Below are 288,358 nucleotides of genomic sequence, written 5' to 3'. Positions count from 1 at the left end.
AATTGTTTCTAACATATTTATAAGATGATTTCTTTGTTGCTTTGTATGTCCCTCCCCCACGGTATAACCCCTGCTTTCACTGTATTTGATGTTGGTATAATTTGTGGAGGAGAAGGGAAAAAACAAATCGTTTAACTAGGGATACAGGTGGACCCATTGCAACAATGAGATGTACAAGTCGTTATGTCGAAAAACGAACTTTACAACTTTGGTGGGGGGGGGGATCGGGTGGGGGGAAGGGGAAGATGGGAAGGGATGGGAAGGGGAAACAAAGAGGAGGCAACAATGTTTGATAAGAAATGTACTCATTATCTTGCCCATGTAATTGTAACTCCTCCGTACGGTATTCTCACAATAAAAAAAAGTCACAAATAAAATAAATAAATAAATAAATCAGTTTACAACTGCAATGTGTTTTGCTTGATATCATTCCATTAAGCATTCACTCCCATTCCTCCCAACCCCACCCCTCCCTTCAATTTTCCTCATTGATTATGGAATCTTTTTCTTCTTTTTTTAGGTTTTTTTTCTTTCTTTTTTAAAAAAAAATTGTGAAAATACCGTACAGAGAGCGGATTACAATTACATGGGCAAGGTAATGAGTATATTTCGGGGTGTGGGGGGCGGGCGTGGAGATGGGAAGGGATGGGAAGGGGAAACAAAGGAAGAGGCAACAATACTTGAATATGGAATTTTGCACCATTTGTTATTAGCTAACTTGCATGAGATATTCTTTTTTAAAGTAAGGTAATTTACACTATGCATCTTACTGGCTTATTTTAGGTGTACTGTGATGATTAAGTCAGTTCAACTATATTCTGACATAATCACTGAATTTAAAATAATATTCTTAATACTGTTATAAATCTCTTATTCTGGTTCATTATCCTTATCAGCTGCCTCATCATTAGGTGAAAATGATCCCTTTATAAATATATTCTGAGGATCTATTTTAAAGTAAAACATGGTTCTACCTAGCATGAATAATTTGTATCAATTGAATCATTATGGTTTAAGAAGTGTGTGTGTGTGTGTGTGTGTGTGTGTGTGTGTGTGTGTGTGTGTGTGTGTGTGTGTGTTTGTCTTAAATCATTTACTTCCTAGGGATTATCTTTAATCAGAGGTCTTTTAAAATTCTATCTAATGAGAGCTTTGCCAGTAGCAACAAAAAGACCTTAAAGGATGACTTTGGCATCCAAACAGAAGATTTAACCAACCCAGCTAGCTGAAACAAACTACTTAATTATTTTTTAATTTCTTGAGTGGGGTAAATTGAGGATTCTCTATAACGTATTTTAATTCAGAAGATTTAATGGAATGTCATTCTGTTTGGTAAGACTGGTCTTGGATGCACTTCCTGGAGATCCAATCTTAATCACTCTTCATGTTAATGAGGATATCTTATACTGGGGCTATTTGACACAGTCTGACAGTGTAGTTGTTAATGTTGATTAGCCTAATTGTCTTCAGTTTTTCCAAAAGTTTTTTTCCATAGTTTCTTGATTACATATATATATATATATATGCATATATATACATATATATATATGTTTGTGTGACTATGCATATATATAAACTTTGAAGTATAAGAACTATACTTATTTGTATATGCACATAACTTATATGACTGATTTAATTTTATAATGGAAGAAAGTATGAAATGACTTAGTTAAGGTCAATTATTTAATAAGAGATATAAACCAGATTTCAAATAGGGCTTTTCTCTTCAAATCTGGTCCTTTGGTTCCTTTTCTAACAAATATTGTTACTGTATTTGTGTATAGGCTGGTAAATAGTTTCAGCAGCAGATGAAAACACGTAATTTTCCTTTATTTATTTGTATTTTTAAAGGTTTCCATGCATTTCTCAGAAGCGATTTTGTAAAGGTTTTCTTTTTTTTGTTGTTGTTTTATTTTTGTCTTGTTTGTTCATTTGTCCATTTTGGGGAGGGTAAAAGTCAGGCACAGAAATGGAGGGACAAAAAGTGAACAAATGCAGCAGTGGTACTCACTAGACTCTATATTGAAATGAACTGTAGAGCTTGTGGGGGAAAAATTCCATAGATTAGATGAAGGCTCGTGGTTGAGCTCAGTAATCTTAGCAAAGTAGGAGATTGAGAATGGGAAGATCATTTTTTTATACTTTAATTTTTTATTGTAAAAATGCTATACAGAAGGGTTACAGTTACATAAGTAAGGCAATGAGTACATTACATGTCGATCTTTGTTCCCCTTCCCTTCCTTGTGGTTGCCCACTATCCCTCCTCTCTCCACCTCCCACATCCGCCCCCTCACCCCCAGCCCAAAGTGTTAAATTCGTGTCCAATATACTGTCTTGTGGATATCAGCATTTTGTTATTCCCCTTCCCCTCCCCAGATTAGACATATGTATATATAAGATACAGAGTATCAAAATAAAGTGACAACAAGGGATATGCTATAGGGGAAAGAACATACAAAGGAAAAAGAAAGAAAGAGAGAAAGAGGGAAAGAGAGAGAGAAAGAGAAGAAAGAAAGAAGGAAAGAAAGAAAGAAGGAAGGAAGGAAGGAAACAAAGAAAGAAAGAAAGAAAGGAACTTTATGATAAAAACTTTAAAAACCTGAAAAAGGAAATTAAAGCAGGAGTAAGGATAGGGAAGATTAACATCATGAAAATGGCAATTCTGCCAAAGGCTATCTACAAATTCAATGCAATACCCATCAATACCCCAACCTTATTCTTCAATGAAATAGAAGAAGCAATACAAAAATTCGTATTGAACAATAAAAGACTCCAAATAGCAAACATGATCCTTAACAGAAAGAACAGTGCTGAGGAATAACAAACTTCAAACTCTACTACAAAGCCATAATAAACAAAACAGCTTGATACTGGCACAAGAATAGACCTGAAGATCAATGGAATAGAACCAAAGACCCAGAAATGAACCTATAGACTTATAGCCACCTAATCTTTCATGCGGGGGTCAAAAAAACAAATAAACAAAAAGAATGGAAGACAATCTCTTCAATAAATGCTGCTGGAAAAATTGGTTAAACACCTGTACAAAACTAAAATTACGGAGTGCTGATGGCTTACGCCTGTAATCCTAGCTACCCAGGAGGCTGAGGTCTGAGATCGTGGTTCAAAGCTAGCCCAGGCAGGAAAGTCCATGAAATTCTTATCTCTAATAAACTACTCAGAAAACCTGAAGTGGCAAAGTGGCTCAAGTGGTAGAGTGCTAGCCATGATCTGAAGAGCTGAAGGACAGCTCTTCAGAGGCCCAGAGTTCAAGCCCAATGACCAACCAAAAAAAAAAAAAAAAAAAAGAAAAAGAAAAAAGAAAACTAAAATTAGATCCTTATATATCACCCTGCACCAGAATCAACTCCAAATGGATCAATGACCTCAAAGTAAAAGCAGACAGTCTGAAAGCATTTCAGGAAGGAATTCTCTAGGGATCCTTGACATGGGGCAAATTTTTCTTAATAAACATCTAGAAACACAAAAAAAAACAAATCAAAGAAAGGTTGGACAAATGGGATTGCATGAAGCTGCAGAGCTTTTGCATGACAAAAGGCATAGCTAGAAGATCAATAGAAAGCCCACAGACTGGGAGAAGATCTTCACTAGCCATACAACAGACAAGAGCCTCATATCTAAAATACACTTAGAACTCAAAAATTAAATCTCTAAAAACAAATCCTCAAAGAAACAACCTCCTCATTAACAAGTGGGCTAAAGACTTAAAGGGAGACTTCTCTGAAGGGGAAATAAGAACAGCAAATAGACAAATGAAGAAATGGCTCAACTTCTCTGACCATAAAAGAAATGCAAATCAAAACAACAGTGAGATTCCACCTCACCCCAGTGAGAATGGCTATAATAAAAAAAAAAATCTAATAATGAGAGATGCTGGAGTGGGTGTGGCCAAAAGGGAGCCCTACTGTACTGTTGGTGGGAGTATAAACTTGGCTACCACTTTAGAACTCAGTATGGAGGTTCCTCAAAAGACTACACATAGAGCTCCCTTATGACCCAGCAATCACACTTCTGGGCATTTACCCAAAGAATCACAAACAAGGCCATACTAAAGCTTCCATTAGGAAGAAAGACACCAATCCATGTGTTAGGAAATGAAAAACTTGGAAAAAAATCATATTAAGTGAAGTCACCCAGTCCCAAAGAAATTTAGGTCCCACGTTTTGCCTTATTTGCAATAATTAGTATACATATAGGATAATCTTATCAGAATAGCTGAAAAGCTCAAAAAGTCGTATACATATGACCATATAGGATGATGCTAAGTGAAATGAACCTCAAGATAAGACACAAGAGGTCTGTCTTTATTGTTATTGTTTTAAATGTAAAGATTTTTAATTGTCCTTAATGGAAAGAAAAGACAGCTATACAGGTTCTGTCTTTGTGCAGTGGAAGAAATAAGCTTTCTCATTGCTGAAATTCTGTTTCTTAACTATAAATGTGTAATATAGAAATTTCACAGAAAAACCTAGATATCCTAATCATGGTCTATTTGAAACAATTATACTGTGAAGAACAATGTGGAACCGCAAATAATAGTATGGTAGCCTGAGAACCTCCATCCATGCTAGTGCGTGAAGAGCAACAAAGGAGCAAAAGTATATAAAACATACATCTAGTCTACGGAGTAACCCTGGAAGGAGGATTAAGGAAATAAAGAATCTAATTTCATTCTAATTTCATTTTAACATTAATTTACTAGGAAATGTAAGATGGATATAAGATAAATATTAGATAGATAGATAGATAGATAGATAGATATCAAGACAGTCTACTGGAGCAGAGAGTTAGGAATAAAGGTATGGGGTAGGCTTAGAGGTACAAAACAAAATATACTTGATAGTTGTTCAATATAGTCTGAGAAACATTGCAGTTACATTTCCACTTTGTAATTTGCCAGCTGTCTACTGGTATGAATAAAGTTTCATAGTGACACATCATTTAAAAGCTTAATAGATAGATACTAAGTCATTGAATCAGTAACAAAAATGCAGGTGACACTTTTGATTCACCAAAAGAGACAATTTTAGTATTAGTTTCATTATATTTTTCAAGGAAAAGGGTGGAAGTTCAAAATACATCTACATCAACTATTTTAAATTTCTGATTGGATTCACCTAATAATTGACTAAAATACCACACAAATGCTTAAACCATATTTAAGTTACAAATGTCATCAGTTTTTTCTGTCTCAAAGTCCACTTCACTTATTTTAACAATTCTTTGTACTAAAAGAACCTGAGCAAACACATTCTTCTAACACTCAAACAGACAAGAAGGCTAAATGAAATGAATCACAATTTTACAATTTGAGGAAACCAAAGATCATTATCTACTCCTCTCTCTGTCTATAAATGATGGAAGCAAAATTTTCAAAGTTGAAGAGATTATCAGACAAAACTAAGTGATGTAACTCTGATTTGCTATGAGAGATTTTTATTGCTCCATCAACATTCAGGTGCATCCACGGAAGAGCATCAGTTGACCTAGGCAAATTGTTTTACATTCATTGAAGATGGTATATAGTGATTTATTTTTCATTTTTTATTTGTTTTGCTGTATGAAGTTAGAACACATAAGTAGTACATTCTGCCCCTGTCCTCGGGACTGGTTGGACATGAACATGTAGAGAGTTGGAGATGTGCTTCAAGGGAGAATATATGCCTAGCACGCACAAGGCCCTTAGTTCACCCCTAGCACCACAAAGGAAATTAAAATGAACACATAAATGTGCCAGAGCCTTTAAACAACTATATTTTTCAAGTGCTTGGTTATCAAACATTCATCCAAAACTTTATTCTGTATTTATTTAATAAATATTTGTTCTACTCCTATTGAATTGAGGGAATATAATAAGGAATAGGTACATTATCTGACTTTAAACAAGTCCTAAATTAGGGGACAGAATGCATAAAATAACACAAAACAACTGATATATAACTGACATTTGGCATAAATACTGGCTAATGTATTAGTTGTATTATAACTGTCCATGTCTTCTCTATTTTTTATATTGATTGTCTCAATTAATATTCACTTGTCTCTGAAATATAGTTACTATTTTGTCCATGTTACAGGTGATATAATAGACTCTGAATAATTTCCTCAAGGTGTGTGTGTGTGTGTGTGTGTGTGTGTGTGTGTGTGTGTGTGTGTGTGTGTGTGTGTGTGTGTGTGTGATGACTAAATCAAGGCTTGGAACTATAGTTTGATTATGTGACTAAAGTAAAAAAAAGCTCCATCCTTATTACCTCCTTACATAATTTGAGTATTTTTTTCTGTATGATATATATATCCTGTACATTTTAATTTTTCTCAATTCTTTACCCTTCAGAGATGGGAATCACACTTCTTTTATTTAGGATATAATAAGGACATGGTATCATCATTTAGAAATGGCTGCTTTTAGAAATTCATTGAGGAATAAATGAACACAAATCTTCATAAACTTGTGGTCATAGAGAATTATGAATAATACTAAAGACAAATAATTACACAAATACACCAGAGGAAGATGTAAAATCAAACTGTAAGCTCTTCTAATAATGCAGGAAGATCCCCATATTCAAAGAATAATCCTGTTCTATTGTTAAGTCAAATAAGATGTCTAATTAGTTAAGCACAGAATTTTCTTTCTTTTTTCCTCCCCCAGAAAGCCATTCAGTTTCTAAAATATTCAAAATTTCAAAATGAAACAATTTTAATCATCTATCTGTAAGTTGGTAGCACTATAGGAAATTGACAGCCTGGCATCAGAGTTAAACACCCTTTTAATTCTTTTTTTACTCCTAATTTGTATCATTAGCGTATCTTAGTCTGTCAAAGTAATCAAAGCCATCAATGAGAGAGAAAAGGTGACTTGTACCTATGAGGATCATGTATTTATTAATATGATTATTTTAATCACTTGATGGGAGAAAGCTTCTTTGCCATGGGTAGTCACTGACCAGGTATCTACTAACATTTTTCCACAATGGCCAAGGTCCTGTCCATAAATAAGAAAGTTATTGTTGGCACCAATCCTCTGTATTCACGAATGGGTGGCCCTTTGTGTATGAGGCAGAAGCAAGACTATTGAGTTCATGATATTTCGTTACTTGGTTATTTGTCAAAAAGAAAATATGAGAAACTGTGGTCACATGAACAAGAATGAAAATAAAAGTTTCATTCTGTGTGTGCACAGGTGTAACACAACATCCTTGAATGTCTGTCCACTCTTCAATAAGTGACTTTCTAGCTCTTCCTGGCAGAGGCTACTTTGTGGGCCTGGGGAAGCGGCCTTCTCTGGAGGCACACCATACCTTCTTCCTCTTTCGATGACATTTGGGTGATCTTATGCCATCACCACAAACCTTCTGACATTTCCCTCTGTGTTGGTTAGTGCCAGTCATTAGGCTTTTAACAACAATTTGGGAAAACTAATGTTTATGTTTTGTCTCTAGTGGATTCTTTTCATTTGTCCACTTCCTGACTCCCAGAGGAAGAAAATTATACACACACACACACACACACACACACACACACACACACACGTATGTATGTATAAAATTGTAAAAAAAAATGAGAATATCAAGTTCTGTTCAAGCATGAGAAACATACACCTACCCATTTAGAATTCCCTGGGAACAAGAATACAATTTAATAGAATGCAATGTTTTATTTTTAGTTTAGAGAAGGTACTCATTAAGGGTGAAACAGGAAAGACGATCAAAGCACATGAAAGAGAAATGGTGTTCTTTGTACTTCCCTTGTTGTCTTGACTGAAATTTAGTCCTCTTCACCTTTTGCCCCACTGGACTGAATAACCTCCAGCTTTCTTCTCCCTATTGTGTTAAACTCAGAAATGTGCCTGGAAACCAAAGATTAAGGCTGCCAGTGACTTTCATATGTTTGCAGTAGGGAATTATCATACCTAAGTTTTCTGAGAGAGTTTAGATTTATTTTTCCCCCCAAAGGAGAAAGAATCTTTCATTTTTGTTCTCACGAACTTCACTTTCATTGTTAATTTAGAACCTGCTTGAGAGAGGCTCCGTGGAAACACTGGGTGGCAGTCCCTCTCCCTCCCAGTCACCAACACAGAACAGACTGATTTCAGGAGTGCTCCAGAAATACACATATTATTTCCCTTCATTTGTTTGCCGCCTTGAAACTCTACAATTCCACTGGAAATGCAATAGCCCCGTAGTGGAGCCAGTGCAGTGCAAAGCGGCAGAAATAACAGATTTTCTTAAAAGCCTGTGTCACAAAGCAAAGCCAGGAGAGTTCCTGGGTCAGCCAAAACCACAAAAACTAAAAGTGAAAAATGTCTTGTTCAGTGATCCCATGAACAAGATTAAGTCATAAAACTCCCAACCGTTGTTCTCAGAATGGTGGCCCATGATTTTCAGAGTACGGAAGCATAGATGCTGATCCTGTATGCCATGTTTTTATTTTTTTTTCCTTTTCATATCCAGATCTGTGTTCCCTTATTACTCACATATATTTCCTGTAATCAAAACATCTGTTAACTCAAGCATCTGGAGGCTTCTGCCATATTCAGCTCCTTCCCTTTGCTCTCTGAGATGCCCCTCCTCTACTCAAGACATGAATTTGTCTTATGGGGCTGCAAAACACACAGGGCACAGATGCCTGCTGAGACACAGCAGTGGTACAGCACATGCCTTGTGAATCCAGCTCCTTCCTAAACTTCTGTGTCCTGCTGGGTGAAAAATAAAGATTTTCTTCAATTAATCACAATGATTAAAAAATACAACAATGCAAGACATTCAGAAAGTAATTAAACAGGTGATGTGAGACAGTATAAATAATGTAAGCAAAAAATAAAGCCCTATCTATCTGGTATATTTAATTAAAATAAGTCACGCCATCTAATGATGCTGAGTTTTCATAGGAACGAAGCAGGAGCTTTAGCCTGCTATCATGGAATACTGGGTCTCAATGGAACACATCCATATCTGTTTTAATACTTCATCTTTTTAATTGTTGATTCCATGCCCCCAATAGTGTAAAACGAAAACTAAACACATAAATAATGTAAAAGGCAAAAAGCAAGTTTCCTTAACCAAATGAATTTACCACAAAGAGGCCCACTAACATCCTGTTAAAATACTGTTTTTATTTATCACTCACATCTCACAGCAAGTTTATTAGAGCAAGAGGGTTTTTATGACCATTACTATCAAATTAAATAAAGCAACTGAATATAGAGGTTAAGATATAGTGTCCCAAATCATAGCTAATAGAAAAGAGCTTTACTTTTTCATTTTCCAATTCAATATGCATTATTAAATGATTCTTTATTTCAACAAATCGTTCTTGGGAATTCTCCCTGTGCTAGGTTTTGTTGAGTCCTGAAGATTCACCTATGAGCAAAATGGATGTAATTTTGCACTTTGAGGATTGAGAAGATGCTCTTACATCACACATAGAGCACTTGTCTCTAATTCAATATTGAATAGTCAAGTATCCATTTCTTTTTTCATATATATTTTTACTGTAAAGATACCGTGCAGAGAGGTTACAATTACATGAATAAGGTAATGAGGAAAATTCCTATAAAGTATTGTTACCCCTCCTTTTTTCCCCTTACCATCCCTCCTCTCCCCGTACCTCCCCAACTCATCCCCTCCCTCAACTTGTATCTTGTACATTTCATTGTTACAAAGGATCAACCTGTATTCTTATTTCAGCATTTTATTACTTCCCTTCCCCTCCCCAAAATTAGAAAAAAAAAACCTGTATATACAAGATGCAGGGCACCAGAATCCAATACAGTGACAACAAGGGTTATACCATGGAGGAAGAACATACAAAAGAAACCAAAAAAATCACATAGTAGGTTCTTATTCATCACTATGTCTAAATTACCTAGTGTCTTACTATTATTATTACTATTACTAATATTACTATTATTTTATCTTTTGGGATTACTATACTTTTTTAATCGGTTGTGGGGATGAACTCTGGGCCTGGGCGCTGTCCTTCAGCTCAAGGCTAGCGCGCTCTACCACTTGAGCCACAGTGTCACTTTTGGCTTTTCCTGCTTATGTGATGCTGAGGAATCGAACCCAGGGCCTCATGCATGCAAGGCAAACACTCTACCACTGAGCCACCTTCCCAGCCCTATTTTATCTTTTGGAACACTGGTGTTTTTACTCATGGCCTTGTGCTGGCTTGGCAGATGGTCTGCCTACCACTTGAAGCACACGCTTGGCCCATTTGTGCCTTAGTTATTTTTCTAACAGCTTCTTAAGCTTTTGGCAGGAACTGTGATCCTCCAGACCAATTCCTCTGAAATATCTGGAATTCCATAAATATGCCACTAGGTTCATCTTGTTTGTTTAGAAGGAGTATCACTAACTTTTTGTGCAGGCTACTACCCTCAAATTGCCATGTTCTACCTCCACGTGGCTGAGCTTTCAGATATGCCCTACTGTTACTGGTTCTTAAATTACATAATAATTTACTTGAGTCATTGGAAATACATGATACATTTGTTTCAAAAGTAAATCAGTACTAATACTGATACCTTTAACAAAAAGAATCTATGTGCCTGCATGTATAATAACTAGCCAAAAATGTAAAGACCTTCATAACTAAAAGGCAAGGAACACATATAACAACTTGTTTTAAAATTAAATATAATCTATATCATTTTGCTAGCGTATTTCCAAAGGCATAAAATACTTTACTTACTCCTGTACTCATAAATTAAGTATAATATTTATAATAATTTACACAGAAACACTAACATTCTACTTTTACCAGAAATTCAATATTGAAGTTTTTATATAAAAAGTGGAAAATCTTGCCCATGTGACTCATACATTGTGCCTATGACTTCAATGCCTTTAACAAGACAGCCTAATGGCCCATTATTGTTTTTAACAGGCCACCTTAAAATAACCTTTCGGCAAATTTTCTGACATATTTTATCTAAGCCTCCATTTATTTCATTTGTATTGACCCTGGTCTCTTTAAAATAGCTAGTTTTTGAGAAGCATTGGAGTAAGCACAGGATTTCTGCAAAAGACTTTCAGATTCTTCCAGTAATTCCACATTGAGGCGGTTCAGTTTTATGGGTAGCAATCTGCTTTTCTTTTGGAATCTGTCAGGATCAGAAAAATGCACATTAATCATTTCCTATAGGAGCGTGTAGGGCTCCAAATGTCCCCTATTTCATGATGACAATCAGGTACTTGTCAGGAATTATCCACATCCTCATGGTGTGGAGGTCTCTGTGGAGAGCACCTCCTCACCAAACAGTGCTCCTAGATAGCTTACAATTGATGGCTGAGCTTGGTGTGGGAATACCATAAGCTGCTTTATTTATTGTTTTACTGTGAGGATGACTTTCCCTCCAACTGGATCTAAACAATGGGGCAATTCCTAAATAATACTACAGCTTTCCAAATGCCTCTGGGCCAGAAGCAATGCCACTTACAGAAGACTTCCCTTAGCTTGGTGCTGGTGGCACATGCTTGTTATCCTAGCTATTCAGAAGACTGAGATCTGAATAGCACAGGTTGAAGCCAGCCCAGGCAGGAAAGTCCATGAGACTCTTATCTTCAATAAACTACTCAGCAAGAGCGGGAAGGGGTGCTGTGGCTCAAGTGGTAGAACTCTAGTATTGAACATAGATAGACTCAGGCTCAGAGCCCAATACCTGAGTTCAGGCTACGGGACCAGAAAAAAAAAAAAAAAAAACTAAAACAAACAAACAACAGGCTTCCCCAGCTTTGAGTTATGTCTAGTAGTATAGAAACCAGGAAAAAATAGGGATATAAATTGGACAAGTGGGTTGTGTGTGGATTTGGTGTCAGATTTACTTGGCTTATCCCTCAAAGATACAAAAATATGTCTTGACTAACATTAGGTAAAGATAAATGGGCTCAGAAAATCACTTAAAAACAAACGAACAAAATAACCATTTGGAATGATTTCCACGCATTACCTTGCTATGGCCTGAGAAACTCATGTCTTCTCAAGTTCTGGCTTAGATTTGTAGCTTTTTACTTCCTTTTCTCCTCTGTAGAAAAAAGCATTGTTGATTAAAGGATTGCATTTGTACATAGCTCTCAGCTATTTGGAAATCAACTATTAATTTGGTAAACTGTCAATATCAGACTCATTCTTTCATAGCAAACAACACAGGCAAATTACAGAAGAAAATATACTTAGTATTTCCTAATTGATCCTATTTCATACCTCTTTCAACATTTTAATTATTTAAATTTTGATTTTTTTAATTTTATTTTTTATTGTGAAAATACTGTACAGAGGGGTTACAATTACATGGGCAAGATAATGAGTACATTTCTTATCAAGCATTGTAGCCTCCTCCTTTGTTTCCCCTTCCCATCCCTTCCCAGCCTCCCCTCCCCCCGCCCCGGCACCAAAGTTGTAAAGTTCGTTTTCGACATAACGACTTGTACATAATAAGAAAAATTTTGATTTTTTTCTTATTCCTAAGATGACTAGATTTTTTTAGCAGAATCAGTATCCACATATCTAAATATGTTTCTGCTTAAGGAAGAAAGGAAAAAGAAACTTTAAAACATCTACCCATATTTATTTGTGTTTCATCAACCACTATTTTTTTTTCTCTGTTCAACATGAAGAGTTTAAAGTAGCAAAGGGCTGGTAGCTCATACCTGTAGTCTTAGCTACTGAAAAGGCTGAGATCTGAGGATTGTGATTCAAAGCCAGCCTGGGAGGGCAAGTCACTATGAGATTCTGAGCTGTAGTTAATCACCTCCACACACAAAGCCAAAAGTGGAGCTGGGGCTCCAAGTAATAGAGCACTAGCCTTGAGCAAAGAAGCTCAGCAAAAGCGTATAAGCCCTTAGTTCAAGCTCCAATAATGGAACCCAAAAAAAAGTGGGGGAGAGAATTTAAAATTAGAAAGTGGAGTTTAACATACAGAGAAAAATAAATTAAAACATGAAGTGGTGATCAAGGGTCAGATTAAGGTATTAAATATAAATGTTCACACTTGAGATATTTTGTAGCATGAATTCAATAATTACAACTATTCCCAGGGGTAAAACTCTAAGGACTAAAGTATAAAGTATAAAGGATAGGTCAAGATTTATGGAAATCTGTAATCTCTTAACATTAAAAAAATAATTTTTACACAATCCTAATAAAATAGACCAAAACAATACCTGAACTTAATGTATATTATGTACATACGCGATCACAACACACTGGCATATTCTGCCAGTCATCTAATGTGAGAAAAAGGAGAGTGTTTTCAATAATCCTAGCTAGGAAAATAGAACACTTTTAGGTTAAGTGCTAGGTTGAAAGCGGTAAATAGGGTCAGTCCAATCCATTCAGTAGGTAAGTATATAAAATAGGACACACTTTCTATCCAATAACTTGATTAATAGCATCAAAGCCTCTTCACCAGGTAGTGAAAATTTAACAATTTGTCTTAAGTAGGTATATATATACATATATAAGTAGGTATATATATACATATATATTCATTTCGGTTGTTGATACAAATCAAGATTAAAAAATGGTGGGACTACAAACTGACATGGATTGACTAGAGGGTCAGAAGATTGTGTTTCCATGGATAGACAATATACTGGTAGAGTTGGTCATCATAATCAGGTTAGAAGATAGAAAGTAACTTATAGAAACCCTGCATCAAACAATCCACATTTTTTAAAAATGTTAATTTCCATGTTATTAAAGTATTTTCACAATAGTGCAATGTGATATTTTGATAACATTTGATGATTAATTTGTCGTGGCCTATATCTGCATTCTTAAATTGATTATGTACCTACTCTTCAATCATCAGTATATCAGTCTGTCACTTTTCTACCTATCCTTATAGCAATGGCCTATCATCTATCCATCCGTCATCTATATTCCTTCATATCTGTCTTCAGTTAGGAAACAAACTTTCTGAGAAAAGATCATTTTGTTTTGTTTTTTTGTTTGTTTCAACATGTTTCCACCCCAGGTGTTACATTTATTTGCAGACATCCTGCCAAAGCCACCTGAGATCATCCAGATTGAGCATGCTCTCCTCACTTTGACATGATACTTTAACCATGAGAGAATTTTGATGTCTACATCAGTAACACATGAACTTGAACCTCAGCCCCCTTTCCTTGTTGGCTTTCTTAGTGAAGCAACTGAATTCTACTTGACCTTATGATACTTCATATTTAAAATGAGGTCTGTCAGTGCTATTTCAGAGTTGTATGTGATTATTGTATGTGGAGAGTCAGAACACTGCCTAATTCAGATATATGTAGACAAAAAATCTTTTTTCCCTATTCTGAATTAGGCAGGAGTTTTCTTCTAGGCTGTTAACCTGGTGTTTCTCTACCTTACAAATAGCGTTTAAGTATGAGTAATGCTGAATCTTTTTTATCCCTTGTGGTGTGATATAAATAAAATTTGTCTATCTAGCCTTCGTTTAATAAATATTTGAGTCGGTGAATAGAAATTGAAGGGTAAACAAAGGAGGAGGCTGCAATGCTTGATAAGAAATGTACGCATTATCCTGACCATGTAATTGTAACCCCTCTGTACAGTGTGTTCACAAAAAAATAAAATAAAATATAAAATAAATAAATAAATAAATAAAATTAAAAAAAAGAAATTCAGAATAGAATATGTGTGCATGCATGCACATGTGTACATGTACACATGCACAGGAGAAATGCCAGTAAGTACTAAGGCCTAAACTTTGATCTGCCTTAGACTGTTTTTGCTCTCCTGACTTTTTGCTGGTTAAATGGAGATGGGTCTCTCTGAAAATGTCTTTCAGTTGTGATACTCAGATCTCATCCTCCTCTGTTGCTAGGATTACAGACGTAAACCTCATGTACCAGGGTTCATTATTAAAGTTTGAAACAATTTTTACATGTCCTTTTGAGGACATACATAAAGTGGGGGGTGGTCCTAAATTATACACTCTTCTTTCCAAATGTCTTCGTCTCTGAAATAACATAAAAAGTTCTGTTTATGCTATAAAAGTGTACAGATCTAAGTTTGGTAATGATTACATAAGCAATTTTCTTCCTCATAATATCCTGCTCATAATGTCAGGCCTATGGTGAGAATTGCAGAAGAGATAGGGAAAAGCCCACAGCATATGAGAATCCTATGTGTCACATATCAGTCCCCCAAACTATGAAAGCAGCTCTCTCTCTCTCTCTCTCTCTCTCTCTCTCTCTATATATATATATATATATATATATAGTTCCTATATATACATATTTCTAATATAGGACTGTGAACTTGTGAAATTATTCATGTATATTTAGTATATAATTTTATTGTTGTTGTTAATGTGCTGTAAAGAAGGTTTGCAATTTGAAAAGTCAAGTAATGGGTATCTCTTTTTTTTTGGGGGGGGGGAGGACAATAGTTCCCCTTCCTTTGCTTTCCTCCAGTTTCCCCCTCCTATTCCTGTCTACAAGTTACATAGGTAGAAAGAAATCCCAAAGCAGAAACAAACACCACAACAATAACATTTAAGATTCCATTCTTTCATTTCCTGTAATTTGTTTTAGTAGAGTATTTTTATTTTCATTTTCATTATTGTTATCATTACTATATTATCATCATCATTATATTAATTAATTAATTAATTTATTTATTTGTCGGTCGTGGGGCTTGAACTCTGGGCTTGGTGCTGTCCCTCAGCTCTTCAGCTCAAGGAGAGCGATCTACCGCTTGAGCCACAGCGCCACTTCCGGTTTTATAGTGGTTTATTGGGGATAAGAGTCTCACAGACTTTTCCTGCCCTGGCTGGCTTTGAACCATGATCCTCAGATCCCAGCCTCCTGAGTAGCTAGGATTATAGGTGTGAGCCACCGGTGCCTGGCTGTGTGTGAGTGTGTGTGTGTGTGAGAGTGTGTGTGTGTGTGTGTGTGTGTGTGTGGTCGTGGTGCTTGAACTCTGGGCCTGGGCACCATCCCTCAGCTCTTCAGCTCCAGGCTAGTGCTTTACCCCTTGAACCACAGTGCTACTTCCAGTTATCTGAGTGTTTTATTGGAGAAAAGAGTCTTATGGAATTTCCATCCAAGCTGGCTTTGAACCACCATCCTCAGATCTCAGCCTCCTGAGTAGCTAGGATTACAGGTGTGAATCAATGGTAGCCACCTAGTAAAAAGTATCTTAAGTGGTCAGAAAAGTTACACCTTCAGGTTCCTCCCCTAAGGGCTTCCTGTTTTAGTCTGCTTATCTGTCCATGCCAACAGTACTGTATAGATTATCATGTCTACTTATATTTTAGATCTAGCTTCCACATATGAGAGAAAACAGGTGTTTTTTGTCTCTCTCAGCTTGGTTATATATTTATGTTTTTAATTGATAATCAATACTAAAATATTGTCATTCTAACGACTTCCAAGGTGAAAATAAAAATGCAAAGAACGCTGTTATGATGGTTTTCTTTTGTAGTAGTTACATGCCTAACAATGGGACATATAACAAGATTTAGAAAGAAAGCCAAGCATTGCTGGGATGAGGGTATTAAAAATAAAAATTAGAAACAATCCTACATTTTAAATCAGTTCAATATATATATATTAATCAGTATATATATATATATATCTTTTTGATATATATATATATATACTATATATATATATATAGTACTGTTTGCAGTTATTTCTTTTATCTTTCTTTTTTGTACTTTGGTTTATTCCCTGATGTAACTGCTTTTTTGTTGTTTTGTTTGTTTGTTTTTCTGTACTCTTTGTCTTGTATGTAAGTGTATCTGATTTGGGAAGGGAAGGGGAATCACAGAAACAGTGTGAACCAAAGCAACAGTGATACTCACTAGACACACTGTTAGAAATGAACTTTACAACTTGGGGGTTGAGGGTTTAAGAGGGGAAAAAGTGGGAAAAAATGAGGGAGGGAGTAGCATTAATCAAAAAGAAATAGATTCATTACCTGACTTACAGAACTGTAACCACTTTGTATATCACTTTGCAATACATTTTAAATTAAAAATTAAAAGTAAGTACAAATTGAATTGGAAAATAACTGCATCCCCATTTAATCAGGTGTCTGCCACTGGAACCTTGGGAAGACTATAAATGAACAATGTGACATTATTAGTAACTGTAGAATTACACCTCACAAAATTAGCTAAAAATAAGAACGAAGTGTAAATCCTGTTGCCACCATGCCTTCAGTGCTGAAGCATTGCTTCTGCATCATATCTTCACCCTCCCCCAAAATAGAGGGGAAAAAAACCAATAGAACTGTCACTGAGTCACCAACACTTCCTACCTCTTCCCCCTCCACCAAACAGACGCAGCACCTGCTGTTCTTTCTGCTTTAGCTCTCCCTGCCCCAGGAGCGATGGTATTTACTAGCAATTGTAGGAATTTGAGCAGAATCTGACTCTGTCACAGGGGCCAATATATCATGCACCCTGTAGGTAAGGACATGCTGCCAAAGAAATGTTCTTAATTCACAAAGCACAGATTATGAAACCATAACGCAAGCTCCAGGACAGAAGCTGTGTAGGAGGAGAGAGCAGAGCTAAGGAGTAGAAGGGGGAAGCAAGTGGCAGATGTATTTGTCTTCCCATTTCTCTCTCTTTTTTACCCTCTCTCCCTTCCACTCCTTCCTTCCTTCTTTCCTTCCTTCCTCTCTTCCTTCCTCTTTCCTTCCTTCCTTCTCTAAAGTGTATAGTACCTAAATCTTTTGGTCATCTTTTTCCCAAAAGGAGAGGAGGAAGGGAATGTTTTCACATTCCTTCTCCTTATCCTATTTTCTTTTTGTACATTGTGTTGTAAGACATGAGTAAAGTATTATTCTCTGGTTCTGTACATGCTTTTTTTAAAAACAATTTTAAGTTTCTTCTGATTTTTGTTTCTCAGAAATTTACCTTTCAATGTTATCTTAAAGGGAATCATTTGAATTTTTAAAATTTATATGAACCTATCTACTTATAATAGCTTTTTCAGCTCTAAATACTTCAGATTTTTCTCAGGAGAAAATGAAAACAATAACTGCATCACATCTTCCTAGGAATAATTAAAACAATATGTACAGTGGAAGCACCACAGATATTACCGTTTTTGGAAAATGAAAAAAAAACAATTTTTTGTTACAATACACCATTTGGCAAATAATGTCAAGATGTGACCCTACAATGTGCATTCTGGCAAGAGATGTTTTGTGTTTCTCAGATGTGTATTACATACATAAATATAAATTATAAAGCGATTTGATGCATAAAATATTCAGCAAGTTATCTTGCTTTAAAAATAAATCACTTAAACTGGTGCTATTTTCATAGAATCATCCAGTCTACAATATATCAAGGATGTGAAAATGACTTCATGTGTTAGAAAATTGGCCTTTAACATGGAAAAAAAATGGTAGACAATGCTAAGTGCAAAGCTATTAGCTGACTGATTTCTGAGACCTGACACAGGATGTCATCCCCAACCCAGAGCATGTCTGTGCTGCTTCCTGTGGGAACCACAGGCTCCCAAGATCCTTCTTTACAAATAACAATCAGTTCAGACAGAGGAGACACAGAGAGAGCCAGTTAAATCTTTTCCATCATTACCAGCCTCATTGTTTTGCAAATCAGTAGCATAAAGCAGAACACACGTGCCTGAATCCTCTTACAGGTTTCTGAATGCTAGGGATTTCAAATATGTGAATCCCTATGATTAACAGTAAATGAATAAACTGCAGGACAAATCATTACCCTTACCAGCTAACTGGCTAGTTTAAATTTAGGGATAGAGGGTTATAGTATGAATTCATCAAGTTTAGGCCTTTATGTTGAGGTCTGCCACTTCTGATTACCAATCAAATGAATAGCTCAAAACAGTGTACTTGGAGTATTCTATTTATAGAATAATCCGAGAAACATTGTCTGCTTTAGCTTGTGAAACCTGTCTTGGCAAGAAATTCTTCTCAGGAAATTCTGATTTCTGAAACGATGAAGGCCCAAAGCCGAGCACCAAAACAAGGCTGAAAAAAGTGATTTATTTTAGCTGGCCAGATTTCCCTGCCCACTTTGTAATGTACTTTTCCAAATATAATTATTCATTTTATTCAGTAGGTGACTTAGGTGATTATATTTTCCTTGTAGGTATTTAATATTCATTTTCTTGTAGTGATTTTCAGTACTGTTTTCCACAAATATCAAAATCCTGAGTTGTTTATTTGAATCCCGAGTTATTGCTCTAATAATGAGAAGCTTTAATTATAGAAGGCAATGAACTAGACAGAAGAGAGCTCGCATCTTAATATTACTACTAGTACCAAGGTGAAGGAAAGAAGGCAGAACTGTTAAACATAACACAGGCAAAGAACACGTAGTCCATCAGGCTGCTTCTTGTTTTCATACTGTGTCTGGTTCCTGTGCAAATGTTTCTTCCCAAAAGTGCTCTGGGCGACCATTCAACCAATTGGGCCTGGTACAAGCCATCAAGCAGTCAAATCCCAAGGAGGAGATAGGGAAGGAACGCTATACTGTAAAAACTGCCTTCAGAGAGGACCCCAGTGGACTTCAGTTTTCAGTTCACTTTAAAATAAACTTCCTCTGTTTACTTTAACAGTTTTCTTCCTTTTATTTCTTTTATGGGTGGAGAAAATGAATCCATACTCCCGGAGGGCATCAAAGGCATTTGACGAACACTAGTAACTTCAAATAAATAAACAAACAAAAAACACTACTAAGTTAAAACAATAAATAGACTAGTAACTTAAAAAACATGCTGCCTTCTTTCTAAAATATTTGGGTAGAAACTAATTTGAAAGAGTCCAAAGCATGCTTTGGAATAAGAAATTCCTTATCCTCCCTTTTTTTCCCCCCTCTCTCTGTCTATTCAAACTGAATTTAATCTCAGCTGACTCAAAGAATTTACCTGAAACTTACTCCCCTGTACTTGCTGAAAATATACTTTCTCACTTAGCTAAACTAGCAGCATAGAAAACGTAGTTGGCACTGAGCTACACCCACTCAATTATTCATGTGGGCACTTCAATGCCACTCCACCACCAAACACATTCATTTGTTGTGCATATCTAAGCAATATTAGTTACTTGAAGCCACAAGGAAACAAGCCATTCCCCCACCCACTCCCCATCTGTGTGGAACACATAGATTTTCCTCCACAGGTTTAGAACAACCTCCTGTCCTTGGAGTTGTGACTCAGATTGTGTCGTAATCACAACGTGAACCTTCCTCCCACTCCTCAGCCCACAGACCTATTTTAAGGGTGCCTTCTGAATATTGCCTTCACCATGATGTTGCTGAAACAGAGATGGCCAAAATGGACAACTGTTGTATGAGACTGGCTGACTAATCCAGCTAGAGCTCCTCCTACCAGCAGGTGCGACTACAAGCCTAGCCCTGCATCTATTCATTAGAACACTTTCCTTATTCCTTCAAATATGGATAGTGCAAAAACGTCTCCTTACAAAGGCAGAGGCTACTTTTGCTAAGTATTATTTTAATACATTTAATACATTTTAATGCATTTTTAACAAAACAATTATTGACTTCTTTTTCCTCATAGAAGCTAATGTAATTTCAATAGAAAATACATGTAACCACTTTCCTGGGCCATAGGTACTGAATATAAGCATGAAGGATGGAACTGAGAAAAGATGTAGACATGACTTTGGATAGACCTTTGAGGAAATAATTGATTAAGTATAAAGCTAAACTAAAACCCATTCTCCCCATTCTATTTCTCTTCTTTATACACAGTTTTCCCCATGTCTCTGCCTCTGTATCTCTTCTGAAAAACCATTTACACATACTATGACATGTACAAATCACATTGGATTCTCTAATTTCAGAACTACAGATCTAAAAGCACAGTTTATATTCTTGACAAATTACTGGTATCAGGTAGAATATTTCCTAAATTCGTTTAAGATGCCTGTCTGGGGTTAATATCACTCATATTCACTATACTGTTTATTCTTCTACTGTTCTTTTTACTATTCTTTTTACTTATTCCTTAACTATTCTTTTATTTTTACTTTTACTTTGATAAATAAATATTCTTTTATTTTTACTTTTACTCGGTAGGCACTAAGGAGGCACTTGCCGACTTAGGTGGGTGAGATCTGAGGATCAATTTTTAAAGCCAGCCTGGGAAGGAATATCAGGGTGATTCTTATCTCCAGTGAACCATCACAATGCCAGAAGTGGAGTTATGGCTCAAATGATAACCCTCTAGCCTTGCACAAACAAGCTCAGAGAAAGTACCAAGCCCTAAGTTCAAGCCTCGGGATCATCACACACACACACACACACACACACACACACACACACACACACACACACACACACACAATGGAGTTACTCTGCAAGGATTCTGAATATGAGAACAGATGGATGCATAGTGCTACCTACTGATTTCATGAGAGAAAATGCCATAAAATATGGGTTCGGTGTTAATTCATTTGCAGGTAATAACATCTTATTACTCTGGTCATAAACACATTTCACTTTTCCAGAGAATAAAGTGATAGTGAAACTTTTAAGATCTAAAAATATGACTAGAATACTGATACTTATAAATGGAACATCCAGATCAGCTCCACTGCCTCTATGTGTTTGAAGAATGAGTACATGGACACAGAGGGAGAAGTAACGTGGAAAGGTTTATTACAGAAAAACAAAAGCAGAGCTCTTGCTAGGAGGGGTTCTACGGGAGGGAACAACATAAGGCAGATTGTGTAGAGGTTCACTCGACAGCCTGTAGGCCACATCAGTCCCCAGACCCAATCAGAGGCTTCATATAGCTTGCACAAGCCCATTTTGATGTACATTCTGGGGTCCAATCAGCCCATTATTCATATGGAAATCATCCAAGGCTGATGGCCATGATGCAATGTCCAGGGGACTGCATGCATGCATGACTGCACAAAGCCATGGTGATGTGATGTCTAGGGGACTGCTTACACATCCACTCAAGGCCAAGGTCACCGATGCAGAAATTCAAGGGGAGGGAGCTTCACCCTTTTTGCTTTGCTTAGGCTTTGTTTGTTTGTTTTTTCTGCTTTCATAATTGTGCTTTTTTTTCAAGGTTATTTTTATCTGCAAGATTAGCTTTTCATACCTAGATGCCACCTCTTCAGTTTAGTTTAACTCTTACCTTATCATAAGTTCATCTTCCTACACAGTCCTTTATAATTAGTACCCCATTGTTAACCTCATATAGTGATGTGATATTTGCATAGATTCTGTGTGCAGGGATACAGTACTAACTCGGTTGGCATTCTGTACTCTGAAATTTTTCAACTCCAAATTTTCTGTACTCAAAAGTTAGAGGGATAATTTAGATCTCATCATTATTTCTTTTTGATTTTGAGGAATATTAAAAAAGAGACTAGACCAATCATCACTAATATGATAAACAGAGAATATCAGTGGCTTGAATTTACATTATACAGACTTAGGAATCCTGAAGAATCATAACACTGATAACATTTATCATGTATTATTTGTAAAAGGTATGAATAATACTAGTCAACCTGCAACATTCCTTTTTTCAAGAGAGTACTCATACAAATTAATGGAGAAATGGATGTACATTTCATATAACTCACAAATATCACCAAAATGACCTATCATTCTTCTTAAATTCCTCGTCATTTGTCAGCTTGTTTTTGTAAGTTCCACTTAAAAATCTTGTAACTCAGCCTTGTGCCAGTGGCTTACACTTATAGTCCCACCTACTCAGGTAGCTGAGATCTAAGGATTCATGTTCAAAGCCACACTGGCAAGAAAGACCATGAGACTCATATGTAACTACCAAAAAGACAGAAATACAACTGTAGCTCAAGTGGTAGAGTACTAGCCATGAGTTTAAAAGCTCTGATACAGCATCCAATCTTTATGTTTTAATTCCAGGACATATTCTCTCTGTCTCTGTCTGTGTGTGTGTGTGTGTGTGTCTCTCTCTCTGTCTCTTTGTCTCTCTGTCTCTAACACACACATACAATCTCAATCTTCCAAGTTTGTCAAGTATTTTATGCTATCTTTGAAAAGACATAGCATCACTAGGACTACATCAATATTAGACTTACATTTATAAAAGTCTAAGCTTATCTTCAGGAATTTATATGAAAAAATGAAACAAGTATGAAAGTACATTAATTATAATGATGAGAACAACATATATTGAGAGTTTGTCAGCTACCTTTGCTTTGTCTTTTTGAAATAGGCTCACAAATTAATCCTGTTTAATAAATATTGATAAAATGTCCCAGAGAGCCTTGAAAAACAGGCTGAAGTCATATAGTCAAGACATGAAAGTCACTCAAACCACCATAAATTTCTCATCAAATGTATTCCCTTAATTCCCTATGAAAAATGCCTTTGTTCATGAACTAGTGGAATGCAAACTTAGATAATAAAGGAATGTGGAGGGACATATGACAAATTGTACTTATTAGTTATGACAGTTATCAATATAAAATGCCTTGTAATATTAGTAAAATATACATGCCAAATATAATGTATGTTAGTTCTTATGTATTAACCAACAGGATTCACTCCAAATTTTATAGGAGGAAAAACAAACATGTCATCATAAATTATAATCTTATATTTTCTAGTACAAGGCAAAGTAGAATAGTGAATAATCCCTTGGGGATATAAGAGAATATTGTACATGACACCCAGGAGTAAGAAACATGCTTCACTGAATAGGCATCATGGCCCTCTTTTTCTTTTGGAGGTCTTGGAATATGCCATCTATTAGCTTGAACACTCAGCAAACAATTCCTGTGTTTTCAGTACAACTCTGAATAAGTGCTAACAAAATTTATATTTATGTTCCTAATTAATTGGAAATGATTCCTGTGTTTATTTCACCTATGTAATATATTTAGTAGTCGTTTGTGAATTAAGTGCTGATGAATGAGCTCCTTAGACTATACCATTAACAAGGTAAGACAGCTATCACACTGTGCTATTTATATTTTGAAGAGGAAATACATGAGGTGAAAAATGGACATAATTAACAAATAAATTGTTCTTATTTTAGGAAGTGATGTGGACAAGATAAGAGCAGAATAAAGATTTGTGGTTCTGGACAAAACCTTACCTTCACAGGAAATGTTGAATAGGAGTTGCTGAGAAGGTGACAAATCTGAGGAAATTGGGGAAGAGGACTCAGTGGTCCTCCCAGCAGGAAAGCAAGAACTACTGCAAAGATTCTGGAGATAACCCACCCGATGCAGTGTAGCAGAGAGGAAAGGAAGAAACAACGCAGAGAAGGATGGGGTTGTTTAAGATGTTGACTGTAGGCTCACTTGCAGAACTACTCTTTCCCTATAATTAAAAAAAAAAGTATTATATTGTCAGTATTTATTTAATGTTTATGTTGTGTCAAACATTTCGTTGGCCACTATACAAGTAGTATTTGGTTAATTCCTTATGAAAGTCCAATCTGTATCATCACTGTAGTCACTGTGAAGAGAGGAAAGCTCAGTCTCTTACTGAATGTAAGAGACTCACATTCATTCCTTAATGTAATTCCTTTTCGTTAAATGTATATATAGGTTTCATTTATCCAAGACATAGTAGCTTATCGGTTCATCTTCAAGGTGAATCCTTTTCTCCCTTTTACTTTGCAGTCTTCTTTGAGTCTTCTATTAATATAGTCTTTTGTTAAATGAATTCAGTATGCTGGTTGGCAAAAACACTATTTTTTCACCATTTCTTTTTCTGTATTTCTCCTTTGTGCTAGGGACTGAACTTAATTGTATGCTTGCTATAATTAGCACATTGAGCAGGAATTTTATTTTAAATATGTCCAAGCATCAATTTTGCAATTTTATTTCCTAAATCTCAGATTTAATGAATCTTTTTTTTTCTATTGTGGATTTGTTCCTCTCATAGTTTCCTATTTTCATTAGCATTGACTGGCACATGGAGATAGTCTATACATATATTTTTTCCTTTTAAATTACTTTACCTCATTAAAACTATAATCACTCCCTTGCTTACATTTTTCTTAATAATATATCAACATTCAGAGAGATTTGAATGTTGGCAATATGAAAAGATACAGAGCATTTTTTTCCTTCAATGCTATAAGTACTTTTATTCTTTCTTTAAAAAAGATACTATGAATTTTCAAAATTTCCCATAAAGGAATGCAATTTCTAATGTCTTCTAATTCTAGATTGACATATATTGAATAAAATGTCTTATTCTAATATCTTTTAGCCACAGTTCTTTCCTTCCATATTTCTCTTTGTCATCCTAGTTTTTCTACTCATATTCCCTTAATTTTAGGTCTCATTTATCCATTCATATACTCATAAAAAAGAAAAATAACACTCAATCAAAGGTTTTGGGGACCAAAATCATAAAAACAATATATTGATTTAAATCTACAAGTATCATTGCTTGTACAGCATTTTGAAAGATTGTTGAATTTTCTTTGTGTTCTGTATCTATTTAGTGTGGTATGGGCAGGCTCAATATTTTATTTCCTCAGGCAAGATGAAAATGGCTTTTAAGTATTCTGAAAACTGTTCCCAATGAGGCAGATATAGGATATACTCTTCTCACTATAAAAGTTTATCATGTTCTGTTTCTATTGTCAGTGTACAAAGCCTACTATATGAGTAAAATTAGCTCTTGCATGTCCTCTTGATTATTTACAACCTCATTGACTGAAACTCTTTTGGGAGTAAAAGAAAATTAAGATACGATTATGGTGGTTCATGACTTTAATTTTACCTTCTCAGGAGGCAGGCATAGAAAACATATTCAAGACTTACTTTGATGAGATTTTTCAACCAAGTAAAATCTTGACATTGTGGTGTGTGACTGTTACCCGTGTTAAAGGGAATTGAAAATAAGAGGACTGGGGCTCTGGGCTGCCCAGGCCAGTAATGTTAGGAACTATTCCTAAAATAATTAATAATTAAACAGGGTGAGGACATGGTGTAAGTTGTAGAGCACCTGAGTTCAAACACTAGGACCACTCAATAGAAAAAAAAAGAAATTTTTAGTATATAATATAATTTTATCATTTTATAGATGAACTTGGGGATTCTCATAAAAAAAGGAATTGACAATCTGAATATTTTTGTGACTCACAATTTATAACAATTTAAAACCAACATTGTATGGCTGTATTAATCAGCAACATAGAGTGCATTTTTTTTTATCCTTTTAGTGTTTTAGAAGCTGAAATATTCAACTTTCAATTTAACCCTGACCAATATATATGGATTTTATTCACACATTTTTTTGTAGCAAAAATCCATACAGGACAACTTACATTTTTTTAAATAACAGAATAGACATAAGATTATAAAACTTTCATTGTAGAAGTACAAGTTGTCATGTCCAAAACGAGCTTTACAACGTTGGTGGTGGTGGGGGGGGGGGGGAGGAGAAGGATTGGGATTGGGAGGGAGGGGGGAGGCTGGGAAGGGATGTGAAGGGTAAACAAAGGAGGAGGCTGCAATGCTTGGTAAGAAATGTACGCATTATCCTGCCCATGTAACTGTAACTCCTCTGTACAGTATGTTCACAAATAAAATTAAATTAAATTAAAAAAAAAAGATTATAAAACTTTCGCAAATTCGTTACCTGTAACAAAGGTAGTAGTAGTGAAAGGTTAAACATCCATGTCAGTATGAACTGATGATCTAAAAAAGTAACTTAAATGTTCAATCAAATACTTTACCCAAAGGACAGAAATATCTATCATGTTAAAAATGAGAAAGAAAAAAAAGTGACATATTGGATCAGGAGAAAGAAAGAACTGTTGAAAGAACTTAACTCTTTCCTGTCCCTCTGGCCCTCAAACCTTAATAAAGCACTGGGGAAATAAATGATGAAATTAAGGCTAGTGCACATAACTAGCAACAGAAAATACCTATTGTGTATCCATGCAAAGTCATTTATTTAATAAAGAATATTTTACTCCAACCTAACTTCTTGTACAATATCAATGATTCATTCTATGAATGTCAAACATGTTACACTAAAGAAGAAGTGTATTTTCCAATTCATCCTTTAAATTTTAATTTGTTTCAGTAAAAATAAAACAACATAAAGCATCCCTAGTACACAAAAAACATCAATATGAACAGCTAGTAAATATACCACTTAATTTTGAAAGGTAATCTGATCATGCTATTATCAACTATAATTAGTATATTTAAACTATTTTTATTGTTAAAATGAAGAGTTTATTATTTTGTGATATGCCAAGCTACTGCTTATTGATCAGCTTTGATTCCCCAAGCTTTGTTTCCATTGCCTTTCCCAAATTTCAGATATTCACCTATACATTTCATTTCATTGACTTCAAACACTGACTATACTTCAATGTGGTATCATAATCATTATATAGAACAGAAAAAATGATTTTATAAATCATGAGTTACTCAATTTTGCTGAAATAGTGTGAAGAATTAAAGATATGTGTACGCCATATACCATTCTACTATATGAATGTTCTAATTGCCATATATGTTTTCTGAACGTTTGTAGAGGTTATAAATATGTAGTCTATAGCCAATCATGCCTACATTATAGGCTCAGGCCTATAATCCTAGCTACTCAGAAGTCTGAGATCTGAGTTTTAACAGTTTGATGGCAGACTGGGAAAAATGTTCTAGAGAATTCATCTCCAATTAACCATCAGAAAAGAAGAAGGGGCGATATGGCTGAAATGATAGAGCACCAGTCTTTTTTTTTTTTTTCTTTTTGTCTTTCATGGGGCTTGAACTCTGGGCTTGAACGCTGTACATTCCTATGAATCATTCCATAGTCACACAAATCTTGGCATGTTTACAATTAAAGTAAATAAGTACCCTAATTTGTTCATTTCTGTCCTTTCTCTTTCACACTGAAGGCCAAGACTCGGCTGTCTAGATTTGGCTCCCTTCTTTCCATTGCTCCTCATCTCATATCACTCATCAAGTTGTTTGTCTTCCTCAGTCTTCTATGCTCATATAATTATTCTCTTTCTTATTGTAAGGCTGTTTTATGCCCCTCATCAGTCTTCACGTTTGCTATTGCTTCCTTAAAAACAAAATAAGTGCAAATTGATTGGTACCAAGTTCCCAGTTTAGCATTCTTATGGTTCCAATCATTCATTCATAATACTTTTCTTATGCTAGCCTGACCATGTATTTGTCCCTGTCCAGTACTAAACACAAATCCTCTTAGGATTGTCATACTGTTTCATAGTTGCTTTTAGTACCTAATTTGTCCTCTGCATATATACACTGTGGTATAAAATCCAACAATAGGAAATTAAAACTTTAAAGATTAAAAAATAGAGTGAGATTTTTATATAATATTAAAAATTATATACAAAGAAACATTCTTAAATAATATAAATGCAATATTTTGAAACTGAGAAATGCAATATTGAAATGTAATATTTTGAAATGCAATATTTAAAAAATGAGAAATCTCTAGGGACAATATCTTAAATGTACAAGATTTCTAACCCATGTAAAATGTCCATTTTATTGATTTTGTTTTCATGACAGACACATATTGCATATCACAGTGAAGAAAGTTTATTATTAGCAGCTTAATTATGTTTTCTAACTCTTAACCAGCCTTTTACTCTTTTTGGGAAATTAATTAGAAATTTGTATTTATTGTAATAGTATTTCTATGAAATAAGAGGTTCTTTATGTATTCAGTGTGGATCAGAAAATTTAGAACACAAGACATTTTTTCTAAGACACTGACTTAGGAAATGTAAAGATTAAGTATTTTTCAAGACTTGCCTAAAATTAGGGTTGAATTTTTATCATCAGACTGCATATTTACTTGGTTTTTTTGCCAGTTCTGAGGATGAACTCAGGGCCTCCAACTCAGAGTGTGGAACTCTTCCCTTGGCTTTTCAATTCAAGACTGGTGCTCTGCCGGGCGCTGGTGGCTCATGCCAGTAATCCTAGCTACTCAGGAGGCTGAGATCTGAGGATCGCGGTTCAAAGCCAGCCCTGGCAGGAAAGTGCGTGAAACTCTTATCTCCAATAAACCACCAGAAAACCGGAAGTGGCACTATAGCTCAAGTAGTAGAGCGCTAGCCTTGAGCTATCTATTTAAGAAGCACATATGTAGGTATAGAGGATGGAGCTCAGTCATACAGCATTTAAAGATCCATCTACAATGCCTATAGTTCTATCTCCAGTACTATAAACTAAAAAATCCATAAACATGACATATATTCATATTTTTAATTCTATAATCCAATGATTAGCAAAAGCAAAAGTTTTATGCCTCTAATTGCAGGTGTTTCATTTTCCCTTCATTATATGCAGATTGTCAGTCCACTTTACAATAGCATTCCAAGTTGAATTACATATGATATGATGCATCAATTTCAGTCTCATAATGTTCACCTTGAGCCTAAATAATTCATAGCCAGCTTCTGACCAGGGATATCATTTGCTTTATCTTTACTGAACTTCAGACACTCTTCACTCTGAAGCCAATTCTAAATTCAGGTGATGCAGCACAGTCTCCCATGATTAGAATCTGAAAGAGGTGTGCGCCTATCTATCTGCTTAAAGGAAGGTGATTTAGAGCCATATTGTCATTTTACAATTCTCTACTTCTAAATCCCCACCATGCATCTTGGAAACAAACGGATATTATAACCTGACAAATTGTCCAAGTCTCTTGCCATGCATACGTCATATCTAATAGGAAGAGCCCAGACAAGAATCAATGTCTAACTACCGCTTGCTCCAATCAGCAGTGATCTGAGCTTTAGTGACCACCATTTAAATCAAGACTGCTGGATTCAGAGCCAAATGCCCTTAGATTACATGCTATCACATCTTTTCAATTTATTTTTTTAAGAACTATACAATAACTGTGTGATTTAAAAAATGACCTTCTCATCTAGGAACTCTGTGAGACCTCATGCTAATAAGAAGCTTAGAGGTGATAAACTCACATAAAAACTATTTTAGAAATAGACTCTCATGAGATCCAAGAAATGTGCTTAGTTAGAGATTAAAGCTTTAGCTGGAATGTTATGCTTGAATTTTTGTGAGTCTTCTTGTAATCAGGAGTAATGATTTTTCAATGGCAGAAGTTTATTTAATAACTAAGATAAATTACTTATAGTTTTAACTTACTGTTTATTAGGCATTACTACTGTGTGTGTATGTGTGTGTGTGTGTGTGTGTGTGTGTGTGTGTGTTGCTGAAGGAATATAAATAATGAAAGAAACACAGCAGACATATTTCCTTTTGTTAACTAATGAGGCTGCGTAAAAGCTTTCATTCCAATAGAGAAAGGGGACAGCAGAACACAAGTGATATACTGTGGATTTATAAAAGCACAAGCTATTTAAAAGTAAGAGGGTATTACAGGAGTAGCAGAGTTATTCTTGAGAAGTAGATGATATAACTGGATACTGGTGTTTAACGCCTGTAATCCTAGCTACTCTGGAAACTGAGATCTGAGGATCTTGGTTCAAAGCTAGCCTGGGCAGCAAGATCTGTGAAACTCTTATCTCCAATTAATCATGAGAAAACTGGAAGTGAAGAAATGTTAAAGTCCCATGGTCTCCCTTATTGGTAATAATTAGTATATATCTAGGATAATCTTAGCAGATAAGCAGAATAGCTCAATAGTTCTGTACATATGACCATATAAGATGATACTGAATGAAATGAACTCCAAGACAAGGACACAAGAGGGTTCTCTTTGTTGTTGTTATTCTTAATGTACTATGTGATTTCTTTTTTCTTTTGTGTTTTCACCCCCTATGGTTTATCCCCTGTTGCCACTGCATTCAATTTTAGTACCCTGGGTATTGTATTTACCTGAATTAGGGAAGGGAAGGGGAATAACAAAATGGTGAGGCAGAGGACAAAGGGAGAACCAATGCAACAGTGAGACTCACAAGACAATCCACTGGAAATGATCTGTACAACTGGGGGATGGGGGAGGGAAAGGGGGAGAAAAATGAGGAGGGGTAACAATTTAGAGAAGAAATGTAATCACTACCTTACTTATGTAACTGTAACCCCTCTGTACATCACCTTGACAATAAAATAAATAAATAAATGAAGAATAATAATAATAACAATAAACCAGAATGGAGCTGTAGTTCAAAATGGTAGAGCATTAGCCTTGAACAAAGAGCTCAGGGACAGTACCCATGCCCAGATTTCAAACCCATGAATGACAAAAAAAAGAGAGAGAAATAAAGAAAAGAAAAGAAAAGAAAAAGTGAGTGACTGACATTTATGATCCACCAGGCAACTAGGTACAGATAGCTGGAAGCATGGATGCTTATTGGCTGGAGAATAAGATGTTGAAGACTAACAAAGGAAATGCAACTTAAAGGCTTAAAGGTAGGTTTTTCTTTTGGTTAATTTGTTTGCTTTGTTTTTTTTTTTTTTTTGTCTTGTACTTGTGCTTAACTTCTGGGCCTCGGAGCTATCCCTTAGTTTTTATGCTCAAGGTTGACACACTACCACTTGACCCACACTTCTACTTCTGCTTCATTGGAGATAAATGCCATTTGGATTTGCCTGTCCATGATGGCTTTAAACCACAGTCTTCAGCTTCCTAAGTAGGATTACAGGCATGAGCTACCAGCACCTGGTTCAACAAAGGTAGTTTATGTTGTTAGGGTCAGACCATTACTTTATGCTAAGTAATCTATCCTTTATCTTAAGGGGAAAGAGAAAAGCAAGAGTTCAGATTAGTGGTGATTTCTCAGTAGTCTTAAGAAAATTTTCAATATCAAATAAAGCCATAGATGCCTGCAATATCCTGTCATTCTACAAATGAACAAAATAAAATAGAGAAACATAATCAGGGTTGATGTTGGCTGGTTTATTTTCCTATTTTATGAAAAATGCAGATTCGTTTTTACTACCATCACTGTAACCAAATTGGAAATGAATTTGAAATGTTCAAGAACCTTGTATTTTGTCATCTAGACTCAATAGGCATAAACTAAGGCTGCAAAGTCACCCTATAACAAATTCTCCCATAATGTATCCACAGCTATCATGATGCATGGAGAATACATGGGATGCTGATGATCTTAGCTGATAGAAACAGAGAGGAATGTGGTAACTATGCAAAATTATCTAAGCAGTACATGTATAAGTCTGTGAGGAATGGAGAGGGTGAGGAGGAAGGAGAGATACTGAATTTGACTTCTGCTTTATAATTTGTTTGAATAATCCTTGTATTATCTTCACATATTATCTGAAAACATTTGTTTGCTTCCTTAAATCAAATCAATGCATTAAGCCCATTATTCAGAAAATTGCTTTTAATAATGGTACTAAATATCAGATAAAATTCTATTGTCCTGTTGTAGAAATCAAGATAAGCTCAATATTATTCTCTGGCATAATGAGGTAACAGGACTTAAATCAGAGATCTGGAGGATAGAAGTTCCAGATCAAGTTGCACATCTGATCAAGTTCTGAAGAAGGGTCTGCTTTTGGCTTGCAGACATTCAAATGAAATTACATTGAGATTAGTCCTTCAACACATAAGTTTGGGGTGGGTACAAATCAGTGTATAGTAGTCTGTTCCTTACCCTGCCAAATTTATGTACTTCTCACTTACAAAATGCATCCATTCTGTTCAATGGATTCCACACTCTAAAGAACTAAATGGTGCATAAATCAGATATTAGTAAAACTGTAGTAATGATTCATTCTGAATCAAAATTCTCGAGATAGAGGGCTGGGAGGGTGGCTCAGTGGTAGAGCGCTTGCCTTGAATGCATGAGGCCCTGGGTTTGATTCCTCAGCAACACATAAGCAAAAAGGAAAAAACCAGAAGTGGCGCTGTGGTTCAAGTGGTAGAGCACTGGCCGTGAGCTGAAGAGCGAAGGGAAAGTGCCCAGGCCCAGAGTTCAAGCCCCACGACCGGACCCCCTCCCCCCAAAAAAATTCTCTAGGTAGGAATTTGTATATCCAGACAACCTATGCAACTCAAGAATACAGTGGTGGGAGGATGAAGTAGGGGACTGGAAGGGATGGGAAGGGGAAACAAAGGAGGAGGCAACAATGCTTGATAAGAAATGTACTTATTACCTTGCCCATGTAATTGTAACCCCTCTGTACGTTATTTTTACAATTAAAAAAAAGAATACAGTGGTGAAATTGTTGTAAGATAAACATTCCCATTCTGAAAAGAAGAAATCAGAAGAAAGTGGTGTCAGGTCAAAATAAAGTCAAGCATCCAGAAGGCAAATTTCATTAGAATGGAAGTCTCAACCTTAACCCGTTGGATACATACTCTTTCCTCAAGGCCCCTTGAAGAAACAGAAGCATGCTCATGTCCATGTAAGTCTGCTCTGGTCTTTTGTCTCTTTTAAAGGACTACACCTACACACCATCTCTGATACTGAGCTAGGTCTTTTTGTTTCACTATAACCTGAATGACATCCCACCCTTTCAAAGTGAACAGGAAATAAACTTGTTCATTCTGCCTATGAGAGGAATGGGGGCCCTGACGATCTGAACCTTTGGGATCATTCTTCCTGTTCATTATCACAGAGCACACATTTATAGCTGAATAGCTCTGTGACTTGGTTCTGGAGAACCCACGAAGAGCCACAGCCTTATTTCATCTTTTTCTTTTTCTGTACTTGGTTTTGTTAAAATTGGTAGTAGGTTTGTTTGCTGAAAATAATATTATCATTAATTCTAGTTTCTAGTGGGATGGCTGAGTCAGTAGAGGAGTCACAACTAGGTATGATCTCATTATCAAATGCTTGTTTGCACACACTCTAAATGTTCTCTTCAGAATAAACTTTTACCAATATTTTTATCAGTGGAGATAAGTGGATCATTTTACAAATGTTCAAGTTGTTTTTTCCATTTGCTCCAACATTTTTATTCTTTACTTTATCTCTTCCCTATTTGCTAAAAACCATTAGGATGAACTTAGCTGTTCATCCAACACTTTGCATAATAATATCCTCCCTAAAATATTCATCTCTTCCAAGTTGTACCTTCCATAAAACACAAAAGTACATATCATGCCAGTATAACAATTGCCACCATTCTTCTAGCTTCCAGTGAATTGTCTTCATTTTGGTCTGAGATTTTAGTAGAACTTCCCTTTAGCATCATATATTCAAAGCTCTACCAAATTCCATGCATTACACCTTTTCTAAACTCTTTCCATGATTTTTTTTTTGTTTTTTTATTTTGTTTTTGGTATTTGTTGCAGCAACTCCTTTCTTTTGTCCTTCTTCTTCCAATATTCTATTTTTTTCCCTCCAGTGCAGATCATCATGAGGAAATACAATTGACTGAGCAGCTTAAGCAATGGAAATTTATTTTACCACAACTCTGGGGTAGAGAAGTTTGAGATCATAGTGTAAGCACAATCAGGATCTGGTGTGGGTTTTGATTTGGTCTGTCGTAGATGATATATTTTTTTTTTTGCTGTGTATTTCCATGGCTAGAGTGCATTCACTGAGGGCATGAATATGAGAAAAGGGGGAGGGTGGGAGAGATTGAGAGAAAGACAAAAAGAGGAAACTTTTTAAAATTTCTTTGTAGATCTATAAACCTATCACAGTACAACCACATCTTATGGTGCCACTTAAAATAATTATCCTATGAAAGTTGAACTTCTAAGTAAAATATAATCTTACTGGAAATTAAAGTTTCAGCACATGAATTTGATGAAACACAAAGCAAAACATAGCAGTTCACAATTCATGAACAATATCACAACCCCTCCTCTAAAAGATAGTCACTAAAAACTTTATGAATTGATAGTCCTTAAAATCTGTAATCTCTAGCAGAACTTTTTCTTTAACCTTTTAGAGAAGTTGAAGGAAATTATCAGTAGTAAAATAAAACAAAAATTCTGAGAACGGGAAACCAAAATATATGGCTAAATCACTGGTTAACCTCCATCAGAAAGAATAACACCTCCTCATTTCTTAGGAAATGGAAAGACTTGGAAAAAAAAATTTTTAAGTGAAGTAAGCCAGACCCAAAGAAAAGCAGGCCCCATGGTTTCTCTTATTTGTAATAATTAAATCTAGGATAATCTTACTAGACAAGCAAAAAATGTCAAAAGCTATGTCCATATGACATATAAGATGATGCTAAGTGAAATGAACCCAAAGATAGGGACATAAGAGGCTTTTTTCTTAGTTGTTGTTGTTTTTAATGTATTATGTGATTTTTTTCTTCTTTTGTATGTTCTTTCCCTTATGGTATAACCCCTGTTGTCACTGTATTTGATTCTAGTGCCCTGTGTCATATATATATATATATATATAGTTTTTTTTTCTAATTTGGGAAGATGAAGGAAAAAATGCTGAAACAAGGATACAGGTCGACCCATTTTCCATTTTATAACAGTGAGACATGCAAGGCACTATGTTGAAAACAAACTTTACAACTCCGGGGTGAAGAGAAGTTGGGGAGGTGGGGAGGAAAGGGATAGTAGGGGAAAAAAGGAGGGGGTAACAATGCTCGATAGGAAATGTACTCATTACATTACTCATGTAAATGTAACCTTCTGTACAGTATCTTTCGATAAAAAAATAAAATAGATTAAAAAAATCACTGGTTAATTAATTCAATTACTTCGCATTCTTTGTATATCAAGATGCATTCCTGCTAGTTTGGCAATAAAGAGTATTGACAGGAATTAAATAATCGTACATTAACACAACATTACTAAGGGCTCTGTAGACTGTATGAGATGTTTGGTAAGCAGACTAAATATAGCCTTCACTGAAAGGTAATGAGCTTAGAAAATCCTGTTGAGGCCCCTTCTATGAGATACACATTTTATTCTTGTAGCTTGATTCAGGATTTTCTCTTTGTCTTTGAAAGTTTGCCTGATACCACTGTTTGATGTGAATTTCTTTGACCGTGTCCTAGGTGGAGTTTATTGAAATTTTTAGATGTGTAAACTATTGTATTTTTGAAATATGGGTAATTTGGGCCATTATTTCCTCAAAGTTGCTTTTTTGTTCAGGTCCTCTTCTAGTGGAACTCATGTTACAAGTAATTTGGTGCACTCATCAGGATGCCACAGGTGCTGGAGGCTGGGATCAGACTTCTTCATTCTTTGTCCTTTCTGTTTCTCAGGGTGAATAAACTCTATTGATTCATTCCATTTCACATATGGCTTCTTTTCCAAGATCAAATCAGATAATACATAAGAAAACGTTTTATCTTTAAGTAGTTGTACAAGGAAGTTGCCATTCACCAAAGCAGTTTATTAAAACAGTGTTTTCTTTTCTTTTGTTTGTTTTTTGTTGTGTTGTTTCTGCCCATCCCAGGGCTTGAGCTCAGGGCTTAGGCTCTGTCCCTGAGCCTTTCTGTGCTCAAAGCTAGTGATGTACCACATACATGATCCACAACATCACTTCCAGCTTCTTCTGTTTAGGTGGTACTGAAGAATTGATCCAGAGCTTCATGCATGCAAGGCAAGCACTCTACCACTAAGCTACATTCCCAGCCTGGACAATGCATCTTTATCAATGTCCCCTCCCCCACCTTCAACTTTCTCACCCACCACTCTTAACTCATTCCTTCCCTTACTGGTTTAATTTTAGGTTATGTATTGATTTTTTTTGGTCATTTAACAAAGCATATTACATGTGCATCTTTGTGTCGTTGCTTCAAAAATTTCACCCCTCTTCAACTTACCCCTTCCCTTCCATTTCTCAATTCTGTGGTATGTATAATGAATTCTTGCTGTTCTCTCTCTTTCCTCCTTCATTTCCCCCCTTCTTCCCTTAGAGTTTCCCTCCCCTCTTGAGAGTACATGTGTTCTGGTACTTATTTGGTGGTCTTTGACTTAGACTTTTTAAAGAATGATTCTATTTACATTCTCCATAGAGTCTATTACACTTCAGTCTTAATTCACTTGTGACCCCTGTGTTTTTACTAATAGATTGCACTTTTTAACTACAATTGACTTAATTCTTCAATTGAAAGACATATATTGGCTAGTTGGATCTGATAATATTTTTTATTAATGTAATTGTTCTCTTTGTTTGCCAAGTTTATTTCCTGGACTAATGAAAGAAGTGTGTGTTCACCTTCAAGGCTTTTCTCTGTGATATTAATTTTCAGCTGATTATTAGAAATTTCCTTGAATCCTTTCATTAGGTGAATATTTCATAACATGTTCAAATACATCTATGAAAGGAGTATGTCTATATTCTTTCAGTTTATATAGGTGTGTCTTAGATTTTATTTCTTGCCAGTATAAAACCTCAACATGACATCTACATATTTTGGTATACATATCCAAATCCTATTCTACCTATCTCATAGAAAAGTCATTTTATATATCATAATTGTGATTTAATTGTGTTTTAAAGCCTTCTCTATAATATTTTTTGAATAAAACTTGGAAAACTTGATACAATTCGACACAATTTACTAGTAACAATGATGTCCTTATGGATAAAAACTTGTTGCCTCTTTCAAAATCCTTCTAGTTTTATGAAATATGTAGCAATCATTGTAATCTATAATCGCCCTATTATACAATAGCCTTCCAAAACTCCGTATTTCTATCTATTATTTGCTGTCTTTCTACACTTCTTCTTTAAATAGCCCATCCTTGACAGAACTTGCTACCTTCTGCCTTTTTTATATAACCCATACTTACTGGGATGAGGTGATGGGTCTTCTTATAAATCTGATCTTTATTTCTCAAATTATTGGTAGAGATGTTGAGTATTTTTACACGTTGTTCCTGTTGGTAATTTGAATGCTTTCTTCTTAAATAAAAAGTATAGTTAGATCTTATAATCATTTTCTTAAATTGGGTTGTGCTTACTGTTGCAATGCTTGAGTTTCCTATATATTCTAGATGTTAACTTTTTTCAGATTAATACTTCAAAAATATTTCCCTTATGAAATTGTTTGTTGTTTATAATCCTATTTGTCTATTTTTCTGTTTTTGTGCCTTGTGCTGTTTGAGTTTTGACATCCCCTCAAAATATCCTGACCATTCTAATAGCTTGAAGCATTTTTCATATGCTTCTTTTCTAGTAATGCAGAGTGCCAGGACTTATATTTAAGTGTTTAATTCATTCTGTATTTCTTTTTTGTACATATAGCATTCTAGTTTGATTTTTCTTCATGTGGATATATTATGTTCCCAGCATTTTATTAAAAGAAGACTCTTTTTCTCTCTTGTGTATTCTTAGCAACTTTATTAAAAATAATTCAGTTGCAATTTATAAAGTTTACTTGTACACCTGCTGTCTTGATCTGTGTCTGTTTTTATGACAATAACATGATGTTACAGGTACTCCAGCTTTGGCATTTCCTTTTCCTTTTCTTTCCCTGTCTCTCTTTTTTGCAAAGTCAGATAGTGCAATGCTTTCTATTATATTATTGTTGCTCAAGACTAATTTGGCTATTCAAGATTTTCTTTTGATTTCATGAAAAATCTTTTATTACAATATTTCTGTTTTTTGAATAGTGCCTTTGGAGTTTTGACAGGGTTATTCTTGCACAGAAGTTCTTTATTTCTTTGGATGATATCAACACAATTTAAATGTTGCTTCTTTCAAAGCATAGTCAACAAGTTGTCTATTTTTCCTGAATCTTCTAGTTTCTTTCATGAATATTCTCACTTTAAAATCATCTAGTCCCAGGGCTAAATTTTTCCCCAGCTACTTTCTTTTTTATGGTTTGCATGTTTGTAAATTAGATTACATTCTTGATACTAGTCCAGACAATTTATTAATAACAAAACCATACTACTCTTGGGTTCCGGTGCTTCATGACTGAGATCTGAAGACTGCAAATTAAAATCATCAGAATAGTCTTTGAGAATTCAATTAACCACAAATAAACTAGAAGTGGAACTATGGTTCAAATGTTAGAGATCTAGCCTGAAGCAAAAGTGCTAATGGATAGCACTGAGGCCCTTAGTTCAAGCATAAAGAAACAACAAAGAGAAAGAAAAAGAGAGAAATAAAAAGGAAAATAAGATTTTTATGTATGTTGATTTTTATATTGTTCAACTGGAATTAATTTATTTTTCAGGTCTGACATTTTTTGGTGGAGTCTTTGGACTTTTCTACATATAAAACATCATCTTCAAACAGGGAAAATTTTACTTCTCTTTTCTGACATGGATAATCTTAATTTGTTTCTCTTGCCTGATTGCTTAGTCCAGGAACACCAGTACTCTGTAGAAGAAACAAAAATATACACAGACATATTTGTGCTGTTCCAGAACTTAAGAAGATAATTTTTAGCTTTTCTTCATTCTGTGAGAAGTTAGTGCATATTCACATGCTGCTGAAGATAAAGAGAGTTTTCTGCTATTATCATCTCATTAAGTTTTCTACTTCTTTGGCATTCTCACATCCGAGTCAAACCTCAACTATGCGAGCATTTGTTCCCTTGGTATTTTCCATCTAGTCCTCCATACCTTCTTCATTTCTTCTCACTCTTTTCTCTATGTTCAGTCTCAACTGTGTTTATTCACAAGTGGATTTCTTTTACTTCACTAGTTCCTTTTAATATCCTGTGTTCATGTTTTCTATAATGTTTTTAATCTTCAAGTGTACTTTTCAGCTCTATAAATTCCATTAATTATGCTTGAAGTTATGACTATCTCTTTCTCTCTTAGAGATTGAGTGCAAAGTGTATTGTGTCCTAAAAATAAGTGTTTAATATTCCTCTTTTGAGATTTTTTTCTCAAATTAACTGTTTTCTGGTTAGTCTCTGAACTTTATTTTGAATATTGGGTTAGTTCAAGTTCCAGAAATCCCTTCATAGTTGCTAATATGAAACCTCTGTTGGTCAATGATAGGTTAGTTGATTATTTTAGAATTCCTAGTTATTTTCATAATTACTTTCTCTGAGCTTGTAGTCACTTCCAGCATTTCAACATTAGATGACGTACTACATCCAGGTTTGCTTTGAATCTGTTGTTGATGTGTTATTACTTTTTTATCACTAGAGGGCAATCCAAGCCAAGTCTTATCCCAATCTACAGCCTGAACCAGGGAGTCCCTATGAAGGGTGCTTAGACCTTACCAACTTATTCCCTGGTGCTCAGGTAGGCTTTTTTTCTCATCCATTGCCAGCGTAGACTTGGGCACTGAGGTGTTCTATCCTGCTCTGGAGCCCATCAGTATGAAGGGATTACACTTCAGCTCTGGCATTCCAGTGTTTCCCAATGCTGCAAATCATGTCAAACTCTGAATCTATAGCTTGCCAACGTGAGCACACAGCATCAGTGTACGGTTTGTCTAATCCTGAGGTGCATTAGTAGGTCAAGATTGTGATAACCAACCACAGGTAATGCTAGCTGATATAGAAATTCAGTAATCTGGGGTGTTGTATAGCTTACTTTCATAGGGATTGTTCTAGCAGCTGTGTCTGTTGGTTTAACTGAGAAGAAGGGTTGTTGAGATCATTCTACTTTTGAGTTTCACAGTTTAGGACTATATTACAAGGTAAAATTTTATGTTTACTACCCTGAGAATGAAGTCTTACTCTACATTGTGAAACATATACTTGGGATAATGTTAATAATGATGCTTCATTGGACACTAAATTAGTACTAAACTGGGTTGCCCACTAAGCTCAGAAATGCAAAGAACTCCACAGTCTCAAAAGAGTAGTTCATGCCACAGATCTTGGTGATCCATGCCGAAATAGAAGCCAATTCTGTGAGGTCACAGGTCTAGTTCCAGGTTAAGAGTAGATGTTCTGTCTTTAGGTATTCTCTTGTTAATAACTCTGCCATTTATGGTTGGGAGATGAGCTATTGGCTGCCAAAATTGACCTTAATCTGAGTCATACCTGTATCTCACAATCCAAAAGGCCTGTATAGTCTATGTATAATGGCACAACAGATTCGTTCTAAGCTTGAGTTGCCTATTAAAGCTCAATCTGTCTTATCGCTGTTCAGTTTTATACCTGAAACTAGGTCAGGTATAACTGACTGCTTGGATATGGGGCATTTATTTTCTACCTGGTCCTGGGTCTCAAATTAGCACCCCCTGCACTTATCTCTAAAAGGAAATAATGCAGTAGTTTACAGGACCTGTTCATGAGTTGGTGGAGTCTTGCTCTTTGCTCTGCTACCCAAGGTTGGGGAAAGGGTCTTTGTCATCATAGTAATATATTTGCCATCTACTTAATGTCCCTGCAGTGACTCATTGTGTGAAGATTAGCCTGGTGATTCCAGGAATGTGGTTACATCCAGCACTGAGTTTCAAGTTGGAGAGGTTGGTAGTGTGTCTCATGCTCCTTTCTCCAAATATGATATTTCTTTGTGTGAAATGCTTAGAGTGTGGTAAACGTTGAATAAGCCTAAGATTATTTAGGCTCTCTATTGAATCTAACATATTTTGTTTTTATTTTTAATGTTCTTTTATTGTGAAAATACTGTACAGATGGGTTACAATTACATGAGCAAGGTAATGAGTATATTTCTTATCAAGCATTATTGCCTCCTCCTTTGTTTTTCCCCTACCATCCCTTCCCATCTCCATGACTACATTCCCTTCCCCCTCCACCGCCACCAAAGTTGGAAAGTTTGTTTTTTGACATAGCATCTTGTACATCTCATAGTTGCAATGGGACCACCTGTATCCCTATTTAAACAATGTGTTTTTTCCCTTCTCCTCCCCAAATTATACCAACATCAAATACAGTGAAAACAGGAGTTATACCATGGGGAAGGAACATACAAAGCAACAAAACAATCACGACATAAATACATTCGAAACAATAGCAAGAAAGAAAAAAAACACTTATGTCCTTACCTTGGGGTTCATTTTGTCTAACATCGTCTTATATGACCTTTTCTGCTTGTACCAGATAAATACTAGTGATTGCAAATAAGGGAAACCATGGGACCTATGTTTCTTTGGGCCTGGCTTACTTCACTTAATAAAATTTTTTCCAAGTCTTTCGATTTCCTAACAAATGGGGCAATGTCATTCTTTCTGATGGAGGCATAGAATTCCATTGTGTGTGTGTGTGTGTGTGTGTGTGTGTGTATAGATAGATAGATATAGATATAGATATCACATTTTTTGATCCATTCATCTACTTTTGGGCATTTACCTGAATAATCACAAATAAGACCATACTAAAGCTAACAGCACAGCTATGTTTATTGCAGCATTATTCACCATAGCTAAGTCATGGAACCAACCCAGATGCCTCTAACATATTTTAGTTAATGTATTTGTATTCACTTGCATACCACCCAACATACTTACTTTAAAGTTTATAAGGTAAATTTGGCTTCCCCATATAAGGGAAAACGTGCAGTTTTTGTCTCTCTGGGTCTGGTTCACTTCATTTAATATGTATTTTTTACAGGTCTTGCCTATTTTTTTTTTGTTGTTGTTAATCCTAGGGCTTGAACTCAGTGCCTGGGTACTGTCCTGAGCCTCTTTGTGCTCAAGGCTAGCACTCTACAGTTGAGCCATAGCTTCACTTTTGGATTTTTTGAGTAGTTTATTGAAGATAAGAGTCTCAAGGGGACTTTTCTGCCTGGCTTCAATCTGAGATCTTCAGATCTTAGCCTCCTTAATAGCTAATATTCCAGTTGTGAGCCACCGGCCCCTAGTCAGGTCTTGCCATTACTTTACAAATGGTACAGTATCATTTTAATAGATGAATATAATTCCATTATGTATGGATACAACATTTTCTTGATCCAGTCATCCATTGAGGAATGTCTGTATTGCTTCCATGCCTATGGCAAATAGTACTACAATTAACATGGTTGTGCTGGTGGCTTTACTGTATTCTGGTTTGTAATCTTTTAGGTAAATGCATCATTGGATAGGGCTATGTTTACATTTTTAGAACCTGCACATTGATCTCTAGAGTGGTTGAACAGGTTCACATTCCCACTAACAGTACATTAGGGTTCCCTTTTATTGCTGTTTGCAATAATAACTATTGGCTATTCTAACTTGGGTGAGATGGAGTCTCTATTTGTTGTTGTTGTTGTTGTTTTCTTTTCTTATCTGTTTTGTACTTCATTTATGGCCAAGATATTGAGCATTTGTTCCTGTGTCTTTTGGCCAGTTTTACTTCTTCTTCTAAGAGGACTCCTAAAAGCATCTGTGGTTAAAGCAGAAGTGGGAGATTAATTATATGCATAAAAACAAAATCATTATGACAGTAGTTTTCCCATAAAATGTTACCAAAGGATAAGGAATAAAAATTTTACATTATTATAGGGAAAGAAACCCAACCATTTAGTTGGAAAGGCTGAAGTAATTTATTCTCAGCCTATCCACATGCAAAAATATTAAATGAATTGTTTGGTAAGAAGAATAATTATATAAATGAGAAATGTGGACCTGTGCAACTGGAGAGCAATTGAAATGCCAAGTATGTGAAGAAATTGCCTTTTCTTATTCTAATAAATTTTAAATATTTATTGACCCATTATATTAGAAGAGTAATAATGAATCAAAGGCTTATCTAAGCAGCAGTATATAATATAGGACCAATAGAATAAGGAATAATATGTGGAAAACACATGTATATATTTGCAGTTTTCACACTGAGCAAATAATCTTCTCAAATATTGAAAACTTCATGCTTGCAGCATAAGGTTTAGAAAAGATTTTAAAAATTACTATTTTTCAACACTTAACAAGAACTTCTAGATAGCTTAATAAGAAAAATAAAAGGATTAGTGCCTATAAAATTAGAAAACTATGATAGTATGTTTATGATATATGATAACCTGATTCACAAAAAAACCTCTAAAGGTATATATTTAAGATATTAGGTGTGCTAAAGAAGTTCAGCAACATTTAAATATCAAAGTTTAATGAAAAATGATATAAAAAGACAATTCCAAGTAGTTAAAATAATATATAATTTAAAATGGCATGAAATCATAATCCAAGAAGATCTCAAGTTGAAGGCCAACTGGAAAAATTAGGAAGACTTAATCTCCAAAACAAAATTAAAATTATAAGTCTGGAGGTATGCCTCAAGTAGAAGGTTAGTATATGTGAGGCCTTGTGTTCAATCCTCACTGCCATAAAGAAAAATTTCAAAATATGTTCAACAACTGTATTGTAAAACAAAAATCATGGTTCATGTAAATTAAAAAAGACAAAATTTGAGTAAGTGGGAGTTCAACATTGTTAGACATTCTCTTAAAGTTTCACACATTACAAATATATTCCTAATTAAAATATTTAGTAGAAATTGACAAGGAAATTCTCAAAATCATATGACAATGTGAAAGAAATAAAATGAAAAAAATAACAACTTAGAGATATAATATGATAAAAATTACCTATTATAATATTTATTTATTTTATTTGTTTGGTCGGTTATGGGGCTTGAACTGTGGACTTGGGCACTGTCCCTGCACTCAAAGCAAGTGATCTAATGCTTGAGCCACAGCACCACTTCCAGTTTTCTAGTGGTTTATTGAAGATAAGAGTCTCACGGACTTTCCTGCTCAGGCTGGCTTTGAACCACAATCTTCAGATCTTAGCCTCTTGAGTAGCTAGGATTACAGGTGTGGGCCACCGGCGCCTCGCTTACATGCTATAAAATTTAAATCATTTAATTTTTTTCTGAAAAGTAGAATAAATAATATAGTATAGTTAGATTTAGAAACAACAGAAGACAGAGCTTCCAGAAACAGACCTACTAACTTAAAATTATTGAGTTGCTTTGATTTCCCAGCAATTCAATGGTGAAAGGATAATACACAAAACAAGGCTCAATCCACTTAGCTATCTATAAACAAAGGAAATAGATATTGTTTTAAATTATATCCGATGTAAAGTGGATTATAGTGCTAAGTGTATTGTAATCCTATGTAAAGTGGATTATGGTGCTAAGTGTATTATGGTCCTAATCAAAAATATTAAAAATAAAATGTAGAGGAACGCAGCAGAACATTGTTAGTTCCTTGAGTTATGAACTGTTTTTAACGTGTTTAGAAATAAATTAACCTTCCAAATATTAAATGGAAATTTTATGCTTCAAATTAAAATCTGCTATCATTTTCTGGATATTCTGAGCATAGACAGTGTCTATAAAAGAAGGAAGTCACGCTTATAATCCTAGCTACTCAAGAGGCTGAGATCTGAGAATCATGGTTCAAAGCCAGCCCGGGCAGGAAAGTCCTTGAGATTCTGATCTCCAATAAACCACTAGAAAACCGGAAGTGGCTCTGTGGCTCAAGCGGTAGAGCGCTCGCCTTGAGCTGAAGAGTTGAAGGACAGCGCCCAGGCCTAGAGTTCAAGCCCCCACGACCAACCAAAAAAAAAAAAAAAAAAGGAGGCAAGCTGCCAACTGGGAGAAATATATACATATATATATATTTATTTATATAAATAAAAGAATAAATTATACATATAAATGTATATATAAACATATATATACATTTGTATATATATATAATGGGTGTGTACAGAAAATATAAATAAAACAAAAATAAATTATTAAAGCCCAAGGAAATAAAACAATATGTTTTGCTAGTCACATGACAAAATGAGATAAAAGTCATAGAACTGAAGAAAAAATTTCCAATATATAATTTAACATGAGAAACAAAAGTTTCTATTCACATTTAAAATGACTGAAATACACAAATGCTGGCAAGATTGTGGAGTGACTGGAACTCTTGAATGTTACTAGTGGGGTTGTAAAATTATACAAACATTTTGGAAAACAGTTTCACACTTTCTTATAAAGTTAAACATATAAACATATACTTACCACAAGTCACAGCCATTCTACTCTTAAGTATTTAAAGTAATGCAAACATTTGTCCATACAAACATTTGAACATGAACATTCACACCATCTTTATTCATAGGAACTCTAAGTTTGAAACAACATAAATGAAACTTTAAAACCAAAATAAAAAATAAAAGATAATGGTATGTTTGTTCAACAGCAACACTGAGGATCTCAGCATCATTATCTTGAGTGAACGCAGCTGAATATAAAAGAATGCACCCTGGAACTGAACTATTTATTTGAGAATCTGGCAAAGATTAACAGCTTCATTTCTATCAGAGGAGATTCAGTTGGCACATTGTTGGGAATTGTGTTGTGAGGAAACTCTTGAGCATGATGGGGATAATAAGAATCTTCCATATTTTGATTATAGTGGTGGGGGGGTTGACAATATAATTAACTTTCAATACTCATAAATGCACTTTTCTTTAGTTTGAACACACACATATAACATACATAAAGTAAAAGGAGAGAAGAATAAGACTTAACTCCATACATTACAGAATCAAAGTGTGATGTCTACAGGGAAAAAGGGCTTTCTTGAACTATGCAAATTCACAATAGAGAAAACAAGGTTAAAGTTTAAGAATTTAATCAGGAAGAATGATGATATATGATTGTTTTGAGAAAACTTGTTTTAATATAAGGAAATGTTTACATCACTAGTTTATTGCTAAAGCTTCATCTGAGTTACCGGATTACCTTATTAGCATTTGAGACCAGATGAATAATATCTTAAGCATTAAATACTTATTCTGCGTCAAAAATATTTTATTAAAGAAAGACTATGAAGGAAATGATTGAGCCAATCTAACGTTTAGCTTAAAATTTTAGCAAAACGAGAGAACCAGTGGGTCACACCTATAATCCTTATTAACTCAGAAGTCTAAGATCTGAGGATCATGGTTCAATGCCAGATATAGCAGGAAAGACCATGAGAATCTTTTCTCCAACTAATCACTGATGGGGAGGGTGGCAGTGGTATTATAGGTTGGGGTATGAGTAGGGGTGGGAGAAGCTGGAAATGAATCTGTGGCTCAAGTAGAGGAGCACTAGGCTTGAACAAAAAAAGCTCAGTGACAGTGTCCAGACCCTGAGTTCAAACCCCTGGACACACACACACACACACACACACACACACACACACACACAGACACACACACACACACACACACACACACACACTCTGGCAGAAGATTGTGATTTCTCTTGTTTCTATTTGATGGCATTCTCTGATCCATCAAAATATTTTTAGTGAGAACACATCACATTTCTCTAATGATATCAAGTTGCTCACACTATCATCCAAAGAAGTCTAAAGGCTCCTCTTTGTTTCTTATAATTTAAAAATTAATATCAGAATTCAGAGCAATTCTTTGAAAATCTTAAAAGTAGAATGTGATCCATAACAAGTTGAAAAGTTAAGGAAAAGACAGCATTCATTTACTAGAAATAAAGAAAAATAAACATTATGCAAATAGGAACTCTTTCTTTAGCCTGGATGTCTATGGTGTATATATATTTAGGCAATGATATACATGTTACTAATCTTAAAGCCACTTAGATGTCCTTATTAGCATCATGGTTTTTTTTTTACTATCTTCTGCAAAGAAATCACTGTTTTGACTTCATATTGCTTTAAAATGCATATTCCTTTAAGCATATCCTTCTAGTGACTGGTGTGTCTTTCTTATCTTTCTATGGTTTATGTTTATTTCAAACCAACTGGTCACTGAAATTCTCCTGAGTATTCTCTTTCTACAATTTTTTTGAAATTGTACCTCACCTCTTAATTGCTCTTTCATTGCTAGACAAATACATAGAATTTTACATAAGCCTAATCTTCATTTACTAGAGGATATACTTTACACATTCACTTTTTCATTTTTCAAAGTGATACAATTTTGGATATTGGCACCTATTGTTATGGTCAATTATGAAGGAATTACAGTTATGAAAGAATGATCAGATGTGAAATGGTTTTAACACTAAATTAAAATTTATTACCTAAGAAAGATAGACTTTTACTTTTAGAAATGTTTCAATTTATAATGAAAAGATCACTATATTTTTCAAGGAGGAGAATGATATTCATATTTTTTTCAAGGAGGAGAATGAAAAAGCAATATAATTCATCACAAATTTTGGAAATTAACCAAGAAGTCACGAAAATATTTAATTTTTTAATTAGCAGAATTTATTTATTTTTCATGATACATATTACAAATTCAAATAATAAAATTTTAAATTTTGTACTTTTCATTTTTATATTACATTATAAGTTTATAACATGATTACATCAATATAAGTCAATCTCTAATTCTTTTTTTTGGAGGGGGGGTCTGGTCGTGGGGCCTGAACTCTGGGCCTGGGCACTGTCCCTCAGCTCTTCAGATCAAGGCTAGTGCTCTACCACTTGAGCCGCAGTGCCACTTCTGTTTATTTTTTCTTTTTGCTTATGTGGTGCTGAGGAATCGAACCCAGGGTCTCATACATTCAAGGCAAGCACTCTACCACGAGCCATCTTCCCAGCCCTCAATCTCTAATTCTATACCTAGAAGCAAACTATTAAACAGTTATAGTTTTCTACAAACAAGTATCATTTTCTATGTCAAATTTCTCAGTGGTAAATGAGATACTGGACACAAATATTAAATTTTAAAAAACCTGTTTTTACTGCTTATAGATGCAAGAAATAGTTGTATATATCAAGAATAAGGGTTTGCATCTGTTTTACAAAATCATAGTTTTACTTAACTTTTCTTGGGGGCGGGATGTTTCACATTATATCAATTTCCACATCTACAAAATGTTAATAATGACATAAATTCAGATGTTTTCTGCCTGAATTTTTAAAATATTCATGACTACTTATAAAGCAGTTAATTGTTTTGTACTTTTTTTATTGTAAGAATACTGTACAGAGGGGTTACAGTTACATGAGCAAGGTAATGAGTACATTTCTTATTGAGCATTGTTGCCTCCTCCTTTGTTTTTCCACTACCATCCCTTCCCTCCCACCTTAACAACTTACTCCCTCCCAGTGTGGTCTCCAAAATAGTGATAAGCATCTTAAAAGCAGTGATATAAATGTTTTGGGCCCACAAAATTCATCCTCTACTGTAAGAAAACTTGTGGTTCTCCAGAATGTCTAAAGTTCTCTGTTAAATGTCATCAGGCTATGTTTCATAGTTTCCTGTTACAAAATTTTCACTCTCATTTCTGTGGTGTATCATCTTAACTTTTTTTTATCCCAGGAACCCAATAAATTGGAATTTTTCAGGGGGAGTATTTTGCTACCTGTGTCAACCTATATTATTTACCTAAGCTTCTTCCTCAACCTATACAAAAGTAATAAGATGATGAAAGGCAAGGTAATGTTCTGATCCAATCTAGGATCAGAATAATTTACACGGCTCTCTGTTTCTGTCTTTCTATATGTCTGTCTGCCTGCCTGCCTATTTATTTAATTTTAGTATGTGCGTATATTAGTAAATGCACTCTTGAATATCAATTTTTTTTTATTGCTAGCTGTATGTTCTGGTATTAAACAATTACATATACAACCGTTATGTTTCCTGTTTAAATCCATTGCCTTGAATAATATATGGGAAAATATTTTCTGCAATTAAGAATTTACCTAAGTATTTCCTTTTACCTCTCTTCTTTTTCCACATCCATCTCTCTGTGTCCTTCTCTCTGTGTCTCTGTCTGTCTCTGTCTCTCTGTCTTTCACACACACACACACACACACACACACACACACACACACACACACACCAGAAACACCACTGTCCTCAATAATTCTGCAGTGATATTGCATCTAATTATTCACCATTAGTTATCAATTTTAACATTTCCTTTCAATATTATTTAATATAAAACTTGGTATTTTAATTCTACACTCATTTTTTTTTCTTTTGCTTTATTTCGGGCAGGGTTTTAAGTCACTTGAGTTTCCTTTCTGTATAATAGTAAGGTTAATAGACATCTGAGGTCTACACAACAATTTCATTTTCCTAAGTTTATTATTTATAGGCTCCCTTAAAATTAGCAGTTTTAAAGCTTAGAAGCAAGTCACTGTAGATGACAAGGGACTTTTATTTGGCACTGAAACAATGAAGTGTGTCTCATTCTTTTTTGATATATCTGTCTCTCCTTCTCTCCTCTCTCCCTTTCTTTCTTTTTCTCTATCAGCAAATAGCCAAATGTGAATGCTCCATTTTTCTCATTTTTTTAATTTCCAAAGTTCCATCAATCATACTGGTCCTGAGGGGAGAAAACATCATGTGTACACTAACATTTTCAAGCCCAAAGCTGTGTTGTTGCTCTCTCTAGCAGTACCATCTGCTCTGAGCCAAGTTTAAAGCCAAGGGACTCAAAAAACTCACATGTCAGAAACTTCCCACTATGCAAGGAAATCTTCCTAAAGGATCTGTGTGAAATGTGAGCCACATACTTCAAAAAGAAGTCTACAATGTTTGGAATAACACCATAGAATTCAAGCAGAGAACCGATTACAAGACCGCACAAAGTGGCAGCTAGACCAGGAGGTGGCATACTCTAAAGAAAACTGCAAAAACGAGAGGACTTTTCAAAAAGAAGGGAAAAAATGCTAATCAAAATATTATCATTAAATAAATGTAAGCCTACTTCAGTGATACAGAGAGAAAAAAGAATTCCATAGGACCTGTTAGTATTTCAAATCTAGATTGAGATCATAATATATTCCTTACATTGCTGAGAATCATAGTTTAAATTATACTTTAAGATATTCAATGTTTAAAATATTTTGAAAGCATGTGATTCAATTAATTTAAAAGGCTGCTGAAGATTAAACATGATGCTTAAAAGTTCCCCAATTTATCAGAGTGGTATTAGGAACATAAAACTTTAAATTTCCATGAAAGTATAAAAATTATTTTATGCAGCTATTCTGAGCTATAAAACATTATTTAATTATTTAAGTGCTTTATATTGAAAATGGAATTTCTTATGGAAACAATGACATAGAAAAACAGACACATAATAATATACAGCCTAATGTACAGCAATCTGTGTAAAAATGAGCTTGTTTGTGTCACATTTAATTGTGATATGCCTTTATCTGCAATTTAGCATGGTGATGCATAGCCCCCATGTATCCTCTTCACTTTCTTTGTAATTATTTAACTTTGTCTTCATGCATAATACATTGCATTGGGTTGAAAGTCTCGGGTGCAGCTCAGGAGCAAAGATTAGAAAATAGAATGTTTGTCAAGGAAGAAAAAATGAACTCTTCCAAATAATGACAATATAGCAACCATGAGCTTAAAAGCTCCCCCAAGGAAAGGAAATTTGAAAGACAAAGCACCTCCTAAACCCCAGAGACCACACTTTTTTCAGACATACAACAAAACTGACCAGGGATGTGGAGATTTTATTTTTGTTTTGCCCATCTGTTAGGAACATTTAACATTGCTTCAGAGACTACTTTACCACAAAACAAATCACTCCACAACTTATTAGCTTAAGATAACATTTTATGATCATCTCTGACATTTCCTTCTGCTAATAAGAAATAGCAAGGTGAACTCCACTCTGAGTCCTCCATGCAGATGTAGTTCAGAAACAGATGGCGCTGAAGGCATCTGAAGAATGAATCTGGCTGGAGGCTGCAAATGGCTCACTCTCAGGTGGCCACTAAGTACCTACATTTGACCTCAGCATTTATTGAGCTCACTGTGTGACCCTCCCATTCTAAGAAATGACCTTAATATCATCCGAAAGATTCATGTAGAAGTTGCAAATCCTATTATGTTGTAGTCTGTAAATCTTAGGATATTCATCGCTTCAATGCTATTGTAATATTCATGTAAAAATCATTATGGCTAGCCAAATTCAAGAAGTATATACGACCACTTCTCAGGATGAGGGGGTGGCATGGTTATATTAGGAAAAAGAAATGGATAGTGATCATCATTTTATAAAGAGAGAGAAAAATTTAAGTTGTTCTATTAAAATTACATTAAATTATATTTAAAAATTAAGTTGTTATATATTTGTTACTGAATAAAGTAAAATCACTGCAGAATCTTACCAAGCCTCTACCTTTCTCTTTTTATTAACTAAAAACATCCCAGTGTAAGATTTTCTTTGGAAGGATTATACAATGAGATGTACAAAACACTGTGTTGAAAACGAACTTTGTAACTTCAGCTGTGGGGGGCGAGGGTAGTTGTGGAAGTGGGAGGGAAGGTATGGTAGGGGGAAAACAAAGGAGGAGGCAACAATGCTCAATAGGAGATGCACTCATTACCTTGCTCATGTAACTGTAACTCCTCTGTATACCATTTTTACAATAAAAAACATACAAAAATAAAGAACTGAATAATATAAAATTAATATTTATATTTTTCATATGCAACTTTCTTTTCTTGTTTCTTCTTGATAAAAAGCTACAGCTGATAAATATGTATATATGTAAGTTTTTCATTTCCAGAAGAAACTTAAATTAGTATTTTTAAAGTGCTTATGTAGGTTGTAATTATAGAGATATGGTTATCTAAAACTTCATTAACTTGGTTTTGCTTGATTTTCCTTAATTCTTATAAAATTAGTTTTGGCTAATAAGGTATATTAGGTTGAAAATGTTTTACTCTTCATTTTATAATATCCTTCTGTTGCCCTTTGATATCCTTTTTTTTGACTGAGATATGCATTCAAATAAAATATTCAGATGTAATTTTACAACAACAAGCTTCAGGACAGAATTTAAAGTATTAATAACAATTGAGGCAAGATAAAACAAAATAAGGATGATCAAAACATTACATAAAATAAAGAATAGATCACAGAGTGTGACATTGATGTTTACAATTATTCTTTCTATGAAATACGCAGTTTTATCATCTATTTCTATGAAGTATCTTAACAATCATTTTTGTAAATGTACACCTCCTTACTTTTAATGACAAATGAGCTATTATTATTTCTTGTGAGTCATCTGGAATAATTCATCATTAATCTAGATTTTTAAGTCTTTATACATATTCTTAGCAATATAAATATATTTAAATAATATAAATATATAAAATTATATAGCATATAACTTTAAAATTATAGTATTTCATAAAATAGTTTTAAATATGACTTTATAGTAGAAAAATATTTTTTTTATTTATGTGTTTATCTTGATTTATTCCTCTTAGTTTTTAATGAGCTTTGTGTATATGGGTAGTGATGACATTGATTATATTTGATAATAATTTTTAGGCAACATTTTTTTCAATATTTTTCCTCTACCAAACTTTTGCTTTGGTCTTTTTTTTTTTAATTTTATTTTATTTTATTTGTGAACATACTGTACAGAGGGGTTACAATTACATGGGCAGGATAATGCGTACATTTCTTACCAAGCATTGCAGCCTCCTCCTTTGGTTTTTTAATATATACTTTTTTATTGTAAAGATACTGTACAGAGGGGTTACAGTTACATGAGCAAGGTAATGAGTCTATTTCCTTTGGAACATTGTTATCCCCTCCTTTGTTTTTCTCCTACCATCCCTTTCCTCCCTACTTCCCCAACTCCTCCTTTCTCTGCCCCCCTCAGCAAAGTTGTAAAGTTCGTTTTCAGCATGGTGTCTTGTATATCCCATTGTTACAATGGGTCATCCTGTATCGAAATTAGAAAAATGTATATACAAGATGCAGGGCACTGGAATAAAATACAGTGACAACAGGGGTTGTACCATGGAGTCCAGGTATTTCAACTCCTGCTCATGACAATCCTTATATATTTGCTTTGGTCCTTTTGAAAGTATGTGTTTTCTTTTCAAAATTTCCTCAGAAATTTACTTGAAATTAGTTAGTATACTTTCTTTTGAAAATAAATTCAATTCTTAGAGAATTTTATGTTAGGATTTTAATTTGGTTATTCAATAAACCTTACAAATATTTTCCTCATCAGTAATATCACTGAAAAATATATGTATTTGGGGGTCTATATCAATTGGTTTTCTTTTGGTTTATTGTTATAATTTCCTTCGTAAGGCTACTGCTGATGTTTGATCACACATTATATTTTGTGGGACATATTATTTCTTAATTTTCTGATATTTTATTGAGAAGAAACATGCTAACAAGTAATTATCATATAAACATAGACTTCTGCTTGATACTTCCACTTGATACAAAGAACTTGTTTAAACACTGTAGAAACTTGACCAAATTTAAGTCTGTTTTCCATCTTTGCTGTGCTTTGATCCCACAAACACTCTTCCTGTCCTTGTGTTTCACTTATGAAAAGAAAATATTGCCAAATCTCTAATATATATTGTCCTTATTCTTTGCTTTTCTCTTGATAAATTTTCATCCCTCCAGGTGTTCAGTAAATCCTTTATTCTCCTTTCTTTTCACTTTCCTGTCATTACCTTTTGTCTTGATATTTTCAATTTTATGAAGTTCATAAATGTTTATCTAAGGATTTATTTTGTCTCTCTCCTCAATTACATTAGTCTGAATGAAACCGATCTTGTAGCTGGATTTGCATGAAGACTAGCTACTAAGGAAGCTGAGATCTGAAGATCCTGGGTTGAAGCTGCTGACTTTGGCAGAAAAATATATAAGACTTGTCTCTAATTAATCAGAAAACAACAACAACAACAACTGGAAGTGGAGGTGTGGCTCAAATGGTAAAGCTCTCAAGTCTTAGTAAAAAAGCTTAGTGAGAGCATGAAGCATTGAATCCAAGCTCCAGTACTGACACATAAAATATGACTTATTTTTCTGACTTTAATAAGTCACACATAAGCACATTATTTTTCTTGTGAGCATATGATAGTGTTTATATTTAGTGTTCAATAATTGTGGTTCTATATGCTAAATTTTAAATAAATCTTAGCATGTTGGTCCTATTTGGAATTCAGAAAGTGGCTTTAATAAACCTTGTGAAGATTTAGAAATTCATGATATCATCAAAGTTGTTAAGAAAAAAGAATTTTGTACAATGTTAAGATATCCTTATCTCACATAAAATATAAATTGTTTTACTATATATGTAATGAGATAGGCCACTCTGTCATCTGGAGACAGGATGTTCTATAGGTGGAATACTTTTTCAAAGCATCTATTGAGTTATGTGGATGGCGGGCATGCATTGTACCAAGTCAAAGTAATAAAATGCTGTATGGCAGTTGCCAGCTTCAGGAAAAGTGATCCTCATTCTTGTGCCAAAAACCCAGAGACTTTCATGGTATTAGGAAAATCAACATGAAACTTTCTGGAGGTCATAGAAAGTTATTCCTGTGGAGTTAAGTTTATGGTGTGGAGTTTATTATCTGGTAAAAGAATCACAACAGAGATTTCTAAATGTCTTGGAAAAAAGTAAAGCTATTTTAAGCACAAAACCATAAACAATTAACAAGACAGTTGTAGCATACCAATGAGCTCTGGTGTAGATTAAGATCTGACCAGGGAACATTAGAGAATATACCTAGATTTTAACATATCACATGTATGGAAAGAAAAGGGAATCATTTATCACATAATGAAATTACTACTTTCCTGATTAGGCCTAAATGGATACAGCAAAAACAACCTTCAAGAGCAGGTAGACCAAAAATTTATTCATTACAACTCACTTCCAAGACACTAAGAGTGGCTAATTATGAACAGCTGAGGAGGAAATCTGCTATTTATGCATCATTGAAAAGTCACATCAGTATGTTGGTATACACTGAAAATGGACCACTACTATTCTATAGCCTCAATGAAGTTCATCTATGTTAGATGGAAAATAAAGTTTTTTTGTTTCTTTTTCTCCCCTCCCCCAAGATTGATTGCACTTATAGACTTATAGAACAGTGGCAAAATCCTTGCTATGTAACTTGTACTTGGAAGAATAAAATAAAAAAAAAAAAAACATAAAGTATCATGGACCACACAATAAGAGAAAATATTTTATGCCATCTATGTAATAAAGAATTAATATGTAACAGTATAAAGAACTCTTCCAATTCAACAACATTAAAAATATCCTGGTTATAAGATGGACAGGTATTTGAACAATCACTTCATTGGATGAAACATACACACACTGTATTAAGAAAAATAATTAGTAGGGCTGGCAATGTGGCTTAGTGGTAGAGTGCTTGCCTAGCATGCAAGAAGCCCTGGGTTCCATACCTCAACACCACATAATAAACCGGAAAGGCCAGAAGTAGCACTGTGGCTCAGGTGGTAGAGTGCTAGCTTTGAACAAAAAGAAGCTCAAGGACAGTGCCCAGGCTCTGAGTTCAAGCCCAGGACTAGCAAATAACTAATTAATTAGCCAATTAATTAAAAATACAAACAATTAGTAGATTAAGGAAGAAATGTACTTAGTCTAGTAGATTCACATGTTAATCTCAAAAAAATGCCATCAGTATCATATGCCAAACAACATTTGTTCAACTATATAGGCATACCATAGCCAGTCATATTGACAGTAAAGTAGTCATGAGAAGGACTTATATGGCATAACCAATATGAAGATTAACCAGACTTTTGGTAGTCAGTTTATTTGACCTATTGTAACCTGGAACAATTAATAATTTTACTTGACTAGAATCATATGGATTTCAAGTAGGAGACTGTTTTTCTGCTGGCAGAAAAACAAGGTTTATTAAAGCCACTTTCTGAATTCCAAATAGGACCAACATGCTAAGATTTATTTAAAATTTAAGTCATATTACAATTATAGATTTCACAAGCAATTACATATATATTTAACATTTTAAGAATTAAAAATGAATTAAGAATCAGTGAGAGAAGAGGAATAATAGACAAAAATAATAGAAATTATCATCTAAATACTACTTCTGATTTTTATAGCAATTATTCTGAATGTCAAGTCCGTGGGCTATGTAAGGGCCATAAAGCACCGATGGGATATCTGCTTCACCTTTGTTTCTTATTGGCTTTCTGGTGCTATTTGACTTTATTGATAACTTGTGTGGCTTTGAATGATGTCATTGTAAGCATTTTGCCCACCTTTGTGTCCTCAGCTCCACCCAGACCTGAGCTCCACCCAGCCCTGGAGTTCCCGCCCTGCAGCTGTCCCCTCCCTCTCTCCACCCAGATCCACCTGAGCTCTAGCCTACCTCACTTCCTGCCCCCAGACCCTCCTGCTACCTGGATAGGACAGGTGCTAAATGCTTCCTCTGGAGGGAAATACATCTCCTTTAATAAACCTTATAATAATCTTCCTCCCGTGTCTACTTGCCTCTGGGTGGTTCCCTGGGAAGGATGTGAAGGGTACCTTCATTCATAAATATCCAAATGGTCCTTGGGAAGAAAAAGAATACATTTCTTACCCCCTAACAGTTTACATTTTCCTCCATTGTCTAATGGGTCCCATTGCAACATCAGATTGTGAGATTATTAAAACCATTGTTCTTCAGCCCATAAAGTGCTTTCCCAGCTCCTAAATTTGTTATGTATTATCACTAACCTAAAATCCTTCATTTAAATATTCTTACATATCTAAAATAAAAGTTTTATTTTACTGCAATTCTGTTTTCATGCTTAATGTAATATACTTCCAAATTTTGAATTGCTCAATAATCGCACAGTGGTTTTTATATTGTGATAAAAGAAGGAAAATGGTGAGCTTTATAACCCAGTGCTTACCAGAGAGAACTCTATACAGCTCCAAGACTTAGATCCATATACTTATAGGGCCTCAAATTTATTTTAAGTTTTAAAAAATCATGAATCTGATATGAAAAGAGAATATGGAATAACATTTTAACACACAATATTAGATTAAAATATAGAAATGTTTTCAAAGATAACAAATCAATATATTCATTTTTATAAAACAAATTCAATTTATTAAAAGTTAAGTTTTAAAGACTATACCCTTTAATGTAACCACTACCTGTCCAAACTGATATTAATACAGCAAAACTTGTTTCATAAGCTTTTTCAAGAGACAGAATTAAAGAAAATATATTGAAAACTTTGTGAACCACTGACATCTTCTAATCAAAGCTAAAGAAACAATTGTGATAAAATACATGGAGGAAATGCTCACCTACGCTTATATGTAGCACATGGCAGTTTTGGAGTAAGTAATGAGAAATCTGCCTTCTGCTAGTATTTGCCAGAAAGCCAGTATCAGTGACATTGCTTTTGACACAGAAAACATCAAAAGAGGTGAAAAAGATATAACAATATTTCTAGGGTGCCTGGTTTTCAATGTTAGCTTTCCTTCCAATTACAAGAATTTTGGTAAATTATCAACCTCTTGGTGATTCTTTTTATATGCATACAATTGGGATAATGGTAACAACAAATAATTACCTCTTGCAAAACTTACACTCATTTAAAACATACAATGTATGTAGAGTAGTCCTTGAAATATTCTGTTAACAATGAACATTAGGTATTAAAATTACCATCTATAAAACTTACTAAATCACAAAAATAGCAATGATGAATACTTTAGAGGGTACCATTCATATAGAGTCTTGGTTTCAAGGCCTACAGCTAAAATATTTAGTGCACATTGAATACTACTGAAATATATGCTGTTCAGAAGAATGATCTTGATGTTGGGTGATATCAAGTAAGTGAAACACAAATCTTGCTCTCAAATAGGCTGCATCATCTTTTCAGGCTTTGCAATTGTGTTATTGAACTGAAATGGACAATTGAGTAGCACTTTTGTTTTCCATAGACCAGTAATTTATATAGAAACCTTCCCCAAACCAGTGCTGGAACATTCAGCAAATGTCTGTTAGAAGAATGTAAACTATAATAAACACATATAAAACCTGGCATTGATAAACCAGATGAAGAGGCTCACACTTGTAATGCCAGTACTTGGGAGGCTGAAGGAGAAGGCTTGTAAGTATAAGGCCAGCTTAAGCTACATTGCCACACCTTTTCCCAATAAATAAATATAAATAATAAATAAATGAAAGAAAGAAGTGGTGAACTGTTAAGTTTCCTAACAGTTCCTAATTGTTTATTAGGTTGTAAATGCCAAATAAAATTTGTAATCTAGCAGCATGTGGAATAATGTGTGTGTGCAGAAAACTGTAAACAGTTAAGTGAAAAAACAGAATTGCATATTTTCTAAACTACTCCAAGAAGTGTAGTTCATTCTCTGAAGGAAAGATATTTAGATAAGGAGATTGAGCTGTCATAGGAGGAAAAGACTGAAGCACTGATCCTGGGGAAAAAAAAGTTGAGAGAAAGGAGATAAAAAGAAGAAAATTCTCTAAAAGGGGACTACTATTTATAGGATTGAGAAATAAATGAATTAATTCTATATGAAAAAAGGTGGGGAGGAGGGGAGAGAAGGAAGAGGAGGGCACATCAATCACACCAAGTGAGTAACACCAATCAAACTATAAGCAGACAGAGACACATTCTAGCAAATTGAAAGTGCATCTCAAGAGCGAAGACAGAAATCTGTGAAGACACATCAAGGTAGCCGGAGCTGAGCAGCAGCTGCTCCATACTAGGTCGCTTCCAGCATGGGGAGAGCAACAAACTTGAAGAGCCATCTAGGTGAGAACAACAATAGAAGACAGAAATCTGATTTTGAGACTGCGCACCCACCTGTAGAGAAACCTGACAAAGACACTGCTGGCCAGCTCAACACCAACCACAGGAATCCTACCTGGGAAAGATGATTGGGAAAAACACCACCCTGCTCCAGCAAACTACAACTCCCAATGCTCCCACAAACTCCTGCTGGCAGACAGCAATGCCCCTTGGAGTAGCACACAGCCTGAGAAGCACCTGGCAAAACAGTACCAAGATGCACCCTCATATAGGAAAGAGGGCTGAAAATTGCTCTATCCCTCAACCCACCCTGTCTGGTGGGGAAAATTTGCATGGCACAAGTAGCAACCAGAGTAAACTTACCATGCTGAACTAAGGAACTTCCCCTAGCGTGGTCCGAACTTGGGCCAATCCTATAGAAATTGTCATTCTAAATCGCCCTGATCTCTGAACACTGAGTAGAGAGCCTTTCTTCTTTTTTTCCTTTTTCTTGTTTCTCTCCATTTTTTTTAGAGAACAGGAATCCCCAAGTTGAATATTTTGAGTATAATGATATGAATATATACATACACACATACACACATGTATAAATATGTTGTTATATATATATTCATATGTAATATCCTATCCTCTAAATTACCTTTCTCTGTTCAATAGTAGTGATGTAAGAAGACAGGAGAGAGTTGGCAATTACCTTAATACTTTCATGTGATAGTGAAATTTTAACACTACAATTGTACAGTACAACTGAACTGTGCATCTTCATTCAATGGTTTCTACAAGAACTGAACCCACGTAAGAAAATTTTATACCACATTTTCTTGATCCATATTTGATGTCAGTATAACTTGTGGAGGAGATGGGGAAAAACAAGCCGTTTAAGGATACAGGTGGACCTGTTGCAACAATGAGAAGTACAAGGTCATGTCGAAAACGAGCTTTACAACGTTGCGGGGGGAGAGGATTGGGTGGGGGGGTAGGGGGGAGGTAGGGAAGGGATGTGAAGGGTAAACAAAGGAGGAGGCTGCAATGCTTGATAAGAAATGTACACATTATCCTGCCCATGTAATTGTAACCCCTCTGTACAGTATGTTCACAAAAAAATTAAATTAAAAAAAATTTAACAATAAATTCATTGTAAATCCTCAAAAAAAAAATAAAGATAATTTTAATGAAAGGACTGAACACCAGTTCCCTAGTCAACCAAAAAAAAAAAAAAAGGAACAGTCTATTTAGAAGATCATAGATTCCCAAAGGAGAAAACCTAAAGAGTCTTCAAACAGGCAGAACACATCATAGAAATACTAGAAATCTGCAAATCCAAGGAAATATATCTATTTTATGAAATGGACTCCAAAAACAACAGGAAACAGGAGAGTTTTTGTGCTGCTGTTGTTGCTGGTTCCCCCCCCCCCCACCTTGTTTCTTGTTTGTTTGTTTTTTTCTTTTTTGGGGGGGAGGGTAAAGGGGCACAGAAAAGATAGAACAAAGGATGAATAAATACAGCAGTGATACTTGACACTATATAGAAAATCAACTGTACATCTTGTGGGTGGGGATGGGAGGGAAAAACTGGGAAAGAGCAAGGAAGGGGAGACATGCTTAAAATGGAATTGTACTCATTACCTGGCTCACATAACTGTAACCCTTCTGTACATCACCTCTACAATGACAGTCAAATGCCAAAAAATTCCATGACATAAATTAGTATTTAGTATGCATTTTTGAACTCAGCTTTGCTGTTTCTCACTTTCTGTGCAACAGAGCACACCAAAACGGCTTCAATCTTAGCTCAATTATTTTACTGTGTGTCAAGTAAATTTTTATTCCATGTCCCTGAAGTGTCCACATGTCCAGTACTATGCAGTTCTGCATGGCAATAACTAAATATGGTTATGTTAAAAGGTCCTTTTGAGGGTCTAAAATCTACCCTTGGCGCGACTTTCACCACTGTGACTTCAGTTTCAGAAACTTTAGATTTTCTGTTTAGCAATGAAAAAGGAACAATGATATTATCATAAAAATATTTTCATGCAATACACATCAAAAAGGAAATGAAAAGAAGAAAGAAGAGGAGGAAGTGGTGGAGGAGGAGGAGAAGCAGAAAGAGGAAAAGAGGAAGAAGAAGAGGAAGTGGACAACAAGGAGGGAGAGATGGTGGAAGAAAGTAGGAAGAGAGAGTGAAAATACATACCTAATATATTTCTGTAGATTTAACTGCAAGAACTAAGGTGAAGCTTTGAGTTTAGTACAGTGACACAAATTGTTTTTATTTTGGAAAGTGCTAATCTATTTTTGAAACATTATTAGACTAAAGAAAACCCTCAAATCCCATAATCCTATTTTTTATTGCATTTAAACAAAATAAAGCTAATTTACTTCTCTGGCATATTTCAGTGATCATGTAAACATCTGTAAACCAGAGCTTTCAAATATTTCAACTAATGGAACTGAGGGGGAAATTAGTCTCACACCTATAGGAGTTTATTTTATTTTATTTTTTAATTTTTATCATGCTTATGTAGTTTTTTGTATTTGTTTTGTTCATTTGCATGTGTGTATGGTGTGTGTGTGTATGGTGTATATGTTTATAATGTGTGTGCTTGTGTGGGTGTGTTGTGAGGGTGTGCATGGTGTGTGTGTGTGTGTGTGTGTGTGTGTGTGTGTGTGCTTGTGTGTGTGTGCCAAGAATGGGATTTGATCTCAGAACCTCCTGTTCTCACTTAGCATTTTGGCTTAAGGCTGGTTCTTTATGACAAGAGACACAATTTTACTTTCTGCTTGTTTATCTACTTGATTGAAGATGAGAATCTATTGGATTTTCTTGCCTGGGCTGGCTTCAAACAAGATCCTCAGATGTCAACCTCACGAACAGCTATGGCTATTGGCATGAAGCAGCTAAGTAGTTGATTTTAAAGGAAAAAAAAGTTAAATTCATTTATTTTTATTATCTTTAAGTAGTCATACAAAGGCTTTGGTTTCAGTTCAACATATCAGCTTAAATCTTGATCATTTTTAGGCTTTTCATCAGGAAAAGTTGACTAAAAATTTTCTGTAGATTTTATACTGATTTCTGATTGCATTATATTACTTCTCATTATTTTGTACTGTTATGAAATCTGATATGGGCTATAGAAACTAACAAGGAATTACTCTCTATTGCTTTATATACAAGTTTAAAAATACAAATGACAAAAGATCAACATTTGAAATTCATGTATAAATATTTCCTTTGTATCTTGGATACTATTCATAGAAATAAGTTGACCTAGATTATGTGTCTCTCCCTAACTCCTACTATACTGAAAACATATGTATATGTGAAGTGCTTTATTTTCTAGTGAAATTAGCAAAAGCTTTTCAGTGGATGTCGTCTCTTTTACTTTTTTAAAACTTATTCTCACAAAATTTATTTAAACGAAAATTGTTTGAAATATTTGACTTACAACATTTTATAAATGTTTGTACAGTTACAATATTTTGCATCAAATATTATAGAAGATTTGTGGGGATGATAATACTTTTTCCAAAATACAGGATTCAAATGTTAATTTTGTATTTAAAAATGGTTATGTTCACAATAAATTCTATTTTAAATTTTTAGTAATTAATAGTACATTTTTAGTAATTTACTCTAAAATATAATTTTAATAATTTACTTATAAGAAAATAAACTCAAGATAGTAACTCATGTTGAAAAGTGAACTTTACAATTTGCAGGGGTGGGGGAAGTGTAGGTGTAGTTGTGGAGGTGGGAGGGAAGGGATGGTAGGGGGAAAACAAAGGCAGAGGGAACAATCTTTGATAAGAAATGTACTCTTTACCTTGCTCATATAACTGTAACTCCTCTATACAGTATCTTCACAATAAAAAAAAACCTTATTAAAAAAAACCTAGATAAGTTGATGTTAGGTAAAATGAACCCCAAGATAAGTATTCATTTTTTTCTTTCATGTGATTGTTTCTAACATATTTATGAGTTGCTTTGTATGTCCCTCCTCCAGATATAACCCCTTTTTCACTGTATTTGATGTTGGTATAATTTGTGGAGGGGAAAAGAAAAAACAAATCCTTTAAATAGGGATACAGGTGGACCCATTGCAACAATGAGATGTACAAGTCGTTATGTTGAAAAATGAACTTTACAACTTTGGGGTGGGGGATGGGAAGGGATGGGAAGGGGAAACAAAGGAGGAGAAAGGAGGAGGCAACAATGCTTGATAAGAAATGTACTCATTATCTTGTCCATGTAATTGTAACTCCTCTGTACAGTATTTTCCCAATAAAAAAAAATAAATCAAGACATAAAAAATCTCTAGAGTACACATTATTTTTCAGCTATTCATCTAGAAAGTATTCAGGTCCTTAAAAATGAATTCTGGCAAGCAAATTAAGTTTCCACAGATATATTTTCCAAAGCTCTTAAAAACATTAGAAATTTATTTTGTTTTCCTTAGCTCTTAGGAAATCTCTATAATCACTACCCAATGTGTTACCATTGTAAGCAATATGATTATAACCAGACACATATATGTTGTGAATAAAAATTTTTCAGTAAAGGTTATTTATTTTACTTTTTAAAAAAATAATTTGAAGGGGTAGATTAGTGGCTCTTACTATTCACTCAAACCACAAAGCACAACCCAAGTGGATGATCAACAAATCGTTTTGTTCCATATCGTTTTCATTCAGATTGTGGTGATTTTTTTTTCAAACTGTATTTTAAGGAGCAACTCAGGGCCTGAGCTTCTTTGTGTCTTGAAAAAATAAAGGCCTCATTTAGTTCTGGGTAAAGTTATGAGCTGTGATGTGTTTGTTAGTCTAATGCAAGCATTCTTTGTGTAACCACTTACACAGACAGTACTGCAGCTCTCTTCCTGGCTAAACTATGTGTGGAGACACGAGGTCATGGCTGTAGTCTGCCATCTAACAAAAGAAGAAGAGGTGTGAGGAAAATGTTTTTGTACATTTGAGAAGCTGTGACTATGGTTAATTAATTAGCATGAGACACAGCAGGTTTTAGCCACAAGAAGGATAAGAAATTTTACTGACAGTTATACTGCATCTATGTTAACCTGACAAAGATGTATAGAAAAGATCCTGTATTTAGTTACTGGTACTACACTATGTACTGTTTTCTTCATTGTCGGAGAGATTCAAAATTGTCTGAGAAAGCAGTCAATGTCTGGATTTTATATGGCGTGAAATTATGGTCAGTTGTAACCATGACTACCTTGTCACGAAAAAGGCTAGAAGACAATGGAATCTACTCATTATAACTTTGCAACCCTACCCTCTCTAATTTACAGAGTTCTTCAAGGGGATTATTGCATCTGATCTATATTAGTGAGTGGTTTGAAAAGTCTACAACTTTCTTACAAATTTCATCAGAAGAATTATATACAATGTTCAAAAATGTTTCTAATTTTGCTCCAAGACCATCTTTGGAATTTTCTGTTACCCGGAGGACTTTTGTGTGTGAAATTACTTTGTTGGTCATATACAAATGCTTGCATATTAGTGAGGTTTTATTACATTCTCAATGCTTTGTTTTACTAATTTTTTGAACTCTGGGCTTGAGTGCTGTCCTTCAGTTCTTCAGCTCAAGGCGAGCACTCTACCACCTGAGCCACAGTGCCACTTCTGGTTTTCTAGTGGTTTTATTGGAGGTAAGAGTCTCACAGACTTTCCTGCCCCAGCTGGCTTCGAATCATGATCCTCAGATCTCAGCCTTCTGAGTAGTTAGGATTACAGACATGAGCCACCGGAGGCCGGCTTTGCTTTACTAATTTTTATGTTAAAATGGTTGCTATGCTCCTCAACAATTAAGACCTGCACATACATTCAGAAAGTAACACTTAGAGATATGACTGATAATTACCTTAACATATTTGAATGATTTCCTTCATTTCAGAAGTATAATTCACAACCATTTTAACCTAATTTTAAGATACTTGGATTGGTAAAAAAAAAATCTATACTAACTCATGATATAATTTAGACATCCATATAGTTATGTCTATTAATACTTAAAACCATACTGAAAAAGTGAACATACAAACAGAGGAAATGACTTCATACTATGGTTTCATGATGACTTTATTTGACATCTCCACTATATCTAAAACTAAAATTTAAATGTAACTTATGAAATGAATGCAAAACATATTATGTTTTTAAATCACAAAATTGAGTGTTTGGAGCATTAGTGTTTGGTGGAATATACTAAAGAATTTAATCACAAACACAAAAGAAATAATTAGAGCAGCACAATCATATGCTTACTAAAGATAAACTTAACCACCAATCAAATATGCATGTATATGTGTGTGTACATATATATATATACATATAAATATGCATATATACATATATATATACATGGAGAGAACAAAACAGTACCTGAAAGGATAAAAATACTCAATATGTGATATTAATTATGAGCAATTAACTCATTTTCTTCTCCAAAATTTGATATAAATGCCATTTCTAAATAGCAAATTTTCTTAATATTCTTTTTTGATAGCCTGATATTACTTGAAAATTATACCTTCTAATTGGATGGAATTGGAACTAGTGTGCTATATATACTTGATTTAGGATAACATAGTAACTCAATCACTGAAGATACCATCAAAAAAGGGAGCGATAAGAAGTTGCTATAGAAATGTGTTCCCCATACTGATCAGTTGTATTCATATGTTGAAGTTCTAATCCAGACTGAATTTGAGGGTAGGAATTTGAGGAAATAATTAAGTTTAAACTATTTTGTCTTTATCTATATGTCTGTATTTCTCTTTTGCTCACTCTCTGTCTCTCCCTGTCTCTCTGTGTCTCTGTCTCTTTCTCTGACCCCCCTCCTTCTCTCTCTATACAAACTATGTTCCGTGGAAAAGCCATTGAGCACTAGCTTCTAGAGACAAAAGGGAAGTTTTTTTACTAACCAGATTTTCTCGGTTGTTCCAATACACTCATATACCAATGAAGTAGTCATTTACTTTACCTTATATATTCTCATTTATAGGATACTTCTTATTTAGAAGGACACATGAGTGTATGGTTTTGAAGATCACTCTAAATTAGTCTTATTTTCCTACCATCTTAAATATGAATAAATCTAATAAAGAGAAACATGAGTTCTATAAAATGATAAAGAAACATAACCATGTTACATGTAGCAGTATATCATTATTCTTTTCTATAAAAGGTAATTACGTTTACTTTAACATATTTTTGAATGATGAAAGATATTGTGGATGATACAGAGTCTGATTTCAGGAATAATAGACGTATGACTCTCACAACTGTCCAGAGTACTTGTATCTGACAGCACACTCACTACCTTTTCCTGTCCAAGCAGAACTATCCCACATGAATCTTCACCACTAGAAGTGCAGTCTATTTGACATGATTGACAGGTACATATATGAAGGCTTACATATCTACTCTGAATTTAGGACATCTCTGAAGAGGTATCAGCTCCATTTCTCCCCAGAGGCGAGCAGAAGACTTTAGCTGACTGCTAAAGTCATTGTTCGAAGATTTCATCTGCTCAGTTCTTTTTTTTAATTTAATTTTACTGTCAAGGTGATGTACAGAGGGGTTATAGTTACATATGTAAAGTACTGAGTACATTTATTGCCAAACTTGTTACCCCCTCCCTCACTTCTCTGCCACTTTCCCTCACCCAATGCCTACCCTCCAGGTTGTAAAGTTCCTTTCCAACATGGTGTCTTGTGAGTATGCCATTGCACTGGTTTGCCCTTTGTCCTTTGTCTCACCATTTTGTTGTTCCCCTTCCCTTCTTTCCTTTTACTTATTTATGTGTGGGATTTCTAGAAAACTACTCTCAATTTTATAAATTAGGTCATTTTTTTGTTCGGTTGTTTTGTTGGTCATTGGACTTGAACTTGGGGCCTGAGGACTGTCCCTGAGATCTTCAGCTCAAGGCTAACACTCTATCACTTTGAGCCACAGTGCCACTTCTAGTTTTCTGGTGGTTATTTGGAAACAAGAGTATCATGGTCTTTCCTGCCAGGGCTTCATTTGAATGGTGATTCTCAGATCTCAAACTCCTGAGTAGGTAGGATTACAGATGTGAGCCACTGGTGCCCAGCTTTCATTAATTCTTAGGCTTGAACTTATGGCTTTGTACCTGTTAGGCAGTTAATCTATCACTTAAGCCATGCCTCCTATCATTTTTATTTTGTATGATTTGGTTTTTTTGTCAATGATTTGTGAGATGAGTTCCTTTGAAATGTGGATGTTTAGAATTATTAAAGATAATTCTATGCAAGGTCTGCCAGTAATGTGACACATCAGGTAGATCTGCTCCCAAAAATGAAGATGCTATTTTCCATAATGGGGGATCCTTGCTAAAGATCACTCTAAGATTTCAATCTGTTTTAGGAATAGTTATCAAGGTCTTCCTTGGAAACTGCTTCCACAAAGTATCTCTTTCTTTAAAATGCCCTTCATCCAATAAGAATTTACTATTAAATTTATAAAGCCAGGCACATCTATAATCCTAGATATTCTGAGAGGCTGAAATTGAGCAGATTTTAATTCAAAGCAAGTTCAGGCAAATGTTTTGTGGGACCCTATCTTAGCAAATAAAAAATTGAAATCTGGGGGCTGGGAAGGTGGCTCAGTGGGAGAGCACTTGCCTTGCATGCCTGAGACCCTGGGTTCAATTCCTTAGCACCACATAAGCAAAAAGAAAAGAAGCCAGAAGTGGTGCTGTGGCTCAAGTGGTAGAGCACTAGCCTTGAGCTGAAGAGCTGAGGGACAGCACCCAGGCCCAGAGTTCAGGCCCCATGACTGGACTCCCCCCTAAAAAAATTGAAATCTGTATGCACCTTCACCCCAGCTATACAGAAAGCATAAATAAGAGAATAGTAAGTATTCAAAGCTGGCCTGAGTAAAAAGCAACTGTGTATTTAAAAAGAGCTAAAAGCATAGCTTAGGTAGTAAAATATCTCCTATAACCTTAGTTTAGACTATTTGCTACCCCAAAGTGGTATATATACATATGTACATATCTGTATATATCCAAGCATATATGTACATATACATCCTTATGTATAATGTGTGTGCATACATTTACAACTTATTTGTAATATTATGTGTATGAATATACATGTATCTTATTTCCTAAACTTCCATGTTTTCTTGATTTTATAATGTAATGGTTCTTATATGTGTACAGTATATATGAATTTAGAAAATACATAGGAAGCATCAGCAATAAGAGGATAAATGTGATAATTTTAGCTTGCCAAAAACAAAGCCTTTAACACTTCCTGACATTTATAGGCCAACTCTTGATGACTGTGTTGGTCAAAATGTCACATTCAATATATGATTAACATGCTTTGCTGGATAACTCTGAATGTTACAGTGTGTACTATAAGTGAATAAGACTCCTAACTCAAAAAACTGAAAAGCTCATGGTGTTATTAAAAATGTCTCTTTAGGGGAAACAAAACAAAATCAAATCATGGCTATAATAAGATCTGTGTTGGTAAATGTCTTTCTTTCAATATGAGAAACATACTATTTACCAATTTAATAAAAATGGAACTTTAGAAAATTATCTCAAGGGAAGTCTGAGTAGAATTTGGCTAAAAAGCATTCATATACCTTTATTAAGGCTACCAAGAAAAAAACCATGAAATGATTTCATGTAGTTTTACTCTTAAAATTGACTAGAAACTTATGTTTCTTTCTCATATAATGAGATACATATACCATTGCTTTGGGCATGATTAATGCAGAGCTAGAATGATGTTGAATAATGGCTTAAAAGGGAACTTAGACCCATGAAATTTGAACATGATGGTGATTCAACACCTATGTTTATACACACCTGAATCAGCATTAGTACATTTCTCCTCTGAATCTGCAGAATGGCAATTTTTTGTACGTTTTTTATTTTTAAAATGCTGTACAGGGGGGTTACAGTTACATGAGCAAGGTAATGAGTACATTTCCTGTTGAGCATTGTTTGTTTCCCCCTACCATCCCTTCCCTCCCACCTCAGCAACCCCCTCCCCTCCAAAGTTGTAAAGTTCGTTTTCAACATAGTGTTTTGTACATCTTGTTGTTACAATGGGTCAACTTGTATCCTTTTTTTGGGGGGGGGCAGTCATGGGGCCTGAACTCTGGGCCTGGGCGCTGTCCCTCAGCTCTTCAGCTCAAGGCTAGCGCTCTACCACTTGAGCCACTGCACCACTTCTGGCTTTTTTCTTTTTGCTTATGTGTTGCTGAGGAATCGAACCCAGGGCCTCAGGCATGCAAGGCAAGTGCTCTACCACTGAGCCACCTTCCCAGCAGTCAACTTGTATCCTTATTTAAGCATTTTGATTTTTCCTTTTCCCTTCCTGAATTAGAAAAGTGTATGTTCAAGATGCAGGGCACCAATATCAAATACAATGAAAACAGGGGTTATACCATGGGGGAGGAACATGAAAAGAAACAAAAAAAAATCCCATGCTACATTATAAATACATTAGAAAAAATAGCAAGAATAAAGATATTTGTGTCCTTATCTTGGGTTTCATTTCACTTAACATCATAGTATATGGTCATATGTACATAGCTTTTGGCCTTTTCTGCTTGTTCTACACATGTCCTAGTTATTGCAAATAAAGGAAACCATGTGACCTATTGTTACTCTGGGCCTGGCTTACTTCACTTAGTATAATTTTTTTCCAAGTCTTTCCATTTCCTAACAAATGGGACAATGTCATTCTTTCTGATAGAGGCATAGAATTCCACTGTGTAGAGATGACACATTTTCTTGATCCATTCATCTACTGAGGGGCATCTGCGTTGGTTCCATATCTTAGCTATGGTAAATAATATTGCAATAAACATAGTTGTGCTGGTAGCCTTAGTATGACCTTGTTTGTGATCATTTGGGTCAATGCCCAAAAGTGGAATTGCTGGGTCATACAGAATTCTATATGGAGTCTTTTGAGGAACCTCCGTACTGCTTTCTAAAGTGATTGAACAAGTTTACACCCCCACCAACAATGCAGTAGTGTTCCCTTCTGTCCACATCCCCTCCAGCATCTGTTGTTATTAGAGTTCTTGATTATAGCCATTCTAACTGGGGTGAGGTGGAATCTCAATGTTGTTTTGATTTGCATTTCTTTAAGGTTAGAGAGGTTGAGCATTTCTTCATGTGTCTATTGGGCAATCTTATTTCCTCTTCAGAGAAGTCTCTCTTTAAGTCTTTAGTCCACGTATTTATTGGCAGAAAGGCAATTCTGGCATGTCAGGCATTAAATATATAATTCATATAAAGTCATTTGAAAGCATTACAAAAGTTTCTAAAATTTAGAAATTATATTATTTCTTCTGAAAATGTTTTATAGAGAAAGGATGATGGGTTCATTATTAGTGCACTTTTTAACCTGTGTATATGCTAGATATAAAATATTTTTAAAAATTGCAGATTTTTTTACTCAGTATATACTTAATTTCTTTCCATTACTTTCTTCTTGTAAATAACACATAGTGGAGCAGACTATCATAGAATTAGGCTGCTTCTTTATAAAGGAATGCCAGCATGACTTCAGTCTTTTACTATGTGCTCTGATAACTACATTAAACCAACTTTGGGGCAACCTTTTGATTGTACAGTTCACTCACATTTAGTAAATGATAGATTACTCAAAAAATTAGCTACTTTTAGCATTTTATTAAAACACAAAAGTATGTATGACTATCTTTCTAATTTTGATTTGAAAACACTGTCTAAGTTCTTATAGACCTCATGTTATTTCAGATCTTCAGAAGGATTATTACAACCCCAAATCTCTCGAAATCATTCATACCTACTTGTTTGTGTTTCCTGAGGTATGTTTTTCTGGGAGTGGAGATTAAGTGATTGTTCCTTAATTTGTGCACTCACGTGGCAGGCACATAACAGATGTTCATTAAAAGTGTGCAGGATGGAGAAAGAATATTCTGTGTTTTTACACCACTGCATAACTGCGGGGTCGTGACTACCCATTGCTATTGTGATGCTCTAGCTGTTCTAGCACCTTGACAGTGATGGAATACTTCACACTAGCATCAACCATACAAACTTTCATATCTTATGCCATCATTTTAGGAAGTATCCTGATGTGATGGTGACTGCTGCATAAGATATCTAGCTTCACTGACATGTTACATCACAACAACCCTACCATTTTGACATATACTGAAATGCAGCACAGACTTTTCAGTCTATCATGATGCTTTTCTCTCTAGAGAAAAGGATGGGACCCATCCTTGCTAGAGGTCTGGAAACTTCCTAGCCTTCCTATAAACTGTTTCCTTAAACTTTTTTATTTCCATATATATTTTTATTGTAAAAATAGTGTACAGAGGGGTTACAGTTAAGTGATTAGGGTAATGAGTATATTTCCTATCAAGCATTGTTACCTCCTCCTTTGCTTTTCCCCTACCAACCCTTCCCTCCCACCTCCCCAACTCCCCCCCCCCCAAGTTGTAAAGTTCATTTTCAACATAGTGTCTTGTACATCTCATTGTTAAAATGGGTTAACCTGTATCCTTATTTAAGCATTTTGTTATGTCCTTTCCACTCCCCAAATTGTAAAAATGTATAAATATGATGCAGGACACCAGAATCAGATTCAACGAAAACAGGAGTTATAGGGGTGGGGAGGGGAAGAGCAAACAAAAGAAACAAGAATCATATAGTGCTTTATAAGTATGTTTAAAATATTAGCAAGAAAGAAAAAAAACACTTGTGTCACTATCCTGGGGTTCATTTCTTTTAACATCATCTTATATGGTCATATGTACATAGCTTTTGGCCTTTTTCACTTGTCCTATAGATGTACTAGTTATTGCAAGTAAGGGAAAGCATGGGACCTATGTTTCTTGGTGCCTGGCTTACCTTACTTAGTATATTTTTTCCAAGTCTTTCCATTTCCTAACAAATGGGACAATGTCATTCTTTCTGATGGAGCCCTAGAAGTCCATTGTGTATATATACCACATTTTCTTGATCCATTCATCTACTGAGGGGCATCTGGGTTGGTTCCATATCTTAGCTATGGTGAATAATGCTGCATAAACATGATTGTGATGGTAGCTTTGGTATGACCTTGTTTGTGATCGTTTGGGTAAATGCCCCAAAGAGGGATTTCTGGGACATAGGGGAGCTCTATGTAGAGTCTTTTTTTTTTCTTTGGGGTCCGGTCGTGGGGCCTGAACTCTAGGCCTGGGCGCTGTCCCTCAGCTCTTCAGCTCAGAGCTAGCGCTCTACCACTTGAACCACAGTGCCACTTCCGGCTTTTTTCTTTTTGCTTATGTGGTGCTGAGGAATCGAACCCAGGGCCTCATGCATGCAAGGCAAGCACTCTACCACTGAGCCACCTTCCCAGCACCACTATGTAGAGTCTTTTGAGGAACCTCCATACTGTTTCTCAAAGTTGTTGAACCAGTTTATACTCCCACCAACAATTCATTCGGGTTCCCTTTGGCCACATCTCCTCCAGCATCTGTTGTTACTAGATTTCCTGAGTATAGCCATTCTAACTGTGGTCAGATAGAATCTCAATGTTGTCTTGATTTACATTTCTTTTATGGCCAGAGAAGATTAACATTTCTTCATGTGTCTAATGGCCATTCTTATTTCCTCTTCAGGGAAGTCTCTCTTTAAGTCTTTAGCCCACTTAATAATTGGGCAGTTGTTTCTTTGAGGATTCATTGTTGTGGGATTTAGTTTTTTTTTTAGTTATTAGTATAGTTTAGATATGAGACCCTTGTCCATTGTATGGCTAGTGAAGATCTTCTCCCAATCCATGGAATTTCTGTTTCTAGCTATGTTCTTTGGCATGCAGAAGCTCTGCAGTTTCATTCAATCCAATTTGTTCAACCTTTCTTTGATTTGTTGTGTTTCTGGGACTCTATTAAGAAAATTTTAGCCTGTGCTACAGAGACCTAGAGTTTCTCCTCTTGCTTCCTCTTATGTTTTTCCCTGTTTTGCCTTTTATTTTGATGTCTTTGATCGATTTGGAGTTGATTCTGGTGTAGGGTGATAAATACCGATCTAGATTTATGTTTTTTACAGGTGTTCAACCAATTTTGCCAGCACCATTTACTGAAAAGGCTGTCTTTCTTCCATTCTATTTTTTGTTGTTGTTGTTCACTTGTCAAAGATTAGGTGGCTATAGGTCTGTGGGTTCACTTCTTGGTCTTCAGTCTTATTCCACTGGTCCTCAGGTTTTTCTTGTGTCAATAAAACGTGTTTTGATTACTATATCTTTGTAGTAGAGTTTGAAATTTGGAATTGATATTCCTCCAGCACTGTTCTTTCTGCTAAGAATTGTTTTTGCTATTTAGGATCATTTATTTTTCCATATGAATTTTTGGATTGCTTCTTCCATTTCCTTGAAGAATGAAGTTGAGATAATGAGAGGTATTGCACTGAATTTGTATATAGTGTTTGGCAGTATTGTGGTTTTCACGATGTTAATCCTACCAATTCAGGAGCTTGGGAGGTTTTTCCACTTCCTTAGTTCTGCTTTAATTTCCTTTTTCAGGTTTTTAAAGTTTTCACCATACAGGTCCTTCACCTCTTTAGTTAACTCCTACTTATTTTATTTTTTGTGGGTCTATTACAAAAGGGGTTGCTTTTTTTAGTGTCTGCAGCACTCTTCTCATTATTAGCATACAGGAAAGCCATTGACTTCTGAGGATTAATTTTATACTCTGCTAATTTGCCAAAGTTTCCGATCAGCTTAAGTAACTAGGGAGTGGAGTCCATGGGGTTCTTTAAATACAAGATCATATTATCTGCAAAGAGGGAGATTTTTACTTTATGTTTCCCAATTTGGATCCCCTTTATGTGTGCATCTTGTATTATTTCCCTAGCTAGACATTCTAATACTAAGGCAAGGATGTCTAGTTCCTGGTTTTAGATGAAATGGCTTTAGCTTTTTGTCATTAAGTATAATGCTAGTTGTAGGTTTGTCATACACAGCCTTTATTATATTGAGGAATGTTCCATAGATTGCTAGTTTTTCCAGACCTTTCATCATAAAGCAGTGTTGGATCCTGTCAAATGTTTTTCTGCATCTATTGAGATAATCATGTGTTTCTTATCCTTGCTCTTGTTGATTTGATGAATTATAGTAATTTATTTGCATGTATTGAAACAGCTTTGCATCTCTGAAATAAATCCTGTTTGATTGTGGTATATGTTTTTTCATGAATTTTTAAAATCGATTGGCCAAAAATTTTTTGAGAATATTTACAGTGATGTTCATCAAAGAAATGGGTCTATAGTTGTCTTTCTTTTTAAAATTTTTTTTAATTATGAGAATACCATACAGAGGAGTTACAATTACATGGGCAAGATAACGAGTACATGTCTTATCAAACATTGTTGCCTCCTCTTTGTTTCCCCTTCCCATCCCTTCCCATACTCTCTCCTCCTCCCACCTAAGCCTCCCCCCTCCACCCCGCCCCACCAAAGTTGTAAATTCATTTTTCGACATAACAACTTGTACATCTCATTGTTGCAATGGGTCCACCTGTATCCCTAGTTAAATGATTTGTTTTTTTCCCTTCCCCTCCACAAATTATACCAATTATACCAAGTATAGTGAAAGCATGGGTTATACCATGGGAGAGGGACATAAAAAGCAACATAGAAATCGTCTTATAAATATGTTAGAAACAATTACATGAAATGAAGTAAAAAACCAAAAAATCATTGGGGTTCACTCCCCTAACATCAACATATCTGACCTTTTCTGCTTGACTCACAATGGAATTCTATGCCTCCATTAGAAAGAATGGCATCACCCATTTGTTAGGAAACGGAAAGACTTGGAAAAAATTATATTAAGTGAAGTAAGCCAGGCCCAAAAAAACATAGGTGCCATGCTTTCCCTTATTTGCAATAACTAGTATATGTCTGAGTCAAGCAGAAAAGGTTAGAGTTCTGTTTCTTTGATGAGTCCCTGGCTTGTTTGGGGATGTGGATTATGATGGTTTTATAGAAAGAGTTTTGTATTGAAATTTCGCTTTCAATTTCATTGAAGAGTTGGAGGAGTATTGGTGTGAGTTCTGCTTTGAAAGCCTTGTAGAATTCTGCTGTAAAACCATCCAGTCCTGGGTTTTCTTCGGTGGTAGGTCTTTTATTACTGTTCTATTTTTATGTGTCTGTTAAGTTGTTTTAAATCTTCTTGGTTTAGTTTGGGCAGGCCAATATTTGCAAGAAATTCGTCCATATCTTTCAGATTCTCAAACTTATTAGCATAAAGGTTTGAGAAGTATCCCCTTATTATATTCTGAATCTTGGTTGTTTCTGTAGTGATGTTTCCGTTCTCATCTCTGAATTTGTTTATTTGGGCATGTTCTCTTTTTTTCTAAAAAGATTTGTTGAGGGTCTGTCTTTAGCTTTTTTTTTTTTTACTCTAATTCATTTAATTTGGATTTAATTTTAATTATTTGTTTCCATCTACTGGACTGGGGTTTAACTTGTTGCACATTTTCTTTTTTTATTTTAATTTTTAATTTTTATTTATTTTTATTGTGAAAATACTGTACAGAGGGGTTACAATTAGATGGGCAAGATAATGAGTACATTTCTTATCAAGCATTGTAGCCTCCTCCTTTGTTTCCCCTTCCCATTTTCAAGGAGAGTTAGGTGCCTCATTAAATTGTTGGTTTCAGATCTCTCCAATAGTTAATATAAGGACTCAGAGCTATACACTATACACTTGCCTCTGAGTATTGCCTTTGCTGTGTCCCAGAGAAGCTGAGAGTTCGTGTGTTCATTTTTGTTAAATCTTATGAACATTTGAATTTCCTTTCTAATAACTTCCATAACTCACTGGTGGTTCAGCAGTGTGTTTGTTTAGTCTCCATATGTTACAGGATTTCCTTTGGTGGCCCTGGGGTTGAATAGTTTTTTTAAAAATCCCTTTGGTCTGAGAAAATGCAGGACATAATTTCAATGTTTCTGAATTTGGACAAATTTGCTTTGTGACCTAAAATGTGGTCTATTTTGGAGAATGTTCCATGTGCTGCTGAGAAGAACGTGTACTCTGATGCTGCTGGGTGAAATATTTGGTAGATGTCTGGTAAGTCTAGTTGATCTATGCAGTTGTTTGGATCTGAGGTTTCTCTGTTGAGTTTTTGCCAGGTTGACCGATCCAGCAGGGGTAGTGGTTTGTTAAAGTCCCCAACAATTAATGTATTTGGATCTATGTGTGATTTTTTAGGAAAGTAGTGTTTCTTGGGTAAATTTGGGTGCTCTGTTATTGGGTGAATAGATCCTTAAAAATTTAATATCCTTCTGAAGGAGAAATCCCTTATTTAGTGTGTACTGACCTTGTTTACCTCTTCTTTCTAATTTTAATTTGAAGCCTATTTTATCTGATTTAAGATTGCAATTCTGGCATGTTTATGGAGGCCATTTGCTTAGTAGATTTTATTCCAGCCTTTCATTTTCAGAACAGGTTTGTTTTTGTGGGCAATGTTTGTCTCTTTAAGGCAGCAGACAGAAGAATCTCGTTTTTTGATCTAACTAGACAGTCTCTGTCACTTAATTGGACAGTTCAGTCCATTAATATTGAGAGTTAGGACTGAGAGGTGTTTGGTAGTCCTGCCATGTTATCCACCTTCTTGGGAGCTGTGCCAACTGGGTTCTTCCTATGGTTCTTGGATTCTCTGTTTGGGGACTGTTTCTTGGCCTTTATTGTGCTCATGTTGGTTTCTATGTGAAGGACATCTTTAAGTATGTTTTTAAAGGATGGTTTGGTGGAGATTTGTTTCAATTTTTCTTTGCTGTGTAAGGTTTTTATTTGACCTTCTGTTATGAAGGAGAGTTTTGCTAGGTACAGTAATCTTGGTTGATAGTTGTTTGTCTTTAGGATGTGGCATATGTCATTCCAGGCTTTTCTTACTTTCATTGTCTCTGCTGAGAAATCTGAAGTTATTCTGATTTGTTTCCCTTTATAGGTGATTGATCTTTTTTCCTTGACATCTTTTAAGGATCCTTTCTTTGGTCTGAATTGATCTAGGGTGGAGTACAGTGTGACGGTGGGATGTCCTATTCTGGTCTGGTCTACTTTGGTATCTAAAGGCTTATTGTATACAAATAGGACTATCTTTTTCATGTTTGGCAAGTTCTCTGCTAGGATCTTATAAAATACATTTCCTACACCATTAACTTCTGTCTCTAGATGCTCCTCTACACCCATTATCCTTGAATTAGGCCTTCTGATGGTGTCTTTCTAGATGTTGAATAGATCTATCATAGTTCTTGGATTTGTCTTGAATAGCTGTCTGCTCTTTCTCTATAATATCTAGGCTGTCTTCATTCCCAGAGATTCGATCTTCTGCATGATCTAACCTACTGTCAAGACTTTCTACTTTCTTTTTTATTTCTTTTCCTTCTAATTGGTCATATTTGATGGCTTCTTTGTAGGAGCTTTCTTTTACATCTTTTATGGACTCCTTTACTTCCTTAATTTGGTTTTCAGTGTTCATTCTCAAATCCCTTAGTTTATTGGTTATGGTTTCTTTGGACTCCCTTTCCTTCTGTTCAGCTTCCCTTTGTGGCCACCATGGATTCTTTCAACTGTCTGTTTGTGGATTCCATGTATGCCTCAATTAATCTATGCTCATCCTGCTCATGCAATTCCTCTATTAATCTTAGATTAGGCTTATCATGCTCCCAATATCCCTGTATTAATCTTTGGTTAGCCTCATTACACTCACCCATTTCCTTATCTCGCTCATGTCTTTCCCTATCACACTCACAGTGAGACTTTTGCAGGCTTTCAAATTTTTCATTCAGCATGATTAACAGTAGTTTTTGTAGAGCATTTTGGGAACTCTCCTCTGGGTTATTCATTGACTGCTCTGTTGCCTGATTTTCATGTGAGGGAGTGAAATACCTGGACTTGCCATTTTTCTTGTGTTTCTGCTTTTTCTGCACATTTGGGTATGATAGCCAAAACAATTCTGAGCAAGAACACTATTTGAAGGCAAGCAACAAGCAGAGCCCTGTAGTTGCACAGATTGTTTGATCCAGTAAAAATGGGGACATAGAAAATCTAGTTCAACAGATACAATCTAGTTCAACAACAAACAGAGAAAAATTAAGGACTAAGAAAAATCAAGCAAAAGGTCAGAAGACCATAAATTAATAGGTTTAGGGTGAATTGGGAGGAGAAAATAAGATTGGAGGAACATACGGAGGCAAAGTGAGATTACAATTCAGCGAAAGGGCTTGGATAGCAGGAAAGGAGAAGAGAGATAAAGAAAAAGGAGAGCTTTTTGTTAAAAAAAATGAAACACATAAAATTATGTAAGTTTGAAGAAATAATTCTACAATTAATGGAGTTAAGGCTGGGAATTTGTGAATTGAGTAATCAATATCTGAATTACATATATACACAATGAAGGATAAGATCTAATAATCAAACAAAGGTATATATCTGGCTATGAGCAGAACAGCAATTAAATGATGAAAAAACACAACAACAACAACAAAACCTATAAGGACCAAAGGGAAAAAAGTATAGTCTATTAAAAAAATGACAAAAAAAAACCCCTAAATTAAAAATGAGATAAATAGAGAATACTTTTAAAAAATAAGTAGAAAAATGTTCTTAGAAAAAAAAATGGGGGGTTGGGGGCTGTTCTTATGTATCCGCTGTGTCCATAGTCCGTCTCTTGTTGGTTGAGTCTCTGGTTTGCTTGTGGTGTTTGGTTGTCCTGTGTCTTTGTTGGTTTCTTAAATAAGTTTCTTTGAGCAGGCTGAAGGAAGCTCTGTCTCTGCCGGGAGTTTATGTTCCTTCTCCCAGGCTAGTTCAGGGGGAGGGTGATCTACTTTTAGTATCATAAAGAGTGAAGTGTCTATTTCCTCAGGTTTGGAGGTCTTGTGAAGGTTGCTATGTTGTAGGTTGGGTTGTGGCCTGTCAGCTTTACCCTGATGGGTAGCTCCTGAGTGACTCAATCAGCCCAGCCTGGAGCCATTCTCAGGATTTATGTGTACCAAATTTCCAATTGCTCAAGGGCTGGAGTTTCTTTCTGTTCATTAGCCTGGTGGGGTAGCCTCTGTCTCTGCTTTGGAGGGGCAACTCTCCCCAAATGTGCTAGCTGCTCTGGTTGGGTCTGTGTCAGTGTTGAAGGTGGATATTTTTCTCTAGTGGTGGGGGAGGGGCTACCTTCCCACCACTGCTCCATGAGGATGTCTTGGGGTACTCACACCTATCCCTTGGTTTCTGGGTCATCTGCATTCATGTACTGTGATTGTCTGTGGTGAGTCGAATGAAGATTTCCACTCCTTGTTGTTTCTTGATGGCTGTGAGTAGAATTTGCTCTGGTACCTTTGTTCTGGGCATTCTGTGTCCAATATGGCGGCCATCGGACACTGTTTCTGCCTTGAACCGGGGTTGCTGGAATCAGTGTTCTTAACTAAGCTGCCTGAGATTTTCCTCTTTGGCTAAACTTTCTTTACTGTGATAACACACTTAGTGTATCTCTCTAGCTTTAGATTTTCCACTAGGATACTAATACTGGATTGTATAGGAGAGCTTGCTTAGCCCCAGCCTCTCCTCCTGCCATCTTACACTCCAGCTGTCTGTTTTCTTAAACTTTTAAACTCTGGGCCTGGGTGCTGTCCCTCAGCTCTTCAGCTCAAGACAACGCTCTACCACTTGAGCCACTGAACCACTACCGGTTTTCTTGTGGTTTATTGGAGATAAGAGTTTCACAGGCTTTCCTGCCCTTGCTGGCTTTGAACCACAATCTTCAGATCTCAGCCTCCCTGAGTAGCTAGGATTACAGGAGTGAGCCACTGCTCCCCAGCTGGCCTCTAACTTTTGAGGATATTTCATGTAAATTAGACTTCTTTTGTGTGTGTGTGTGTGTGTTTATTTAGGTATTTGTTTTTAAATACGTATTTATTTATTTATTTTTATTATGAGAATACCATACAGAGGAGTTACAATTACAAGGGCAAGATAATGAGTACATTTCTTACATTCTTGCCTCCTCTTTGTTTCCCCTTCCCATCCCTTCCCATCCTCCCCCCCCCTCCCCCCCCCCCTCCCCGAACCCCAAACTTGTAAAGTTCGTTTTCGACATAGCGACTTGTACATCTCATTGTTGCAATGGGTCCACCTGTATCCCTAGTTAAACAATTTTTTTTCCATTCCCCTCCATAAATTATACCAACATCAAATACAGTGAAAGCATAAGTTAGATCGTGGGGGAGAGACATACAAAGCAACATAGAAATCATCTTGTAAAAATGTTAGAAACAATTGCATGAAAGGAAGAAAAAAAAACAAAAAAAACATTTGAATACTTATCTTGGGGTTCATTCCCCTAACATCAATTTATCTGACCTTTTCTGCTTGACTCAGACATATACTAGTTATTGCAAATAAGGGAAAGCATGGGACTTTTGTTTCTTTGGGCCTGGCTTACTTCACTTAATATAATTTTTTCCCCAAGTCTTTCCATCTCCTAACAAATGGGGCAATGTCATCTTTCTGATGAAGGCATAGAATTCCATTGTGCATATATACCACATTTTCTTGATCCATTCATCTACTGAGGGGCATCTGGGTTGGTTCCATATCTTAGCTATGGTAAATAATGCTGCAATAAACATAGTTGTGCTGGTAGCTTTAGTGTGGTCTTATTTGTGATCATTTGGGTAAATGCCCAAAAGTGGGATTGCCAGGTCATAGGGGAGCTCTATGTGGAGTCTTTTGAGGAACCTCCATACTGCCTTCTAAAGTGGTTGAACAAGTTTACACTCCCAACAACAATGCAGTAAGGTTCCCTTCTGTCCACATCCCATCCAGCATCTGTTGTTATTAGAGTTCTTGATTATAGCCATTCTAACTGGGGTGAGGTGGTATCTCAATGTTGTTTTGATTTTCATTTCTTTTATGGCTAGAGAGGTTGAGCATTTATTCATGTGTCTATTGGCCATCTTTCTTCCCTCTTCAGAGAAGTAGACTTCTATCTGTTTGCCACATGCAAGGAAGGATTTTGCTAAAAACTTGAACTAGTTCAGTAAATTCTTTCTTTCCCTTCCTTCCTTCCTTCCTTCCTTCCTTCCTTCCTTCCTTCCTTCCTTCCTTCCTTCCTTCCTTCCTTCCTTCCTTCCTTCCTTCCTTCCTTTTTATTTTTATTCTAGTTGTAAGGCTTGAACTGAGGGTCTGGGCTCTGTCCCTCAGATTTTTACGTATGACTGGGAGATGGCACTCCACCAGTGTAGCCACACTTTCACTTCTGCCTTTTTTCTGGTAAATTGGTGATATGAATCTCACAGACTTTTCCATAGCCTTCAAACCACAGCCTTCAGATTACCTAGATTATTGATGTGAGCTACAAGCACCTGGGCCACACACATTTTCTTTCTCTCACTGTTTATGGGTCCAGATTTTGGGCTGAGATTTTTGTCAGTGCTCTTTCTGATTTATTTGATAACAATCATAGTTATCTCACATGCCACAGATAAGGCTACTCTGACAGGGATTTTCCAGGATGGATTACTGCAAGACGTTGTGTTGTGGCATGGACAATGGGAAGACTGGGCATTGCTTGGGTTCCTTGCTCCCCAGCAAGTCTTGGCAGCTCTCCAGACTTTCTCCATTATATTTGGTATTAAAATATCTCCCATGTCATTTTGTATTATTACAAATTTTAACCAATAAAGCTTTTCCATTTTGATGTATGCCATAGGTTTTAAACATGGATGCTTTTTTCTTTTTTTTTTTTTTTTTTAATTTAATTTTATTTTATTTGTGAACATACTGTACAGAGGAGTTACAGTTACATGGGCAGGATAATGTGTACATTTCTTACCAAGCATTGCAGCCTCCTCCTTTGTTTATCCTTCACATCCCTTCCCAGCCTCCCCCCTCCCCCCCTAATCCCAATCCTTCTCCTTCCTCCCTCCCCCCAGCCCCCCCCCCCCCCACCAACATTGTAAAGTTCGTTTTGGACATGACAACTTGTACTTCTCATTGTTGCAACAGGTCCACCTGTATCCTTAAACAACTGGTTTTTCCCCATCTCCTCCACAAGTTATACTGACATCAAATATAGTGAAAGCAAGGGTTATACTATGGGGGAGGGACATACAAAGCAACAAAGAGATAATCTTATAAATGTGTTAGAAACACATGCATGAAAGAAAAAAACATTAAAATGCACATCTAAGGGTTCATTTTCCTGACATCACATTATCTGACCTTTTCCGCTTGACACATACATATACTAGATATTACAAATAAGGGAAACCATGGGACCTACGTTTCTTTGGGCCTGGCTTACTTCACTTAATATAATTTTTTCCAAGTTTTTCCATTTCCTAACAAATGGGGCAATGTCATTCTTTCTGATGGAGGCATAGAATTCCATTGTGTATATATACCACATTTTCTTGCATGGATGCTTTTTTCATGCAGATATTTTATAAACATTGGTTCCTATGAGCACATTTGTTTAAAATGTGTACATAAAACAAATAAATCTTTATTGAATTTTTCTATTCATTGTGAAGTTTAACAAATGACTAAAATATTTATTATAATAACTTTTATTTTCTTCTCTTATCTGTCATGTCATCTTTATTGATTTCTTTCTTATTTCATCATCTAAAATATTGGCATATTCTAATAGGATCAGTCCTACATTTCAGTTAGTGTTTTCAGTTATATATTTTAAAATAATATGTGTGTGTGTGTGTGTGTGTGTGTGTGTGTGCAGGAACCAGGGCTTGAACTCAGAGTTGGCTAATGTCTATAAACTCTATTGCTCAAGGCCAGCATTATAGGCTTGAGCCAACAGCTCCATTTTCCACATATTGTAGTTAATTGAAGGTAAGAACCTCATGGAATTTCCTTCCTACACACTGGCTTTTATCTGGGATCCTCACATTTCTGTCTCCTGCATAGCTTTCAGACATACACCAATGACACTTGACTACTTATTATTTTTTTAATAACAAAAAATCATTAATTTTAATGGAATTTTTTCCTTCTGTTTGCTGGAACTCTGCTGGAACCTCGTTTTCAATGCTGTCGTATTTTTTTTTAACAATGTAAGATTCCCTGTGCACAAAAAAAAAACCCACAAAATAAAAGTATAAAAAAATAAACATAGTAGCATCTTCCATTTTAATTTGGTGAACTAATAATTTATTTATTACAATAAAACCATAAAGTGACCCTGAAGGTAGTAGACATCTATAATCAACAATTCCTTTGTAAAGTAAGTTCTGCAAAAATATTTCTTTTCATGACATTTTATTAAAACTTCATTTTCTTCATGTATTCCTCTGCTATTATAATAGTATTTAAGAATTAAGTATTTTTATTTATTTATTTATTTTTCTTTCTCTAACCAAAATCAGGATGGGCTATAATTTAGATAAACCACTAAATATCTACTATAAAGAAAATCATAGGCTGGGAATGTGGCTCAGTGGTAGAGTGCTTGCCTTGCATGCATGAGGCTCTGGGTTCGATTTCTCAGCCACATTAGCAGAAAAAGCTGGCAGTGGTACTGTGGCTCAAGTGGCAGAGCGCTAGTCTTGAGCTGAAGAGCTGAGGGACAGCGCCCAGGCCCAGAGTTCAGGCCCCACGAAGGAGAAAGAAAGAAAGAAAGAAAGAAAGAAAGAAAGAAAGAAAGAAAGAAAGAAAGAAAGAAAGAAAGAAAGAAAGAAAGAAAGAAAGAAAGAAAGAAAGAAAGAACGAAAGAAAGAAAAAGAAAATCATAGCCGGGTGCAGCTGGGTCACGCCAGTAATCCTAGCTACTCAGGAGGTTTAGATCTGAGGATCGTAGTTCAAAGCCAGCCCAGGCAGGAAAGTCCGTGAAACTTTTTTTTTTTTTAATTTTAATTTTTTTTTTTTTGTGAAAATACTGTACAGAGGGGTTACAATTACATGGGCAAGATAATAAGTACATTTCTTATCAAGCATTGTAACCTCCTCCTTTGTTTCCACTTTACATCCCTTCCCAGCCTCCCCCCCACCCCTCCACCCAATCCTTCCCCCGCCCCCCCCACCCAATCCTTCCCCCGCCCCTCCACCAAAGTTGTAAAGTTCGTTTTCGACATGACAACTTGTACTTCTCATTGTTACAATGGGTCCACCTGTATCCTTATTGAAACGACTTAGCTGTAACTCTTATCCTCAATAAACCACCAGAAAACCGAAGTGGCGCTGTAGTTCAAGTGTTATAGCGCTAGCCTTGAGCTGAAGAGCTGAGGGACAGCGCCCAGGCCCAGAGTTCAAGCCCCATGACCAGCAAAAAAATAAATAAGAGGAAAAAAAAAATCATAGTGTTCTTAAGATAGGATCACAGGACTTAAGAGCTACATGCATAAGATCATATAAGATGACTCTTAGTGAAATGAACCAAAACAAGAACATTACATTAAAATCCTAGTTTTCTATTATATGTAGTTTTTAAGTAATTAAAATATGACCAAAATATTAAGGATGAGTTTTATATACCAAAAACTATTAAACATTTTATGTTGGGTATATTATATATCTTAGTCCAATGTTAGTTTCTTAAAATGTAGTATTATTAGTCACAAAAGCAAAACAAATTCCAGGGTGGGATAGTTTAAAAATCTCCTGAATACAAAAATCATTTCCAGGTCATAATTTGCATATAAATTCAGAATCTAATTTGATTATGTTTAATCATTTACCTACTCTACTCTAAGCACCAAGTAATAAATGTCAATATTTTCCTTAAATTAAGTAAACATTATTTTGTTGACTATATCAAATAGAGTCAGAATTAGAAAAATTTTTTAAAAAACCATGAAATGTGCAATATTTGGTGTACTAGAAAATATTGAACTAAATATTTTTTCTAGATGTATTGCATTTATGAAGTAACTAAATGAAAATGGAAAGATGCTTGTAAGAAAATTTTAGGACAATAAGCATATATTCTGCTCAATGATTTATTAGTAGTGCTTACCCTCCACTGAAATAGTAGCAATCATGCAATAGACAATCAATAATATATTGGGATAAATTATTATCTAGTTTGATCAATAAAAATTGATAAAAATACACATGGAGATTTCCTAATAGATCAGAAGGGAAGGAATAGTTACTCCAACAAAATCATTCTGAAAAGATTGTTCTGTAATCTGTAAAGAAACATTCTTTATTTCACACTTTACAACCAAGTTCATTACAAGATCTTTAATATGTACTGATTTATAAAAACAGAAGAAAATAAAAAAGGAATTTTTATTAAATGAAAGGAATATTTATTAAATGTAGGTAGGAGTTGTTAGAGACACATATGCTAAGTTTGTTGGAAAAAAAATACACTGGAAGATAAATGTCTTCAAGTTCCTGAGTAAGTAATTTCACAAATCCATTAGCAACACCAAAGCTCCAACATGTAAATAGTAGAAATATCAATAGCAAAATTATTATAGCTAACAAATAACTAACTTGAAAAATCATAATATTTCCTACAAAATGAAATGCTAATTACCCTTATAAATGAAGAATGCATTTTCCTCCTAATTTTGGAACCATTAAAGAACACTTATGTCAATAAAAGTTACTTTTTAAAAGAGTTTTGTTTAATGTGTTGGTGAATATATAGGCTGAAAAACAAATAAAAACATAACAATATTAAATTCCATCAGTAATTAATTTCACATGTTTGGCGACTACAGGAAACAGAATTACAAAAAGCAGTAATCAATATTATATTTGTTGAGGCACTATTTAATGGTAGTAACATATTAAAACTTATTTTAATATTAACAATAAAAAGTGTACTTTCAAACATTCATCAGTACCATCCAGCTCTTCAAATAATGTTTGAAGATTAGAAGCATCCTCTATATTATTATCTAATTCTCTTATAATTAGAGGAAACCTTATTTTATGATGAAAACAATCCAAGTATACTTTGACCTAGAAGACTCTTATGAAGATGAATGCTCCTTTTTATTTAAAAATAAATAGAAATGAAGGGACAATAGATGATCAAATGAAGTCCTGATACTCACTAGACACAATGTTAAAAATGAACTATCCAACTTCGGTTGGGCAACAGAAGGGAAAAACTAGAAAAGAGAGAGGGAAGGGTTGATATTATTCAAAAAACAACTGTACTCATTACCTGAATTATGTAACTGTAACCCCTTTATATTAACAAAATGGGGGGGAAATAATTGAACCTGAAAAACGGATAGAAAACTTTATTGGTATGTGTTTTAAGATGACTTGTTGATTCCTTCCCTTCCCTGATCCTGTTTCTGTATGCTTGTGGGTATAGCTTACAATAACATACCCTAGCACCTCTTGGATTTTATTGCTTAATGTAAATATTGGACCTCATTTTGGAATGACCACTTTATCATCAAATCCATGACCAGAAAATCTTTTAGGAAACACAGGGAACACTCTGATTTCTACATGTGCTCCTCCTGACTCATCCTATTATTTTTTAACTGCTGATTCTCGGCTAACACTCCTTTTGTATTTCTAGGAGTTGAAGTAGTGTACATTAGTGCCAATTTGGGTAAATTACTACGCTGTTCAAGATATTATTGTATATACAAACAGACATGTTGATTTGAAAGCCTCCCCCCCTTTGATTTTTTACAAATATCTAAAGATAAATAAAAAGAAGTTTGTTCAGATAGTTAAAAAAAAATCTAGCAGTTTTAAACTCCCTGGGTCATTCTTGTTCCACTGAACATTAAATTTATCCATATTCTGTCAGACAGTATAGTTTTTCCTCTTTCATGAGAATCAAAATATTCTCCGTTAGTCTTTCTATTCTCTGGGAATTTATATCCACACATTTGTTGTCCGTTCAAAATGTTGAGCTTCTTCCTTAAACATCTCTAACTGCATCATCAAGTGTACAGACATTTTCAATACCTTACCAGGAATGCCTGCTAATCCCTTGTCTTTGTTTCTGTCTCTTATTACCATGTCATTAAAGCAATATGCACAGACACATAGAAATGAGAGTAAGCTTACCTTACTATGTTGATTGAACATAATTTTATCGTGTGTTGAAAATAATAAAAAATTAAAGTCCAATAAGATTTCAAAATGAAAAAAACTCAACTTTGGTATTAGGCAGTTCAGCAGGTGCAGAGATGCCCTTAGCCAGATCCTTATTATCATCAGTTTTGTTTTAAGCATTGTGTGATGAGATCAATGTCGCTTGACCATTCAGTTTTTGAAAATATGTCTTCTAAAAAGAATGTGCTACCTAAAAAACAAGTTGAAAGTTGTATTGATTGTCTCAAGCCAAAAATGTCAAATAATATGCTTTATCTAAGTAATAAAGTTGGAGTTTTAGATTTGTTGGAAGGTGGTATGTGTTTAATGGCAGTTGGGAAAATGAATTGTATTCAAGTGTTTTTTTTTTCTTTCATGCAATTGTTTCTAACGCGTTTCTTTGGTGCTTTGTATGTCCCTCCCCTACAGTATAACCCCTGCTTTCACTGTATTTAATTTCGGTATAATTTGTGGAGGGGAAGGGGAAAAACAAATCATTTAGCTAGGGTTACAGGTGGACCCATTGTAACAATGAAATGTACAAGTCATTATGTCGAAAACAAACTTTACAACTTTGGTGCCGGGGTGGGGTAGAGGGGTGGGGTAGCAGGGAGGATTGGGGGGGGGGTAGGATGGGAAGGGATGGGTAGGGGAAACAATGGAGGAGGCTACAATGCTTGATAAGAAATGTACTCATTATCTTGCCCATATAAGTGTAACCCCTCTGTACAGTATTTTCACAATTAAAAAAAGATAAATAATTTGAAGTGCGATCTAGTTTCCAAATGAGTAGAAGAGTAAAATTGTAACCCTAAGGTAGTATTATGCAGTTTCAAGATGCACACTGGCTTGTATGTATAGCATAGGTAAACTTAAGAAATTTTAGAATGCCAAGCTCTATGCATACAGAGGATTTGCATTTTTTCTCTATGGTGGTCTCCAGGGACCAAGACAGCTATGGATAACATACTACTATATATTAATAGGAATGCAGTAAAATAAATGAATAAGACTTTTACATGTAACAATCAGATAAAGACTTTCAAGTAAAACTGCTATGATCTTGGATTTCACAGATTCTTTTTGTGATTTTCTTTAGAGTCATCATGTTTTAAAGATTAAATTCAAATACAGAGTAAACTGTGATATTCATAATCTCAGCCATATTTGGAGTAAAGTATTTTGATGACATTATAACTCATCTAACTTTATTCCTTTTATATCTTCCTAGAAATTCAGCTGTCTTTTTTGGCTAGAAAGGTTGAGCATTTTTTCATGTGTCTATTGGCCATTCTTATTTCCTCTTCAGAGAAGTTTCTTTTTAAGTCTTTAGCCCCTTATTTGTCAGGCAGTTGTTTCCTTGAGGATTTGTTGTTGGGGGATTTAATTTTTTGAGTTCCAAGTATATTTTAGTTATGAAACCCTTATCCATTGTGTAGCAAATCCACCTCACTCCAGTTAGAATGGCTATAATCAAGATCTCTAATAATAACAGATGCTGGAGGATATGTGATCAAAAGGGAGACCTACTGCATTGTTGGTGGGAGTGTAAACTTGTTTATCCACTCTGGAAAGCAGTGTGGAGGTTCCTCAAAAGACTCCACATAAAGCTCCCCTATGACTCAGCAATCCCACTTTTGGGCATTTACCCAAATGATCACAAACAAGACCACACTAAAGCTACCAACACAATTACGTTTATTGCAGCATTATTTACTATAACTAAGATATGGAACCAACCCAGATGCTCCTCAGTAGATGAATGGATCAAGAAAATTTGGTATATATACACAATGGAATTCTATGCCTCCATCAGAAAGAATGACATTGCCCCAGTTGTTAAAAAATGGAAAGACTTGGAAAAAAATATATTAAGTGAAGTAAGCCAGGCCCAAAGTAACATAGGTCCCATGATTTCCCTTATTTGCAATAACTAGTATTTGTCTGGGACACGTAGAAAAGGTCAAAAGCTATGTACATATGACCAGATAAGTTGAAGCTAAGCAAAATGAACCCCAAGATAAGGATACAAGTGTTTTTTTTTTCTTTCTTGCTATTGTTCTAATGTATTTATAAGATAACACGTGATTTTTGCTGCTTTGTATGTTCCTCCCCTACGGTATAAGCCTTATTTCCACTGTATTTTATGTTGGTATAATTTGTGGAAGGGAAAGGAAAAAACAAAATGTTTAAGTAGGGAGACAGTTTGAGCAATTGTAACAATAAGATGTACAAGATAGTATGTTGAAAAATGTTTTGCAATTTAGGCAAGTGGTGGGGGGAGTGTAATTGTGTAGGTGGGGAGGGAAGGGAAGGAGGAGGCAACAATGCTTGATAAGAAATGTACTAATTACCTTGCTCATGTAACTGTAACCCTTCTGTACAGTATTTTCACTAAAAATTTATTAAAGAAAGAAATTTAGCTGTCATATTTCACTCACTACTACACATCTTTCTTTTAAAAATATTTTATTATTATTGGAAAGGTGATGTTCAGAAGCACTGCTGTTACATGAATTAGGTAATAACTGCATTTCTTTTTGAACTTTGTCACCCCTTCCCTTATTCTCTCCCAGTTTTTCTCTCATCCCCATCTACAAGCTGTATAGTTCATTTTCCATAGTGTCTAGTGAGTACCACTGCTATATTTTGTTCACCTTTTATTCCACATTTTCTGTGTCCCCCTTACTCTCTCAAAGACAAAGTAACAAATAAGACAGAAAAGAAAAAAATATTACAACAACAGAAAGCTCTTGTTTCCATTTCTTGGAGTTCATTTTATAAAATATTATTTTATATGATCATATGCACACACATACTGAGCTTTTGTGAATATTCTATGAATATTCCCCTTTGGTCTCACTGTGTGAATGTCTAGAGACCTGTATATTTTATCATCAGAAAGAATGATATTGTATCAGTGGTAAGAAAATGGAAAAATCTTGAAAAAAATATATTTATTGAGGTAATCCAGATCCAAAGAAACATAGGTTGCATGTTTTCCCTCATTTGTGATAATTAAAATTTGCTTATCAATCTAAAAGTAAGCACACTGGGATAGTTAAAAAATACACAACTTTCTTGAACACAGTCTCATTGCTAACATTCTCTCCTGGCAAGCCAACATACACCAAACTACAGCAACAACTTCTCCCGTGAGTTTTCTCATCTGCGCGCTTTGCTGAGTTTACTTTATACTTGTTAAATTTTTGTGGCTTGATCCAGGTGAGTGATTAAGAATGATACAATGTCTATAAGAACACAATTCGAAAATGTATGCCTTTACCATCCTTTTATACCTGTCATTTTAGGATCTCAACAAAATCTACTTTTGGATACAGTGTTTCACATCGTAAGAATTAATTAATTAATTAAATTAATCCTAGTCCTTGAATTCAGGGTTTGGGCCATGTCCCTGAGCTTTTTTAGAGGGCCTACCACTTGAGCTACAGCTCCACTATGGGATCTTCTGGGGATTACCTGGAGCTAAGAGTCTTAAGGCTTTTCCTGCTGGAACTGGCTTCAAACTTCTATCCTTAGATCTCAGCCTCCTGGGTAGCTAGGCTATTATTATTATTATTATTATTGAACAGATCTATTAATGAGGCTGAGTGTATATGGTATCTTAAAAACCAACGTGTTTTCTTTATCCCCTGTAGTCACTGTTTTTTAATCTGGTACCCTGTGTCTTGTATATACATTTATCTGATTTAAGGAAGGGAAGGGGAATAACAAAGTGGTAAAACAAGCGGAAATTAACTTTATGACTTGCTGATGATAGGTACGGGGGGGGGATGGAAAGCTAGAAAAATGAGGGATGGTATAACAATGTTCAACAAAAATATACATATATATATACTAAATATACATATATGTGCATACATATACATATATATGTATATATATATATATACTCTTTACCTTAACTATTACCTTAACTATAACCCCTCTGTACATCACCTTTACAACAAAATAAAGTTAAATTAAAAATTTTGTTTTCTCCAAAACTTTCAAAACCCTCCTTTGAAAGATATGACAAAATACATATTTTGGTTTTAGATAGACTCTTGAAATTTCATCTTTCTGAACTTAGTCTTCCATAAATATGGTATTAGAAATGAGCTATATACCAGATTTCTTAACAATATTACCATTTAAAAATATGATTATCTCAAAATCTAAAGTAAATTCAAATTTAAAATAATTCAGAATATATTTTCTTAACTGCAACTTTGACTCTTCATTGTAGGATTTTTATTTTTATTTTTCTTTCTGTATTCTTTACACGCATAAGGCTAGTAACAGTGCTAATGGTACTTGAAGACAAAAAAGTTGGAAAGGAAAGGCTGAAGTAGGGAGATATGTTCAAAGTTGTTCATGTGCATGTCTGAACATAAAACAATGAAAGTCTTTAAAAAAGAGAGGAGAAATAAGAAAAATGAATATAATGTTGTATTTGATCAGTATATTATTATGTATTATGAAAATATAACAATAAAGACCATTGTACAATTAATATGTTCTAATAAAATATAAAAAATAATGTATTGGAATTTGTTAAACTGATTCTGAAATTTGTATAGAACAAAGCAATAAGGAAGTGCTGCTAAGTTTTTGAGGTGGATACAAAATAAATCAAATAGCTAATTATTCCTCTGGGAACAGGCACATTGATTTTCCTTTCAAATAATAAGATTTAGCTGTCTAAAATAGGATGTTTACATTTACTGTTTCATTTGCAACAACTAGAAAAACAATATTTATCTTTACTATGTCTTTATAGATATGTATATGGAAAAGTTATATCCAATTATGAATGTGCTTATGTTTGGTGAATAAATGTATTCATTCTGAGTATGAGTGGAGTATATTATGTTCATAGATAGAGCTTATGAGCCTATAGATAGTGAATATATTTCAATATATGAACTGTGCCTTAGTACATATATTATATGTACGCACATATAAATTTAATTTTCTAAATAAAAATAATAAAAATAAAATATGAATTATATGGATGCCTCAGTAATCTTAAATTTCTGCTATTGGTCTGTTAGCTAATTATTCCATAATATCCTACCAGAATTCCTTAGAATGGTAAGTTTCTGTTGCTATCGTTTAGAATTTTGAACAGAAGACTGACAATTACATGATTCAAAGTAGGTGACAGTTTGCCTTTTTCAAGGTAGTATTTATAGTCTAAAATAATAATTATCTGTAAGATTGTCAAGAAATTACAAAGTTATTATAATTATTAAACACATTTATTCATCATAGTAATTTAGAATGCAATTCTAAATGCTTAGTCTCTATTTTTGTAGTACAAATTTATACATTTCACTGATAAGAAGTGAAGTAAAAAGATTGAAAAGATGAAAATCCAAATTCTCAATCAGTGACAATTAGTAGGTGAATGTGTTGGCAAAGAAGAGTCATCCTAGGGACCAGGCAAATGATTGATCATTTCAATGATTCTATTTGTTGGTGTTTCCATCAGAGTATTTTCTAGGATGGCAAAGTTAGTATGGTGCCACATACCATAATGACCTGTTTCTTTCTATCCAGCAGGAACTCACTGCTGTTGTCTATATACTACTCACTGGTGTAATGATGTATAAGTTTTGCATCTGCCATATAAAATATTTCATTTGACTTACTTGTAAATGGGTCATTCCATGGCTCATAAACCCCATATTGACTGAAGTAACCTTGGGGTTTACCTATGCTATATAAATTAAAACAGTGTCCTTCATAAAGATTCTGTATGATTACTTTAACATCTCCAATTCCATCTTCCATTCCCAAAGTAAAAAAAAAAAGTTAATGAACTCTTTCCTTAGCAAAATATACACTATCTTCTTGATTCTCTTATCAACATAAATACCTTTCTTTTTATCAGTTTTCACTTTCATTTTTATTTATTTTACTAATAAATGTAATTCAAATCTGCAACTCAGGTACTCATTCCAGTGTGGAAGCTGATGTGTGCGAGGGATCTAACTCATGGAGAGTCAGATTGAGCATATCAGTAGGAAAATGAGAGTAAGTAAGCTTTGGATTAAAAAAATAAATCATTGCTTTCCACATTACATGCCTGACCTCATGCAGTTTAGCCCATTTGTGCCTTAGATTCTCTATTTTGAAATTATAATTCTTATTATTATTGTATCTTTGTGACACAAGAATTGCATAGGACCTCAGTAGAGACAACTAGTATAAACAAAGATAAAGCACATTAATTTTCTCACCATAGGACCATGGCAATTTTGGTTCTTGCTCTTTCTGTTGTTGTTCTTTCAAAATATTTTTGTTACTGTAAAAATGGTGTACAAAGGGGTTACACTTATGAACAATATCAACTCTTCCCTCATTATCTCCTAGATTTCCTTCCTGACTCGCCTCCCTCACAAGCTATGTAGTTCATTTTCAACATGTGTATAGTGTGGAATAATACTGCATGAGTTCACCCTTTTCCCTACTATTTCTGTGCTTCCCCTTATTCTCCCCCAAACAGATAAACTTACAGACAAGACAAAAGTTACAGAAGTCAAAAACAGTGACAAAGGAGGAAAAAAAAAAAAAACACAAGAAGGAAAACAACATAAAACTTCCTGTTCCCATTTCTTGTAGTTCATTTCAATAAACAGCATTTTATTATTTTTGTACATTTTTTATTGTAAAAATGCTATACATAGGGGTTACAGTTACATGAGGAAGGTAATGAGTACATTTCCTATTGAGTGTTGTTGCCTCCTCCTTTGTTTTCCCCCTACTATTCCTTCCCCACTGAAGTTGTAAAGTTCTTCAACATAGTGCTTTTTACATCTCATTGTTACAATGTATCATTATTTAAACATTTCGTATCATTCCTAAGAAAATAGAAAGACTTGGAAAAAATTACATTAAGAAACAAAGTTTCCATGTTTTCCCTAATTGTTTTAACTAGAAAGTGCTTATAAATCCACATAAAACACACTGGATGGTAAAAGACAAAAAAAATTACAATTGGACATGATACATTTTACAGGACTCTAAACATTCACACAGTGATACCAAAGTAGCTATCCTTAGGATAGGAACACAAAGGCTCAATAGCTATGGACATATGATCATATAAAATGATGTTTATTTTTCCAAATAAAAAATGAACATCATTTTATATGATCATATATGTATGATGTTTATTTTTCCTAAGGAAAAATAAAATAAAAAATAAACATCATTTTATATGATAATATGTCCATAGCTGTTGAGCCTTTGTGTTCCTATCCTAAGAAAAGCTACTTTGGTATCACTGTGTGAATGTTTAGAGTCGTGTAAAATGTATCATGTCCAATTGTAATGTTTTTTGTCTTTTACCATCCAGTGTGTTTACTTGTGGATTTATAGGCACTTTCTAGTTAAAACAATTAGGGAAAACATGCAAATTATGTTTCTTTGGGTCTGGGTTATTTTTCTTTTTTTTTTTAATTGTGAAAATAACATATGATGGGTTACAATTACATGGGCAAAGTAATGAGTACATTTCTTATCAAACATTGTTGCCTCCTCCTTTGTGTCTCCTTCCCATCCCTTTCCATCTCCCCACCAAACTCTCACCCCTCCCCTGCTCCCCGTTCCCCCCCAGCAAAATTTCTTAATGTAATTTTTTCTAAGTCTTTCCATTTTCTTAGGAATGATACAATATCATTATGCAATGGAATTCTATGCTTCCTTCAGAAAGAATGATCTTGCTCCTTTTTTTTGCTTTTCTCCTGCCATAATAGGTAATTAAAAATCAGGCACACAATATTAGATGTGTATTATTTTCTTCTGGCAATAGATTTATCAGGCATGTTCCTACCTCTTCAATTTATATGCCTTGTGCTATTTGTCAGTCAGAAGATGACCATTCTATCAAACCAAAAATTCACTGAGCCTTTTAAAAAAATTTTCTGTATGTTTTTCTTTGAATGAACTTTCTCTTACCATCTAATATTTAGAATAGATGTGAGCTAGGGGGAAAAAGTCTTTAAAGCTTCCTGTAATCTAGTCAGATAAAGGCTTCCTTGGCTTATCAAAAGGATCAAAATATGGTTACATTGGATAATTTTTTACTCTGAATATACACTAGGCTGGCAAATCTCCAAGAGCAAAGTGAAACAATTCCTAGTGAAAATGTGTGTAAACTCCTAGCATGTTCTCTTACTTTCTGACCTGTCCATCATTAGCTTTTCTATGTATGTGTCTAAAAGACTCAATTTGGCTTCCCTAGCTTTGATGTTTGATACTCACCCTAGGGTATAGCACCCACTAATTCATTTAGTCTTGTAAATAAACAACAGCTGCAATATGATTAAATATTTGAACTTTTTGATAGCCACTGCCATATCCCTAGACTATAACCCCTTGTAAATGGCCCAGATGGACATCAAATAGATCTTTTGTTGTTCTTCAGAAACCATTCATCATAAACTCTAAACTGATACAGAAATATATAAAAATCAAACATATAAGCTTGTGAATTTTCATGAAAGGAATTTTCATGTGTCTATTGGGTATTTTTACTTTTTCTGAGAAGTCCCTATTCAGCTCCTTTGCCATTTATTAATTGTGTTGGTGATTCTTTGAAGGTTTAGTTTCTTGACCTCTTTGTACATTCTAGATATTAGACCACTGTCTGATATATAGCTGACCAAGACCTTCTGCCCTTCCGTAGGTTGTCTTTCTAGCTTGTTAAGTATGCCCTTGGCTGTGCAGAATCATTTCAGTTGGGTGCAATCCCATTCATTGATTCTCTCATTTGCTGAACCCATGGAATTTTACTCAGAAGGTTCCTGCCTCTGGCAAAATGTTTGAATGTTTCTTCTACTCCTTCCTGCAGTAATTTGATTAGAATTAAACATAAAAGTTTAAAATGTCATTTGAGAAGACCCAAAGGGTTTAAAAGGGTGCTGTTTTGTTTTGTGTGTATTTGTCATGTTAGTCATCAATCCCAAGGCCCCACACAAGTAGAAGTGCTGTTTCTGAACTATCCATAGAGTCTGTATAAGCATTTTAAGTTTAGCTTCTTCCATTACATTTTACATGGCATTTATTTTATTTTCATGTACAGTTTATCACTGATTAGCCATCACATGAATATTTTATATACCAAGTGCCTATTTTTCCTGTTCAATTTTAAGTTCCTTGATAGAATGGATAGCAAGGGAAATCCCTGTTATATGCACTTGTGTTTATGCACAACAGTGACAAATCATACTATTTTTTTCTTTTGGCTATAATGCTACATGGGTCCTTCATAGATTACACAGTAAAGGTTAAAATATTTTCCAAAGAATACTATCCTATTCACTTCAATGAGTAATAATTAATCCAAAAATATTAACTGAAATATAGTAGATTCAAATAGAATTGAACTAATTCCCTAGAAAATAAACACCAGAAAGCAGGTATTTGGAAGAATAGGAGTGGCATCAAAGAGAAAAAGGTAGGTGAGTGAAAAGAAGAGAGGAGAATGTAGTCATGAATTCAAATTCTATCCTACAAAATCAGGAAGAGTTATGGAAGAAGAGGTGGTCAGGTGAGGGATAGATGACATTGATCGATATGTATTATAAATTGCTTTGTTTAATGGCATACTTCTGTGCAACTACTTAAAGACAATAATAAAACAATTTATTTAAATAATAAAAGAGAAGTATATGAGGTTTTATATTATTCTACCTCTTTATCTCTTGGCATCTATACTGTTTTATTTTAGTGTCAACAAGGATATCATATTTGGGGTTCATTTGTCATTTTCAGGATACTGAAGAATATCGTAAATATTTCCATATATTATTGACCACATAGAAATCTAGATTGTAAAATGTCTGTTCAAATATTTTGTGTAGATATTACTAGATTCCTTTTAATGATGTCCTGTGGTTTGAACTCAGGACCTGAGTGCTGTTCTTCAGCTTTTGTTTTGTTTTGTTCCTCAAGTTAGGGTTCCATCACTTGAGTCATTATCCACTTCTGTGTTTTTGGGTGTTTTTTTTAGTTTTGTAGCTTCTTGTAGAGGTGATTCTCAGAGAATTCCCTGCCTGAGCTTTGAATGGCAGTCCTCAGATCTTAACCTCCTCAGTAGCTAAGATTACTGGCCTGAGCTCCCTGCAGCAATATCCATTGTTTATCTTAATGCTTCAAGTTTTACTGCACTTAAGGTTTTATTTCTACATATTAGGGATGATGTTTAATGAATTCCATATTCTTGATATTTATGTAAGATTTTATGTAACTTTTATATATCATTTAAATTGTTACAGCAAGCCAGGCACCCGTGGCTCATGACTGTAATCCTAGCTACTCAGGAGACTGAGAGCTGAGAATCATGGTTCAAAGCTAGCCAGGCAAGGAAAGTCCATGAGACTTTTATCTCCAATAAACCTCCAGAAAAATAGAAGTGGCACTGTGGCTCAAGTTGTAGAGCATTCACCTTGGGCTGAAGAGCTGAGGGGACAGTACCCAGGCCCAGGGTTCAAGCCCCACTACTGGCAAAAACAAAAAAGCTTACAGTATTTAAGGTAATGTGCATTTATACATTCCCTTACACACATATATATCCCATACACACCTGTATTCTTTTATACTACTGCCAATATTAAAAAAATATTTTGCATTTATGACTAGTTCTTATCTTTACACAGAGAATTCCTTTTCAGTTGGTTATATGAATTAAACCTGAGTGAAAACCAATGGGAGCATATGATTCTGTACGTGATTCCATTGAGCTTGTGCAAAATGTGTTCTTTCTAATTGACAGTAGAACACTAATTATTGAATGTGTAGTATGATGTCTACTAAAATCATTTTGCAATTGATCATTTTAGATTGCATTGTAAGTGTTGAATACTTACGCTTTTGTACTAAAGTTGAGAGCAACTTTTTTGCATCATTTTATGCTTTTTATTGTAGAAATACTATACACAGGAGTTACAGTTACATGAGTAAGGTAATGAGTGCATTTCCTATGGAGCATTATTACCTCCTCCTTTGTTTTCCCCTACATTATGTAGAACCTTAAGATCTCAAAATTTTTAACTTTTATTATTTATTTAATCTTCTATGTTAGCTCCAATTTTATATTGGCATTCTCACATTGTATGGAATGTGGATTGACACAGATGTGACTGACACTGCAATTATTAATTTTTGAAAATTAATTATTTCATACACTCTCTCTTTGTATATTGTTATCTCCCTGTTTTAAAATATTGGGGCCGGGCGCTGGTGGCTCTCGCCTGTATTCTAGCTACTCAGAAGGCTGAGATCTGCAGATTGCGGTTCAAAGCCAGCCCAGGCAGGAAAGTCCATGAGACTCTTATCTCCAATAAACCACTAGGAAACCAGAAGTGGCATTGTGGCTCAAGTGGTAGAGTGCTAGCCTTGAGCTGAAGAGCGCAGGGACAGCGCCAAAGCCCAAGGTTCAAGCCCCACGACCAACCAAAAAATAAAATAAAATAAAATATTGGGATCATCAAAACAATTTTGTAGTCTAGTCCTGGTGCTACATGCCTATAATCATAACTGTTGAGAAGACTGAGATCTGGAGAATTACATTTCAAAGTCAGACCAGTTAGAAAACTCTGAGATTTTACCTCCAAGTACCTAGCAAAAGTCTGGATTAGAGTTTTGTGTGGTTCAAGTGATACAGTAACAGATGAACATAATGCGACCCACTACAGAAAAGTATCTCTTTAGATTAACTTTATAACAAAGAAAAAAATTCAAGTAAACACATATGTATCTGCATAATAGTTACATTTTTCAATATTGTTTCTGGTTGGTTGGTAAGTGCATCTTTATGTTCTACTTTCAGTTTAGGATGTGTACTTCTCCCTTGTAGTCACAGATTTATATTGTTTCTCAGAACTCCCTTCACTCAGTCATAATTTTGTAAACAAATGATAGAATTCCATTCCTGCCACATACTGTTTTACTACATAGAAATCTATAATTGTGGGAATGTTTATGTTTTCCATACGCTTTTACCACTAGTTATCTTGTACAAGATTGTTCATTAGAACATTCTGCTGTAAGCCAAGTGCTGGTGGCTTATGCCTGTAAACCTCCATACTCATAAATTTGAGATGCTATCACCCTAGTTCAAACCTAGCCTAGGACAGACAAATTGGTGATATTATCAACCCCAATTTACCATCAAAAAGCCAGAAGTGAAGGAATGGCTGAGCAAACAAGTAAAGCTACTGTAGTGTGAGGCCCAGAGTTTAAGCCATACTACTGGTGTTCATGCGCACTCACGTTATGATGCAATGCTCTCTGTCTGCCCTCTTAATTCTTCAGCCTTTGGCCCAGTATGGCTATTGAACATTTGAAATGTGATTATCATATTAGAAGATTTGAATCTTAAATTTTATTTAGTTGCTTTAAATTTAGATGAACAGGAACAATGGATACTAACTTGAATAGTGAACTTATAAAAGTTTGTCTGTACAGAATATCTGAAATATTCCTTGTCGCTGTGTAAAACATGTGAACAATCTTTAATCTTTCGATTATTATTGCAGTTGCTAGAGATTCTAAATCCTATACTTTATGAATTTTACACTAATATATTTTAAGATATTCTAATTATTAGTTAATTTTCATTATGTTGATATATATTTTCATGAGAGGCAGGCCCTATATATTTTCATAAGTTTGTTATTTGTAGTCTCTTATTTATTAACTTTAAGATAAAATTGCTCTTCAAAGATTTGGTGAGTTTAGTTTTCTTAGTTTCCCCCTAATTTCACTCAGGCTCCTTGCACAGTACTTAGAAATTATTTACACTTAATATTTATAGAAAGTTGATTTAGAATTTAAATCATTATAATCATTGAAACTTTAGTTTTTTGCAAAAATTCTTCTCCAATTTACGTCAGCATCTAATAGATGTCATATTTTATTCACCATTACAATTTACTAACATGTTTAAATTTAATGACAATTTATCTTTTTTATTAGCAATTTGAATTAATAGAATGGATTGCTGGGTGCCGGTGCCTGTACCCGTAGCTACTCAGGAGGCTGAGATCTGAGGATAGCCGTTCAAAGCCAGCCCGGGCAGGAAAGTCTGTGAAACTCTTATCTTCAATAAACCACCAGAAAACTGGAAGTGGCACTGTAACTCAAGTGGTAGATCACTTGCCTTAAGCTGAAGAGCTGAGGGACAGCGCTCAGGGTCAGACTTCAAGCCCCACAACAAAAGAATGATTTTACAGTTTTGATATTTAACTTTAGAAATCAATATCACACATAATATTATGTTTTAAAATAATGTAATATATTTTCATTTAGCTTTTAAGTTTATTATTTTCTTATTATTCATAATTTTATAAGATATACTTTGCAAGAGTCAGTAAGCACATACATGTTATTTTTATGTTTTTACAATCTTAAAGTTGAATTGTGGTCTATATTTATTTGAAATAGGTTTCTGTTTATTTCTATTTTCTACTTACAATCAAAGTCAACACTTTTACAAATTAAACTTTTTTTCTTGCTTCTTGGAGGTCTACATTATTTGTTCAGGGAAGCAGACCCTTAAGACAGATTAAAATGTTGAGTCTTTGTGTGGGAGAGCAAAATGGAATTTCCCAGTACTTATTTTTTCTCAAATATCATTAAACTATTGAAATTCTTCATTTATAGAGACAGTCACATTTCTGCTATTTGTGTTGCAACTCTATATTCCACAGTTATTTATTCAACAATTTTGACTTACTTCTTAAAGTAAGTCAATCTATATCTTTATAGATTTAAGAAAATAACAATTAATTAAGAATTTTGAAAAAATGTAGAATATATCATGGGTAATTTCTCAATTTGAATAAGTATGAAAATGTAAGAAACTATGATGGATTTAAAAGAACAGAAATAGGATTTGCTAACAAAATACCGCAGAAGAGGAAAGAATGTGAGCTTTCTTTCTAAGGTTAGAATTTTGGAGTTGTTGAATTGCTTGGTTTCATTAGTATATTTCTTCAGGTTCAGATACACTCATTAAGATTCAGAAAATCAGTAAGATATTCAATTGACTAGTGAAGTTTCTTCTTTATGTAAAACTTACTAGTCAATTTTATTGTTTGAATGAAAAAATAATTTGAGAAATATTTAACTAAATATAATAGTGTTAACTACAATATTTTCAAATCAATAAATTTAAAACATTTTTAAGTTAAAGAGTCTAGTCTTATTATTCCTTAAATTAAGATTTTTGAATACAAATAATCACACTCATAACTAGCTTTGAAAGTTACAAACCAAACTTTAAGGATAAATATCTTAAGAAACTCAATAAATACAAAAAAATCTAGAAATAAATAGTTCCATTCCTCTGCTCATCTTCTGTCCAGTAAACTGATTGAGTTTAGAATATGATTGTGCAATTCTGTATTGTGTTGACAGAGAAACCTCACCGATTCTTAGTAAAAGTCACTTATTGATATGTCAGTAAGAATTTTAAACCTGAGACTGACTTGGTAGCTTATTTTTTAATAACTACTTGAACATGTGCTGTTAGAAAGGACAAAGAAAGCAACAATCCTATTAGTCAATTTCTTCTGTGTTCTAATTTCTCTTCAGCCCTGGGAAGACAGTACTGAGCTTATGCCAAGACTCCCATTTGGCTTCATTTATGGAATGAAATGCATTCATGAGACAGTGAATTTGATATCTTGAAAATAAAATTATTAAAAAAATCATGTGAGACAACTAACATCTTCATATGCATGGATCTCTCATGACAGCTTTCAAAAATATTCAATTGTACAAGTGCTTAAAGATAAAATCTATGTATATTTATATGTATATGACATGCATTTTTTCATGTGCCAAAGATCTATTTTATTTAAAATAAATATTAAAACCTAAAATATATTTTCCTTGAAATTACCACTCCTTGTTTGTAAGTATCAGAATGTATTATTACATTGTGTTAAACCCAAATTTGTTCTTTAACAATGGTACTAGGATTTTAATTCTTTCTTTTAAAGGGATAGAACTTCAGAGAATTGAATTCATAGTAACTTCATATCAATATTCTTTTTGTTGTTCAAGGCAACACTTCATGATAATTCTGGAAGCCCAAAAGTGAGATTTGACATTGACCTCTTACAGCACAATTTTGTTCCCATTTATTACTAAGACATCAGCCAACAGAGACTGGAACAGATAGTCCATCTCTCCCACCCCACATTGGTGTATTGCAGCAAAAGAAAATTGATTTAAGTGACAGAGTCTCAAATGTACTGTTACTTCTACACAGTATTTAATGGATTTTGAATGTGTACAGAGAATCATGCTCAGACAGTGTCTAATTCTACACCGAATCCTAACCATAAAAACCTGCTCCCTCTGTCAGCACAACACAGTTTCTGGAAGATTTTTAAACAATCATACACAGAGCTACAGATATTTTAACTTCGCTCCCATCCCATGCTGTGATGTTTTCCTTGTTCCTTATGTGCAGGTCAGTCTGCATATTTCCCACAGAATTCCCACAGAGGACCTTTGACATACACACAAAGTTAGAAAAACATTTAGCTGAGCCAGGCCACAAAATATGGAAAAAAAAATTCCATAACTTTACCCAGTCAAATCCTATGAAAATTGTAGGAAAGGGAAAACAGATTACCTTAGTGAGAAGTTCATTTCTTTCTTTCACATTTTGAAGTGGTATTTCCACAAATATGAGTGGAAACTCCAATCAGTAACTTACAAACACACATAGTTCACTCACCTTTCCTCTCCACCTTGGTGGCCTGCAAGTGAAAACAGAAGATTCAGCTACATGTCTGTTTTAAGTCTTGTTTGTATGGACAACAATACCATCTTAACTGATTCAAGGGTTCTTTGTACAACTAAAAATGCATTGCTGAGGTCAGTGGATTTTAGTGTGGACGGAAGCTACAGAGGCAGCCCTTATTAGCTGTTTGGCTCCCAATATTAAAACAAACATCTTCTATTAAAAGATATACATTAATTATGACAAAACACCACAAAGATACAGACAAAAATTCATGAATATACAAGAACACATAAAGTATGTTACCATGGGAAGGCACAGAAGAATTATTTAAGCATCGTTTTCTGATCATCTTTAACTTTATTTTTTTAATGAGGACAGTATTTATAGAATGTGTTATTTTATTCAAAGCTATCACTCTACCATTTGAGCTAAAGCTCTACTTTTGGTGTTTGTGTGTGTGTGTGTGTAATTTGAGATAAGTTTCTTTCCTGGGCTATTTTGAACCATGATCCTCAGATCTCAGCCTCTTGTATAGCTAAAATTACAGGCATGAACTACTGTTTTTGTGTGCTGAAAGTTATCCTATTTTTTCTTTTTTAAAAAGCAATGTCCAAAGACATTCAAATCAGATGAAATCATGGAATATATGGTTGTCATATGCTATATGCCTTTCAACTATTACTATTTAATTTATAATGTCTCATTAATATCTGTTAAAATGTACTAAGCAAATAGGATATTCACCATTAATATCTGGACTTGGACACACTCATTCTGCACAGAAGGGAAAAATGTGAGGCTGTAGAAGGAGCGAATAAACAGCAAGTTTACAGCATGAGTCCTGTTTAGCTTTTACTTATCAACATGGTTTCTGTACATATTCCATTTCTGGTTCTCTTCTGTAAAATTTAAAGTTAAATATGATAAAATCTAATATATGTTCTATTTCTGAATTATTTCAATATATTACAATCAATAAATCTATAACATAATGAATTGAGAAAATATAGTAAAGTTTGATTTGTTTTTTAGAATAAGAATATTAGATATGAACACATTTTATCAATCCATTTAACTTATTCTAAGTACTGTCATAAAGCATTATTTTAGGTATTCTTTAAAAATCAAGCTCTTTAAAAACATCATGAATAAGACTATTAATATATAGGCAGAAATATCTTGTTCTCATTCAGCTTATAACTAGCATGATATAGTTTATAATTATACTCAGTAATCATAAATAAATTAAGGTCTATGTTTATACTGTTTAGACTTGGAACAATATGCATTTTGAAAGAGGCTATCCAAGAAAGATGGAGAAATTAGCTCACATTATGAATAGGGAATCTGTGCTAAAATATATGGAAACACAAAACAAAATTATCCTTTTCCATTCCCACTAACAAAACACAAAAATAATTGGAAAAAATAGGAGTACCTTACCTATTTAGTAATTATCAGTTTAGGTGTAATTCTATATAGGAACTCTAATATTCAACTATGTTGAATCAGATAATAAATCATATTTAAGTTGTGTAAACTGGTGAAAAATATTAAATAAATAGCTCAGAGACTGGTGTCTTTTGTATTGGCAAAAATTTAATGTATATACAAATAATTATGAGACAATAGAACATTAGAAATAGGCTTGTGATCATATATATAATATGTTAATATTGTTCCAGTAAAAATAATTCATTCACTTAAAAATTATTCCTAAAGAATATAAATATTCATCATTCAGATATTTTTGAAATCTTTATTTTCTTTCTAATCATGCATAAATAAAATATTTTGATTTTTGGCTAAGATGGCTCAGAATATTATTAGAAGCAGAAAAGCCATAGAATTACCATACTTTTGGTACAACAAAATGTGGGGTTGCAGTCAGCTTCAGCAACAGAAATGGATATATGTCAATTTCAGAGATTTTTAAGTAATATTGGCCATAGAATAATGGAAATTCATTTAACATAGAGGCAAAGTGGAGGGACTATTCCAAAAGACTTTCACATTTCCAGTCTGGATGATTAAGTATCCTTTGAGGGGCAGGAAATATTGTAAAATGCCAAACAAAACAAGATCCATTTATCAATTCAAGTTGAGTCCATAGTGATGCATTTTTGTGTGATTTAACAGTATCTTCTTTTAATGCATTTGGTGGTCTATGTAATCTGTGGATGTTGATTGACACAAATCATGCATAAAAAGGTATATGTTTATAGAAACTTATATTTCATGAAATTATTTAAATGTAGCTATACGACTATTCAGTAATTCGATATAGCCATATTTTAAATAAAACTTATGAGTAAGATTAACAAATCCTGGCTTAATTACTTAACATAATCTATCATGGAATGGTTCTTATTTTTCTCAAAGTCTGCCTTCTACCATCTGTATTGTATTTCAATGACATATCTCCTTAAGTTAAAAGGCAAAGATGTTAGAATTTTGACATTACTGCTTACAATATAGCAATATTTTATAGTTTTCTATACAAAATGATCAGGATTAATATCAGAATAATGAGAATTCACTCAGTGCATAAGAATGCTTGATGCTAGCCGGGCGCCGGTGGCTCACGCCTGTAATCCTAGCTACTCAGGAGGCTGAGATCTGAGGATCGCGGTTCAAAGCCAGCCTGGGCAGGAGAGACCGTGAGGCTCCTATCTCCAATAAACCACTAGAAAAAACTGGAAGTGGTGCTGTAGCTCAAGTGGTAGAGCGCTCGCCTTGAGCTGAAGAGCTGAGGGACAAGCGCCCAGGCCCACAGTTCAAGCCCCACAACCGTCGTCAAAAAAAAAAAAAAAAAAAAGAATGCTTGATGCTATGAAGATCTAGAAACTTAGTGTTGAGCTACATAACATAATTGAGTTCTCTCTGTCTTGCCTTGCAAGTCATAAGGCCAAGTAAGCTAAATATAAAAGCATTCACTATATGTTGGGAAGTCAGTTTGGGGGCTTGTGAGAGAGTACCAGTTTTCCCTGATAGTCTGCCCAACTCTTCAGTATTTTTTCCCCTAGTTTTTCTCATCCTAGATTTGATGAAACATTTGACTATAACTGTAGTTCAATAATACGACTTTGGAACAGAATTTTATCTTTTCACTTTTATATTTCCAAGGACCAGTGCCCTGAATTTGCCTGTCTCTGCAACTTATACAGAGGAGACGTGAACAAAAATATTCTGTAAACTTGTATCTCTCTCATATGGCACTGAAGAGAGTATGAATATTTTTATCATAAAGCTCAAACCTTCAAGGTTTAATTAGGTTTCTTAACTTTTAAAATTCTGCCACACGTAAAAGGAGATTAAAAACTGATAATTGTATTTCAAATACTATTGACTCACTTTCTAGTTCACTAATATGTTTTTCTTGTAACATAGATTTTTTTTCAAGTTAGCTATATAATAATATAATCAACAGAATTTTTAAAGTAACTCAATATAAAGAAGTCCTTAATATTCATGTATGTGTTCATTAACTATAAAGAAATATTTATTAGCCAATGAATCATAGAAAGGTAAATCATACCAATTCACAGATAGATGATAAAATTATATAGATAACTTGGTCTCTAGTTCATTAAAAACAAATGAATTGCAAAGTTCTTATATGTTGTTATTCTTACAGACAACAAAACAGTACAACTCAAATAACCAGAAATGTCAAAAATAATGTAACAACAAACATTTATTATTTCCCTTACTCCAGGATAGGACTAATAAGTTTTCATATAAACAACATACAATGTTGTTATAAATGTAATGGAAATGAATCTAAACTAATAAAATTAATGTTTTCTTCATGTAGGAAATACTAGACTTTTCAAAGCAAGTAATATCTGAGCTAGCTAGATCTGGAAAGATGTGTGGAAAGTTCACAGTTGGAGACCATTGGAAGGATGTAAAAAAGTGGTAGAAAATAATGTTCTAATAAAATGATATTTGGCAGAAGCAACAATTTAGAGGATGCTGAAAGATTCTACCAAAAATGCTTTACTTGAGCATTAAGGTATCTTGAATTACCTAACCATCTTTTATATTAAACAATGAACAATGCATAGTTGTTTCGGTAAAGGAAGTTGCATTGACTAAAACAAGAGATAATTGCCTAGAATATATTTTAAGTGTCAGAATAGGTAATTAGATAAAACAGGGAATAGTAAAAGTGAGTTAATATTTTAGCTTTCATATTAGGAAATAAACAGAACTTGTGTTAAATAGATAAAATATAAAATAAAAATAATTACATGTTCACCATGAATATAATGATCATAATCAACAAAACACCCACTAAGCAGCAAACTCAGGGAAGTAAAATTCAAGGGAATAAGAAGTAGAAAGGAATTAGTGTTGCTTCATGAATTCTGATATAGAGGAACATTTTGAAGATATGAACAAATCCCAAATATTATTTGCACCAAAACTATCTTCATTGAAGTAGAACATGAAAATGTAAGACTAAGCAGGGCTCCTGTGGCTCACGCCTGTAATCCCAGATACTCATTAGGCTGAGATCTGAAGATTGTGGTTCAAAGCTAGTCTGGGCAGAAAACTCTGTGAGACTCTTATCTCCAATTAACTCCCAGAAATACTGAAAGTGGTGCTGTGGCTCAAGTGGTAGAGCACTAGCCTTGAGCTAAAGAGCTCAGGGACAGCACCCAGGCCCAGAGTTCAAGCCCCATGAACGAAAGAAAACAACAACAACAACAAAAAACAGTAAGACTAGGAAATTTTATCCCATTAAAATTTAAATTTCATAAGCTAGGATTTTGACTATTTCACTAATTTATAACCAATTCATTTTGCCACTAATCAGACATGCCAAACTTAATTTGATCATAAACAAATTCATTGTTTCCCTTACTCTGGATGAATTTCTTTACCCTTAAACTTTTGCCCTCCCTAATCTCTCATATCGTAATCAATAGCATTTTTTATTTTTATTTACTTATTTATTCATTTTTCCCATTGTGGGGTTTGAACTTTGGGCTTGGCTGCTGTCCCTGCGCTCTTCAGTTCAAGGCAAGAGCTCTACCAAGAGCCACAGCACCACTTCTGGTTTCCTGGGGGTTAATTGAAGATGAGAGTCCCATGGGTTTTCCTGCCTGGGCTGCCTTTAAATGGTGATTCTCAGATCTCAGTCTCCTGAGTAGCTAGGATTACAACAGCCACTGGCACCTAGCAATCAATAGCAGTTTAATAATGATTGTTTCAATAGTTTAAGTAAAGAACACCATGAAATCGTCTGGGAACTTTTAAATTTAAAACTAGTGTTTTAAAAATTTAACAATTATTAAAATAACAATTACCATTGAAACAATGTTCCATTATGCTGAAAATTTAATAGTTTTTTTTTTTTTTTGCCTGTTTGATTGGTTTTAATCTCTTCTCCTGGATGTAGTTGATTTAACAACTATAATTTACTTGTTTCCTAATGCAATAAGCTGAATGGATCAAGAAAAGCAAAAGAAGAAAAGAATGTAGGGGTTTAACAATCATAGTCTCAAACCTAAATTTGTTTAAAGAAATTTTATTGACAGAATTCCCTCCACCTCAAACAACAGTAAAAACAAAATATAAAGCAGCAAGAACAGCAGCAGCAATAACAAAACAGTTTCCTAGGTTTTTGCATTTGGATGTAGCAACTAAAGTCTTCAGTGCTGAGGGCACATAGAAAGAATTAGAATATTTTTCCATCCTGGCAGGGTCAGAAACATAATCTATATAGATGCTCTAAAAGTAGTAGGCTATTTGTAAAAAATTACAGAGCAGGTATGAGACAGAGACAAATGAGAGACAGAGATGGAGAGAGAAAGAAAATGAGAGAATGTTCTTTTTTCATAACTACTTAAGTTTGTTTGAGATTGAAGCCAACAGGGAAGATAAATGAGTCAGTATACATCGTACTATTTTACTTGTGGATAAGAAAGAATTGAAGCTTTTTCAGCCCCAAAAGCCATTAAATTCCTTTGTTGTCTCGAGTGAATCATTTGAAAGCTGAATTTCCTGCAACTCTCATCATTCCAAATATTCTCACATTTATTCCTGTCTGAGTTTAAGACTATTATTTTCTGTATGAACATAAAAATGAATCAAACAGATCTTGACTTTTTATAAAGGTCTAGTCTGGGAGACAGAACTATAAACAGGTAATTAAAAACTGATGTAGACATACAATGAAATAAATGTGAAGATTCAGGACACTGAAGTATTTTAAGAAATTCACTTGGTATGAGTCATAGTGAGTAAAGATCAAGAGTCAGAGCAGCAATGTAAAGGACAATATCTTTGTTGGCTGAAAGGGGAGCAGGGATATAGCAGGACTAAATGATAGAGTGGGTACAACTTCATTATTAATGTTGTAGAAGCCAATTCCTTCAGGATACTTTCTGTGATTATTTGGCCCAATTTCATGTCCCCCCCCCCTTTTTTTTGGTCATGGGGCTTGAACTCTGGGCCTGGGCACTGTTCCTCAGCTCTTCAGCTCAAGGCGAGCTAGCACTCTACCACTTCCGGTTTTCTGAGTGGTTTATTGGAGCTAATAGAGTCTCACAGACTTTCCTGCCTAGGCTGGCTTTGAACCATGATCCTCAGATCTCAGCCTCCTGAGTAACTAGGATTACAAGTGTGAACCACTGGTACCCAGCTCCCGACAATAATTTTTGCCTTAAGGATCTAGTCACCGATTTGATTATTGAATGATAATGATGCTGATAACACTGAATATGGCTTATTAGATCCTAAACATATTATATAATGATTCAGCAGCCAAGCATCATGGTGCCTTAAATCTTAACTGCAGATGAAGCTGAGATCAGGACTTAGGCCTGAAGGTGAAGCTAAATTTCAGAGCAACTGCCTATCAAGCATGAAATGCTAAGTTCAAACCCTAGAATTTCCCAAGGGGGTGAAGAGAAGTTTAATATAATTTTAGTAAAACTCCCATTAATTGGTTTTAACTGAATTAACTTTAAGGGGATTTTTATTTAAGTTTATTCTATTTCTTTTATTTAAAAATATATACATATATAATGTTGTTTGTTATGGTGCTTGAACTCAGGGCCTGGGTGCTGTCCATAAGTTCTTTTGTTCAAGGCTATCACTCTACACTTTCAGCCACAGCTCCATTTCCAGTTGTTTAGTGGTTCATTGGTGATAAGAGTCTCACAGGGACTTTTTCACCTGGGATGGCTTTGAACTGTACTCAGATGTCAGCCTCCAGAGTAGCTAGGATTACAGGCATGAGCCACTGGTACCCAGTTATTTTTTATAGTTTTTAAATAGTTATATGAATGAGTTTAAGCACAGCAATATACTATATTTCAAGTAAAATAGGAGGCTAAGGTGCTTTAAGTCCTGAACACTGAAATAGATGCCATTTATTAAGGAAACAATTTCTATCAACACTGGTATAAATTTTACTAACACATATTTTTAAGTAAATGAACATATAATGAACATTTTATTCACTTTTCTCTCTACTCAGTTTTTTTTTTCCTTAGAACTGATTGGAGAACTCAGAAACACAAGCTCCATGGGAAAACTTACAATGTCAATATTGAAATAAAATGTTAAAAGAAAAATGTCCCTGTATAATTTAAGACCATAGGTTCGTAAGACTGGGCATGCTCATGGGACATATATAAGTATGTCTTATGCTGTGCAACATAAAACATAAATGAGAACATGAGTTCCCTAAATTTCTTTCCAGTGTGTTTTCTCTCTGCTTCAAGTCTACCGCCTTGCTGTGGCCTGTTTGTCTATGGTTCTGTGGCACTATGCCATTCATGTGCTCAATCTCATTTTTTTATAGGTAAATTTCTCTTAATCTACTCACTGTTTTCTCTATATTACTCTTCCCTTTACATCCCTTGACTGTTGTTGGCATGGTTAAGATGGAACATTTCAAATTTAATCAGAAAAAGAATGATATATGTCAAATGCTTAATTTGTTTACCACTTTGTAATCTGGAAAGTGCCTTCCTAATCCTACTGAAAGTACTTACTCTGGAGGGCATATTGTTATGACTTGTTTTTATGTTACCTAGATCATACAGTCTGTTTCCATATAAAATTGAGCCTAGCAGTAGTGAATATCCAAAGTATGGACTATATAATTTTTACATAAAAATGAAGATTTAATTTGGAAGATAAATTCCAACTTATTTTTAATTGTATGTGTAAATTAAAGTTTTATTTTGTACTTATGTCCACTGGTTATAGAAAATTACTGAGAACAAAATTAATAATGACTAAGTCCTCAGCAGTATTCTGCACAGATTATAAGCTACATACATTCTAAATTACATATCTCAAAGGCTGAATTAGTGGAAGTTGGTAAAAGGTACTGCTTAAATCTGTCTAGAGCCTAGAATGCACACCTTAGTTCTCAGAACATGAAATATTAAATACAAGACTTTCCGGTTGATCCCGTGTTATGTTCTTCTTGAAACTGTGACTGTCTTCTCCACTGATTTATGTCATCCTTGCTAAAATTCAATTACAAATTTTGACTTCAATGAAAGTTGGAAGTAGCTACATTTACCATTTGTATACACAAGTATTGTTATTCAAACACTTAATAGTCTTTCTTTACAATAAAATAACTTAAATGATTTTATTAAATATTGTCAAAATACTTTATGTACATGTGTGGAAATGAAACCATGAAGTCTTTTGAGATTGATTTTGTGAAGTAGGTAGGAGAATGTGGAAGAGTGACAAGAGAGGTTGAACCTAATTAAGACACCTTGTATGGCTCTTTGGACATGTGGAGTTATGGTTTTCTGAATGGCTAGCTACTAATACAAATGTGGAAATAAATAAACTTTCAATATTCTAAACATTTAATCTTCCTTGTATCTTTTGAGGTTTCTATAAATCCTCCAGATTCCAGGTGTCCAAATTTAATACAACGATTGAGCATTCAACCAATGAACGTAAAGTGAAAATTGTACTCAGAATAATTGGGCACTTTATGGTATATTTCAGCATTTTGTGTTCAAACTTTAAAATAGCGTTGCTGAGCTGAAATATGTTCAAGTCATGTACCCTGTGATCTCTAGGTTCATTTCCCCCATATTTGTGGCTAATTAGCCATCTCTTGTCTTATACATATCATGTTTTCCCTTAGAGTAGTTCCTGTTCTATACCTGACCTCCGGATTTTCATTACTTCTGAATAGTCTTCCAACTTGTCAAGGTCAATTTGAATTATAATCTTCAACTCTAAAGGGTTAGCCAACCCACACATTTATTCTTCTAGGTCACTGATAAAATACATAAAACTTCTCATTCCAGAACCCATGAAACAGTTGTTAGTACTTCTGTACAGTAGTTATTAACAGTATAATGTTAATTGGAAACATGTCTGTGTAGTAGGTAATTAAGTGAAGAATGCCAAGGTTATAATTCTAATCTTACAGCAACTCATTGGCTTTCCTATACTCCATAATCATAAGCCATGTTTCTGACCTCTCTTCACAAGTTCAATGCTTGAAAAATAAATTGAATGTCAAAGAACCTTAAACATCTTATTTTTACTTAAGGTATATAGCTTATTATAGGAAGTTAATATACACACCAGTGTCTTGATACTTACTAAATGTGAAGGTAAAATGAGATAACCAAGGCCAGAGATTCAGGCTAATTATGACCAGCAAAATCCAGGAAGAGAACTGCAAATGCAAACATGCAGAGGAATATTTCCCCAGAACACATAATACAATACTATGTTTGTATCTCTGGCTTTTAGTCCCATTACACATATAAAGCGAACTTAAAGAAATGTTTTGTCCTTTAATTGCTTTAAGAATAGGATACAGTCACTTTATGAAGCAAGTATTGCTCAAAAACTATTAGAAGAAATGGTCTTTCCATCTGTGAAATGAGTGAAAAAATCATGTATAGAATATGTACACACAATGTTAACTAGAAATTTTTATAAAAGTTAATACACATTTAAACAGTTGTAATGTCTCTGAAAATACAAGATTTTATTGAAGGCAAGTGCACTTGCCTTCCAGATTGTATGTGCTTAGGTCTGTTAATGAAATTTTAGTCTCTTTACTGAATACTCTTTTTTCACTAACTGTTTATGGTTTGAAGAGGTCAGGCCACAGCATTTGTGGATGTCATGTATTTTACCAATCTTTATTTGCATATATTTATCCAAACATAAATTTATATCACAAACTTGAGAAAGGATGATTGTCTTTGTGCATGCATGTGAATCTTCAAGTTAAACAATTACCTTAACAGCTTCATAATCACACAACTCCTTCTAATCATAATCCATGAAACACACAATATTCAGATGTACTTGAGTCTTAAGACTTTCACTCTTATTTTCATTTTAATCTGAGACTCTGTTATCCAAGATATAAATATGTTGGGTTGTTTATTTACTCATGCCAATATTATTTGAAGAATGAGATCTAAAGTTTAAATTCCATGTTTTCTATCCTCAGATAAAATGTCCTTACCTGTTTTTATTCTTTCTAGAATTCTAATGACTACAATAACATATGGTATCCTTTAATAGTTTTAATTCATACCATTAACTGTGGATGATTTTCCTCAGGTGTATTTAATGTTTCCTTTCCAGATGCAGGGTGAATATATAATAATATTTCAATAAGTAATGAATGAGAACTATGTATCAGTATATAAAGGAATATCCAGCAGTAAAATTGTCTATGTTCTCAAGTTGAACTACTTAAAACTACTTCAAAATAAACACTCAGCTTTAACACTTTGTAGTCACGTAACAAGAATATGTCAAAATTTACATTGGGGTTGCTTCCTTTGTTTTTAATGGAAGAATAAAGGTTTCTACAATTTACATTTTTCTAGTCCCAGGGCTTGAACTCAGGGCCTGGGCACTCTCCCTGAGCCTCTATGTTCAAAACTAACACTCTACCACTCGAGTCATAGCTCCACTTCTGGTTTTTTTTAGTGGTTAACTGGAGATAAGAGTCTCATGGACTTTCCTACCAAAACTACCTTTCAATAATGATTCCGTGTTCTCAACTCACTGAGCAGCTAGGATTACAGGCATGAGCCTTTAGTTCCAAGTTCTATTTTTTTAAGGCTGTCATGACATAAAACTCCAAACAAAGTAATCTAAAACAGCAGAAATTATTTCTCTAACATTTCAGGCAGTGAATGTATGAAAGCATTGTTGGCAGAGAAATTCACCTGCTCAAAGGGGAAACAAAGGAGGAAGCTACAATGCTTGATAAGAAATGTACTCATTATCTTGCCCATGTAATTTTAACCCCTCTTTACAGTATTTTCACAATAAAAAAAAATAAAAAAAAGATGGAAAAGCTCCCCTATGTCTCACTGACTTTTCTTGGTTGCCAGCAGCCTTTGGCATTTGGTTTTAGTTGGAGTACCTGAATATTCCCTTGCATGAACATATCAAAATATCACATCCATGTCTTTCTGTGACTCTAACCTGTTTCTCTTGATAAGGCCACCAATCATTAAATATAGTTCCCATTATGACTACATCTTAATTATATCTTCAAAGGCTCTAAATTCACATGAGGCCACATTCTGGTCATCAAGAAGCAGGTGATTATACTGAGAGGATGATTGAATCTTAATTAGTTTATCTGTTAGTACATCCTTCACATTATTTTCTGATTTACTTGAGCTGTACCTTTTAAACCTGAAAACAACTCTATCGAGTATGTGGTTGTGTTTTCTCTTGATTGCTGAGTGATGAATATATAACCATGAAATTACAGAGTTAATATGAGTGTCACCAGAGCTCTGGTTTTCCTTTTTTATTTTTTATTATAATTTCTGCAGTGATTATGAAGAATTTTTTAAATTTTATTGTCAAGGTGATATACAAGATGGGTTACAGTTACATCAGTAAGGTAGTGATTGCATTTCTTGTCCAACTTGTTATGGCCTCCCTCATTTTTCTCCTTTTTCTCCTCTCTTTCACTCCCCTCAAGTTGTACAGATCATTTCCAACATATCGTCTCGTGAGTATGGCTATTGCATTGCTTCCCCCTTTGTCTTTTTCTCACCATTTTGTTGTTCCCCTTCCCTTCCCTAGTTCAGATAAACGTATATACAAAATATATCCAGGGTTCCAAAATCAAACACAGTGACAACAGGTCATACACCATAGGGAGTAAAAACCACAAAAGAAAAAAGAAATCACATAGTACATTGAGAATAACAACAATAAAGAAAAACTCTTGTGTCCATATCTTGGAGTTCATTTCATTCAGTAACATCTTATATGGTTATATGTACCTTATAGCTATTGAGCTGTTCTGCTCATCTGCTAAGATTATCTTAGATTTATACTAATTGTTACAAATAAGGGAAACCTTGGGACCTGTGTTTCTTTGGGTCTGACTTAAGTCACTTAATATGATTTTTTCCCAAATCTTTCCATTTCCTTACAAATGGGGCAGTATCATTTTTTTTTCTGATGATAGCATGGAATTCCATTGTGTATATATGCCACATTTTCTTGCTCCATTTATCTACTGAGGGGCATCTGGGTTGGTTCCATGTCTTAGCTATGGTAAATAATGCTGCGATAAACATAGTTGTGTGGATAGCTTTACTGTGGCCTTATTTGTGATCATTTGGGTAAATTTCCAGAAGTGGGATTGCTGGGTCATAGGGGAGCTCTATGTGGAGTCTTTTGAGGAACCTCCATGGTGCTTTTCAAAATGGTTGAACAAGTTTACACTCCTACACACCAACACTACTATCAATGTAGTAGCTTTCCCTTTTGGCCACATCCCCTCTAGCATCTATTTTATTAGACTTCTTACTTTCCTTTTGTATACATTTTGGTTTTTCTTTTCTTTTTTTCCTTCTTTTTCTTTTTGTTGGTTGTAGGGCTTGAACTCAGGGCCTGGACACTGCACCTGAACATTTTTTACTTAAAGTTAGTGGTCTACCACATTGAGCCACAGCTCCACTTCTGATTTTCTGGTTGTTAATTGGAGATAAGAGTCTCACTGACTTTTTACCGGGGCTGGCTATGAGCTAAGATCCTCAGATCTCAGGAGCTAAGATAACAGGTATGAACCAATGGTGGCCTGCTTTTTGTATACTCCTGCTGGCATAATTCACCTTCACATTTCTAAATTTCCCTCCAAAATGTTATCTCCAAAATGCTTATGTGTCTGTTTGTCCCACACAGAGTGTATTTGATTCTAACACATTTTGAGAAAGCAAGTGGAGGTCTAAATTTGCTTGAGTAATGACCAGCAATATGGTTAATAGGATAGAAATTTATAAACTCTGAATTTTTAAGCAAATATTGTTCACCAGTTTTGATCCTAATTTCCCACTATAAAGCACAAGCCTGAGAAATGTGACCCATGTCAGAAGATGATGTTTCTAACTGGTCTGTTCACAATTTGAATCATTCTGAAATCAATAATGCACTTAGTAACTGGTGTGAAAGTATTTCTCTTATATTGATTTCTGAAGATTAACATCACAAATGTCATATTCTTATTTTATCATACTCTACTCCAAGAGATTTCATACTCCTGCATTTTGACATTCTTTTAGAGTAGAAATACTATGTCATAATCACAGGCCATATTGTACATTTCAATATCTCAAATCTTTCTTAGATGATCTTCAAATAGAGAATATTCCTATTTTTCAGAATATAGCCTTGTTAGGTGCTGTGAACAAAACTGTCATTCATTATAACATGCTGTGTTTTATTTTTTCCTTATTTTACCTCAAAAAGAATAAATATATGTCCAATGCCTAGGTTTAATTTTGAAACATTAAAGCTAGATATGAGGAAAATTACTTTCTCAACATGTTAGTTTGATAATTAACAATATCAGTAGTACAAATAATAGATATCACATACATATATGGATTTAAAAGTATCTACTTTTATTCAATGATATACGAAAGACTTGATTTATTCAATGGAAACACATAAATACAGAAAAGGTAAAATAAATCTGTCATTTTTATAGAGAATATGAATAAAAATATAGGCAAAAAAATTAGACAAAATAAATAGCTATAGCTGGACCCTTAAATAGGAATCTATGGCAAAAGAGGAAATGAATGAGGAAAATACATACTTCAATAACTACAGTAGTAGGTAATCATATTTATTCACATTTTTAAAGGAGGGTTGTACAGACAAGGGGTACCTGAGTAGTTTTTTTTTTTTTTTTGGGGGGGGGGGGGAGATTTCCAGTTGTCCTGATGCAAATAATTTACTTTCTAATTTTCAATTTGAAGCTCTTTGGCAAGTCCCAAACAAATGTTTTTATCCAAGCTGTAAACTGTCTATTTTAATCTTGGGCCTCACTGTTAACAGAATGATTGTTTTAGAAATAAATGTGTCCACTGAATTAATTAGTCCATAATTCTTACATTTTTTAAGCTTGGCATTTCACAAAATATTAGGTTAAGATGTTTTGCTGTGTTATACAAAGGATGGCCTTTCTCTCCAATATCCAATAGGAACTTCACTTCCATCTGGGACTTCATGAGCAATGACTCACTCTCCACATTTCTGTCAGCACTAAGCTCACGACTAGGATCATTTAAGCAATCTCAAAGAAGTTCTAGCTCCTTCATGTTCTCATCATGTTTTGAATGCTCACCAGATCATTTGTAATGCTTGGCTCACAACATTCTAGTTTGTTTTATTTATTTATTTATATTAATATATTCTACCAGTTTTATGGCTTGAATTCAGGTCTGAACCCTGTTCCTGAGAATATTTTTGTTCAAGGCTAGCACTCTATCGCTTGAGCCACAGCTCCACTACTGACTCTTTCTTGGATAATTAGTGATGAAATTCTAATGGGCTTTCCTACCCCCACTGGTTTTGAACCATGATTCTCAGATCTCAGCCTCCTGTGTAGCTAGGATTATAGGCATGAGTCAATGGTGCCTAACTAACATTCTGTTTTATTTAATTATAATTCTTTGTATTTATATTTAATTTTATTGTCCAGGTGATGTACAAAGGAGTTATTTACCACTCTTCTTAACTTGTGTAGGTCTCTACCAGTAAAACACTTATAAAGTCACTTTCCAATTGTCATGTGTTGTTATAATAACAAATTCATGTTTTTTTTGTTTCATTTTCTGTATTATTTGTTAATGGCTAACCCATCCTTGGCACCACCATTAGAGATCAACTTTTCAACACACAGTAACTTAAGGAACTAACAAATGTCTTGAGCAGATGACTTCTCCAGGAATCATACAAATGGGAAATTATACATCAAAAGAAGAGATCTGTAAGGTAAACTACCTTGCCAATATATTGACCATGAGTGTCCCAGTGCTAAAAACTGTGAGGAACAAACTCTATTGTTTAGAAAGCCCAGTTAGTTTATTGTATTTTATCAGAACAGCATGCGAAGAAAATACCTTAGAATTTTTTAAACCTTGTGGTCTAGTACTTACTGAACCATTTTATTATGACAAATCAAGCCATTGTCATTTTATTACATTGATTTTCATCTATATGTATATCATTTAATTTGCACTGATTTCACTTCATATTTAGGATTCTTGATCCTATTTCCATTTATGTTTTCTTTCTGTCATGTTTTATCCTTTTATTTTATTTGTTTTTCTTAATTTTAAGACAAGTTCTCTCTTTTTTACTAAATAAATTTTGGTGATGCCATTCAAGTTCACATATATTCCTCTTCATGAAAATTATTCAATAATCATAATTTTAATTTTAAAATCATTTTATCAGATAATTTGTAATATTGTCTAAAATTGAAGCATTTTCTTAAATATACATTAATGTTTACCTTTATTTACTTATTTTTACATTAAATTTCCCTCTATAAGATCCTGCTTATTATTTGGTTTGTTTGGTTCTAGCTGAAGTCTTTTAAATGATCTGAAAATTTTGTTTTTATACTCAGGAGAGCCTATATATTGTATTTCAATCTCTGTTCTCACTCTACTACTGGGATCTCTGAACCATTAGTGGTTGAGTATATGGTTTGGCTTTCAATAGGAAAGAATAGGAAGAATCCTCCATTAGAGCTAATGGTGTGAAACTTCTGACCTTTCCTATGCAGAAGAGGAGTACCATGGGGCAGGAATATCCAGCTTGCGTCGTATACAAACTGAAACATGTCTGGAAGGCATGATACTATCTATACGGGGGCAGCAAAGTGAATGGGTTGACACACTTTCCTAAACCAGACATGAAGTATTTGGAAAGGAATGATTTCAGATGTGCTGATGAAGATCTGTTTGATTCAGCTATAAAAGTCTAAGTTTTTTTCCTCACAAGTGAAAGTCTTTCCACTAAGTATTTCACAGACTAATATGTCTACTGCTCCATTCCCCAAAACCACAATTATCTCCTTTTCAAAACCTGGCAACCAGCTGCACTGGAAAGTCTCAGACATGAGAATTACAGATGTAGAATCTGCCTGCTTTATCAGTATAGTTGTCTTTCAACGACTCAAAAAAATTAGTCCTTTAAGATGTATGTTATAAGCAATCTTAGAAAAAAAAAGATCAGGAGAAACACATGTCTTTAGGATCATTAATACAAAGTAAATTCCTTAGGTATGAATAAGAGATGGAAACCAAGATAAAATGATATAGGAAAGACCCAGTTGACTGAGCAAAAGCAACAGATACCTGTACAAACTACATATATTTATGCGTTTGTGCACATGACTGTGTATGGATGAGTGTGGTAGATATGCTTTAAAGAGGAATCTGACTTTTGTTCTTTATATTTTTATTTGTTTATTTATATTTATTTATTTATTCATTCATTTATTTATGACAGCTTTTTAGGGCTTGAACTCTGGGTCTAGGTACTGGCCCTGAGCTCTCTTCGGTTCAAAGCAGGCACTTTTCCACTTAAGCCACAGCACCACTTCCTGTTTTCCGGTGGCTAATTGGAGATAAGTGTCTCATGGACTTTCCTGTCTAGGCTGGCATTGAACTGAAATCCTCAGATCTCAGCCTCCTGAATAGCTAGGATTTCAAGCCTGAGTCACTTGTGCTAGGCTGGTTTATATACTATTAGACATCATCAACTTTCTTTTTCATTTTAAGCAAAATATAACAGAAACAAAGAAAATGAACTGAAGTATTCCAAAATCTAACATATTAGGGTGCATTATGTTAAATATATTAGATATTTCATTTAATCTACTGTATTATTAAATAAGAATCCTCCATCATATGATTCTTATCTTCTGGCACAAAAATCAGTATTTTAAAATCTAACTATATTTTTCCAAGTGGGTGTAGATGGGTTCTGTAATCACAGTACCTTACCTCAATGCTTTATGTCTCATTTCATGTCCCAGAACATGCTTTTGGAATTGCAGGAACCCAGCTCTGATGACAATACTAAGTCAGTGTGTGGGGAGATTGTGGATAATGTTTTTCTCCTTCATTTTCCAGGTGAATACTTCTGGGCCACATCCCGTAGAGCTCTTCACAAGAGGTTGACAGGATTTTCAGTGTTCCACAAGAAAACGCACAACTCAATAAGACACCTGAATATCACCTCTCTCTCTTTCTCTGCTTTACTTTTCTAGCCATTCACAAAAGTTCCCTGAACTGACCATGGCCCCTCCTAAGTAAATGCCTTCTCCAAGAAGTTGCTTTACCTTTTGCTCATGGGGAAGGTCGATCTCAGCCTTAGACATTAGTTTATCCTTAGAAAACTGCTCTATTCATATATCCAAGGTATTACGGTTCCTGAAGTGTGGAAGGTGACATATCATTATATGTCCATATGACTATGTGTTGCTTGCTATCATTTATATGGTTTTCTACGAATTTTGTGAATAATAATAATATATATCTTATTGTAAAGATAATGTACAGAGGGGTTACACTTACATGAACAAGGTAATGAGTCCATTTCCTATTGAGCATTGTTACCCCCTCCTTTGTTTTTCCCCTACCATCCTTTTCCTCCCCACCTCCCCAACTCCTCTCCCTCCCACCTCCTGCAAAAACCACTTTGGAAAGCAATATGAAGTTTCCCCAAAAGACTCCATATAGAGTTCCCCTATGACCCAGAAATCATTCTTTGGGGCATTTACCCAAACAATCACAAAAAAAGTTCATAACAAAGCTACCAGCACAACCATGTTTATCGTAGTATTATTCACCATAGCTAAGATATGGAACAAAACCAGATGCCCCTCCTTAGATGAATGGATCAAGAATATATATATATATATATATATATATATATATATATATGTATATATATATATGTGTGTGTGTGTATATATACACATATATACATACATACACACATACATACACAATGGAATTCTAGGCCTCCATAAGAAAGAATGACATTGCCCCATTTGTTAGGAAATGGAAAGACTTAGAAAAAATTATATTAAGTGAAGTAAGGCATGCCCAAAGAAACATAGGTCCCATGGTATCCCTTATTTGCAATAACTAGTACATGTCTAGGACAAGCAAAAAAGGTCAAAAGCTATGTACATATGACCATATGACAATATAAGATGATACTAAGCAAAATGAACCCCAAGACAGAGACACAAGTGGGTTTATTTCTTTCTTGCTACTGTTTTTAACATACTTATAATGTACTATGTGATTCTTTTGTTTCTTTTATTCTTCCCCATAGTATAACCTGTGTTTTCACTGTAACTGATTCTGGTGTCCTGCATCTTGTATATACATTTTTATAATTTGGGGAGGGGAAGGGATATAACAAAATGCTGAAATAAAAATACAGGTTACCCATTGTAACAATGAGATGTACAAGACACTCTGTTGAAAATGAACTTTTCAATTTTGGGGGGGGGGTGGAAGGAGGAGTTGGGGAGGTGGAGAGGGAAGGGATGGTAGGGAAAAACCCAAGGAGGAGGTAACAGTGCTCGATAGGAAATGTGCTCATCACTCTAGTCATGTAACTGTAATCCCTCTGTACAGTATTTTTACAATAAAACATATATGAAAATAAGTAAAATTCATTTTCAGCATAGTGTACATCTTGTTGATACAATGGGTCATCCTGTACAATTATTTCAGCATTTAATTATTTCCCTTCCTCTCCTTAATTTAGAAAAAAAATGTACATATAAGATGCAGGACACCAGAATCAAATACAGTGAAAACAGGGATTATACCATGGGGGAAGAACATAAAAACAAAAAAAAAAAGAAAAGAAAAAGATTTTATATTGTATTGTAAGTTCATTAGCAAGGACAGCAAGAAAGATAAAAATCTCTTGTGTCCTTATCGGGGTTCATTTTGTTTAGTATCAGTTTATATGGTCATATGTACACAGCTTTGGAAATTTATTATTCATACTTTCACATTTTATGGAAAATTTCTACAGCATGTCACTTTTTGAATCTTAAAATTAAAGTTAAAATTGAATCTTTACAAACTCTTAAATATATGGAATTTTTGACATCTATATTAAAGTCATATCTAAACACATGTAGATTTTCCTACTCTGGAACTTTGTTGTCTTGAATTATACAAACTTATTTCTAATTGAAATATATAATACATGGTATTTAACTTTGTCATATGATAGCACTGAGTATTATACTACAGTCTTTAACAATCTTTGGATCATAAAATATTATATTGATTTAGTTAGAATATCCCCAAAATATACTATTTTTGGTGTTTTATTATTATCATTTATTTATTTATTTATTTAATTTTATTGTCAAAGTAGTGTAGAAAGGGGTTACAGTTATATACATAATATAGTTAGTACATTTCACGTCAAACTTGTTACCTCCTCCTTCATTTTTTGATTGTGAACATTTCAAGTTTTTTGTTTCAATTTATTTGTTTAGTTTATCTATTTTATCTGTTATCATAATTGGAATAGTTTCTTGTAAAATAATCAGTATGCCTCATTTTATTTTTAGTATGATTTTATGCTTACTTATTGTATTTTTTAATCTCTAGTCTTATGCTAATACTAGACTAGCCTTTTTCTTCCCCTTTGTCTCCTATTACATAAAAAGATGAAAATTCTCCTTGTCCCAACTGATAGTTTATATTTATGTTTATTCAATCATATATCCTTCATCCCTCTTTATTTTTCTTATTGTGAAAATATCATACAGAGGGGTTACAATTACATGGGCAAGGTAATGAGTACATTTCTTATCAAGCATTGTTGCCTCCTCCTTTGTTTCCCCTTCCCATCTCTTCCCATTCTCCCCCTTCCTTCTCTCCCCCCCACACCAAAGTTGTAAAGTTCATTTTCGACATAACATCTCATGTTGTACATCTTATGTTGCAGTGGGTCCACCTGTATCCCTATTTAAACAATTTGTTTTTTTCCCTTCCTCTCCACAAATTATACCAACATCAAATACAGTGAAAACAGGGGTTATACCATGGGGGAGGGACATACAAAGCAACAAAGAAATATCTTATGAATATGTTAGAAACAATAGCAAGAAAGAAAAAATATTTGAGACCTTACCTTGGGGTTCATTTGATATTCACCTTCTTAAGAAAAACAACATATAGGGGAGTTCCGGGAAGATGGCAGAGTAGAAGCTGGAATCTGAACAAGCTCTTGCATAGAAAACAGTTTCAGAGTTCCAGTGAACAGTCCCAAGCCAGAGAATCACACCAAGTGTGCCATCACAGGACAGAGAGTTAGCCAAGAGAGGGGAAGCCAAGCAGACACATCTGAGCGCCTGCCAGCAGCTGCTGCTGAGGCGGCAGGGTCGCGGTGCTGCCGCGGGGGCCATACCTGAGACACAGTCCGGGACAAAGGAGCCAGACGCAGCGGACGAGCGGATTCTACTCAACACCAGCAAGAACCGACAAGGAGCGGACAACTTCATCCTGCACTTTGCAGACCAGAGACGACCCAGGATCCAAGACTCGGCGTGAGTAGAAGCCCGACTTCCTCACTCCTTCTCAGGGAGCAGAGGAGGGAAGGCCACCCCTCCCCCCCCAGCACCGGTGATCTCCATCTTGGATACCGACAAAGCTCGGAGGAGCAGCTAGCTCCAGCTCAGGCCTTGGAATAAAACTAGTCATTTAGCAGGTCACAAGAACTTAACGGCGAAGTGACCTCACAGACTCAGTTCCATCCAGGGAGGGGTCGCCCAGCTCAGGCACCAGCCATTGGATTGGCTCTCCTCGCTGGGTGGCCAGAGCCAGAGGCTGCCCCTCCCTCTAGCAGCCACCACATTCAATTGAAAAACAGAAACCCTGAGAATGGCTCCAGGCTGGGTGCTGTGAGTTTTTTTCACAAAATAGCCCCAGGGAAAAGCTACTGTTTGTTGAAAGGCCTCAACTCTACCCAGAACCTAGCCTCATCACTGCATCCCCCTCTTTTGTGATTCTCAAAGCAGATCACCCTCCCAGTAAACTAACCTGGGAGGGGGATCTCAAAATCTTGGGTAAAGCAGAGCATTTTTCTGCCTGTTCCAACAAACTGACTTAAGAAACCAATCAAGCCACAGGACCTCAAGCCAACCAGAGACTCCAACCAGACTCTGGTTACAGACAAAAGAGAGATACAGGACTATTCCCACCCCTCCCAAAAAAAAAAAAATCAAAGAACATTTTTTTCTTCTTCTTCTTTTCTTTTTTTCGTTTTTTTGTTTTGTTTTCTTTTTCTCGTTTTTTGTTACCTTATATATAAAAAATTTTTTTTCCTTTTCTAAAACTTTTATTAATCTTTAATTTTTGCTTCTTCCAAAAAAATAATTGTTTTCCAGTAACTTTTTTTTTCTCCTCTTATAATTTTTATTTTAGGAATACGTGAATGTGTGTTTTCCTTTCTTTTCTTGTCTTCTTTCTCTTTTTCTTTCATTCTTAATTATCTCTTTGTTTTTTGTCGAGCTCTACTGAACTTCTGATCTTTTCTTCTCACTTTCCTATCCTTTCCACCTTTTCCTCTTTTGTCCTTCTTTATGTGACTTAACTCTTGTCCTGCACATCCTCAGATAAACCCGTAGTTAACTAGTAGACCCTATCCCCCATTGTGTACACACTTAATCCACAAACTTATTACTCAATTCAAAACCTCTGAGACTTAAATTCATTAATAGCAGTACTACCTCTTTATACCTATATAATATTTTAAGCATTTTTTAAAGTTTTTCACATCTCCTCTATGTCCCTCCCTTTCTCTCAACATATTCACATTCCTCTCTAAATACATGGTCTTTTAATATCTATAATAACATTAATTTTTACGTTTCTATTTTTTCTGGTCTCTTTTCATTCCCCTTTCCCTTTCTTCTTTTTCTCTCTCTCTCTACTTGCATCCTACCCAACCTATTTCCTGCATTGTGATTAGGACATAGTTAACTCTCCCTATGCCTTCCCACACCAATCTATTCCTATTTTTTACCCACATCTCTCCCTAACCCTAATAATTTCTGGTTTTCCAAATTCTTCTCTGCGGTTCAAAGCCCTTTAACATATAGTTGTTTGATGTCGAATAGATGTATCTGTTGAACTAGATTGTATCTGTAGACTATTGACTGTACAAATGCAAACTTTGGTTGATGGTTGCCTTAAGATAGTGTTCTAGCACAAAACTGGTGCTATCTTCATCTCAAATGGGCAGAGTAAGCCGGAAAAACACAAGAAAAATGGCAAATTCGGGTATCTCAATTCCCAATCTTGATAATCAGGGGTTAGAACAGATAATGAATAATCCAGAGGAGAGTTCCCAAATAGCTCTACAAACATTGCTGGCAAACATGATAAATGAGAAGTTTGACAACGTACAAAGGACTCTGTATGAGCGTGATAGGGAGAGAGAGGAGGCATCCCAGAAGTTTATACAGGAATATCATAAGCGTGAGGAAGCTACTCAAAAACTGATACAGGATTTGCGTGAACAGCTTGAGAATACTCAAAGAGAAAGGGAGGAATGGCGTGAGCAGGCTGAGAACACTCAAAGAGATCTGCAGGATTCCCACGAACAGGAAGAAGCTATTCAAAGAGTAATACAGGAATTGAGAGACCAGGTAGAGAACACAAAAAGATCACTAAAGGCATTCATGGAATCCATTAACAAAGAGCTGAAGGAAGTCAGGGAGACCACACAGGGAATGCTGAATGGAACCCAACAGAAGGAATGGGAGCCCAAAGAAACCATAACCAATCAACTATTTGATTTGAGGACAAACACTGAACACCAAATTAAGGAAGTAAAGAAATTTATACAAGACCTAAAACAGAGCTTCAACAAAGAACTTGAAGCCATCAAAGCTGACCAACTAGAAGGAAAAGAGATAAAAAACAAAGTAGAGAGTCTTGACAGCAGGTTTGCCCATGCAGAAGATCGAATCTCAGGGATTGAAGACAGCCTAGATATTATAGAGAAAGAACATACAACCATCCAAGACAAGTCCAAGAAATATGATAGATCTATCCAACACCTGGAAGACACCATCAGAAGGCCTAATCTAAGGATAATGGGTGTAGAGGAGCACCTAGAAACAGAAGTTAATGGTCTAGGAAATTTGTTTAACAGGATCCTAGCAGAGAACTTCCCAAACATGCAAAAAGATAGGCCTGTCCAGATACAAGAAGCCTTTAGAACCCCAAATAGACCAGACCAGAATAGGACATCCCACCGCCACATTATAATCCACACAGGATCAACTCAGAACTAGGAAAAGACCCTTAAAGCTGTCAGAGAGAAAAGGGTAATCACTTATAAAGGGAAACCAATTAGAATCACCTCAGATTTCTCAGCAGAGACAATCAAAGCAAGAAGAGCCTGGAATGATGTATGCCATGCCCTAAAAACAAACAACTATCAACCAAGAATACTGTACCCAGCTAAACTCTCCTTCATAACTGAAGGCCAAATAAAAACCTTCCATAGCAAAGAAAAATTGAAACAATACATCTCCACCAAACCAGCCCTACAAAAGATTCTTAAAGATGTCCTACACATAGAAAGCCAACAAGACCGCAATAAAGGCCAAGAAACTGCACCCAAACCGAGAATCCAAGAACCATAGGAAGAACCCAGTTTTCGCAGCCCCCAAGAAGGTAGATAACATGGCAGGAACTCCCAAATACCTCTCAGTCCTATCTCTTAATGTTAACGGACTGAACTCTCCAATTAAGCGACATAGACTGTCTAGTTGGATTAAAAAACAAGACCCTTCTATCTGCTGCCTGCAGGAGTCACATCTTGCCCTTAAAAACAAACACATTTTCAACGTTAAAGGCTGGAACAAAATCTACCAAGCAAATGGACCACATAAACAGGCGGGAGTTGCAATCCTAATATCAGATAAAATAGACTTCAAATTAAAATTCGTGAAAAGAGATAAAGAAGGTCGCTACATACTAATTAAAGGATCTCTCCTTCAGGAGGATATTACAATTCTAAATATCTATTCGCCAAACAATGGAGCACCCAAATTTATCAAAGAAACACTACTTTCCCTCAAATCCCATATAGATCCAAAGACATTAATTGTTGGGGATTTTAACACACCACTCTCCCCACTAGATAGATCAACTCGGCAAAAACTCAACAGAGAAACCGCAGATCTAAACAGCTGCATAGATCAATTAGACTTAACAGACATCTACCGAACATTTCACCCAGCAGCATCAGAATACACGTTTTTCTCAGCAGCACATGGAATGTTTTCTAAAATAGACCACATTTTAGGCCACAAAGCAAACTTGTCTAAATTCAGAAACATTGAAGTTATACCTTGCATTCTCTCTGACCACAAGGGAATAAAATTAGAACTCAACACCAAAAGCCACCAAAGAAAGTCCGGTATCACATGGAGGCTGAACAACACACTGCTGAATCATGAGTGGGTCATGGAAGAGATTAGAAAGGAAATTCAAATGTTCATGCTATTCAACAAAAATGAACACACAAAATACCAGCACCTCTGGGACACAGCAAAGGCAGTACTCAGAGGCAAGTTTATAGCTCTGAGCTCCTACATCAACAAATTGGAGAGATCTGAAACTAACAATTTAATGACACATCTAAACCTCCTTGAAAAAGAGCAGCAAGATAAACCCCAATCCAGTAGACGGAAAGAAATAATCAAAATTAAATCCGAATTAAATGAATTAGAATCCAAAAAAACTATAGAAAGAATCAACAAAACAAAGAGTTGGTTCTTCAAAAACTTAACAAAATTGACAGACCCTTAGCAAATCTTATCAGAAAAAGAAGAGAACACACCCAAATTAATAAACTCAGAGATGAGAATGGAAACATCACCACGGAAACAAGCAAGATTCAGAACATTATAAGGGAATACTTCTCAAAACTTTATGCTAATAAGTTTGAGAACTTGACAGAAATGGACCTCTTCCTAGCAAATATTGACATGCCAAAACTAAACCAAGATGAGTTAAACTATCTTAACAGGCCCATATCAAGCATTGAAATAGAAACAGCAATAAGAGACCTCCCAGCTAAGAAAAGTCCAGGACCAGATGGTTTTACAGCGGAATTCTACAAGGCCTTCAAAGCAGAGCTCACACCAATTCTCCTCCAACTCTTCAATGAAATTAAAAGAGAAAGCTCACTACCGAACACATTCTATGAAGCCATCATAACCTTCATCCCAAAACCAGGCAGGGACTCATCAAAGAAAGAGAACTATAGACCCATTTCTTTGATGAACATTGATGCAAAACTTCTCAACAAAATTTTGGCCAACCGACTTCAACAATTCATCCAAAAAATCATACACCACGATCAAACAGGATTCATTTCAGGGATGCAAAGCTGGTTCAATATACGCAAATCAATTAATATTATTCATCACATCAACAGGAGCAAGAATAAGAACCACATGGTTATCTCAATAGACGCAGAAAAAGCATTCGACAAGATCCAACACCCCTTCCTGATGAAGGTTTTGGAAAAATTAGGAATCCATGGAACATTCCTCAATACAATAAAGGTTGTATATGACAAACCTATAGCCAGCATTATACTCAATGGTGAAAAACTAAAGCCATTTCCTCTTAACTCAGGAACAAGACAAGGATGCCCACTCTCTCCACTTCTCTTCAATCTAGTATTAGAATGCCTAGCTACAGCAATAAGACAAGATGCAGACATAAAGGGGATCCAAATAGAAGAAAGAAGGAAAGAAGAAATAAAACTCTCCCTCTTTGCAGATGACATGATCTTGTATTTAAAGAATCCCATAGACTCCACTCCCAAATTACTCAAGCTGATTCAAAACTTTGGCAAAGTAGCAGGTTATAAAATTAACCCCCAAAAATCAATGGCTTTTCTGTATGCCAACAATGAGAAAAGTGTGGCTGAAATTAGGAAAGCAACTCCATTTGTAGTAGCCCCACAAAAAATAAAATACCTAGGAATTAACTTAACTAAAGAAGTGAAGGACCTCTATGATGAAAACTTTAAAATCTTGAAAAAGGAAATCAACACAGAACTTAAAAAATGGCAAAACCTCCCATGCTCCTGGATTGGAAAGATTAACATCGTGAAAATGGCAATACTTCCCAAGGCTATCTACAAATTCAACGCAATACCTATCAAAATTCCACCCTCATTCTTCAAGGAAATAGAAGAGGCAATCCAAAAATTCATATGGAACAATAAAAGACCCCGAATAGCAAAAACGCTCCTCAACGGAAAGAACACTGCTGGAGGAATATCAATACCAAATTTCAAACTCTACTATAAAGCCATAGTAATCAAAACAGCTTGGTATTGGCATAAGAACAGACCTCAGGACCAATGGAATAGAATTGAAAACCCAGAAATGAACCTACAGACCTATAGCCATCTAATCTTCGATAAGGGAGCTAAAACAATAGAATGGAAGACAGACAGCCTCTTCAGTAAATGGTGCTGGCAAAACTGGTTAACTACATGTAGAAAACTAAAGCTAGATCCTTCTATATCACCCTGCACCAGAATCAACTCCAAATGGATCAAAGACCTTGAACTCAAAGCAGACACTCTGAAAACATTACAGGATGGAATAGGAGAAACCCTGGGTCTCCTTGGCTCAGGCCGAAATTTTCTGAATAGAGACCCGGAAACACAACAAATCAAAGAAAGGCTAGACAAATGGGATTGTATAAGGTTGCAGAGCTTCTGCAGGGTAAATGACATAGCTAGCAAGATCAATAGAAAGCCCACAGACTGGGAGAAGATCTTTACTAGCCATACAACGGACAAGGGTCTCATATCTAAAATATACTTGGAACTCAAAAAATTAAACCACCCAACAACAAATCCTCAAAGAAACAACTGCCCAATAAGTAAGTGGGCGAAAGACTTAAAGAGAAGCTTCTCTGAAGAAGAAAGAAGGATGGCCAATAGACACATGAAGAAATGTTCAACATCCCTAGCCATAAAAGAATTGCAAATCAAAACAACATTGAGATATCACCTCACTCCAGTTAGAACAGCAAAAATCAAGAACTCTAACAACAACAGATGCTGGAGGGGATGTGGACAGAAAGGAACCTTACTTCATTGTTGGTGGGAATGTAAACTTGTTCAACCACTCTGGAAAGCAGTATGGAGGTTCCTCAAAAGACTCCACATAGAGCTCCCCAATGACCCAGCAATCCCACTTTTGGGCATTTACCCAAATGATCACAAACAAGGCCACACTAAAGCTACCAGCACAACTATGTTTATTGCGGCATTATTTACCATAGCTAAGATATGGAACCAACCCAGATGCCCCTCAGTAGATGAATGGATCAAGAAGATGTGGTATATATACACAATGGAATTCTATGCCTCCATCAGAAAGAATGACATTTCCCCATTTGTTAGGAAATGGAAAGGCTTGGAAAAAATTATATTAAGTGAAGTAAGCCAGGCCCAAAGAAACATAGGTCCCATGGTTTCCCTTATTTGCAATATCTAGTATAGGTATGAGTCAAGCGGAAAAAGTCAGAGAATGTGATGTTAGGAAACGAACCCTCAAATATGTATTTTAATGTTTTTGTTTCTTTCATGTGTGTGTTTCTAACGCATTTATAAGGTTATTTCTTTGTTGCTTTGTATGTCCCTCCCCCACAGTGTAACCCCCGCTTTCACTATATTTGATGTCAGTATAACATGTGGAGGACATGGGGACAAACAAGTCGTTTAAGGATTCAGGTGGACCTGTTGCAACAATGAGAAGTACAAAATGTCATGTCAAAACCAGCTTTACAATGTCGGTGTGTGGGGGGGCGGGAGGGGGGGTATGATTGGGTGGGGGGGGAGGGGGGAGGCTGGGAAGGGAGGTGAAGGGTAAACAAAGGAGGAGGCTGCAATGCTTGGTAAGAAATGTATGCATTATCCTGCCCATGTAATTGTAACCCCTCTGTACAGTATGTTCTCAAATAAAATAAAATAAAATTTAAAAAAAAAAAATAAAAACAACATATAGTCCATAGAAATAAAAGGGAAAAGTTAGTTTTACCAGCTCTTCTTATTGTTCTCCTACACATATATTTCATAAATGTATATTTTGTCCATAATTTTATTTCTTTTGATATTTCTTCTTTTCACATATTTCTGGCATAAATTTCCATTAGTCTTTATTAACATATAGTTTTTAGTGAGTCTTGTCCATTCCTTAACATATTTTCATTTTGTTTTGCAACTCCCTTCTTGCACAGTTTAAAATCTTAGACGAATTATTCCAATTTTCTTGAACTGATCTTGTGACTTCATTAGTCAATATTATAACCTCAATAGTCAATAGTCAAAATTTTAACACTGTAGTAGTGAAATTTTACTTTAAATTTAGGTACATATATATATATATATATATATATATACGTATATATATATATATATATATATATATATATATATATATATACCCACACATATATGAATGTACTATAACTATAGACATACATACTACATAAGTATAAATCTATGGTCTACTTTTTAAAATAAACACAAAATAAATATTTTGTAAATACTTTGTAAGCATTAACATTAATTTCTAGCAAGTAGGTTCTACACCACTAATTTGTGAAAGTTTTCGAATTTGATATGTTTGTTTTTCTGGTTCCATTAGTTAGTTTAAATAGGATTTTGTATTTATTAGTATTGTATGACTCAGTTTCTTTTTTTTTGTTGTTGGTTGTGGCGCTTGAAATCTGGACTTGGATGCTTTCTCTGAGCTCTACAACTCAAGGTGAGCACTCTACAGCTTGAGCCACAGCACCACTCCTAGTTTTCTAGAGGCTTATTGGAAATAAGAGTTTCATGGAGTTTCCTGTCCCAGCTGGTTTTGAACTGTGATCCTCAGATCTCAGCTTCCTGAGCCACTGGCGCCTGGCTCTCAGTTTCTTTATCTATAAAGAATATTGGATTACAGAACATGATATGGAATGCCTTTGTAAATGAAGGTACTTTATAAACTATTATAAAGCAAGAAAAATAAGATTTAGGAGCATTTGTAAAGATGGTCATGATGATTGCTGATTTCTTTTCCTTATACTTTACAAAATGAACTGCATTTTCTTCATAATTATCATTTAAATGATTTAACATAGAGAATGACATTACTCTTATTTTAGCTATACAAAAATGGTTCTTTTATTTGCCATTCTCTTTTTCTTCTTTTTTCCAGTGTTCTGATCTAGCTCACTGAATCGGCTAAATATATAGTGTGGGGATAACACTCTAAACCATATTAATAATATTGTGTGGTCTTCAAAACACATGGACCATGGACCAGGGAGGTTTTAGGACAGTGCTTTTTTTGTTTGTTTTGTTGTTTTCTTTCCTCCTCCTCCTCCATCTCCTCCTCCTCCTCCTCCTCCTCCTCCTCTATCTCCTCCATCTCCTCCTCCTCCTCCTCCTCCTCCTCCTCCTCCTCCTCCTCCTCCTCCTCCTCCTCCTCCTTCTCCCCTCCCTCTTCCCCTTTCCCTTCCCCTTCCTCCTCCCCTTACTCCTTCTTCTCCTCCTCCTTTTTCTTCTTCCCTCCCTCCCTCCTCCCTATATAGTAGTTAGTTAAGAACTAAATGATAATCTGAGTTTGATCTGGAGATTAAATTCGGATGTTTGGTTTAAAGTATTTTCTGTTCTAAAGTAGAAAACATACAGTGTCGTAAAGAGTCATAACAATTATTTTGAATTGTGATTTATGAGGGGATACTGGTGGCTGGTTCCCATGTGTGTGTGTGTGTTTGTGTGTGTGTTTGCGTCTATGTCTGTGTGACTGTGTGTCAGTGAAATAGGACACACACAGCTAAAATTATTTGAGTATATTCTTCCCTCCAGGATTGTCATTATCATTAGGAGTTCTTGTACATGGAAATAAGCTGAAAAAACCATAGACTTAGAGTATTAGATTGATGGGAATCATTCATGAGGAACAAAACATTCATGAGAAACAAAAGCCACTTCACCTCATCAAAAAGTGGTAGTAAAATTTCAATGAAATGATTAAACAACATTTAATGTGACATGCATTTAAATAAAAGTAGCACTTGGTTTACACTATATGTAATAATCAGCTGTAGAACAGAGCATGAAAAGGATCTCTGGCAAAAGTTGCACTGCGTTTATTCATTGGATTTGACAAATCAGACAGAGGGACAAGAGCTGAAAAACCAGGAGCTAGTTTGCACCTGACACAATATAGGTAGAAGTAAATAGAGTTGTTGCAACCCTTTTAATTTCATTTCCCTATTTTATTGAATATATCTAACATTCTTCACATCTGACATATGATACCGTGAATGGGTAACAGTAGAGATAGTTATTGCTTGGTGATATTTTCCAGATGAGTGGCAAGAGCACCAGGGGGTGTCCCTATTGCTCCCGTAAGTCAACTTAGAGGGTCACATTTTCTTACTTCTCATCTGGTGAATGCACTCTGAGAAAAATGTTCCATTCCATCGATATCTATCTGACACAAACTGAACTCTCAAATGCCTTAAGAAGACACAAATCTTAGTACATAGAATATCAGATACTGTAGAGGCAAATTCACCTAGGGAAAATGAGAGCATTTCTCAATCACATGCTCAATTCCAGTTATTAAACATATTTTCTTTAATAAAGATTTTATGTAAACATTTGACAAATTCTAAATATTTAAATGTGAAGAATTCACAGTACTAAAAATCATTTTTTTGCAATAGAAAATTTTTTTCTGAATAAAGAACACTTCTAAAAGCAGGAAAAATCTATTCCAAAGGCTTGTGGACAGGTTTGAAAATCAGAAATGCTACTTTTTCCATAATTAATTTGTGCATAACTGAATCTTCTCAATAGTCAAAGTATTTACTAGAACAGCCAAATATGAAATACTTAATAGGTACCCACAGGAATTGCATGACATTGGAAACTATATCCCATAATTTCTTAGAACTTAAAATCAATTACAAAAAAATTGAAACTACATTTTTTATGTTCTGTGTCTGTGATGGATAAAATAGAAGAATGTGCCATGTTTCTTTAGATATTTCTTAATATGATGTCATGGGAAGGATAGCTATAATTAAATTTTAAGCAAATAGATAATATAGTTATTTTTAATTTTATACCAGTCTTTATTTTAATACATATTTTTATTGTAAAGCTATTGTACAGAAGAGTTACAGTTACATGAGCAAGGTAATGAGTCCATTTTCTATCAAGCCTTGTTACACCTTCCTTTATATATCCCTACCATCCCTTTCCTTCCCACCTCCCCAACTCCTCCCTCTCCTCCCCCTCCCCCTCCCCAAAGTTGTAAAGTTTGTTTTGAACATACTGTCTTGTACATCTCATTATTACAATGGGTCAACCTGCATCCTTATTTCAGCATTTTGTTATTTCCCTTCCCCTCCCCAAATTAGAAAAATGTATAACAAGATACAGGACACCAGAATCAAATACAGTGACAATAGGGGTTGTACCATGGGGGAAGAACCAGTCTTTATGTTGATATGAAGAAAAATTTATTCCAATAGTGCTCATTCTTTATCAACACTTCTATAGATCATTCTTTATCAGCACTCCTGTATACTATACAAATGTCATACTTGTTTAAAATAATAGGGAAGATTTATAGCTGTAAACACATTTACACTTCTTGGTATACTATATTACATTTATAGAATGCTATAATTTTGATGTTGAAGACTTAAGAAAGTGAGTAAAATGACATAAGTATCCCTTTTCTTAATTTTACTACCTGTAAAACTTCCTATAAAGAAAAAGAAAACACCTTTATACTGACACAACTGGCTCTAAGTTGACTCAAGAATAGGAAATTATTTTGGAAATATGCTATACAAAATAGATATTATCTACCTTAATATCCTATATTAATCTGATTATCTTCTTCATAACAAAGAGATTCAACAGTGTCATGAAATCGTATATGTTTTAAAATTTTATAGAATTTTGTATCAGAAATACTCATAGTATAAAATTTAAAATGTAATAAAAGTAAAAAATACAACATCCTTTTGTGTGATAGAATAATTGTTTTAAATATAGACTTGTCACAAACGTGTACATGATTAACCTCCAACTCCACCCCTCCCAGTACTACTGGTTTCTTCAAAGAAAGTAAATGCTTTATCTTCTTGACAGAACAAATTGACTGGAAAATTACATAACCCCTGCAGCAGATGTTTCTCACATTGCTTGTGAGTTTACACTATGGTACAGTATTTCCCATGTCCATGGGAATATAGGTTTTACAAGAGACAATCAATGTAACAAAGTACACACTTTCCTCACCATATATGTAAATGCCCCCAGTGATTTTATGATTGTATAGTCAGGCTTTCATAGCTCTATATACATAACTTTTTTCCGGATGTTCAAAAAGTGTGGAACGTCCAAAGGATTTAAGCTATTCAAATGAATCCTACAAACACTCACCATTTTCTTACTCAAGTGAAATTCTAAAGTTTAAATTGCTGGTATTGTGTTTGCCTGATAAAGGAATCTTAGAATCAAAGATATCAGGCAACAAAAAGAGGAAAATAAAATTACTGTTGACCTCCTATCACTCTAATCTTACTTCTCTGGTGTGGCATACTAATCTGTGCAAATCAGATGGTATCTCCAAAATGTACATTATCCACTTAAGCTACTGAGTAACAAACCGAATTGTCATCCTTCTCCTTGTGAACAGCCTCCTGCCACTGACAGTCACTTTTTGCCCAATGATATCAATTACATACTCTGTCTTTGTCTAACATGATCAATGTACAATTGTATTTTATATATTTCACTTTCTGGCTTGAAAGAAATATTTTTAATCATTCACATAAACAAAAAATATAGTTCAATTAGCTTTCAAAAATCTTTTTATGTTTTTCAATAAATAATTCATGACATTTCCAAGTAGATCTTGAAAGTTGAAACACATTGAATTTTTTTTTTAAGGCAGTCATTGGGCTTCAACTCTGAACTCCGGGGTCTGGGTGCTGTCCCTAAGCTCTTCAGCTCAAGCCTAGTCCTCTACCATTTGAGCCACAGCACCACTTCCTGTGGTTAATTGGAGATAAGAGTCCTATGGACTTTCCTGCCCCTTCTGGCTTGGAACCGTGATCCTCAGATCTCAGCACTTGAGTAGCTAGGATTACAGGTGTGAGCCAAAGGCACCCAGCCATTGCAAATGCTTAACAAATCTATGAAAAGCACTTTCATGAAACTTTATTATTATTATTAATTTTATTTATTTAACAACACTGGGGTTTGAGCTCAAAGGCTCATGTGTACAAGACAGGCAATCTGCCATGAAGCCATACTTCAAATTCTTTTTTTTTTGGGGGGGGGTTCCGGTTGTGGGGCCTGAACTCTGGGCCTGGGTGTTGTCCCTCAGCTCTTCAGCTCAAAGCTAGCGCTCTACCACTTGAGCCACAGCGCCACTTCTGGCTTTTTTCTTTTTGCTTATGTGGTGCTAAGGAATCGAACCCCAGGGTCTCATGCATGCAAGGCAAGCGCTCTACCACTGAGCCACCTTCCCAGCCCCATATACTTCAAATTCTTTATTACACCACATGCGTTGGAGATGGGCTTCTGCTTTCTGCTTTGGAATGTGCCTGGATGGAAATGTTTAAAACTTTCCATCATGGACTTCCAAGATACAGAGGATTGCAACCATGAGCCACTGACATTGGCTTAAATATACAACATAGGGAAAGGGTAATGTACCACTACAGGACTGTGAGAAATTAGAACAAATGGGAAAACAAAAACATAAACATAAAACAAAAATAAAACCTGAAAAGGATATTGGTGTAAAATGAATTATGTTTTAGGGACACAATTTATATAGAGACAGGTTCCTATTAAATAATGCTCAAATAAAGGAAATCATGGGACCTATGTTTCTTTGGGTCTGGCTTACTTCACTTAATATAATTTTTTCCAAGTCTTTCCATTTCCTAATAAATGGGGCAATGTCATTCTTTCTGATGGAGGCATAGAATTCCACTGTGTATATATACCACATTTTCTTGATCCATTCATCTACTGAGAGGCATCTAGTTTGGTTCCATATCTTAGCTATAGCAAATAATGCTATGATAAACCAGGTTATGCTGGTAGCTTTAGTATGGTCTTGTTTGTGATGGTGTGGGTAAATGCCCAGAAGTGGGATTGCTGGGTTATAGGGGAGCACTATTGTGTAGTCTTTTGAGGAACCTCCATACTGCTTTCCAAAGTGGCTGAACAAGTTTACACTCCCACTAACAATGCAGTAGGACTCCCTTTTGGTCACAGTTTTCCTTATTTGCAATAACTAGTATATGTGTAGGATAATCTTACCAGACAAGCAGAAAAATGTCAAAAGCTATGTACATATGACCATATAAGATGATGCCAAACAAAATGAAACCCAAGATAGAGACACAAGAGGTTTTATCTTTGGTGTTGATGTTTTTAATGTACTATGTATATTTTTGTTTGTTTTTTGTTTCTTTTGTATATTCTCTCCTCATGGTTGAACCACGTATTCACTGTATTTGATTACGGTGCCCTGTACCCTGTATATACATTTTGTTCTAATTTGGGGAGGGGAGGGTAAATAACAAAATGCTGAAGAATACAGGTTGACTCATTATAATAATGAGTTATACAAAACCCTATGTTGAAATGAATTCTACAACTTCGGGGACAGGGGAGGGATTAGTTGGGGAGATGGGGAGGGAAGGGATGATAGGGGAAAAGCAAACGAGGGGGTAACAATGCTTAGTAGGCAATGTACTCATTACTTAACTCATGTAAATGTAACCCCTCTGTAAAGTATCTTTACAATAAAAAGTAGGCCCATTTCATAGGCCTACTTCTGTTAAATGTGTATTTAAACCTTACAAAGTCACACTTCTTGGCAATTTTTGATTAGTTTATTCTAAATAATTTTTTTAGTCAAGCTAAATAAGTTTTCACTTAACAAATATTTAGATTCAGATAATCTATTCCAAATATTTAAACCCAGCAATGAAAAGTAATTGTTTGCCATTCATCCTATACCTGAGTTTGTCAGTTTTTCATTCATAGCAAGCCAGACATTCCTTGAAAATACTTAAGTTCTGCCAGGTGCCAGTGGCTTATTCTCAGGAGGCTGGGATCTGAGGATCGTGGTTCAAAGCCAGCCTAAGCATTGAGACTCTTTTCTCCAATTAACCACCAGAATACTGGAAATGGCTCAAGAGCTAGAGCACTGGTCTTGAGCTGAGAAATACAGGGACAGCATAATTTTTACTTCCATGAGTTTTGTGATTCATTATGCAAGTCATTGTCTGGATGCTATCTATAACTTACAGACACTATGAAGTCATTTGGCATGATGAGATATTTACGAAGATCAACAGAAAGGATCTTTGGAAATATTTGAATCTCATATAAAAAAGTCAAACTTTTGAGGGACAATGGCTCAATGGCTATGTACATATGATCATATAAAATAATATTCTATGCAAGAAAAGTAAATGACATTTTTTAGTTGCCATTCTTGCTGTTTTTTGTTTCCTTTTCCTTTTGTTTTTTTGCTAATTTGTTTGTATTTGGGAGTATAAGGGAAGGCACAGAAAAGGTGAACAAAGATGGAAGAATCCAACAATGGTATTCACTGGAGACTTTGTAGAAATTGTGTTTGGGAACTGGAGGGAAAATCCAGGAGTGATTGAAAGGGTCACATGGTTTAAAATGAATTGTACTCATTCCTCATTACCTGATTTATGTAACTGGAAAAAAAAACTCTGTATATCAACTCCACAATAATAAAAAATATAAAAACAACAACTAAGGATTTACTTCACTCAATGTCAAAACAAATAAAAAAGAATCCTATAACAAATAAAAAATATCCAATAGGCAAAGGATCCATTATGCTCCAACCATGGCAATAACATAGTCATAAGTAACATTCCATGTCACAAGATTTGTTTGAAAACATAGCAAACACCAAATTCTAAATATTTAGCTTATTAAGTACTAATTGTGATAAAATAAAATTTACATTGTCATATTGTTAAAAATAATATAGAAAAAATCTAGATGAAAATAATATTTACAAAGTAGAATTCTTTGATTTGTATTTAATTTTTTTTAATTTTTATTTAGTTTTTATTGTGAAAATACTGTACAGAGGGGTTACAATTACATGGGCAAGATAATGAGTATATTTCTTATCAAGCATTGTAGCCTCCTCCTTTGTTTACCCTTCCCATCCCTTCCATCCTCCCCTGCTCCCCCACCCAATTCTCCCCACCCCCACCACCAAAGTTGTAAAGTTCGTTTTCAACATAACAACTTGTACTTCTCATTGTTGCAACGGATCCACCCATATCCTTATTTAAATGCCTTGTTTTTCCCCTTCCCCTCCACAAATTATACCGACTTCAAATACAGTGAAATCAGGAGCTATACTGTGGGGGAGGGGCATACAAAGCAACAAAGAAATCATCTTATAAATGCGTTAGAAACAATCGCATGAAAGAAAAAAAAAACATTTGAATACATATCTTAGGGTTCATTTCCCTAACATCACCTTATCTGACCTTTTCTGCTTGACTCAGACATATACTAGATATTGCAAATAAGGGAAATCATGGAACCTATGTTTCTTTGGGCTTGCTTACTTCACTTAATATAATTTTTTCCAAGTCTTTCCATTTCCTAACAAATGGGGCAATGTCATTCTTTCTCATGGAGGCATAGAATTGCATAGTGAATATATACCACATTTTCTTGATCCATTCATCTACTGAGGGGCATCTGGGTTGGTTCCCTATCTTAGCTATAGTAAATAATGCTGCAATAAACATAGTTGTGTTGGTAGCTTTAGTGTGGTCTTGTTTGTAAACATTTGGGTAAATGCCCAAAATTGGGATTGCTGGGTCATAAGGGAACTCTATGTGGAATCCTTTGAGGAACCTCCATACAACTTTCCAAAGTGGTTGAGCAAATTTACACTCCCACCAACAATGCAGTAAGGTTTCCTTCTGTCCACATCCCCTCCAGCATCTGTTGTTATTAGAGTTCTTGATTATAGCCATTCTAACTGGGGTGAGGTGGTATCTCAATGTTGTTTTGATTTGCATTTTTTTTATGGCTAGGGAGTTTGAGCATTTCTTCATGTGTCTACTGGCCATCCTTTCCTCTTCAGAGAAGTTTCTCTTTAAGTCTTTAGCCCACTTATTTACTGGGCAGTTGTTTCTTTGAGGATTTGTTGTTGGGGGATTTAATTTTTTGAGTTCCAAGTGTATTTTAGATATGAGACCCTTGTCTGTTGTATGGCTAGTGAAGATCTTCTCCCAATACCTGGGCTTTCTATTGATCTTGCTAGCTATGTCCTTTGCCATGCAGAACCTCTGCAACTTCATGCAATCCCATTTGTCCAACCTTTCTTTGATTTGTTGTGTTTCCGGGTCTCTATTCAGAAAATTTCGGCTGGAGCCAAGGAGACCTAGGGTTTCTCCTATTCCATTCTGTAATGTTTTCAGAGTGTCTGCTTTGGCTTCGAGGTCTTTGATCCATTTGTAGTTGATTCTGGTGCAGGGTGATATATAAGGATCTAGCTTTAGTTTTCTACAAGTAGTTAACCAATTTTGCCAGCACCATTTACTGAAGAGGCTGTCTTTCTTCCATTCTATTTTTTTTTAGATCCCTTATGGAAGATTAGATGGCTATAGGTCTGTGGGTTCATTTCTGGGTTTTCAATTCTATTCCATTGGTCATGAGGTCTGTTCTTGTGCCAGTACCAAGCTGTTTTGATTACTATGGCTTTATAGTAGAGTTTGAAATTTAGTATTGATGTTTCTCCAGCAGTGTTCTTCCATTGAGGAGCGTTTTTGCTATTCGGAGTCTTTTATTGTTCCATATGAATTTTTGGATTGCCTCTTCTATTTCCTGGAAGAATGAGGTTGAAATTTTGATAGGTACCGCATTGAATTTCTAGATAGCCTTGGGAAGTATTGCCATTTTCACAATGTTGATCTTTCCAATCCAGGTGCATGGGAGTTTTTCCATTTTCTAAGTTTTGTTTTGATATCCTTTTTTAGGTTTTTAAAGTTTTTATCATAGAGGTCCTTCACTTCTTTGGTTAAATTAATTCCTAGGTATTTTATTTTTTGTGGGGCTATTATGAATGGAGTTGCTTTCGTAATTTCAGCCACACTTTTCTCATTGTTGGCATATAGAAAAGCCATTGATTTTGGGGGTTAATTTTATACTCTGCTACTTTGTCAAAGTTTTTTTTTTTTTTGTCGGTCGTGGGGCTTGAACTCTGGGCCTGGGCGCTGTCCCTCAGCTCTTCAGCTCAAGGCGAGCACTCTACCACTTGAGCTACAGCGCCACTTCCGGTTTTCCGGTGGTTTATTGGAGATAGGAGTCTCACGGTCTCTCCTGCCGGGCTGGCTTTGAACCGCGATCTTCAGATCTCAGCCTCCTGAGTAGCTACGATTACAGGCGTGAGCCACCAGCGCCCGGCACTTTGCCAAAGTTTTGAATCAGCTTGAGTAATTAGGGAGTGGAGTCTATGGGATTCTTTAAATACAAGTTCATGTCATCTGCAAAGAGGGAGAGTTTTATTTCTTCTTTCCCTATTTGGATCCCCGTTATGTTTGCATCTTATCTTATTGCTGTAGCTAGGCATTCTAATAATAGATTGAAGAGAAGTGAAGAGAGTGGACATCCTTGTTTTGTTCCTAAGTTAAGAGGAAATGGCTTTAGTTTTTCATCATTAAGTATAATGCTGGCTGTAGTTTTGTCATATACAGCCTTTATTGTATTGAGGTATGTTCCATGGATTCCTAATTTTTCCAAAACCTTCATCATAAAGGAGTGTTGGATCTTGTCAAATGCTTTTTCAGTATCTATTGAGATAACCATGTGGTTCTTATCCTTGCTCCTGTTGATGTGATGAATTATATTAATTGATTTGCGTATATTGAACCAGCTTTGCATCCCTGAAATGAATCCTCTTTGATCATGGTGTATGATTTTTTGGATGAATTGTTGAAGTCGATTGGCCAAAATTTTGTTGAGAAATTTTGCATCAATGTTCATCAAAGAAATGGGTCTATAGTTCTCTTTCTTTGATGAGTCCCTGCCTGGTTTTGGGATGAGGGTTATGATGGCTTCTTAGAATGTTTGAACTTTCTCTTTCAATTCCATTGAAGAGTTAATTGTGATAAAATAAAATTTACGTTGGCAGATTGTTAAAAATAATATTGAAAAAATCTAGATGAAAATAATATTTACAAAGTAGAATTCTTTGATTTGTATTTAATTTCCCAGAATGGAATTTTTGAAATTTTACTTTACTTTTATTGTCAAGGTGATATATAAAGTGGTTACAGTTATATACATATAGTAGTGAGTATATTTCTTGTCGAACTTGTTAACCTCCCTCATTTTTCTCCCATTTTCCTTCCCCCAACCCTCCACCAAGTTGTACAGTTCATTTCTAACTTATTGTTTCGTTGGTTTGCCCTTTGTCCTTTTTCTCACCATTTTTTGTTCCCTTTCCCTTCCTTAATTCAGACGGGTACCAAAATCAAATAAAATGAGAACAGAGGATAAGCCATAGAGGAAGAAAAACACAAAAGAAAAATAAATCACATAGTACATTATAAACAACAATAACAAAGAAAACCTTCTTTCTTCCATGTAATAGTATATGTCTAGGATAGTCCTAGCCGATGAACAGAATAGCTCAATAGCTATGTACATATAACCTTATAAGATGATGCTAAGCAAAAAGATTTTTTGAAGTGTCTTCATTTTCTTCTTATGAACAATGTCTATGTTGGCTTTGATTGTATGATTGTCATCTTTATCTATATCTATACTGGTATCTGTCTGTCTGTCTGTCTGTCTGTTTATCTATCTTGAAGGCTAAGATCCCAGTGCTAGGGGGACCCTTTTGTTGGAACAATATATTTTCTTGGTGCATTTTGTTGGAAAGGTGAAGAAAGAAAAATAGAAGAAGCGAGATAGGCCTTTTTCCTCTTTTCCTTCTTTATCCTTCACACTCTATTTCTCTTCTCTCTCTTCACACTCTCCTTTCCTCTTTCTCGCTCTCTTCCTTTCTCTTTCCCTCTCTTTGTTCTTTTCCACTCCCTCCCTCTCTCCCTATTTCCCCCTCCTTCTCTAGCCCTCCCCCCCTTTCCTTTCATCAGTACTGGAGATTTTTTTTTTTTTTAACTTTACGTTGAACATGGTAGCCAGGTCTTCTACCATAAAGCCATGCCTGCACTGCTTTTTTGCCCTGGTTTTGTTGAGATAGGAACTTGTTTTTCCCCTGCAGATTTGTGCTTCTTGCCATATAGTACCACACTAAGTTCTTTCCATTAATACAAAGTTTTTGACTGCATTCCTCCTAAACTATACCTCTCATGTAACTATAAGCATAAGCCGCCCTGCCTGGCATTTTGTCTCTTATAAAACCACCAATACTTTCCATTTCAGGCCTCAGTGTATGATAACACACTTAATTTTAGTCATTTCTTTAAAAACACTTTCTTCAAAGACTAATCCTACTAAAAATCTATAACAAGCAAATATTTTGTCTGGTAATATGATTTGGTTTAACAAAATATAATGTTTTTATTTACTACAATTATCAAAGTCAAACACCTTTCAGTTCCAAGTGTTGTGCAATTGTCAAACATTCTATTATTTAAAACACATTACATTGCTCTTTTACAATTGCTCATTTACCTATTGACAAGATGAAATGTTGAATTTGTGAGAACATTATACTATAATTGCGATATAATCTTTATGCCAAGTAGTTTCAGTTTAGCATCCAAACCTCTGAGGATCATTACAATAATTATCATAATGTTAGGTGTTTTGTTAAACTACTGCAAATAGCTTAATGTCTTTTTTTGTTAAGATACTATCAGTAAATTAAGTATAATGCATATGTTCTGGATAATAATATCTGGCTAGGCTATTTTCTACTTTTTTATGTTCTTTGTAAAATTATGCAATAGAAACAGAAAATTCTAACTAACGACACATATTAAACATATCCATTGTTACTTGGTAATGCAAAAGTTTGACAACTGATGGTTACTTAATACATATGTGGTTGTTATAATGTATTCAACTCTTCAATATATTGACCAAAATAAATACAAATAAGCAATCAAATCTAAAAATAAATTCACTCAGAAAAATCATTTCAAAAATATTTATTCTTACATGAATTCATAATTTCATGAGAAACCAACATGCAGATACTGTATTTTATTCTGTGTGTATTTTGATACAATTTCTTTGCTATCACTAAGCAAAAATTACTCAAGCTAATCTTATGCATCTTTCATCTAATATATCAAGAATATCACCAGCTTATAAAATTAGCAGTTTCCTCAAATATTTTACAATTTACATAAAGAAGTCATTAAATTTGTCATCATGATCTCAAAAACGGGAGTGATTGTAAGAGATTTATTTTTGTTATATCTCCAAGGCAAACACACATAACTATGTATAAAATGAGATGTATAGGCAACAAAATTGTTCATAATAATAGATAAATACTGCCAGTTTAAATAGGATTTGTATGATAATATCACTATATTAAAATATGTATCAGTAAAGTCACATCACTCTATAAGTCTGTAATTCACTGTGTGTGTCTCAGGATAAGAAATTCCTCTTAGGGCTCATTCACTCCTACCCTTTAACACTGATTTAGATGTTTTTATACAACTCTTTGACTTAAAATACATTATCTTTTGAATCCATTTCAAATCAACTTACTAGGAAGAATATTGTCAATGTGTTATGTCTACTTTCTCTTTTAATCCACATCTAATTCCATTCTGCAGCATAAATGTTTGTTTAGCCAGCCTTGGTTTTGTCTCATCATCAGTCCCATTATTTACACATCATTTAAATTTTAATAACTTAAATCATAGGAATTTAAAGAATAATGGGGCTCAATCAGGTTTAGTAAATATTCTCTTGATAGAAATATTCACACAAAATATGTTTAACCCTGCATGTACCATAGCTCCTGTAATTATGTTGTGTTTGGTGAAATTCTAGATATGTTTGCTTCCTGCCTGCAGCTCTATCCCACCAGAAAGTCTAAGTCTAATTAAATGGACAGTGAGAAGTTTGTGCAAGGAACAAAACAAAAATTTAACCAAGGCCTTATTTCTGTAACCACCAAAAGAAGGAGACAAAAAACAACATGTTTCAACCATCGAAAATCAAGCCATTATTTTTGGACCTCCATAGTTTACCCTCAACCATAATCATTAAACATTCATACCATGTATGAAAAATATCTAAGTACTGACTAGATCATGCTTTTTTTCCAATGGTCTTGACTATGTTTGGAATTCCAAATTTCAAAAATTGATTCATTAATGTTCTTGGGATTTCTTGAACATGACACGGACACTTTGACTCACTGCACAGATTCTCTTTATGACTACAAATGTCCTGAAAAACTCTCTTGAAAATTAATTTGCAGAATAAATGATAAATTTCTAAGAGAAGCCAGAAGCTTAAGGGTTCAGTGTATGTTTCAAAAAAAGAAGTCATCCTAGTTTTGTGCATTCTTTTTAATAGTTCATGTGTATGTGTGTGTGTGTGTGTTACCTTCAATTGTGTTAGGTTTCATAAGTGTTTTGTTTTAACATACAAAGAAAGACAATCATAGGCTAATGGAAAACATGAACCTTACAACATAAGTGGGGCTTGCAATGTTTCAAAAAGTACTGAAATAATAGTAGTAATATTATAGAATATTAATAATAGTAATAATTTATAATAATATATGTAATAATTTGATTAAAATAAAAGTTATAAAAGTAATAAGGAAACAAAGGAGATCATTTCCCTTTATATTGTAAAGAAAAATTTTCCCAATATAAGCCTGCATTTAAAGTATCTTAAGTAATATTATAAATGCCATGTACTATTTTCAATCTAGCAAAAAATTACAAAATGTAAAAAATTGCCAAATGAAAGTCAAAAATGTATCTGTGCAAATGTGTGTTCATATGTGTGAGATGTATGTGCAAAGTGAATATTAAGATTAGGAAGATTAATATGAAAAAATAAAGCATTTGATGGCCCATCCTTTAAAATATGAACCTCTGGTAGAGAGAAGAAGATTCTAATATGAAGATATAAGCACATAGTTGCACAAGTAATTGGACAGTGAATAGTTTTCTACAGATGAATATACTTTGGGAGTCTTATTCTCTAAGGATATTTTTTCTTTCTGAACATTACTATTGTAAATGCTCATTATTTTGAAAAAAATGAATATTTGAAGCAATTAATTCCGTTACTAGAATCTGAACTCTAAATAAAATGCCACATATGGCTTTTTTTTCTTTGTCAGGTGTTTGGCTTGAACTCTGGGCCTGTGTGCCATCCCTGAGCTCTTCAGCTCAAGGTGAGCACTCTACCATTTGAGCCACAGTTCCACTTCAGGTTTTCTGGTGGTTAATTGGAGATAAGAGTCTCACGATCCTTTTACATCCTGGGCTGGCTTTGAACTATGATTCTCAGATCTCAGCCTCCTGAGTGGCTACAATTACAGGTGTGAGCCACCAGCTCCCAGCTTCCAAAAGGCATTTTCATAAGTGTAAATTATACCATGAGTTGTAAATTGTAGTATGAATAGATCAAAGTGTAATATGAAGTCATGTCATTTTAGAAGTTGCATAAATTTAGTTGTTGCTAATAACTCTTAGTTCAGGTAAGCATTATTTCAGCTAGATTAATCATAATGTACTTGGTATTTATGAGCAGGTGATCCTAGAGATGGTGATTTATTACCTTTTAATATTTATCTTTAATATTATGATTAGTTGTACTGGATCTAAGTTACAGATTGTGTAAACTAATGTTATGTAGGAGCATCTGGCTGTGCATTAGAATGAAGAGAAAAATAAATTTCCCCTCAATCCACATATCTACACACACACACACACACACACACACACACACACACACACACACACACACACACACAGAATTTTGCAAGAATTTTAGGCTAAGTAATTGCCTAAAAAAGTTACATAATAAGAAATATTAAATAAAAGTCCTCCAGCAAATATTAAGCCACTAAGGGTTTCTCTGTTCTTCTATATGAATTCAGCACTTACTGGGAGGCTAGAACTCTGGGCTTGGGGGCTGTTCCTGCGCTCTTCAGCTCAAGGACAGTGCTTTACCACTTCAGCCACAGTTTTCTAGTGGTTTATTGCAGATAAGAGTCTCGTGGACTTTTCTGCCCGGGCTGGCTTTTAACCTCAATTTTCAAATCTCAGCCTCCTAAGTAGCTAGCATTACAGATGTGAGCCACCGGTGCCGGCCTGGCTGAATTCATATCTTATCCTTTCAATGAGTATAGATTTTCAGTATGCACTCCTGAACATATTAGTCAGGATATTCTATCGCTTGCTATGAAAATTCCCAGATACAAATAAATATTAGTAGTGGAATCATTCTATGTGTTCAACATTAATATCATGTTATTTAGGATACAAACACTAATTGGTTCTCTCATAATTTATACATAATAAATAAGAATGAAATCTGGATCTCTTCTTTCTTTAGACAGTTTTTGCAACTCTAATATTAACAAACAAGTAAACTTCTACAATATTCTCATTTCTTTGCTATTTGTATAAAGCTTTTCCCTAGGAAATTTTATTAATAATATAATAGATTCATTTCTTCATTAGTATTGGAAATTACCAAGAATTCTAGTTAAATGTTTTGTAATGTTCCCAATAAATATTGAAATTGTATCAATATATCAATGTTTGATTTTGTATATTCATCCAATACTATACTTAAGAGCTTTGGCAAACCAACATAAAAATTCTAAAAGAAAAATGAGTGGAAAAACATGAAAATAACAGGAATATTAAATGGTGAAATTAATGTGTGAACTGTCCAATAATTAAACTTATCTAAAATAAATTAGTGACTGCATTCTTCTGTTATAGTAGCTACAGTAATCTGAGAATCAAATAAATATATACTACTGCTAATGAAACATTTTTTGCCTCCAAATTTCTAAAACTATGTTTAGCAATATTTGGTAAGTTTCTCCAAATAACTCATTCACTCATACTTTTAACAGAAATTAGAACTCCAATGAGAAATTTGTAAAGAGCAAATTAACAAATACATCATCACTGATAAAAGGTAAAAGTCAAAAATACAACACAAAAGTGTAAGGGCAGGGAAAATATTGGGGGAAATGAGCTTGAACTCTCTCCTAAGATGTCAGAATTAATTGAAAATGCATATTGCTGAAAAAAATATATTTAGCATGGTATTGCTTAAAAGCAGGTCCTCATTCTTGGTAAACACTTTCTCATTGAGCCTTCTTACTTACCCTTTTTGCCTTTGGTTATTTTTCAGATAAGGTCTCCAGTGTTGGGGGTGTGCTATGGATCTCAGTTCTACCCTTTCCTGCCTCTGGAGTAGCTGACTTGAAGATGTGTCACCCCAAATTTAGTTGATATACTAAAATTAAAAAGGTTTTTTTTTTTTTTAGTTCAAGATCGTGTCTGCAGGGCATGATTGTGATCCAAACACTTTGCTATTGATCGATTTGCTCACTTGTTCTACATAGGCATGAAGTCCATCTTCCCAAAAATTCGGTCAAGTTTACCATTTAAAATGCTTTACTCTTGAGCTGCACATGTACTGTGCTTCTTGATGAAGAGCATTACTTTCTTCTTCAAGTCAGAGATGCCTTCAAAGCTCAATAGGTCATAAAAGTGATCCTGCAGTCTGTTTCCCAGCTGCTATTTTTGTATTGCAAGCTGTCTTTTACTCTCTGCTTAACTGTGTTTCTTGTCCTTCTTCCTTCCATAATGACCTGCCCTGCTGACCTCAGGTCCACTATCGGGGGCTGAAGTCAGTGAACAATGTATACTGTCTAATTCTCCAAAAGCATAAGGAGGAAACCTGTATTATAAATCCCATTTGTTGCATCCTCTGTGATGATTCCGTTTCACTGATCAACCTCTATTAACAACCATGTAATCCACTGGACTATTGATGAAATGAGTTCTAACTGCTTCGTTTCAAGGCTGATCATGAGGATGCAACAGGTTAGAAGACACCACATCCTTGATTTCTGACATGAAAATTTTCAACTTCCTGAAAAGCAGACTTTTTCCAAAGTGAATCTAGACCAAAAACCAAATTTCAATTCTCCATTGAAGAATTAATAATATTACTAATGGAATCGACTATCTAATCACTATATATTATGATTTATTCTTTAATTCTCAAGTTTATTATATCTATAATGAAAACAGGAGATATTATCAGTGGTCAAAAGATGTAAAGTGATTAATCACATATCCATTAATGGCATTTTAAAAGTACCTCAGCCAAGAAATGTGACATGACAATCATTAAAAATCAGATTCAATTCTCAAAGATACTAATCTTAAACTTTATTCTGCTGGCAGAAACATGAAATAATATCCAGTGAGTTCAGATGCTCTGGATAATAGAAAGCTTAGTTCTTTGATCCTGCCACAAAATAATATGTTCTTAGAAATTCCGCAAGTTGAGTAGGGTGACAACTGATCAGAATATGACAATGTGATATTACAAATTGTTCAGAACAGAAAAAATTCCAAATCCAAAAGTATTTTTTTCTTGAGACAATGATTCAGGTCCAAAAGCAGCATAATGGTACCAAATGGATAAATACAACCATAAAGTCACTCCTCATGCATAATGCATAGGCATTCTCTATTGGACTTGATACCACCATCTGGTGTCTAATTATTCCCGCCTCACTCCACACGGTGGTGTTCACCTAATGGAGTAATGGTACATTATTATAACTCAGCACACAGATTCTTTCCTGCTAATTTTAAGTTGCTTCTTTGTTTGTGTTTAAGTTCATAGAAATCTTAAGGAATTTGATGTTCCTTCTTTAAAACAAACATTTTGTAGAACATCTCTAGAAAAAGAGGGTTATAGTTAGTGGTAATTTTTCTAAAATACCTATTCTGTTATGCTTATTTGGTTTCTTCTAACATCTGTAACCACAGAGATTAATGAATGCCCAATTCTCTAGTCTCAGAAGTTGATCAAGACATTTTGTAAATGAATGCTTACTTTTATTTATGCATATATATGTTTAAGTGGTAATAATCAGGGTTAGTTTTGTTGTTTCCCAAAGTAAGAATAATATTTTTTATGAAACTATACACTCGTTATTTATCCATTTAACATATATTCATTGCATAATTACTAGGCATAAAATGATGGGATTTAAGGGGAAAAGCCAATTTCCTGAGTAGAATTCAAGTTACAAAATAAAAATCTTCACATGTATTTATAGGTTCTAAAGATGTAGTAAGAATCACAGATTCTCTGTGATATTACTTAAACATTTTGATTGTTTTGTGATTTGAAGTTTTCGTAATCTATTGTTTCCTAATTAGCAAAATATGTTGGCTTAAACTGATAACGATCTTGGCTTGTTATTTTTACAATTTAGTCAGGGCTGGCAAATAATATCTCATCTTTGTTTTGCAGGAACACCATGAAACTGGAATTCAAGGAATAGTGTTTGATTCATGTGGGTAAGAAGGTATGCCTGGCTTGGATGATGGTTTAGAAGGAAGGGTGGCTTGAGGATTTGATCATGTCTCATACTGGCCTTGTTAGTGACTATTTGGACTTCTAGAATAATACCTAGGTTAGACAAGAAAAGTGGAAACCTAGTCTACATTCAGTACAGGCAATCACTTCTACCAAATTTTGTTTCAGAAGTTATGTTAGCCAACTATTCACTATAGCAAAGAATATAACTTTCAGGGGTCCATCTCTGGCTACCCTTGATCCATTATTTTGAATGACACTTATCAAGCATAAATAATAATTTAATTGCTATGGATAGTTTAGGGAATTACATAAACACTTTTTTGCACTAAAATCCAGTGTATTATTTGTAATCCCATTTTAAATATCATGGTTCTGAGGGGAAAACATTATATTGAAACAAAATTCAGATTTACCAAAACAATTCTGTATAGTCAATGTTGGCTAAAACATCAGTGGAGGCTCACACCTATAATTCTCAATACTCAGGAAGCTAATGGATCAAATAAATTTCAATGCAGGCAGAAAATCTGTTAGAGTCTATCTCGAATTAACCAGCAAATTGTACTGGAGACATGGATTTAGTGGTAAAGCACCAGACATGAGCAAGCAAACTGAATAAGATTTTGAGATCTTGAATTCAAGCCATAGTATCAAAAAGAAAATAAAAGTAATTTTATCCATGCCAGTACACATTTTAGGCAAATTTAAATTTTATATGTATAATGGATATATATGTATATATTCATATATATACTCCATATATATGTGTATATGTGCTATGTGCATAGATATATATCCATATCCATACAGATGGATATATACCTATCATATAAGGATATATATACATCTATTCATAAATACACACACATATATTTATATACTTACTACAAACCCACACATATAATATACCATACATATGGTATATGTGTGTATATGCATAGTGTGTGTATATATATATACACACACACAGAGGTATACATAGAGTATCACACATATATAAGTATATACACCATATATATTTATAGCCAACATACATGCATTGGTATGTATACCTATCCATGTCTATATACACACATATATATGGGTGTGTGTACACCTACTATTGAGAAAATGAATTATGTACTGTAATATGATGAATACAAATTATTTTGTATATTCAAGATAGCAAAACTTTTAGGTAAAATTATTATTCATATTTTTCATGTAAGTAAACTGAGGCCAAGTTAAATGAAAATTATCCAAATTTATGCAGCTGATTTGTAGAAAAGCTTGGGTTGAAGCCCTAGCTCTCTTTTCTAATGCCTTAGTGCTGTGTGCTTCTGCTTGTATTCACTAGTAACCATAACAAAATTCAATTATTATTTATTATAAGGAAGGTTGAGGGTTTGGTAACATAGTTTTTACCTTCCCATACCAGATGAATGATCTACTAAAATTTTACTTTACCCAAACATAAAAATGTATTCTTTACGAAAATTCATGTTTCATATGTATGTTTTTGGGTCAAAATATTAAAATTAATATTTAGAATAAATAGATGATGCACAGTTATACATGACTACAAAATTTAGGAAATCAAATAATATTGAATCACCAAGTTGCTTATATATTTACATTTTAACTTTCATTTTCTATTTTATATACCCTAATGTATAAAAGAATAAACCTCCTCCTGTGTACATAAGGACAGCAGGCTTTTATATATTGAGTGAGGAAGTAGATTATAAAAACACGTTAGAGAATATTAATAAAAACAATAATGTCCAAATTCCTTGCATGGCAATTTATGACTCTAATCCCAGTTTTTTATGTCAAAGCTAAGAAGAATAGGAGCCCAAGGTCAACCTGGGCCACATAGCAAATTCCAGGTTAAGCCAGGGTGTATAAATGAGAGGTTGTTTCTAAATAAACAAAATAAAAACAGTAAATAAAAAATAATTATGTTGGAAAAAGATTTTGTGGGTCTTTTCAATTTTCTGTTATGTTCCAAAGATTACATGGAAGTAGATTATAGATAGAGTTTAAGACAATTATTTCAAGACCATTTAATAGCAGAAAATAAGTAGAAAGAGCTTCTTTGAAAAATTGCAGTTTCATTTTCTAGAAAGTTTCTCCATTAGTGTTAATTATGCTCTCCCTGGAGTCAGAAGCACAGGCAGCATTCAGAAAAGGCAAATTCTTTCACCAGCAGGTGCTTTAACTTTTCAATTCAATACCATTTGACTAAAGACATTTGCAAGTCGTTCTTTTTCTGTTCTTTTTATAGCTCCACTGATATTTGATCTGTGTAACATAAAGTTCACCCCACTGCAGTTTATAATTCAGTGGTTTCAGTTTATTTACTGAATCTTCCAATCCACTCTATCTCAGGGTTTTGCAACTCCTACAAACAGAGTTATTTTAGGTCAAATAACAATCATTTTCCAATCTCCCATGACTCCACCCCAGCCCTAGAAAAATGTGGGTTGTTTTGATTTATCTTTCTCTTCAGTTGGAGAAATGAACAAAAGGAAAATATTTTTGACATATGGCTCCTGTTCATAACATGTTCGAGACAACATATTGTTCCTGTACATGGTATGAAATTATCAAAATAATTCTAATAAAATGGATAGCAGGATAACAGTGGAAACTGGCTCAACTTAAATAATAATACATTGAAGTAACATCCTGATATATCTATGACTATGGATAATTTAGAGGTAAACCTAAATGTTATAAACTATGATAGGGCCAGGCAGCTCTGGGTTATGCCTATAATCCCTGCTACTCAAGAGATCAAGACCTGAGTGCTATAGTTGGAAGTCAATACAAGCAGGAAAGTTCATGAGACTCTTATCTTTGATTAACCACCAAAAATCCTAAGTGGAGCTGAGGCTTAAGTGATAGAGCACTAGCCTTGAGTAAAAATCTTAGAACAGCACTCAGGCCCTGAATTCAAGCCACAGGAACTGCAATAAAATAATAAAAAATAAATTAAATAAAATCTATGATAGGTTTTCTGAATACTTACTTGGGACGTTTTCCCATTTCCCCACATACAAAATATATGTGTGTGTTTACATACATTCCAAGGAACATTTCAAGAAAAAAATTGTGTTGTTTCTGGCACCTGCCAATACTATTTTACCAACTCATCATTCCTAAGATTTTTCTCTTTCAAATTTGGCTTAAAAGTTACTCCTACTCCACAGGTAATGTCTCTTTAGATCTATAATCTACTTTATTATGTCTCTTCCCACTGTCTCCTTCTTAGATAATTCATTTTTTTCTTTTTTCTCATTGTTTCCATTAGCATCTTATTTCCTCCACCCCACTACATTTCCCTCTTTTTAGAACTCTTTTCAAAACACATTATATGTTACTTATTGTAAATGACGTACCTAAAATATATCCAGCAGGGTTTCTTTTCCTCTAGAACTTCTTTTGTTGAATTTCAGTCAGCATACACATATATTCTTATATTTTTATATAATCACACTGAACATTATATATTTGCCTGGCATTAATCTTACTGTGTTCTCAGTACCTGTTAAAGAACATAAGTAATATTTTTGTACTTTACTCCAAAAATTCAAGCATTAAAAATTACTGAATATTCCCTGAAAGCTGAGGTAAAATAATTGAAGCAAAAATTATGGCTATAATTAAATATTAATTGAAAATGGAAAACAATTGTTAAAATTTAAATATGTGAATATAACAAAGTTCAATATTTGTGAAATTAACATACTTTTTGTAAACTGATGAAGTAAATTAAAATCTATCAGAGCCATTTCATTTTCTTTCATAAAAATGGATAGATTTTTCTCAATGTCAATATTGCTTAGAAAATCTTTCCTTAAGCCTTTGATACCTGCTGGAAAAGTAAGAGTTGGTGACAGTGAAGGAATGGAGCTGTACACAAATAGATCAGAAGAAGAATGTGGACAGACTTCACAATATTAACTTTGCTAGTTCTATTTTTTCTGTGGGTATAGTGATTATATTTTTCTGGTGGTGCTATTTGAACTCAGGTACCACACTCACTTAATTTCCAGGCTTAGCACTCGTCTCCTACCACTTGATCTGCACATTGAGCCTTTTTTTTTTTTGCTGGTCATTATTTTTAAGATGGAATCTCAGCAACTTTTCTTGTTGGCCTGGTTTCAAATCCCAGGCCTGTATATCACAGCCTTCTTCCTTGGCTAGGTTTACATGTAAAAGCCACTGGTGCCTTGCTTCTATGAATATAATGATTTAATGTGCATCTAAATGTTATAATGAAGCCAGTTTTATTTGGTTGTATAATACAGAGTCTAGTTATATGAAATAGGTCAGACTAATTCTAGTTGATGGTATTTTTGTCTTATCCTCCCAAGTCCTGAGATTACAAGCACATATTAGTACATTCAGCTAGAGATGTTTACTTTATAGTAGCCAATTCAGGTTTAAATGTATATTATACAATTAGTATGCTAAAATTTTGCAGAATAATAAAAAATGAAGAGGAAATGATAAAAAAAAAAAAACAAAAGAAAAAGATAAATCACAGAGTAATCTTATTCATGGAGTCTACTATTAACCCTGCTTGACGACGGGAGGTCTAAAATAAAACCACGTGTGTGTGTGTGTGTGTGTGTGTGTGTGTGTGTGTGTGTGTGTGTGCGCGCATGTGTGTGTGTGTTGCTTCTTTACCTTTTCACTATAGAGTCTAACACTTTTACCCACAGAAATATCTGGTTTCTCCATACCCTACATAGGCATTCAATGGGTTGTGTTTTGGTCATTAAAATTAAAATATTTATTTTGTGTCTCATATAAGAGGGGTAACTCTTCTTTAGACTTCAGCAGCTTTGTTCTGCCCTTCAACTATTTTTCCCCATTTACATTTTTACTCAGAGTAGCTATGTTTAATAGTAATGGACTAAATTGATTTTCCTTTTTATTTATATTTGGATTGATATTTAATTTTGTGATGTTGAATGTGATAATATTCTAAAGCGCTGTTAGTGTCTATCACCTCATAAACATTGCACATTGCTAAACAAATAAAAATAGTCATATTAATTTTCAGGTAATTTCTTCATCTCATATATTATCTGGGTTATGCTAATTTTCCAAGGGTCACTGAACCTCCATTAGTGACCTTTATGTCTTTGTTTGATGGCAAACTTGTATTTCTAGATACAGAAATGTAAATCTACTAAAGAAAAAAAATTCAAACAACATGGTCAGAATTAATATTTTATAAAAGATATTAAGTTCATTTAATTCTTTCTGGTTGGATTCATTTGCAAACTCAAGAAAAAAACTGTAGTGATATTTAAGGATTCAAAAAATGGTCTTGTATAAATGTACCATGATGTAATGCCTTTATTCATTTTATAGGTATTTCCAATCTATTTCTATATTAAATTGCATGTATACATTTCTTGGAATATGAAGAAGCATATTCTACTTTTGAATATGCCACTAAGGAGTTTTGTAATCTTGATTTTTAAATATGACACTTTTAAATCAGTGTTTACTCTTTAGGAAATAATCACACTGTGTTAAGTAATTTCTGACTGTCCAAGTGTGAAAGTCTATTGTTGTATTCTGTGATAATATTTTGAAGGAACATAAGGCATCATGGTTGTCATAAAATGTTCATGAAATGACAAAAAAATCAGGGTAATTTTTCCCTTGATAGATTTTCTACACTGAAGGAATATTCATCATTTCGATTGATACCTGCAAGCCTAGTTTGCAATTATAAGTGATTAGAAGCACATTAGAAAAACAAGTATAATGCTATATGTAGACTCATTCCAAAATAAATTAATCCTTCAACACTGGATTAAGTCAACATTGCAAATTTCTATTTACTTTTCCCACTAGAATTAAACCTGTGTGTGTGTGTGTGTGTGTGTGTGTGTGTGTGTGTGTGTGTGTGTGTGTGTGAAAGAATTTTACTCCTTTTGGTTTTCTCAATGTCTCATGGTTGGTTATTATGCATATGATACTTGTTGAATGAATGAATACATGAAATTTTTTTCATAAATCACATATGCACATGTATATATGAAATATATGGATATTTCAGACTTCTTCTTGCTATCACTTGGAAATATATAGCTTCCGTTATTATGATATTCCACATATGGTACCAAAATTATAAAGGACTGTGGAATGGTTTTGAAGTTGGCCAGAACTTCAAGTAGTATCTCCATGGCTCTTTCTGTCCTGAATCCATTGATTATATTACCAGACTCTAGTTCCTGTTTTTTCATTCATATATTCTGTCTCTCATCCAAGGTTACTTTCCCAATGAGGATAATTGGCAAATATGAATGCGCAATCAAAAATATATTGACATTTTTATTCAGTTATATAATCATATATAGTTGTTTTCAACTGAACATAATAATATGTTAGTTACTATAAAGATGATCATAAAATATATTATCCTACTATACCTGAGTCCTTGATTTTATGTTTTAAAACAGTACACATGGATATGCTATATCTACTTTTGGTTTATTCAGTTTTTAACCATAGCTGAACCTCATTTTGTTGTCTAACCATTGCCTCCTTAACCGGATGCACATGGTCTCACTGCATTTTTCCCCCACGGAGCCTCAGATCCAGGTCAACACAAGCCTACAAATTAGATTGTTCCTGCCAGTTCTTACAGACAACAGAAAAATTTCAGACTGGAATATTGTCATTGATACTAAATTAGTGGGTACATAACATTTATGCACATGCTCATTTCTTTGAAAAAGTGTTCATTTTCTCTTCAGCTGTTGAGTTTTTTTTAAATTAAAAGTATATATTTTCAAATCATGCCAGGCTAGAGAAATTATCTATATACATTTTGGATTTTTTTCTAATTGGAGGCTGTTACAAAATATTCTCGTGCAACATTTGATATGGATTCTGAAAAATAATAGAGGTCTATTAAAAATGAATTTCACCTGTGCTTAAAAATTTAATTTCAAAAGAGCTACAGAATTTCTTATACTAGAGAAAAAATATCTTACTTTAATACAGATCTGTCCCCTAACTAACTTTGCATTTCTACCACAAAATAAAGACAACTTTGCTCTCACCTAGAATCTATTTCCCCTTATGCCTCAAATCATTACTTATTGTAAAATAATTTTCTTAAGAATGGATCTTTTGTTATATAGAGAAGCTTTCTTGGAAGTATCATAAAAATCCTACAGCCTCTGGCAATTGCCATTGGTGTACTGTAGATTGATTTCCAGCTTCTCCTTTGTCAACCTACAAAAACCTGGCTTGTGGAATCTCTGACTTTCCACTTGATCTGAGACTGTCTATAAAACCTGTATGGTTGAAGTTAGACCAGTGGAACACCTGTAAATATGCAGATCATGTTTGCTGTGTTCAAAGAAATGAGTGTTTTAAAATAGACATCATCTCATCAGTATTCTGAACCATCACTCTAGCATGAAGTAGAAACATATAATAGTGAACCCAAGGATTTCTTCTGAGAGAAAAGTGATGCCTTAAAGGAAGAAGAAAGAAAAGAAGAGAAAGAAAGAAAGAGATTCCCTCCTTAATTGAGCTTAAAAACAAGGTAGAAAATATTCATATAACTTTGTCTTGTGAGGTGCCTTTCATTCATAGGAAGTATATATTTCTATATGATATCCAGATTCAGCATATTTGATGGGATATTTACATGTGGAGAGTCAGATGTTGGTGTCACAGAAGCTGAGTATCCTTGGAGAGGGAAATCATGAGGCTTCTCACAGACACAGAGATCAGGTTATCACTGTGATAATTAACCTTACTAACACGTGCCTATGCAGTCTAAAGGGTCTTTTTAACACTGTTTTCTCTTTTTTCATTTAAGTTCTAATCTGGACATTATTTTATGTGCTTCTTGCTATCTCTCAGAATCAAATTCTCTTTCTCCCCTGTGGAACTGCAGCTTCTTTCATTTGATCCTTTGTACTCACTTCAGTTACTCTTCTCACTGATTCATTTCCTCCTCAGTTGTAATCTAACACTGGCACAAATGTTTACTACGTGGTTGTTCTCTTGATTAAACATTATTTTTCAGCAGGCCATATGCCAATTTAAGAAAATTTATAAGTTGTGAATGTCACGTCCAATAATGACAGGAACAAGTATGTTCCCATTTTTGAGAAGGATCTGTCCTAAAGAAAATATTTTATTTTTCCCTAAGCATGATCATTCCTGTAAGTGATACAGATTAGAGAGGAGAAAGGGAGATAAAAAACCCCTCAGGTGGTTATGTACTGTGTATGCAGCACAGTGAAATTCTATTGCTTCTCGCCTCACATAATCTTTATGTCTGGGGACAACCCACTTTCCAAACAAGCCTGAAATAATGCTGAGCACCTGGAGACCTGCTGGTGTGTGAGTGACATGCCCTTTAACTACAGTGTCACTGCGTAGAACAAGTTTGAGATTTTCATACGACCTGAGATACCCCTGTACATATCAGCATTCTTAGACATGTTTTCAGCATATTGAGCTTTATTATAAATGGTATAATATAATGAATATATTTGATTGCATAATGAAATGCACTTTCTTTCATTTCAACTTGAAGTTTCTCATTCCTGTCAAAGAACCTATATATATATTTTTTTTCTGTATTAGCCCTCACATATTTTATGTTTATTCTTGATATTTCTCTGTCCCTCATGACATGACAGGATCTGCTTTCCAAGCAGACACTTGGCAATAATGTAGCAGACACAAAAGACACAGTAATACTCCGTTATGCTTGGATATCCATCATCAGGGATTTTGTATCTCAGAAGCAGTATCCAGCTGTCCTGCTGATTAAATCATTGTCTAGAAAAGCTGGCAATACAAGTCATCATGACAGGCATGTTGTTAGACTTATGTTGTAAGCAATTGGAGAATGCCCTGACAGGCACCCTCATGGTTCTTCGTACGCAACTTCAATTCAGTGGTAAATCACATCAACTACTTTTGAGATCAAAACTGATGATGCATTATTCTTACTTGAATGTTTATAATGGAGCCCTAGGTGTATGCTACATTATATATGCTGAAGAGTTTGAGAACATTTAAAAAACATCATATAGAAATTGTACAAATTCTTAACATGATGAAGAATATCCACGACATATAAATATATATGTTGGCAAATAAAATATATTGATATGTTAGAAACAATAGCAAGAAAGAAAAAAACATTTGAGTCTTTATCTTGGGGTTCATTTCGCCTAATATCAACTTATCTATATAGATCATGATTCATATACAGTGGTCTTCAACAGATTGGACTTTAATCTAATCTGACACTATAACCCAACATAGTTCATCATAAGTGTCTCATGCCTATAATTAGCAGAGGGTATGAGTAACTAAGGTGCACTTCAGATTGCTTAGCAAAGTAGAAGGGGGTATAAATAATTAAGATAAACTTCAGTTGTTCAAGAAAGAAGCAGAGGGTGTGAGTAATTAAGAATGTTAATCTTTTTGAATACGTTTTTATTGTAAAAATAATGTACAGAGAGGTTTCAGTTACGTGAGCAAGGTAATGAGTACATTTCCGGTCAAGCATTGTTACTCTTATATCAGTCTTTTAATCGTCACTTTAAACTCCCTAATCTTAAACAGATTGTGAACCTGAGTTTAGCCAATCTGGGCAGAGGAGCAGGGCCTGCTGCATTGAGGTTGAAAAGGGAGCAGGTGCCAATAACTAATACTAATTCTTAAATACATCTGAGGAAGAGGGTCAGATTAGAGTTGAAAGAAAATTTTAAAATTAAGAGTTTAGCTACTCAGGAGGCTGAGTTCTGAAGATTGTGGTTCAACGCAAACACAGGCAGGAAAGTACGTGCAACTATTATCTCCAATTAACCACCAGAAAACCAGAAGTGGTGCTGTGGCTCAAAAGGTAGAATACTCCCCTTGAGCTGAATAGCTCAGGGACAGTGTCTAGGCCCAGAGTTAAAGTCCCACAACCAACAAAAATAAAAATTTTAAAAATAAATAAATAAATAGTTTGAAGAACAAAACGCTGAAGCAAGGACACGGGATGGCCCATTGCAACAATGATACCCACAAGACACTACTGTTGGAATTGAACTTTATAACTTGGTGGGGGGGGGGAGGGGGACAGTGAGGGTGGTGGGGGTGGAAAGATAATGGGAGAACAACAAAGGAGGGGGTAACAATGCTTGACCAGAAATGTACACATTATCTTATTCCTGTAACATGTAACTGTACAGAATGTTTACAATAAAATAAATTAAAAAGAAAGAAAGAAAGAAAAAAAGGGCCAGGTGCCAGTGGCTCACACTAGTAATCCTTACTACTCAGGAGGCTGAGATCTGAGGATCATGGTTCAAAGCCAGCCGGGGCAGTAAAGTCCATGATACTCATCTCTAAATAAACCACTAGAAAACCAGAAGTGGTGCTGTGGCTCAAGTGGTAGAGGGCTTGCCTTGAGCTGAAGAGCTGAGGGACAGTGCCCAGGCCCAGAGTTCAAGACCCATGACCACCACCACCTCCAACAGCAACAATAAAAACAAAATAATTATAATAAATTATTAAATAAGGGGTAATTGTGAGAAAAGATAGTCAAAATGCTTTGTTTAGAATTTATTATGTTGACCTGGCTAAGCTACTATTGATTATCTGCTAACAAGTAAAAGTATCAAAGGGTATGAGTAATTAAGACATATCTCAGATTGTTCAAGAAAGTAGCAGAGGATATGAGTAACTAAGAACATTAATTTTATAAATCAAAGTCTTTTAACAGTTGTATCATGTAAATACATCTTACTTTTTCAAACTAGCCCATCAAGAGTAGATTTGTGAAGCTGAGTTTGGCCAATATGAGCAGAGGGGAAGTCCTCCTGTATTAGGGATAAAAGGGATCAGACTGCCAGCTCTGTGTTTGCACATTTTTAGCTCAGAGTACAGAAGTAAACTTTGTCTTGCAGACTTTGTTTTGAGTTGGTGTCCTTCTTCCTAAGCAATACCACAGTATCCTGAGCCATATCTAACAAGGTGTAACTGTATAGGCACAGGTAAACACAAGAGACCTTTGCAGACACAAGACAAGGCATTGCATGGAAAGGTGATGGCTGTAAAAAAAATTGAACAATTTATTAGACACATATGTTATTGAACACACACTAAACTAGAATTTTTCTTAAGATTCCCGAAATAGCAAAGGAAGAACCTTATGACTAAGAACTGAGAGAAAGAGAATGAAAGGAGTCCTAAAATGAAAGACTAAGCCAGAGATCTCAAGGCAGATTTGCAGCTCTTCAAAGTAAACACAGCTTAAGGTTGGTTAGATATTTTTAATTATGTGCTAAATATGGCCATAGATGAACTCCAAGTATTTAATCATGAAGCAGTTACCCAGATACAGAGGCATACTATATTCTGATTCATCGTGTACTCTAAATTTCTTTCTCTAAAAGAGCCATTAAAAAAACTACTTAACTATTTACAAAACTACTAAGCCAAACCTTCTCTCCTCCGCCAATTTTGTTACTTTGACCCTTCATAGTCTGTCTTTGCAAATTGAATCTTTTTCATCCTGCTTATTATCTGGTTTGATTTATTAATTTTTATGCACTCACTTTTCAACTTAATGCTTATTTCACATTTATGTTAACATTTTTTGTTTTTTGCCCCACATTCACTAATCTGAATACAAGGGCTTACTTACAGCAGTTGCTGGCTCTTCACATGCTGAGATATTGAGAGACGATCAAGGCAGGATATAGAATTCTGAGGATGGAAAGATTTGGCTTCCATCTAAGGCCCGGATTTCCCTAAATTACCACTGACATTTTTTTTCCTGTATTATTTCCTCAACTCTTCTAAGTTTCATCATGTTTGTAACCACTGTCTAGAAAAGTTCTTCAGACTTTACTTTGTTTTATATACCTAAGGTAGATTTGAAATAGATGTTTTGTAAATTAATCCATGTATTCTAAAGGCTATTGGCTCTTTCTGTACCCGTTAGATAGCTGGTCAGTTATGCTAGCCCATGACCTGAAGAGGCCCAAGTCAACATCTGTCCTGCCCCATATGATTTGTTTCTAGGGATTTGTTTGAGGGTTTTCTTCTAAATCAGTGACATACTATGTTTGTTATGAACAAGAATTGAGGTTGCCATGAGGATAATTATAGACATAAAATACTAGCCCTGTCCAGGTGTATTGAATGAGAATGTCTCAACACTGTTCATATGAAGTTTGATTACCTGAATTTGGTGTGTCTCTCCAGTTCCTTCACTATGTACTTTCTAGCTATTTTCCATACTCCAAGAGTCATTATATGCAGTTGCATCCCATTTATTTGAGTGTAAAAATTTACATAAATGACTTGTCATTCTTCTGTATGGGAGAATTTCCAGCACACGCAACCCCTGGATGTATCAAAACCTGTACTTAGTTATTGTGCACAGTATAATTATAAATAATATATAATAGTAAAAATGGTTATCATAATCAGTCTAACATGTAAATACCTTTTACCTGTTTGAGATAAACACAGAGACATGGATGGCACTCCTTCCCTGAATAACCAACACAAAACTCAGTTAAGTATTGCTCAAATTGTAGGGCACCAGCTGTAAACAGGAAAACCAAGTAAGAAATAATGTCCCAGTACTGGAAAAACCAAAAATCAATCTTAGATAATTTCATATATATTCCAGTGATGATGATTATGATGATGATTATCATGTTTTTCTCTGAGACACTACTTAACACTGTAGTTTCTTATTTGGGCGGGTCTGGTCTTGGGGCCTGAACTCTGTGCCTGGGCGCTGTCCCTCAGATCTTCAGGTCAAGGCTAGCGCTCTACCACTTGAGGCACAGCGCCACTTCCAGCTTTTTTCTTTTTGCTTATGTGGTGCTGAGGAATCGAACCCAGGGCCTCTGGCATGCAAGGCAAGCGCTCTACCACTGAGCCACCTTCCCAGCCCCTAGTAGTTTCTTATTTGGGACTCCACTCATCTCCATGTATTTTATGCCCTCTGTGTCCATGCTATTAAAAAATAAGTTGTTTTGGTCTGGAAAGGTGGCTCAGTGGTAGAGTGCTTGCCTTGTATGCATGAGGCCCTCGGTTTGATTCCTCAGCACCACTTAACCAAAAATGAAAAAAACTGGAAGTGGCTCAAGTGGTAGAGCGCTAGCCTTAAGCTGAAGAGCTGAGGGACAGCACCCAGGCCCAGAGTTCAGGCCCCACAACCGGACCAAAATAATGATAATAATAATATGTAAATAAAGGTGTTTTAATGAAATAATGATCTTTTCTTCATTTCATTGGCAAGTTGTTGACAGCCTATAAATCTAAATGCTGAATTCAAAGTGGAAAGCCATGTATACTCTGTTATCCAACTCTAGTGAATCTCAACATTGGTTCACATGGAAACATTCAGTTGCTTTGTTTGTTCTCTAGAGATCTGGAATTTATTAGTGAAATGTACCTTTGAAATAATTTAGTACAGATTACCTTTTCATTATAAATTATGTCTTTTCACACAATTGTTTTCATAAAAGTAACTACACAATTACATTTACTTATTTATTATTCATAATTTTTGAGTTGTTTATTTTGAGCCAATGATTGCTTTTTGATAATTCAGAAGTGCTTGAGTACATGTCATAAGCATTTCCATTTCTTCTCAATTCTACATTTTCAGTAGTGTTTCCATGGTACTGAAAAATGCAATTACTTTATAATCAAGGAAGGCATTTTAATAGTAATGAAAATTTTTAATTAAAAATCTTTCCCTGATAAGCCATTTTTGAAGTATTGTCTACCTTGTAATCTTTGACCTCATTACCTATGTTAAATTATACTTATTTTCATTTTATTTCTGGTAGAATATTTTTTCAATTAATTTATTAAAGAATCAAATATAAATAACTTAAAATTGCTTATATATGAATAAAAAGTAAAATTAGAGGATATTTAATATGAGAAGGTTTATTTGTCTATGTGTTTCATTTCCAACACATTTTTCTACAATATTTATTTTAAATTAAAGCCTAGCAAATGTGAAGTGTTCCAGATTAAAGGAGAACATTTTGTGCCTGTAGCTCACGTCTGAAATCCTAGGTGCTCAGGAGGCTGAGATCTGAAGATTAGGGTTCAAAGCCAGTCCAGGCATGGAACCTGTGAGACTCTTATCTCCAATTAAATTAACTATCAAAAAAGCCAGAAGTGGAGTTTAGGCATTGAGCAGTAAAAGCTCAAGATATTATCCTGACCCTGAGCTAAAGCTCAGGCATCAGCAAAATAAATTAAAAAATAAAGGAGTAAAAAAAAAAGAACATTATACTAATGAACTAAAATGCAAAATAAACAAGAAATAAGATTATTTTAATATAATTTATTAATGCAATATTTTTGGAAAATATTTTGGGGTTTTAGATTGTTGAATTACCATATGATCAGAGTAAAATTTAAAAACTGATAAACTATGATATTTGAGAGGTTAACATGAAAATTTTTTTTTTCTTTATTTGGTTATTCATGGGACTTGAACTCTGGGCCTAGGTGCTGTCCCTCAGCTCTTCAGCTCAAGGCTAGTGTTCTACTACTTGAGCCACAATGTCACTTCAGGTTTTTTCTGGTGGTTTATTGGAGTTAATAGTCTCATGGACTTTCCTGCTCAGGCTGGCTTTAAACTGTGATCCTCAGATCTCAGCCTCCTGAGTAGCTAGGATTACAGGTATGAGCCACCAGTGCCCAGCTCAACATAAAAATTTTCTAGAAAGTAAACAATACATATACACATGGGTATAACTTTAAATTCATACTAGTATTTGGTTGTATACACACATATATGTATAGGGATATATGTATAGGTGACCATATAGTTACTAAAATATGTATGTATGTGTAGATATATGAGTGTGTGTATATATATATATATATGTATATGTTATAGTTGTTCAGTAAAAAATGATTTTAAGCAAACATGAAAACTAGAGCAGTGAGATTCGGGATGTGAGGTGTTAGTCACAGCCTCCATGTGTCATGTTACATGTAACTAAATACCTAGTGAAGTCTATGGTCCCAAGAAGAAGTACATGGAAAGAACTAGGTTGCTGCTGCCTTGCCCCAGAGGGTTTCCAATAGCCACAGTTGAGAAAAGATGACACAAGAGCACTGGGCCTGAGGCAGAGTCTTATGAATTAACAAGAAGCTAAGAAGCAAACCTGAGAAGTACAGGCAAAAATTCAACTTAGCATGTAACCAAGTTCATCATTCAGGAAAATTGTCTTAAAATGAAATCATGCAACTTCGGAAGAACAGTGGGTCTCTGAACATAGCCTGGCTGTATAAAATATCTGATTTTCTATCTTTTGTGGAGCTATACCAAATCTGTAATAGTAGGGAGCCAAAGGCTTCAAAATGTGTCATAACACTGTTAGATTGTAAAGAAAAGTTATAAAACCATCAATAGGTGAGATTTTGATGAATGTCCATCTGTAAGAATGATCAGATGCATTAAAATTCTGGAAAGTATTTAGAAAATTGAAAATGTATCTACCTGTTGAAAATGTTTACTTTATGATTATTATAAATATAATATACACAGAAATTATAATTACATGAGTTAGGAAATGAGTATATTTCATTTTGTAAGCATCTTCATCTTCAGTTATACAAAGGAGTTGCCATTCAACAAAGTATATAAACACAATAACTCTTGATCAATGAAATACAAAAAACCCTGTCCAATCTGTTAAATAGCAGTCAAGGGCGCAAAAGCCCCTTGCCTTCTTCCTTTGTGTCAATACAGCAACAAGTATCCATCTACCTGCATTCAAACAACATTCTCTCCTTTGTCTCAGATGGCACTCCGCACCTGAATTTGTTACCAGCTGTATTCTGTATCCTACTTCTTTCCCACACTTTTTTAGTCATATAAGTGAATTATTTAAAAGACAAAGCTAGACTTTTAAAAAGAAAGCTGAAAAGGTAGATAGACTGAACGTATTCAAATTTTATATTCATTGCTCACATTTTGCTACTTTTTTCTGAAACAATATTCATGTTGGAATAAAATTCTCCATCCAAAAGAGTGTACAAGGCTGAGCTTCACTTAGGGAAATTGTTTCTAGTCTGTTGAACATTAGAAAAATGTTTTCTTAAAAGGATGCTTCATGTGCTGTCAAGTAGAACTCTAAAAACATAAGCATGAACATGCAAATCAGTCTAAATTTATTTCCTTTCCATTTGGGATAATATTAGTTTTAGGAAAGGTGGATAAAGTTCTCACACTTTTTCTCATCTTCAGGAAACTTTTTTTCTTTTTTCTTTCTCTCATTGCAATAAACCTCGATATTTAACAATATCACTTCTGATTTTAGGAATTTTCTCTACTGCATTCAACTATAGATCAAATTTGTAATGAAAGGTGATTTGGGTATACCTGACAGTACCTGACAGTACTTCTAATCATACAAAGTAATACACAAATAAAGTCATTTACATTCAGCCTAAAGCTATAGACCAATTAGCTAATTCAACTTTTATTCAATCAGACACTAGAAATACTAGAAATGAGTACTAGAAATACAATTTTTTAACTGAGGCTTAGCATGGATCATTTATATCTTCTGCTTGGATATTAGCAATATTCTCAAAAAAGGAACTCACATTCTGTTGTTGGGAATATAAATTAGTAGATAAAATATAAATTAAGCTTGGAGCTACTGGTTTACACCTGTAATCTTAGTTACTCAGGAGAATAGTGGTTTGAAGGTAGACCAGGCAGAAATGTCATTGAGATTCTTATCTCCAATTAACCAACACAAAACTGGGAGGGAAGGTGTGGCTTAAAATGGCAGAGAGCTAGTCTTGAGCACATAAGCTTCAGGACAGCCCCCAAGTCTAGGGTTCAGGCCCCATGACTGACCAAACATATATACATATATGTGTGTGTGTATATATATATATATATATATATATATATAGTATATTGACTATAAATTACCTACTATGGAATACAAAGGAACACAAAATTTACAAAGGTTCAAAATACAAGAAATATAGATTTTTATGCGCTGGCTATGGCATTTTGTAGGAATATGTCAGAAAGTAATGAAGTCAGCATACAGATAGTTACCAGCACACTCCTGCTTATTGTGGCACTATTCACGATAGCCAAGAAGTAGAATCAGGCTATAAGCTTGCCAACAGATTAATGGATAAAGACATTAATGTGTTATGCTTAGTGTAGTATCATTTGGCCAGAAAGAGAAATAAAATATCCATTGCAGGTAAATATTCTAAATTGCAGGTATCAAGTGAAACAAAATAAGCCAGATGTATTTAGACCAGTATTACCTGTTTTCTCTCATATAGGGAAACTAAAATAAAATAAAAATATATATTCTGAAAGTAGAAAAGTTACTCCTATAGAAACAGACTAAGAGGAAAAGGGGCTTACGAATGTTTAAAAGAGAATGTACAAAATAAAACAGGGTATATGCATGGAGGTACATCATAGTGGTACATAACACTGGATTATATTATCACATAATCATAGTATTATTAATACATATAAATCATACTAATCATTAAGTCCCGAACATAATCAAGGGCTGCCCATGTAACGCTATACAGTCTTTGTATATTCTGGATACTTCTGTTCCTATTCTCTGTCTTGGGTGATTTTTCATCATCATATATTATAAACAAAGATGGCAAAGATGTATGACCTTCAAATAGCAGGTATGCAAAGGAAGGAAGAATATATAAATGCTGCCCATTCTTTTAAATTCACTTTGTCTGAAAGTGCCATATAGCGTTTCCCTGAGCTTTTTACATGGTCACACTGGCATTGGAAACATCTGCCCCCTGTAGGCCTACAGAAGAGATTATTGTCTCAATGAATGAAATTTGATTGTTCAAAAAGAACTTCACTCTTTATCTGACTTATATGACTGTAATCTTTTCTACATCACCTTTACCATAACTGTAAAAAATGCTTAAAAAAGAAGAAATCAGGATTATATTTATTAATACAAAATAAAAAAATACATGCTCTATGATTATAGGCTGTCAGCCTTCTTAGTTCCTTCTGCCTTCAAGAAAAAGAACTTACAATAGCTATGTGCATATGATCATATAAAATAATATTTATTGAAATGAACCCCAAGAAATGGTAACAATAATTGTTTGTTTCTCTTTTTTTCTCCTTTGTTGCTGTACTTTGCTTTTTGCACCTTTTGTCCTTTATGTAAGTTTATCTGTTTGGGGGAGAGTAAAGGAGAGCACAGAAATAGTGGGACAGAAAGCAAACAAATTCATAAGTGATATTCACTAGACACTATGTTGAACATGAACTAAAAAACTTGGAGAAGGGAGTCTCGGTGGGAAAAACTAAGAAAAAGAGAGGGAAGGGGTAACGTTCATAAAGAAATATACTCATTACCTGTTATATAGCTGTAACCTGTCTGTACATCAACTTCACAATAACAATTTAAAAAAGAGCTTTTTAAAGAGATTAGACCAACTATTCAAAAGAAATTATAATGGCTTTTTATTGATACTACAATTCTTAAAATGAAATGTGCTCAAGGCACCCTGAAAGGTATAGAATAATTTCCATATGATTATTAGGTAATTATATAGTGATAAGTCATTTTACTTGTATATGCACTTGTTTATACTTGGTCAAACTGTTGTATCTTAGAGTTTCCCAAGACCCTAGTAATAAGGGATTAATATGTTGGAGACTATTTTCTCTCTGGAAACTTGGAGACTACTATTTTGGCGCTCTCCAGTTTAATTCCCTATCTCACTTAACACTTACGTAACTCTATGATGGAAGTATTCCTTCAAATTTTCTGGTAAAATTAGTTTTAAGATTGGAAAAAAATGATCTGTGTGGGATGTCTTCCTTTGTAACCTTAGCTATTCAAGAAGATGAGAAAAGTGAGTCCAAGGCCAGCTTTTAACACACTGTCTCAAAATAGCAAATGAAACAAAGCAAAAAGTTTATTCAGGATATTTTGGAATGGTATAGGTCTTGGAATACAGTTTTTTCTTCTATTATTTTTACAAGACATATAAAATATCAGTCTAAACTAAATAAAAAAATCAGAATAATGTTCAGTGGTTTTTAACTATATAATTAAATTGTTTTCTGGTTGTGTTTCCTTTTCTACTGCAATCCCACTTTTGGGCATTTACCCAAATGTTTACAAACAAGACCACACTAAAGCTACCAGCACCACTATGCTTATTGCAGCATTATTTACTATAGCTAAGATATGGAACCAACCCAGATGCCCCTCAGTAGATGAATGGATCAAGAAAATGTGGTATATATACACAATGGAATTCTATGCCTCCATCAGAAAGAATGACATTGCCCCATTTGTTAGGAAATGGAAAGGTTTGGAAAAAAATCATATTAAGTGAAGTAAGCCAGGCCCAAAGAAACATAGGTCCCATGGTTTCCCTTATTTGCAATATCTAGTATATGTCTGAGTCAAGCAGAAAAGGTCAGATAAGGTGAGGTTAGGGAAATGAACTCTAAGATATGTATTCAAATGTTTATTTTTCTTTCATGTGATTGTTTCTAACACATTTATAAGATTATTTCTTTGTATGTCCCTCCCCCACAGTATAACCCCTGCTTTCACTGTATTTGATGTTGGTATAATTTGTGGAGGGGAAGGGGAAAAATAAATCATTTAAATAGGGATACAGGTGGACCCATTGCAACAATGAGATGTACAAGTCGGAGTGATGGGGAGAATTGAGTGGGGGTGGGGGAAGATGGGAAGGGATGGGAAGGGGAAACAAAGGAGGAGGCTACAATGCTTGATAAGAAATGTACTCATTATCTTGCCCATGTAATTGTAACCCCTCTGTACAGTATGTTCACAATAAAAAATTTCAAATAACATTATTTCTCCTCTTATCAATAGCTTTCTCCCCCTCTTTTAAAGTATTGCATATTGATATGCAAAAGTGAAAACATTGTTCTATGTCTACATATTTATATTATGTAATTTGATAAAAATCAACTGATTTTCTTACTTTCTTATGCCCAGTCCCCCCTTTAAAACAATTTTAAGGGATTTCATTATTTTATTTGCATACATGCATAGGAAGTATTTTGCTCATGTCTACATCTTTCATATTGCTCTCCTTTTAACTTTTCCACTGGTTCCACACCTAAATAGTCCCATTTAAACTTTTGTTATTTGTTTCTAAAACCTTGATTTTGAATATGAAATAGGATGACTATATACTTTGATAGCACTAACATTCCAAGAACTTGGATTTCAAATCTCTTTCTACATAAAAGTAATCCTTCCCTAATCCCTTTCCAACTCCTACACGTTTCTGGCTTCCATTCTTCTTGTAAATTACTTTGTTGTGTTTTGATCTTTGCTTGCTTTGAGTTCCACAGTTCTGAATAGAAACTGGGAAATGCTTTTCACTCATCTTTGTGCTGTGGTACATGACTGTGCTTCATAGTTTCGGCAGACTCTACTTGGAATACTAGGGGAGTTCTGCGCAAGGTCCGTTTTCTTGACAAGGTGACAGAATTTTCCCTGGGTTTTCAGAGCGCCAGCTGCTTCAAGGTTGAAGACTCAACCGTAGAACTGATGGCAGTGCTGGCAGAATAAAATGGTTGCAGGAAATTGCAGTCTTGGTAGCTGAACTCTGAAAAGCATCAAAACCACCCACTATTTTTTTGTCCCTGGAATGTTGTTGAGTGTTGGGACCACTGTTTGGGGAGTTGACATTAGAATGACCTCTCTTAATTCAGTGAGCTTCATCAACTCTTCAACCATCCAAAGTTTGCTTCTGTTGTTTTAAACAAGAATTGTGGAAAATACAGTCCTAAAATTTAATTGGGACATTAGAGGAAGCCAAATTTATATGTCTGAAAAATAACGTTGCTCAAAAAAAAAATATACTGGATCTGGAGGATGCTATCAAGTTGCCTACTTAATAATTTTGAGAACTTGAACAAAAAAATTAATTTCTCAGGATTTTTCTCTAACCTGTTAATAGGCATGTTACTAAAACTGCTTCAACTTAAACTGTCTTTTATCAGACCCCACCCCCCCCCCCGAAAAAAAAGAAAGATGTAGTGAGATGGAGTAGTGTCATTTAAGTTTACAGAACTTTATACTAGGAACAGCACTTCCTACCATTTCGACGCTCAGCCTCTTTGACTTGTTAAGAATCACATCAACTTCTCTGGCCTAGATTACTCATCTGAAAATTGTATTATAATAGTATGTATAGGACAAAGTGGTTTTGATGATTAAATACAACATCACTTCATCACTTTTAAGGGGTTAAGTGCCAAGCACTTAGAAAGCTTTATTAAGTGATTATGTATAGACTCTAAGTACAGTCATCTTTTGTTTAACAGCTTTTATGTTGATATTTATAGTACATTATTATGACACTAGTTCAGGGCCTCAACTCAAGCAGAAACTCCAACTTTATTTGTTTCTTTCATGTATTTATGCTTGATATTAGGGATTGAACACATGATCGTCACATGTTAATCATGCCAGTATTTACTGAACTATTTTAGTTCCATGCTTTAAAATTCACATTAAATAATGATAAAATAGCAATTGTTTGGGGAGCACAGTTATAATCACTTAGACCATAAATACATATGTTCTTCTACCGAGGAGACTGAAATCTGTGAGTCATAGCTCAAAGCCAGCCAAGATAGGAAATCTTTGTACACACTTATCTCCAATAAATACCATCACCCCTATCATCATGACAACAACAACAAAATAACCTAGAAGTAGAGCTTTGGTTCAAGTTGTAGAATACCAACCTTAAGCAAATATACTAAGGGACAATGCTCAGGTCCTGAGTTAAAGTCTCAGTTCCAGAAAAATGTAAAGAAATGAAAAAAAAAAAGAAAAAGAAAGAAAGAAGAAAGAGGTTTCTTGGTGAAGGATAGCTAAGTGCTAAAAGTTCTGTATTTTAAGAACTCAAAAATATGCAAATATGTTAAAGCAAAAATTTGTAATAGAGATAAAAAAGAGTAAGATTCAATACTAAATGATCTAGAAGGGAACAGAGAGACATTCTGTAAATTCTGGCTTTCAGTCCAGCTCACGTATTGACCCTGACTCTTCAAGAAATGTGGTAATCTTCAATTCCCTAATCTAAACCAGGATACAGTAGATGAATGGTCCATAAGAATTTTACATTGAGAAGTACCAAAAATTGTATCTCAAATATATATCATATTATATAATTCCACTTAAACGTAATACTTGAATATATAATGTGTCCCTGAATATATAATGTGTCCCTGAATATATAAGTACATATAATATTATATATAATCCCTGAATCATGCCATCATATATGCACATAATTTTATATTATAATATATCATATATTAAGAATATATACTCAAAAATTATATGTAATATATACATATAAAGAATAGTAAGATTCAGAAACCAGAATTCCTTTTTAAATTTAAATTATTAGTTTTAACCTTGAGCAAACATCTTAATAACTTCATTAACTCCTTTTGTAAAATAAAGTCATATGATACTTAAATATAATGTCATAAAAATAGGTACTAAATAAATTCCAGTGTCTTTTAAGTGCTTCAGTTTCATAAGTGGCTTAATTAAAATTGATCTTCATACTGTGTTCAATCATTGTTACTTTTCTAGACATTTAGCTCTGAAGGGAAATCCAAAGAAACATGTTTGATACTGATAGATCCTTAGAAATTAATATAGGAATTAAGACAAAGCACATAGAGCCTCTTTAAAATACCAATGTAACATAAACTTTAAGAAAGAAATGCATTATAGAATGTGACCTGCAACTTTTTCTTCTCTAGGAGATGGTAAGTGCTGATGGACACTTTTACCCTCCACTGTCTCAGTTTATTTTGGGGCTCTTTGGAAGTGGTTGTTTTTTTATAAGTTGGATGATGTGATTGCTAACTGCAAGAAAATACTAAAAGGTCAGAGACAGTAAAATTTGTTTTTCTCCAAACAGAAGTAAAAATGACTTTACCCGTCTGCAATGTTTCACTTTCATGCTTTTTATATTGGTTTGGTCAGGAAATATATCTCATTCACATTGATCATTATAACACATGCCATCATGAGAGACATTGCAGAGTGTTCAAAATAAATCAGCTAGACGCAATGAACATCAAGAAATAATACTCTCTAAGTTCCCCTAAGTCTATAATCCATATATTTATGTCAAATTGAAAGAAAATTTATAGACAGTAAGTTACTTTTAGTACACCAACATCTGAGAAATAAATGTGATAACCAGGGCTATTTTATATAAGAATTTCAGTAGATTTTTTTTAAAGAAGTAATTTTACCACATAATATTTGCAACTATTTACACATATTCTTTCCTGATTATGCAATCTCACCTATTCTCTGTGTTTACAAATGGATTTTCATATGATCTTTCACTCTTCTTTTCTACAGTATTGATGTAAGCATTGTTACCAAGTAATTTTTAATTGGATTAACTTTTTTAATGAGCTATTAATTTATAAATTAATTCTGTATTTGTTATTTACTTGTTTGGGGAATTTTTCTCACAATTCATTATTTTTATCTTTAGGCATAAATATTTAATAATTAAAAATAGTATTTAGAATCTGAGAATTTGGTCACTCACTTGTAATCTATATGTGAATATAAACTTCATTGACTGAAATATATTGTCACTAAATAAGCTTCCTTAAACACAATGTTACTGATTTCTAAATGAGAAGACAGAACAATCTAGAAGATGAAAGCATAATATTTCAAAATTATGTGAACTATGACGAAATTTGGTAAATAAATCTTTAATTTTTAATTACTTAATTGAATTACTAATGTTAGGTGACAAGGATATTGATTGTATACACTGAGAGACGTTCTGACAGAAGCTAGTAGGATAAAGTAAAGGTACTAATTCTTGCTACTGATGATATAGAGAACTAGTTTTCTGCACTTAATATATTACACCTCCTAGGACAAACTTAAATAATCATACATATATATATATCCCATTGTATCATTTACTCACAAAACATATCTTGTAAGTAACCGAGAAGGTTAATAATTAAAGTTATTTATTTTAATTGCATATGGTTTGGGGCCTATAGGTAGTATATGAAATTTTTAGCAAATAAAAAACAACTATAAAGTCGGTCATTTAAACTGCAACTCCTTCTGATATTTCAAGTATTCACTGATTTTAGCATAGTCAGTCTTGGTTATGCACATGATACAGTGCACATGGCACTTTTATTTCTGTGCTGGAAATCTCCCACCTCTAATGTTCTCTCTGATGTGCTCAAGCAGTCTACATAACAGCCTTGAACATGCATGTACTGTAGCTGGCAAATCTATTATCAGCTTGCTACTGTCTTAATACTCACAGACATCTCCAACTAGCTGTGTCATTTTGGCATATAGATGGTTCTCTACCTTTTGTCTACTCTGCATACACCAAAGAGGTTTATAGTAGTCTCCCTTCAGCCTGTTATGAAGGAATCAGAACTTTTTGTAGGTACTTACCAGAAAGCTTTTAGTCAAAGATTCTTCTATTTTGCTTTCCAAGAATTCCAGGAATCTGAAATCCACAGAACAGAAAAAAAAAATAAAAAAGATGTCCCTTTACAACTCAGTTTTTCTTTTTAGCATTTGCTAGAGCCAAATGAAACCTGAAGGCTAGCAAATCAGTGTGGGTCCTAGCCTTGCTGGATGGCAGCTTTGCCTTGTCAGAAAGCACTGGGAGCCAGTTTCCTGCATGATCGTTTTGCCATTTCAATTCCCCACCTGCTTCTTAGGACATGTGTAAAATATATTTTGCTTCTGCTATCTCTGGTTTTAGCATTTTCCTATTTCCCATTTTTAAGCTCAGAGAATTTTAAAGTAGCCAATCCTTTTCCTTAATGAATATTTTAAAATAATTTGAATATTCAAAATACATCAAAATAGTTAAAAGAAAAGTTTTTCACATAAAAACAAGAACATGTTTTACAGATTTCACACTTGTTCCTTTTTTTACTTGCTCTAGTCTAAAATGACTTTTGGGTATAGATAAACCTAGCTACCAGCTGTCCAGATTTCTTCCTCTAAATTGCCTACATCATGTTGTTATTTGGTGTCATGAGGCTAATTTCTGGTAATATTTCATATTCAGTTACAGTAATACTCTAAATATTTTCTGAGATTAGAAGTTAATTTATATTGAAGGAATCAATATGTCCCCAAAAGTAACTTAAATTACATAGTGGTCTAGTTCAACTGAAAGCAGAAATCATACAATAATTTCAGCACAGAAAGTTTATTATTAAGAATTAGCAAACCATACAGGATTTATAAAAAAAAGTTAACATATCACACTTGAGACAGCTTTCTTGTTCTTGAGCTTGTTGTGTGGCTAGCTTTGGGAAAGTTAAACCCCAGAAAACTTCCCATTATTCATTAATAGAAATAACTTTCTGCTCCTATACTGTTCATATAAAGAATGTCCTTAACAGAACACCAGTGACTCATGCAGGTAAACCTTGTCAAATAGAAGGCTGAGATCTGAGAATCCCATTTTGAAGCACACCTGGCAGAAATGTCTATGTCAACTTTTTTCCAATCAACCACAAAAAAGCCAGGAGCTGTGGCTCATGCCTGTAATCCCAACTACTCAGGAGGCTGAGATCTGAGGATCACAGTTCAAAGCCAGCCCAGGCAGGAAAGTCCATGAGACTCTTATTTCCAATAAACCACTAGAAAACTGGAAATGGCTCTGTGGCTCTAAAGTTAGAGCACTTGCCTTGAGCTGAAGAGTTGAGGTATAGTGCCGAAGCCCAGGGTTCAAGCCCCACGACCAACAACAACAAAAAAAAGCCAGGAGTTGCATGGATCAAGTGGTAGAGTGACAGCCTTGAACAAAAAATTCTCAAGGCTTTTCAGCACCTATACTCTGTGATCAAAGCCAGTGAGTGCTAGCACAAAATAATAACATGCTTACTGCAGAATACATACTTTCCTTCAGAGTCCAGAACTTTCCTATATGCTAGGCAGAAGATGCCCTTGTGACTAGCTTCTAATAAAAGGCGTGACCATAGAATTTCTAATGAACTCTTCCTGTACGTTGTCACTATTTGATGATGGAGGAACTGAGTTCTGTGTGAACTAACCTGGAGAAGAATTTTGCTACTTTGAATCTGGTTCAATGTACTTTTCCCCTGCTGATTGCCCCTTCTATACCTACCCTGTAATAAATCATAGACACAGGTGTCTATTTGCTGACTCCTTTAAGACCTTCCACAGAATTTTGGAAATGAGGAATGGTCTAAGGGACCCTTGATATAATAGATTACTATTAAAAGGTACAGAGAAGCTGGGCATTGGTGGCTCAGGCCTGTAATTCTAGCTGAGATCTGAGGATCATGTTTTGAAGCCAGGCTGGGCAGGAGATTCTGTAAGATTCGTCTTTGATTAATCAGCACAATAGAACAGAAGTGAAACTATGGCTCAAGTGGTAGAGTACAAGCCTTTCACAAAAAAAAACTCAGGAACAACATCCAAGGTCTGAGTTTAAAAAAAAAAAAAGGTACAGAGAATGCTGAAAAACTACTCCGAATTTGAAAGAAATTACTCTAGAAAAGACAATCTTGGAAAGCAGAAAATCTTGGAAAGGCCAGTCTTAACTTCAATAAAGAAAAAATAGCTACTCCCTAGTAAGTAAGAAGAAATTTTGCTGAGCAGCTCAAGATACATCTGGTAGAAAGCCACCAGTCACAAAAGAAACAATCTTCCAGATTCCCGGCAAGACAAAGTTGGCATTCAGACACAGAGAAAGTCAAGGAGACCCCCATGTATGAAACTTATGGCTTTCTTTTTGCATTTGTAAAATACATGAAGATAAAATCTTTAAGTCAGAATTTGACTATGGATGGTGTCTGGCCACATATTTGAGGCCCATGCACTCTGGCTAGGAGTCCTACACAACAGAAGCAAGACTGCAAGCTCAGTGACAGACTCACAGTTTGCAGTTGGGAAAAAAAATTTCCCTCACCAACAGTACATACAGTACTGATAGCCTGTGCTATCAGGAAGAGAAATTTGGATTAAGGAACACAAATCCTCTCTTCTTTCTACAGTCCCTCTGGAGTAAGCTCTACTGACAAAATTCAAGATCATTTTCATTATGAAGGAGCACACACTTAAGGACACTGGTTGATGAACTCAAACCAGACACTGAAATGTAAATTTGAATCCAAGATGTGACTAATTGCTATCTGGCTGGGAAAACTAGGAAGACACCTAAGAAAGTTCTAAATAAATTATTCCCTTTTTTGAGAATGTTTTAATTACTATTATATAAATCAAATGATTTATGACATATTTCTTTTGTTCCTCTCAAATAAATACAACATATACACATATGCTCTTTACTTTAGGTTCATATGTAAGAAGACCTCAACACATATTTTTAAAATCTTCATTATTTTACCAAAGTATACCTTTGGTTTATCTATTTATGAATAGTACACAAAGTTAAAGGTAATAAATATACACATAATATAATTTCTATGATTGTCAGAAAGCCACCAGAATCTTCTTGCTCCATTTTCTGTAGAAAACTAATGTATAGTGAATGTACAATAACATTTCACTAATCTAGGAAAAAATGATTAAAATTGCCTTTCATTTCTTACTCTTTTGCTTGCTATTTACATTTACTCAATGAAAGCAATTAAATTATACTTCAGTAAGTTTTTCTCCCTTTTTTCACAAGTTCATAGAATATTTAAATTTTTTTAAAAATATGTTACCAATTTTCTGGCTTTTATCCTGAAAATGTTCTTAGTCTTATTAGGCTGACAAATTTACTTTTCAACATAACTTAAATTTTCGATTCAAATTACTTTGTTATATATATATATATATATATATATATATATATATATATATATATATATATATATCCTAATGTACCATGAAATGATAGTATACCTGTATTTGTGTCAGATCCAATTATCAACACTTGATTTGGGTACTGTAAAAGAAATTATTTCTACTTTCTGTACTATGCAAACAGATCAATTTTCTCTTTAGATCTTTCCATCAGGTCTGATTGCTTTATGCTTACATTTTTTCATATTACCTTTTGCCTAGCCAAATTTGGTCCTTATTTTATGTATAAATAGATGAAAGACATTTTAAATCAATACTTTTGGAATATTTTTCATAATTTCTTTATCATTAATTATTTGTACTGTGCCAAGGGAGTCTTTCTACAGTTTGTAACAGGTTTATATTTATTTCCTTTTACCTTTTCTTTATGCCAGAGAATTTAGAAAAGAACAGCTCAGGAGAAAAACAACAAGCCAAGCTACAAAAGAAGTTGAAGTGGGTGTTGTAACTTGTTTCCTAGCAAAGCCTGGATAAAAGAGTCTACAGAGACTTCTTCAGTCTCTAAGCTCTGACAAGAAGATTTGTAATGTGATGAATAACTTTTGCACAGTTCTTTTCTTTTGTGATGTGTTTGATGCACACATAATTGTGAGCTGAAAGTTTGCTAGGTGAAATTTGCATGTTCACACTGGTGGCTGTATGGTGGATTTGCTGATGTGTGTAAAGTCAAACATGATTAGATAACGAACAACACTAGGAAGATATACTCCAAAATGGGGTTTTCAGAACCCCACATGTTTATCTGAATGCCAGCTTTTGTTTACTAACTGCCTATAACAAATATTCACCAAGTGCATATTGAAATTTTTTTCTAATAAAATATTCTCTATAATAGGATAGCTCTGTTTCAACAGTAGAGATTGAAGTAATATTTACATCATAAGAAATAAATATAGTGGCATTTTCCCAGATATACTAAATCTTCAAAATTAAGTACTCAAGGTGGTAGTAAAATATTTCTTATCTGCTTTTCATTCATGTGAAACTCAACTTATATATCATGTACCTAACATTTTTTCTGACTGTGGATGTTGAGTTTGCATTACCCAAGTCTCTCAAATTTGAACAATAAGACCTAAGTATTTCTTGTCTAAAGCCACAAATAATGTAGCTCTTAGAATTATTGTTTTCTATTATTTTTTCAATAAAACTTAAAATTTCCTAGTGGGAAATCATGATTGTGGTAAATTCACATTTTTTTTCTTCTCTTCCAGTTTTTATATAGCTGTGGCCCAGTATGTGGTAATCTTTTATTTAAAAATAAAGCCTGTGAAAAATCAAGTAAATAAAAGAATAACTTACCCTACTGTTCCCACTTTTATTTGGGCCCTATTATTTTTCAAATGAGAATGTTCAGTTTTTGTCCAGAGCCTGTCAGATACAAGTCTAAATTTAGGATACTTTTCTCTGTGAAAAGCCAGTGCTGCCAAATAGCATTTTGAACCTGAATTTGTTCCTATCAAGATGTAATGAGGCTTGGGCCAGACAACTTTGCTGTGCCATGAAGATAATAATGGGCTTCAGGAAATGCACGTGATGGAGAGACAGAGACTCTTGGCTTCACTAGAATTGGATTATCTCTTCAGTCAAGGAAGATGCCAAATGGTCAAATTTGAAGCCTTAAGACCAAAAGTTGTCCAGGATATGCTGTAAGTTTCATCCCAGCTATTGAGTTGTAATTGAAGTAACTGCATTATCCTTCATTCAACCCTAAACTATGGCAAGTCGGAAGATACTGATATAGTAAAATAGGTGAAATCGTTGTTGTGTACATGTGGGCCTGTAGAAGCATTGTCTAAAGAATACTTGTTCGTCCAGTTGTTCACATTTCTCAATTAAAATTCTTCTGCAGGAATAATGGTGTCTTCTTTTTTCTATACACCTTTTTGTTTAACTTCAGAGGGACCAAGAAGTTGTTCATTTCGATTGCATAGATCTGTCTTTAGTTCAGAGAGATTTTTATACAATGGTAAAAAGATTCTGCTTTTTTCTTTCGTTTATTCTCTCTTACATGCTTCTATATATTGTGTGTATGTATTTTGCTGAATTTTTCTAAAGCCTTAAAAACTGTAGACACTCAATGACTATGATTGAAAAAATATTTATGAATACTATTTATTTATACTATAATGATGTTTCTGAAGCAACGTGTTATTTTCCTCTCTTGTTTTAAATTGTGCTTTTTCTAGCTTGTAAAGAACTGAGGTTTATCTTGTAGCTTTTTTTCCATCTGAAAAACTCTTCTTCAAATTAAATATTCTCTTTAATCTATCATAAAGAATAGTTCTCTCCATCTGATTCACATCGTTTTTTGCAGGTCATATATATTTTTAATTTTGAAAATGCCATACAGAGGGGTTACAATTACATGAGCAAGGTAATGAGTACATTTCTTACCAAGAATTGTTGACTCCTCCTTTGTTTCCCTTTCCCATCCCTTCCAATCTCCTCCCCCCCACACCCCCAACTCCACTGCTCCCCCCCATTGTAAAGTTTATTTTTGACATAATGTCTTATACATCTCATTATTGCAATGGGTCAAACCTGTATCCCTATTTAAACAATTTGTTTTCTCCTTCCCCTCCCAGTCTGAGACAAGCAGAACGTTCAGATAAGTTGATGTTAGGTGAACTGATTCACATTTTTAAAAGTCTGATGAAATTCATTCCACCCTGGTGAAATTTTGCCCCATCTCAGGTCTTTAGTGAATAATAGTGACATTGGCATAGGGCTCGTTATCCTTAGCCCCACCCTCTGATTTTAATTACAATATCATACATATAGCAGAAGGCTATATATGTTATAATGTTATATGCTATAATGTTATGTAATGTTAATGCTATAATATGTACTATAATAGTGTGTATACTATTATTGAAGATTTACAGCAAAATGAAAAGAATTAATTTAAGCTACATGCCTCTTGTGAGCATAGATCCCTAGTAAAATGAATTGCCATTTGTTGGGCTCCATTAAAATTTTTTAAAAGACCCTGCCTAATCTTTATTTGTAGTAAGATGTGAATGTTTGCAAGTGATGGAAGTTGAAGAAATAAAGAGGATATAGTACAAAAAAGCAAAAGGAATAGAAAATTAGAAAGGATATGATCTTCAGTGAAGAATGAATAAACAATAATTGATGTTTTCCCCCCAAGTCTTGTCATTGCTTAGCTCAGCTGAATTCCTCCATAAAATTAACTATCATAGGTAACCCCAAAATCTGTAAGTTTTAGAACTTCAGAGAAACCTTCCTATTAACACTAGAAACCCCTTTGCACGTGGGTGTATGGGCACATGGGCTCTTACTCTTTTAGTTAATTTTTTCCACTACAAAGAAGTTGCTGTAAGACTAGAATTCAATTATGTATTAGATTTATAAAGCTTTTAGGTAATGATAATATAAAAAATAAAAATAATTGCTGATTCTCTTGTTAGCTTAGCATTTTTTCAAGATAATCATTTAATCTGCTAATGTAAACCAGGTAATAGGTTCTCATGGGTAACTAAGTTAATCAATAGTTTATGATGTAAATTATGTCATAATATCTCCTGAGCAGTGGCAAGCATGGTTCCTATTTCATAGACTGCAGGTAAAGAAGAACAGGTGGCTAACTATGCATGAGGGTGGCAGCAGCTATAGAATGACAGATTTTTATATGTGACAAGACCTCTATGGATCTAGAAAGAGACAAATATGGAGATCTAATTCCACTGGAGTAGAGGAATGAATACATGTTGACCAGTAAAGAATTTCACATTTATTCTCATTATTAAAACATGAAACTTAAAAACTTCTCTTCAGAGTTTTCTATTATTTGGGTTAAGAATGAGGAGTATGTTCAAAATAATCTTTGATAAAACTGAAAGTCTTTATTCTATAAATCATTGTGTAAATTAATTCTTTTGGGACAGAGTTTTCCAATGGACAAGCCATCATTTACATAATATGATTGACTACATTTTATTTACCTTCTCTGTGTACAAAAGATCTATCTGAATGGACACTTTGAAAGAAAAGATTGAACTTGCTCAGTCAATATCTTGTTCTTATTTGCTATTTGAATTAAGTGTGATGGAAATAAAGATCTGCTGTTGTTGTTGCTAAATGTGGTAAGTTAGGAGAGCCCATGATTTTCCAGTCAAAGGATATACCATGTTTGGAATATTCCCTCAGTGCACAAAGTTCCCAAGCCTGTTGCTTAACCAAACTAGCTCAAGTACATGATTTAAAGTCTTGATTACTGTAAAGACAATACATTTACTTCAATGGTTTACTCTTAACCAAGTCCATTCTTTTTTTTGGGGGGGGAAGGGTCCAGTCGTGGGGCCTGAACTCTGGGCCTGGGTGCTGTCCCTCAGCTCTTCAGCTCAAGGCTAGCGCTCTACCACTTGAGCCACTTCCAGCTTTTTTCTTTTTGCTTATGTTGTGCTGAGGAATTGACCCAGGGCCTCATGCATGCAAGACAAGTGCTCTATCACTAAGCCACCTTCCCAGCCCCCCAAGTCCATTCTTTACAGGTTTTTACAGCAGGTAGTGGTAATAATATCTGTATTTGATCCACTAAACACTAGTACTCCCCTGATTATCCTAGTGTAATTCTTAGGACTCTTAAAATGTTATATTGCATTTTTGATTTTTGTGTATCTTGAAGAAAATTCCAGTAAACAAATGAGATAACTTGACCAAAGAAGAGTGAATTAAACATAATGACTTACATTCTTGTTCTGCATGTTAGAGTTTAATAAATAACTGAAAATACATGCTATACAAATGTATGTATATATTTATATGTATGTATGTGTGTATATATATACACACACATTGGGTATACATGAACAAACATGATGAAATTGTTAAAGGTTGATTGATAAGGCTCATTTTTGTATCTTCTATGTTTGAAATCACAGCTAAATAAATTAACAATAATCAGTTTTGTGATAACTTCACTGAAGATTCAGAATGACATTATAAAACATCCTTTAGTAGATCCACTAAAATACATTAACCAAAAAAAAGGAAAAAAAAAAAACACAATCAAAGCCAAGTAAGAGCTTATGAAAGACAGAGTAAATCCTTCAGAATGATTAGTTCAGTGAAATGTTAAAAGAATATTTTGTGTGCACATCAAGTCTCTTGCTAGTCTCAAACTAGTAATTTGGATTCACTTCATTATACCCACTGAAGTACCTTAGCAGGGGCTGAGAACAGAAGTGAAGAGCCAGACAGAAAGAGCAATAACACTTAAGTGATGGATTTGCTCTCATAATTCAGATCCAGATAACTCAAACAAGCACCTTGCAAATGACAATGCAAGGTGAGTTCCATTCTGTGTGAATGAAAATAGGAGAGACAGGAGTGCTCCAAGAGCTCCCTCAATGATAAGATGATGAGACACACAATGAATATTCTAAAGATGCAACTCATTTCTCTCTTTGTTTTAGGAGCTTGTTCTGCAATTTTAAATTGAGGATACTTTGCAAACCAATGAGATTTGACACTATAATTGATTTTTAGGATAAAATTCATAATGTTTGCATAAATGCATAGATGTAATATACTAGTGACTTGGCTATAATAATAATTTTTGGGGGAGTCCGGTCGTGGGGCCTGAACTCTGGGCCTGGGTGCTGTTCCTCAGCTCTTCACCTCAAGGCTAGTGCTCTACCACTTGAGCCACATCACTACTTCCGGCTTTTTTCTTTTTGCTTAATTGGTGCTGAGGAATCAAACCCAGGGCTTCATGCATGCAAGGCAAGCTCTCTACCACTGAGCCACCTTCCAGCCCTATAATAATAATTTTTAAAAAGAATTTCTTTTCTACTTAACAGTAGTTTTTTTAAAAAAAACTTTTTACTGTTTTTATAAAGGTGATATACAGAGGGGTTACAATTAAGTAAGTCAGGTAAAGAGTATATTTCTTTTAGGACAATGTTACTCCCTTCCCCCACTCTCTCTCAGTTTTCCCTCCCATCTTCATCCACAATTTGCATGGTTCATTTTTCCATATAATGGCTAGTGAGTATCATTGCTGGATTTGTTCTCCCTTTGGCCCTCTATTTCTCTTTTGTAGGAAAACTATATATAGTATATATATATATATATATATATACATATATATATATATATGTATATATATATATGTATATATATATACTATATACATAAATGTAGACACACACACATATATATACATATATATATATACATCATACACAGAATATAAGCATGTTTCTTTGTGACTCTCACAGTATTTGAAAATATTGTTTATTGCTCATATCAGCTAGGAGATACTCAGCATAAAGGTGGTAGGCCTGTGTCTTTTATCACTGAAAAGCAAGTAAAGCAAATTACACTTTGTTTAGACAATTGAAATTTTAAAGAACTCAGCTATAGCCTACATTCTCTCCTTCATACCTCCACCTCTGCCTAGGTGACAAGAATTAGATTTCACTGAATTTAAAAAAAAAAAAGAGAAAGAAATAAAGATGGAGATGGAGAAGGGAAAAAAATGAGAGCAAAATTGAGGGAAGAAGAGGGCTCAGCAATAATGAGAAGAGTGCAGCTGAAATCAGGAAAGCAACTCTTTTTGTAATAGTCCAACAAAAAATAAAATACCTAGGAGTTAACAAAAGAAGTGAAGGACCTCTATGATGAAAACTTTAAAGACCTGGAAAAGGAAGTTCAAGCAGAACTAAGGAAGTGGAAAAACTTCCCATGCTTCTGGATTTGGAGAATTAACATTGTTAAAATGGCAGTACTGCCAAAAGCTATCTACAAATTCAATCCAATCCCTATCTATATCCCAACTTCATTCTTCAATGAAATAAAAGAAGCAACCCCAGATTTCATATGGAACCATAAAAGACCCCAAATAGCAAAAATAATCCTTAGCAGAAAGAACAGTGCTGGAGGAATATCAATACCAAATTTCAAACTCTACTACAAAGCCATAGTCATCAACATAGCTTGGTATTGATCCAAGAACAGACCTGAGGACCAGTGGAATGGAACTGAAAACCCAGAAATGAACCCATAGACCTAATAGCCACCTAATCTTCAATAACGGAGCTAAAAATGTAAAATGGAACAAAGACAGCCTCTTTAGTAAAAGGTACAGGCAAAATTGGCTAAACACCTGTAGAAAACTAAAGCTAGATCCTTACATATCACGCTGCACCAGAATCAATTTCAAATGGATCAAAGACATAAGAGTCAAAGCAGATGCCCTGAAAACGTTACAGGAAGTAATAGGAGAAACTCTAGATCTCCTAGGCCGAAATTTTCTTAATAATGACCCAGAAACACAACAAATCAAACAAAGATTGGCCCAATGGGATGGCATGAAACTGCAGAGCTTCTGCATGGCAAAGGACATAGCTAGCAAGATCAATAGAAAGCCCAAGGATTGGGAGAATATCTTCACTAGCCATACAATGGACAACGGTCTCATATCTATAACATAGTTAGAACTCCAAAAATTAAATCCTCCAACCACTAATCCTCAAAGAAACAACCGCCTGATTAACACGTAGGCTAAAGACTTAAAGAGAGACTTCTCTGAAGAGGGAATAAGAATGACCTATAGACACATGAAGAAAAGCTCAACTTCTCTAGCCATAAAAGAAATGCAAAACAAAACAACATTGAGATTCCACTTCATGCCAGTTAGAATGGCTATAGTCAAGAACTCTAAGAACAACAGACACTGGAGGGGATGTTGTGAAAAGGGAACCCTACTGCATTGTTGGCAGGAGTGTAAATTTGTTCAACCACTTTGGAAAGTAGTATGGAGTTTCCTCAAGACTCCACATAAGGACTGGGAAAGTGGCTCAGTGGTAGAGTGCTTGCCTTGCATGCCTGAAGCCCTGGGTTCGATTCCTTAGCACCACATAAGCAAAAAGAAAAAAAAAGCCAGAAGTGGCGCTGTGGCTCAAGTGGTAGAGCGCTAGCCTTGAGCTGAAGAGCTGAGGGACAGTGTCCAGGCCCAGAGTTCACGCCCCACGACTGGACGCAAAAAAAAAAAAAAAAAGACTCCATAGAGCTACCCTATGACTCAGCAATCCTGCTCTTAGGCATTTACCCACAAGATCACAAAAAAGCCCATACTAAAGCTACCAGCATAACTATGTTTATCACAGCTCGCCATAGTTAAGATATGGAGCCAACCCAGATGCCCCTCAGTAGATGAATGGATCAAGAAATATATATATAGATATATATATAGATAGATATATATATCTCTTATATATATAATGGTATATATACATATAATGATACATATATATATATATATACACACACACACACACACACATATGAAATGGAATTCTATGTCTCAATCAGAAAGAATGACATCACCCCATTTGTTAGAAAATGGAAATGGAAATACTAGGAAAAAAATATATTAAGTGAACTAAGCCAGGCCCAAAGAAACATAGGTCCCATGGTTTCCCTTATTTGCAATACATGTGTAAGACATGTGTAGGACAAGTAGAAAAGCCCAAAAGCTATGTACACAGGCCCCTATGAGATGATGCTAAGCAAAAAGAACTCCAAGATAGAGGCAAAAATGTTTTTTCTTGCTATTGTTTCTAACATATTTATAATATACTGTGCAATTTTATTTTATTTTCTTTGTATGCTCATCCCCCACGGTATAACCCCTGTTTTCACTATATTGGATGTCGGTGCCCTGCCATCTTGTATATACACGTCTCTAATTCAGGGAGGGGAAGGGAAAAAACAAAATGTTTAAATAGGGATACTGGTTGACCCATTGTAACAATTTCAACTACGTTGAAAATGAACTTTACAACTTCAGCTGCGGAGAAGGAGGGTATACTTGTGGAGGTTGAAGAGAAGGGATGATAGGGAGGAAAAAAAGGAGGTAGCAATGCTTGATAAGAAATGTACTCAGAGCTATAAACTTGCCTCTGAGTACTGCCTTTGCTGTGTCCCAGAGGAGCTGGTATTTTGTGTGTTCGTTTTTGTTGAATAGCATGAACATTTGAATTTCCTTTCTAATCTCTTCCATGACCCACTCATGTTTCAGCAGTGTGTTGTTCAGCCTCCATGTGATACCGGACTTTCTTTGGTGGCTTTTGGTGATGAGTTCTAATTTTATTCCCTTGTGGTCAGAGAGAATGCAAGGTATAACTTCAATGTTTCTGAATTTAGACAAGTTTGCTTTGTGGCCTAAAATGTGGTCTATTTTAGAAAACGTTCCATGTGCTGCTGAGAAAAACGTGTATTCTGATGCTGCTGGGTGAAATGTTCGGTAAATGTCTGTTAAGTCTAGTTGATCTATGCAGCTGTTTAGATCTGCGGTTTCTCTGTTGAGTTTTTGCCGAGTTGATCTATCTAGTGGGGAGAGTGGTGTGTTAAAATCCCCAACGATTAATGTCTTTGGATCTATATGGGATTTGAGGGAAAGTAGTGTTTCTTTGATAAATTTGGGTGCTCCATTGTTTGGCGAATAGATATTTAGAATTGTAATATCCTCCTGAAGGAGAGATCCTTTAATTAGTATGTAGCGACCTTCTTTATCTCTTCTCACGAATTTTAATTTGAAGTCTATTTTATCTGATATTAGGATTGCAACTCCCGCCTGTTTATGGGGTCCGTTTGCTTGGTAGATTTTGTTCCAGCCTTTAATATTGAAAATGTGTTTGTTTTTACGGGCAAGATGTGACTCCTGCAGGCAGCAGATAGAAGGGTCTTGTTTTTTAATCCAACTAGACAGTCTATGTCGCTTAATTGGAGAGTTCAGTCCGTTAACATTAAGAGATAGGACTGAGAGGTATTTGGGAGTTCCTGCCATGTTATCTACCTTCTTGGGGGCTGCGAAAACTGGGTTAACAATTTAATGACACATCTAAACCTCCTTGAAAAAGAGCAGCAAGATAAACCCCAATCCAGTAGACGGAAAGAAATAATCAAAATTAAATCAGAATTAAATGAATTAGAATCCAAAAAACTATAGAAAGAATCAACAAAACAAAGAGTTGGTTCTTTGAAAAACTTAACAAAATTGACAGACCCTTAGCAAATCTTATCAGAAAAAGAAGAGAACACACCCAAATTAATAAACTCACAGATGAGAATGGAAACATCACCACGGAAACAACCAAGATTCAGAACATTCTAAGGGAATACTTCTCAAAACTTTATGCTAATAAGTTTGAGAACTTGACAGAAATGGACCTCTTCCTAGCAAATATTGACATGCCAAAACTAAACCAAGATGAGGTAAACTATCTTAACAGGCCCATATCAAGCATTGAAATAGAAACAGCAATAAGAGACCTCCCAGCTAAGGAAAGTCCAGGACCAGATGGTTTTACAGCGGAATTTTACAAGGCCTTCAAAGCAGAGCTCACACCAATTCTCCTCCAACTCTTCAATGAAATTAAAAGAGAAAGCTCACTACCGAACACATTCTATGAAGCCATCATAACCTTCATCCCAAAACCAGGCAGGGACTCCTCAAAGAAAGAGAACTATAGACCCATTTCTTTGATGAACATTGATGCAAAACTTCTCAACAAAATTTTGGCCAACCGACTTCAACAATTCATCCAAAAAATCATACACCACGAAGAAATGTACTCATTACCTTTCTCATGTAACTGTAACCCCTCTGTACAGTTTTTTTTACCATAAAAAAGTACAAAAAAATAAAAGAAAGAATGACACTGCCCCATTTGTTAGGAAATGGAAAGATCTAGAAACAATTATAGAAAGTGAAGTAAGCCAGGCCCATAGAAACATAGGTCCCATGGTTTCCCTTATTAGAAATAACTAGTATATGCCAAGGATAAGCAGGAAAAGTCAAAAAGCTATGTACATATGACCATATAAGATGATGTTAAGCAAATGTAACCCCAAGATAGGAACACAAGAGGTTTTATCTTTCTTGCTGTTGTTCTTAATGTAGTTATAATGTACTATGTGATTTTTTTTGTTTCTTTTGTATGATCTTCCCCCATGGTATAAACCCTGCTTTTACCACATTTGATTCTGTGGCCTGAATCTTGCATATACATTTTTCTATTTTTGAGAAGGGAAGGGAAATAACAAAATGCTGAAATAAGGATAAAGGTGACCCATTATAACAATGAGATGTACAAGACACTATGTTGAAAACAAACTTTACAACTTCAGGACAGGGCAGAGGGGCATGGTGGAGGGAGAAGTTGGAGGGGGAAGGGAAGGGATGGTAGGGGAAAAACAAAGGAGAGGGTAACAATGATCCATAAGAAATGTACTCACAACCTTACTCATATAACTATATATATATATAACTATATATATAAAACCCCTCTGTACAGTATCTTTACAATAAAAATATATATTAAAAAAAGAAGAGGTCTGGGAATGTGGCTTAGTGGTAGAATATTTGTACCATAAGCAGAAAAAGCAGGAAGTGGTACTGTGGCTCAAGTGGTAGAATGGTAGAACAAAAGAGCAAAAGAAGCTCAGGGACATTGCCCAGGCCCCCAAGTTCAAGCCCCAAGACTGGGAAAAACAAAAAGAAAAGAAAGAAAGAAATGATAGAAAAAGAAAAGTGATATAGTGATGTGGTAAGCAGTACAGAATTGAAAAGAAAAGGAGATGTATTTAGGAAGAAAATGATAGATACAATCATAAAGACTTAGAGCATGAACCATTGTGCATTAGAATTGAAGTGAGGAAGGAAGAGAGGTGGTTGTTTTTTTCTTCCTACATATTGTTTCCACACTACTGTGAAATTTAACTCACAACTTTAACAAAATGAAGACATTTATTGCTGCTTACGTACCACTTACAACACATTTCATATGTTTGTAATATTACCTCATATAGACCTGGCAAGTGTATGAAGTATGCTTATCTCTATTTAATAAATGACACGATGAAGACAAAAAGGAATTACACTACTTATATAAAAAGATAATCAAAGAGTAGTCAACTCCAAGAACTCATAAGCAACTACATAATGTACTATAAGAAATCCTGTCACACTAAACATCCAGCAAGCATGGGACAATGAGAATTCCTTAATCTAAAAAGAAGATAATTCAAATGGGGACTTATGCTAAAGTGAGGAGCATAAGATAAACATAAAATACATGTTATTGTTCCAAGGCATACTATCAGAAAGAACATAGGGATGGGATGTGTGTGTGTGTGTGTGTGTTTGTGTGTGTGTGTGTGTGTGTGTGTGTGTGTGTGTTGGAAGATGAGTTGCTATCAATAGGCAGGTCAAGAATGGAGAAGATAAATATGGTTGTAATATTATTTCTACATATATGAAAATAGAACAGTGATATTTGATAAAATTATTTTAAAAGGGAAAAGAATGAAGGAGAAAGGGTAGATGAGATAGATTTGGTTACTATATGTATGTATATATACGTGCGTGTAAATTATCACAATGTACCCCTCCATTATGCAACTAATACATGCTAATTAGCAGTCTTTAAGTGAAAGATCAACACATTAAAATCAGAAGATTTGATCATTCTCAAACTAGAGATGAACTGCTTTCAGTTTATGGCAAGTACTCTTTTCATAATAAACATGCCTATCCCTTAAAAAAATGTATGTGACTTAGATTATTTGTTTGCTATTCCTAAGGTGCAGATAGGAACCATTTGTCTTCCATCACTGAGCTTGTGAAAGTCTGTAATAGTTTTTTAGGGCTGCTATAACAGACTATATCAGACCAGGAATCTTAAACAAAAGAAACTGATTTAGTGTTCTTACAAACAAATATGGTGAATCTAACCCTTTTGTACAATACTTAAGGATATTAAAATAAAAACTTAGTTAATTTAACAGCAACAAAAAAACAAACAAAAAAGAAAAAAACATATAGGAGACTAGATTTTATTTTATTCATATATTTATTTATTTTTACCCATACTGGGTCTTGAACTCAGGGCTTGGCTGCTGTCCCCGATCTTCCTTTGCTCAAGACTAGCACTCTACCATTTGAACTCCTTTTCTGAGGAATTTATTGGAGATAAGAGTATCATGGACTTTCCTTCCCAGGCTGGCTTCCAACTGAGATCCTCAGATCTCAGCCACTGGCACCCAACCAAGAGAATAGAATTTTTACCTGAAGGTATATAAAAATGCTTTCCCCCTGGTCTCACTTGAGTTATGAATGTTAGCCATTTTCTTCTTGTGTCTTTTTATGGCCTTTCCTCTGTACAAACTCATCCTCATCTCTTCTTGCTGTGTCATCAGTTACATCGTGTAAGAACCACCAATACAAACTCCTTTTACTTTAGTTGTATCTATAAAACATTATCTTTAACAATATTATGATGTCCTGATAATGGAGACTTTAGTATGTGAATGTGAACAGGATATAGCCATATTAATATGCTTCTAACACACGTATGTAGATACAGGAAATCATATACGTTATTACCTTGAACTGGCTAGTGTTAAGTTCCATGAAAGATGGTAGGTAGTACTTTTATGTTTCTTTGTCTTCCATTGTTCTGTTCTGTTTTGGTAATAAAATCACCATAGGCCTGACTCTCTGACACATATGATGAAACTTGAATATGGCAGTCTTTACATTGTCAACTATCATTTTCATGCTCTTCCTCTGTCAACCATGTTTGTTTTGCTGAACAACACTGACTTTGCTCAGGTTGGGTATGAAGACTTGGTCCTCCATTAGTCAAGAAAGGAACTGTGTTCTGTGTGTGGCAATCATGGAAAGGGGTTTTACTCCATGCTAATAAACAATTTATAAGATGCAACTATTTCTCATTTGGCTGAAAGTGATTAAACAAGAAGTTCTCCTTGTGGCTCTGTGTGTGATCATGCAGTAGCAATAATTTTACTAAAGTAAGAGAGCAAAGGTGATTCCTTAGAGCAATGAGTGATTCCTGTTCTGAATTCAGGTCCAGCTGTAACTTACGTGATTCTATTTAGAAACAAGGTATTTGCATATAGAGTCACACTAAAGCACAGTGGCAGCAAGACTGAAAACAATGAGTGGCGTATTTATACGAAGAAGGATATCCACGCATATAGTGACAGACAATACCATGTATCAGTGGAGGCATAATGCCAAGTGACAAAGCTTCAACTCAAGGAACATCAAGATAACTAGTCATACTGGAATCAGGAATACAGAGAGAAAGGTATCTCTGTTGGAAGGAGCGGAGCCTTATCCTTCACTTGATTTCAGACATTCAAATTCCAAAGCACTTCCAGAATAAATTTTCATTATTTTTAAATCCTTTGTCTGAGTTACTTTACTGTGGAATAGCTCAAGCAAACAAATGTTATGATGCTGTCCTCAGCAATGGCATTATGAGCAATGGGAAGAATTTGGGTCTTTCAGGATGGTGGTGATTGTTGGTGACACAGAAATTAAAGTTCACAACCTCTAGTCTTTTTCGTCTTTGAGCCACTTTTAGAAGACTTGTTCATTATTTATTGCTAAGAAATCTCACTATGATTACAAACTTTGGGATAGTTGCGACTATTTAAGAAGGAGTGATGTGTAGAATAGACTGGAGGTCAAACTGGTAGAGTCTGGAGTATAGAGATTTACAGGATTAACATAAATGTGACCCCATGTTCTCCACCGTCTGGAGAAGCTTTGACTTATCATTTACATTCTGGTACTTACTGTCACCACACTGCTATCCCAGACTGGTATGTCCTGGGGAAATGCTACTGACATTTACTACATGGCCAAGCACCATGCAAGTAAATTCCATTTGCTTCATATCAAGATTCTACCCTCAGTTTTGATTAAAGATAAAGAGATGCAAAAATACCCAAATCACATGCAGAAAAACAAAATGTCTGCTTCTTCAGAGAGTTCTATTTCTGTGTCTATAATTCTGCTCACCAACTGCATGTGTAACCTTTCTCTAAATTTGCAAAATAATTCAGAAGTTTTCATGCTGCCAATTGCTAATCAAACCTTCTTCATCAACATCCACGCCCTCTCCCCATTTGTCATCTTATTCATGCATTGCAAACAGTGGCTCATGCAGCCTCTTCTCTTTGCCTCAGGAAAACAACAGGCTGTGTAACCAAGGGGAAGCTTATTAGCAGTTAAAAGCTCATTTTTAATGCTACCTAATCAGGTTGTCGACTCATTTAAATTATGAACCTTAAAAAATACTCATTTAATGACTCAAATATTAGTGTGTCTTTGTCAGTGTCTTTAATATTGCTTGCTTCCTCTCAAAGAGTTTGAGCAGGGACTCTTTGCCAGAATAAAATGGTAAACCTGTTTCTTTCTCACTGCATATGGTGAAAACCTATGAGGTCTGTCTGATTTATATAAGTGTACTTGGCTGCTATTTTGTATTTATCCAAACCATGTTATAAAGTAAAAGTAAGGATAAGCTCCAAGAATAAGATTTTTTTTAATATAGACTGGACATATTTGTGAATAAGGAGTATATAGATTCCTCAAGTATGATTGACTTATTAAATGGAGTTCATTTATTCTGCATAATATTATTGCTTTTATTATTAATTCATCCTGAAACTTAATGAATAGAATGCAGGTGCTTGAAATTTAAATATATTTTTAAAGCTATAACATTTTAAAGGTTTTTTTTTATAAGTCAGACTTTGTTTTTAACCATGAACATTTTCACATTTGTCAAGAGGATGGAAAGTTGGTAGCAACAGTTTGTCATTTATTTGCAACCTACTGATACTAGAATGTAATTGATTCAAAATTGTTTTCGTGTTGAAGGACAGACACTCTGCATTCCAATGTGAGTTGGACACACATGCATGTCATACAAACTGAATTATGGCTCTCTATAACTGTATGACATCAAACCCATGACTTAATAGACTTAGAATAAAATGGTTTTGAGAGCCAAATGCAGACATCAGTGGAACAGCCAGTATTTTTAGAGTAGGTACTAATGAAAATTTCACTCTTTCTACAAGTTTCAAGTTCTCCAAGGTTAATTGCAAGTGTTTAAAGGGATTTGTTTTTAGTGTACAAGCTATAAAATTGTTAGAGAAAATTTGAAACAACCTGTCACCTGATGACATACATTAAGCAACTGGGAAAATTATTTTCTGGTCTTCGAGCAAGAGTTTCCTGAAGGAAAATCTTAGTATTTCTCTTTTTTTTTTTTCTTTCTCAAGCTCTTCCATTGAGAATTCTCATCCTGCACTAACACATAAAGAATATATCACCCTTCCAATATACTTCCAATATACAATATACTTCAGAATCATAAAAGACAATTAGTTAAGGCCATTACCTTCCTCCACGCTGTTGTTTTCCTTACTGTATGGTAATTGTGAGGCTTGGTATTAAATATAACATTCCATTTTGGTATGAACATCATGGGATAAAAGATTGTTCAACCCTAGCAGATCTAACTCTAGAAGATCCATCTATATCTATATCTACATATATGTACATATATGTATGCATATATCTATATCTATATACTGATTGGTCATATGCTGATAGGTTGCAAAGGAAAAAAATGAAAATTTAAAAGAAAACTTTATCTCTCATCCTCAGATTTCATCAGCTCTCCATCTCTCCAGAAATGGATGATTTGTTTCTAGACAGTTTGGACTCAGCCAGGTAGAGTTTATTATTGGAATAGAATGATGGAGCAGTATGAGATGCTAGACCAAAACAAAGAGGAGGAGAAGTGGTCGCCTGAGCATCATAGGGCAGGAGAGTGAGTCCACATCTGAGTGGGCATGGAATGCTAAAACAATTAAACTGTATAAGCAGGATGGAAATGCAATCAGCATTATATATGTCTTTCCATTAACATATTTAATGAGTCTCAGCACTATTTGTATCTTTATTTGTACAAATCATACATGTTATGTTGATTTTATTCCTACTCTTTTTTTATCAGTCGTGGGGCTTGAACTCTGGGCCCAGGCACTGGTCTTGGAACTCTTCAGCTCAAGGCGAGTGCTCTACCACTTTAGCCACAGTGCCACTTCCGGTTTTTTGATAGTTAATTGGAGATAAGAGTCTCATATACTTTCTGTCCTGGCTGGCTTTGAACATCAATCCTCAAATCTCAGTCTCCTGATTAGCTAGGATTACAGACTTGAGCCACCAGTACCAGAATATTTCTACAGTTTTACTCTAATGCTTTTGTTCATGATTTCTTTTGTAATTTTGGTTGCTATATTTTAGAATATTGAATACAAACATTTTATTGTTTGTATAGTCTATAATCTTAATGAGATCATTAAAAAAATCTAACATCGTTTGTGTATAGTCCTTAGTTTTTTCTATAAATAGAATCATGTCTTATAAAACAGTTTTTTATCTTTTCATTTTAAATTTGTATAGATATAGCTATATATAGATATAGATATATACATATACCTTATTAAATTGGCTAGAACCTCATGTATATTTTTCCCTAGAAGTAATGAAAACAGACATTCTAGTTTATTTTCAGTGTTAGAGGAAAAGCTTTTACAAACTCACCATCAGGTATAATAAATAATAGTTGTGAAATTTTTACTGATGCATTCTTTCAAATTGATGATATTCATTTCTATTTATAGTTTATTGAAACATTTTTTACAGATACATTTATTATTTTTTTACTATTTTGCATGTGCTGGTGTCTGTCATTTGAAAAATTTTAAATAGAATTGTGTTTTTCTTTATGAATGTGATATGGTAGACTATAGAATACTTTGCAAGAACTACCACATCTGGTTTCAGGGTCCTTGGAATGTAATCTTAAATAGCAGAGCAAAACTAAAACAGGTCTTCATAACTGGAAATGAAGTATTGCTCTAACAAATACCTAAAATGTCACAGTGGTTTTAGAATTGGGTCATGGACAGAAACTTGAAGAATTATTATGAGTGTGATAGAAAAATTCTTGCACAACTGGCAAATAATGTTGTTATAGAGAATACTTAGTCATAAATAGAGTGTTGTCAGAAATTCAAAATGTGAAATGTACTTCTTGTAAGAGTCCAAAAGAAAGTAAGAAACATGTTAATAAAGAATGGAAGAAAGGTAATCTTTGTTATGATGTCAGAGTTTCTAGCTAAACTGTAGCTTATAGGTTATGTGTAAAGTTGATCTAAGTAGTGAACTTGTATACTGAGTAGGGATATTTCCAAGCAAAGGTTTCAAGGTATTCCACGATTGTGTGTGGTGTGTGTGTGTGTCTGTGTGTGTGTGTGTCTGTGTGTGTGTGTGTGTGTATGCTGGTACTGGGGCTTGAACTCAAGACTTTGGTGCTGCCCCTGGCCTTTGTGCTCAAGGGTCTACCATTTGAACTGTAGCTCCTCTTCTGGCTTTTTGGTGGTTAATTGGAGTAAGACTTTCAAGAACTGTCTTGCATTGGCTGGCTTTGAAGTGAGATCCTCAGATCTCAGCCTTCTGAGTAGCTGGGATTACATCTACCAGTGACTGGCTCAACTCTAATATTTTCTTTATTCCTGTCTCAAACATTATTCCTTGAGTTTACTTGGTAGAACTTAGAATTTTCTTGTAATAAGTAACTCACTTTGTCCTTTATTTTTTCCCTTTGTTGAAAAAGTATCTATTACACTCACTATACTTCTAAAGCACTGCATTTTGATAGCAAATAACTTGATTTCCAGTTTTACAGACACACAGAGAGAAACTTTTCATCAAACTGATCATGCCCAGAACTCCATCCACAGCTAATAAGGTTAATTAGATGATGAAATTCAACGTTGTTGAGCTAGTGAATTTTTAGATGAGGTTTTAGACAGGAGTTGACACTGTAATACGAAGTGTGGTGAATACATGCTGCCTGGGAAAGAGTACATTTTGGAACCAGAAAAGGACATTGGTGAGACCTCAAAAGTCTTTTCTGGCAGGTACACTTGCAGACAATAATCATCCAGCTACTTGTGAGACTAAAGCAAGAAAGTTGCTTGACACCAGGTGTTTGGATAATATAGGAAGAACATATCCAGAAATAAAAAGAAAAATATGTGTCCTCATCCATGTATTTATAGACTGTGTGAATGTTTATAAGTAGGAAACTATTACACTATGTTAACTTTTATACAGATGTTAAATTAATCTTCCCTACTTAAATAATTCAAACTTGATCATGGTGTTTAATATATTCTTTCTATAGCTGAATTTGTCTTGCCGTATGTTGTTAAGGATTTGCAATTAACATTTAAAGACACAAAAATGGTGTTTTATTTTTACATTTGCTGATTTTGATAGCCAGCTGAGCTATTGCAATGTAACTTGTTCGGGAAAACAATGTTTAAATATGTTAGGTATATCAGTATTAATCCTTATTGGATTGATGTCTAATACAGTCCCCCCAGTTAAATCACTTCCCTTTGGCTTCCATTGTAGATATTCCCTTACTTGACTATTACTTTGAAATTCTCAACCTCAATAAAAGCATTGTACTCCCTTTCCTAATAACTTCTGTGCAATCTTTTGGAAGTCCATTTAATCCTAAAGTGTTACCCCTTATAATATAGACTTATGTAATTATGATGAAACAAAAGACAATCTTACATATTTGTTGTTATACATTAATTTACAGAAATCTGACCTTATTTCTTTATTCCTCCAAGCCACTCTGATAGCTTTGGAAAGCCAAGCCTTAAAAGGTTACGTTTTGGAGAGCTAAAATCTAATATGTGAAAGAAAAAGAAAAATAGTTCAACTTCTGTTTCTGACTGTTTCTATCTCTCTTTTCTAAGTGACTTTGACAACCGTCATTGTTTTAAACAACTTTTTATTCGGATTTGGTCTTGTCTTAATGTTGTTCTTCCTATAAGCATTGATCCTTGACAATCTGGCTTTTTTCCTTGGTTCAATAATTCCAATAAACTTTCTTTTATTCTTGTGAATTGATTTTGTATTTTGTACATGGTTTATTGATCTTATGTTTATAGTTTCTTATTCCATGTAAGAAGATTTGCTGTCAATTCTCGATTCCCATGGTTTTAAGACTTATCTTAGAGATCTATGAAAAAGCTACTTGATCCATTTGGATCATTATTCCCTTTGGCTTTCTTTTGGCCACTATCATCTTTCTTTTCTCTCTGCAAGGCACTCTTATCTCTAATATCTTACTTTGGGGATCTTTATAAAGCCAATTCATATTATATTGTACATGTTAAGATACCTATGTACATGCACATACTTTTGACATATATGTAATTTGAAGGTAATATTTATATACATAAGTATATGTGCTTACATATGTTTATATTTGAATATTACACATTGCAAAATTAAAAATACAAATGTAGATGTATATGCTAGTTAAAATAGTGTTATTCACAAACCTTGAGACATTTGCCCAATATTCAGTGTACTGAGCATTGGAAGACATGGGACGTTTTTCAAAGGAATCATGTGTGGTGAACATGTTAATGTAGAAAATGATACATGCCAAGTCTTCTGTGTTTGAAGGTTTAGTGACTGAGTGGAAAGCAGATCAATTAGTAGTGGAAAAGTTAAACCATGAGAAAATATTTAGGAAACGTTAAAGTAAGCAAGTTTTAAAGAAATACTAGCTACCTTAAATAGTAGAAATTATAACAGGGCAAATATTTGTCAAAAGTAATAGGTATCTAATGCACTTGAGTAACGTGGCAATAAGTGACATTTATTCTTTCTATGAGGACTTGGAGACTTTACCAAGGCCTTAGAGGGATGAGAAATATTTTCAGGTCACCGAGGTTAAAGAGAGGATAGAAAAAAGAAGACATGATCCTGGTTAAAAGTAAAGAGAAATAAAATGTATAGGGGCAATGTGGCAAGAATTTGAAGGGTCAGTGGTGATGATACAACAAAGGCTTTATTCCTGTTAAGAATATTTTTCTAATATTGGAGGAACTTTCTCTCTCTCTCTCTCTCTCTCTCTTTCTCTGTCTGTCTGACTCTCTCTCTCTCTCTCTCTCTCTCTCTCTCTCTCTCTCTCTCTCTATATATATATATATATATATATATATATATATATTCTGTGGAGGAAAGAGTAAATAATACAAGGAGGAAAATATAGGGAAATTTCAAAAAGATGAGAAGGCTACTAGTCCATGATGAATTGAGAGTTGGGGATAAAAAGCAATCTTTCTTTTGAGGAAAAAAGATAAGAAAAGAAATAAATGCAAAAAAAAATATTTAACCACATCTAATTATGAGGGCGCATTAAGAGTGAAGCTGCTTAAAAATTTAATGGTAATAAAATAAGACAAAACAGATTTTGGCTCATGACTTCATTGGTTATTAGGGACTACTTTGCATTGATAAAATTGGTTAATGAGTTTGTAGCACTTGTACCCTAGGAGATCTTTAAGGATAGCAGAGCTAGACATCAATCAACAGTGATGTAAGTGAAGCAGAGTGATGAGACCCCTGTTGCTAGCTCCCAGCACTACAGTTCAGTTAGTAACATGCATCAAATAAAGCTCATCATGGAAGTGGAAGTGCTTAGCCCAGTTGTAGGTAAATGGCACACAGTAGGTACTTAATAAATAGCTATTTCCAGAGTTATAGAACACCCTCAACAATTTAAAAAGTAATATTTAACAACAGTTTAATTAATTATTGTCCTTGGACCAGAATACCCGAGCACCGCTGGAGTTCTAATTAGGAAAATTATTAATGGAAAGATTTCCTATGTATAGCATTTGCTTAATTTGTATTTATGAGAGGGACTTTATACTTTTCTGTAGCAATGTGCTTTGTAATTTTGGTTTATGTCTTGAGTACAAAGTCACTCTTATGTTTAAAAAAAATCAAAAGCATTAGTTTGCAAGCCTTGTTTTTAGAGTTCAATACCCAGGATAGCATTGGGTCAGTTTCTGATATTCCTCAATGGAATTGATCTGAAGACAAAATCTCATTTGTTCACAGAAGAATTCCTGCTGGCTCTTAGGTGGCATCCCTTAAGAAGTCGAATATGACAAAAAAAAGAAAAAGCTCAGTGTACAGTTAACAGGTAATTATTTACTCTGCTGAGATTACTTACTTACTGTTGTTCACGGAGAGGATGCCAAGCCCCACTGCAGCTCTCAATGCTGCAGCAAATACTGTTGCACAGTGTGACTTTTTATCTTGACTAGAATTAAACATTCTGTACATGTCATGAGTACAAATCTGCATTAAAATTAGACAATCAGGTCTTGTCAAGTTTGTCTAACCTTCAACACCATGAAAACTAATTTGTGCTTTTCACTCTGAATATTTTGTCACAGGAAACTCATGAACTGACATACTCGTCTAATTTACTTTAACATTTTATTTCAAAACTAGTTACATGTGAATGTTTTTTTCCTCTACTTTGTAAACTTTTAACTTACATGGATGACATAAAACAATATTATCCATGAATTGTATAGGAATGATGATTATATGGCTTATTGTTTATTTTGACAATGTCAAGGGTTCACTTCAGTTTTTATACATGATAAGGCAAATGTTATTATTGCTGAGCCAAACCTACAGCCTTGACTTATGCTATATATATGTATATATATATATATATATATATATAAATAGTATACATATATGCCATGTATATGCTATATATATACTATATATATGTGTATATGTATATATATATATATATATTTGATATTGTGCTTCCCATCTGTTGATTTACTAGTTGTAGACTTTCTATGTGAACTAATTTAGTAGGTATGAACCACTGTATCCAGCTCTTCTTTGAGCAAGGATCTAGCTAACGTTTCTGCCCAAGACAGTTTAAAACCGCAATTTTCAAACTCAGAAATGAGAATGGAAACATCATCACAGAAACAACCAAGATTCAGAACATTATAAGGGAATACTTCTCAAACCTTTATGCTAATAAGTTTGAGAACTTGGCAGAAATGGACCTTTTCCTAGCAAATACTGACATGCTGAAACTAAACCAAGATGAGTTAAACCACCTTAACATGCCCATATCAAGCATTGAAATAGAAACAGCAACAAGAGACCTCCCATCTAAGAAAAGTCCAGGACCAGATGGCTTTACAGGAGAATTCTACAAGGCCTTCAAAGCAGAATGCACACCAATACTCCTTCAACTCTTCAATGAAATTGAAAGAGAAAATTCACTACCGAATTCATTCTATGAAGGTATAATAACCCTCATCCCAAAACCAGGCAGGGACTCATCAAAGAAAGAGAACTATAGACCCATTTCTTTGATGAAAATTGATGTAAAACTTCTCAACAGAATTTTGGCCAATCGACTTCAACAATTCATCCAAAAAATCATACACCACGATCAAACAGGATTCATTTCAGGGATGCAAACCTGGTTCAGTATACGCAAATCAATTAACATAATTCATCACATCAATAAGAGCAAGGACAAGAACCACATGGTTATCTCAATAGACGCAGAAAAAGCATTTGACAAGATCCAGCACCCCTTTATGATGAAGGTTCTGGAAAAATTAGGAATCCATGGAATCTTTCTCAATACAATAAAGGCTGTATATGACAAACCTACAACCAGTATTATACTTAACAGTGAAAAACTAAAGCCATTTCCTCTAAACTCAGGAATGAGACAAAGATGTCCACTCTCCCCACTGCTCTTCAATGTAGTATTAGAATGCCTAGATACAGCAATAAGACAAGATGCAAACATAAAGGGAATCCAAATAGGGAAAGAAGAAGTAAAACTCTCCCTCTTTGCAGATGACATGATATGATCTTGTATTTAAAGAATCCCATGGACTCCATTCCCAAATTACTCAAGGTGATTCAAAACTTTGGCAAAGTAGCAGGGTATAAAATTAATCCTCAAAAAATCAATGGCTTTTCTGTATGCCAACAATGAAATCAGAAAATCAGGAAAGCAACTCCGTTCAGAATAGCCCCCCAAAAATAAAATACCTAGGAATTAAATTAACCAAAGAAATGAAGGACCTCTATGATGAAAACTTTAAAAACCCAAAAAAGGAAATCAAAACAGAACTTAGAAAGTGGTGAAAACTCCCATGCTCCTGGATTGGAAAGATCAACATCATGAAAATGGCAATACTTCCCAAGGCTATCTAGAAATTCAATGTGATACCTATCAATATTCCAACCTCATTCTTCAAGGAAATAGAAGAGGCCATCCAAAAATTCATACAGAACGATAAAACACCCCGAATAGAAAAAACAATCCTTAACAGAAAGAACAGTGCTGGAGGAATATCAATACCAAATTTCAAACTCTACTTCAAAGCCATAGTAATCAAAACAGCTTGGTACTGGCACAAGAACAGACCCCAGGACCAATGGAATAGAATTGAAAACCCAGAAATGAACCTAAAGACCTATAGTCATCTAATCTTTGATAAGTGAGGTAAAAAAATAGATGGAAGAAAGACAGCCTCTTCAGTAAATGGTGCTGGCAAAATTGGTTAACTACTTGTAGAAAACTAAAGCTAGATCCTTATATATCACCCTGCACCAGAATCAATTCCAAATGGATCAAAGACCTCGGAGTCAAAGCAGACACTCTGAAAATATTACAGGATGGAATAGGAGAAATCCTAGGTCTCCTTGACACAGGCTAAAATTTTCTTAATAGAGACTCAGAAACACAACAAATCAAGGAAAGGTTGGACAAATGGGATTGCAGAGCTTCTGCATGGCAAAGGACATAGCTAGCAAGATCAATAGAAAGCCCATGGATTGGGAGAAGATCTTCACTAACCATACAACAGACAAGGGTCTCATATCTAAAATATACCTGGAACTTAAATAATTCAATCCCCCAAAAACAAATCTTCAAAGAAACAACTGCCCAATAAATAAGTGGGCTAAAGACTTAAAGAGAAACTTCTCTGAAGAGGAAAGAAGGTTGATCAATAAACACATGAAGAAATGCTCAACCTCTCTAGCCATAAAAGAAATGCAAATCAAAACAACATTGAGATACTCCCTCACCCCAGAATGGCTATAATCAAGAACTCTAATAACAACAGATGCTGGACAGGATGTGGACAGAAGGGAACCTTACTGCATTGTTGGTGGGAGTATAAACTTGTTCAACCACTTTTGAAAGCAGTATGGAGGTTTCTCAAAAGACTCCACATGGAGCTCCCTTATGACCCAGCAATCCCACTTTTGGGCATTTACCCAAATGATCACAAACAAGACCATACTAAAGATACCAGCACCACTATGTTTATTGCAGCTTTATTTACCATAGCTAAGATATGGAACCAACCCAGATGCCCCTCAGTAGATGAATGGATCAAGTAAATGTGGTATATATACACAATGGAATTCTATGCCTCCATCAGAAAGAATGACATTGCCCCATTTGTTAGGAGATGGAAAGACTTGGAAAAAATTATATTAAGTGAAGTATGCCAGGCCCAAAGAAACATAGGTCCCATGATTTCCCTTATTTGCAGTAACTAGTATATGTCTGAGTCAACTAGAAACGATCAGGTAAGTTGATGTTAGGAGAATGAACCCCAAGATAAGTATTTAAATGTTTTTGTTTTTGTTTTCCTTTCATTCAATTGTTTCTAACATATTTATAAAATGATTTATTTGTTGCTTTGTATGTCTCTCCCCACGGTATAACCCATGCTTTCACTGTAGTTGATGTTGTTATAATTTGTGGAGGGGAAGGGAAAAAACAAATCGTTTAACTAGGGATACAGGTGGACCCATTGCAACAATGAGATATACAAGTCATTATGTCGAAAAACGAACTTTACAATTTTGTTGGGGGTGGGGTGGGAACAGGATTGGGTGGGGGGAGTATGGGAAGGGATGGGAAGGGGAAACAAAGAGGAGGCAACAATGCTTAATAAGAAATTTACTCGTTATCTTGCCCATGTAATTGTAACTCCTCTGTATGGTATTCTCACAAAAAAATGCAATTTTCCTAATCTCAGTCTTTCAGTAGCAAAGGATGACAGATGTGAACGAATGGTGCACAGCTGGTCAGTTTTCTTTCTTTCTTTCTTTTTTTCAATGTGAAGAAATACAGCTATTTTAAAGGCATATCATAGTATGAAATCTTTTTTGTACGTTTTTTATTGTAAAAATGTTGTACACAGGAGTTACCATTTCGTGAGCAAGGTAATGAGAACATCCTATTGAGCATTGTTGCCTCCTTCTTTGTTTTCCCCCTACCATCCCTTCCTTCCCATCTCCACATCTACCTCCCCCACTACCGAAGTTGTAAAGTTCATTTTCAATATAGTGTTTTGTACATCTCATTGTTACAATGTGTCAACCTGTATCCTTATTTAAGCGTTTTGTTTTTATCCTTCCCCTCCCCGAATTAGAGAAGTGTATATACAAGATGCAGGGCACTGGAATCAAATAGGGATTATACTGTGGGGGAGGAACATAGAAAGCAACAACAACAACAAAACACATTATACTTTATAAATAAGCCAAAAGTTATGTACATATGATGATATAAGATGATGTTAAGTGAAATGATCCCTAAGATAGGAACACAAATACCTTTTTTATTTCTTGTTATAATATACAGTCTTATAAAGGGACACACATAATTTTCCCTCCTACAAATGTCAGAGCAAGGAAACTATACATTAGTAAATCTAGAAGTTATCATCTCTACTACACTATTTATTTGAGGTAATTACAGCATCCAGTTGAATTCTTTAAGTCCAAAGTATTTTAACTTTTGAGTCACTAAAGGCAACCAAAAGATATACTGACACTTTTGACCACGCATGTTATTGAGTGAAAATGACTTGCAGTTTTCAATATATTATACAACTATGGATTGACCTTGGTATTTCTTATACTGTAAATCACTGAATACCAAATCACAGTCCTAGCAAATTCTTTGATTTAAAACATCAACTATTTGTGCTTTTGGTAAAACAATGATCAATCCATTCTTAAGAAAAATTCCTGAATTACTTCCAACATTTTAAAATGCAGGGTATTCTCTCACAAATTTGTATAAAGGGGATAGGGAAAACTATTATGACTTTTAAATTCCATGCATGAAATAGTAGCACCCTAGTTTCCCATGACAAAATACTATATACTATAGTCACGAATTTTCTCTAACAATTAAGAAAATCTTTTACAGGTGATGGGTGGCTGTAGTGCTCTCTTTGACTCAGAAAATATAAATTTATGTGAGACGACCCAAACTGGTACAGACATATTTGGCCACTAGTGATCACAACTTGATTTTTGAGTAACAGTACTTCTAAATAGAGATTTCACATAGAATTGTGACTTGAGTTTTCATGGGAAAGAGGGAACCTATGTTTCTATAACAAGTTTAAGCAGCTTTAGTACATCTTATTTAACTGTTTACTCTGTAATGAGCTTTGTGTACTTTATGTAATTCCTGTCTAGGAAACCTGCTTCTTACTTCACTTATTGTGTCAGCTTGAAGATAAGTCATATAACCACTGGACCATGGATTTCCCATATATAAAATATTAATCATAATACCCGTCTCCTCATATAACCAAAGTTAATGTACACTTCCTTGATATTGATAATTTGATGGCACACAGATAAATCCTACCATAAATATAGTATATTGGAGAGGCATTATCTACTTGACTTTGACCTCAGACAAGTAAACACAAACTAATTCAGAATCTAATTTTCTGTGTCTTCAGGCTCTAAAATCTGATTGGAATGCAAAGAAAAATTAATACTGAGCAAATCTACAAAATGCCATTCGATATTTTGTAGCATAATTATTTTCATTTTTAAATTATCCTCAAATAGCTCTATAAATGGTTTCTAATATAACTTGTTAGTTTATTAGTACAATGAATGTTGATCTATATCACTTTTCCATCTTTTTTTATTTATTTTTTTAATTGTGAATATACCGTACATAGGAGTTTCCATTACATGGGCAAGGTAATGAGTACATTTCTTATCAATCTTTACTCCTTCCATCTTTTGCCTCCATCTCACTCAACTCTTTCCTGAAGCTTTAATTGTTGAAATAATTGATATTTCAGTCATTTGGCCTACACATGTTCTTTCTAGGTATATTGTATAGATTGCCAAAATTTGTAGTTACTATTGATTTAAAGTTAAACATATGATAAATTTGCTTTCACACATAGTATTTAAGTCCTTGTTAGGGGTACTTTGTTTGATAGCTAGTCAGTCAAAAGATATAATGGTGAATAACAAAAAACAAGACATTAACTATATTATCTGAATAGCAAATATTCATTGTACTATTACAAAAGAGCAAAGGATGTCTAGACCTAAAGGATCTAAGGATGGATATCCTTAGATTGTCTGCATGAACAGTGATTATATTTGACAAAGGAAATCTGCTCATTTTATTCTTCATGCTTAACCTGCTATCCTTCTAATACTGATATTTTGTTGAATGTGTAAATTCATGCAATGGAGATTCATGCAATAGTTACTCTACCAAGACAATCTTTGTTTTCTGAAGACGAGTTACCTATCCTTGTCCAGGATGATTATGTCTATGTTCTGTAGTTTCTTTTCAAAGGGCAAAATTATTTACAAACTTTTTGTAAGCCCCTACTTGCAATTCAGATGGGTTAGTGTTTCCTAAGAACTTGTAAATTCTAATTACCTTCTCAATCATTTACATCTATGCTATTGTTTGCACATATATAACGTATATATGTGTCTATATGGACTTCCAGAAGCATGTTTAATACAATTTGTTGCTACATATTTTCTTGTATTTAACAAAATAATTTATCATCTCTGGTTTCCATTTTTCTAAGCCATTACATGTGTGAGTAGAATATGTATCTAAAATACTTTCCTTTAAAACTATAATCTTCCTATCTTAAAATTTAAGAAGTTACAATATTGAATGATCATCAGTATTCACAAAATGTTTGAGCTAAAACATATCTATACCTAACAATACCATAGATGTAAATGATTGAAAAGGTAATTAGTAGAATTTACATTACAAGTTCTTAGAAGACACTAACACATTTCAATTGCAAGTAGGGGCTTACAAAGAGTTTGCAAATAAGTTGCATAAAAATATTACGTACAATTTCTAAAATTTATCATGGCAAAACTTTATTCCAGATGTTACAAGCAGATGTGAAAAAGAAAAATAACTTTTCAATGATCAATAGAGGTTTTATAAAAGCCTTATTCAAAGGTTACTAAGTGAGTGAATAAATTAAAAATATCATATATCACTAACTTTTTAAGACATTACTAGTTATTTTTTTATTTTTTAATTTAAAAATGGCAAAAATAAGCTGGGCACCGGTGGCTCATGCCTGTAGTCCTAGCTACTCAGGAGGCTGAGATCTGGGGATCATGGTTCAAAGCCAGCCCAGGTAGATAACTCTGTGAGATTCGTATCTCCAATTAAAACACACACACACACACACACACACTCACACTTGAAAACAGGGAGTGGCACTGTGGCTCAAGTGGTAGAGTGCTAGCCTTGAGCTGAGGGACACAGGGACAATGCCAAGCCCAGAGTTCAAGCCCCACGACTGCCAAAAATAAAAAAATAAAAAAGGCAAAAACATATCTGTGCTTATTTTCATATAACTTTTCAGCTTTAATTTTTAGTAATAACCAAAATAACTCATATATATACATATATATGAAAATATAATAATGAAACTCACTAAAATTGTTTGAAAATGGGGTTTGGTGTGTAAGAAAGTATAATAAAGGAGGTAATTTAATGTAAATGCATTATATACAGATATATAAAAGTAACATTAAATTACCTTTGAACAATCAAGAGAAAAATGTATTCCAAAATATTTTAAGCAAAATACTTGCTATAGTATATAATAGTTCTAGGAATACCTTAAATATATAACAAGTCCCATAATCATTGTATAGATGTCATGAATATTATAATAGAACTGTAATATAGGATAATAGTAGATTATAAAAGTTCAATTTAACCCTAATTTATTGAAAGCAGTTGAGCTCTTAATTATTCACTTTGCTTCATAAAAGTCAAGGTCTGTTTGTAGTAGGTCAGGTAAGCCATGAAATCTAAGGAAATTAAATTGGATCATATAAAAAGTAAGACTGTGCCTGAGGGCTAAACAAAATCTTAGTGAAAAGAATGAGAAATGAAGGGACCTAAGCTCACCAAACATGGGCTTAGTCACATCTAGATTCCTGTGTTCACAGAAGTTACTATCCAAAAAAAGAAAAACAGTTGATTTGACAATGAATTCAATCAACATTAATTGACAAGAAAATATTATTAATTTTGAAATCATATATTGCTTTAAGTGTAATGGGTGAAAGCATTTTTTCTTCTAATTTTGTAGTAATAGAATAAAAAGAGGAGTCAAAATTGAAACTTTAATTGTCCCATGTGGCTTATAAATGTGGTATTTCTGTTCCCAATGTTTCCTTTTCCTGTCATTTTAGTTCCATCAGAAAAAATAGCTGAATACCAGGAATCAAATATTTACTCTGCAGAAAGAGAGTTGAAGATAATGCACAGTAAGTAAAGTTGAGCTAGCTGGGAAGAAATTTATTAGGACAGTTAATGGGTCAGTTTGTGAAAAAAGAAATATTGGTTATATGAAGATAAACATGAGATCTGATCATTTGTAGTCCTAGAAGAAAGCTCTCTATGATAATTATCCCCAGAAAAAAGGTTCACTAAGTCTATATGTTCTCAGAATTTAATATTATCCAACAAGAGAAAATCAAAATATCATTTGATGCATATGCACACAAATATTTATTACAAAACTATTGATGTGGATCTGGCTAATTCCATATGATTAATAATATAAATATGAAATAAATAGCTACCTCCAGTTTCCAAATCTTACTGCCCAGAGGGTGTGTCTAGAAACTTTGTAATTCTTATCATTTACATTTGTTCTATATATCCAGATTTTTTTACAGACTGATATATCTATGTAATAGATTCAAATACCTCATTCTCAACTTAATGTGCTTATTTTCATGCATAATGAATACTCAATTTTTAGTCTCCCATGAATACTAGAAAATAACATAAGTCTTCAGAATATGGGTTTATATCATGAGAAGCTCAATTTAAAATAAATTTATGTAATCACATTCATTCCATTTGTAAATATATTTTTAGACTTTTTTAGCATATTAATTACATAATCTGGAAAATAACCTAAATATTTCAACTATATATATAAATATATAATTATATATGTTATGCATATAATATATACTATACACATATACACATAAACTATATATATGCATGTATTATATAAAACATATATATACACAGATAAACACACACACACACATATATACTTAATATGTGCCTTTTTTTCCTGAACAGAAAAAATCTGTTTTCATGGAGTTAATGGAATTCTCAATTTATTTTTAAAAGTATTGCTAATATATGTCTAGGACAAGCAGAAAAGGTCAAACGCTTTGTACATATGACCTTACAGGGTGATGCTAAGCATAATGAACCCCAAGATAAGGATACAAGAGGTTTTATCTTTGTTTTTAGTGTACTTATAATCTACTGTGTGATTTTTTTGCTTCTTTTGTATGTTCTTCCCCCATGGTATGACCCGTGTTTTCACTGTTATTTGATTCTGGTGCCCTCCATTTTGTATATACATTTTTCTAATTGGGGAGAGGGAGAGAAATAACAAAATGCTGAAATAAGGATACAGGTTGACCCATTGTAACAATGAGATGTACAGGACACCATGTTGAAAACGAACTTTACAACTTCTGGGTTGGGTGGGGAGGTTGGGAGGGAAGGATGATAGGGGAAAAATAAAGGAGGGGTAACAATGCTTGATAGGAAATGTACTCATTACCTTATTCATGTAGCTGTAACCCCTTTGTACAGTATCTTTACAATAAAAATATACATTAAAATTAAAAATAAAAAGTATCATTTTTATTCTCTAATTGCTTCACAGTAATTTCTAAGTAAATTATTTTTCCTTTGAAAGACAAAACATTCCATCCTCCCATTCATGTTTCATGCACAAAGACTTCCTTTGGCAGGGGCCGGGGGGACTTATAAAAGAGATAGGAGGTGATTTTACAGTTGGAAACCTGACAGACACTCCCTCGGCCAAGGGGTCAAGGTCAATACCATGAGAAATCATGTTGATTCTGCAGGCCCTTCATGGGATAAGATTTACTTTTCTATGATCTTTCCCTCAGAAAGACCATAACCTCAGTTTGATCATAAGAAAAAACATCAAAGAATCACACACTGAGCAATATTTTAATGAAATAGGTAGTGATGACTTGTAGGGACTGTGCAAGTTTTAAAATCAACCTTTTCACTAAAAAAAAACATTTCTGCTGAACTCTTGCAGACCTCTCTAAAGCTCACCTGAAAGTTAATGAAACTCTCTTTAGCTTCCTGTTCAATGAAGATAATTCCTTCCTTCCCTTGGTCTGCATCTAACTCAAGAAGGAAGGCACAAGATCTTAAAGGCACAGTAGCTAATAGTGTTCTTTATCTCAAGTTCTCTTGTGTTTATCAATATCTGTGAAAAATAGGAAGATTTTAATTGTTAATAGTATCTGCTTATATTCTATCAGACATTTCTTTTCTTTTCTGTCCGTCATGGGGCTTGAACTCTGGGCCTGAGCGCTGTCCCTCAGCTCTTCAGCTCAAGGCAAGCGCTCTACCACTTGAGCTACAGTGCCACTTCCAGTTTTCTGGTGGTATATTGGAGATAAGAGTCTCATGGACTTTCCTGCCCCCGCTGGCTTTGAACCGCGGTCCTCAGATCTCAGCCTCCTGAATAGCTACCATTACAGGCCACCAGCACCTGGCCTTTCTTTTCTTTTCTTATATTTTAACGAAACTATTTGCATTTAGAGGTCAAGAATTACATGCTTTTTTGGGGGGGGGGGTTGTTGTTCTTTGGTTGCTTGGTGTTATTTCTTAATGACAAAGATTACCTCTAACGTAACAGTGAAAGTTTACTTCATTAAGTAATGTATATGATGCCCAGACCAATACAGACCATTACAATCTCCCCTAGATTAATTAAGGCTTATTCAATATATCCAAGTAAAGTCTAATCATTTTTTTGTGTGTGCCAAATACTAGTGCTTAAACTTGGGGCTTTGTACTTTTCAGAAAGTGTTGTGCCATTTGAGCCAGATCTTCAGTCTGATTTTACCTCCATTATTTAAGGGATAGGATCTCATTTCTCATGTTGGTGCCTGGGGTAAAACTTGGACATGAGCTTTCTACATAATTTTTACACCTAACTAATATAATTATACCACCATGCCCAGCTTATTGGTTGAGATTGGGGTCTCAGTAAATTTTTGCCTTTGCTTCCCAATCTCTACTTCCCAAGTTGTTGTGATGAAATGTGAGAATGACCACAGCCATACTAAATTTGTTTCCCTGAACTTATCTCCAAGCAAATATATAACATGTGCATAACATGTTATAAATATACAACAAAGCCTTAGGTGTAAAATTGACAGTATTATACAATATTTGCAAAACACAGCATCCCTTTCTTGGCACTAGTACCAGTATCATACTTATAGCTAGAGATCTCATCTGTTTCTTATCTGTCTTTAAGCTATATGCAAGTAAAATGTTCAGCCATTCCAACTCAGTTTGTATCCTGAATTTTCTTTGGAAATAAAATTGATTATCTTTTTTTATTTGATAATTCAGTAAGAGTGGTCAAGTGAAATTCTGTTAAAGAAATACGGATTATTTGGACAGAATTCATAGAACAAATCTGTGGGTTTTAATCAATATAAATAGAAAATAGTAAATGTTTATTGATAATTGCAAGGTAACAATTTGATATAATTAGGGAGAGAACATTATTTTATATGATGCATATAACATGCAATGATTTATTTTATTAACTCTTCAATCACATAATCATTTATCATTTCTTTGCACTGAGAATATTAAAACTTCATCCTTTAGCTAGTTTCAAATATATGACTGTATATCCCTTAACTAATCTTTAGCCATACTAAGCACTAGAGTTCCAGAACTCATTTCTCCAACCTAACTGTACTATAGAATTCATAATCCATCCTCTTTGTTCTTTGTTTCTACATTATAGACTTAATAAAGGAGGTTAAAACACAATTAGTTAACTAGCTTTGGTATAAGCATAAAAACCAACCTAACAAACAAACAAAAAATGCCATAACAAAATGGACAAGTTCCGTTAGCTTTCTAACATGGTAGTACCAGCTCTCTGTCTCACTGATTGACTCTCTTGCCCTCTTCTGGAAGATCTTAAGAGTTATTGACTTTTCCTGCATCTGCAACTGTCTCTCCCAATATTGCAGGCAGAAATAGTGCAGTCCATTGACTTATAATAATATAATTCAAGTGCTGTGTCATTAAATGGTGATAGAAACTAATAGTAGCATGATAAATACAATTTTTCTCTCTGACCAATTTATTCTTCATTCTCATTTGAGAGTGAGCACAATACATTCCTTATTGTTGCTTGCTTTTTCTCTCATGTCTAAAGAAGTTGTCACTCACTAAATGTAGATGTTAAATGTTGCTATAAAATTTATTATTTGGACCCTTCATCTATATCTCAGAAGTGAAAAGGAAGTAAGAATAAAATAAACACATGTAGCAGTTACTGCTGAACGTAAACATGTCAGGGTTAAAGATCTTGACCTTAGCTTTGTACTCCAGAAAATAGATGATATTTTTCACTTAATAGTGTCAACCAGCCCACGGGCCAGCATCGTAGCCCTTAGCTTTCTCAGAAACATCTCTTTTAGTGCCACGAACAGACTGTGACAAAAGAGAAAAATGTTGTGAGTCAAATGTCAGAGGTATTTAGTACTGCTCAATACATGAAGCAATGATACTATACTTGATATGAGAGTCCAATGGCCTAGTATAACTTTTTTTGACAAATACTGGAATTTCTGTTCAATATTCTTTCTGCCTTCAGTTCTTAACAGTCCTGATTCAGAAATATGTTCTACTTCTTTGACTCCTCTCCCCTTTCAATTGCTGCCACGTGGCCAAGTTTTAACTAATAGTACATACTATGAAATTGAGTTGTGGGAAAGGCAGTAAAAATTATTGGTAGTAGTAGTAGTAGTAGTAGTAGTAGTAGTAGTAGTAGTAGTTGTAGTTTAGAATGGCTTATGTCCTTGTTATAGGAAAAAAAAGTCTTAAACTAGATAAATTACTTTAAGCTAGGTATTGTCAGCTCATGCATATAATTCTGGCTACTTGAGAAGGTGGGATTTGAGGACTTTAGTTTGAAGCCATCCCAAGCAGACAAATCTTCAAGATTCTTAAGAGTTAATTAAGTAGAAAAATTTGGAACTGGAAGTATGGCTCAAGTAGTAGAACATGTAAAAAGCTGAGTCTGAGGTCCAGTTTTTTTAAACTCCAGAACAAGGACACTCCAAATTAATTTATTTTTTTTCATCTGCAGCAAAACACAGTCTGTACTATTATCCTCCTTTCCAGTCAAATTCAATATATGAATGAAAATTAAGGTGTAATATGTATCTTACTATTTGTGAAGGTTTACATTTATAGATGTAAGTGGACATAAGATTCATGATAAAGATCCTAACACTTATTACTCACTGAGAAACATTAACATTGGCAAAGTCAAGATCAAATCCCATATACAGTAGTGTTTCTTCTGATCATTTATATAAAACCAGAAGAAAGAATTTCCATAAAAATTAACATTCTCATTTGGTATTTATTTTTGAAATGGATTATTTCAAAATTTTAGAAGATAAAAGGATCAATTGGATCATTTATCACAAAGAGATTCAATCATTACACAAACATTGAATTACAACCATTAAAATGTTCATTGTGAAATAAAATTATTAACCTTCATATGTAATCCTACAGCATTCTATGAGTTCTTTACAGTATATTTTACTTAAAATTTAATTTTTGTAAGAGTTCTTTATAGTATATTTTACTTAAAATTTAAAAGTATTTTACAATTTTGTGTAATAAATAATTGTCATTCAAGCTGAATAATTTTTAGTCATTAAATAATCTCTGAGGTAATGTCTATTCTATACAGTATGCTAATAAGACTGAGTTTGGAACAACTTTTTAAAATATTTTTATTATGTTTAGTTTGACAAAGGGACTGCCATTCGCAAAAAGAGTTTATGAATATAGTGCATCTCTATTCAGTGTCACCCCTTTCGATATTCTCATCCACCCTTCCTAACTCACCCTTCCCTTGCTTATCTTAATTTTACTTTATAAATACATTTTCTTCGCCATTTATCAAAGCAGTTCATTTGTACAATGCATCTTGGTCTAAGTCATCACTTCAACATCTTCACCACCTTTGACCTTCCCTTGTATTTCTCAATTCTGTTATACATACAGTGGCTTCTTTCCTGCATTCTCCTTACTTCCCTGATTGCATTCTTTTACCCCACTCTCCTTGGCCCCACCATCCCCTCTCGGAATGACCAATTTCTGTTATTTATTATGTCAGGTTTTGACTTAGTCTTTTTAAAGAATTGCATTATTTGTGCTGTCCATAGAGTCTATTACACTTCAGTTAATTCATAACAACCCCTTGCTTACTACCCAGTGTGTTTACTTGTAAACTTATTGGCTATTCTAGCTACTACAAATGAGGGAAAACATGCAACGTGGTTTTCTCTAAATGTAGTATATACATATAATGAAATTGTACTCTATCAGAAAGTTTGATACTGTTCTATTCATAAGGAATTGGAACAATTCCTGAAAACCTTTCATGTTCATTTCTTCCAAATTAAGTGACACTACTTTGCTGTCCTCATTCTTCTGTTCATCCCCACACCCCAACCCTTCTCCTCCTGATTCTGCTTCTAATACCAGTATTTGATCTTAGGACCCCATACTAACTAGGCTTGCTTGCTTAGGTCTAGCCCAGAATTATGCAGGCCAATTAAAGATGGGGACCTTATAGACTCTCTCTCTTCTAGCTTCAAACTGCAGTCCCCAGTTCTCACCCTCTGAGTGGGCTGAAATGCTTTATAGCGTGAAATTTGAAAAGTTCAAGTTTCAAGTTGAAGTTCAAACAAATTCACAAATATTGGAAATAAAGTATTGGGTGTAGGGATGCTCTTAGTCATTCACTAGTATCCCATCGAAAGTATTGAACGTTAATTAAAATACAACACTGTGTCTTCTTTAAACTGTACTGATTTAATCAGATGTCATTTAGTCATTCAATTTGGTGTGTTCTTGCACAATCCTTCTATTAAGTCATGAAAATTTCATTCAGTGTTCCTTACAAAGCATTTGTGTGTTGATTGTATTTGCAGTTTTTCTTACAATGTGGAGCCTGAAAGCTAATGCACCTGTAAACCACTACAAACAAGGGAGTATAAGGGTTGGGAGAAGGCAAAGTCAATGGCTCCATACAGAGTTGAGAGAGAGAGACAGAGAGAGAGAGAGACAGAGAGAGAGAGAGAGAGAGAGAGAGAGAGAGAGAGAAAGAGAGAGATTATGCTAATGTGAATTGATAAACTATACAAGAAACACTAAAGGGATACTAGTAGTGTTGGAAATACTGGCATTTGGAAAATAAATCCATAGATAAAAGTTCAAGTGGGCAATGGGAAGATTACTTCTCCACATTTCTGAAATTCTGTTTATAATTTTATATGGCATTGGCATAATTTTTATGTGACTTTCCCTCTATTAGAACTCCATAAAATTGAAAATGAATACTAATCTGTTTTGTTTCCTTGTATAAAAACTGTCAGAATCCAAGTCTTCAACAAATACCTTCTGGACTGAATTTAGGTGTAAGAAATAAAAAGGAAATGCAAGCTGTGTTTGAGAGATGGTGAGAACTAGAATTTGGCTACATATAAGATTGTAGGAAATATATTAAAAGAGATAAGTAAGAAAATGAGGTGGCTATAGATTCTAAGTATTTATTATATAGGGAAAACCCACTCTTCATTTTATGGTCATTTAGTAGAAGGTAATTTAGTAGAAGCAGATAGAGATCAAAACCTGAGAGTACCATTTGAAGGCAAATGAACCTATGTAGTAATAGTGAATCTATTAAAATAATTAAATAATATACATGGAAAATTAAATATTGTAGGTAGTAAATAATAATGTGTTACACCATATGAAAGCAAAATTGAATGAAAAATCATATAATGCAATTCAGGGAATATAAAATGTGAGAACTAGGTATAACTATAAAGAAGAAAAGTGGGCAAGTCTCAGCTAGAAACATGGAATACGAAGAGTTTTCAAAGAAGTGAGAAGCTATTATATATTGGCTGTTATTACTTCAAGCATATGCATTTTTATATGTTGTTTCACAATTAAATGTTTTACAAATATGTCAGAGATCCATTAAGAAAAATTAATGTGCTTAAAATCTGTAATCTCGTTATTTGCAAGAGTACCAAATATATTTAAAGTAAATAATTTGCATTAATAAATACCACTGATAGTATGTATTATTTTCCATACATGGTATTCAATTTGTTTTGATATTTCATCAAAATTCACTAAAACCAGGATATTTGAACAGAACTACATTGTAGTTACTCATGAAACACTGGTAACATTTTCAAGTATATTTTAATGTTATTTAATAAATCTTCATTATTATGACAAAATTACATAGTCAAATTGATAATTATTCATCAGGTTACTAGAATAAAAATGGTCAATTTCCTGTGATTACAACCTAGAAATCTCTCACATTCTATAAATGTATTCAGTGATATTCTTCTTATTTAAATATGTAAGCTTTATTCACAAATATTGAACTTGCTAGACCTTAGTGTGAAATGATTACATTTATTCTTCCTAAATGGCATGTAAACACTTGAATACCATTTTTCTTCTTTTGGAATGTTGTCCTTACAGAGGTATGAATTTACCTTTTACATAATTGAAAAAGAATATTTGATTCCTTTATAGCGGGATTTTTTTTAGAATTCTTAATACTTTCTGCTACATTGACTTGTTAAGAGCAGTATATACTTAATAGTTCTATATGGTTTATGATCACGAATATGTGAAATTATCATGTATGTATTTATTTTATATTGCATGAAATATTTTTTAAAAACCTCTACTAGTTAAGTGACTGAAACTAGTTAAGAATCATTATATGAGATTTAGTTTAACAGGCAGCAGTTCCCTAGAAATCTAGATAATCTTCACAAATGGGGAATTTTACTATTGTTTCTAAGCTATTCTTTTATTTCTTACACAAAACAAAGATATTAATATCACATTTTCATAATTCTTTTGTCTATTCTGATTCATCAAATTACTTATTTCAAAATTCATGAACAAGGTATGCAAAAGTATATGTTTCATCACTGAGTATTCATGACTATTTTTAAGCATAGCCAAATAGTAAGAGTTATGGATCAAAGATAAAGAATGCTCTAGCATCAGCAAGTTTCAAAACAAGGCCCATATTTAGAATTAAGTGGGCACCTAATTTTAAAAGACAGGTATTTGCATAGTGAAAGTACTAAAGAAAATGGGATGTACTTGAATTACCTCCTTCCTACCATTGCATTTATTTCATGTGCATTTAATAACATACAAAGAAACTCACAAAGGCATTGTGAGATTCCTTTAAATGTACAACAAATGCATATGATCTGACTTGAATAAGGAATTGGTCTATCTCAAGTACTGAATTTTTATTTCTGGCTGAACTTTTACATCACATCTGTCCAGTTATATTGAGCTTGTCAGGCTTCTTCATTAGCACATTCAACTCTGGTTGGTCTTTCTGCCTGAGGCACTCTTTTCTCCTACTTCCTAATTCCCTTATACAATTCAGTCATTGAGGGCATTCTGATTAAATCTTTAAGGTAATATTTCTCATCCAATACTCAAATACTGCATTAATACTTACCACCTTCCAAGTTACATTTGAATGTACTTATTCATTACAATTATTGCATGTATCTCCCCCTGCCACACACCTAATGAGAAGGAAATGAGAAGCATTTTCCTTGGTTTGATTCCTGCTGGATCAGTCATAAGACTTAGAAAATAGATGTTGAATAAATTGAGCGAATATATGTTGAGGGAATAGAGACTTTACTACAGTAGTTAGAGGCGGGAAGAAGTTAAAAATCTCCATGCAAGAAAAATAAGCCAGAAATACCATTTAGGATATGGTATCTTAGGCTGTCATCCCAGCTTCATGAGAAATAGGCATGACAGGTCTATGGTTTCAAGTTAGCCCAGGCAAAGACATCAGAGAGATCATATTGATCATATTTCAAATACACGAGTTTGATGGTTTATATCTGTAATTTCAGCTATACTGAAGGACAACATGAGCTAATGGAAGTCTATTATTGGACCCCGGAAAAAGTGACTCTGCCTAACACATAAACTAAATGGATTAAAGCAAAATGAACAAAATTCTGCTTGCAAACAAGTGCAAGGATCTGAATTCAAATCCCATTACTGACAAAAATAAAAGGCAATGTACAAGTGAGCATAAATAATTTTAGTACATTGAAATGACATGCACTTACTAAATGTCTGTCTCCATATATTATCAAAATGTCCCTCAGTAGTAGCCTGCATTAGGAGGCAACTCAACATGATGTGTGATCATTCAAATAGAAAATAAAACATGCAGGGCTGGGAAGGTGGCTCAGTGGTAGAGCGCTTACCTTGCATGCATGAGTCCCTGGGTTCGATTCCTCAACACCACATAAGCAAAAAGAGAAAAAAGCCAGAAGTGGTGCTGTGGCTCAAGTGGTAGAGCGCTAGCCTTACGCTGAAGAGCTGAGGGACAGCTCCCAGGCCCAGAGTTCAGGCCCCATGACTGGACCCCTCCCCAAAAAAAAGAAAAAATAAAAGAAAACATGTAATTATATCATGCTCAGTCCAGTGTGATGCTAACAATACTTAAGAAAATATGAAAATATTTAAGACAAACATTTAAACGTATGTATATGATGAATAAAATAATCTTAATTCCATGTATATTAAAACATTTATCTCTTAAGGCTATTTGCTTAGCATACTAATTATACAGCAACATGATGTTATATTCTAGCATCTTTGACTCTGTAAGTTCATCAGAAGCCAACATTTTAAATTTCAAAAATTTTAATACTTGTTCAGTAGAACTGTCGGTATGTTTATACTGTTAGAAAAATAAAATTTGTCTAGGAAAAAATAAGTTCTTCTAGGGAGTAAACAACTGATCACTGAGAGTTCCTATTTGTCAGGGGACAAAAAGATATTCTGTGCCTAAATCCACAGAAACAGGTGGAAGAAACTGTGCAAATTCAAGGTGAGTCAGTCCTGTAAAATCAGTGATATTAGGCAAAAGCTCTCTGTACCAACTGATTATTTCATTTTTGAATAGGAAGAAAGGTAATGTTGACTGATATAAGCATTTAATTTGTGTATCTGGCCAAAGGTGATAATATTGTGATTCAATTTTCCTTTGGAAAGCATCTAGAAAGAATGTCAACCTTCCCTTTTCCATTTAAAATTTAAAAAAAGACAAGTGATAATGTGATACAGCTTTTCAAACTTTATCTAACTAAGCACCAAACACATGGAAAAATGCATAAATGTAAAATTCACTTTTTGCAGTTCAGAAAAAAAAAAGAATTTGGATTTGAGATCCAGTAAGCTAAAATAAAAACATGCATAATTTACACTACAGATGGGTATATTCTCTGCATAAATGATACCTAGTGATTTCCACCAGAAAGAAAATAAAATGACAATCAACATTAAGATAGTGACAGAAGTAATCAAACACACATCTTTAAGAAATGATATAATGAAGTTTCCCATAAGCATCTTTTCATGACCTAGACACACTGAATATTAACACAAGATTCAGCAGAAGTTCCAGTGCACTTATCAATAATGCATTTAGCTACAAACCTTAGATATCAAAACCAGAGAAAGTTGTTTTTATTAGAAAAATAAAGCTTAAACTCGATTACCCTACAGGTAAAATCAGATAAGGAAGGGGAAAAGAATGGACTGTGCATAGATGCAAAAACAACTTTGGTTGAAAGTTGAAAATAAATTAATAATAAGGTGAAGTGCCTTAAATGTTACAAATCAGAGTTAGACTAAAATTCCTGCAAGTATGAATAAAATATTTGCAATTAAACTATCTCCTTTAATCAGTGGGAACAAAGAAGTAGATTATAAGCCAAAGTATTTATATCTCATGTAGGGAATTCCTTTGGCAACAGCTATTTTATTTAGTGAAAGTCGTAGCTATTATTAAGAACTATAATGTAGACCATTAGGATTAACATTGAAGGAAATAAACCAGGAAACCAAGTATATTTAGTATCACCAAAACTGATATTTAGTGTTGCAAGTAGACATAAGGCGACTTCAATCATAGTTGCTAATTAAGTGGAAATTAAGTTATGGCAAATGAATGTATGACTTAGAGAGTTTAGTTGTAATTAAACAATCAAATATTTCAGTAAGCAGATAGTACTTTAATGCATTTGATTTGTGTCTTTTATTTTCATTTTTGTTTGACATTTATCACTACAATATTCTAGTGCTTTAGCACACTGAGAAAAGTAGCATTCTACAAAATTCTAAATTATGGCATGATAAGTTTTTGATAAATGTCTAGAAACTATTTATTGAATTCATACCATAATAACAAACCAAAACATATATTCTATGATTCACATTTGGCTCTCTGGACACCATTCAGATGAACTTCTAGGCTAGATAGGATTAATGTAGGATCAAAAATCAGAATATTTAACCATTATGCTCAGGGTCATTGATTGATAATACTTTACATTGATAATGTCTCAACCTAACTCCTTCATTAGATCCACTTAGGAAAGAGTAACTCCAATAAAATTTAAGGAGGAACTTACCAATCAAGGGTAAACCAAAAAGAAAATATTATCAATAGATATCTTCAAATTCACCTTGAAAATATATTTAGAATAAAAATTAATGCTATTTTCTACTTTAATAATTGATGTAGTGGTTCTAGGTAGAATAGTGACAGCTTCAAACAACAACAAAAAGAACACTTAAAACTCATATTAAAAACAAATTGTCTTGCTGTAAACAATTTCCAATGATGAGGTAGTGGCAATCAGTTATTTTCTTTAGGGATAAGTAGTGTATTTTATATAGCTGTATTTATTTAAAAAAAATAGGTCATCTCAATAGATAGCACAGTCATTTAAGTTTCAAGGAAACAATTTCTGTATGGTTTTGAAAAGCTGCATATGCTAACCAACCTAAAGAAAAAGAAACAACATGTTGATGCCACAAAGACTATTTGTGACAGGAGTTCTTTGGAACTAAGTCCACTTCAGAGGGTCTTCTGCAAGTCAGACTATTGTTAAATAGTACAGTGTATTATGAGAGGCAGCTTACTAAAGTCATAGCCAGGTCTCTGGCATTGAATAAAAATTTATTTTGCTAATTATTTTAATATAATATTTTTCTAAAATGCAACCACAAAAATGATAAAATATTGCTTTGTATTTGCTTTTGAGCATAAACTATAGCAAGAAGTAAAATGCAAGTAATAAGAATTCAGAAATAACAGCTTTTATAACTCTTGTGTATAAGCTAACTTTAGGTTTTTCCTCCCCATCATATTCTTGAAACAATGAATGATGCTCTAAACCTCTTGCAAAATGGAGCCACTAATAATAAAGGTCAAAACTGGGATTTTGAAAGTTATAATCATAAAAGCTTTTGAATCTTCATAGTTCCATAAAATAAATTATACACACATTTTCTCATATATGTTGTTTGCTAAAGAATATCTCTGCTGATCAATTGCAAAGTCCGTTCTATTAAAAGAAACATCAGTGAGTTTTAGAGCAAAGCAAAGAAACTAATATCAAACATCCTTGGATGGAATCACAGACATTTCATATACAAGCCATGTGATTTGGGGCAAATTGAGTAATTGTGCCCTAATTTCCTCTTAAAAGCATAATATTGGCTTCATATTAGTATGTGGTTTACAGGTTAATCCATTAAAATTAGCAATACTGCTGCCTGGTAAACTGACATGTGTTAACTACTGTTATTTAAAAGGATTTTTTATTTATTCTCAAACACAAAATTTTAAGAAAGAATACTATTTACTTTCAATAAAGTTTCAAGTTTGGAATTTTCTTTTTTTAAAAAAAACAAATTAATTGAATTTTGTTATAGAGCTGATATAAGAGGGGTTACAGTTACATAAGTAAAGTATTGAGTACATTTCTTAACAAACAATGCTACCCACTCCCTCACTTTCTCTAACTTACCCTCACCCCACTCCCATACCCCCCAGGTTGTAAAGTTCAGTTCCAACATGTTGTATTGTGAGTATCGCTGTTGCATTGGTTCACCCTCTATCTTTTGTCTCACCATTTTGTAACTCCCCTTCCCTTTTCCAAATCAGATAAACATATATACAAGACATGGCCTACCAAAATTAAAAACAATGACAATGGGATACACCGAAGGGGGAGGGAATGAAAGAAAAAAGTGCATAAAAATCAAGAAAAGAACAACAAAACTCTTGTTTCTATTCCCATATCTTGGAGTTCATTTTGAAAAGCATCATTTTATATGGTCATATGTCCATGGTTATAGTATTGTTGTGATCCTCTGCTAGGACTATCCTAGACATATACTAATTATTACAAATGAGTTAAACCTTGGAGCTTGTTTCTTTGGGTCTGGCTTACTTCTCTTAATATATTTTCTTCCTCGTCTTTCCATTTTTTTACAAGTGGGGTCCATTGTGTATATGTACCACATTTTTTGATCCATTTATCTAATAAGGGGCATCTTGGTTGGTTCTATAACGTATCTATGGTAAATATGCTACAATGAATATAGTTGTGCTGGTATCTTTAGTATGGCCTTGTTTTTGATCATTTGGGTAAATGCCCAGCATTAAGATTGCAGGATCATGGGGCTGGGAATGTGGCTCAGTGGTAGAATGCTTGCCTTGCATGCCTGAGGCCCTGGGTTTGATTCCTCAGCACCACATAAGCAAAAAGAAAAAAGCCGGAAGTGGCGCTGTTGCTCAAGTGGTAGAGCACTAGCCTTGAGCTGAAGAGCTGAGGGACAGCGCCCAGGCCCAAAGTTCAGGATCCACGACTGGACCCCCCCCCAAAAAAAAAGATTGCAAGATCATAGAGGAGTTTTAAAGGAAGTGGGAAAACCTCCCGTGCTTTTGGATTGGGAAGATTAACATCAGGAAAATGACAATGTTGCCAAAAGCCACCTATAAATTCAATACAAAACCCATCAATAGCCTAACAATATTCTTTAATGAAATAGAAGCAGCAATCCAAAAAATCATATGGAATAATAGGAAATGCCAAGTAGCAAAAACAATCCTTTGCAGGAAAAACAGTGCTGAGGACTATCAATACCAAACTTCAAGTTCTATTATAAAGCCATAGTTATAAAAGTAGCTTGGCACCACCACATGTACAGGCCTGAGGACCAATGGGAATAGAATTGAAGACCCAGAAATGATCTCATAGACTTACGGCCATCTAGTCTTTGAAAAAGGAGCCCAAATCACTGGATAGCAGAACGACAGCCTCTTCAACAAATGGTGCTGGCAAAATTGGCTATACATGGGTAGAAAACTGAAATTAAATCCTTATATCTAACCTTGCACCAGAATCAATTCCAAATGGATCAAAGCCTCAAGGTAAGAACAGATATCCTGAAAATATTACAGGAAGGGACAGGGGATTAATTAGGGCTCCTTCACACAGGTCGAAACTTCCTAAAGAAAGATCCAGAGACACAACAAATCAAAAAAAGGCTCGACAAATGGGTTTACATTAAATTGCAGAACTTCTGCACGGCAGAGGTCATAGCTAGCAAGATGCATACCCTACTGATTGGGAGACGTTCTTCACTATACAACAGACAAGGGTCTCACATCAAAAATACACCTAGAGCTCAAAAAACTAAACCACCTAATTAAAAAAAATCCTCAAATATACAACCACCCCATTAATAAGTGGACTAAAGAATTAAAAAGAGACTTCTCTCGAGAGAAAATAAGAATGGTCAATAGACACATGAATGCAATGTCTTTGGCCATAAAAGAAATGGAAATCAAAACAACATTGAGATTCCATCTTAACCCAGTTAGAATGGCTTTAACCAAGAAATCTAATAATAACAGATATTGGAGGGGATGTGGCCAAAAACGAATGCTACTACACTGTTGATGGGAAAGTAAACTGGTTCAACACTCTGGAAATCAGGATGGAGGTTCCTCAAAAGATTAAACATAGACCTCCCCTATAATCCAACAATCTTTTTTTTTTTTTTTAATGTGATACAAGACCTGCTTTCTAGCTAGACAGTTTCCCATTTAATCCATGTCCCCATTTTTTTTGTTTTTAGTTAAATTTTGGTGTAATAATTTATTTTTCTAGGATAAGTACCTGTTAATAAAAGTGTATAGAAGGACAAGATAAATATGAAACTACTCAACTGATTTATTACCTAAACCTTTGAAATCAATTATATACAGATAGAGCTCTGTTCTTTAAAACTTACCACTGAACTGTAATTTCAGATCTCCTGTTTTATTATTTTGGATAGAATTAGTGCAGATTTAGAATAGCTGTAGGCACAAATAATGCTAGTTTTTTTTTAATTTTTGCTAACTAAAAACTAAAAAGGTTCTGATTAAGTATAGATGTGTTTCTTAACAGGTAACCTCTACTATCTCTCTGCTTACTATGAATAGCTATTTTTATTTCTCTACAAATTGCAGCCACTTTTTAGTAATCTCTATGTATAGGTTTTTTTATTTGTTTTGTTTTGTTTTTTGGGGGTTCGGTCGTGGGGCCTGAACTCTGGGCCTGGAAGCTGTCCTTCAGCTCTTCAGCTCAAGGCTAGTGCTCTAACACTTGAGCCACAGTGCTACTTCTGGCTTTTTTCTTTTTGCTTATGTGGTGCTGAGGAATCGAACCAGGGCCTCAGGCATGCAAGGCAAGAGCTCTACCACTGAGCCACCTTCCCAGCCCCTATGTATAGGTTTTATCTCCTCCAAATAATCACCTGGATACTTAATATGGTATGCAAGGTGTGCCTGGGTTGTACCAAGATTAGAAACTAACCCTCAGTATTGGTATGGTTGTTTGTATTAGAAAATGCACTAGCATTATTCTAGAGCCTTTATCCTGATCATCCCATCTCCCAAAAGTATAAGAAATAAGTGTTCAGTATTTATAATGTCTCATTTTTAGTATCTTCTTAAAGCAGAGCGAATGAATTTATACCTATACATTGTGTCTAGAAATTATATTTCAAAAATGAAGTGAATGATGACTTCCTTATATAATGAAAGAAAATAGTTAATTTTAAAAAACTTCAAAAGTCCATGTAAAAACATTTTATTATAAACAGTACAATTGTTCAAAAATAGATCTATTGTGTTTTAAATCTTAAAGATAAATCTGTGATTATTTTCCAAAATGATTACGTTTTTATAATAGATACTATTAGACAACTCAAAAGAACTAAAAATTAACAGCATGTATAATCATTCAGTTAACATCAATATTTTTGCTATTTCATTCTATTTTGCAACAAAGAAATGATTGTAGTAAGAGATAATCTAGATAATACAATATGTAGTATTAAGATAATTACAAATAAAACTAATTAGTAAACTACAAATATAAAAATAAGCTATCTGTCAAAATAAAATGTCCTCATTCATTGATGGCAATTTTTACTTTCTCTGTATTTATAGACTAATTAAAAATGTATAATCATGTGATAATTAGTGCCTTTTTGGTTGTTGTTGGTCGTGGGACTTGAACTCTGAGGCTTGAGCACTGTTTTTGTGCTCTTCAGCTCAAGGCGAGCGCCCTACCGCTTGAGCCACAGCACCACTTCCGGCTTTCTAGTGGTTTATTGGAGATAAGAGTCTCAACGAATTTCCTGCCCTGGCTGGCTTTGAACCCGAGCCTCAGATCTCAGCCTCCTGAGTAGCTAGGATTACCATCATGAGCCACCGGCACCCAGCTGCCATTCTTTAAGAAATATTTTTCTATTTTTTTTCTTTTTTCTTTATTATTGTGAAAATACCATACAGAGGGGTTACAATTACGTGGGCAAGATAGTGAGTACATTTCTTATCAAGCATTGTTGCCTCCTCCTTTGTTTCCCCATACCATCCCTTCTTCTCTCCACCCTCCCACCTCCCGCCCCCAAGAATTATTTTCTTGATAGGGTAGATTCTTAAAAAGGAGATGAACTGTAAATGAGCATAGATGGCATGATATAATAATTTAATTGTTTTCTAGAGTCCAGAAATAACATGGAATTCTCACAAATGGAAATATACTAGAATGTTATTTATACATTTTGATTCTGAATGTATGCTAAAAATCTATTTTCCCAATACTGGACCTGACAGCAGCTTCATTTAGTGTTCTCAATGTTATCTTTGTCTGAAAAGAAGAACATAACATATAAACTACTTTTAGGAGAAATATCAAATCTGCCTTGAAGAAAGGAGCAATCCTACTCAAAACTTATCTCTCTCTTTCAGTTTGTCAGTTTAAGAATGGGGAATATTAATGTTTGAAACTTATTATGAAGAGGAAACATGTTGTTTTCAAGCAGGATTTTTCCCCATATTTAACCAGTTTGCTGCCAGAAAAGTAAATGCATTTTGTGGTCAAATTTTCATCTTTAGAAACATTAACTACATATTCAAGTACTCCATACAGTTTGTTAAAATATAGAGACTGTATATATTTGGTGCTAGATAATAAATAGTAAACCCACCCTGAACATGGTATAATAGTATCTGACATTTACAACTCTTTTATTAGATCATTGGATATAAAGTCAGCAACTTCATATCAACTCATCACTCACATATATAGATACCAAGAGTACACAATGGGGAACTGATGGTTCTTCCAAGAAATGGTATTCAGAAAATGTGGTATCCACATGCAAAACAATAAAATAGAAGACACATCTTAAGCAGTACACAAAGCAACTTAAAATGGTTGAAATGTTTAAATATAAAACAAAGTTTAAAAAGCAAAAACACCTAGAAGGAACTATAGGGAATATGCTCCCTGACACTGCTATTGGCATTAATTTCACAGGCATGATGCCAAATGCATAGATAATATGCAAAAAAACAAACAAAAACAAACAAAACAAGCAAACAAAAAACAACAAGTTGTACTACATTGAAATGAAATATACTGCACCGAAAAGCAATCAGCCAGAATATGAGAGTGGAAATAAACTTTGGACAATCATATTTTTAAACTACAGTGACAAATACTTATTTTGAAACATGATTTTGTGAAGTTGGCCTCAAACATTTGCATATTTCTGCTTTAGTGTAACAAGCAGCTAACATAGATATGAACCCTCCACACTCAACTCTCAATCTTCATTTCTTTATGAACTCTCATATATTGTAGAAAATTACTTAAAACCTACATTTGCTTTGAAGTTCCGGTGCTCTTCCTGACACTTTAACATTTTTAACTACCTATGTAAGGCCAATTTCCTAACAAAATAAATAAATTTGTTTTCTTTTTATTTTATTGGAAAGTGATATACAGTGGAGTTAATTACATAAATAAGGTAATGAGTATATTTCTTTGTGAGCAATGTTATCCTCTCCCTCATTTTCTCCCAATTTCAGAGCCACCAGATCCTCTCCCCTATTCCTAGATTCCCACAAGTTGTAAAATTCATTTCCAAAATATTATCTAGTGAGAATTACTGTTACATTGGTTCACCCTTTGTCCAATTATTTCTGTGATTCCCCTTCTCTTTCCCAAATCGGATAAACTTATATACACGGCAATGGGTACAGAACTCAAAAGCCAAGGCCAATGGAATAAGCCAAAGGAAGAAAAAAAAAGGAAATAACTGAAAACGGTGTCCTAAAACAACAACAACAAAACAATCTCTTGTTTCCATATCTTGGAATTCATTTCAATAGGCATCATTTTGGGTTCTTTTTGGAGCATCATGGGTCTTGAATGCTGAACGCTGAACGTGGGTGCTGTCCCTCAGCTGTTCAGTTCAAGGCAGAGCACCATTTCTAGTTTTCTGAGTACTCTATTGGAGATAAGAGTCTCATGGACTTTCCTACCCGGGCTGGCTTTGAACCATGATCCTCAGATCTCAGCCTCCTGGGTAGCTAAGATTACAGGTGTTAGCCACCAGCCCCTGGCTAATAGGCATCATTTTATATGGTCATATGCACATTGCTATTGAAGCATTCTGATCCTCTGCTAAGAATACCCTAGATATATTATAGTTATTACAAATGAGGAAAATCATGCAGCCTGTGATTTTTTAGGTCTGGTTTACTTAGCTTGATATAATTTATTTTTAATATTTATGTAATATTTGATGTTCTCAGCCACTAAATGACTCATTCAGTAAAACTCTGTTGTATAACTATTCTACTTAATCATTCTCTTTGATTTTTCACCTTTTATAGATCCTTTAAGCCTCTCTACTTATATTTCTTTAGAATACTATCTACATATTATTTGCACTGATAGACAGTTCCTCCTGGTTAGAGTTGTTTTATTCTAACTATCTAACATCTGCTGCTTAATGTCCATATAAACTCTTTCTCTTTTAAATTGAACATTTTAGGTCTCATTAGGTGAATAAGATATATATATATATATGTATATATATATACATATATACATATATATATATATATATATCCTGATGTTTTCTGTAGTTGCAAATAAATATTACTGATACATTTAACTACTAAACTTATATTCCTTCACAAACACCCATGCCTAGACCAAAATTTCTCAGCTTTTTATTTGAAATGTAAAATATGGTTCTGTAATGAGAATCTCTGAAAGCTTTCCCTGTATGTGAGCCTGTGGAATGAATTGAAGTTTATGTAATATTGTTTTAAAACACAAAAGAACTAAGGTAGGACAAAGCACACTTTATTCATGAGGTAGACTTCTGAGGTTAGTTTTATATCATGTTCTGTAACCTCAAGTGTCATAGCAACAAAATATCTCTTTTGATTGAGAAAAAAAAATCATCAACCCAGACACACTGCTGGTTTATATAACCACATGAAAAGGAGACTCAGGCATCTCCTTCAATTCTAAAATATCTAGATCTTTAATAGAGACCTGCTTTTCTGTCTTTTTTTAAGTGCATATTTTAAGGCATATGTTGATATATTCTTTAAGAGGGAAGGAATATCTTCAGAAATATTTCTAAAACTCAACACCTAGATGTACAGCTGAACCAGGGACTCTGCCACCAAAAATAAATAAATAATTTTCCTCAAAATTTTTATTTTAGGTGTATATGTGTCTGTGTGTGTGCTTTTCTTTTCTTTTTTTTTTTTAACTCTTGACCTTTCTGTCCTTTTTTCTTTTCTTTTTCTTTTTTTATTTTCTTTTTTCTCTCCTTCTTTCTTTGTTGTGTGACTTAATTACTGTTCTGCACATCCCCAGATATATACCCATTGTCACCCTTCTCCACCATTGTGTACAGATTTAATCCAGAAATTTATTACTATATTCATAACCTCTTAGGCTTAACTTCTTTAATGGTAGTATTTTCTCTGTATACCTATATAATTTTCTTGTATTCCAATTTTAAGAATTTTTATTTTTTATTTTTCATGTTTCCTTTTTATCTCTCCACTCCTCTCATCTTATCCTTTTCTTCTTTCAACATCATTTCTTTATACTTACATAAGTTTTAGTGTTTCATTTTTTTTAATTTAAATTTTTGTTTTTCCATATTTTTTTTAGTCTCTCTCCTATCATTCTGTCCAATTCATTTCCCTCTCTGAGATTAGGACTTGGTTAAATTCACTCTCCTTTTACCTCTCCACATCTTTGTAATCCTATTTTTCCCCAAAATTCTCCCTAAACCTAATAATTTCTGGTTTTCTGAATCCCTCTTGTAGCCCATTAATCCATAGTTTTTTGATGTTGAATAGATTGTATCTGTTGAACTAGACTGTATCTGAAGCCATTTTGACTGTGCAACTACAGGACTCTAGTTGATGCTTGACTTAAAATAGTGTTCTAGCACAAAATTGGTGTTACTTTCATACCAAATGGGCAGAACAAGCAACGAAACAGAAGAAAAATGTCGTCTGTTATCTCAGCTCCCACTCAGGATAATCAGGTGACAGAACAGTTAATGAATAATCCAGAGGAGAGTTCCCAAAAAGCTCTACAAACACTACTGGTAAACATGGTGAATGAAAAGATCAAAAACCTGCAAAGGACTCATTGTGAACGTGATAGGGAGCAAGATGAGGTAAACCAAAGATCAATGCAGGCACTTCATGAGCATGATGAGGCTAATCAAAAATCACTACAGAAATCTCATGAGTGTGAGGAACATACTCAAAGATTAATACAGGAATTGTGTGAGCAGGCTGAGAACAGTCTAAGAGAAAGACAGGAATTGTGTGGGCAGGCTAAGAACAGTCAAAGAGAAAGACAGGAGTTGTGTGAGCAAGTTGAGAATAGTCAAAGAGAAAGACAGATATTGCATGTGCATGAGGAAGCTAATCAAAGAGTAATACAGGAATAGTGTGAGTGGGATGCGAATAGACAAAGATCAATAGAGGCATTCATGGAATCCATAAATAGACAGCTGAAGGAATACAGGGAGACCACAAAGGGAATGCTGAATGGAGCCCATCAGAAGGAAAGTGAGTCCAAAGAAACCATAACCAATCAACTAAGTGGTTTGAGAATAAACACTGAACACCAAATTAAGGCAGTAAAGAAGTTAATACAAGATCTAAAACAAAGCTCCAACCGAGAATTTGAAGCCATCAAAGCTGACCAATTAGAAGGAAAGAAAATAAAAACCAAGTAGAAAGTATTGACAGTAGGGTAGACCATGCAGAAGATTGAATCTCAGGATTGAAGACAGCCTGGATATTACAGAGAAAGAACAACCAACTAAAGGAGACAAATCAAAAAAAAAAAAAAAAAAAAAAAAGATCTATTCAACATTTGGAAGACACCACCAGAAGGCAAATCTGAGGTTAATAGGTGTACAGGAGCACCTAGAGACAGAAGGTAATGATCTGGGAAATTTATTTAACAGGATCCTAGTAGAGAATTTCCCAATCATGCAAAAAGATAAGCCTATTCAGATACAAGAAGCTTTTAGAGCCCCAAATAGACATCCCACCTTCACATTATAATCCACACAGGATCAATTCAGACCAAGAAAAGGATCCTTAAAGCTGTCAAAGAGAAAAGATTAAACATCTATAAAGGAAGTAAATTAGAATAACCTCAGATTTCTCAGCAGAAACAATTAAAGCAAGAAGAGCCTGGAATGAAGTATGAAACGCTCTAAAGACAAACAATTATCAACCAAGAACACTGTACCCAGCTAAACTCTCCTTTATAATGGAAGGTCAAATATAAACCTTTCATAGCAAAGAACAACTGAAACAATATATCTCCACCAAACGAACCCTACAAAAGATACTTAAAGATGTCCTACACATAGAAAACCAACAAGACCACAATAAAGGCCAAGAAACCACACACAAACTGAGAATCCAAGAGCCATAGGAAAAACCCTGTTGTCTCAGCTCCTAAGAAGGTGGATAACATGGCAGGAACTACCAAACACCTTTCAGTCCTAACTCTAAATGTTAATGGAATTAACTTTCCAGTTAAGGGACATAGACTGTCTTGCTGGATTAAAAAGCAAGATCCTTCTATCAGCTGCCTTCAAGAGTCACACCTTGCCCATAAAAACAAACATAATCTAAAACTGAAAAGCTGGAATAAAAATCTACCAAGAAAATGGCCCCATTAAACAAGCAGGAGTCACAATTCTATTATCAAATAAAATAGACTTCAAATTAAAATTAGTGAGAAGAGAGAAAAAAGGTCGCTACATACTAATTAAGGGATCTCTCCTTCAGGAGGATATGACAATTCTAACTATCTATTCACCAAACAACGGAGCACTCAAATTTATCCAAGAAGCACTGCTTTCCATCAAAACTCTCATAGATTCAAAGACATTAATTGTTGGGGACTTTAACACACCACTATCCCCACTGGATAGATCAACGCAGCAAAAACTCAACAGAGAAACAGCAGCTCTAAACAACTGCATAGATAAACTACATTTAACAGACATCTACTGAATATTTCATTTAGCAGCATCAAAATACATATTCTTCTCAGCTGCAGATGGAACATTTTCCAGACTAAACCACATTTTAGGTCATAAAGCAAATTTGTCCAATTTCAGAAACATTGAAGTTATATCTTGCATTCTCAGACCACAAGGGAATAAAATTAGAATTCAACACCAAAAGCTACCAAAGAAAGTCCTGTAACACATGGAGGCTGAACAACACACAGTTAAATCACCAGTGGGTGGTGGAAGAGATTAGAAAGGAAATTCAAATGTTCATGATATTCAACAAAAATGAACACACAGGGGCTGAGAAGGTGGCTCAGTGGTAGAGTGCTTGCCTTGCATGCCTGAGGCCCTGGGTTCGATTCCCCAGCACCACATAAGCAAAAAGAAAAAAAGCTGGAAGTGGCGCTATGGCTCAAGTGGTAGAGCGCTAGCCTTGAGCTGAAGAGCTGAGGGACAGTGCCCAGGCCCAGAGTTCAGGCCCCACAACCGGAACAAAAAAAAAAGAACACACAAATTTCCAGTGCCTCTGGGAAGAAGCAAAGGCAGCACTCAGAGGCAAGTTTACAGCTCTGAGTTCCTACAATTTAATGAGACATCTGAACCTCCTTGAAGAAAAGCAGCAATCTAATCCATCCAGTAAACAGAAAGAAATACTTAAAATTAAATCAGAACTAAATGAATCAGAATAAAAAAATAGGAAGAATCAACAAAACAAAGTATTGGTTCTTTGAAAAACTTAACAAAATTGACAGATCCTTAGCAAATCTTAAGAGAAAAATAAGAGAACACACCCAAATAAGCAAACTCAGAGATAAGAATGGAAATATCACCACAGAAACAACCAAGATTCAGAACATAATAAGGGAATACTTCTCAAACCTTTATGCTAATAAGTTTGAGGATCTGGAAGAAATGGACGATTTTCTAGCAAATATCAGCATGCCGAACCTAAACCAAGATGATTTAAACAAACTTAACAGGCGCATACCAAGCATTGTTATAGAATCAGCAATAAGATACCTCCCATCTAAGAAAAGCCTAGGACCGGATGGATTTACAGAAAAATTCTACAAGGCCTTCAAAGCAGAACTCATACCAATACTCCTCCAACTCTTCAATGAAATTGAAAAAGAAAGTTTACTACTGAACTCTTTCTATGAAGTCATCACAACCTCATCCCAAAACCAGTCAGGGACTCATTAAAGAAAGAGAACTATAGACCCATTTCTTTGAGGAACATTGATGCAAAACTTCTCAACAAAATTTTGGCCAATCAACTTCAACAATTCATCCAAAAAACCATACACCACGATCAAACACGATTCATTTCAGGGATGCAAACCTAGTTCAATATACAAAAATCAATTAATATAATTCATCACATCAACAAGAGCAAGGATAAGGACCACCTGGTTATCTCAATAGATGCAGAAAAAGCATTTGACAAGATCCAAATGATGAAGGCTCTGGAAAAACTAGGAGTCCATGGAACATTCCTCAATACAATAAAGGCTGTATATAACAAACCTACAGCCATTATTATATTTAATGGTGAAAAACTAAAGCCATTTCTGTGAAACTCAGGAACGAGACAAGGATGTCTACTCTCTCCACTTCTCTTCAATTTAGTATTAGAATGCCTACCTACAGCAATAAGACAAGATGCAAACATGAAAGGTATCTACATAGGGAAAGATGAAGTAAAATTCTCGCTCTTTGCAGATGACATGATCTTGTATTTAAAGAATCCTATGGACTCCACTCCCAAATTATTGGAGTTGAATTGAAACTTAGGCAAAGTAGCAGGGTAAAAAATTAACTCTCAAAAATCAATGGCTTATAATAATCAAAACAGCTTGGTATTGGCATAAGAAGAGACCTCAGGACCAATGGAATAGAATTGAAAACTGAGAAATGAACCTACAGACCTATAGCCATCCAATCTTCGATAAGGGAGCTAAAACAATAGAATGGAATAAAGACAGCCTCTTCAGTAAATGGTGCTGGCAAAATTGGTTAACTACTTGTAGAAAACTAAAGCTAGATCCTTATAAATCACCCTGCACCAGAATCAACTCCAAATGGATTAAACACCTCAAAGTCAAAGTAGACACTCTGAAAACATTACAGGATGGAATAGGAGAAACTCTAGGTCTCCTTGGCTCAGGCCGAAATTTTCTGAATAGAGACCGGAAACACAACAAAGGTTGTCCAAGAAAGGTTGGACAAAAGGGATTGCATGAAGCTGCAGAGCTTCTGCATGGCAAAGGACATAGCTAGCAAGATCAATAGAAAGCCCACGGATTGGGAGAAGATCTTCACTAGCCATACAACAGACAAGGGTCTCATAGATAAAATATACTTGGAACTCAAAAAATTAAACCCCCCAACAACAAATCCTCAAAGAAACAACTGCCCAATAAATAAGTGGCCAAAAGACTTAAAGAGAAACTTCTCTGAAGAAGACAGAAGGATGGCCAATAGACATATGAAGAAATGCTCAACTTCCCTAGCCATAAAAGAAATGCAAATCAAAACAACATTGAGATACCATCTCACTCCAGTTAGAATGGCAAAAATCAAGAACTCTAACAACAGATGCTAGAGAGGATGTGGACAGAAGGGAACATTACTTCATTGTTGGTGGGAATGTAAATTTGTTCAACCACTTTGGAAAGCAGTATGGAGGTTCCTCAAAAGACTTCACATAGAGCTCCCCTATGACCCAGCAATCCCACTTTTGGGCATTTACCCAAATGTTTACAAACAAGACCACACTAAAGCTACCAGCACAACTATGTTTATTGCAGCATATTTACCATAGGTAAGATATGGAACCAACCCAGATGCCCCTTAGTAGATGAATGGATCAAGACAATGTGGTATATATACACAATGGAATTCTATGCCTCCATCAGAAAGAATGACATTGCCCCATTTGTTAGGAAATGGAAAGACTTGGAAAAAATTATATTAAGTGAAGTAAGCCAGGCCCAAAGAAACATAGGTCCCTTGGTTTCCCTTATTTGCAATATCTAGTATATGTATGAGTCAAGCAGAAAAGGTCAGATAATGTGATGTTAGGAAAATGAACCCTTAGATATGTTTTTTAATGTTTGTTTTTCTTTTTTTTTCATGCATTTGTTTCTAATGCATTTATGAGATTATTTCTTTGTTGCTTTGTATGTCCCTCCCCCACAGTATAACCCCTGCTTTCACTATATTTGATTGTCACGACCACCTTGACCAGCAAGGAAGACACGACACCGAGCTCTTCTCTCTGCAGTTTATTCAGGACCTTTGAGTAATCTTCTGACCCCAACCCTGGGGAGAATTCCCCACAGCCTTAAGTACCCGCTGGGTAGCCAACCCTGATACGCCAGGTGGGATCCACCAATAGGTTCAGGTGCGAGGAAGCAAGCCAGATTCTTTGCCTTAGCCATATAAGGAGTTGTTTACCACAGAGAGCACTCACCATTGGGAAGGCGGAGGGCGGAAGCCGGTGCCATCTTCCAGGTGCGGCCTCTCGCAGCTCTCTACATTTGATGTCAGTATAACTTGTGGAGGAGATGGGGAAAAACAAGTCGTTTAAGGATACAGGTGGACCTGTTGGAACAATGAGAAGTACAAGTTGTCATATCGAAAACAAGCTTTACAACGTTGGTGCGGGGGTGGGGGGGAGGATTGGGAAGGGGGTAGGGGGCAAGGCTTGGAAGGGATGTGAAGGGTAAACAAAGGAGGAGGCTGCAATGCTTGATAAGAAATGTACGAATTATCCTGCCCATGTAATTGTAACCCCTCTGTACAGTATGTTCACAAAAGAAAAATAAAATAAAATAAAATGAAAAAAAAATCAATGGCTTTTCTGTATGCTAAAAATTAGAAGAGGGAGGCTGAAATCAGGAAAGCAACTCCACAAAAAATAAAATACCTCGGAATTAACTTAACCAAAGAAGTGAAGGACCTCTATGATGAAAACTTGAAAAACCTAAAAAAGGAAATTGAAACAGAACTTAGAAAGTGGAAAATCCTCCCATGCTCCTGGATTGAAAGGATCAACATCATGAAAATGGCAATACTTCCCAAGGCTATCTACAAATTCAATGCGATACCTATCAATATTCCAACCTTATTCTTCAAGGAAATAGAAGAGGCCATCCCAAAATTCATATGGAACAATAAAAGACTCCAAATAGCAAAAACGAATGAACAACACTGGAGGAATATCAATAGCAAATTTCAAATTCTGCTACAAAGCCATAATAATCAAAACAGCTTGGTACTGGCACAAGAAGAGACATCAGGACCAATGGAGTAGAATTGTAAACCCAGAAATGAACTCACAGACCTACAGAAATCTAATCTTTGATAAGGGAGCTAAAAAAATTGAATGGAACAAAGATACCCTCTTCAGTAAATGGTGCTGGCAAAATTAGTTAATCACGTGTAGAAAACTAAAGCTAGAACCTTGTATATCACCCTGCACCAGAATCAACTCCAAATGGATCAAAGACCTCGAAGTCAAAGAAGACACCCTGAAAATATTACAGGACAGAAAAAGAGAGACCCTAGGTCACCTAGGCACAGGCTGAAATTTTCTTAAGAGAGACCCGGAAACACAACAAATCGAAGAAAGGTTGGACAAATGGGATTGCATGAAGCTGCAGAGCTTCTTCATGGCAAAGGACATAGCTAGCAAGATCAATAGAAAGCCCACAGATTGGGAGAAGATCATTATCCATACAATGGACAAGGGTCTCATATCTAAAATATACTTGGACCTCAAAAATTTAAATCTCCCAACAGCAAATCCTCAAACAACTTCCCAATAAATAAGTGGGCTAAAGACTTAAGGAGAAACTGGAAGAGATAATTTTGTATGAATGATCAAGAAAGCTGCATGTATATTGGTTATATTAACCAGGACATTGGGCCTCTAAAAGAGGAAATATACTATTTTTATTCCATTTATGTGTCTACATTTGTTTCTAGAGGTCATTAAACATTTAATGAAGGACTACTAACAAAAAAAAAGAAAGAAACTTTTTTGAAGAGGAAAAAAGAATGGCCGATAGTCACATGAAGAAATGCTCAACCTCTCTTGCCATAAAAGAAATGTAAATCAAGACAACCCTGAGATACCACCTCACCCTAGTTAGAATGGGTATAATCAAGAACTCTAATAACAGATGCTGGAGGAAATGTGGACAGAAGGGAACCTTACTGCATTGTTGGTGGTAGTGTAAACTTGTTCAACCACTTTGGAAAATAGTATGGAGGTTCCTCAAAAGACTCCACATAGAGCTCCCCTATGATCCAGCAATCCCACCTTTGGGCATTTACCCAAATGTTTACAAACAAGACCACACTAAAGCTACCAGCACAACTATGTTTATTGCAGCATTATTTACTATAGCTAAGATATGGAACCAACCAAATGCCCCTCAGTAGATGAATGGATCAAGGAAATGTGGTATATATACTCAATGGAATTCTATACCTCCATCAGAAAGAATGGCATTTCCCCATTTGTTAGGAAATGGAAAGACTTGGAAAAAATTATATTAAATGAAGTTAGCCAGGCCCAAAGTAACATAGGTTCCATGGTTTCCCTTATTTGCAATAACTAGTATATGTTTGAGACAAGCAGAAAAGGTCAGATAAGATGATGTTAAGGGAAATGAACCCCAAGGTAGGGACATAAGTTGTTTTTTCTTTCTTGCTATTACTTCTAATGTATTTATGAGGTACCACACGATTTTTTGTTGGTTTGTTTATCTCTCCACCACGGTATAACCCCTGTTTTCACTGTATTTGATGCTGTATAATTTATGGTGGGGAAGGGAAAAAACAAATTGTTCAACATGGATTCAGGTTGACCCATTGCAGCAATGAGATGTACAAGACACTATGTTGAAAAATGAACTTTACAATTTAGGCAGGTGTGGAGGATGAAGGGGAACGTTGGTGTAGTTGTGAAGATGTGAGGGAAGAGATGGTAGGGGAAAAGCAAAGGAGGAAACAACAATGTTTGATAAGAAATATACTCAATACCTTGCTCATGTAACTGTTATCCCTCCTCTGTACAATGTTTTCACAATTAAAAAGTTATTAAAATACAATATTTCTTCTATATCACTATTGTAAAAATCCTGTTATCTTTTCCATATACATTTTCTCTGAGACCAAGAGAATGAATATGTAAGATTTAGATGTATATATGTGTTCTTTCATATATGCATACACAGAAGGTTAATTTAGGACCCAGTTATGAATTGAGCACTCAATAAGAAACATTTTTTCCACAAATCTGAAACATCTATTTAAACACTTGAAATTTATTTAAAACAGATAGATAGATAGAGAGATAGATAGACAGACAGACAGATAGATAGATAGATAGATAGATAGATAGATAGATAGATAGATAGATAGATAGATAGATAGATAGATAGATAGACAGATAGATCGATAGATAGGTAGATAGATGACAGGTAGACAAATGATAGAGAAATGATAGAGGACTGGGTGGAAAGATGGATTAATTATTGATGAGTAGATCAGCTAACTCTTCTATACTGAATCTTTTCACATGCCAGCTCCATAATTTTGTCACTCCAATGAAGCGGTTGAGAATAAGAAGTCCATTATACATAGCTTTTGACATTTTGATCTCATTTCCCATGAGTATATGAGATTATGATTATTACATGCTATTCATGGTTCATTTATAATTTTATAGAAATTTTCTTAATATTTTTATATTTGCTAAAATAGTTCTTATTCTTACCAAAAGACTATAGTAGAGGTTTGCCTTTCATCACATATTGCCAGTGTTTAAAAAAATACTGTCTTTGTAGTGATCATACTGAATGTTATGAGGTAGTATTTTATTGTATCTTTGATTTGCATGTCCCTAATGATTAAGGCTAGTGGGCATTTTATTTTATTTTATTTTTTGAAATTTTATTTTATTTTAGTGGGCATTTTAAATAAACATGAATGCAAATATGTGAGAGATGGGTCTTCAGATAGTTACCCAATTAAAGTTTATTTATTTATTGAGTTACTTGAGTTCTTAATCTATTCTGGTAATCAATCCCTTGTTAAATTAACTGATATTTAACTGGCCATTTAGAATATCTAATGTGTCACATGGAATTAGAAGACAGATAATTTTGAGTGATGTTTCAGTTTGACGTGAAAAAACTTCCATTTTTTAAAATTTATGAGCAAATTACAGTTGCTCATTGTGTGAATCCACCACCTTTTAACCCTTCTTAAGTTTTTATTTTCTGTCCCTTTCACTTTTCGATGCACTTTAGCTTTGTTTGCTCCATTGAAAACTTATTGTACTCATAAACTGCCTTGCTGAATGGCACCTCTTCAGCTACTTAAAGATAACAAAATTTTTTTAAATAATATTTCTGGAAAAAAAATAGGTAAACCTGGTCAGTGGTTTTTTTGGTAATATATGTATTTTTGTTGATCTAATTTGGGACCTTGCTTCACATAAAATTTGGACACTACTGGGAAAGAAAACATTGGATATGAAAACTGGACAGAATAAGCAATTATTTAATTCACAAATATTTTTGAACCACAACCATGTGAGTGTGTGATATCAGACAAAAAAATGCTGTTTGTCTTCATTCAATTAAATTCATTAGTCAGAGTACTAAACAGGTTTCTTTGACAGTAGTATTTAAATCTTTCAGTGTGCTTAATTTCTATGCCTTGCAATCTATATTCGTCCTTCCAATAGATGCAATGCATCCCACTTGTCCTTAGCATGAAGAGTTCAAACCTGTTGATGTCTTCTACCTCAGAATTCCCTAAGTGTGGACATATATATCCAAGGTAAGAAACTGTCTCTAAAACCTCCTTCCCATGCTCCCAGGAAAAGAACATGTCTGTAGGTTTATCTTCAATTTAAATGCACCAATCAGGAAACCTCCTTTTGTACAGTGTCCTTTAACACAGAAAAACAAGAGCCCACAGCTTAAAGTATTGATTCCACAAGTAATGATTAGGTATATGTTAACTATCAGCTGCTGATTCTTAATATAATTCTTCAAAATCTAAAAACAAAAGAAAAATCGGTACCTCTTAAAACTCAAAGTCCTTCACAGTGAGTTTGACCTTTTCTTGATCAAATATTTGTCAGTTGTACTTTGAGAAGTTTTATTGAAATGAACTTTTTTGGGAGGGTTTAAGATGGCTTCAGTCATTATAATAATAGAACATCCTTTCATTGTTTGTATTGGAGTTTGAACTCTGTGCCTCACATTACCTAGGCAAACACTCTAACAATTGATGCATGCCTCCAGCCTTTTTTTTTTTGCCATATTTTATTAATAGTGTCTCACATTTTTGTCTTTTTCTGGCCTGTGGTTCTTTTATTTTGCCTCTTGCATAGCTATGATGCCAAGCTCATAGCATCTTGCTGAACTTGTGAGTTGAGATGGGATTTCACTAACTTTTTGCATAGGTTCCCTGAAATGGTAATACTCTTGTTCAGCCTGAGTAGATAGGTTTACAGGTGTGCACACTACCATGGTGAACTTAAAAATATATAGGCCATTCTTGCTACATATATAGTAATCTATTTTTAGCTTTTCTTTAAAATTTCTATTTACATTACATTAGTTCAATATAATTTAATTAGGATTATCTATAATTGGCACATAAATTCAGGAAAATTGACAAAACTTTGTAATTGAGGCCTTAAAATATGGGAATGTGAAATGATTTTCCATTTACTCAAGCATGTATTATGATCATTGGGAGATGATCATCATACAAAATGATTAGTTTAAACTAATCTTAGTTCAAATGTTGCACCTCTCTCATTCACTGGATTCCTTAAGATTAAATATTTGTGCCTAATATTATATATGACATCATTTAAATCAATAATTTTTAAACAAAATTTATAAGTGTATGCTAAATATTATACTTTGTGTATCAGTTTTGTACTTGGTGCCATTATTTAGTTATAAGAACACTCTAACAGACATTTAGTATTGAAATGCTTAATATTATGATCCTAGTTAGAACTAATGTATTCTTATACGTTGAAAGAGAAGATAAGACTGGTGGAAGAGAGCTGCCAGGGAAGTGTGCACCATTTCCAAATGTTTCTGAAAGAGGGTCTTAGCAGCATATAAACATAATGCTCTTGTCTATCTCCCAATTAAGCTGGTATTATGGGTGTAAATTACCATGTCTGGCCTTCATTTGTTTTCTTGATTTGATGAGATGATATCTCCATATTGTTTTCATTTGGACTTCCTTGGTGGCTAAATAATGTTGAATATTTTTTTTAGGTATTTAGTTGCCAATTGAAATTTATGTGCAAAATGTCAAGTTCATCATTGAGTAGATTATTTGTTCTTTTAGTGTTTATTTTTTGTTAGTACAAATAAGTGTGATAGTAGTTTAATGTAATTAATACTTACTACTTTAATTTACTTAGATTGTGTTCACTCTTATTTTGTTCTCTTATCTCCTCTCACACCTCCCTATTTTTTATTTCATTCACTCATTCATTCATTCATTCATTTACTATGCATGGTCTTGAACTCAAGGCCCAGAGAACCTTGAATAATGTAATTACCTAATACCTATGAAAACATGTTCAAAGTATGTAACTTTTTAACCCTTTAATTTGCTATTTTTAAACAGTGTCGCCAATAGCACTTCATGGGTCAATTTAAAGATTAGGATATAATAATGTTTTAGTTGCTAACATTGTGAATCATTAACATGTGATAATATGCTATTTTCTTAATATATGCTAAAATACATTTTACAATAAAATATTTTCTTACAGTGATCTCTGCTAGTGTTAGACACACTACATGCCATGAATTCTGTCTTCTTCATCTGTCCTTTGTCATTTATGCCAAATCGCGTCGCAATTTGATATTTTTCTTCACCTTCTTACATGTTTTAATTATTTTTTGTCTTCTGAGATATTTTCTATATAACAGTAAATTATGCTTTGGTTTGAAACTATGTTGTGCTGCTCTTTATTAAGAATATTTTTAATTTTCTCATTTATTTCTGCTTCAAACAATATCTATATGTTTTCTGTTTTAATTTTAGGATTATTTTAACTTACTGTACCTCATATAATTTTTCAGGGCCACAATATGTTGATTTGATTTACTTTCTTTTGTACTAGATTTCCCAGTTCTACCCTCCAAATTAGACAATTAGAAGTTATTTACTTACTTTAAATCTCAGTTATCTTCAAAAAGTGAAAATGATTATTGGAACATAGCTAACATAAGTATGATATATATGTGAAAATATTTACCACGCTATTTATAATATAGTTAATATTAGTAATTTTGTCAGTATTATACATTAACAGAATTCATATTATGAGTAATTTGTTAAAAGGATCCAATTTAAATGAAAAAAAATGCTACAATCAAGAGAAAATCCACAGAATGGGAAAATAATCTTCACTAAATATAAGATTCATATCTAGATTTTGCAAAGACATTTAAAAAAAATTAACCAGACACAGAGCAAATATTAAAATAAATGGGGAAATGATTGAACAGACAATACTGAGAAGAAATATAAATGAAGAATATCCAATATTTTTCACCATAAAGCAAATGAAAGTACACTAAGATTTCATGTCAGCAGAGTCAGATGGCAACCATTAAGAAAAATAAACCACAAATGCTGGTGAGGATACAAAATAAAAAGAAAACTTTACCTTGTTGGGAATGTAAATTAATGCAACACCTCTGTGGAAATCATTATGAAAGTTCATCAGTATAGGTGAGGCATTGGCTCATGGGTATATACTTTGCAGGTTCCAGGTTTCCATAGTCTTCTATGTAGATCTACATCACAGTACACTCAACATCTTCATCTAAGTCACACTGGTCACACTTCTTGTTTAGCTGTGCACTCCTGGGTAGGACCAGTTATGTCTTATTTTAGGCCTGCTGTGCTGCTGCCAATTGTCACTGGGATCCAAGTGGATATGAAATACTGATAAATGATAGAAAGGAAGGACCACTTTGAAGTGCTTCAGTGCCGCCCCTTCCTCCTCCCCCGACCAAAAAATAACACATTTAAATTCAGACAATGAGAGTAGGGCAAGGACCATTACAAGGAATGGTCTTCGGAGGACAGAGTCACAGTTCCCAGGAAAATATCATATAAATACTTTCCTAGAATTTATGGACAGGTTAGCTTCAGAAACTTCCTTTTTTACTTAGTGCCCAGATGGGTTGTTATCACAACACCTGAATCTGTAAATTGTTAGACGATGGTGCTGATGATGGCTCATTACATGAACTTTCATTCTGAACGTCGTCTCCCCTGCCTCATCATCGGATTCAGTTTTGAAAAGCATACTTGACTACCGAGAAAGTGGTCAGAAAATGTTACAAGCATAGTGATGAAATCTATTTGATGGGATTTCTCAAAAGTCGAACAAAAAAATGTGATCTACAGAAACAAAAAGAGCAGGAGTATCAGGTGCAAGTGCATCAGGCAACATAGCCAGTGTGAAATAAACCTAATTAGAGGAGAGTACCTAAGAGATGACTTATTGGGTTTTCTCACTCTAAGAATCAGAATCAATGTGAGAGTCAGTTAAAACCTAAAACAGAAACTTCCAACAGGGTTAACAGAATTCCTAAGAATCATTTCAGAAGATTCTACCAGTGCAAAAAAAAAAATCATTTCTGAGGAAATGTAATCTCACACACTAAATAGAATATGTGTGTGTGTGTGTGTGTGTATGTGTGTGTGTGTGTGTGTGTGTGTTTGAGTTTCCATTCATCTCTCTTCTGGAAGACTGTGACTTATACTCAGCTGCAATGGCTATAACATTTGTCTAGACCTGGTTGAGATTTTTCTAAAGCTTTGTCAAATAATTTATGCCATATTTGTTCTGGAAAAAATCTCCTCTTGGTGTCTAGCTGCAATTTTTATGCTATTTTTTTTATTTTCAAATTGTTCTCTTTGTCACTGAATTATGTGGACAATATATCTAAGTCCATAAACAGAGATGGACATAAGATGTAACTTCATTTCCTTTGTTCAGCTCCCCAGAGAGACAGTTTAATTCTCCAAAACATCATTAAACACTATGATATTTGTGAAGGTGTGAAAGCATGTCAATGTGGATAATTCTTGTGATATTTGTCATTTTTTTTTGGCAAGACTGCTTTAGGTCAAGTAGCATTCACAGTTTATTCTGCACCATTCATGGGTGCTGAAAACTATTGGACCTCTGGGCTAAAGTGAAAATGTACTCATTACCTTCCTATGTAACTGTAACTCATCTATTCACTATTTTTACAATAAAAAAAAAACATAAAAAATACTTAAGTTACCAGATCACCAATCATATCCTAAAACTATACCTACTCTCATGTGTTGAGACTTCTCTCTTGTATATAGCACCTCAGCTCTATGCAGAATCTTAAGATTCTTTGTCTCCCTCTCTTTTGCTTAAAAAAAGCAAGGCATGAGATCCCTCTCTGTCAGATTTTTGTGTGTGATCTTCTGTAATTCTTAAAACTTACTTTGGCTTCCTACTAATGTTGTTACTAGAATACTATTATTACAACTAATGCAAGTATTCTTACATATCTGCAGCAGCCTCAGTGTAGCATAAACTAGTACAATAGAATTGATATAGATGATGAAAGTAAATATGAGGTGTGCTAGTAAAACAAAGACATACGCAGTGATCAAGGCCAATGAGAGAGTAATCATTCCAGTGTCAATTGATACCTGAGAATTGAATACTGCAATGTTACCATGAGGAATATTGGCTTATATTGTCAGAACTTCTGAATCTTCTAGGCAACCAGAAAGCTTGTTTAACATAAAGTTTCTATTTTCATGTAGAGATCATTATGTTTATTTTCAAACAAAATCTCATACTAAGCTATGATAAATCAAACATTTCTCTAAGAAAGAATGGGCTCAATATCTGCTAACTAGAATCATCTACCAGTGCTAGCCACTGGTACCTGGTTTTTCTTTGTCATTATATTTTGAATGTTTAACCTAGGGTGAAGAGAATAAGGGTCAGGACAATGTAATAAGCCTCTTGGTAGAGATGTTCTAAATATTACATAGAATATGAATTTAGGTCATTGACTTTGAATCTTCAATGATAGGGAAAATTATCACAATACCTCTCTGTAATGTTTGCTTACACAATAAACTAGCTGAGTATATGGAGATACACTTTCTTTTAGCTTGTTTGGGGAAATGTGGAAACTTTCAGCTTAGAGGGGGAGAGATTATTCAGTACTAGAAAATAAATACACTGAAATAGTTGAGTGTCCTAACTGGTAAGTTGATAAATCGTTAACAGTTACATTCTTTGTGTAAAAAGGTTTTTGTTGTTGTTACTGTTTTGTTGTTGTTGTTGTTTTCAGTTGAAGTATAATGATAACTCAAAGCAATAATTATGGAATGATAACAAGTTAGGAATAGGCAGGAATATATTCTTCCAATTTTACAGAAGTTATTGGGATAATTTGCATCCCTGATGACCACAGTTGGGATAATTCCCAGACTCTTTAATTTTTTTTATTGTAAAGATACTGTACAGAGAGTTACAGTCACATGAGTAGTACATTTCCTATGGAGCATTGTTACCCCTCTGTTGTTTTCCCCTTACTATCCTTTCCCTCCCCACCTACCCAACTCCTCCCTCCCCATTCCCGAAGTTGTAAAGTTCCTTTCAACACTGTGTCTTATACATCTCTTTGTTACAATGAGTCAGCCTTTATCCTTGTTTCAGCATTTTGTTATTTCCCTTCCCCTCACAAAATTAGAAAAATTTATACACAAGATGCAGGACACTGGAATCAAATACAGGGAAAACAGGGATTATACCATGGGGAAAAAACTTACAAAAGAAACCCCCCTCCAAATCACATAGTACATTAAAAATAACAACAAAGATAAAACCCCTATCTTGGGGTTCATTTCACTTAGTATCATCTTATATGGTCATATGTACATAGCTTTTGACATTTTCTGCTTGTTTGGTAGGATTATCCTACACATATGCTAGTTATCAAAAAAAAAAAAAAGGGAAACCATGGGACCTATGTTTCTTTGGGCCAGACCCTTTAATTGGGAAGAAAGAAGGTATGTGAACATCCAGCAAATAATTTTTCAGTTCCTACAGGGTAACTACAATCTTTTCACTTCAAAATTCTCCTCTTGGAATTTCTTTGACAGAACAGACAATTCATTGGTTCATGAATTCTTTTTTTTGTGTTTTCAGCTAAACCATTCACTGGAAAAGATGGGAAATTTCAGACTCTGTATTCTAAGCACAGTTATTTTTTTTTATTAGATATATGTTCTTTGGCTAGATTAGTCCAAAACTTTATCTAAGAATGAAGATCAATTTGTTCTTTGGAATAAAAGCTCTACACCTTGCAAACTTTTCAAAAACCTTCTTCAATTATCATTATGCACCACAAATAAACATAATTACTGCAGAGTTTTGAAATTAAAAACTTAGACTATAGATTTTGTTGTCAGTGGTGATTGACATTTCACCAGGTACTATAAATTCACTTGAGTCCTTACAGACATAAAGTAAGGAACAACATCTGTGACTAAACAAAACCAATCTAAATATCAACATGTAAAGTAATAGTATATGAAATGATTGTTTCTGAATCTAGCTGTATAGACTTTTCAGATCATCTTTCATTTTAACAACAAGCCGTGAAAGCAATTCTTTGTGTAGGTTTCTGTTTGGTTCATTTAATACTGATTGGTATGTAGAAAGAGAGCCCTGGATATTAATTGTGCCTACTTTTTAAGGAGCATTTCTTTCAATTTTTCAGTTTACTGAGTTCGGGAAGTATATATATGTATCGTGGATGGGTGTGTGTGTATTTACTCTGTATGAGAATATGCAAGTGATACATATGTATTCCCACATGTAAGTAGGTATGTGAATTTATATATGTATATGTTTATGTGTATATATCAATATATTTATAATTACTCACATATACTTCTATAACCTAGTGCATATATTGAAAATTTGTATACACCAGTAGCTCCAATTCCATTAGAACAATATAATTCCTTTTTTACCTTAAAAGAGAAATCAGCCAGGTGCTAGTGGCTCATGCTAGCTACTCAGGAGGCTGAGATCTGAGGATCAGAGTTTGAAGCTAGCCTGGGCAGGAGTGTCTACCTGTGAGTTTCTCATCTCTAATAAACTACTTAGAAAAGGCCATAAGTGGCACTATGGCTTAAGTAGTAAAGCACTAGCCTTGAGCCAAAGAAGCTCAGAAACAGCACCCATACCCCAATTTCAAGCATCAGGACATGCAAAAAATATAAATAAATAATACAATTTTAATTGCTTTTTCATAGTTGTTTTCAATGTATTTATTTTAAAACAAATCTTTAAAAAATCAACTTTATATCACAATTACCTTTATATTACACATTTATGTCACCATAATATAGGTTAGAGTCACACATGCTATAATGACTACATTCCTTCCCACATCATTCAGGCTTCCTCACTATAAACACCAACGCTTTTGTAAAGACACCCTCTCAGCTTTGCTGAATCTGAAACTCCATACCTCACTAAACTTCACTAGGAAGTCTTTCTACACTTGGCTCTCTGACCTTCCGTACTGTAGTAAGTCCCCATCCACCCCTCTCTAAATGACCTTGACATTCAGCAGTTAGCCACCGCATATACATATGCCTTTCTTACTCTACTTCAGCTCCAAAGTAGTATGCATAGGTGCCTAAGCAGGCAAAGCCTTTTTTTTCTTCTCCTGTTATTGTAAAGGTGATGTACAGATAGGTTACAGTTACATAAATCAGGTAATTAGCATATATATATATATATATACATATATATATATATATATTATGAACAGTGCCCTCTTCCCTATATTTCTCCCAATTTTCCCTACCACATGGGCTCCAACAACTTGATTAAGGTTGCCCTTTGGTGCAGAAGACTTGTCAATATTATTACCTGGCCACTGTGTAGGTAGACATTCCCTAGACTAGACCCACTTTGAAGAACTTTACAGCTTTAAAGGAATCTAGTCAGAAATTTTACATACATGCTTATTTTTAAATATATCGTATTTGAAAATAATGTATATCCCAAATATATATATATGTAACTGTTCACAATTATTCTCCTAAAAGTGATAATATATGCTTTTGTACTTCACCTTTTAAAATGTTCTATATTGTTTTTTGTTTTTCATTTTTATTAACTTCTTTGATCAAATCCTATATTTTGCTTATAGCATACACTTCTTAGGTCAAGGAAGCTAATGAAGCATGAATGCTAATAAGGTCAATAACTACTTCAGATTCTTTAATTAAATTTATGAAATAAATTATGTATAAACCAAATGACTTAAATTTAGACGAACATAATAAAAGTGCACAAAATTTGATCCCATATATTGTCAAAACTTTTGGATGTTTTAAAACATAAAATTTGAGAATATTCTAAATTATTCATAATTAAATCTCAGAGCAATATAAATAATTCAGTAATATATAAGGAAGCTATAATAAAAAAGAGATATTTATTTTATATAATATACATATACATGTGTACATACATATCCTATGTACTTAGGATTCTATAAAGATATTAAATATGTTGTTCTTGGTGTAAATGTCCTTATTTGATACATATGTTATACATTAATTTTTAACATTCATTTCCTTTCAGTTAAGAATCAACACATAAAATGTTCCCTTTTTTAATTCTGGAGAGACTGAATAACTACTATTTATTTCTGGTCTCCAAAGTATCTAATTGAAGTAAAAGTAACTAAAAAGTGAAAATAAGCTCTCACTATGAACTAAATGAGCCTTACTTAAATTGATATCTAGAAAAAATTAAAAAAATAAGAAGAAAAAAATGACTCAATCCCATTGACAAGATTTTGAAAGTTTCTCATTATTAATTGAATTCATTTTTAACGGACTAAAGAGTATTGATGCTTGAATATTGAAAATGTCATGGTATCACAATTTATTTTTCTTTCTTTTTCTTTTTTTAAAAGAAGGCTAGGTATAGGAAGGAGGTGCTTTAGGGAAAAGTTGTCAAGTACTGCTGCTGCTGCTGTGAACCTTTTAAAGTTTCCTTTTTGAGTGAGAGTACTTTAAACCTCTACTCTCTAGATATTTTTGTTACGGAGAAGTCCCATTAGGAATAATGGTTTAGTATTTATATTTGTGTCCAAGTAAATCTTTTAAATTCTAGGAAGCAAAGATAGTTCAGAAGTAAAAACGGAGGATTTACATTCCAAAAGCCATAATTGCAACAAAATCAATTAGACATTTTTTTTTCTCGATCACATTTGAAGCGTTGACATCACACACCCCATTTATTTCCTTCTGGCCTAATAATCCTCTGCATGCTGGGAAAAATCTTTGTTCTCTGATAGAAGTAATAAAGCTGTCTGCACGACTCTCTCTTGTGAGACACCGAGTGTTCCTCTTTTATTTAATCTATTGGTGTGCAGCCTTTTCAAAGTAAATACTTCACACACACTGAACAGAGAAAGACATGCAAAGGGGCTGGCCTGAGAAGGGTAAAAATTAAAAAGTGCCCTGTGAAGAAATAATGATTGCACTCCAAAACAAAATTAAATAAATAAGGATCTCAGGTCAAGCGGGCCTTGACTCTCATAGCTGCTGGAGTGTGGAGAGCTTCATATTCGGCTCCCTCCACCTCCCCCCTCCCCCTACACTTCCATTCAGTTGCTCCTGTTGAATAGAAAGCATGGAGAAAATGAAGAGATCTAAATGCCAGCAGGAGAGGAGCGGCATTCTTCTAGGGATGTCCTGAGCCTAGTCACCCAGAACAACTTGTGATCCCTGGACAAAGCCGTTCACAGCAGGTGGCCATATCAAGAAATTTTCCTCCTGGAATTAGATATTATGCCAGGAATCACTACTGAGTCAAACATAATGCCCCACCCTGCTGGGTCAAGTAGGATTCCATTTCAATTTCTTTACACAACGATGCGTTTCATCTTGTCTGTGTACAATGACAGTGCTCAGGCATGAAATAAATTGAAATGCCTGAAAGGCAGAATTATCCCTTGAACCTGCAGCATTCCCAACCCCAAAAAACATACATTGTCAAGGGAGTTCCAGATAAGCAGGATCTTCTGCAAGTGTTTGTGCTGCTTGGCTTCCTTTAATCAGACTCCCTTTTGTAAAACGGATTTTCCAGGAGAAAGATAAATCATTGCTGAGGGAGGAAAAAAAAGAAAAAGGTCATTTTCAAAAGGCTTAAGAGGTTCATTTTGTGCAGCTTTCCAAGGTGAAACAGGTAATTCGGAGAAGAGAAATTCTTTGTGATCAACTTAATTTACCATTCATATTACCAACAAAAAACCCTATTGAAATAAGTCAGAATAAAGTTCTCTGAAATAATTTCCTATACATAGAAGATGATGATTTTGGTATGCCAGAATAGTATCTGATCTTTACCAAATGAAAGTTGAAGATGAAAGCAAGATTTTCTTCCACTTTCTTTCCAGGAAACAGCAGTTTTCTGGCTTGGTTGACAGATACCTTTCAGTACATTTATCACTGATGTCTATGTACAGAGCACCAGGTGAGTGTCAGCATGGCTGAATGGTCAGACAAAGACATGTTTCTTCCTAGTCAGGTTATGTTTGAACTGCTTAGCTATGCAGACATGCAAAGATACCTTGGGAACAACACAGTGTTTTCTCTTTATTGCCTGAGAAATCTTCGCTAAGCAGTCAAGTGTTTGGAAGAATTCCACCCATAAGAACAGTTCTCTTGAATACATATCTTTTTTGGAAGGGATTCATTTAGAAAGATAATTTCAAATAAGAAATAGGCAGTTTCAAATATCTGAAAACTATTATGTGGAAAACGTAACTACGAGGAAAAGAGAAAGAAAAAAGAGAAAGAAAAAAGAGAAAGAAAAAAGAATACTTACAAATAGTCTGGGATTTAATTCATGCTTCCTGGAAAATTGTTTTCCTTTTTTTTTTTTTTTTTTGGTTTTGTTTCCTTTAATTTAAATGTACATTTTTAGTTTATATGGAAGGCCCTTTAGTATGTTAAAAAAATCATCATATTTCAACTTGGCTAAATTTTGTTGTTATTTTATCTGGGAAAAAGAATATTCAACAGTGAACTCCAACATTCAAGTGAAGGTTGATGACCCTGAGTTGATTTTCCCAATAGTGCAGATTTTTTAGTTGTATATATTATGGTTTGAATTACTCTAATTCTATATATTTCTATATACTCTATTCTATATATTTCTCATAGCAAGGGATAACTATGTCCATCTTTGCCCACAAAACACGTAGAACTTAATCATAGTGACTGACAGAAGTGATAAATACTGAAACAGTTATTTTATACCCACTTAAAAGGGTTAGGGAAAACAATCCTCTTGACTAATGTGGAAGAATCCTATGCATTAAGAAATTATGTTCAAATTAATGTAAGTCAGAGACTAATATTTGTAAGGTAATCTTTCTCATTGTCATTAGGGATGTTCATTGTTTCAAAACTCCATTAATCTTGAAAATATCTAATAAGTAACTTCATCTAGGTCATGAGAGGACCTAAGTTTTTCTGACTAGCGAAGTGTACTCCATGAGGAGAAAAGTTAAAATGTGTTAAAGATGACCTCTTTTGTTTTGGGCTAAATTATTATGCTCCTTATTACTAAAATGAACACCAATATTGTTTTAATGTATTTGTATTTTTCCTATAGTAAATACCTTAAAGTTGTAAATGTGTTATAGTGTGTCATAGCACGTTTCCTTATCCCACTCAGTGTTCTGTAACTAAATTTGACCTATTTAAATTTTGAATATCATTTTGAGATAGTTAAGAAGTAATTTTAGGAAATAATTTTATATCTACATTCATCATATTATGTAATAATCATGAAATATGCATAAATTAATTTCAAACTTCTAAACAGATACAGATATAAAGTCTATTCTCATTGGAGAAATTTTCCCCTTACTCAGGGTCTTCATTAAGGTATAGGATTGTTTCCAATGATATATTGTAGTGATATTGTTACTAATTGTTACTAAAGGTATATTTTTGGAAAGTACTGAGAACGGTATTTTTCAGTTTTTGTTTTGCTATACATCCATTCATTAAAATGCTGCCTAAATATTTTGTTTAACCACTTTTGGTTTTGTTTCCTTTAATTTAAATGTACATTTTTAGTTTATATGGAAGGCCCTTTAGGATGTTAAAAAAAATCATCATATTTCAACTTGGCTAAATTCTGTTGTTATTTTATCTGGGAAAAAGAATATCAAACATTCAAGTGAAGGTTGATGACCCCGAGTTAATTTTCCCAATAGTGCAGATTTTTTAATTGTATATATTATGGAAAGACAGTTTTTCTCCAAATTAGTAGCTTTACAAGGAAGTTTTGTCTCACCATTGTGTTGTTTCTCCATCCCTTCCCTAGTGTAGATAAACATATATACAGTACCCTGTGTACCCAAATGCAGTGACACCAGGGGATAAACCATAGTGGGGAAAAACACAAAAGAAAAAAGAAATCATGTAGTGCATTGAGAACAACAACAACAAAGAAAAAACATTGGTGTGCATGTCTCGGAATTCATTTCACTTAACATCATCTTATATGGTCCTATGTACATAGCTATTGAGCTATTCTGCTCATCTGCTAAGATTACCCTAGATGTAGATTAATTATTACAAATAAAGAAGGCCATGAGACCTACGTTTCTTTGGGCCTGGTTTACTTCACCCAATATAATTTTTTTCCAAATCCTTCCATTTTCTTAGAAATGGGGTGGTGTCATTCTTTGTGATGGAAGCATAGAATTCCATTGTATATATAATTTTCTTGATCCATTCATCTACTGAGGGGCATCTGGGTTGGTTTCATATCTTAACTATGGTAAACATTGCTGTGATAAGCATGGCTTTAGTGTAGCCTTTTTTGTGGTCATTTGGGCACTTACAAGAAAGAACATATTGGACATGATCTGTATAATGATCTGGGAGAGGGAAAGAGGGAGAAAAATGGGGGAAGAGGTAACAAGTGAGATAAGAAATGCTCTCACTACCTTTCTTATGTAACTGCCCTCTGTACATCACCTTGACAATAACTTTAAAAAATACAAGGAAGTTTTGGTTTTATTTGAAATTGCTGATGATGTTGTCTACTGGTGAAGGTTAGAAAATTGTCACATCTACTATTGAGAGATTTGTTGTTGTTGTTCATTATTTTGTATGATTAGACAGAGTCTCACTACATATTGAAGGCTGGTGTTGACATTACAGTGTTCCCGCTTCAGCCTCTGCAATGCTGTGATTCCTTGGATTTGTTACCATATCTGATTCTTTTTTTGTTGTTATTATTTTGTGTTGTTCTTAGTTTTCTTTTGTGTGTACATGTTTTGTGATACATTTGAATTCAGGATCTTATGCATGTAACACAGGTACCCCTAGAGACATGCTCCCCACATTTTCACTACAGTTATTTTATTTTATTTTATTGATAGGGACTCAACTCTACGAGAGCTAGCTGTAACATTCCTGCCTACTTCCCTAGCTATACCCCCAAATATGTGGGATTGCAGACAGTTCACCACCAGATCTGCTTTTATTTGCTGAGACCTCACCAAGTTTTTGTCCAGGCTATTTCAAACTCTAATCCTCATGATCACCTTCTGAGTAGCTGGCATGATACGTGTGCACAGCACTCCTGCTGAGATTGGTCAATGTAAAATTATCAAGGTTATGGAAAGCATTTTGTGTCTAAAATATTGGAAGAACATAAGGATGAAGTTGAATATGTTTCTATTCAAAGTCTTGTACAAAGATTTTGGAGACAGCACATATGTTTAAACAGGTTAGCTTTAGTTATGGTATAGCATTCATCAAACGGCAGCCATTTAAAACACTTTTTTTTGGCTTTTATTTATTTATTTTTGTTTAATTTCTGCATGCAGGATGTCTAGCTTCCTAGGCAGAAGGAACAGTGTCTCACAAATGGAGCTCATCACAAGGCCAGAAAGATAGGAAAAGGTGGCAAACTGTACATGGGCTCTGAAACATATGATTTGGAAGTGACCTTGTGTAACGTTTGAGTTACACAGGCACAGGAGAAAGATTATTACAAGGTTTATTAGAGAAGCCATGTTTCCCCCAAGAGGGAGCATATGGTACCTGTCCCTATCCAGGTAGCAGGAGGGTATGGGGTTAGGAAGTGAGGTAGGTGGAAGCTCAGGTGGGTCAGGGCAGAGAGAGGGAGAGAGAGGCTAGCTGTATAGTAGGAACTCCATGGCTGGGAAGAGCTCAGGTCTGAGTGGCGCTGAGGACCAATTGTGGGGATGAGACGAGCATTCGACATTCACTTACATTAAACCAATTTACCAAAGCTAACTGCAAGACGACCTGAAAATATATTTCCAATGTGTGTCCACTTTGGGAAGGGGATACAAAAATCCTCTGTGCGAAGAAATAATGACTACCTCAACCAGTTTGGCTCACCAGCCTTCTCCCTTTTAGTTTCTCAAATATGTTAAACACTTCTAATGCTCTTAATTTGAGTCACTTAAAATATGCTCATTGAGTGAGTCTTCTAAAAAAAAAAAAGTTAAGTTCTCCCTGCTAAGTGAGAAGTTAACTGTGAGGAGTTATGGGAGTTTTCTCCTTCCACACTGAGCTCCTCTCTCAAACGACCTCAATCTGGTAACATGGATGCTAAATTTCTGCATCTTTTAAATTGAATAATCCTGTGATAGCCAACAACTACTGCACTCGGGATTTTACATTATTATAATTAACATAAATATCTCAGTTATTAAGAAGGGTATCTTTAGTTACTTAATACAAACACCTGTGGCCACTCTTAGACAATGAAGCATTGTTACTAAACATAAAGGCTCATAGTTCCCTTAAAGGCAACCACTGCTGAACTGCCACTCAGGTCAAAGATAAAAGGGGAGAGGAAAAGCCAAGTCCAGAGATGCATACCAGTAATAAATTCTGTGTCCACCCCATTGCTTTGTGTGCTAAAGATTATTTCTTTTATAGCATTTGCTTTCAAAACATTTCAAACCCACCCTGTGAGAGACAGTGTTGGCCCCGGGGACAAGAGAAAACATGTTTTTAAAAGAAGAAGAAAAGACCATTTGTTTTGGATGGTGTTTTAGAGCTATGAAGGAAAAAGCAGGATGAGGAACACGTGGAATGTCATAGTAAAAGTTTCCTGGCAGTGAACCACATGGTTAAGAGATCAAAAGATGATACCAATCTAATGATGGTAAGAAAAGAAAGAGAATGCAAGAAAGCTGCAATGATTGTGTATCCATGTAGCTTAATGGTTTCTCAATGGAAACTTTTTCTGGACAAGTAAAGTTGAGATTTAGAGCTGTTAATTTTGTATACAAGAACTGTATTTCAATATCTCAATGAAAATTACTAAAACAGACAATAAATATAAAACTGGAGGGTCTGGGTAATGCACAGGAGAGATAACAGTAAGAAATCCAAGAGAAAAAAAATATATTGTTTGATCAGTTGTCAGACTATATAGATAATTCTCATTATAAGGCAGTGTAAAAGTAAGAATAAAACAAACCAAATTTAGCTTAATTTAAGTGCTATTTATAAGTGAGTAGTTATGGCAAGGGAAGGATTTCATGCTTACTTCACCATTTAAGTTTAATGAAAATAAAGAACCACTTCCTTCTCTTATCTAAGAAATGCAAAGTATTTGCCGAAAGCAAAGTGGTGTCATCCGTACCCAAAGTACAAACTGGCATGATAGTGAAATATGTTCTGAAATTGAACACTACAGAGAAACATACAAATCTAAGCTCTCCACTCTGCTCCTGTAAGATATCATTTACTGTCAACTAGTTCCAGTGATAATTTGTAACATTTCATGTTACTTCTGCTTTTACTAAGGCTGCTACGCATATATAAAAAAACCTCCTGTGTACAATACAATTTCTGGAGTGGATGTGAGCAGGAAAGACAGGTGGAAGGTCTGTAATACAAGGGGAGTTATAGCTTGTTACTGAATAATTGGGAGAAACAACACATTGTGATGAAGCCGAACAAAGTGAAAATGGGTTTAACCACTAAATACTAATTCTGTTTGAGAACAACTGTGGGATCTCAAACATTCAATCTGGGCAAATGTTTTCTTTGTAAATATTTTCCCCCTCGTGATCTCACATACTTATAATGAGTCCCTCTGCTCATGCATACGTGTATTTAATAATGGACAAATTTTTCATAAAACTCAACAGAGCTCAGTTGTAGGCCTAGACTCAAGAAAATTGAAACATGGGCAACACACAGAAGACAGTGACAGGAGAAAAAAATCCATCAATAAAGTGTAAACCTAGAGTTGAACATGAGGATGCCAGGCCATCATAAGGCCGAGAGAAAATAAATCTTGGAGTGGGCTTTCAGGTTTTCTAATTGTTGTTGTTGCTTGTATGTTTGTTTGCTTGTTTTTGCTAATACTGATGTTTGAACTCATGGCCTCTATTGCTCACAGCCAGTGCTCTAACACTTGAGCTATGTCTTTTGCTAATTATTTGGAGATGGAGGCTGGCTTCCAATACAATCCTCCAGGATGCAGCCTCCTCAGTGGATAAGATTACAGGTGTGAGCCACCAGCACCCAGCTGGGCTCTCACTATTGAATGACATGAAGGAGACTTATCTTTTCATGTGGACCCCTGTAAGTCATCTAGGGTGGGTCAGGGAGGGCAAATCTCTCAGAACCTTCAGTTCTTTTGTGGAGACAAAGAATATATGTATTGCTCGCTCATTGTTTTAAATTAAATTATGTTCTTGCCAAATGGACAGCACATTCCCTCTTTATCCATTTGGTTCATTAATATGACTGAAGTCTTAACCTCTTACCATAGTTATTGAACATCAGACATCCACATGCAAATACGATACAGCCTCTCCTGCTAAAGTCCTCACAATGGATTTATTTGTTGGGCAAGAATAGAGAGGAACTAAGGAGCAATCCCTACCAACACAAGGGGAATGCACTAGCCTAGCTATGAGAATTGCCTAACAAAAACAGAGAGGAAGGGAGCAGAAGGTCATAATTTTATCACTTTTGATGTTGGAAATGTTCAATGGATGAACCCTGTTTCACTAGCAGAAAAATGCAGATATATGAAAGTCCATTAATAAGCTTATAGAGTGCTAAATGGCCCATAGGGCTGAGGTCGGCTAGGAATAATTTAACATAATTGCAAGGAGGGCAGGTATCATCTGGCCAATGAGAATACAGTGTAGTGTTAAGAAGAAGCACAATGCTAAAAAGGAGGTGCTAACTATGAATGAAGCAAAATAAAAACCTCTCCTTATTCCTAACATTGTATTACTGAGTGTAACAACTGCTTCATGTTTTCAAATCGATTCTTTCAAATAACCCTTCCTCCTGTACCCATGTCTCAGTTACCTCCTTCCTGCAATCAAGAAGAGAAGTTTACAAAACAAAATGCACTCATTCCTTGTTACCTTCCTTCTGTAACTGTAACTCTTCTCTACTTTTCCTTGACAATAAAAGTAAATTAATTTTACAAATGCACTCATTATTACTAGATGACTGTAAAGTTTTATTTGTTTTTAAATTAATACAATGCAGCCAGCAAAGCACTGGATTTTCAATTTTGCTTTTATCTCCCCATTTTTACTGCAGAATACTTAGTTCAAGTTTTCATAATCACAGACCTAATTTATTGCCCTTATGTTCATACTGGCTTCCCTACATTCTCCTTATCAATCTCTAAAAACCACTATCTAAATTACATCCAAATGTGTCTCCCTACATTTCAGAAATATTTCTGTGTCTTCTCTCCTCAGCAAGCTCAGTGGGAATATATTTGACGTGACATTTAAGATTCCAATTTTTCTACCTGCACACCAATTCTACAAGATAATGTTTAGACAATTATTGAAGCATTTGTGGCTTAAAGGCCTTTCATGTTTATCAATAAATCTATCACCTATCTAACAAACATTTTTTTTTCAATGAAATTGTAAACCCTCTATTCACCACAATGCTATTTTCCTAACACTTGGTCCACTAAAAATCTAGTATACCATATACGGAACAGGATAGCTTTTAAATTAATAACCTGTAGGTAACTCTACTATCAAATTTGACTTCACTTAGGTCACTATAACTTAATTTGTATGGGCCCTTTGGCTTGAGCCAGGTTAAAATGAGAGGTGCAGTGACTTGATGCAGAACATAGAATCCATGAATTTTAGATTGCATGCTATTTTCAACTCTGAATGTATAAAACCCTAAGGGGCAGAGAAGGAGGGAAGGGAAAAAGCCCTAAAGGTTCTGATTTATGGAGGGACTCTGCCCACAGCTGCACAACCCCTGGGTGAACTATGATTCACAGTGTTTGTTGTGTCAAGTCTTTTTCCTGCTAGTGAATAGCATCCCCTTTTGGTGTCAAGGAAGAGTGGGCAGTCTTAACAATGCCACATGAGTTCCTTTAGATAATATGATTTAAAGCTTCCTTTTTAAAGTACTTGCTCGTCAGCAAAGCTTAAAATTTATCAGGGTGCCACATGTAAAAAGAAACTAGGAACGCAGATTCTGCTTCCATTGATTCATTTGTGAAAGCGATCTGTTCTCATTTTATGTGGAGTATCTCATTTTCTCACTACAGCATTCTTGTTTCTGAATGACTTATCTAAATTTGTCACTTAAAAGTTGTAATTAGAAACTGCAAGATCATAGATTTCATGAAAAAATCAGTTGAAATGCATTTGGCCAGTCTGTAGTAAGACAGATAGTAAGTGTTTAGTGAGTATTATACATCTTATTTTTTTTGCATATAGCATGGCACTATATATGTAATAAAGACAAGGAAATGTAATCCCAATTTTATCCTATCATGGCAAGTTGCCTAATACTTTAAAAATCATATGCCTGAGGATTTTTGAAATAGGAAAAATAATAATAATTCTATTATATTGGATATAAAGAAATGAGAAGAAACCCAGTGTTATGAGGGAAACGCATATTGACATCCACTAAATGAGGAAGATCCTAATGAAAGGATTTCCCCTCTTTACAGAATGGTTGAAAATGAACAGGAGGCTACACATTTTAGATTGAAAAGTATTAGCTTCAGTGCAGTGATGTTTTTCCATGCTTTTTCAAAGTGTAAAATAAAAAAATCCAAATATATATTGTTTAATATTTCACCATGGAAGTTTATTTAAAATAATCTGTGAGAGCACATTTTCTTTTTCAAAGATTTATTTAAATATTATTGAAAGGGTAAGAGCAGGAGCAATGGCAGGGAGCCATATAAGTCCAGGTTCAGATGCACTGCTCCAAATAAAACACAAAAGAGACCAATATCATTTCCTGTGGGATATCTGTAACATCTATAATACCCATTGTGATGCTATATGGACTGTATTGACACAAATTTAAGAAAGAGGCATTTTATGTTATCTTAATTGTTATTATTCTTGTTGGAGAATGGCATCTTTAAGAGAAAAATCTCAATTATACTGAAAACAATTGTAGAAAAGAATTGTATCACTTCTGTGGAAACTCATTGTTTTTCTTAAAACTGAAGATTTTTGCATGGCATTCAGATATAAAATGGTAGGGCACAGCAGAAAATGGTTACCTTCTTTGATATTGAAATTGTTCTGGTGAGAAAAAATGTCATGTATCATGAAAACATCAAATTATTCAGTATACTGATGAACCAAGTAACTGAATAATCTTTGCTTTTTACTTCTTGTAACCATTGAGGATAAAAAAAATCACCTCACAGAGGCATAAAATCAATAATTGGTGAACATTTGGTACTTTATTTCATAAGATTAACTAAATTCTACTCTCATCTAGTACAAAGAGGACAGGTTGCAAGATAGTCTGTAGAAGGGAACAAAATGCAAAGTGTTTCTTCAGAAAGGAAAGCAGAGTAATTTTAAGAGCTCCTTGCTTTTGAAAGTGGTAGGTTGAAAGATACACTAACATTCTTTAGCTGTTTAATTTCTTTTTATGCTGCTCAGGCATGCAGGCAAGCGTTTGCGCTTACACACATCCACACACACACATACAGAGTGCTCATTTAATGGCAAACAGTTGCTGTTTCTGTTTGAACTGATTAAGATATATTTTTAAAAAATAGGCTTTGGGCTTTTGAAATGGCACCGGTAATACTAAAGTGACATAATACTGCACTTCTGTAATTCAAATGGACTGCCATTGAGGCAAGAGAAGCAAGTGCCTCAGTGCAATTTCCTCCCTTTTTTTCTGTGAGTTAAGCAGATTTTCTCTTTAATGGTGGAGCTTCTGCGGATGATTATGACATCAAAGGTGTGACAGACAGTGATTATGTACTGCAGGGAGAAAATGCATTTAAAAAGACACAATTCATTCCCATAGCTTAAAGGGACAATTTCCTTGGCCACAAGTAAAATAAACTCTATCATGCAAGTTTTTTCTTTTTTTTTGAAAGAGTAAAGGCTTAGAGTGTTGCATTTGATTTTTCATTCCCTTTCATATTTTACAATCACACTGACTCTGTGACATACTCAAATACCTTTCTCATCTCCTCACCCACCAGCTTCATAGTCTACACAATCTGGTTTTGATCCAATTATTTGGTGGATTCCAGTACTTTTATCAGCAGATTTCTAAATATCAGGTGCTTATTCTTTACTGAACCTGACATCTAATGTTATAGCCCATTTTTTTTTTTTTTTACGTTTACCAATTCTGTTATGGTATTTCTCAATCTGTTCACCCATTACTTTTATAAAGGATGTTGGAAATGGTATATACTGTGTTCTATATTCGGATCTTCAGGAATGTATTGCCAATATTAAAACCAGTGACTATTTGCTTATTTTACCATTTCTACTTTGGAGTCTATAAGTACATTTTACTGGAATATAATAAATATATCTCAATTATGTCACTGAATTTAACAAGACCCAAGGAAACTTATAATTAATTTAGAGTCAGCAAAATTTTATTAAGTACTACCCCTTTGATTCTTATTCAAAGCACTATTTATGCTATCTAATTATTGCATAATATGTGAAACATGAAAAAATATTTCTTTCTATTAAACAGATACTAATAATGATTAATTAATATTTTATATTTTGTCTGATATGTGAATAATGTTTATCATTTCTGGATTGTTTCTAAATATAAAAAGAGTTGTAAACTTTAAAAAATGATGCTACATATATGTATGTCAAAAAATCAAATATATTAAACACACAAGCTTCTAAAATGTTACAATTATTCTCAACATGAATAAATTGTTAAGAGAAAAAAAACCTTTGTTATACTTATATGAAATTAATTAGAAAAAAAGGATTATAATCTGTTTATTCAAATTATTGATTGTCCAGATCTTTGCAACTAAATATTGCCTAAACACAGATTCCAACAAGGTTGTTAATATTGTCATACAATTTCCACTTACTAAAGAAATCTTAAATATAGAGTGAATTTAAAATGTTGATAATTCCTATTGAAACATTAAAAACAAATTGAAATTTTATAATTCAAGAAGAAAATAACTAACAATATTTTATAGCAAAATATGTTAATGTATTTATTTTTATAGTTATCCTACTCTCATATATTCAAATTGGATTTCTGAATAACAGTTAATAGATTACACAAGTATAACATTTTGTAGAGTGCCAAGTAGAAAACAAACCTAATTTCAGACTATACAAATGTTTTTACATTATTATTTGCTGATATTGCTGTTGTGCTATCACTATGTTTTTACCCTGAACTCTTTGATTGAAGTAAATAATAGTTGTTTTGCTATCTGACATCATTTCTAAGGTCTCTGCCAAAAATTTGAGAATTGTGTGACAATGTTACCTGTCAATCACAACCTGGAAATGATTTTTTTTTCTTTTTCTTTTGGGGGCATATTATATACCTCACCTATCTACCTACCAGTCTATTTATGATACTTCTATTATTGTCAACATCAATGCATAATTTTAGAAAATTAAAAATACATCATTTTTAACCTGGGTGCCACTGGCCTATAATCCTAGATACTCAGAAGGCTGAGATCTGAGGATTGCAGTTCAAAGCCAGCGTGGGAAGTCCATGAAACTCTTACCTCCAATGAACCACAAGAAAAACAGAAGTGGTGCTGTAGCTCAAGTGGTAGAGGGCTAGCCTTGAGCTGAAGAGCTCAGGGACAGAACCTAGGCCCAGAGTTCAAGCCCTACTACCGACAAAAATAAATAAATAAATAAAATCTACTTTAGAAATTTAGATTTAAATAACTGAGATTGGTTCCCATCCTTTCCTCTGATATCCAATCATAAATCTGACTATGTAATCTTAGATGAGGAATATTTGTATATGTGATTTATTTTGAGAAGCTTCTCGATAAAATATAAACAACAAAAAAAACCCATAGAACAGATCATGACATTTTAACATCTCTCTTCTTCATAAAATGATAAGAGAATTTGCTTGGATAAAGATACAAATGTTTTGTTTTGTTTGTTTGTTTGCTTGTTTGTTTTGTTGAGTTGGGGGCTTGAACTCTAGCTAGGGTGCTGTCCCTGCATGCTTCAGCTCAGGGCAAGCGCTCTACCCCTAGAGACACAGCGCCACTTTCAGTTTTCTAGTGCTTTATTGGAGAAAAGAGTCTCAAAGACTTTCCTTCCAGGGCTAGCTGTGATCCTCAGATCTCAGCTTCTTGAGATTTATTGTGAAGATGCTGTACAGAGGGTTTACATTTACATGAATAAGTCAGTGAGTACATTTCTTGTCGAACACTATTATCCTTTCCCTTGAGTTCTCCCACTATCCCTTCCCTCTCCCACCTCCCTTACCCCCTCCCCAAGTTGTAAAGTTCATTTTCAATATACTGTCTCTTGTGTATCATTGTTGCAATGGATCATCCTGTCTTCGTTTCATTGTTTGCCATTCCCCTTGCCCTCCACACATTAGACAAATGTATATACAAGATGCAAGGTAACAAAATCAAGTACAGTGATAACAGGGGATATACCATAGGGGAAAGAACATACAAAGAAAACAAAAAAAATCACATAGTACATTAAAAACAACAACAACAAAGAAAGACCTGTTGTATCCATACCTTGGGGTTCATTTCACTTAGCATCATCTTATATGATCATATTTACATAGCTTTTGAGCTTTTCTGCCCAGCTGATAAAGTTATCCTAGATGTCCTATTGCACTATTGATGGGAGTGTAAACTTGTTCAAACACTTCAGAAAGAAGTATGGAGGTTCCTCAAAAGACTACACATAGAGCTCCCCAATGACCCAGCAATCCCACTTTGGGCATTTACTCAAATGATCAGAAACAGGGCCATACTAAAGCTACCAGCACAACTATGTTTATTGCAGCGTTATTCACCATAGCTAAGATATGGAACCAACCCAGATGCCCCTTAGTGTGTGTGTATGTGTGTGTGTGTGTGTGTGTGTGTGTGTGTGTGTGTGTGTATGTATGCATATATATGAATTATATACTTCCATCAGAAAGAATGGCACTGTCTCATTTGTTAGCAAATGGAAAGACTTGGAAAAAATCATAAGTGAAGTAAGCCAGACCCAAAAAAATATAGGTCCCATGGTTTCCTTCATTTGAAGTATCACCATTGACTTTCAAAAGATCTTTGACCTTCCTGACATTTTCACAGGAATTGCTGTTCCATGTATATAGAGAAACATCATTTTAACATACTGTCTAAATGGACCACATTTGTTGCTGATGTCTCTAATTTCCTGAATAGTATTATCAAAGGCAAGCAAAAAAGTACTCTAAATAAAGACTCAGGCTATAACTTATAAATAAGTATTGCAAGAATGCCCAAATTGTGCTGGGTGCAAATGGCTCACACCTGTAATTCTAGCTACACAGGAGGCTAAGATACGAGAATTTTGGTTAAAAGTCCACCTGAGCAGGAAAGTCCTGGAGAATTTCTCCAAAAAGGTGTCAGAAAAGCAGGATATGGAGCTGTGACTCAAGAGGTAGAGTGCTACCATTGAGGGAGAAAAGATGTTAGGGCACATCTAAGCCCCAAGTTCAATCCCCAGAATGGGCATAATAAAATACTCTTCAATAATCAATCAGATTTTCAAATATATTGGGAAGCAGGAAAGAGAAAGCCAGATCCATGAGCTATATATTATATCATTTACCAGCTTGTTTGTAACAATATATAAATATGCACACTGACAAGAAGAAAAATAGCAGCTAGAACAAAGAAATACAGAACAAAGGCAAAATTATTTTCTAAAAAGCTTATTTTTTTATACCCCTTCTCCTCCCCAGATTAGACCCATGTATTACAAGATGCAGGATATCAAAATGGATTACAGTGGCTACAGGGGATATGCCACAGGGGAAAGAACATACAAAGGAAACAACAACAAAAACTAATAAAATCACATGGTATATTTAAAACAGTAACAATAAAGGCAGACCTCTTGTATCCATATCTTGGAGTTCATTTCACTTAGCATCATCTTATATGGTCATTTGTACATGATTTTTGAGCTTTTCAGCTCATCTGATAAGATTATCCTATATGTATACTAATTATTGCAAATAAGGGAAACCATGGGACCTAAATTACTTTGGGACTGGGTAACTTCACTTAATATGATTGTTTTTCTAAGTCTTTCTATTTTCTAACAAATGAGGTAGTGTCATTCTTTCTGATGGAAGCATAGAATTTCACTGCATATTATGTACCACATTTTCTTGATCCACTCATCTACTGAGGGGCACTTCGGTTGGTTCCATATTTTAGCTTTGGTGAAACGCTTAAACAAGGACAGAGGATGACCCATTGTAACAAAGATACCCACAGGGCAGTATATATGAACTTTACAACTTTGGGTGAGTGAGACAAGAAGGAAGGAAAGGGTAACAATGATCAACAAGTAATTTAGTCATTGCCTTACTCATGTAAATGTAACCCCTCTGTACAACATCTTAACAAAATTTTTTAAAATTTATTTTGATGCACATTTATTTGTTTGCTTAGTTGGGCTAGAACTCAGGGCCTGGGCACTGTCCTTGAGCTTTTTGTTCATGGATAACTCTCTACCACTCTAACCACAATTCTACTTCAGACTTTTTTGATGATTTATTGGAAATGAGAATTTCATGATATAACTTGCCCATGCATAAAGGGTCTGGATTAGCTAAGAATACAGTCATGAGCCACCAGTGCCCAGTACTGAATAATTGTAATACATAAATAATATCTTTATTATGTACTATAGTACTTTATTATGTACTATTGTTGTAAATTTGAATGTAGTGCTAATGACACAGATGTATAAAGGTAATAAAATTTAAAATTAGTAAAATTGAAAGTATATATAATGTGTATATAATTTAGAAATGATTATATATAACAAAATAGGAAACTTCCCCTATGGAGTAAAATAGTTTTTGACATTGTCATGATTGTCATGAATGAAGAACCTTTATAGAATCATTTCTCCTCTAAAAATTATATCCCCAAATTGTGAAGCCTTGCTACAATCAAGCAAAATGTCCTTACATTCTTATTCAGTCATTTTCCTAGGAATGCTTGACTAAGAAATATTTTGAGAGGAAAACACAAGTTTAGCACAATTTTCATGGCATCCTTTTCTTTAAGAAGAAAATATGTATTGCAGCTATGGTCTTATTTTTAAGGATTTGATCTAATTTATTGCACTCTATATCTAATAAAACTATCATTAAAGAAAGATCATTTATCCCTATTTGGGGGATATGAATAATTTTAATACAGTTAATTAGTTTGAAACTAATTAACTTTTGCTAAAATATTCACATTATTTCGAGGTAGTTCATTTGGTGACTCATGACTGTAATCCCAGCTACTCAGAAGCCTGAGCTTGGAGTATTATTATAGTTCAGGGGGTTGGTGCGAGGGGAAACTTAGGAATAATACCCAGAACTGGTACAAAAACAAAACAAAAAAATCATTCATATTATTTTCTTAGTTTTTCTTGTATACTACATTATATCTTTAGAAAAACATGAAAAGTTGGCTAATCCATTTCACATTTGAAAGAATTTCTATGTATATAAAACTTTTCTGTGTGTTTATGTGCTAGTCCAAGGCTTTGAATTCAGGTCCTGGACAGCATCCCTGATCTTTGTTGTTTAAGACTAAATTCTCTGTCACTTGAGCCATAGTTCTATTTCCATCTTGTTGGGGATTAATTGGAGACAGTATTTTCATGGATTTTCTTGCCTAGACTTGTTTTGAACTATGATCCTCAGCCTCCCAAGCAGCTACAAATATAGATATGAGCTACTAACACCCAGAAATATTTTTATAAATGTTATTATAATTCTGATAAAATATCAAATTTTTATAATACAATATAAATAAATATATATGAATCATATTCCTTTTTTGATTGAAATATATTTGCATTGCATAGTTATGACCTGAATTTTTTATCGTCAATACTCATTGGTTGATCTCATAAAATAACCATGTGATTCTGTTTGCAAATAAGGATTTTAACTAATATTAAATGATTTTAACTAATATTAACTAATATTAAATGATATAGTGGCTCATGCCTCTGATCCTAGCTACTCAGGGCTCACTCCTATAATTCTAGCTACTTTTGAGTCAGATCTGAGGATCTGTCAGTTTGGGCACAATGATCAATGACATTTCTTATTTTCTCCCAAAAGCTAGAAAGGTATTTGTGGCTCAAGTAGTAAAGCACTAGTCTTGAACAAAAAAAGCCCAGAGAAATTTCCCAGATCCATAAGCCCCAGAATGGAAAAAAATGTGTAAGGCTGAGGTCCTAATTCAGTCACATTTATTTCCTTATCAAAAGAGAAAGGAACAGCAAAAAGATCTCTCTCCCTCTCCTCTTTTTTTTCAACACACACACATGCGAAAATGTGGACACATAAGGATACATGGTAAGAGGGAATCACGATAGATATCATGACGTCCTCACCAGAAACCAAATTTCTTGGTTTCTTGGACTTTCCAGACTTCAGAACTGCCCGTAAATAAATGTGTATTTAAAGGGTTATTCAATTGTCTTTTGTTATAGCAGCTTCATCAGATGAATTCATGTATTCATTGTTGTTTTGTTCTTAATATAAATCTAAAGTTCACAGAATTGGTTGCTCAGAATCTTCGTTTATAATAATCATCAATTGTCCTTTTCAGGTCATATTTTTATTACCGATGTTGTCTTATAATACCATTTTCATCTATGTATATACTACAGCTCCTCTTGAATATATTCTAATTTATATGATCATGCAGCAAGTTTTGCAAATATTCAATTGCATAAAGTTAGATTCCTTTTCAATGTAGATCAAGTTTCACAAGTGAAACATACCTAAATATACTCCCCAAATGCTGGAGAGTTTCAGTCATTTCAAATTTCTAGTCATTTTCCTATGAAATGGAATAAAATGGATCACTTTGGCTATTTTTCTCTTAATATGTATCTGTCAGCCATCCATATTTTCTCCTTGATGGTATGCTTCTCTTTGACCAGTCATCACATTAACAAATCTATACTACTTTTTTTTTACAACTTTTTCATAAATTTTCATATAGTTGTTTGCCACAGTGTGCTTCAAAATAAAATAAAGGCTTTAAAAATGATATTTAAGCTCTAATGCAAATGAACTGAACATGACCTAAATGCCATTAACTTTTGCACTCTTCCTCTAAACCAGCAGGAGAATGTTTTTATGTTTTTGGACTATGCAAATATTTTCATATTCTTCTTTTTTTCCTGGCAATTAATTTTCATGTTAACTGTTTCTTGATATTCTTAGGAGCATGGATTATTATCAATTAGTTCACATGTAATTATTGAAGGCCAAGAAGAAGAGAAACATGTGATAGGGAAGAAATAGTCACTTGTGACCTAAAGTATTGATAACTGAATCAATTTAGTGTTGGCTTCAGTCACCCAATTGAACTAATTAATACAAAAATTTTTATACCAGTGGATTTTTCTCTCTTTTTCTATTCATGCTCACTGTATAATTACTAGTTTAGATACTTCATCTACTAGGCAGCTTAAAAAAATCAACCTTACCAGTAAGGTTTTAATTCATAAATGAATTAAAAATTTCAGTTATTTTTGACTCTTTTTTCAGGATACATAATTTATATTTAATGTCTATATGATCTTCATTTTTGTCTCTTTTACAGTTAATCAGACATGATTATCTTAAATACTATGCAACTATATTTTAAGTTAGTATTTTTTTCAAATTTTAATAACAGAAATGGGTTACATTAAATGATTAATGACATTAACAATATCTATATCATTTGAAAAAATAGAGCGTTTCAGTTGCCTATGTTGTGGTGAAATACTTTAAAATTGACAGTATTGTTTTAATATCTGTATACATTTATATTCTTAATGAAGAAAATCATGTTCTTGGATTTTCTTCAAAGATTCAGTAATTAGTAGTTATTTATGGCTAAAAGCAGAAGTCACTCTGAAAATCAGTAATTAAAAATAATGGAAATATGAGATATTTTAATTTGCAGTTACTGTGAGTTCCATGTTCCTCCTAGATGTTTTTAAGCAAAATTAATATTTAGATAGATGAGTATCAGAAAAAGCTCTCTTGCCTTTTGAGATACTTAAACATTACCTGAAATTGATCAAGATAGGATACGATAGGTCTTTGAAGTAGGAATTTCTAAAGTTAATAAGATGCATTTAAGCTGACATTACCAGAAAGAATGTACATTTTTAAATGAAATATAGATCAGCTGTACAGCTGTGACTGTTCCATAGCTAATTGTTGATTTTTCTGTTCTCTGTGATATGTAGCTATTCTTTTTCTCAATACCTTAAAAATGTGAAGAATGTGGGAGGCTTTATGCAACAGTAGATTTCAGAACACAAAACAGGAAACTATCTCAAATGCTCTTAGCTGATCTATCTTTGTGTTCCAAGCACAATGCCTGGAAAATCCACCTGCTGGAAGTCAGTGGTGTATGCAAAGAGATGTCATGGTAATTTGAAAACTGTTGAATACAGAGAAGAGGCTTTTCCTGCCCTCCAGCTCACCACACTGGTTTGTCTGGCTCATTACTTGCCAAAACTTTTGATTGATGTGTTCACTTCAGTCACGGGTAATTTTAACTTATATATTTAGGAGCTGCTGCCACCACTCCATTATAGCTCCTTGTATGGGGCAAATCAGAGCTTGGGTCTTGTCTGTAATGGGTTGACCTCGAGCCATAGTGTGCTTTTGTTTGGATTTAAGTAGGAGGCAAGCTAATATTTCAAAACTAGCAAACTTGTACAATCTCAGCTTTTCTTAATTGTAGGGATCCCTGTGGTAAAGAGCTTTTCATTGCTGCCACATAGCTCTTTGAGAGCCTCAAGCAAAACAGAAATGTTATTAAAGGCTTTTTTAAATACACAGAAGTTCATTTGAAATGTTGCAGATTTACTTGGATTAGTACAACATAACCAATTCTAGCCGTGTTTCCCTTTTATCTGCTCGCATTTGTGGAAGTCATTGTGTCTTAGTTGTAATTTTTGGTTATGTATCTAAAAACCAATTAAAGGGCAGAGTACACTTCTATTCATTAATATTTGCAAGTCTATTTTTGGTACAAAATATAGACTCTCAATGACAATTGGAAAATTGATACCAATGATTGACATTTTCATTAAATTTGAAGATTAATATACTATTCTTCATGGAAAAAGAATAAAAAAAACAATTGATTCAAATCAAAACCTTTATCTCTCTTGGAAAATGCTACTAATAAAAATTGCAGAATTAAAAATCAGAAGTTGAACAAAATGAGTCAATTAAATAAATAGTTTTAATGATAATTAACTTATTTGACATCAATTAAAATTAATGACATAATTGTCAGTATTCTCACTGTAAATAAAGTTTGATTTCTACTGGAATACAAACCTTCTCCTAAAATAATATGAAGAATCTTTCTTCAATTGGGAAATTTACTAAGTTTTGAAATATATTTTCTTATGATAACTCCTGAGACTGTAAGATATTTTAGTATACCAATATTCCAGGAGCAACTTTCTAAAGTTAATAGGTGTATAACTCCTAACATGCAAAAAAAAAGCATGAAAAAGGAAAAAGCTATTGGTTAAACAATACTAATTAATATAAAATCACTAATCCAGAATAACTGTAGTTGTTCATATATATATTTATTACTTTCATACAGAAATCATTATAAATCTGACCAACACCCAGGAAATCCCTTTGATCTAAATAAAATATAATTGCCAATGGATAAAATGATTATAAACATTGCAGTATTTTAATTGGATTGCTCCTGGAGAGATGCACAATCTGAATTACAGGAAGTATTTACAGTTATGTTTAAGAGTGCAATATAAAAGAGACAACCAAGTACAATGGTTTTTGTTTTCTTCAGAGTGGGGCAAATAAATTTCTATTTATAGGTAAGATTTTATTACCCAAAAGATAGTAACATATTTTTAGTAATTCACTTAATTTAGAGAATTGTCTATAAACAACACTTAGAGAGAAAAGTGACTGAAAACTAAGTACTTTAGCCCAAATCTACCTTTTAGTTTGTATTTGTAAGCCATTTAATTTAAATAAGGCCAGGCCAAGTAATTTTCATATATTTCCTAACTCTTTTGTGCTATGCAAGCAGAACTGAGTATCTGCATTGGGGAACATGTGGCTTGCAAAGCCTGAAATACTTGCAAAATGTTTGCAATTTGTAAAATTCGCTTACAAACACCTGATTTAAAATAATGGCATTGTGATTAAAAATTAAGAACATTAATAATACAATTTGGATATTTTGAAAATGTAATTTTTTTCAAATGAGAATCCAAAGTTAACATATAACAAACAATTTTTAATATTTTCTAAATTATTGTTTCAGAATTACAATAGGTAATTGTGATTACTCTCCATATATTTAGGATTAAAGCTAACATGAAAGTTTATCTTAGGTCTCTAGGACAAAATATAATACAGATATAAATTTCAAGAATTCTGTGTATTTCTTTACATACTTATTCGTATATATTTTAAAATACATGAAAATGGGATATAAATAGCTCCTTTTTAGTTTTTTTTATAAAGTATAATAACTCACATGTAAAATAACAGAGCATTTTAAAATTTTTCTGTCTTGGAGTTTTTAATGATGAATTCTAATTCCCAATGAAGGGAACATAAGCCCTAAAATGGCACAGTTTTCTCACCCATAAAGCACAACATCCACTCAGTGATCACTCAGTTAGGGAACTGGAAAGACAAATGACATGCTCATCACACTCAGGTTACGGGTGACCAAGCAAGAGACTGGCACAGCCGGAGGATGGCGACTCCATTCTTTGTCTTTAAAGAAGTCATCAACTAGCTAAGCAGCCATGCTTTTAAGCAATTCAAAAGATGTCCATTTCCTTTCCTTAAATTCTCTCCAGGTTTTAATGACTACTTATGAGAGATGTATATTGCTACAGTGTCATGACTGTACTAGGAAACATCGTCTAGACCTGAAGGAGGAAAACAGCGAGATTAAAAACGAACAAAACATATATGCTGCGGCTATGGAACTGAACTCAGAATAGGCAGACCCAGGGGCGAAATACTTGAAGGTTTCATAATCTTTTACTGAGATCCTTAATTCTGCCCTAGACTTTCCTGGTTACTGATTTTAAATTGTATATCAGCAGTACCTTACGGGGACTTCTAAACAAGAATGGCACAAGGATCCACGAGGGATTTTGTAAAATGCAGATTCTCATTCAGCAGATCTCTGAGACTTGACATTCTGTATTTCTAGTAAAGTTCCAAGGATGCAAATAAGGTAGTAACAGACTTTACATGACACCAACAGGGACAACACATTAGCATATTAGAAAAGAAGACAAATTTACTGACTCTGAGAAGACTTTATTTTACTTCTCTTGTGCAAATAACGCAAAACATAAATAAACTTTGACAACATTTGAGTCCAAAAGGGACTTCCAGCAAAAATTTTTGGTAGAGAGGACGTTTCTCACACGTAAAAATATCCTTCTGTGTATAAAAATAACTATTCTTCTAAAAGCTTAAAATGTTTCTGGATTGCAACAAATTTAACTCTATCTTTTAGGAAAGAGAGTGAGCATGAATGAAAAAGAACATGTTTTCAGTTATCTCTTTAAGGAAGCTTTGTAGTTTGAATACCATGTCATAAAACAGAACTTTGGTCCTCAAAGATTAAAAATATATTGAGCTGTTTTATGTATTTGTTATACATTCATATCACTGTACATATGAAAAATCTGACAATATGATCCTTTCCATTAGTTAAGTGTATCATAGTTAAGAGAAAATACACTTTTGGAAGTTAACAGAATATAAATGTCTATATGATCCATGTATATAAACATATCTAAAGAAAAATAAAGTCTAAATAAAAACATGGTTTTCAATTAGAGTTTATTTCTTTGAGAACCATCTTTAAGAACACGTGTCCTAGATTTTTAAGTATTTAACTTTTAACATAGGGAGAAAAGAGCCTTTTATTTAAAATTAAGGTTTTCAAGAATGATTAAAAATAGATATAATAATGTATCATTTGTTGTGAAATAAAATTATACGCAGCAATGTATACATATACAGGAATTTTCAGGAATATAATACATTAAATGCAATGAAGAATTAAAATCATGATTGAAAATTTTAAATGTTAACAGGTTTTACAAACTCCATACCACAATAACAAGTGATACATGTTTAAGTACTAACTTCATTATAAGTAAAAATTTCCATGAAAAAGATATGTTAAGAGATTTTTTTACGAATTATATACTTGCATATGAGTGAAATGTCAATTGACATTTAATAAATTTTATTATATATTTGGTTGAACTTCTTTAAAGCCATAGACAAGAGATAAAGACATTATTAAATTTCACAGGAGGAAGTTCAAAATCCACTTAGCCTGTTTCTAATCTCCTAAAATTCACCAGTGAACACTGATAAGGATATAAAATCTGGGATTATCTGATATTCTTTTTTCTACTCTTTTTACATTCTCCCTCTTGGTTTAAGCCCTGGAAGTATTTAAATGCCTGGAAATGCATTTCAAGAAAAAGTGTTTTTTAATAAAATACTGAACATCTTTGATGATAGATAGATAGATAAATAAATAGATATGTTAAAATATTTCCAGACTGCAACAAATATGTATATATATAAATATATAGATATTTATCTTCAGTTTCTCTCATATTGAGATCAATGATATGGAATTGAACAAATAATGTACTTGAATTACCAATGATTTGATGTGCAGGCCAAAGTATATAAAGTACTTTTTAAAAATATAATTAGGCATTTGCATCAACCTATTAGTATTCTATTAAAGAAAGAAGTAGTTACCAGTTTGAATCTTTTATTTACAAGTGGTATTATGTGTATATTTTATATAGTAGTAAAATATTTATTCAGTGCTAATTATTAGTCAACTTAAACTCTGTAACCTTTATCCTTATGAGATTTATACACATTGAGAGTAGCATTCCATGAAATTTTCAAATAAATTACTCTTGATGTCAAATCATGCGTGCTACATATTGATTCTATATACTAAATTATTTTTAACTTACTTTATTGCCCCAAAATGAAAACTTCAAAAATATCTCCAAATGCTCTAATGTGCTTCTGTGTTAAATATTTGTGATTGTTTCAAGACTGATTTTCTTTCCATGTGGATATCTTGTCCAAGTACATGTTTTCTGAAATATGGAAATAAATGCAAAAAAGAGTTACATTATTCTTTTGCATAAACTTTGCATCTTATCCATACAATCTACACAATTTTCATGAAGCTTTGACTCAAATATTACCCCAAAGGAACACCATTGCTATATTTCTAGGCATGTGAAACATTTTAATTAGTTCCCAAATAAATTCTTAACTTCTAAATATGTTTACCTATTTTAGGTAATATTAACTAATTCAAAAGTGATCTACAGACAGCCATTAGATAGCTTTTTATATACTTTAATTCTGAATCTTTTTTCTCTTTTTTAATTTTTATATGTTTTTATTGTAAAAATACTGTACAGAGGGCTTGCAGTTACATGAGTAGGGTAATGAGTACATTTCCCATTGAGCATTATTACCTCCTCCTTTGTTTTTTTCCTTCCATCCCTTCCCTCCTCTCAACTCCTCCCTCCCCCACACCCAAAGTTGTAAAGTTCATTTTCAACATACTGTCTTGTACATCTCATTGTTCCAATGGATCAACCTGTGTCCTTATTTAAGCATTTTGTTATTCCCTTCCTCTCCCCAGATTAGAAAAATGTGTTTTAAAGATGCAGGGCAGCACAATCAAATACAGTGAAAATAGAGGTTATACCGTGGGGGAAGAAAATACAAAAGAAACAAAAAAAATCAAATAATACATTATAAATACGCTAAAAAACAATAGCAAGTACGACAAAAAAAAGCCACTTATGTCCCTATCCTGCAGTTCATTTCACTTAACATCATCTTATATGGTCATATGTACATAGCTTTGACCTTTTTGCTAGGCCTAGACATATACTAGTTATTGCAAATAAGGGAAACCATGGGACCTATGTTTCTTTAGACCTGGCTTACTTCACTTTACATAATTTTTTTCAAGTCTTTCAATTTCCTAACGTATATATACATATATATATATGTACCACATTTTCTTGATTCATTTATCTACTGAGGGGCATCTGGGTTGGTTCCATATATTAACGATGGAGAATAATGCTGCAAAAAACATAATAGTGCTGGTAGCTTTAGTATGGCCTTGTGTGTGATCGTTTGGGTAAATGCCCAGAAGTGGGATTGCTGGGTCATAGGGGAGCTCTATGTGGAGTCTTTTGAGGAACCTCCATACTACTTTCCAAAGTGGTTGAACAAATTTGCACTCCTACCAACAATGCAGTAGGGTTACCTTTTCTGAATAAAATTTTAAGGTGTCATTTTATTGTTGAAGGAATTTGAGAAATTGTCCTAGGCATTTCTCTTAGTTTAAGGTAGAATATTCTATCCATCATTTATTTATTTACTTACTTATTCATTTATTTAATTATTTATTTATTCTTTTTTTAATTTTTGGAGGAAAAAGATCCTATGCTTGGGACTGTGCTGCTGCCTCTTCCTCCTCCTCCTCCTCCTCCTCCTCCTCCTCCTCCTCCTCCTCATCCTCCTCCTCCTCCTCCTCCTCCTCCTCCTCCTCTTCCTCCTCCTCCTCCTCCTCCTCCTCCTCCTCCTCCTCCTCCTCCTCCTCCTCCTCCTCCTCCTCCTCCTCCTCCTCCTCCTCCTCTCCTCTTCCTCCTCCTCCTCCTCCTCCCTCTCCTCCTCCTCCTTTTCCTCCTCCTCCTCCTCTTCTTCCTTTTCTCTCTTCTTCTCCTCCTCCCCTTCCTCCTCCTCTTTTTCCTTCTTCTTCTTCTTCTTTTTCTTCTTTCTAATGAACTAATTTCTATTATAATTTAGCTTGGTGGGCTTTATGATTTTCTTGATGTTTATATATAAAGGTATGTTTTTTGTGTAAATGTCTGATTCTGAATTATTTTATCTAAGATCAGATATTAATATATTTTATTCAATAAATGTGGCATATAGGTAATATATTAAAAGCATATAACATAATATAATTAGTGGAAGCTTTAGTCAGGTAACTTTATCAGCTGTAATTCTATTAATTCATCAAAAGTAGTCAATTTGACAAGAAGCAAGAAAGAAGGAGAAGTTTTATTAGAAGCTTGCACCATTGTTGAGAAGTATTTGATCTCTCTAAGAGAAGAAGGATCTGCTTTGGAATCAAAATCGAATGTACATGGCACAGATGACTAATAAAGCAGGAGTGGGGTTGGGGCTTACAGAACTACTGGGAACACCAAATGGAAATATTTACTATTATCACTTGTTTTGGCTGTAGTTATATTTTATTGTTTTTTCTTTACCTATTGGTTCTCTATAATTAGCACACTCACTACAGATAGATAGACAGATAGATAGATAGATAGAGATTGATTGATTTGCCTTTCACTTTTGGTTAGCACCAGTGGCTTTGTATTGAAGATGACCAATGGCCAGCATCCATTTTCAACGCCAACATTTGTTATTACATGACTTCACTTCACACCCATTTGCTCACCTTTGAGAGGGTTTTCTACTTTTCACTGCTAATACTGTTAGTTCTAAGTTGTTTAACATCAAAACACACTGAAGATCACAATCTTCATCTTACAGTACTTCTGATCTGTAACTTAAAAAAACAAACAAAACATTGTTTTCAACAACTTTTAAATTTGTTCATCCAGGCAATGTGCTAGTGAATAAACACAATTATGAGAAAAGTTTAATGCTTTCTACTTGATGTCTTTGACAAGAAATGTGAAGGAAGCAAATGAGGTGATGTGTCTTGTCTAGGATGAGATGTCCACTGGCAACACAGTGCCCCCTAAAGTTACTCTTGTAAGGAAATGCCACAATGTCTCAAAACGAATTCTATGTAACTTAATAAAGTATCACTACTTGACTTTATTTTACAAAAATACACACCTTCTATAAAAACAAAATTCTTATGAAAAAATACATAAAACTGTATGTCAATGATGAATTTAGTCAGAAACACTTTGTGATCAGTTTCCATTCTGTTAAAAATAGCAATAAGAGGTCTGGTAATGTATCTTAGTGGTAGAGTGTTTATCTAGCATGCATGAAGCCCTGGGTTCAGTTCCTTAGTACCACATAAACAGAAATGGCTGGAAGTGACACTGTGGCTCAAGTGGTAAAGTGCTATCCTTGACAAAAAGCTCAGGGACAGTGCCCAGGTCCTGAGTTAAAGCCTCTGGAATGACAAAAATAAGTAAATAAATAAATAGCTATAAGATAATGCATATTAGTAACTAAAGTTTGAATTCAATGTTTATTCACATTGAAAAATATTCTGCACGTGACCTGTTTGACAATTTTATTATATGAATATAATATATTCACAGAAAGAGGTCAGAATAATCCCCAGGCACAAATATAAAGTAATGTCTTGAGTAAGTGAATAATCAACATATACAGAGAATACTTTAAAACAATAAGGCCATAACATTTATTGATAAATTATATCCTTATTCATTCCTGTATTGGACATACACCTACATTTTATTTTAAAGTACACTGTAAAAGTAAAGTACCACATGGGCTGTATGAAGGCAGAATAAATTGTTTAGCAAATTAAAATGAGTTACCTCTGTCATTTGTCTCTTTCTTATTTTTATTTTTTATTTTTTTGTGTGTGAAAATACCATACAGAGGAGTTACAATTACAAGGGCAAGATAATGAGTACATTTCTTATCAAGCATTGTAGCCTCCTCCTTTGTTTCCCCTTCCTATCCCTTCCCATATCTCCCCACTCCACTCCTCCATTCCCCTCCCCCGCCAAAGTTGTAAAGTTCGTTTTTCGACATAACGACTTGTACATCTCATTGTTGCAATGGGTCCACCTGTATCCCTTAAAACGATTTGTTTTTTCCCTTCCCCTCCACAAATTATACCAACATCAAATACAGTGAAAGCAGGGGTTATACTGTGGGGGAGGGACATACAAAGCAACAGAGAAATCATCTTATAAATATGTTAGAAACAATCGCATGAAAGAAAAAAACATTTTGATACTATTCTTATAAGGCAATATTCTTTACAATTATTTCCTTACACATATAAGAAAATTGTTTTCTAATTTCTCATCTTTTGGAGCACACACTTTTATATCAACCACAAATTCACTACAAAAATAGCAGACTGAATTAAAGGTGCTATAAATATATATACAACCTTTAGACTTCAAATTGTTTAAGTCCAGTTTATCTATGGCTTTGGTGGAACCTCAGGTTCAATTTTAATGCTACTTGTGCATGAGTGGGAAAGAACTTGCATCTCTCATTTCGAGATCCATTCCTCTGAGTAGATGTCTTTCCTTTTTAATTTAGGATATGTAGTTATTTGTCAGGAAAGGTAAGATTGCAAAAGTGCCTACTCAATTAAACCTAAATTCTTTAGCTTTAGAAAATATTCAATGATGTAATACTTAAATTTCCAACAAGTTTTTTTTAAATTTTTTAAACCACTGTGGCTGCATTTGATAGTGAACAATCTTCAAAGACAAAACATCATAAAACCAGTAAAATCCTATGCTCAAAGAGATGAGTATTTCTCAGAGTAAATTTCTAATCCTCTCATTACTGGTTAATTTTAACAGCTAGAGAGAGATAACAGTTTTCATTCCCATGCTATATCATATCATGGGTCATTTACACAGTGGATATTAAAGCAAGTTTACTTTTAAACCCTTCTTTTGCATATATATTTTTATAAGTTTTTTTATTGTGAAAATACTGTACCGAGGGGTTAGTTACATGAGCAAAGTAATGAGTACATTTCTTATATATTTTCAAACTAGAAAGCATCAAAGCCTTTTTAATATGAGAAAATCTTCTGTTTTCATAAAAAAATACTTTCAGTACATACCTGTAAGTTCAGTTCTCAAACTTACTTCTGAGTCTTAAAGTGAAAAGTAGAAATCATAATTGATTTCCCTAAGCAACTAAATTTGTACTCATTTCATATTTTTTACTTATAGAGCTTTCTCTTTATAGCTTGAAGTGAAACACAAAGTAGAAAACAGTTGTCATTTTCTGATGTCTTGTCTCTGATGTCCAGTATTATGAATACATTCATTACAGTATTACATTGCTACAACACATAGGCTATATGTCCATTTAGAACAAAAAGCTAAATGTACCCTAAGCTTTCTATGTTTTCTATGTTATTCTATCTAGTTCATCACCTTACTGTATATTCTTAATCTCCTGAACACTGAATGATAAAAATAGTTATAATATTGCCAGTTTAAAATATTTCCAAATCTGTGTCCTGAAAAAATATCTACACACACACACACACACACACACACACACACACACACACACACACACACACACACAGCAGGAAGAATATCATGTCTTAAAAAAAGCAGAAGCAATTCCCACTTCTATAAATTGAGTCCACTAATACTTAGCAGGAGAGCCAGTTGTCAAATCTGAATTCCAAACTGACACAATTAATCCTGATGATATGTTTTGACAGTCCTAAATGTTCATAGATCCTTTCCAGGAGCAGAAATACTTATGAAAATGGATCTTCATTCAATAATTTGAGTGGAAGAGTTTGGTTGTAGATAAATAAAACCCAAACCATGTACTTACTTTCTTTCACTGAAAAGCAAACTAGAATTGGTGAAAATCTTATAATATGGTGAGTCAAGTCCGAAATTTGGGGGCAAGAAACCTGCTTCTTTCCCTTTCCAATGGCTGAAGTCGCCTATCTGCTTCTGTCCTTCTTTTAGGAGGCACACCCTGAGCACAAACTTAGTACCACCTTTCCAGTCCTTTCTTAGCTTGAACCCTGAATTCAGCCACACCAGCATCCTGTGCGTCTCACTCCATCCCCTCATTTTTCTCCCTCACTCTTTGATCCTCAGATTATTAACAGTTGATTTCTTTCATGTTCAAAATAATTCTGCTCAAAGTGATTATGAACCAACAATATTTTTTCTTCAATATCATCCATTTAATGAATATGTATATATTTTTCATTAAGTATTGCTCATTTCAAAGAGAATATTTCCCAGGAGTTATCTTAGAAATAATCTTACCAACAGAATATAAGAAGACAAAATGATTTTATAGATTGCAAGAGCTGTGCAGAAAGACAGTAAAAGGACGTTCCGTCTTGAGAGCTAATTTGGAAAAGAGCTATTAAATGTAAATTAAATAATCATAATATATGCATGACACGTTAATAAACCTATGGCACACATCTGTAAGAATTAATGCCAACATAATCTATAAAGGAATCTACTTTTTATTAGTTCATATTAGTCATACAGGAATAGATTTCATTGTTAACTTCCCACATGCTTGTCATGTATGCCAACCAATATTACCCCTCTGTTCCTTGCCCTGTCCCTTCTCCTTTCCCAAAACAATTTGAATATTTCTCACTGTTTTTTTTTCATACTCACAAATACCTTATTTAAATGACTCTTCTTTGACTATGTAAATATTTTATTTTATAAAAGGGAGATGTTCATTTACGTGTGTTTAAGTGTGTATATTCATGTGTAAATTTAAATCTCTAGGATACATATGAATAATAATGGTATATATATACACTCATATTCATGTATTACATATATATATATGTGTGTGTGTGTGTGTGTGTGTGAGTAATATCAGATGCTTCCAAGTATAGTAATTGAGCTTTCTTTTCCTTTCTTTAGAAAACACATAAACACACACACACACACACACACACATACACATACACACACACACACACCTCTACCCTCTGGTGAAGAAAAAAATGTGACAGTATGCTCATGAAGACACTTCAGAATTTATATATTATTCTTTTATCCTTATACTCCAATTTTTTTTTTTTGGGTCCAGTCGTGGGGCCTGAACTCTGGGCCTGGGCACTGTCCATCAGCTTTTCAGCTCAAGGCTAGCGCTCTACCACTTGAGACACAGTGCCACTTCCGGCTTTTTTCTTTTTGCTTATGTAGTGCTGAGGAATTGAACCCAGGGCCTCAGGCATGCAAGGCAAGCACTCTACCACTGAGCCACCTTCCCAGCCTCCCAAATATTTTTGTAAAATCTGTTACCCATGAAAGAAATATATTTAAGGAAATATAACTTGGTATGCATGTAAATATGAGCTGGCCAGGTTTAGAAATGCATGTGTGTAATCCCAGCTACTCTTAATGTAGAGATGAGGGGATTGTATTTTAAGATTAGTTTCTGTAAAAAGTCCTCTCAATGAACAAGCTCAGTATGTTTTTCCATGTTTTACTAGCTACATTGTAACTATATGTAGAATGTTCACAACCTGTGGTCAAAAAAATGATCATAGTCTGTGAGGGAAAAAAATTATGAGATTCTATCTAAAATATAACTAATGCAAAATAAAATGGAGGCATGTCTCAAATGGTGCAAACATCTACTGAGAAGGCATGTGACCCCAGTTCAAACACTAGTTTGAAATGAATAAACGTTAATTGAAGTCTATGCTATTTATCACAATAATTCAAGATACTGTCAGTTTTCTATTTATCACAATAATTCAAGATACTGTCACATTTCAATATCAACAGAGAGAATGTTTGCTATCTTTTAGTGTATGCTATTGTTCCCCAACGAAATCTGTTTCTTCCACATTATTTTCTCCGTGTATTATTGGGAAAAAGTTAGGATTTTTTTTTATTCTCAAATAGATGCAAAACTTTAATCTGGTTTTAGACTTAAAAACTATGCAATTTTTTTTTGGAACAAGCTATGATAACAAGGTAGAAGTTTCGTTTCTTGTGCTCAGGATGGAAGAAATACATGTGTGTTTCTGAAATATTGTCTTTCATCATTATTTAACATAAGTTTATATCACCTGCATTTGTTGTCGTAATAACACCAAGTAAACATAAGAAACTGACATCTGAATCATAATAAAAGGAGAAACAATTGCTTCACAACCAGTGTGAACCTTTGACCACCAAGAGAATCCATGCTAGAAAATTCACTGTGGCCAAAGTCTTTGTATTTTTTTTCTGATGATGAACATATTTGCACAGGACATTTCAGTTTTTGGATCCTAAGGACATAATTTAATAAAATATTGTCTTATTAATGGTGGAGTCATTCACTTCATAGAGAATTATGAAATTACAAAATACAGCAATAGTTAAATAAGGCTGATTTGTCAATAATAGCAATTTCTTATCACTAATCTGAATTGCATGTATTTTAATGGAGGAAGCATATCTAGCAGAACTGAGGAATTTTAAATACAATCTTTAAGGATTTCACATTGTGGACGTGTATATCCAGAGTCCTGAAATGTGAGTGTTCTCTGGGACTGGGTCAGAGAGCTCTATGGGCGACTCCATTTCAGGTATTTGGGATTAAGGGCAACTCCAAAGTCAGATGATGAAACACAGCCAAAATGATTCCTTTTAATTTTTCACCTTGGCCAGGCACCTTTAAAATTAGTGAAATCCTCTTATAATTAGTTTCTATGAATAGCAACTTTCTATTATAGAAAAGTTTTCTCTTGAAATAATTACTTCACATTCATTTGTTCCAAAAGGATCCTCCTATCTTTTCAATTCCTAGCAAGACATTGTTAAAAATGTTTTCCTTTAAAGCAGATATTTGCATACTCTTTTCTACAACAGAAATCTGAAAGATAAATATTTCAAAGCTAAAATACTGGTTTGCCCTTCATTAGTATTATTTAAGTATGTGTATATAACTTATACATGAATAATGTTTGCGTATGAGATAACTTTTTGGCTATTTTTTTTGCCATACACACACCCACACACACACACACACACGCACACACACACATATATATGTATGCAGAGAGAGTACTCAAGGGACAACTAATCAGTATTCAATATTCAATAATATATTTATTGATATAATAATATATTATTGAATATAAAGTATTCATTAATATAATTTATTTAATTTAATAATATTTATTTATTGTATAAAATTATTATAAATCATATACACTCCAGGAAATTTAAACAAGAGGTTTTTTTTTCATTGTTGTTGCTTTTATTTTCGTTTTATGTCTCTTTTTTTAATTTATCAGTCTAGGCAAGAGGAGACAAAGAAATCAAGAAAAAATGAAAAATGGATGTACAAACTGCAACAGTGGTACTCACTACACGCTATATGAAAAATGAACTACACAACCTATGAGTGGGTACGGGAGGGAAAATGGGAGAGATTAAGGGAATGGGGAATATTGTCCAAAAAGAAATGTACTCAAGCCGGGCGCTGGTGGCTCACGCCTGTAATCCTAGCTACTCAGAAGGCTGAGATCTGAGGATCACAGTTCAAAGCCAGCCCAGGCAGGAAAGTCCGTGAGACTCTTATCTACAATAAACCACTAGAAAACCGGAAGTGGCACTGTGGCTCAAGTGGTAGAGTGCTTGCCTTGAGCTGAAGAGCTGAAGGACAGTGACCAAGCCCAGAGAGTTCAAGCTCCACGACCGACAAAAAAAAAAAAAAAATGTACTCAAACCTGACTATAACCCTTGTGTACATCATCTTCATAATAACAATAAAATAATAGATATGTGTACACAAATTAACACCTAGTATTTCCCCTTTGAATTATATTAAATTGTTTTCCAGTTATGACAAGCAAATTGAAATACCTACTTTTCTGAAAGCTTTAGTTTCTCAGAAAAAAAATTAAAAACATGCTTAAATATTTTTACATCAGGACAGATATTTAAAACTACCAGTTTAAAGCTGTTTTGTGCCTATTAGCCCATTTAAATGTGCCATATCTTTTTGTTGTTGTTTTGAGATTTTCTTGATAGACAAACTTAATAGGAATTCACTATGTAGTACATGCTGGTCTCAGAATTGTGATGTTTTGGCTCAGTCTCCAGAAGACAGGGATTATAGCTTACCCCATCCCAAATATAAAGCCACACAATTTTCTATAATCATATAGCCCTGACAACTATGAATTGTTTTATTTTTACATACTAATGTATTATGTTAACATAATTATATATAATCAACATAAAGTTAACAACCTGTTAACATATTATTAAAAGTATGTTAACATATTAATACATGAATATTGTAAGCTTGACTATTATTTTGTTTCCTAATATTATACAAGAGTCATAAATTTAAAATCTAGCTATTAATATTATTTTGCATATTGACATATATTTAATCTTAACATTGATTTTTCCTTTATCCAATCATCTTAATGAAGAAAATTCACTCCACAGTCTCTTTTACTTCTTGAAAAAACTGTGAGTTTTTCTCGAATAAATTCTACAGAGTTGAAAGCACAATACTGAAAAGATTTGCAGCATATTTTAAGATACAGACAATCTAGTTAATCAAATTGAGTACTTCGTCAGTCTAAAATATCTTGTTAGTTAATTTTTCATAGTCAGTATGTTTTGTACAATATCTCAAAACTTTTAATCATCTTAGCCTTGATTACTAAAAATAACATTTTTTTATTTTAAATTAGTCATTTGCTATTGTGTCTCCATTTGGTTAACATAATGTGATAATAACATTTAAAAAGATATAAACCTACCCTTACTAATAATATAAATAATTAAACAACCTCACAACTATGGATTTACCCTTTATTGAATTATTTATTCATATAATTTTTTGAAATATGATCATGGCACTGATATCAATTGTGACATTTTTGATGTCCAGTTTTTAACATTATTTACTATTAACTGTTAAATGTCCAGTTTCTTTGTACAAGATTTGTTAGACATTTTTCCATGCAATTTATTAGGTCCCTCTTAATATATATACATATTATGTAATATGTATATATATGGACTATTTTGATTTTTTTTAAGCTGGAACATCCTCTTATACATTCTCAAAAGAGAGTATCAATGAGCTAAATGCTTGGCTTTGATTTGACTCCTACTAAGCTATCCATGTTCAAAATCTCCTTTTACTATCAGAATGGTTCCTTTCTTACTTGCTCAGAGATTTGATTCATTGCCATGGCAAAACACAATGTTCTTAAATTTTCTAATTAAATAGGGCAACAGAACTTTAACAAATTGTTCTTACATTTTTTTGTCTAGAGATATTTGTTCTCATGTTGCTTTCACAGCTTTAATATACAATTCTATGTTAAATTGTTCACAAAAATTTAAAATCTCTATCACCTTCTACTCTGGATTTGACAAATTTAATCCAGAAAGGTTTTGATTATGATATTTCTGGCTTGCAGACCTTGCAAGAATAATTATGGACTGGGGTGAGTTCAACAGGAAAAGGTAGATGAATGAAGAGAGAAAAAGCAGAGAAATCAGGCAAACATTCCATGTATATCCTATGAAAATTAGAAAATTGAGGCAAGGGTAAGATTAGGAGAAATGGGAAAGAATGATGAATGTGGTAACATTGATCCAAATGCATTGTACTTATAAATGAATTTTTTGAATAGTAACTACTTTGTGCAACTTAAGATAACTTAAGGAAAATAAACTAAAATATAATGAAATATAATTAAAATAATTATTAAATCTAAATGTAGATGATTTATATATTTATTACTTGGAATAATATATAAATGCTTTAATATATACATTTAAGTATATACTTTTACATATCTGTATACTTAGTAATCAACATCTACTAATGATACATAAACATATCTTTATAAGTCTAAAAGACTGTCTTAGTTCACAGTTTTGCCACTACAGGAATAAATAAGTAGTTTTAAAATATTAAAATAATTTCTTTTTTTTGGGGGGGGGTCTGGTCGTGGGGCCTGAACTCCGGGCCTGCGTGCTGTCCTTCAGCTCTTCAGCTCAAGGCTAGCGCTCTACCACTTGATTCACAGCGCCACTTCTGGCTTTTTTCTTTTTTGCTTATGTGGTGCTGAGGAATTGAACCCAGGGCCTCAAGCATGCAAGGCAAGAGCTCTACCACTGAGCCACCTTCCCAGCCCAATTTATTTCTTACATATAAAATTTCATGCTAACTATATTTGTTGGATTTTAAAAGCCCCCCAATTTTACATCTGATATATGTATTTCTATACACATAAATAATTCAATTGGAAACACCATTTTTAGCAATTTATTTTATATATTTGTCCCATGTTCAATTGGAAATTTATGGAGTTTCTCTGTGTATTTACTAAGAGCCTATCCCTAATTTTATATTTCCAAATCCATGATTAAAGAAATATAATGCTTATAATGCTCTCTAATCTAGAGCAATGAAAAATTATAATAGAGTCACTTCCAGGCACACATACATTTATGTGTTATTTTCAAGGATAGTCATGAGAGTGCTCTTTTTATGAGAATGAGTTTACTATAAAATATGTCAAGGTCTTTTTAAAGACATCATTTTCATGAGTTAATATCCCATCTTCTTGTCTTATCCCTCATCCTAGAAATTAGCACATTGAATGTTTCTTTCTTCTGATTTTATATCATTGAAGTGTAGTTGGTCTATTACAAATATGAGAACTTGGAATTCTAAGGCAAATCCAGACTCTCACCAGAAAACCCAAAGCTCCCCACAGTCACATTCCAACTAATAACCACCCTCCAAAAAGAAATTAAACCTCCCTTAAGGATTGCTCTTTGTAATTTGTGCAATGGTTTTGATGATTTTTTATTATTAGTAAAGATGAAGGTGACTGGCTAAGAAAAAGTTATTAGTAATATTTCTCTTCAGGTACTTAAATACATAGAGACCTGAAGGGCAATAATTACATCATTACTTGATCAATCAATATTACTTATAACAGGCATGCATCCTTTTATGAAGTAGTATAGCTTAGTGAACTTTGATTTACCTAAAAAAGGAAGGAATGGAGCTAGTGTAACTCTTGGCTCTAGATTCTTATAAAATATAGAGAGAGATAAAGATAAGAGAAGAAGTTTAAAAAGTGACATAAGCAAAGTTAAAATTGAAGCAACACACATAAAGCTCACAAAAATAAAAAATAAAAAATGGAAACACTATAAGACCAGTGGATTTCAAACCTGGCTGCCAGTGGTTCATGTCTGTAGTCCTAACTACTCAGGAGTCTGAGATCTAAGGATCCCAGCACAGGCAGTCAAATCCTAGAGACACTTAAACTCTCATTAACCTTGAACAAGCCAGAAGTGGAACTGTGGCTCAAGTGGCAGAGTGCCAGTCATGAAATAAAATACTAAGGAATAATACCCAGGCCCTAAGTTCAAGCCTAAGCACCAACACACAAAGAAAGGTGATTGTATCAATGGTATATATTATATCATGCTACTACATACT

Source organism: Dipodomys spectabilis, unplaced genomic scaffold (genome assembly GCF_019054845.1).
Source record: "Dipodomys spectabilis isolate Male_0828 unplaced genomic scaffold, ASM1905484v1 ptg000053l, whole genome shotgun sequence".
In the NCBI taxonomy this organism is placed as follows: Eukaryota; Metazoa; Chordata; class Mammalia; order Rodentia; family Heteromyidae; genus Dipodomys; species Dipodomys spectabilis.
This window is presented reverse-complemented; position numbering follows the sequence as displayed.